This window comes from Pinus tabuliformis, chromosome 7, assembly GCF_031772625.1.
Source record: "Pinus tabuliformis cultivar Carrire ecotype Pingquan chromosome 7, CPIR1, whole genome shotgun sequence".
Lineage (NCBI taxonomy): Eukaryota > Viridiplantae > Streptophyta > Pinopsida > Pinales > Pinaceae > Pinus > Pinus tabuliformis.
This window is the reverse complement of record NC_142293.1, coordinates 1260326376-1260614733: the sequence shown is the minus strand read 5'-3', so window position 1 is coordinate 1260614733 and position 288358 is coordinate 1260326376. Positions and strand designations below refer to the sequence as shown.

Here is a 288358-nt window from a genome sequence, read left to right as displayed (position 1 = left end):
GATAGAACATGCTTGATGGTGACTTTGGAGCCTCCATATATGTGGAGGTTTTTGATGCCAAGGAAATCAGAGAAAGCAATGAGGCCAGCGAGGGCCATAATCTCTGCTTTACTCTTTGAACCTGGACCTCTATTCCAATAGATGTCATATGATTGTCCTTCTTCCGGAATAATGCGAATCCCACAGGCACAAATGTTCCTCTGGGCTGCGCCATCAAAAAAAGCAATTGGATAATCATAGAGATCATTATGAATCAACATACTTCGTTGTTTGACTGTGGTTTGTTGTGGACGAGCGATAGCTTCAAATAATGAAAGGATGGATTCATAGATAGAATAAATCGGGTCCTTTCTGGCTTCAAAAATGATACGGTTCCTCCATTTCCAAATGGTCCAAATAGCAACCAAAGGAAGCGGCCTCCACATGCAACGCATGTTGCTCCATGAATAAAAAGCATCGCAGATGGAAGGGGAGTTGACCATATCGAAACCAAAATGTGAAGCCAAGAGTTGCCTGATTTTTTGGATTGTGGACATTGGAGGAAAATGTGCAAGTTATTTTCAGAATTTATACCACATAGTGAATAGATAGCAGGCCCGTGCCATTGACGCTTCTGAAGATTTTCCTAGGTAAGGTTTTTGTCATAAAAAACCAGCCAAGAGAATATAATAATTTTTGTTGGGCAGCCGGTTTTCCAAAATGCCTGTGGAAATGTCTTTTCGCTCGAGTCCCAGTCCGAGAGAAGAATATGATGGTATATATGCTTGGCGCTTACCACAGAAGAACCGCCAAGTCCTCTCCAACTGATATTGTCATTTTCCATCGTTCCATTATGTAGCCAGATCTCCGGGAAGATTTAAATCAGCAGCAGATTTCCATATTGGGGAACCGTCGTCCCATCTTTTTATAACACTAGCCTAGAAAAAATATCCTTTGTTGTGCAGATGTCTCAGAAGTGAAGGAGAGATGTGGATCGGCCCACTCATACCAATAAAATCGTCCATGCCGATGATGATCTTGGAACCCGAATGGAAATTCCAAATCAAGTTTTTTCGGACAAACGGAAACATTCTCTTGAATCCCCTCCAGATGATAGAACCATTGTTTGCACCGAAAGTGGATTGTCTGTACCAGTAAATAATGTCGTGACCATACAAATATTTTGCCTTGACATTTTTCCTTTCCTTTTAGCCGCCCCAAATGTAATTTGATATCGTGTTGTTTAGACTGTTGATGACAGAAGACGGAATATAGAAAAGAAGTGCCCAGAAGACCATGATTTGGACCAACACGGCCTGGCAAGAGTGGCACATCCTTCGATAGACAAACATCTATATTCCCATGATTTTATATTATCATTGTAATTTTGATGAAAAATACGATGTCCAAATTACAACTTCACCGGAAACGACGTTTCCTCATATCTCCTTTTTCATTATAGTGGCGAAACAACATTGCAAAAATGACAAAGTGTCATCATAAATTGGGTTAATATTTAGTAGTGTGAGCTTGAAAACAAGGGTTGATGAATCTCACTTTTGGAGGGCCTCGATAGGCCATAATTCAAACCCACATGCAAAATTTTCCCTTTACACCAATGTAGCCATTGGCACCATCCCTCCTCAACCACAACTACTTGCTTATCCTGTTCATATCCCTAATATTGGTAAGGCATCACAATTAGGCCATGGTAGTGGGCTTTCAACATATTGAACATATTGCAGGTTGTTGCATGTAGCCTAGGTTTATAGTGGCAGCCAGTTAGATTTGATCCTGGGTCTGTTCAGGATAACTCTCACCAATTACCGATTATCCTAGATTCAAAAAAAAAAAACATATTGCCAATATGTTTAAAGGGAAAACCGTTGAACAGATGTGTGAGATTTTCAACATTTGGAATGAAAATTAAGCATTAAATCATTGTGCGATTGAAGAGTACCTTGCTTTCATCAAGTCGGTTCGTTTGAACATGAATTTGAGAGCATGTCATTATGTTTAGATGGGCTGCAAACATTATGTCAGTGTACACATTTCCTTACGCATTCTAGGTTTTTGTTTATTTTTTTGTGGGTACTTTGACCTTTTCTAGTAGCAAATTTTGCAATTTAAAGGCAGTATTATACTCTGGGACGGGAATTTTTATCACAAAAAAATCGATCGTCTTTCAATCTGTTATTTTAGGGTCATAAATGAAAAAATATTGTTAATTTTACATAGGCGATGGAATGTGAAAGTGAGAAGCACTGTAACATTGTTAGTACCTTGATAGAAACATGTACACCATTTGCACTTTGAATGTGGTGACTCGCTCCTATTGTTTTTATTATTTATTTGGAAGTATGAATGGTTGTTGTTCTATTTTATTTTTAATACAATAAAATAAAAAGATACTATTTAATGTTTGTATGGATAGGTATAGAAGATATATTGTAATGTAATGTGATGTTATTGTTATTGTTATATTATGTTATTTAAATATTTTGGTTTAATTACATAATCAGTATAAATTTATCTTAATCATGGATTTAACATGAGTTGAGCTGGATCATGTTTTTTTCTGGTGCTAACTTATTTTAGAATGCAAAAAACAATGTGAAATTTTTTATTGTTTAAATTATATTTTTTAATTTTATAGGGATTACTTAGAAGTGCATTGATTCATTTTATAAGTATATTAAACTAGTTTTTTTGTTACGAATATATTTAAAATTAATTTATATTAAAATATTTTTCTTTTTTCTTTTTTATTAACGAATTTTTTTTTTCTATTTAGAGAATATTTATGTCGTAAGGCGTTCCGTCATGGAAGAACTTCCCCAGTTTCCACTTTGTACTCCTATGTACTGTTAGATCCAGTGTTACACGATCGAAAGCTTTTCCCACAATTAGATTCCATTGTTTTAGCTTTCAACTGAATCTTGATTCGTGCAACCTTTCACCTTATTGATCTTTACCCTTGAATATATTGCAGGAACTTCACCGACCTTTATTATTTGAAAAATAAAATTCAAGCTTTCTAGGCACGAGATCCATAAATTTTCCACAAAAGCCTTTGCTTTATTTCCAATAAATATTTTGTATTTCTCGGTCTAGGGCTTGCATCTAGCCCTACGAAACCTACTAGTATTGTGAGTTTTCTCTATTTGTCTACACTTTTAAATTTTCTTCATGTGTATTTCTACGAAACAAGGTGGTGTAAGATATACGTTCTCACTGCTTTTAATTTTTGGGAATCAACGTCCCTTTCTCTCAAATGGTTAGTGTTTTTATTTTGTTTGAGATTTATTTTAAATGCATAAAGGTCCAATGTTTTTACTCTGGTCTCCCTTAATATGACAACAGTCACCTCTGTTGCGCTACTTCTTATGGCAATGGCCACACAAGAAAGCCACACCTTGCACTTCGTGGTCCACAACACCCATAGGGGCTTCACTCATTGAACATATGACATAGCACATGCATTCGTGGCATACTAAACAATACCCTTAATTTGACTACATATTGGAAAATACCTCTAAAATTCACATTATTTAACCCCTGCCAATATAAATCCAATACACCTTCCCAATTTATAAAACCACTGTTTTCACTAAATATTGTATATATCAATTTTTTTATTCACATTTTTATACCCTTTTATTTTTATATCCCTGGTATAGTGACATGATGTCTCTCTTAGGACCCCACATGCATTCTACAATCCATCTTTCTTCTTTTGATATACATTGTAAATGCATATTAGTTGCGCCTTTCTTCTTTTGATATACATTGTAAATGAATATTAGTTCTCCCAAAAAGCAATTTCTTACCCCACACTCAAGCACATCTCACTATGATTTGTGGCATTTAATGGTCTAGGGCACACAAAGATCAACCATGTTTTAGGAAGATTGATTATGTGCATGTATATAAAATAACATATAAATTGATCTATATGATGATGAAAAATCAATTGATGAATCTTTATGAATAGGTTTGCAACAAATAAGGTGTTCAAGCACAAGTCTAGACCCTCTAGATGCAAGACAACTATCTACAACCAAGGTTGGGGCCCCAAATCTCAAATCAAGGGTGCAATCCCAACCTACACATGCTTAGAAGAAGAGGATGGACAAGTCCCAACACATGTGCTCTTAAGGGAATAACGTGAAAGCATGAAATCACCTTTTGATTCATTTTCATCTCACCAATGAGATATGGATATCACCCATAGACTATGTAAAATGCAACAATGGATTGGAGATAACATAGAGGCATTAAATGAATGGACTACAACTAGAACATAAGACAAAATTTTGGTTGTAGAGGTGATCTGCTCCATTTGGCTAGCTCAAAAAAATGGTGTATTCCAAAATAAACCTCCAAACATCTAAGGGATTTTCTACATGTTGAAGGAAAGCATTACCTTATCATGCACCTCACTAAAGACAAGGCTTCCTTGCACTCTCATACCTTTGAAATACAATTCTAAAATTTCTAGAGGATACTTTAATTATCCAATTTTAAGGTCACAACCAAGCCAGACACCACATTGGTGTATGAGACCCCCTTACTTGTGGGACAAGGGACCCACCTCTTCACAATGATTTGACCTCTAAGTCAATGAAGGCATACATACTCTCCCCCTCTAGTTTTGAACCTGTGACCGCTTAGGAGGAAACACATCCTCTTAACCATTAGGCCCACTCAAGCTAGATATAGTGGATTTCTCCTTAAGGTCTCTTTTACATAATGAGCGGTTACATTGGAAGTAACATCATATAGGAAATAGAAACGACCATGGAAACAATATTTTGAACTAATATCACTTCCTTGAAATAGGAATGACCCTGGCATTTCTATAATCAGAGAATCACTTGAAAATTTAGGCTAAAAAATATTAAAGTAATGTTTTGAACACCAAGAACCAAGAGCCTTATCGCCCTATAACAAAGTGACCTATGCAAGATCAAATTTACAAAAAAGATTTTCCAGAGAACATCCATGTACACAATTCTACGAGAGAACATTCATGTCTACAATTCTGCCAGAGAAAACATCTATAATACCAAAATTAGTCGAAAAGCATGATATGGGACTTTCAAATTTGAAAACCAATTGAGAAGCATGGGATCATACCTCCAAGATTTTATATAACGATTATCTGAATGGAGGTTCTTGCAAGACGGGCTTAAATGTCCAAGGATGAAATGATATGAGAAAAGCTTTGCCAGAAATTGAAAATAATCTATGTTACCCTTATCCACACAACCAGATCTATTTTGTTGTCCCTTCTAGGCCTTCCCACTCACTGTTTTAGTCTTTGGAAACCTACACAAGGCACCCTACAACCCACGGTTTCCTACAGCAAGAGCTCCAAACTTTGTTCAAGGGTTAACACCCTTTTCTCCACCTGCACTAGTCTCTGTGCACCTGCAACTTGAAGAGAAGGCCCTACAATAGGCCTCTCAGCCCTCAAACAGTCCTCCATGCAATGTTGCACCTACGACCCTAAAACCTTACCTCAGACCTGTTATCACATATAAATTTTTGTTAAAAATTATTTATATGGGAAATTTTTGTTTTGGTGTTTAAGGTTGCAGTTGCTCTCAGGATTTTATACAGGATTATTATTATGATGGTTTGCAAATGTCCAATTATCTCCCAAGTATACTAGTTCTCGGCCACTCTCAAAATCACAACATAGATCATCAAAGAGACCATTGATTCTTTCCACCTCTCATGGTTTTGTTTGTCCTATTAACCGCAACCCAATAAAAATCTTGCGTTGGGTGGGCTCTGTCGTTTCCACAATTTTGGGCTTCTCAACCAGATTCGAGGTGTTACGAAGAAATTATATGGGGAAAGGAAGATTTTATCTAGATTCAAAGGAAATAGGAGGCCAAATCCAGGCAGTACACATTATTGAGCAACATTCCACTTCTCCAAATTGGGATAATTCTGTTTCATGGAACTATTCATGAACTTTAGATCCTATATTGGTGGCATTAGATGATCATTGTAATCTAGGTTTACAAGGAATGATTAAACACGAGGTTGGATGGTGGGTTGGTTTGGTAGAGGGTGCAAATGATCCATATGGAAGAACTATCCATATTGATTCTCAACATGAGATATATGTTACCAAGAGTTACAATGCAAGGCAGCTGGCTACAAGATCTCCAGGCATTCCTTTGTTTGAAATTTCCGTAACAAAAGACAGTGATCAGAAATACAAGGAGAAGGTGGTCTACTTACAAGAGAATGGACAATATGCAAATTCTTCCTTTTTAGTATCACCTAAAGCTACTGAAGACTCAGATACTGACACACAGAAAAATGATGATGCACATGTGGGAGATGAGGGATTGAGATGAGTTCTTAAATTTCTTAAAGTTGGGATGCTTGGCCTAAAATTCAAGGTGTTGAAAGTTGTGACTCTAGAACATGCAAACACAAGTATAATATTAGGGTTTTTTAATCAGTTAATCTAGGATGTCAATAAGAGAAGGACGATGAAACTACTGGTGAAGATAAAACTGGAGGTGATCTACATAATGATAAAACAACTATAAGAGGAAATAGTGATTTTATGCAGCTTATTAAAATTGCTGCTACGAAAGTTGTCATTGGTACTCTTTTACAAAGTATGGCAGAAGATGCACCTCCAAGCCTTCCTGTACTTTGATTATTTTCTCATCTGTAGCAAATCATGAAAAGAACACTTTAAACACAATTAAGATGTATTGACCATCTTGGTAGAAACTAGAATTTATTTTGATTGGTTCTTTTGTTAAAGCGAAGATGGAATACCTAGGCCACATAATCTCAAAATAAAGATTCAAAGTTGATCTTAACAAAGTTAAAACAATCACATAAAGACGATAACTCAAAAACATCTCTTTTATATATCAGACTATTTTATCTCTGAATTGGAATAGAAATTAGAATATAACTTATGTTATAATGTATGTCATTTTATAGTTTCAAACATAACTTAGCATGGTAAGTGGCTTGCCTCTCAAAGAGATGGTTGTGCTTTAAAAAAGTTGCAAAACCATGGAATTTCTGATCATTATGAGTTATGAAAATGAGCACCCAATTCTCTGCCACAATCTTTTCCTATACTAACAGGAATAGAATTGAAGAACCTGTCCAACTGAATTAGTATATTGTTAACTGCCATACCCCTAGCCATAGGTAGTTGTCTCATGTACAACATCTACAATTATGTACACTATCTAAAATTGATCTAAGCCTACAAGTTGAAACATAATATCCAATCAATATATCATGTAAATTTTTCCTGCAAAATAAAGAGTGACGCAGAAGCCTTCTAATGTCCATTCTCACCATTCACGAGACAAGATTGCTTGTCAGTTCCATGAAGAAATTTGGTAAACCAATTGGATGATGACTTTACTTGAGTTATGATTCAAGATTTACTTGAGTTCTGATTCTCTATAGTGTGCATGTTTCTGAAGCAGTCTTGTTCAAGCTGGCATCCTTTGCAGGATGTGTTTTTCTATGTATATAACTGAGGCTGCCAGCATAGATGGTTTCCATTTCAATACTTCATACTCAACCAGACATAGTTCAAGAAGAGAGAATGCCGGCTTCTCAAGCTGACATTTTATTTTATCAAATGGAAATCTTATGTTTCATGCATTTTGAGATAACAGAACTAAACCAGTATAAGACCTACCCATGGGGTTGCCACTAGAAAGTACTATCAATGTTAAGCAATACAGAGATCAACATTACCTTAAAATAGAGATAGAAAGGTTAATTTAGAGTTTTTAATAAAAAGGAAAATCCTTGATAAACTGATTCTAGTACCAAAAAATATATTTCAGATTACCAAAGATTAAGATAATAATTAAAAAACATTTCCGATTCCAGTAATAAACAAAATGCTGAATAAACTTCATGAAACCAAATATTTCTCAAAATTATACCCTAGATAAAGGAATTATCAACTCACGATACAACTTGATTTTGCAAAACAATATTTAGTACTCATGAAAGACATTACAAATTCAAGGGTAATGTCATTCAGTTTAACCAAAGTTCTTAATTCTAAGCAATCATGAATGGACTTTTCCAACCATGTCTTCAAAAAATTGTATTTATACACTTTGATTATTTTCCCATCTATAGAAAATCATGAAAAAACAATTTAAACACAATTAACAAGTATTGATTATTTTCTCATCGGTTGAAAATCATGAAAATAACACTTTAAACACAATTAATAGGTATTGACCATCTTGGTAGAAACACAAATTTATTTTTATTTGTTATTTTGTTAAAATGAAGATGGAATCCCTAGGCCACATAATCTCAAAATAGAGAGTCAAAGTTGATCTTAACAAAATTAGAACAATCACATAAAGACCATAATTGAAAACATCTCTTTTATATATCAGACTATTTTATCTCCGAATTGGAATACAAATCAGATTATAACTTATCTGATAATGTATGTCATTTTATAGTTTCAAACATAGCTTAGCATGTTGAGTGGCTTGCCTCTCAAAGGGATGGTTGTGCTTTAAAAAAGTTGCAAAACCATGGAATTTCTGATCATTATGAGTTATAAAAATGAGCACCGAATTCTCTGCCACAATCTTTTCCTATACTGACAGGAATAGAATTGAAGAACATGAATAGAATTGAACAACATGTCCAACTGAATCAATATATTGATAACTACCATACCCCTAGCCATAAGTAGTTGTATCATGTGCAACATCTACAATTATGTACACTATCTAAAATTGATCTAAGCCCATAAGTTGAAACATAATATCCAATCAATATATCATGTAAATTTTTCCTACAAAATAAAGAGCGACGCAGAAGCCTTCTAACGTCCGTTCTCACCATTCACAAGACAAGTTTTCTTGTCAGTTCGATGAAGAAAGCTAGTAAACCAATGAGCCGATGACTTTACTTGAGTTCTGATTCAAGATTTACTTGAGTTCTGATTCTCTATAGTGTGCATGTTTCTACTAGTCTTGTCCAAGCTGGCATCCTTTGCAGGATGTGTTGTCCATGTATATAGTTGAGGCTGTCAGCATAGATGGTTTCCATTTCAATGCTTCATGCTCAACCAAACATAGTTCAAGAAGATAGAATGCCAGCTTCTCAAGCTAATCCATGGAACCAAGCCCAAAAGAGCATTAAATTTATAAAGATCCCATTTATGGAAGCTTGCAGTTAGAACAAAATAGTGCATAATGCCTCTCATGCAACACATCGAAAATACAATGCATTTCATAACATAATTGAGGCTCAATGCCATTTGAATATTCATCAAAATCTCAAGAAAAGTAGAATACCTATTTATTAGCCTGAGCAGCCTTTAGAAACCTTTTCACGAAAACAAAGGGAGTTGCTACATCCAAATTGAATCTTAATTTGTTGAGCATCAATTTCTCCTTAAGAAAATGAAACATACCATAAACATGAGCAAAGATAGCAATTCCAAATATGAATTATTTAAACAATTAGAAATATAAAGCTCGAAATATGGGAGACAAGTATGACATAATAATGTGAGAAAACAAGGTCTCATCATGGTGAGAAATTCACCACATGTATAAACATTGTTTGAGATTGTAATCAGTTCCTTAACCTATAAAGCCCTTAAGGAAAATGAGTTCGAATGTGAAGCCTTATTCTAGATACCAAATCAAGGGCACAAGAAACAAGTTTTTAGTCAAAACAAATCAATACAAAATTTCAACTTAACAACGAACTTTCCCTCCTATGATTATTTACTACCTTGGGAGCCCAAATTTCTTCATATTTGGCAGCAACTAGCATGGCAATCAACCCCACTAGTTGAATATCCTTTCTCGTAATAGTGTACACCACAGAAAGAAATCTATTAACTAGGTTAATCATGAGAAAAAGTGTCTCATCCATTAAATCAAATTTTATATGCACCTATAAGTGCAAATTGTTTATGTTAGAAAACTATCAATAGAAAGGTACAAAAAAATTATTATTACAGAAACAGATAGATATCGATATGTATTAATCAAGTACATCACAGTCAATAAGTATTTCCCTCGTCTTCTGGTTGATATCAACTTGGCTTGACATGTAGTTTGATGAGAGATTGTTGTATGTGTGCAATACAGCAAACACAACAGACCAAAATAGAAACAAATTAGACATACAGTTATTAGACATACAACTATTGAATCTAAACTATAGACATGGATCAAGGCTCACATCAATGCTTGACCTAATGTCCTCATTCATAAATTATAACCTTCCATGATGCTTAAGTGGGCACTTTAATTCTCCAGTGGAGATATTCATGTATGGCACAGACACACGCTGCTCACATGTAATCACTACATACTATATGCAATGAAAATCTAATGTTTGATTAAATTGTTTAAATGAAGTGTATTCTTCCAAGACAAGATGTTGTTATTTCGAATAGAATAAAAACAGTTTGCAAGGCTCACATGACAAAAGGGATGTACCTCGGTATACCAATAGAAATATTATATGTCTTGAACATATTCAACTATAGCAAGTTTATTTTCATTATCTGCTTCATCAATGTTGGGCAAGTAGTCTTCCTCTTCCATGACATCCCGCTCAATGGCTCTAGATGCAAGTTGTTTAATAGAAACCATTGGATGGCAATTGGAGCTATGGATTAGATAAACCCTTCGCTTGCTTTTGCAAAAGAATAGAGTAAAAATATGTGAATAAAAAGCACCAGCTACACATGCTAAAACAAGAGCAGTGGACCAAATGCTCCTAACCTCACTTCTGGCAGTCAGTGTTGATGTAAAATCTCGTGGAAGCCTTGTCTTCATTTTTGATGCATCAGTCATTGGCATTCTACTTGATACACCTTTAGCTACAGGTGTGCAGAACCTAGACTTGGATGCATTTGAAGCAGCTTTGCCTGAGATGCCAACATTTGAAGGCTTTTGTGGTCTCCCTGAAGCTGAAGTACATTTGCTAGAGAGGTTAGTAGTAGAAGGCCTCCCTGGAGCTGAAGCGTGTTTACCTAAGAGGCCAGTAGTAGAAGACCTCCCTGAAGCTGAAATGTTTTTACCAGAGAGACAATAGTAGAAGGCTTGCGTTGTATCCTTGAACTCGATGGATCATTACTTGAGACCTCAACATTCAAAACCTTGGGTAGTTTTCCTGAAATTGATTCACGTGTATGTAAGGGTTCAACATTATAAATCCCAGGTGCTTTTCTTGAACCTGTTACATGCTTGGATTTTGAAACCAAATTTGATCTAATGCTTCCCTTTTCATCTTTGTTCCTCTGTTGCCCCAGTGGCGGAATGGCAGGAAAACAAAAGCAATGGATGTAAAATAAGTACATGTAAGCCATCCCAACTAAATAGGCAAGCAAAGAGCCCTGTTATTGACCTCAATATATCCACACGTAGTTACTGATTTGAAACAGATGCCAACGTATAAATCCCAGTAGTAGTGATCTCAAATCACTCACCTCATGCTGCATACTAACATCTGAGGATTGATATATGATAAATAAATCAGACAGTTGTTTAATAACACACAATTTATACAACCATGGATGATGTACATACCATGGATAATGACTTTGTTGTAGCACTCGTATTCTTGACATCGACACCAAACCTCCTACACACCCAATTCTAATTGTTAACTCTAATTGGTAAAAACCCCAAAATATCTGCAAAATACCAGAGCATCATATTGGGAAGCTGAATCTACCTTGGCATTTACTTATCAGCAAGCTGATTCTGCTTCCTAGATTTCATGTGGACATAGAATTACACACCCAAAGCGTCACATACAACTGATTTTTCTTCATCAACCCCCGCCGAAAGAGGGTTTAAAATGCTTGAATAAGCAATGTATGGCTAGAGAAAAATGCTTGACCAAAGAGGTTAAGCTCACAATCAAAACTTTTTTATCAAACTGAAGTTTCCACTATGTGCTGATAAAACATGAGTCCTACATAAGGGTTTTGTAAATTAAAAAAAAATACATATGTTCTAGGAATGAAAAAGCCTGCTTACTCTAGCTTGATCTCATCACCCCCATTGGTTTTTAAGCATGGCACCCTAGGTTCCCAATGTCTAATAAAACCCTTTTAGGCCTCGTTTAGGCCCGCGTCAACACTACATCACAAAGCATGCATATAACCTCTATCAAATCGATCTCTAGTTTACACTAGTCATATAGAGCCATTGATATTCATATAAACACTAATAAAGATGTATTACATATTTGTTGATATTAGGTTTTGGTATGGGGTTTGGACAACAAAATACCGCAAAATACCTTTGCTAGCCATGGGCCTATTGGGCTTTGCCGCCCTATTTTCGATTCCAATTTTGGTTTGCCAAAAATAAAAACACAAAGCATTCAATAATTATTGAACAATCAAACCCCTCCAAAACTGATAAGGAAGCCATAACTGAGCACGATCCTGAGCTTAAACATAAAATCAAATTGAATTTTAAGAAAATACACCAATACCAGTAGTGAAGAGAGATTTGTTCTTGAGATGGCCAATAGTACACTTCTTGTAACTGTTTCATAAGAAAGGAACGATTTGATTATAGCCATCTTTTCCTTACATGCTTCTATCATATCTTTGAATAAGCCCTTGATCAGTCCCAGATGCAACTCTAGAGAGGTCCAGATATAGCTCAACAAACCCTTCATATTTGGCAGAAATGATAAATCTTACAAAAGGTGAGGATAAGGCTACAAACAATCTGCCTTGGAGGTATTTTAAATATATATAGATTGATTTCAGAAGAGCCCAGAATAGAGGCTTAAATGAGCATCATATTATTCTAAAAACCATAGAGAGATAACACAATAATTTCCTCCAAATTCACTCAGAATAATCCCAAATTTTGTCCATAGAGATGCCATTGAAAATTCTTAGGTCAAATACTACTCAGGTCTACCAAGAAGAGGGCCCAAATAGGTCCCAGAATAGGCTTGAAATTAATACAAAATTGCCTCAGACAGGGGGTCTCAGAAAGGTCGAGAAGGGCCTTAGGAAAGGGCTAGTCTGCGCCTTAAATAAGCCAAAAGGAAATGCACGATAGATACGAATTAGCCTCATAAAATAAATCATTCCATAATGACCCAAGATCCTTTCAAATTGATTCAGAAGTGCCCAGTAACAAGGGTATGAACTACATGATATTCAAAGTGTGATATTCAAATTTGAAATAATAGCAATATCATTCTTTGTCCCACTTTTGCATACCACTATCAAACTTCTCAAAATCTAAAATCAATCCTTAATTCCAAAATATAAGAAAACATTGTTCTAGAGATGAAAGAGTGTTTGACAAGCATTTTTCCTAAAAGGTTTTAGGGAATTGTGACAGACAAATTCTTGAAAATTAATATCCCCATGAACAATAGAACAATGTTTTTCATAGACAACAAGAAAAAAAGAAACATGCCCAAAATTTATTGCATTGAATATGATTAAAGGGGCATGACACTGCATTTGGTTGGTTGAAAACTTGTGTGAGAAGGTTTTTCTTCCACCACTCATTGATTTCATTGGTAAGGTCAACCCCTGGAAACAACCTCAAATTATCAAGGCCATAGTTGTATATTCAAATAAAGAAGAACATATAATCTAGAATCTCAAATTGTGTCTTCCATATATCCTAAGTTCAATTAAAATCAAGTTCCTAGCTGATTAATTATAGTGAGTGACTATTATTTTATAGTTTTACCCAACAACACTATATTGGAGATTAAGGATATGGGTGTTGAAACATACCAAGCTTCCTTGGCCAGCAAGGCACTGACTCGATCCAAATAATCTTTGATAATGCTCTATGAATCCTACCATAGAATTCCGTCTGCTTCATTACCAATTACAAGATTTAAGTGTACATTCCACAAAATATATAATCCATAACATAAAACACAGTACAGTTCTTCATTCAGAATTTGGAATAAATAAAGTCATCACTGAATACTAATCTTTAAAACTAAATTAAACATGTGGAATACCTGCAAAGTAGTGATTTTCCAACCAATTTTAATCATCCACTGTGGATGCCACCCGCAAACTGGGATATGAGATGACAAGGTATGGGAAATTTCATCCACTGCTCTCTCCCTAAATTCACCATTAGATCTCTATAAAGAATTTTTCACTATTGCTTGGCCTTTCACGATTGTTGTCCTTGTATAGCTACTCCAGTTATTAGCCATTGTGTTTGCCACAGAACCTCTAATCTACATCCTTTGTTGATATGTTTTGGTAACCTCAAAACGTGGCAAAAGTTTGCAGTATTTGTTTATTTTGTTAATCAAACTAAGGTCAGAAGGTCAACCTGTCTCGTATTATTTAATGTCACAACCAAAGAAGTACAAGTTGGCAGGGGATCAACTTTGTTCTATAGATGCAACTAATATATTTTTACGCCATTGTAGTTTTAATTACACACTTTGAAATCTCTCCCTAAATCTAACTCAGAGTTAGAGTATCCTTGCCCAAATACATACCCAGAAGTCAGGACCTACAAAATAGATTGTTTTGCTAGTGTATAAATACCTGAACTTGAGACAATGGACCCTCCTGTCCTTTGATCGTGTCTCATCCCTCCCAGATTTAGAGCATACCGATAGTCGCAACGAGGAAAAAGTTCTCTTTCAATAATAAAAAAACACAATGAAGAGGAGAGGCGCAAAGGCTCTGGTTAGGTAAGGTCCTGCGTCAAGCAACCTAGTCAAGTCTTGAGAAACTCGATAGCTAAAGCCTGTTTGGGTTCAAACGAGCAGAAGCAGGTGGGTTGCAGCTCCAAAATGCAACTCTTTCCCTCCGCCCGTGAAGTGTAGCCCGATTTTTTCCCTCCACTTGGTCAAAAATATGTATAAACAATACCTTAAGTTATATATATTATTGTATAGTATATTAAAACCCTTTAAGCCCTCATTATAACCCCAATATATTATTTGTGATTTTTCCATTTTTAATGACTCAATATGAATGCACTTGATATAATATTTTTATCAGTGACGCCCTGTGACAACACCATTGAAGGTAGTGACGACAAGACAAGATTTTACAATGAGATAGGGAGTGTCAAGGCCCATTGAAGGTGGTGACAACAAGACAAGATTCTACAATGAGATAGGGAGTGTCAAGGCCCGCCATATAATGAGCAACGCCAACCAATTCGTCTGGCAAAGATTCAACTTGAAATCATCCACCGACAGCTAGAACGTGGAGGGGATCACTCTGTTTGTGGATAGCATGAGCCCGATTTCCTACAAGAGCAACGATGAAATCCATTTGAGCGCTAAGTAAGTTGCCAGTTACCAAGGCGACGTAAAGATTGAGATCATTGGTGTTCTGTACCATGAGGTGGCCTGCGTTTGGTAGTTGGATGGCATTGGCGGTGCGCCGTTAGGGTTGATTAACGGCATTACGGATTATATTCACCTCACCGCGGGGCTTGTCCCGTCGCACTGGTCTAATCCGGGCAGTGGTTTCAAGTTGGATGAGGGCGTCAATGTGATTGCCTGCATTGTTGCCCTTGGCTTTGTTGCCAAGATGAATTTGAAACTATGCCGATGGATGGGACTTGCGATTCTACCGCGATATCCATGGTAAATATCGATAAACTTTGGAAGGATTACAACGCTATATATCCAGCGTCATCCTAATTACAGATGAACTTCTTGGACCTCATCTATACTTTAAGGTTAGGTTTAAGTTTAGCGGTTTGAGTCGACTTCAATGGTAATAACAAATATTGCGTCTCGGAGGTCACACTTTCTCCTTGCTTTATAAATGTAAACTCTGATACAAATAAAAGGTTTCAAAATTAAAACTCTGATACAAATAAAAGGTAGAGTTGAGGCTTCTGTGATCCATAACAAGTTTAAATATACAAATTAAAACAATTACTTTATTTATTATACAGTACTAGTATAGTAATCATTGCTCGTATCTCTGAATTTTTTATATTTATTTATTTGATTATTTATTTTTAATAACTTTTTCTAGTATTATTTTGAATATTATTATTAGTAGTTATGTACTTAGTAACTTAATTATTTATTACATTTTTAATTATTAGTGATTTATTTATTTATAAACTATTATTTATAATGATACCATTTCTATTTCCATTTATAGAAATTAAATAAATAATTTATTTACTATTTTATTTATTAATTTGTATATTTACTCCTTTATTTAATAAATAAATAAATAATTTATTATTATTTCTAATTCTTCATTTACATTTTTATTTATTTAATAAATAAATAATTTATTATTAGTTTTATAATTCTTCAATTGTTTGTTTATCTTACACCTAATATAACTTAATTTGTGTATTTACCTTAATAATGATACCATTTATTTATATAAATTAATTAAATAATTTATTTTTGCTATTATATTTATTAATTTATATTTTCATAAATAAATAAATAGTTTATTATTATTTTCATTTATATATTTATTAATATATAAATAATTTATTATTATTTTATATATTTCTTCATTTATTTATATATTTATGTATCTTACTCCCAATATAACTAATTCTATATTTCTATATATAAATTTATATATTTTTATTTATTTTTATTTTTATAAATTAAATAAATAATTTATTTTTATTATTATATTTATTAATTTATATTTTCATAAATAAATAAATAGTTTATTATTATTCTTCATATTTTTAATAAATAAATAATTTGTTATTATTTTATATTTCTTCATGTATATATTTATATATTTATGTATGTATCTTACACCCGATATAACTAAATTTATATTTCTATATATATAAATTTATATATTTTTATTTATTTTTATTATTATATTATAATTTATCATGTATATATTTAGATATTTATTTATTTATTTTTACCTAATATAACTAAATTTGAGCTTGCTCCTTAAGTCAACCTTTGGCTCAGGTAACCGTTGGTGTCTCTGCTCTAGCTATTTAAACAGGCAAAGCTGGATCTGTTCTTCAACTTGTCCTGACGATGAACCACACTGGTTCGTTCGAAACGCGTCGACAAATGGTTTCTCATGTGATTTTCGCCAAAAAATCTATCATAAACAAATAAAAAGTTTCAAAATTAATGTATGGTTCTCATACAAATATAAAAAAAAATTGCTTATGTAATGTATAGTTGGGAAGGGATTTTAAAATTAAATTATAAGCGACCCATCAGGCAATAACTTCAGCTCTTATGGGATTAATGGTGAGAGTGATAATCGCAGTTCTCATTATTGTTATTGGTCTTATCAATCTGGTAATATAACAACTGGTTAAGACTTAAAGAAAATTAAATTAATTTTATAAATTTATTAAAATATTAATAATATTTTATAAATTCTTTGAAAATTATTGATTAGGAACGAATGAAGTGAATATTGATATTATTATAATAATAATTTAAACCATTTGAAGTTTTTGTTTTTTTCCTTTGTTAGGTTTTAATATTGTTATTGGTTGAGTTACGTAAAGAAAATTACTCATTTAAAATTTTGGTGTTTTTTTTTTAAATATTTAAAATTTAATATCATATTTTTTAATTGGTTTAAAATTATGAAATGATAATATATTTTTGTATAAATGGAAAATTACTGAAAAAAATATATATAACAAAAATGTATAAATAAAAATATATAAGTTGTCATTTGTGAAAAACATTATTTCATGCTAACTATTCTATGGTTTAGTTTTTGTCTAAATTTGTTGGTATAATTCTTGGCAGATTTATGTTTCTTTTATTATTTAAATTCTATGCATAAATTAATTCAGTATCCTTAAAAATCTCTAAAGTACTTGAATTGTGAATATTACAATGCTCAAACTTGAAATTTAGACAGAATCCTAATTTAAAATTGAATATTACAATGTTCAAACTTGCAATTTAGACAAATACTAAATTGAGAATCGATAGCTTAATGATCTGTCACAAGCCACCATCATACAACCCACTTGCATTCTACATTATGTTATTGAATATAGTATTTACAAGTTCTAATATTTATGCCGTAAGGCGTTTCCTTTTAGATGAAATCCCCTTTGGTCCTCATTGTCCTCGCTATGGACCGCGAGATCAAGTTTTAGATCATTGCAATGTTTACCTCCATTTGATCTGATAATTGACTTCTTGTCGCTTAACTAATTCGCTCATTAATTTTTCAGTTCGACTGTAGCCTATGGGTACACCATCTCTGCAATTCATAACACTTTTAGGAGGTTCACGACCAAGGATAATGTGAAGTAAAGCTTTCCTTGCAATTACTTTGACAGAAATATGCATTGAGCCCTTTCCCTCCTTTCTTTTTGGTTTATCCCGCATCGAGAAACTAAATATTTGTTGGATTTCTTTGCCTACAGTAATTTGTCACTTGGAATTTCTATGTTTGGAGGGAAAACCAGTTCAGAACAAAATCTAAGGTTTTTCTTGCAATTACTTTGACAAAAAAAAGCATTGAACCCTTTCGCTCATTTGGTTTTTGGTTTAACCCGCATCGACAAACTAAAATTTGTCAAATTTGTTTGTGTAGGGTAATCAGTCTGGGTCTACAATACGCGAACTGGTGCCTTCAACTGGGTTACAACAAGAATTTCTATGAGAAAAATGGCCAAGTGAATAGTAAGTCAAAATTGTTACACACAACTGCCCCTCTTTCACTTGATAGATTGGATACCAAGCTACTACAAACCTGTCAAACATGATGAAAAATAGAAACTAAAGAAATTACATGATAAATTTAGATATCAAAATAATTCATAGGCATTCCCTGAGGTTGCATCACAACTGTAAACATGTTTTTCACAATGGGACATCATCTTCATTATCAAGAAACATTCTTCAAAATTGACTTATTTTTCAAGCTACAAAGGTAAGCGAGAAAAGATGCCTAAATGTGCAACATATCCTGATAAGCATGTCTATCATTTAATTCTCAACGTATGATTGATCATACTTCTTAATAATTACTCTATAATCTTAAAGAGTGTTATGTTAATAGATACAAACCTTGTCATAACAAATTGAGGATGAATAATTAAAAAATACATGTAATGAATGAAGGTCCTCTATTAATGGAATAACACTCATTAAGAGTTAGGTGACATGTTTCTAGTTGGGTTGTGATCTAGTGGTATACCACAAATAGCTCAGGTTTGATTCTTAGGCATATTTGTATGGGTTGTACTTGAGAATCACTAAAACAACGCATCTCATAAGCTTCATCAATGCCTCTTTCTACTATACCTTTAGACAGAGAGTATTTTTTCTTCTTCTTTTCCTTGTTGTATATATATTTCGCTATATAGTTTCCATGATGTGTTTATTGGAATGCTACAAATTTTGCAGTATACAAACTGCCCTTTATGTAATGTTGGCTAACACATCAACATTTATATAATAGATCTTCGTGGAATCCTCGAGTGATGCAGGAGCATGAGGCTTGAGGACAAAAGGCTTCAATTTTGTTATGCTCTTAACCTGCAAAATGATACCCAAATACAGAATATGCGAAGAAAAGATACCCAGAACACAGAATAACAATGATTTTATTATTCAGAGAGTAATGTTCACTTGCCTCTTCGAGGGGGCAACCTCCAATAGAGCAGAGCTCAACTACAAAATAAGACACAATGCTCCTCGCAGGGAGTCTCTATCCTTTATATATGACTCATACATGCAATACCACGGGCCAATATCGTGGGTTTTATTAATACCATCTATCTAATACTACGGCCCATTTGCAACTAACGTGGTCCCGTCATTAATTGCGGGTTAACCACTTACAAATATTAATATGGGCTTTATTGACTCTTGACTATGATGTGATCCCATGACATAAATAAGGGGGTTAGGGTGGGACCCTAACATGCCCTCCCCCTTAATACTAGCCTTGTCCTCAAGGCTGAAGCTACGGAAACTGCTGAAGAATAGTGGTTGGTTCCCAAGTTGCATCTTCCGGAGAGGTGTCTTTCCATTTGACGAGGACTTCCTTAATCACGCGGCCACGTAGGTGCTTGTCTCGTGTGTCTAGAACCTGTTCGGGTTGAAGCCAGATTGACCCTTCTTCGTCCAATTCAGGTAGACTGGTTTGAACTCGGCAATTGTTCCCAATAACTTTCTTGAGGCACGATACATGGAAAACTGGATGGATTTTTGCCGTAGGTGGCAAAGCCAACTTGTAAGCCACTTATCCAATGAGCTGAAGTACTTGGTATGGTCTGTAGAATTTTGGAGAGAGCTTTTGACAACCCTTGTCTTTAAGTGATGTTTGCTTATATGGTTGCAGCCTCAAAAAAACATGATCCCCTTCTCGAAATTGGCGCTCTGAGCGATGCTGGTCGACCTGTTGCTTCATGCGGTTCTGAGCCTGATGAAGATTCTCTCTAAGATGGGCGAGCATGGTTGCGCGGTGTTGTAGGAGTTGATCCACGGCTTGTACTTTGAAGCACCCCTTGAGATAAGAAGTAGGGGAAGGCGGAAGTTGACCATATACTGCTTCATAGGGAGTCATTTTGGTGGTGGCATGATAGTTGGTGTTATACCACCATTCAGCCAGAGGTAACCACTGTACCCAAAGGTGTTGCTTTTCTGAAGTGAAACACCTAAGGTAGGTTTCTAGACATTTGTTGACGGCTTCGGTTTGACCATCTGTTTGTGGATGATATGAAGTACTGAGTTTGAGTTGAGTGCCTTGTATTCTGAAGAGTTCCTGCCAAAAACTACTGGTGAAGATCAGGTCGCGGTCGGACACAATAGAAGTGGGCATGCCATGCAATTTGAAGATCTGATCCATGAAAGATTGAGAAACCAAAGTTGGTGTAAATGGGTGGGGTAGGGCGCAGAAATGAACATACTTCGACAGTTGGTCCACAACCACCATGATGACTGACTTGTTCCCCGACTTTGGAAGACCTGTAATGAAATCCATAGAAACCTCCGTCCAAATTGATGTCGGAATGGGAAATGGTTGTAATGTACCTGGTGTGTTGACGACTTCCCCTTTGTGGTGTTGACAAACATCACATTCTGCTAAAATATGCCTGTCCAAAAATATGATCTTGTGGTGCGAGCATACGTCTTCTGAAAGCCTGAATGTCCTGCAATGGGAGATGAGTGCAATTCTGCCAAAATGCGACTTTTGAGGGTGGATGTTGGTGAGATTACGACTCTGTCCTTGTAGCGAAGAATATCATTCTGCCACGAGTAGCCCTTGGTGGAATTAGGATCTACCTGCAATTGAGAAATGAGTTGGGAGAGCCCGGGGTGTGAAAACCATTCCCTGCGAGCCTCTTCAATCCAGTCTGGAATGGGGAGGGAAATTGCGAGCAGAGTACTTTCCTCCTCAAATTGGCGAGATAATGCATCTTCTACACTAATGTCTTTCCCTTTCTTGTAAATGATCTTATAATCATATCCCAGCATTTTGGCTAACCATTTATTTTGTTGTGGGGAGGATAGGCGTTGCTCCAAAAAAAAATTAAGACTGTGATGATCTGTGCAGATTTGGAAACGTCGCCCCAATAAGTAAGGTCGCCAGGTCTCGACTGCATGTAAGATGGCCATCATTTCCTTCTCGTAGGTAGATTGGCCCAGATTCCTCCCACTGAGTTGTTGGCTTGTGAAGGCCAAGGGTCGCCCTTCCTGGATTAAGACCGCCCCAATACCTGTACCCGAAGCATCACATTCAATGACAAAGGATTTGGTGAAGTCAAGTAGTGCTAAGACTGGAGTGGAACACATGGCGTTTTGGAGAGCGGTAAATGCCTGTTGTGCTTCCTCGTTCCAGAAGAAGGAATTTGTCTTTAGGAGTTGAGTGAGGGGCTTTGCTATGCGGCCATAGTTGCAGACAAATTTACGATAATAGCTTGTGAGACCCAAAAATCCTCTCAAGCTCTTCAAGGTCTTAGGTTGAGGCCATTCTTGCATTGCCTGGATCTTTTTGGGGTCCACCTTGACACCTTCACGCCCCACAATGTGGCCCAAATACTCAACTTCTTCCATGCCAAACGAACACTTGGACATCTTGACAAATAATTTATGCTTGCGGAGCAGTTGCAAGAGTAGATCTACATGCTGAAGATGTGCAGCCCAAGTGCCACTATAGATGAGGATGTCATCGAAGAATACAAGGACAAATTTTCTGAGATATGGTTTGAGAATGTGATTCATAAGGCTCTGAAAAGTAGAGGGGGCATTACAAAGACCAAATGGCATGACCAGGAACTCATAATGGCCTTCATGAGTTCTGAAAGCCGTCTTGGGAATGTGGACTTCCTTCATGCGAATTTGGTGGTAGCCTGAGCGAAGATCCAACTTAGTGAAGAATTGAGCCCCATTGAGTTCGTCCAGCAAATCATCAACCACCGGGATGGGAAATTTATCTTTGACTGTCAACTTATTGAGGGCCCTGAATTCGGGACACATCCGCCACTCCCCATCTTTCTTGAGCACGATGACCACTGGGGATGAATAAGGACTAATGTTGGGACGAATGACACCTGCTTCCAACAGTTCCTTGATGATTTTTTCTATTTCATTCTTTTGGGTGAACGGATATCTGTATGGCCGCACATTTGGGGGTTGGGCCCCTGGAACCAAGGTGATGCTATGATCATGTTCCCCTCGTGAGGGTGGAAGCTCATGAGGCTTGTCAAAGACCGTCCGATGGTTATTTAAAATCTGTTTCATCTCATGATGAATTGGCAGAGACATGGTTTCGACTACCTGGATGGCATTAAATTGAGCTAGTACTCCATGATGGCCCTTTTTTAACAATTTTTCCATCCTATGCGAGCTGATGATAGAGGGGGCTCCCGCCTGGAGTCCACGGAGGGTATGTGTGGAGTTGTTCTGCTTAAAACTCATATATAACTCCTGGAAATCCATTGTGATTGGCCCAAGAGTGCGGAGCCATTCAGCGCCGAGGACAATGTCGCAACCCCCCATGTGTATGGCAAACATGTGGGTTTTCAACTGATAATACCCCATTTGAAGTTTGACATTTTCACAGCGACCTTCACATTTCATTGTGCCCCCATCCGCAATTTGGACTTGGAAGTTAGAAACTGCTCGTACAAAACAATGCATCGCTTCTGCGATTTTTTGATGGATGAAATTATGGGTACTTCCACTATCAATCAAGACTACTACTGGGCGATGTTTAAGAAAACCCCGGATTTTGAGAGTTTGAGGGGAAGAAATCCCCGCCAACGCATGCAGCGAAATAACTGGTTCGTCAGAGACATTCTCCTTTGGGTTGTCTTCTTCTAGCGCCTCATGTTCCTCAAGTGGTGGATCTTCCTCTGTTGAGCTGTAGTCAGTGGCATCTATTTGAAAAAAATTGGGCTCCTTGCATTTATGACCTGGGGAGTATTTTTCATCACAGTAGTAACATAGTCCTTGCTTCCTTCTTTCGGCCATTTCCGCAGGTGACACCTTTTGGACCTTAAGTTTTTGAGTCGTGTTGTGAGCCTGTGGGGGACGACGTTTAGCGGGGAAATTTGGGCGACTGTATTGGGCTGCTAATGCACGTTCCACCTTACGAGCTACCTGGCAAGCCTCCGTCCACGTGGGAGGGTGGTGAAGTAGAACTTGAGCTTTGATGGCTTCTTTAAGACCACTGATAAAACATTCTGTGTAGAACTCATCTGTGAGACCCCTAGTGCGGAAGGCTAAGGCTTCAAAAGCGGTAATATATTCATCCACTGTACCAGTCTGTCGGAGCTTAGTGAGACGACCCAAGAAAGAGTCTTCCTGTTCAAAGCGATCTTGAAGAGATTTGGTAAATTGGGTCCAACTCCTAAAAGGTCCATTGCAATGCTGATGCCATTCCCACCATTTCCATCATTCATTGTCCAAGTACATGCTCCCCAACATAAGCTTAGTCGCATCATCTGGGATATGATTCAATTTGAAATACTGCTCCATTTGTGCTAGCCATGCGGACGGGTGAGAACTGTCAAATTTATGCACATCCAACTTGGGAGGTCGCTGACTGGGTGGTGGATGGGTGTGCCAGACGTGAGGAGAGTGGCTAGACTCACCCTCATTGTATTCATGGCCATTATATGCCTCCTCGTGGGCTTGCTCCTTGCCCTTCGGGAGTAATTGTTGTATCTGGAGACTTAGTCCGCGAATCTCAGTTTGGATGGAGTTCACAGTTTCTTCAAGTTTGTCCATCCTTTCATTGGCCATCGCTTGAGCTCTAGTTTTTACCATACACCAATCTGATGAAAAATTGGGACCGCCTAAAAAGTTTTACTAATAAATTGAATGGTACCACCTTGCTCAGCTTGTCGTCCTGATTCTGATGGGCTAGATCACCAATAAGCGCCCGGAAGATCTCAGACTTTTTTTTTTTTGAAAACTCCTAACGGAGTTTTACTCCTTCTTGATCAATACTGCAGTCGCCAAATCCTCAAAATGTCAATGCTGCCAAAAGTCCCTTTAAAAGTATACCCCGGTATAGGAACCCTTCACAACAACTCCGATCTGGTGGGTCTAAGAGATCTGAATGGCGGAAAAACTGTTGCGGCGGATCTGATGGATCTGCAGGACTGATGTCTGTTGTTGCTGCACCTCTTTGCACACGTGGATCGGGAATAGATGATGTGTGATCCCCCAATAGAAAAGGAAACTATGGTCGTGAGGAGTGTCAGGTGCTATAGATCGCAATATACATAAGCGTCTGGCAGTAGTACTCAGCCCAATGTTTCAGGGCTCTAACTAAGGAGGATCGACCGTACCCTTAGCCATACAACCCGACTTCCCTATCGTACGGGTGAGTAATCTCTCCGAGTGCTGTTCTCGGTGTACTGTAGCCACAAGACGGCCTACGGTTTATCTATGGCGAGGTTTCAAGGGAGCCTAGGGGGCTTCCTATATACCCAGAGGGTATGTGGAAGACAGTCCGTGCGTGGTTCTGTCTAATGCGCTACTACTCGAAGGGGTACCCACAGGGGTTACAAGGGAGTCCAACAGACATGACCACCTCTTGTATTTCTTGCGTGCATGCCTCCCAAAATCTGCAGGTTTATGCGCTCAACGACAGATCCCGTGGTTTAAAGACGCCGGAACACGTCTCTAGCCGAATTTTTTTTTTTTTTGCTAAGAATTGGAGATCCCATCGGCCCTGGAAAGTGCTCTGATACCACTTTTTATGCTCTTAACCTGCAAAATGATACCCAAATACAGAATATGCGAAGAAAAGATACCCAGAACACAGAATAGCAATGATTTTATTATTCAGAGAGTAATGTTCACTTGCCTCTTCGAGGGGGCAACCTCCAATAGAGTAGAGCTCGACTACAAAATAAGACACAATTCTCCTCGCAGGGAGTCTCTATCCTTTATATATGACTCATACATGCAATACCACGGGCCAATACCGTGGGTTTTATTAATACCATCTATCTAATACTACAACCCATTTGCAACTAACTGTGGTCCCGTCATTAATTGCGGGTTAACCACTTACAAATATTAATATGGGCTTTATTGACTCTTGACTATGATGTGATCCCATGACACAAATAAGGGGGTTAGGGTGGGACCCTAACAAATTTTATTCCAAAAATCCAAAAAAAATTACAAGCAAAGGAATGGGATCCTTTAGTTGTCACTTTACAAAGCTTTATAGATAGGATTAGAGCTAGAATATAGGGATTTGAATGATTTTGTAATTAATTCAAGTAGTTTAGACTTAGTTGAGATTCTCAAGGATAATTTCATGTAGAGTAGGTATTATCTAGGATTAGACAGATTCAATCCATTAATTGAGAATCTAATTCTTTGTATGTACTAGTATTTATGTAAGTTTTGAATTATTGTAAGGGGATTTGGCTGGATTTGGCTGTGAAGGATTAGACTATAAAAATTTAAATATCTCTGTGTCTGTGTGTATTCTATGCATGAATGGTTAAATCCCGAAGTCCCGAAGAATATAACTTAGAACTAGTCTAAACCTGGCGGAAGTCCAATTTCTTGGCGGAACGAGAAAAATCCTGACATAAGTTATGAGGAAACTTACGAAATGATCTGAATTGTTCGATCGATAGGCACAGATCTAACGGTGATCACATGCTCACAAGAGCGAACATTAATTCTAAAACTGGACATGAGAAATTATTTATCTGAGTTAATAACTCAGTTAATCTGGACCGTCTGCTTGAAGGAGGCCGATCCGACGATAATCGCGTGGTTAACATGCATGGTCTTTAATTTGGAAATCGGACATGATATTGTATGAATTGTGGTTTAATCCGTTGAAGTCTGGATTGATCATAGCCATTCGCTATGAAGTGACGAGATCCGACAGATATCACGTCAAAAAGTACACGGGATTTAATCTAAATTTTTGACCCGAGAAGTTATAAACTGCAAATTTGTTTCCTTTCGGTTCCATGGGAAAGGTAAAGGTTTGTGGAAAAGGTGGATATGAGAAGTTTTTGAATGACAATGTTATTTCCTTTCGGTTTCGTGGTAAGTGAATTTTTGCCATATTTCGGGTAATTTTAACAATTCTGTTGTTTTAGGAGAATAACTACATTTGGAGGCAGATCACTGAAACTCCAAAGGAAATCCGAGAAGAACTTCAACCTGCGCTTGAAGAGATCGTTTCTGGATTTGAACGATTATCATTGACACCTACACCAAGACCACCATTAGTGGTATCAAAGCAGCCTATTGAAACTGAATAGGATCTCAAAGATCAGAAAAAGAAATCCAACATGGCTTTCAGAGTTGGAGGAAGACGTGGTGGTGGTCGAAGAAGAGGAAGACCAGTTGCAAATGTTGAAGTGTTGGAAGCTATGCAAGAGATGAAAGCTAGACTAGAAGTAGTAGAACTGCGAAATCAAAGAGATGGATATGTCAATGAGCCTGAAGTTGAAGCTACAGAATCAGATGAACCTGTAGATGTTACCCCTGAAATGAGATTCTTTAAATAAGTGTTAAGATCCACATATAAACCCAGACTTGAGGTTTCAGGAGGTTTAAACCCTTAGGAGTTGATAGAATGGATTAATGACATGGAGAAATTTTTTGATTATGAAGAAACAAAAGAAGGAAAGAGAGTGAAATTTTCTGTCACAAAAGTGAAAGGACATGCAGCACTTTGGTGGGATGGAGTGCAGGCAGAAAGGAGACTTAGTAAGCAGCCAATTAAAAATTGGAATAGGATGGTGGCAAAGTTGAGAGGTAAGTTTTGCCAAGTGATTATCAACAGACATTATTTAGACAGATGTAGAATCTTAGACAGAGGTCTTTGACAGTGAAGAAATACACAGAGGAATTTTACAAAGTGAGCATAAGAGCTGGAAAAATTCAAGATACAGATGAGAAGGTTGAAAGATATGTAAATGGTCTCAGAATGGAGATCCAATATGAGATAAGTGTGTTGTCTCCTAAAATAGTAGAAGAGTCTTATTAAATGGTATTGAAGGCTGAAGAAAAACTCATGAGGAAGAAATCTTCCATAAATAAAGGTACTTTCCGAGAAAGGGGAAGTCAAGGTGGTAGAGGAAGGTCTACAGAACCTAGAGATGGAGCTAGCAGTAGCTCAAGTCAGCATACACCCACAGGAGGTGATGCAAGTGGCAGAGGGAGTTTTTCTAGAGGAAGAGGAGGTAGAGGCAAAGGAAGAGAAATCAGATGTTACAGATGTAACAAGCTGGGACACAGAGCATATGAGTGCCCAGAAAACATAGGGACAAATCAGAGAAATGTAATTGTTTCTTATACTGAAGGGGAAGCAGCAAAGGTGACACAGGAAGAGAATGTACCAGAGAAAGGGGAATCTTTGGTAGTTAAAAGAGTTTTGTTAAAGCCAACAAAGGAAGTTGTTGAACCAGCACAGAGAAAGACCTTGTTCAGGATTGGGTGCAAGGTTCAAGGAAAATGCTGTCAAATGATAATATATAGTGGCAGTACTGATAATTTGGCTCTACATAAGTGGTGGAGAAGTTGAAGTTAAAGGCAAAGAAACATCCAACACCTTACAAGGTGTCATGGCTTCAAAAAGGACATTAATTGTTAGTGAATGAATAGTGTGAAGTGGAGTTGCAATTGTGCAAATACAAAGACAAAATTATGTGTGATGTGATGCTTATGGATGTGTGTCACATAATGCTAGCAAGAAATTGGCAGTATGACAGAGGAGCTATGCATGATGGGAAAAAGAACACATATAAATTTGGTAAAGATGGTGTCAATCATACATTGTTGCCTATGGAAGAAGAGGATGCATCAAGAAAATCTGATCCAAAGACCCTATTGCTGAGTGAAAAGGAATACTTGCAGTAGATTGAAGAGGATGAGGTAAATTTTGCATTGATTTGCAAACCCAAGGTAATAATTACTTCCACTAAAATTTCTGATTTTCCAATTGAAATTTAGGACATGTTCTACAGTTATTGTGGTATCATTGTAGATGATTTGCCTAATGAGTTACCACCCATTAGAAAAATCAGTCATCATAAAGATTTGATTCCAGGGGCAAATCTACCAAATAAAGTAGCCTACAGAATGACTCCAATAGAGAATGAAGAAATCTGAAAACAGGTTCAGGAATTGTTAGATAAAGGACTGATTAGAGAGAGTTTGAGACATTGTGCAGTGCCAACAGTGTCGAGTCCAAAGAAATATGGAGGCTGGAGAATGTGCACTAATTCAAGAGAAATCAACAAAATAACAATTAGGTACAGATTTCCTTTATTTAGAATTGAAGATTTGATGGATTTTTTAAGTGGAGCAAGATATTTTACAAAGTTGGATTTAAAAAGTGGATATCATCAAATAAGAATTAGAGAGGGAGATGAGTGGAAAACTTCTTTTAAAACAAATGAAGGATTGTATGAATGGATGGTACTGCCTTTTGGATTATCAATGCTCCTAGTACATTTATGAGGCTTATGAATGAAGTGTTGAAAGAATTTATTGGTAAATTTGTAATAGTATATCTGGACGAGATATTAGTTTACAACAGATCTAAAGAGGAACATATGAGACATCTGAATTATGTCGTACAGAAGCTACAACAAGAAAATTTACTGTTAAATTTAAAGAAATGTTCATTCATGAAGGAAGAATTGGTATATTTGGGCTTTTTTGTTTCTGTCGATGGGTTAAAGATGGATCCAGAGAAGATCAAGGCAATCATAGAGTGGCCTTCACCGAAAAGTGTTTTTGAGGTAAGAGGTTTTCATGGTCTTGCTAGTTTTTATAGGAAATTCAGAAGGAATTTTAGTACGATCAATGCTTCTATTATTGACACTATAAAGAAGGATAAACAACCATTTAAATGGACTGTTGAAGTAAAAAAGAACTTCCAATTGTCGAAAATAAAGATCACTGAGAAATTTATTTTGATTTTGCTTGATTTTAATAAATCTTTTCTAGTGAAATGTGATGCGAGTGGAGAAGCCATTGGAGCTGTTTTAAGTCAGGAGGATAGACTTGTAGCTTATTTCAGTGAAAAACTAAATGAATCAAAGAAGAAATATTCTTCTTATGATAAGGAATTTTATGCAGTTGTACAATCATTGAAGAAGTGGAGACATTACTTGATGTCTAAGGAGATTATACTTTATTCATACAACCATGCATTGTAGTACATTATGCAACAGCCAAAGCTTAGGCAAAAACATGCAAAATGGGTAGAATATCTTCAAATTTTTAATTTTGTTTTGAAACATATAACTCTCCAATCAAACAAGGTAGCATATGCCTTAAGTAGAAATAGCATTTTAGTTCAAGAAAGTCAACTTCAAGTGTTGGGTATTGATTTTCTTAAGGAATCATATGAGAAAGATTTATATTTTAAAGAGGCATTTGAAGCTTGTAAAAATCTTGTTTGTTAGATAGAAGTAAGTGGATGGATTATTTCTTGCAAGAAGGATTATTGTTTAAAAGAAATCAGTTGTGCATACCAGATTGTTCTATGAGAGAGAAATTGATCAAGGAGAAACATAGTGGTGGACTTGGAGGACATTTTGGTGCATACAAGACTTATGAGCAGTTGAATCAGTTTTATTTCTAGCCGAAGATGAGATCTGAAGTGGATGACTCGCTCCTGTTGTTGTTATTATTTATTTGGAAGTATGAATGGTCATTGTTCTATGTTCCAATTTATTTTTAATGTAATAAAAGAAAAAGATACTATTTAATGTTTGTATGGATAGGTATAGAAGATATATTGTAATGTAATGTGATGTTATTGTTATAATATGTTATTTAAATATTTTGGTTCAATTATTTAATCAGTATAAATTTATCTTAATCATGGTTTTTTAATGAGTTGAGCTGGATCAGGTTTTTTCTGGTGCCAACTTATTTTAGCTTTCAATTGAATCTTGATTCGTGCAACCTTTAACCTTATTGATCTTTACCCTTGAATATATTGCAGGTACTTCACCGACCTTTATTATTCGAAAAATCAAATTCAAGCTTGGTAGGCACGAGATCCATAAATTTTCCACAGAAGCCTTTGCTTTATTTCCAATAAATATATTTCTCGGTCTAGGGCTTGCATCTAGCCCTATGAAACCTACTAGTATTGTGAGTTTTCTCTATTTGTCTACACTTTTAAATTTTCTTCATATGTATTTCTACGAAACAAGGTGGTGTAAGATATACGTTCTCACTGCTTTTAATTTTTGGGAATCAACCTCCTTTTCTCTCAAATGGTCAGTGTTTTTATTTTGTTTGAGATTTATTTTAAATGCTTAAAGGTCCAATATTTTTACTTTGGTCTCCCTTAATATGACAACAGTCACCTCTGTTGTGCTACTTCTTGTGGCAATGGCCACACAATAAAGCCACGCCTTGCACTTCGTGGTCCATAACACCCATAGGGGCTTCACTCATTGAACATATGACATAGCACGTTTGTTCATGGCATACTAAAAAATACCCTTAATTTGACTACATATTGGAAAATAACTCTAAAAATCACATTATTTAACCCCCTGCCAATATAAATCCAATACACCTTCCCAATTTATAAAACTACTATTTTCGCTAAATATTGTACGTATCAATTTTTTTATTTACATTTTTTATATCCTTTTATTTTTATATCCCTGGTATAGTGACATGATTTCTCTCTTATGACCCCACATGCATTCTACAATGCACCTTTCTTCTTTTGATATACATTGTAAATGCATATTAGTTCTCCCATAAAACAATTACTTAACCCACACTCATGCACATCTCACTATGATTTGTGGCATTTAATGGTCTAAGGCACACAAAGATAAACGATGTTTTAGGAAGATTGATTATGTGCATGTATATAAAATAACATATAAATTGATCTATATAATGATGAAAAATCAATTGATGAATCTTTATGAATATTTTTGCAACAAATAAGGTGTTCAAGCCCAGGTCTAGACCCTCTAGATGCAAGACAACTATCTACAACCAAGGTTGGGGCTCCAAATCTCAAATCAAGGGTGCAATCCCAACCTACACATGCTTAGAAGAAGAGGGTGGACAAGTCCCAACACACGTGCTCTTAAGAGAATAACGCGAAAGCATGAAATCTCCTTTTGATTCATTGTCATCTCACCAATGAGATATGGATATAACTCATAGACTATGTAAAATGCAACAATGGATTGGAGATAACACAGAGGCATTAAATGAATGGACTACAACTAGAACATAAGACAAAATTTTGGTTATAGAGGTGATCTTCTCCATTTGGATAGCTCAAAAAAATGGTGTATTCCAAAATAAAACTCCAAACGTCTACAAGATTTTCTACATGTTGAAGGAAAGCATTACCTTATCATGCACCTCACTAAAGAAAAGGCTTCCTTTCACTCTCATACCTTTGAAATACAATTCTAAAATTTTTAGAGGATATTTTAATTATCCAATTTTAAAGTCACAACCAAGCCAGACACCACATTGGTGTATGACACCCTCTTACTTGTCCACCCTCCAAATCACTCCAAATCACAACATAGATCATCAAAGAGACCACTGATTCTTTCCACCTCTCATGGTTTTGTTTTTCCTGTTAAGTGCAACCCAATAAAAATCTTGCGTTGGGTGGGCTCTGTCATTTCCATAATTTTGGGCTTCTGAACCAGATTCAAGGTGTTGCGAAGAAATGATATGGGGAAAGGAAGATTTTATCCGGATTCAAAGGAAATAGGAGGCTAAATCCAGGCATTACACATTATTGAGCAACATTCCACTTCTTCAAATTGGGATAATTATGTTTCAGGGAACTATTCATGCACTTCACATCCTATATTGGTGCCATCATATGATCATTGTACTCTAAGTTTACAAGGAATGATTAAACACGAGGTTGGATGGTGGGCTGGTTTGGTAGAGGGTGCAAATGATCCATATGGAAGAACTATCCATATTGATTCTCAACATGAGATATATGTTGCCAAGAGTTACAATACAAGGCAGTTGGTTGCAAGAGCTCCAGGCATTCCTTTGTTTGAAATTTTCGTAACAAAAGACAGTGATTAGAAATACAAGGAGAAGGTGTTCTACTTACAATAGAATGGACAATATGCAGATGCTTCCTTTTCAGTATCACCAAAAGCTACTGAAGAATCAGATATTGACACAAAGAAAAATGATGATGCACATGTGGAAGATGAGGGATTGAGATGAGTTCTTAAATTTCTTAAAGTTGGGATGCCTGGCCTAAAATTCAAGGTGTTGAAAGTTGTGACTCCAGAATAGGCAAACACAGATATAATATTAGGGTTTTTTAATTAGTTAATCTAGGATGTCAATAAGAGAAGGATGATGAAACTACTGGTGAAGATAAAACTGGAGGTGATCTACATAATGATAAAGCAACTGTAAGAGGAAATAGTGATTTTATACGGTTTATTAAAATTGTTGCTACGAAAGTTGTCATTGGTACTCTTTTACAGAGTATTGCAGAAGATGCACCTACAAGCCTTCCTGTACTTTGATTATTTTCTCATTTGTAGCAAATCATGAAAAGAACAATTTAAACACAATTAACATGTATTGACCATCTTGGCAGAAACTAGAATTTATTTTGATTTGTTCTTTTGTTAAAGCGAAGATGGAATACCTAGGCCACATAATCTAAAAATAAAGAGTCAAATTTGATCTTAACAAAATTAAAACAATCACATAAAGACCATAACTCAAAAACATCTCTTTTATATATCAGACTATTTTATCTTTGAATTGGAATAAAAATCAGAATATAACTTACGTTATAATCTATGTCATTTTATAGTTTCAAACATAGCTTAGCATGCTAAGTGGCTTGCCTCTCAAAGGGATGGTTGTGCTTTAATAAAGTTGCAAAACCATGGAATTTCTGATCATTATGAGTTATGAAAATGAGCACCCAATTCTCTGCCACAATCTTTTCCTATACTAGCAGGAATATAATTGAAGAACCTATCCAACTAAAAACTGCCATACCCCTAGCCATAGGTAGTTGTCTCATGTACAACATCTACAATTTTGTACACTATCTAAAATTGATCTAAGCCCACAAGTTGAAACATAATATCCAATAAATATATCATGTAAATCTTTCCTGCAAAATAAAGAGTGACACATAAGCCTTCTAACGTCCATTCTCACCATTCACAAGACAAGCTTGCTTGTCAGTTCCATGAAGAACAGTGGTAAACCAATCAGCCGATGACTTTACTTGAGTTATGATTCAAGATTTACTTGAGTTCTGATTCTCTATAGTGTGCATGTTTCTGAAGCAGTCTTCTTCAAGCTGGCATCCTTTGCAGGATGTGTTTTTCCATGTATATAACTCAGGCTGCCAACATAGATGGTTTCCATTTCAATGCTTCATACTCAACCAGGCATAGTTCAAGAAGATAGAATGCTAGCTTCTCAAGCTGACATTTTATTTTATCAAATGGAAATCCTATGTTCCATGCATTTTGAGATAACAGAACTAAACCAGTATAAGACCTACCCATGGAGTTGCCACTAGAAAGCACTATCAATGTTAAGCAATATAGAGATCAACATTACCATAAAATAGAGATAGAAAGGTTAATTTGGGATATTTTGAGATGCAGAGTTCTTAATAAAAAGGAAAATCCCTGATACACTGATTCTAGTACCAAAAAAAAAAATCAGATTACCAAAGATTAAGATAATAATAAAAACAAATTTCCAATTCCAGTAATAAACAAAATGTTGAATAAACTTTATGAAACCAAATATTTCTCAGAATTATACCTTAGATAAAGGAATTATCAATTCATGATACAACTTAATTTTGCAGAACAATATTTAGTACTCATGAAGGACATTACAAATTCAATGGTAATGTCATTCAGTTTAACCAAAGTTCTTAATTCTAAGCAATCATGAATGGAATTTTCCAACCATGTCTTAATTTTTTTTCTATTTATACACTTTGATTATTTTCTCATCTGTAGCAAATCATGAAAAGAACACTTTAAACACAATTAACAGGTATTGACCATCTTGGTAAAAACAAAAATTTATTTTGATTTGTTCTTTTGTTAAAACGAAGATGCAATACCTAGGCCACATAATCTCAAAATAAAAAGTCAAAGTTGATATTAACAAAATTAAAAAAATCACATAAAGACCATCACTGAAAACATCTCTTTTATGTATCAGACTATTTTATCTTCGAATTGGAATAAAAATCAGAATATAACTTATCTGATAATGTATGTCATTTTATAGTTTCAAACATAGCTTAGCATGTTGAGTGGCTTGCCTCTCAAAGGGATGGTTGTGCTTTAAAAAAGTTGCAAAACAATGGAATTTCTGATCATTATGAGCTATAAAAATGAGCACCGAATTCTCTGCCACAATATTTCCTATACTGACAGGAATAGAATTGAAGAACATGTCCAACTGAATTAGTATATTGATAACTGCCATACCCCTAGCCATAGGTAGTTGTCTCATGTGCAACATCTACAATTATGTACACTATCTAAAATTGATCTAAGCCCACAAGTTAAGACATAATATCCACTCATATATCATGTAAATTTGTCCTACAAAATAAAGAGCGATGTAGAAGCCTTCTAACGTCAGTTCTCACCATTCACAAGACAAGTTTTCTTGTTAGTTTGATGAGGAAAGCTAGTAAACCAATGAGCTGATGACTTTACTTGAGTCTTGATTCAAGATTTACTTGAGTTCTGATTCTCGGTAGTGTGCATGTTTCTCCCAGTCTTGTCCAAGTTGGCATCCTTTGCAGGATGTGTTTTCCATGTATATAGTTGAGGCTGTCAGCATAGATGGTTTCCATTTCAATGCTTCATGCTCAACCAAACATAATTCAAGAAGATAGAATGCCAACTTCTCAAGCTAATCCATGGAACCAAACCCAAAGAGCATTAAATTTATAAAGATCCCATTTATGGAAGCTTACAGTTAGAACAAAATAGTGCATGAAGCCTCTCATGCAACACATTGAAAATACAATGCATTTCATAACATAATTGAGGCTCAATGCCATTTGAATATTCATAAAAATTTCAAGAAAAGTAGAATACCCGTTTATCAGCCTGAGCAGCCTTTAGAAACCTTTTCATGAAAACAAAGGGAGTTGGTACATCCAAATTGAATCTTAATTTGTTGAGCATCAATTTCTCCTGAATAAAATGAAAAATACCATAAACATGAGCAAAGATAAAAATTCCAAATATGAATTATTTAAACAATTAGAAATATAAAGCTTGAAATATGGGAGACAAGTATGACATAATAATGTGAGAAAACAAAATCTCATCATGGAGAGAAATTCACCACGTGTATAAAAATTGTTTGAGATTGTAATCAATTCGTTAACCTGTAAAGCCCTTAAGGAAAATGAGTTCAAATGTGAAGCCTTATTCTAGATGCCAAATCAAGGGCACAAGAAACAAGTTTTTAGTCAAAAAAATATCAATACAAAATTTCAACTTAACAACAAACTTTCCCTCCTGCGATTATTTACTACCTTGGGAGCCCAAATTTCTTCATATTTGGCAGCAACTAGCATGGCAATCAACCCCACTAGTTGAATATCCTTTCTCGTAATAGTGTACACCAAAAAAAGAAATCTATTAAGAAGGGTAATCATGAGAAAAAGTGTCTTATCCATTAAATCAAATTTTAGATGCACCTGTAAGTACAAATTGTTTATGTTAGAAAATTATCAACAGAAAGGTACAAAAAAAAATTATTATTACAAAAACAGATAGATATCGATATGTATTAATCAAGTACATCACAATCAGTAAGTATTTCCCTCATCTTCTAGTTGATATCAACTTGGCTTGAGTTTGATGAGAGATTGTTGTATGCGTGCAATATAACAAACACAACAGACCAAAATAGAAACAAATTAGACATACAATTATTTATTCAGAGTTGAATCTAAACTATAGACATGGATCAAGGCTCACATCAATGCTTGACCTAATGTCCTCATTCATAATTATAACCTTCCATGATGCTCAATGGGGCACTTTAATTCTCCAGTGGAGATATTCATGTATGGCACAGACACACACTGCTCACATGTAATCATTGCATACATGTAATCACTACATACTATATGCAATGAAAATCTAGTGTCTGAAGTGTATTCTTCCAAGACAAGATATTGTTATTTCGAATAGAATAAAAATAGTTTGCAAGGCTCCCATGACAAAAGGGACATACCTCGGTATACCAATAGAAATGGTAAATGTCTTGAACATATTCAACTACAGCAAGTTGATTTTCATTATCTGCTTTGTCAATGTCGCGCAAGTCCTCTTCCTCTTCCATGACATCCCGCTCAATGGCTCTAGATGAAAGTTGTTTAATAGAAACCATTGGATGGAAATTGGAGCTATGGATTAGATAAACCCTTCACTTGCTTTTGCAAAAGAATAGAGTAAAAATATGTGACTAAAAAGCACCATCTACACATGATAAAATAAGAGCAGTGGACCAAATGCTCCTAACCTCACTTCTGGCAATCATTGTTGATGTAAAAGCTCGTGGAAGCCTTGTCTTCCTTTTTGATGCATCAATCATTGGCATTCTGCTTGAGACACCTTTAGCTACAGGTGGGAAGAACCTAAACTTGGATGCATTTGAAGTAGCTTTGCCTGAGATGTCAACATTTGAAGGCTTTGGCGGTCTCCCTGAAGTTGAAGTACATTTGCTAGAGAGGTCAGTAGTAGAAGGCCTCCCTGGAGTTGAAGCGTGTTTACCTGAGATGGCAGTAGTAGAGGACCTCCCTGAAGCTGAAATGTTTTTACCAGAGAGACAGTAGTAGAAGGCTTGCATTGTATCCTTGAAATCGATGGATCATTACTTGAGACCTCAACATTCAAAACCCTGGGCAGTTTTCCTGAGATTGATTCATGTGTATGTAAGGGTCCAACATTAGAAATCCCAGGTGATTTTCTTGAACCTGCTACATGCTTGGATTTTGAAACCAAATTTGATCTAATGCTTCCCTTTTCATCTTTGTTCCTCTGTGGCCCCAGTGGCTGAATGGCAAGAAAACAAGACCAACAAATGTAAAATAAATACATGTAAACCATCCCAACTAAATAGGGAAGAAAAGAGCCCTGTTATTGACCTCAATATATCCACACGCAGTTACTGATTTGAAGCAGAGGCCACCGTATAAATCCTAGTAGTAGTGAACTCAAATCACTCACCTCATGCTGCATACTAACATCTAGGGATTGATATATGATAAATAAATCAGACAGTTGTTTAATCACACACAATTTATACAACCATGGATGATGTACATACCATGGATGATGACTTTGTTGTAGCACTCGTATTCTTGACATCGACACCAAACCTCCAACACACACAATTCTAATTGTTAACTCTAATTGGTAAAAACCCCAAAATATCTGCAAAAGACCAGAGCATCATATTGGGAAGCTGAATCAACCTTGGAATTTGCTTATCAGCAAGCTGATCTGCTTCCTAGATTTCATGTGGACATAGAATTACACACCCAAATCATCAGATACAACATTTTTCTTCATCAACCCCCACCAGAAGAGGGTTTAAAATGCCTGAATAAGAATATGGCTAGAGAAAAACGCTTGACCAGAGAGGTTAAGCTCACAATAAAAACATCTTTATAAAACTGAAGTTTCCACTATGTGCTGATAAAACATGAGTAATACATAAGGGTTTTGCAAATTTAAAAAAATTTACATATGTTCTAGGAACGAAAACGCCTGCTTACTCTAGCTTGATCTCATCACCCCCATTGAGTTTTGAAGCATGGCACCCTAGGTTCCCAATGTCTAATAAAACCCTTCTAGGCCTCGTTTCAGCCCACGTCATCACTACATCACAGAGCATGCATATAACCTCTATCAAATCGATATATGTTTTACACTAGTCATATAGAGCCATTTATATTCATATAAACACTAATAAAGATGTATTACATATTTGTTGATATTAGGTTTTGGGATGGGGTTTGGATAGCAGAATACTGTAAAATACCTTTGCTAGCCATGGGCCTGTTAGGCTTCGCCGCCCTATTTTCGATTCAAATTTTCGTTTTCCGAAAAGAAAAACACAAAGCATTTAGTAACTATTGAACAATCAAGCCCCTTCAAAACTGATAAGGAAGCCATAACTGAGCACGATCCTGACCTTAAACATAAAATCAAATTGAAATTTAAGAAAATACACCAATACCAGTAGTGAAGAGAGATCTGCTCTTGAGATGGCCAATAGTAGACTTCTTGTAACTGTTTCACAAGAAAGGCATGATTTGATTATAGCCATCATTTCCTTACATGCTTCTATCATTTCTTTGAATAAGCCCTTGATCAGTCCTAGATGCAACTCTAGAGAGGTCCAGATATAGCTCAAAAAACCCTTCAAATTTGGCAGAAATGATAAATCTTACAAAAGGTGAGGATAAGGCTACAAACAATCTGCCTTGGAGGTATTTTAAATATATATAGATTGATTTTAGAAGAGACCAGAACAGAGGCTTAAATGAGCATCATATTATTCTAGAAACCATAGAGAGATAACACAATAATTTCCTCCAAATTCATTCAGAATAATCCCAAATTTTGTCCAGAGAGATGCCATTGAAAATACTTAGGACAAATACTACTGAGTTCTACCAAGAAGAGGGCCCAAATAGGTCCCAGAATAGGCCTGAAATTAATACAAAAATGCCTCAGACAGGGGGGTCATAGAAAGGTCGAGAAGGGCCTGAGGAAAGGGATAGTCTGTGCCTTAAATGAGCCAAAAATAAATGCAAGATAGATACGAATTAACCTCATAAAATAAATCATTTCATAATGACCCAAGATCCTTTCAAATTGATTCAGAAGTGCCCAGTAACAAGGGTATAAACTACATGATATTCAAAGTGTGATATTCAAATTTGAGATAATAGCAATATCATTTTCTTTGTCCCACTTTTGCATACCACTATCAAACTTCTAAAAATCTGAAATCCATCCTTAACTCCAAAATATAAGAAAACATTGTTCTAGAGATGAAAGAGTGTCTGACAAGCATTTTTCATAAAATATTTTAGGGAATTTTGATAGACAAATTCTTGAAAATTAATATCCCCATGAATAGTAGAACAATGTTTGTCATAGACAACAAGAAAAAATGAAACATGCCCAAAATTTCTTGCGTTGAATATGATTAAAGGGGCATGATAGTGCATTTGGTTGGTTGAAAACTTGTGTGAGAAGGTTTTTCTTCCACCACTCATTGATTTCATTGGTAAGGCCAACCCCTGGAAACAACCTCAAATTATCAAGGCCATAGTTGTATATTCAAATAAAGAAGAACATATAATCTAGAATCTCCAATTGTGTCTTCCATATATCCCAAGTTCAATTAAAATCAAGTTCCTAGCTGATTAATTGTAGTGAGTGACTATTATTTTATAGTTTTACCCAACAACACTATATTGGAGATTAAGGATATGGGTGTTGAAACATACCAAGCTTCCTTGGCCAGCAAAGCACTGACTCGATCCAAATAATCTTTGATAATGCTCTATGAATCCTATAGTAGAATTCAGTCTTCTTCATTACCAATTACAAGATTTAAGTGTACATTTCACAAAATATATAATCCATAACATAAAATACAGTACAGTTCTTCATTCAGAATTTGCAATAAGTAAAGTCATCACTGAATACTGATCTTTAAAACTAAATTAAACATGTGGAATACCTGCAAAGTAGTGATTTTCCAACCAATTGTAATCATCCACTGTGGATGCCACCCGCGAACTGGGATATGAGATGACAAGGTATGGGAAATTTCACCCACTGCTCTCTCCCTAAATTCACCATTAGAGCTCTACAAAATACATACCTAGAAGTCAGGACCTACAAAATAGATACTCAGAGTTAGAGTATCCTTGCCCAAATACATACCTAGAAGTCAGGACCTACAAAATAGATTATTTTGCTAGTGTATAAATACCTGAACTTGAGACAATGGACCCTCTTGTCCTTTGATCAAGTCTGATCCCTTCCAGATCTAGAGCACACCGATAGTCGCAGCTAGGAAAAAGTCCTCTTTCAATAATAATAAAAACACAATGAAGAGCAGAGGCATGAAGGCTCTGGTCAGGTAAGGTCCTGTGTGGAGCAACCCAGTGAAGTCCTGAGAAACGTGATAGCTAAAGGCTAGTATGGTTCAAACGAGTAGAAAGCTGCTAGGGTTCAAACTTGCGATTCTTCTGCGATATCCATGGTAAATATCGATAAACTTTGGAAGGATTACAAGGTTATATATGCAGCATCATCCTAATTACAGTTGAACTTCTTGGTTTATTTTAGCGGTTTGAGTCGACTTCAATGATAATAACAAATATTGTGTCTCGGAGGTCACACTTTCTCCTTGCTTTATAAATGTAAAGTCTGATAAAAATAAAAGGTTTCAAAATTAATGTATGGTTCTCATACAAATAAAAAAGATTGCTTAATTAATGTATAGTTGGGAAGGAATTTTAAAATTAAATTATAAGGGACCCATCAAGCAAAAACTTCTGTTCTTATGGGATTAATATTGAGAGTGATAATAGCAGTTCTCATTATTGTTATTGGTCTTATCAATCTGGTAACATAACAATTGGTTAAGACTTAAAGCAAATTAAATTAATTTTATAAATTTATTAAAATATTAATAATATTGTATAAATTATTTTTTATAAATTATTTGAAAATTATTTATTAGGAACGAATGAAGTGAATATTGATATTATAATAATAATAATTTAAATCATTGGAAGTTTTTGTTTTTTTCCTTTGTTAAGTTTTAATATTGTTATTGGTTAAGTTAAGTAAAGTAAAGAAAATTACTCATTTGAAATTTTGGTGTTTTTTGGTTATAAATATTTAAAATTTAATATTATATTTTTTAATTGGTTTAAAATTATGAAATGATAATATATTTTTGTATAAATGGAAAATTATTGAAAAAAGTAAAGAATATAACAAAAATGTATAAACAAAAATATACAAATTGTCATTTGTGAAATACATTATTTCATGCTAACTATTCTATGGTTTAGTTTTTGTCTAAATTTGTTGATATAATTCTTAGTAGATTTATGTTTATTTTATTATTTAAATTCTATGCATAAATTAATTCAATATCATAAAAAATCTCTAAAGTACTTGAATTGTGAATATTACAATGCTCAAACTTGCAATTTAGACAAAACCCTAATTAAAAAGTGAATATTACAATGTTCAAACATGCAATTTAGACAAATCCTGAATTGAGAATTGATGGCCTAATGATCTGTCACAAGACACCATCATACAACCCACTTGCATTCTATATTATGTTATCGAATGTAGTATTTACAAGTTCTAATATTTACGCCGTAAGGCATTTCCTTTGAGATGAAATCCCCTTTGGTCCTCATTGTCCTCGCTATGGACTGTGAGATCAAGTTTTAGATGATTGCAATGTTTCCCTCCATTTGATCTGATAACTGACTTCTTGTCGCTTAACTAATTTGCTCATTAATTTTTCAGTTCGATCGTAGGCTATGGGTACACCATCTTTGCAATTCATAACACTTTTAGGAGGTTCACGACCAAGGATAATGTGAAGTAAAGCTTTCCTTGCAATTACTTTGACAGAAATATGCATTGAGCCCTTTCCCCACTTTCTTTCTGGTTTATCCCGCATCAACAAACTAAATATTTGTTGGATTTCTTTGCCTGCGGTAATTTGTCACTTGGAATTTCTGAATTTGGAGGGAAAACCAGTTCGGAACCAAGTCTTAGGTTTTTCTTGCAATTACTTTGACAAAAAAAAGCATTGAACCCTTTCCCTCCTTTGTTTTTTGGTTTAACCCACATCAACAAACTAAAATTTGTCTGATTTGTTTGTGTAGGGTAATCAGTCTGGGTCTACAATACGCGAACTAGTGCCTTCAACTGGGTTACAACAAGAATTTATATGAGAAAATGTCCAAGTGAATAGTAAGTGAAAAATGTTACACACAACTGCCCCTCTTTCACTTGATAGATTGGATACCAAGCTACTACAAACTTATCAAACATGATGAAAAATAGAAACTAAAGAAATTACATGATAAATTTAGATATCAAAATAATTCGTAGGCATTACCTGAGGTTGCATCACAAGTGTAAACATGTTTTTCACAATGGGACATCATCTTCAATATCAAGAAACATTCTTCAAAATTGACTTGTTTTTCAAGCTACAAAGGTAAGCGAGAAAAGATGCCTAAATGTGCAACATATCCTGATAAGCATGTCTATCATTTAATTCTCAACGTATGCTTGATCATACTTCTTAATAATTACTCTATAATCTTAAATAGTGTTATGTTAATAGATACAAACCTTGTCATAGCAAATTGAGGATGAACAATTAAAAAATGCATGTAATGAATGAAGGTCCTCTATTAATGGAATAACACTCATTAAGAGGTAGGTGACATGTTTCCAGTTGGGCTGCGATCTAGTGGTATACCACAAATAGCTCAGGTTTGATTCTCAGGCATATTTGTATGGGTTCTACTTGAGAATCACTAAAACAACGCATATCATAAGCTTCATCAATGCCTCTTTCTAATATACCTTTAGACAGAGTATTTTTTTTTCTTCTTTTCCTTGTTGTAGATCTATTTCGCCATATAGTTTCCATGATGTGTTTATTGGAATGCTACAAATTTTGTAGTATACAAACTGCCCTTTATGTAATGTTGGCTAACACATCAACATTTATATAATAGATCTTTGTGGAATCCTCGAGTGATGCAGGAGCATGAGGTTTGAAGACAAAAGGTTTCAATTTTATTCCAAAAATCCTACAACAAAGGCATTGCATCTAGAAAAGATATTGGATAAGAGAGTGTTTAAAAGGACAAGGGGACAAGAGTATTATCAGTATTTGGTCAAATGGAAGGATCAACCAATTACTGATGCTACCTGGATGACAGATGCCATGCTACAGAAGTTGGGCAATTCTGTAGAAGAGCTCATAGACAGGAGCCCATGAATAATTTTGTCCGCAGGAGTCTGACGCAGGAGCATAAGGCTTGAAGACAAAAGGCTTCGATTTTATTCCAAAAATCCAAAAAAAGTTTACAAGCAAAGGATTGGGATCCTTTAGCTGTCACTTTACAAAGCTTTCTAGATAGGATTAGAGCTAGAATATAGGGATTTGAATGATTTTGTAATTAATTCAAGTAGTTTAGACTTAGTTGAGATTATCGAGGAGAATATCATACAGAGTAGGTATTATCTAGGATTAGATAGATTCGATCCATTGATTGAAGATTTGATTGTTTGTATGTACTTTTATTTATATAAGTTTTGAATTATTATAAGGGGATTTAGCTAGATTTGGTTGTGGAGGATTAGAATGTAAAAATTGAAATATCTCTATGTCTCTGTGTATTCTACGCATCAATGGTTAAATCCCGGAGTCCCAAAGAATATAACTTACAACCAGTCTAAACCTGGCGGAAGTCCAATTTCTTGGCAGAACGAGAAAAACCCCAACAAAAGTCATGAGGAACCTTAGGAAACGATCTGAATCATCCGATCGATAGGCACAGATCTAACGGTGATCACGTGCTCACAAGCGCAAACATTAATTCTAAAACCAGATGCGAGAAATTATTTAATTGAGTTAATAACTTAGTTAATTTGGACCGTCTGCCTAAAGGAGATCAATTCGATGACAATCGTGTGGTTAACATGCACGTAGTTTAAATTGGAAATCGAATGCGATATTGTAGGAATTGTGATTTAATCCATTGAAGTCCAGATTGATCATAGTCGTTCTCTATGAAGTGATGAGTTTGACGAATATCATGTCAAAAAGTACACGAGCTTTAATCTAAATTTTGGACCCAAGAAGTTATAAACTGCAGCTTTTTTTCCTTTCAGCAAAGGTTTGTGGAAAAGGAGGACGCGAGAAGTTTATGAATGGCAGTGTTATTTCCTTTTGGTTCCTTAGTAAGTGAAGTTCTGCCATATTTCAGGTAATTTTAACAATTCTGTTGTTTTAGTAGAATAACTACATTTGGAGGCAGATGAATGAAACTCCAAAGGAAATCTGAGAAGAACTTCCACCTACGCTTGAAGAGATCGTTTCTCGATTTGAACAATTATCATTAACACCTACACCCAAACCACCATCAAGCCTCTTCTCGCTCCAATAATGGCAGCTAGATCATTGATATATGTGATAAGGTCACCAAATATTTTATGATACATGTCATTGTCCCTTATCAATATAGTAATACTTCATGACAAAAATTCCATGGAATTCCAATTTATGCCTAAAGGATATTATCATATCAGAGGATGATACAAAGAATTTTCCCAAAAATTCAAGGCTATTTTTCACCACATGCAGCTAGGCTCTTTCAATTGGTTGTTGCACTCTGCATCACCTCCTAAGTGGCTAGTGTGGAACAAATCAAGGCTATATGTCCCCACATCCAACTAGGCACTTTCAATTGGTTTTTTCACTCTGCACCACCTCTCAAGTGGCCGGTGTGGATCTTCCCATTGATGGTGACATAGTATGTGCCTAAGTATGAACTATGGAATTATATTTGAGTCATGAGATATGATAGATCTAAATCAAAATATGCATCGCCAAGAATAACCTCAAGAGAAGCAACATCAATATTCCAAATGATGGAATCAGTAGGAATCGCACCTAACAATTTCTCTTGCACTAACTTGGGACAAACTTGGTGGCAAAGTTGTAGTTACCACCATGCACTCAAATATTTTTCATAACTCGAGAAGATTTCAAAAGCTTATATTAATAATCTCAAGTGCAATCATGGGATACCTGTAGTGATTACAGAGAAAATTCCCTTTTTTCTCCTCTTTCACATCATGTACGATTGTTTGGTTTGACACATACTCTGCCAACTTCACCAATCCAAAAAATCAATACAACTTTGCATCAATTGTTTGCGGTTGTGAATGTGATCAGTTTCCTACAAGAAAAGCATGAACATGTTTGTTGAATTCAATCTAGCTGCATCTTATTTTCGTTTCTACCCCATTTTCTATGATAATATTTCGCAATATTGGAATTTCATCCCACTTACCAGTTGCTTCATTCTGCATTTATGTGGTTGCTCATACTCAAAAATCCAAATGGTAAGTAGACATTTATTGAGGTTGCATCACAACTGCAAACATGTTTTTTCACAATGTGTGCACAAATTTGAACTTCGGCCCAAACACTTTGATACAGTTTAATCATCTACTATGGTAGGCTTTGGAAAAAAAGTTGAAATGATAGGAAGGTTTCCATACATAGTGTTCCTAACCATTTCTAAACTATTCTTAACACCCATGAAGATTGTTAATGACATTGTTGAGAAGCCATATAATTGCATCCAGATTGCAAGCCTTTACTTCTAGACCATAGTTACTAAGTTCCTCATACCACTACCAAATATTTTTCAATGGAATGTTAGGGATCTAGCAGTTACACGTTAAAGTTTTATTCAGTTAAGTACTATTAGTGTTTTAATTTTGTTTATTAGGGACATGCACAACAATAGGAGACATGGCATCTATAACCTACTCAAACTCGACTATGGGGCTTCCAATCACTTGTGAAACATGTTTTGAAATCATTTCATACTATGAAGAACCAATAGACTTTAAAATGGAATGGGCCTTCTTGTTTGATTCATCAAGCAAGCATGAGCCATTCCAAATCCTCATGAAAGAATCATCAAAATCTAATCTAGTTTCTGAAACTGCATGCCATGTATGGTCATTATTACTTGTTTCATTTTCCTTCAATTCATTACGTGGACATTCGAATATCTTAGATTGTGTATGTGATTGAATGTCCCTAAATGTCATTCCAGACGCATTTGTCTTGGAACTAGAATCTCTAATTTGAGTGTAGTTGAAGAAGCCTCACACAATCTAGATCAATCATCTTACTTGTTTCTAACTTCATCAATCATTCTACAAATAATTGTACCACTATGGGAGTTAGATACAAATTTATTAGTTGCAGAGGCCTTACCACTTTTTTATTCAACTGGTACCCACTTCTGTGCGACCTGTTGAGAGTTGCGATGTCTCTCATTGTTTCGTTTACAATAAATACCCTTTCCTGTGACTGTACTAGCCCTTGCTTTCCAAGGGGGAGGGTGGGAAAGGCCCTCATCAACCATCACTCAAATTTCTAGAGCTTGCCCAAAAGTTCTAGTTTGATTTGTTTGCAACTTTGTCAGTGACATTTCTTGGCCTACTAATTTAAATGTTCCTAGAATTATATGTTTTTGCTTTAATGAATTGTGAATCTTCACTAATGTCACAGAAGAACAAGGATCTCTTGAAACCTACATTGTATAACCATATCCATCTAGTGTGGAATGAGAACCTATTTTAGTTTCCTCGATTTAAAAATTCACACTTTTAGATCAAACAGATTGTTGTGAGATATCCACATCTCCCCTCTGAGAATAAGGTTTACTGTCATCCATTATAGAGGAGCCTATTTTCCTTTCCCACATAGCCTTCCCTGTCTTTGTAGCATGTGACTTTACTTTTCCCATATTTTGTCTTTCCTTTGCCCAAGATAGAAAAATAGGAACTGCAACACTCTCTCCTGCTAGCTGAAATTTAGGCAACTCCACCTGTGGCTTGTTGGAAATAGCATCAAAATATGTATAACCCTGCAAATTGTTATGTTCGTTATCACATTTTGACAACCAGAATATTGCACTTCCACACCCATTAACCATATAACAACAAAAATGTTTTAATAATTCCTTTTTATATGTGAAAATTTGCTTGCTTTGAGTGATCAAGACAAGTGCTTAACATTCGATAGAAAGTAAAATTTGAATAGTGTGCACCGTTGGAGTAAAAAATGATACTCTACCCACTCTATTAACATTGATCCATCTACATCTACGACAAATATTTGCTCTCTTTTCAAAGATTTCTAATTTGCAAAGAAAATAATAATAATAAAAAATAAAAAATACAAAATACAAAAAATAAAACAAAAAACAAAAATAATTAAATAAAAAATAAAATAAAATAAAAAATTGAGAGTTTCCCTGAATTTTCGTGGGTTGTCGCATAAAATATTGTTCCTTACTCCAACGTCCTTTCCCTTTTGTCTCCATAATGAGGCCAGTTAGTCCTTTAATGGGATATGGAAGGTTATCAAAAGAGGCAGACAACAACATTCTTAGGGTCGAGAGGAGAAAATTGGACATAATGCTCTCTATGTTATTTGGCCTACTAGCGGGTGCTGCACTTATTTCTATGTCAGTAGGGATCCTCATTTTTGGCAATAAGAAGGGGATTAGATCTAGAAATGAAAGTGCCATTGTTGCAGGAGGTTCAATTGCACCTTCAATTTTTTTAAAGATATCAACATGGCCTATATCCAAACATTGTATCCTAAGCTCTATATTCAACGCATGCTCGTCACTTACCCTGGTATGAAACAAGTTTGGGAACCCAAGGATCTTGCACACTTTACACTCAATGTGACCATGGATCGAGTCCAACAACTATACCATGCCTTTTCTCTAAACATGACAACCCATAATTGGAACAAAAAGGACCCAGAAAGGGTCGCCTATCAAGATTGTGTGGAGCTTCTTCAAGATACCCTGTTGGCTATATATGCTCAATGCAACCATGGGAAAGATGAGGAAAATTTCCATGAATCCCAAATCATCCATGGCCAACATAGTAGGCATCAACAATTGGCTCAGCGTGGCTTTGAAAAACCAAGACACGTGCCATGATGGATTCCAAGATTTAATTGTTCGAGTAAGACAAAACTTTAGTGTTAATTTCAAGAACCAAATTGAATAAAATTCAATGAAGTCATCTTAATTGGTCAACAATTATCTGGAAATGTTCCATATTTCATTTGGGAGCTCTGCCATTAATGGTCGCCATGGTCATAACCATGATACAAAAACTAACAATTTTACAGTAGAACATCCTCCCATACAAAACAGGAGAAGGCTCAAGGTAGAGGAAAATGCAGAGCAGATAAATATTGATGGTCTGGATCAAGAATTCTATGAACAACTCAAATTAATTGATCAAGACTACATTCAAGAATTTCCTTGGTGGTTATCGCCCAGAGATTGTCGGTTCCTGCAAGTGCCTGCTCTGGCCCTCAACGTCTATGTGATTTTCACCAAGCATGGGAGTGGCAAGTATATGAATGTTGCATTACCAAAACTCTAATAAAAAATCAACCCCTCAGATTATATTCCATGTCCCTTTAGGACCCAAGTTTAAAGAAAGATTATTAGAGTTGGTTCTCCACGTGTCTTATATATGGAGTCAGACTTATATATGGAATTTTCCCTTTGACAATATTTCATTTGAGAATGTTTATACCTTGAGTTACATTCCAAGTCCTTTTAGGACCTAAGTTTAAAGAAGGATTATTAGAATTGGTTCTCCACATGTCTTATATATGGAGTGAGATTTATATATGGAATTTTCCTTTTGACAATATTTCATTTGAGAATGTTTATACCTTGAGTTACATTCCAAGTCCTTTTAGGACCTAAGTTTAAAGAAGGATTATTAGAATTGGTTCTCCACATGTCTTATATATGGAGTGAGATTTATATATGGAATTTTCCTTTTGACAATATTTCATTTGAGAATGTTTATACCTTGAGTTACATTCCAAGTCCTTTTAGGACCTAAGTTTAAAGAAATATTATTAGAGTTGGTTCTCCACATGTCTTATATATGGAGTGAGATTTATATATGGAATTTTCTTTTTGACAATATTTCATTTGAGAATGTTTATACCTTTCGTTACATTCCAAGTCTTTTTGACCCAAGTTTAAAGAAAGATTATTAGAGTTGGTTCTCCATAAGTATCATCAATTAAATTTAAAATAAGGAGATTAAATTTGATGATAAAGTTTAAGGAAAAAGATATTTAAACAATGATTATGTTGTAAAATCAAATTTTGCTAGTAATTATATTGAGTTAAAATTTGAATTTTCAAGGAATTTTGGAAATATAAAATGTATATTTTTGAGTCGAGAGAGGCGTTCTCCAACTAAGTTGGAAGAGATGTTGTAATGTCCTATCTTTTAAACATTTGGACTTGGTAAAAAATACATAAAATAGATTAAATAAAAAGATTAATGTAAGTAACTAAACATTTTAACTAAAAAAATGAGATATGGCATTGGCCCATGGTATGGATAACCCATGGTATACATGTGGAATATTGCCTATTTAAAAGGGGAAATTAAACCAACTTAGACCCATGTTATCTCCGGATCTACCAAGCTTTGAGAGGGATCAAATTTCTTTTCACTATAAAAGAGATTCTTATCTAAAGATATTTGATCCCTTTGGGTGCTTGGTAGATCTGAAGTTAAGGTGGATCTTTTAGTTGGGCTGAGAGGGGCTCTCCAGCGGAGTATTGAAGAAATGTTGTAATGTCGTGTCTTGTAAGTATTTTGACTTGGTCAAATTACATAAAAATAAAATAAAATTATAAAATAAAATAAACTAAATAAATAAATTATTAAACATTATGGGACTCTATTTTCACAATACATGGTTTTTCTCATGGTATTCATTAACCCATGGTTTTTCCCATGATATTCTTTGGCCCTCAACATGAGATATGATTATTCCCAAGAGATTCAAAGAAATTGATCCAGATTTAAGCAGGAACGCAACAAATTACAGAGATAACCATATACACAAAGATGCAGCGGAAATAATACTTCATTTCATTAATGGAAAATACTGACATATGCTTACAAACAGAAATGGCAATAAACTAGCTAGGGCGATGGTAGCTTATCTCTGAGAAGAGATGTGATGGCTACATGCCTCTGAACTGTTCTGAACTGTATTACAATGAGGCTCGAAGGCCTATTTATTGTTGAGAAACAATGGAAAACCCTTCACATACCGAAACCTAACCCTAGAAGATGAAACGCCAAATTGTGGGCCCCATTTGGGTAAATTGGTACATCAATTTCCCGGGGTCATAACTTTGGCATACGATCTCCGTTTGACGCGTACGATAGCTCGTTAGAAAGATCTATCCGAGTACTACCACTTTGGGAGGCAACATAGGGCTCGATCGCCCCAGAATTCCAAAAAAACGTCGTTTAGGGCCTCAAAACGGCTCCGGAAGTTCAGGACCCGAAAAACTGCTAAAAATAGTAAACTTTGCTACAATTAAGGAAACTGAAAATGCTGAGAAAGACAATGGTGGGGGTCCAGGTGGACCTGGCAGGTGGCCACCAATATCCACCTGGATCATTCCTCCCCCCTTAGGAAGCAATGGTCCCCATTGCGTTGAGCTCCTCCATGAGATGAGGAAACCTCTGCTGAACTTGTTCCCTGGTGAGCCACTTGCCCTGCTGAAGGAGTTGGCCTGCTTTGACAACTCGATACAGTTGGATATGCTATTGGCGAGTGTTCTTGATCTGTGTGTCCATGATCCGATCAGTTGCAGCTTGTTCCATGCAATCTGGATTTAATTCTGTGGGTTTGAGCTGTTCTGCAATGTCGGATGTGTCTAGCAATGGTGGAAAGTATGGCCGAAGGCGGTCCACATTGAACACTGGGTGCAGGCCAAGGAATGGGGGAATGCTGAGCTCAAATTCATTGTCTCCCATAGCCTTAGTAATGGTGTAAGGACCATATCTAAGTGGTCTCAATTTCCGATAGGCTCCAGTAAGGCGTTCCTTTTGCAAATGCAACCAGACTTTGTCGCCCACCTGAAACTTGTGTGGCACCCGGTGTTGATCATGTCGCTGCTTGTACTTGGCATTTGATTTCTCAAGAATGGCATGGACCTGCTGGCGAATATGTTGGATGCGCTCAATGAAGCTGGTGGCCTTATCTGTTTCGGACTGGACATGAGTTGAATTCATGTGAGTAGCTGCAAGTGGCATGGCCACATCAATGGGGCATAGTGGCTGGAATCCTAAACCCACCTGAAAAGGGCTATGGCCAGTGGAGCTGTGAAGAGCTCGGTTGTAGCTGTGTTGAACATAGGGGAGGCTCTCGTCCCATGTGTGTGGATGCTTTGAGTTATACATGCGCAGAATGTGCACAATCATCCTGTTGACAACCTCTGTCTGGCCATCAGTTTGAGGATGGAAGGCTGTGGACTTCGTGAGTTTGGTGTCCAGCATTGACCAGAGACTGGACCAAAATGTGCTGAGAAACCGACTGTCCCGATCTGAGATGATAGACTGTGGGATCCCAAAGTGCACCCACACTCGTTCAAAGAAGATTTTAGCAGTGGCTTCTGCTGTGATATTCTTCTTGCAGGCCATCATAATGGCCATCTTTGAGAACCTGTCGACGACCACAAAAACACAGTCATTTCCATGCTTAGTGGAAGGAAGGCCTGACATGTAATCCATGGAGATGGATTCCCAAGGTCGACTAGGGGTAGGCAACGGGGTATAGAGGCCTTGCTTCTTAATGGTCGGTTTGGCAATGGCACAGGCAGTACATGATCGGATGTACTTCCCAACATCCTGTCGAAGATTCGGCCAATAGAAATAGTTTTGCAGTACTGCCACTGTTTTCTCGACCCCGAAATGCCCAGCAGCCCGACTGTAGTGTGCTTCCCAAATCATCTTGGCACGCTCGCTTGAAGGAACACAAAGGTGACCGAGGTGGCATAATAAGGCATCCTGGAGGTGAAAATCTGCAACCTACCGACCCTCCAAGAGTGTCTGGTATGTGTGGCCGAATTCTGGGTCGCTTTTGTAGAGAAGTGGCCAATCAGAAGTCTCGTGCCCGCAAGAGTTGAGCACGGTGGTTAGCGCCATGATCGGTGGTCGACTGAGGCAATCTGCAACATTATTGGTGCTGCCCTTTTTATACTTGATATTCAAGTGAAACTGTTGCAGGTATGTAGACCACTTCTGATGGCGATCATTCTGCAATTTCCCTTGGGTCTGTATGAATTGCAGAGGTCGGTGGTCTGTGTGGATGACCGTTTCCTTCCCCAAAATGTAATGCTTCCATTGTCGGCAGGCCTGTACAATGGAATACATCTCTTTATCATAAGTGGGGTACTTCCGGACTGTGTCTGAAAGTGTTTCACTGTGATATGCCACTGGATGTCCATGTTGAGTAAGGACTGCCCCAATAGCATAGTCAGAGGCATCTGTCTCGACCTCAAATGGTCGTTGTAAATCTGGTAACGCGAGCACTGGTGCCGTGCAGAGGCGATCCTTCAACTCCCTGAATGCCTTCTGTTGAGATTCAGACCAAAAGAATTTTGCTTTCGCCCCGCCCTTGGTGACTTGACTCAAGGGCCAAGAAATATGAGAAAATCCCAACACAAACCTGCGGTAGAAGTTGGCAAGACCTAGAAAGCTGCGGAGCTCTGTTAGAGTGGTTGGAGAGGGCCAATCCCGAATGACTTGGACCTTGGCTGGATCGACATGCACCCCCTGTTCATCAATGATGTATCCCAGATACTGGACCTCGGTCATGCCAAAAGTGCATTTCTCCAAATTGGCACATAGCTTGTGTTGCCGCAATGTTTGGAGAACCTGTCAGATGTGGTGGAGGTGCTCTTCCCAACTCTGGCTGAAGATCAGAATGTCATCCAAGTATACTACTACAAAGGAGTTGGTGAATGGCCGCAAGATGTCATCCATTAGCCTCATAAAGGTTGCAGGAGCATTTGTCAATCCGAAAGGCATGACCAACCATTCGAAGAGGCCCTCCTTGGATTTGAAGGCAGTCTTCCACACATCTGAGGGTTCAATTGGTACCTGGTGATATCCTGACTTCAGATCGATCTTGCTGAAATATTTCGCCCCCTTTAGTTGGTCTAGGAGGTCATCAATCCGCGGGATCGGGTACCTATTACGGACAGTGATCTTGTTCAGCGCCCGATAGTCAATACAGAGTCTCCACGTCCCATCCTTCTTCTGTACCAACACTATCGGGCTCCCACAGGGCGAAGAACTCGGACGGATGTGACCTTTCTGTAGGAGCGCCTGAATCTGCCTCTTGATTTCATTGTTCTCCAGAACGGAGCGCCGATAAATTGGTCCATTGGGTAGCGGCGCACCTGGGGTCAGATCAATGGAGTGCTTGACTTGACAGTGCAGAGGAACCCCTGCCGGGGAGGTGAAGATGTCTTTGTACTCCTCCACAATCTTCTCCATTTGTAGCTGCCGTGCAGAGGGACCTCGTTTGGAGGCCGCGGCCACTGTCTTCTTCTTCCCTTGAGGGCGTATCATCAGGAAAACAAATTTCCTGGTTTTGGAAATGATCTTACTGCATTGTTTTGCAGTAATCAAAGAGATGGCGGCAGGTGGTGGTACCTCTGGTATCCTGAACAACTTATTTCCCAATGTAATAATAACAGCACGGGGCCTTGATTCATACACAGCATGTCGCTTCCACAAGTATGGTTGTCCTAGTAATACATCACAAACTTCAAGGGGAGCAATGTCACACAATACCTCATCTGTGAAGGGCTTGATGTTGTATGGAAGGCGACACTGCTGGCTCACGCGAAGATCTCGCCCTTGGTAAAGCCACCCAATGGTGTATGGTTGTGGATGTGCTGTGGTCGGTAAGCCCAACCGCTTCACGACCTCTGCCGAAATGAGGTTCTTTTGACTCCCGCTATCAACAATGAACTGTATCGGGGAGCCCTTGACCCACATCTGGGAGTGGAAGAGACGCTCCTCCTCCTCTGGATCTTCGGGTTCATTTTTCTGGATCTTTGCGGTAGCAACAGTGGCGCTGGGATCCGCATCAATGATCTGCTTCCCTTTTTCATACCCCTTATCGGGTTCTGACTCAGAGTCGGAACATGCATCTGATTCTGAAACCTTTAGCTCAGCCACCAGTGACTGTTTGGCCCGACACTCACTTGTGTTGTAAGTGGAGCTCTTATGGAACTCGCACCATTTTCCAGTGTCCTTTCTCGGCTTCGCGGCGTTGCTCTTTGCTTGCAGCTTCAGCTGGTTGTCTTGGGCTGTCCCGCCTTGGCTTTGTCCTTTGTTCTGTGGTTTAGGGGCACCTTTCCCCTGCTTTGGATTCGCAGATCCAAAGTCTCGCTTCTTTTGTTTAAACTTCTGCTCGACTTTGACGGCATACCGGTATGCTGCGCCGAGCGAGGGGATGTTTAGGAACTATATTTCTTCCTGGATGTACTTGTGCAGGCAGCCACGGTATTTGAGTATCAAATGTTGCTCCGAATCCTTGATACCCAACTTTGTGCGAAGGGTATGGAAAAGATTGGTGAACTCCGGCACATCTTGGTCCCTTCCCTGCCGCAGCGTGGTCCACTTTATGTATTCATCCTCATAGCTTCCGACAGGGTAGTACTGCTCCTTGATGGCATCCCGGAACGAATCCCAGGTGGGTGCGGCTGAAAATAGTGAGCCAGTACTTTCATCCTTCTGCTCGCAGTAGGTTTCCCACCAGTCCTTGACGTGGGGGGCTGCTTTGAGAAGAGCAAAAACAATCTTTTCCCGACTCGAAAATTCATGAACAGCAAAATAACCCTCTAGCAGATTTAACCATTTATCTACGGCATCGGCGTCTATCTGACCCTCGAATATGGGGATTTCAAAATTAACTTGTACCTTAAAGGGTGTGGCGTTTCCAGAGGAGCTGCTGGAAGCCGATGCGCCGCTTCTGGGTAGCCGCTGAAGGATCTGCGCAAAGCTGTCCATCATCGCGTTCCGTTGTCGCTCGAGCGCTTCTTCGAGCAAGATTTTGATGGGATCTCCTGCCCCCTCGTCTTTCTTCTTGTCCGCCATGGGAGGCCGTCGGGATTTGCGAGGCTGGTCTTGCAAAGGTTCAACCAGTTCAAGCCCTAACTCCTTATATCCCGACCTTGTTGGGGACATGCAAAGAAAAACAGAGAAAAAGCAGACCGCTCTGATACCACTGATCCAGATTTAAGCAGGAACGCAACAAATTACAGAGATAACCATATACATAAAGATGCAGCGGAAATAATACTTCATTTCATTAATGGAAAATACTGACATATGCTTACAAACAGAAATGGCAATAAACTAGCTAGGGCGATGGTAGCTTATCTCTGAGAAGAGATGTGATGGCTACATGCCTCTGAACTGTTCTGAACTGTATTACAATGAGGCTCGAAGGCCTATTTATTGTTGAGAAACAATGGAAAACCCTTCACATACCGAAACCTAACCCTAGAAGATGAAACGCCAAATTGTGGGCCCCGTTTGGGTAAATTGGTACATCAATTTCCCGGGGTCGTAACTTTGGCATACGATCTCCGTTTGACGCGTACGATAGCTCGTTAGAAAGATCTATCCGAGTACTACCACTTTGGGAGGCAACATAGGGCTCGGTCGCCCCAGAATTCCAAAAAAACGTCGTTTAGGGCCTCAAAACGGCTCCGGAAGTTCAGGACCCGAAAAACTGCTAAAAATAGTAAACTTTGCTACAATTAAGGAAACTGAAAATGCTGAGAAAGACAATGGTGGGGGTCCAGGTGGACCTGGCAGGTGGCCACCAATATCCACCTGGATCAGAAATGGAGATCCTTTTAACACTATTTATTTATTTGTGTTTAAAGAGTTCATAAAATTTTAAATAAATGGAGATATTTTTTATGTTCTTATAGAGGATTAGCCAAAATTTGAAAAAAATGGAGATGTGTATTTGTAACAGATTTTTTTTAAACCTTTTTAGTTTCTACCAGCTTTTGAAGAAGTGGAAACATATTGTGTAGGTGTTTTACATAGTTTCCCTAATTAAGAAGTGGAGTTGTTAAATTATCTATAGGAACCATTTTACAAATTTTATTTTAGTTACTATAGCGATTTTGTTTAAGATGAATTCAAATGTTTTAGCTTTAGTCAAATTTAAATTTATAATAGTTTGCAAAATTAGCATTTTTTATAATTTAAGTTGTATTTTTAACTGTGAACATAAATATAATATTAAAAAAAAAAAAACAAAAAAAAACAACTTCAAAAACAACAACTTAAAAAATGCAACCATTTAAATTTACCCCTTTATTTTCATGTGAGGTTTTTTTTAATATTGTCTAGAGTAATTGAGGTGTTCCTCTCACATGAACTATTTTTTATTATTTTATTGTTTCAAATGAATATCAATTAAGAATATGTTTTTATATAAAGAAACAAATCAACGATTTAATCTTATTAAACAATTTAAATTATATTAATGAAAATTAAATTAACCAGCCTTGATCAAACTTAATTGCAGATCCACCAAGCATCGAAAGGGATCAAATCCATTTTCAATGTAAAGGAGGTTTGCACCCCAATATATTTGCTTAGCTTAGTAGATCAGTAATTAAGATTGATCTAAGATGGTAGTCAACTTGTAACTTGAGATAGGTTTTTTTACCAAACTTAATGTGTTCGGGAAAAATTGTTCCCAAAAGATATATTTACAATATATTGTAAAACTAAATATAATTAAATATTAATTTCAAAATGAATTTAAACAATCTCTGATTGGGGTGCAATATAGTGCATAATCCTTCTCGGGATTCTATAAATGATTGATACAACCCTTTTCAAAGCGGAAGGGCAACCACCTCCCAGGCGTCACGTGTGCGAATGGGCTAGTGGGACGGAAGACAATGGTGGAATGCTAATTGTTCAGTGAACAAGCTGCAAAGCTCATAAATTACAAGTGGAACATGTAGCTCTCCTCCTTCCCGCATTTGTCTTGTCCTGGTGTTGGGTTCTAAGGAAAAGTGGTTGACATTTGACTCTCTCATTCATGCTAGTTCAACTGGGTTGTCGAAGTTGCGTTCAGACTAGGTCCAAGCCCTCCTTGTTGTTGTGTTTGCAGGCGGGTAGGTTTTCTTCTCTTTTCCCTTTCCTTTGGGACTGTGGCATGTTCAAAATACTCTCCACTGCATTGACAGTGACAAGTTGTGTAATTGGAATGTTGGAGGTAATGGAAATGGGTGTCTCGAAAGATGGAAAGTTTCTGTAGTGTTATTCTATCTTGTGTGTGATGTTTCTATGTCGGTGTCAATTTTCTTTGGCATTTTATTATCTAGAATGGGCATCTATTTTCCATCATGGGTTAATTATTGCATAGTGAAGGACTCTATAGATGACAATAAAGGATATTCCCATGTTTTATTCATCCTTAGCATAGCAATGAAAGTACACATTATGTATTTGATTTACTATGTATATGAGGTGGCCCAAAAAGACTTTTGGCTCGGGGAGTCGGTTTATGATATATACAATTGGAATTATCAACAACTTCTTCATATCTCTTTGTATTTCAACATTCTTAAGCACACGATGCTAGACAATGGTATAGAATGGTGGTGGAGGCCACCGTGGTCAATTTTCCGCCTCTGTCAGGCTTTTTACTAACTCAATTTATATCATGCTCCTCTTTAATGTTTCTACATCAGATCCTTATAAACTGTGTTTACATTGTGGGAGCATGGTTAAAGACTAGTATTGGTTCTCGACCTACCCTCCCTATCTATTGGGTTGTCTACAATCTATGTAATTTGAAGGTAAACAAGATGGCTTTCCCTTCCCCTGGTACTAACTCGACTAGTAATGTTGGACGAGGTAGAGGTCAGAAGACTGGTAATAGTGGTAATAGGGGTTCCCCATCGGTTCAGCCACCAAAGCGAAGTGGGCGCAGGTCAGATGCTCAAATTATACAGGAAGGGCTTCAAACTTATAATATTGGAACTTCATCTTAGGTGAAACAATTAATATCATCATGGGAAGTTAATCTTAATCAACGAGCAAAAGTTGAAGTGCAGGTGGAGGATTGGCGAGTTCTTACTCTAGATCCTAGTCATACTCATGGGTGCACCACATAGTACAAAAAAACAATGCACCTCTATTGGCTTATGAAGATTCTCATGGCTAAAGTCATCATGTCATTGTCAGTTGACCCTAGAAAAAGTGACCCAGGCCTTCAGGGAATCGAGAAGGAATTGCAGTTAATTCAATTCCAAATGCAAAAACATAATGTTCTCCTTGGCCGTATCGAAAAGCACATTTTATGCCTGCCCCAGTCAAAATTACCTAGATCTAGTGCTAAGGGCCCTACCCTTATGGAGTCCTCTGATGATTATTACTTTTCCGTTCTGTTATGGCTATTTTTTGTTGAAATTTTTGATGTATATGTCAGATAGTATCATATATTACAGCTATGTAGATGAACACTGATTTTTAGACATTCAGGCCTATAAGGCCTTGTTTGAGAGACTGAAGTTATTGATATTTTGAATGGCTTATAATCAATTTCGGTGGCCAATAGACCTGGTTTCCCAATGCGTAGGTTGAGGCCACTGAATGCCTTTCATGGACGTAACTTGTTTTTGAAATTGAATGAATGAAGAGGACCTACCAAGCTTACAAAATAAAATAAAAATTTAAACAAATAATTATTTAATAAAAAAATATTTTATATTAAAAAGTAATATATGAAAAAAAGAAGTGAAACACTTATCACTTTATAAAAATAACAAGGCACATACTTCTTTATGCCATATAACATTAAATTAGCCTAGATCCATCTTAATTATTAATCTATCAAGTTCCTAGAGGGATCAAATATGTGCAAACCTATTTTTTTAGTGTAAAATTTGAATAAAAGATTTGATCCATCTCAATGCTTGATAGATCCAGAGTTAAAGTGTAGTAGTTAGAATGCAAGTTGAAATTTATGTTAAAAGTGGTTAATGTTTCCCTGTCATAAAATGAAATTAAAATAAGTGATATATAAATTATTTTAATGATGAAATGATTTATCATGCTTTAGCTATGTAGTATTGATAAACAATGATATTGAAGTTTAATAACAAAATTTATTTATAAATTAATTGTTTTATAAAAAGTAATATTGTAACATATTTCTTTAAATATATATATTATTAACTTATATATTAATTCTCATATATATATATCTATATATATATATATATATATATATATATATATATATATATATATATATATATATATATATATATATATATATATATATATATATATATATATATATATATATATATATAAACGAATAGGCAACTGGTTGGTCTTGCTTGAGACATGTCAATTCTAACTACTACAACTATAAGCTCTATGTCCCTATATATGCCCCTCATACATAAATTAGGGAAGTTGAACTTTGAACCTCCTCACACATAACACTTCATTTGCATGGATGTTCATTATTTCCATAATAATAATAATAATAATAATAATAATAATAATAATTTAAAATAAAAGTATAATTTTCTATTTATCATATATAATAGTAAGTTTCCCTATTGACTAACCAATCCAAAACCTCCAACGCTCTCATGTAACAACTTGTTTGGAAAGTAGTAAAATTATTTATTCCATAAAAAAAACCTGGATAATAATATTAATATAATTAATCAATATTTATAATATTACTTTTTTATTTTGTAGGTTATATTGTTTGACATTGATAATAGGAAGGTTGTCCACTCAAAATTTTGGATGTTTCTAAAATTTGTATATATTTCATTTAGAAAAAACTCAAATAATATGATGACTAAACGTGGAAACCTTCACATTAAAAGTATAAATCATTTTCTTAAAATATAGTACGAGGAATATTTAGATCATTATAATTAAAAAAAATTATAACCATAAGTGACAATATTTTATATTAATATTAAATTTCTTGTAAACATGGTATTACATCAAAATTACAAAAATGAAAAATTTCATCCCTGAGTATGTTATTAGTGTTACAACTTTCTGAGATTGGCAACCAAAATTCTCTATTTGGATTAAGTGCCAAAGAAATTAGCTTAGAAACACAAAGTCTCCAAAACACCACTAATATCATAATACATTGAAATTGCATACAAACTAAATAGGAGAAATGGGAAAGTATTAGTGCTTTAGTTAGACTCGTCATTAGGAGAAGCATTCAAATCTAGAAGACATCATATGGCTAGAGAAGACGAATGAATTGGAGAGGTCCTAACTTGAGTATGTTGGCTTGGAGAAAGTTAAAAGTTTAATAGTGTTGACGAAGCACTCGCAACTCATTCTCAAGACCCTATAATTCTATGGAAACAATAAAAATTGACATGGTTTGGTTTTGTTGAAGCTAGAGATGCAGTAAATCCTACAAAAGTTGTGCTATGACCTACCCACTTTGGTGGAGTGAATTTATGAGGGACAAGTTTCTACATGCATCTAATGCCAACAACTTCCATGATACCAACTAAAATCATCTCATGAAAGAGACCTAATTTTCTACCAGGAAGACAGTATGCAATGTCCCACCACATTGAAATAGAGGAAAACTCATTTTCCCCCCACTGGAACCATAAAATTTCCAACACTAAGAAAGAAATATTGGGAAGCTAGAGGAAAATTACTAACAAAATGATTTGATTAATCACACAAGGAATTTTGCAAAGTAGAAATCTCCTAGATTGCAAAAGAACTCCCTCCCACATTTTAACTTGACACATAGACATCAAATCCTATAGTTTAAGCATAAATATGATCGATTGGGGCATGACCTATCCATGCCCAAGGATGGTGGATTATATGTTCATCACATGATATGGAAAACTAATCTCCCTCCCTAGCTTATTGAATGCAACATTAAAACATCCTTCTTCCCCATAATGAACCATTATCAACCCTTCCACACACACACAAGTATGTATCTCGAGGAGTACCAAGTAAAATTAAGCTACTGAGGGAGACATGGAAGAAGAGATGATCCAAGGCCCCTGAACCCAACTTAATGACCTATAGTGATCCTTGCTTAGTGAACCCAATTTGATGTTTTGTAGCCAGGGATGAGACAAACCAAATCCCAATTTGACCCTTTATAGACATGGATGAATTCATGTGATAGGAGAGTAAAATACTTGATCATTGATTGATAATGACCCCCCCTATTTATATAATTACTTGATTCTGTATTTCATCTACCATGAAATTATTAAGCCTCAAACATGAAAGCGTTGATAATAAGAGAATCGGGAGAGAACAAGCCTTATAACTCTAGATATTTAATTGAAAAGAGGGTCCTTAGGATTGGATCAATTTAGTGATAAATAAATGTTTATAAACTATTATAAAATGTTTATGTATAAATTATTTGTAAGTAAATTGAATCAATTTTTGTTTTGTTTTTTTAAGGTAAAGAGGAATAAACAACTGGGTAAGGTTCATATTCATATGACATAGTGTACATTCTAAATGGTACCACCATACCTCTAGGTGTACCTATATGTTCCCCCATGCATGGTCAATGCAATTAATTAAGGGGATTTGAACTCGGAACTTTAAACTTCATAAATAATTCATAGCATAGTGACTTCCAAATGAGCTTCTCTCCTACCTCAAAGTGCCTCCATAGCTCCAAGGTAAAAACTCATGGGAAGTTAACCTTGTCCAATGATAAAAATTGTTCACTTTACACCATTAGATCCCAAACCTTTGAGTTAAATTATATATAATTATTTGTAATTTAATAAATATAAATAATTTTAACCATATAAATATAATTTCCTTAACATTTAAAAAAAAATATTTTATTATATATAACCAAAAATCTTATTTTGATTTATTTCATTATATATTTATTATGATTTTTTTAAATATTTAGTGTTATGGTTAATTATTTTAAGTTTACATTTATAAATTTTAAATGTTTCAAATTTGGATTATTAAATTTATAGACTTCAGACACCTAATTAAATGATTAACATATTAAAATTAATTGATTATAACTAAATAATATAGTTAATCGAATGTCCAAATTAAAATTTTGATATTTATTAATATTAATAAATGTTGATTTAATTTAATTAATTAATTAATTTTTAATAAAAACAACTTGTAGATTTCATATTAAGGGTAAAATAATAGATATAGTTAGTTTGATTTTTTGTGGCTATGGATTGAATAATTATATTTCTCTTCATCTAGATGCTTTCAAGGTGGAAAATTCAAAGAAATATGCATGTAGGAGTAGTTTTAGCGGCAGGAGCTAGATTCAAAAATCGGGGCCAGAAACTTTTCATACCAGTTTGAGGCATTAAATGATGTCTTTTGGGGGTAAAATTCCCACTTAAGGACTACAACCCATGACTCTATTCAACACCTAAAGATATTTCTAATGGCGCAAGTATAACGTCAATTCAATTTCATACGCAAGATAAATGTTCGTTGAAATTTAGCATATCATGATTGACTACCATGATTTCAGAGGAAGCCACTTCAGTCTCGTCACTTATGAAAAATGGGCTATCCATGTGGGAATTATGAGTAACACTATAGAAGGGTTGATTTGTAACTCATGTTGATGATTTAATAGGTCAAAATTGACCCCTAGTTTGCTATGGGTTTATGTAATAACCAAGCCACTAGGAGGAAAATAGGTTCCATTCTATTTGAGTGCATTTTTGTTCCATGGTAGAGAAAATTAGTTGAGAGTGCATAGATAAAGAGAATAAAAATGGGGTTTTGTGTTTTGTAATATCCGTTAGGTCACAGGTCAAAGGTAAGTCCATAAAGAGTGATTCTCCTTTGTATTTGCATCATTTCCATTTAGACAAACGAGAGCAAAGTAGCCTTACTTTCTAGTTTATTTTTTTCCTAAAAGGGTTTTCTAAAACATATATAGGTGTTCATTACTATTGGTGTGTGTTATATTTCATTATTCTCTATTTTTTACATTTTATCTATCACTAGCATAAGCCAAAAACAATAATTGATAAATATATAAATCTATGGAAAATTAATTGTCACGATATAGTTTTAAAATTTCAATCTATTTTTATAAAATATGTTGTGATGAAATGTCTAGAATCAATTTGAAAATGAAGTCATAAAACCATAATCATGGATGACAAATCAAATTATGATAACCATCAAGGTCTAGCAAAGGACAGGTTTACATGGCTAGAAGAACAAGTCATAGATATACATAATAATGTAAGCCTCCTCATGTTGACACTAAGCAATAAGCTTGGGTTGTTCAAAGAAAATGGAGCTTATGTAGGAAAAATAGCACTCTTCAATGTCTCTTCCTAATAGTTTTCAGAGAGAGAGAGAGAGAGAGAGAGAGAGAGAGAGAGAGAGAGAGAGACAGACAGAGAGACAGAGACAAAGACAGAGAGAGAGAGAGAGAGCAAAAATTTGATTTTGTCCTTCCCTTTCTTCTTGACCAAAATCACACTCCTGTCCTTCCCTTTCTTCTTGACCAAAATCACACTCCTTGTAGCCTCCTTCTTCACCTTCGCACTTTTCCTAGCTTCCAACTTCAGATATCAAATTATATGAGAGAGAGTGAGATGCCCCAAAGAGAGAGAGAGAGAGAGAGAGAGAGAAAATCTCCTTTTAGCCTCCTTCTTCACCTTCGCACTTTTCCCAGCTTCCAACTTCAGATATCAAATTATATGAGAGAGAGTGAGATGCCCCAAATGAAGTCTAATTGCCTTGTATATATATATAGAGAGAGAGATACCAAAAAGTTGATTCTATCCTTCCCTTCCTTCTTGACCAAAATCACACTCCTTTTAGTCTCCTTCTTCACCTTCGCACTTTTCCTAGCTTCCAACTTCAGATATCAAATTATATGAGAGAGAGTGAGATGCCCCAAATGAATTCTAATTGCCTTGTATATATAGCCTTCCAATGTGGTTGAATTTCCTTCCTTGAGGCCGACTTGATCTTCTTGAGTCCAAATTGGTGTGGAGGTTACATAATTCATTTTTTACTCAAAAATAATTCTTTTTACATCACTTGAAAGCCCAAGAAGGGTCTCATAAATATAAAATGACTATAATAACTATGTATTAATCCTAGGAGTCCAAAATGGGGACTTTGAATAATAAAATGATGACCCAAGCATGAAAACCATGATTTAATAAGTCATCGTAACAATAATAAAAATTCTTTTGACAAGTACATTTTATGAAGACTGAACCTACTTACATTTTTCAACACTCCCTCTTAACTAGGGAGGTATTAATATGGAACATCTCAAACTATATGAACTGTCAAGAGTTTAGGCACCAAAATGCCATGGACTAGATTCCTTACCAGGGAAACCTATCAAACTAGGACTAAGATGGACTAAAGCTTTCAGCCTCTCTAGGTTACATCAGGCTTACATACTAACCATCAACCGATGGATCTAAGTGTGTATCTGAGATCAAAGCTCTACGACCAATGCCACCATCCCTACTTCGGGAACTAGACATCAACACGTAATGTCGGCTAGATGTCCTCCGCAAGAAATGTATCACACAAAACCTCAACTTTCAGATTATTGCACTTGCTAACAAGTCCTCCTCGATCAAATAGATCAACTACACATCTCTTTCGATCAAACTGATTGACAACCCTAAGCATGTAAAAGCATGCTATCACACCTTCGAGTGATTTTACCCGTACAAACACAAGCCCAATTATTAACAAACTTTAAAATGTATATCAATGAAAAAATATCTATGTGGTCTTCCAGACAACTTGATGTTGCTTCTCAACTTTTCATAGTAGGACTTAGAGCTTTCCGAATGAATCTTGATAGAATATTCCTCAACCATACAACTTCCTCTCCTAATTTTCATGCTGTAACATATTCTACAAATAGATTCGGCTCTTCTTATCTCAGCAGCCCTTCAAAGTACATTCTCCAATTTCTTCTGTTACTGATGGCCTTCACTAAAACTTATAGTTGTTAGTCCTGGTCTAGTGCATGACACATGAAGTAGAGAACCATATCCACCACTCCCTCTTAATGAGGGAGGATCTAATCATTCCTATAAAAGGAATATACCCAAGCTCCATATTAACCTAGGGGGCTCAACTTCTTTTCTACGACATCAAAGAATTTTTCATGGCTTCCATCCTTCTCATTAGAATTATCATGACCATCATTATTCACATCATGCTTATCATATCAACTTTACTTTACGAACATCTTCATCGTCTTGAATATTGTGTACTTGCACAACCTAGATAGCAAGTGAAACCAAATATATAGAAGAATGAAGTTAACCATATCAAAATCACGAAAGAATTCAACTTTATATATCATATGCCCAAACTTAATTACAAACAAGAGACACATACTCTTAAACTTTTTTCTAGGGTTTTTATCATAAACCCTACACTATTTCATCAATAATTTGAGCATTTCATAATAACTTTCATTACATCTAGGGTTTCAATGTTTCTTCCAAATATATGACATACTCTACTACATCATATTGCAAACCCTAAAAATAATTCAAACAAATATAGATCTATAATGTGTCTAAAAACTTTCAGAATTCATATGTTAGACTTCCTACTAGGATTTCATACAAACCCTAGATTTCATATATGAGATTTAATAATCAAAACCAATCACAGCTCAATCAATAACATGACTAGTTTTCACTAGGGTTTGTTGCAAACCCTATATTTTCTCAAAACATCAACCATAACTAAAACTCATATTTCAAAAACTTTACAAAAATCTCAATTTATCATAATGTCATTATATATTAGAGATTTGGACTTTCACTAAGGGTTAGTTACAAAACCCTAGAATTCACAAATACTATCATCCTAGAGAATCAAAGTTTGACTAGTGTTGTCTAGGTAAATCCTCTTTGTTGATAGAGACGATCCCTCTAGTTGAATGAGTGGGTCTAGCAACCAAAGTGACAATCTACTAGACACTTTCCTACGCTGCAATTGAAAAGAGATACAAAGAAGATAGCCTACCTCGTTCTGATGTTATCTCATCTCCTTTGTTGAAGACCTTGAATCACTTGCATCACGGGCTCGTTCTTGCTGCTCTCAGCATTTATGCACCTGCACAAGAGATCGAGACACAACAAGGCATGCAAACACTAATAGCATATTCAAAAGCAACCTACTTAATTGATCAAGGAATCTTAAGCGAAATGATACATAAGCATACACATTTAGGGAAAATGAACCAGCAATTGTTTATTAATAGAAAATAAGGGGAAACATTCAACCAAGCCTTGATGTTGATAGGCTCTCCTTGAATGAATATCCAAGTCCAAGTTAAGCTCTCCAAGAACTCCTTCTCCAAGCCAAATGAATAGCATATAGGCACAATCTTAGCATAAGGGTGCAAATAGGCAAAGACCAACCAGACCAACCAGCCTCTAACCATTTGGGAATGGGAGAGGATGAATATATAGGCTGGGAAAGGGAGATAGGATCTCTCCAAAGATAGGAGTAGGCCCTCATCTCAAGGAGGTAGCTCATAGGGATAAGACCAAGAGGCCAAGTTGGGAGAATTCAACCTCATCTATGCCAAGAAACCTCCAGCTCATCGCTCTGGAAGCTTCTAGATCACGAACCTTCTCATCTTCTTTGGAAAAATTTCCTTTTTGGGATCATCGCGGGTATACAAGCAAATAGAGCGATTCAATCACGGGTCTGGTATAGTGCATTAGGAGATCATCGTGGTTTTTAGTCTCATAAGGGCGATGATTCTCAAATTAGGGTTTTAAAGCTATTTCCTTCAGGATAATCTCAAGGCATTTTCCAATCAATGTCTTAAGGAGGATCTGAGCTGCATATATTAATGAGTACAATGCATTATCGTCATGTTTCGGGCACTTCAGGGTATGTCACAGGGAAGTGCAGGAGGTGTGACAAAATATTGTGTAGCAGATGCCCCCTAAAGCATGAAGGTAGAATGGGGAGTGACAGATGAGATGCTTTATGAGCTTTTTCAAGGAAGAGGACAAACACTGTTAAGAGACTTGCAAATCAAGGATGCATATACATATACATATCTAATATCAAAACATGAATCCACGGTATGGACTCACCCATCCAAATAGAAGGGACTATATGAAAGGATCCATAGCATGGGTGCAACCATCCAATGAGAAGGATCATCTATAAATCTAAGATCCAAGGCATGGACGCAACCATCCAATATAGAAGGATCATCATAAATTTAAAGTCCCACGGTATGGTCACAACCATCCGTATAGCAGAAGCATGTGTACAATCATGAATAATACATAACTTCACGCAGCTTGAGTTATATTAGACAAAACTCAGGGTCTTTCACTCCATCCCAACCTGATCAAAGTACGAATTCTAAAATGCGAATGAATGTGTCGCAGTTGAACATGCTATAAAACCACCTGATTACCGGCCATTGATGTGGACCGTTAACAGGCAAGAGAGGAACCACCTGTAATGACAATGGTTCTCAAGGTAGGATAGTACAATCCATGAATGTGATAATGAAGTTGAAGTCGAACACTCATGGAATCACCCGACTGAAGGCCAATAGTGAAAACCTGTCGTCGGATGCGAAGAAATTTCCATTAATGCATGCAATCTCTAAGGTACTGAAAGGGAGTTTCTAAGTCATCTTCCTAGATTATGATCTAAAGTTGACGGCAAGTGACCTGTCGAAGGAGAGTTATAATGATTCTCCCATCGCCGATATGAAACAAGGAATAAAGTGGAATAAAATGAATAAGATCCAAGACTGTAACAATGGGTCAGACAATGTATAGATAAATGACTGCAGATAGGACTTCTCTTGAACACTGGTGACACGACTCTGGAGTGTGGCAGCACTTGACTCAACATAGGACTAAAGCTCATAATAACAAAATGGAATAGTTAAATGAGAGGAAAAAATAGATCACCCAAACCTAGGAGGACAATTGGCTGAGTGAGGATATCCCAAACCTGACACGAAAGAAAAAGAGTGTCATATTCAAGAGTGACATGTTTCCTATATAAAGGATGTTTCACTTTCACATTTTCCCCCACTATTTCCAGTGAGCACCTCTTTATTTTTACACAAGCTTGAAGAGGATACCATATACTTGTCATATAAGTTCACTCTTGGGATGAATCCATCCTAGTAAGTTTTATGAGTCCTAGGAAGGAGAAACTCGGTCTCATCATGGTGACGAGTCTTTTGTCGTAATATTTTAACAAGTTTGACGTAATAATAACTTGGTGTCTTTTTCTTATTTAGAGAGTTTGAAAAAGAGACGAAAAAAAACTCCATCATGTCCCTTTTCATAATTTGTCTCTCAAACCCGAAAAGGTAGAAAACAATCTCCGACCAAACCTCTTGACCATGTCGACCAAGGTGTACCTTTTTCGTAAATAGTCAAACTCAGCCCGAAAAAGGGGTAAACGTATACTGAGGTGACGTCAATTTATTTTATTTAATGAGTTAGAAATGACAAGTACTCGATGATCTTTTTAGTTTTTGAGAGTCAGAAAAGGGCTTAAATATGACTCTGCCTAGAAGAACGAGTGGCATAAGAGGATAGCAACTGGTTCGGTGATGATGGAACTGCTAAAAAATGTAATGGTCAAGAGGCTAGTTAATAAGACCACTCATCATAGATGTTCCTCAGGCAAGGGCAAAACAACCAAGTGAAGCACATGATCGGCCAAAGAGACGGTGATGATAGAATGAATAAACTAAGGCTCATCTAGCAAAAATTGCCTGATAAAAATGGCAATCACGAGATGTAAAGTGGGAATGGTTTCATTTTTACACAAGCTTGAAACATGAGAAACTATGCTTGAGTATACTTGAGGATGGTTTCATTTTTTCACAAGATTGAAACATGAGAAAAACTATGCTTGGATTTGGTTTCATTTTTACACAAGCTTGAAACAAAGATAAACTATGCTTGGATTTGGTTTCATTTTTACACAAGCTTGAAACAAAGATAAACTATGCTTGAGATAAGTTTGCATGCCCCCAGCATAATGACTCAATTCGAGGTACATGCCCCCCAAGCTTCATTTCATTCACCTAAGTAGACTACTGGTTACTAACAGGTGGATGGAATGAAGGTTTACTTATGAGATCAAGTGAAAGACTCGATTGGGATTTTATGAGATCTAATCAAAGATTCGAATTGGAAGGCGATTTGTTTCATTTTTTAACTAGCTTGACACAGGAAAAGAACCATGCTCATCGATACCTATTTCATTTTTTAGCGAGGTTGACATAGTAAAAGAACTATCCTCATGTCCCTTGTTTCATATTTTAACGAGCTTGACACAAGACAAGGAACTCTTCTCCAAGATTCTTGTTTCATTTCTTAACGAGCTTGACACAAGAAAATGAAATCTACTCCAAGACCCTTGTTTCATTTTTTAACGAGCTTGACACAAGACAAGGAACTCTGCTCCATGGCCTTTTATCACCACCCAAAGGCTTCCAAGAGGTTCTCATTAGATGGGAGAACAACACTCTGGAAGGGATACATGTCCTAGGATCCAAATGAAAAATCGGGCTCCAATGCCCCTAGTACATGGTGTACTGCATCACCTAGTAGATCATCAGTGATGCGGGCATGGAATAGGTGGCCACATAATTAGCCTATGGCAGGGGAGATACCGCTTGCATATGAGAACCATTTAGGGATGATGTTCAAGTGGGATTTGATTCAGGACCAGTGAATGTAAGATGATCAATGATCACAATGCTTCCGTCATGCGGGAAACACATCACTCGAAAGAGAGAAGAGACAAGATCTCCCATGACATAAACATAGTCACGACCAAGGAGTATATTAAAATCCAACGGGCCTTGGAAAACCATCAAATCTATATAGATAGTCTTTCCTCCCAAAGTAATAGGTAAATTAGGAAGGATCCCTAATGATTGACTAGTTCCTTTGTTAAAAGCTAATAGATTCTGGGTGATGAGGACAAGCTGAGGAGAACATAAAGCTTTCCAAGAAGTTCAGGACATAATACTAATGAACATGCCCTCGTCTATGACTGTGCTAGGTATGGCCATATGGTAAGCCTGTATTATAATCTGGAAAGGCACATAAGATGGAAGGCGATATCTTGTTAGTTGACTCCAATCAAAAGAAGTGACTAAACTACTCGGAGGGGGTGTCGTAGGAACGTGAGAGCTACCCTCTTGATCTATGGTAATAGGAGAACTACTCTCATTTACCTTGGGAATGGGAGGATTTCCCTCTAGTTCATTCGAAACTGAAGAAACCAGAAGAATCTTAGAGATATGGGGTTCACTCTCTACCAGAAAGGTACGGTTAACTAAAGGTGGAGTCAAGTCTACTGTTTTCTCAACCAATGGTCAATCAATAATGCACTCACGAGACTCACTTTCAGAGAGAGTGGGGTTGACCAAACATGACTTTTGATCAATCACTGGATCAACTAGTGAAGGGTCAGGGGAAATCTTTCGATAACTAGCCAGAAGACGAGGTTGAGAAGCTGTAAGGTTTTCTAACTCTTTGGAAGCTTCATCCATAAGAGGACAAAGGTGAATGAGATGATTACCTTCACACAACTTATAGGGAAATTTGACTTTTCCCTTTTTCCCATAGGATTTACTAGTTGAAGGTTTATCACTAGCATGACTGCCAGAGGCTGATGACAAAGGTTGATGTGAACCTATGGACCACACTTCTAAGACCTTGGGAATACCAGGAAAATTCCGAAGAAGGTGGTCACCCTTACATAACATGCAAGGGAATTTTACTTTATGGGGTTGGCGAAAGATTTTTCTTCACTAGTTGCATCGGTGGCAATGGTTGCTTGGTTTCCCCCTTGTTTATTTTTCTTCTTCTTCTTCGACCTCTTCTTCTTCTTCTTAGCTTCCTGGGTACTATAATCCATACTTTCACCATGAAAAGAGGAATAACGGGGTGAAGAAATAGGCGAAGAAGGCGAGGGGTCAGCTTTAGGATCAACATGAAGTTGATGTTTTTCAGGTGGTGGAGAACTTGGTTGAAAATCAGTTTGGACACACGGAACCACCGAGGGCGAAAACAACCAAAATGGCAGACCTATGGTCAATATAGGAAGGAACAACGTTTCCATAAAAGGAGAAGCATTTCCAAAATAAGGAAAAGGACTAGGATTCCCGTCAAAGGGGTTTCCTTGACTGGTAAACTCAGGAAACATTGCCATCAGTATCAACCTAAGATCTACTAAGGATTATTTCCACAGGAAGGATATTGTTTTGCGGTCAATTAATTTTATAATTTGAAACAAAAACTTTGCCTTTTCATGTTTTAAGAGTCGAGAAAAGGACAAAAAGGTGACCATAGTTGCTTTTGTTGGTTTAACAAGCTTGAAAGGACAAGTGCTCGATGACCTTTTCAAATTTAAGGAGTCAGAAAAGATCGAAATGACCACTCAGGTAACTCTAGGAAAAAAGGAGTACCAAGTATTTGTGAACTACAATATACACCTTAGCAAATAAATTTACCAAGGACTTGACGTACGTGCATAAAATCTCCTCGAATGTTGTATTTGGTGTATCACGTTTACAGGGCGGCATACTCGGCTTCCTATGGATAAAGGTTTGCAACCTATGAGGGTCTCCCTTTATATACTCGATGATATGGGGAGCACAAGTTTGTGCTAGCATTGTCTAGTGCAAAAGTGAATGGCAGCTGCTGAGTTTTATAGACGTAAAAACACGTCTCTAGCTTAGACCACTAAGTATGAGCGTTAATGTTTCAAATGTTCCTTAGATTAATTGATAGATTTTAACATTTATCTTCAATTATGTTTCAGTTTTAAGGCTCAAAATGATGTCACCTGAACACCTATGACACAACTATATGAGAAAAAGAAAACTTTTCGTTTCTATGAAGGCTAGATTAATCAAGGGAAGAAATTCCAATAAATAATGCATTATATAAAATGCATCATGCAAAATGCCTTCCACTAACTTTCACAATGCAAAATGTGAAAAGGAAATCTAATATTTCATTTCACTAAATGCAACAACAAGATGTGATCCTCTAAGAAACAAAAATATCTTTCCTTCACTAAGATGCAATAATTATTTTTATTTTCACTTTGATTCAATCAATGCAATCTAATGCAATGAGCAAAGGAAAATGCAATCAACTCAATGAAAATGAAAATTTCTTTTACTTTCATCTTTCAAACACAATGCCCAAAGTAAAAATGATTTTGACTTCTAACTATCCTAAATGCAACTTTTTCGAAAGCAAAAATGGTTTTACTTTACAAATATTCACTTAGATGAATTATTCTTTTCATTCCATTTTGAATGATTTGATACACCTAATACAGTTTTTAGCTTTCAATCACTGAAAAATGTAATCTATTTTTAATGATGAATCTCAAAAAATAACTTTTCAATGCAACTAATCTAATGCATTTTCACGAAAATTAGATTTTGAAATACAAGCTAAAACAAATGTAAAACGATGTTTTCAATGATTTCCACAAAAAACAACACTCAATCAATCAGCAAAAAAAACATCTCAACGACACCAACAAGCAGCAAGTGATGACCAATTGACTAGAAACCCTAGAACTCAATCAGATTTCATTTCAGAGCCAGTGAGACAAATTTTGCAAATTAGTCAAGATAATCAATCAAAAACACCATAGACACTCTGGAAAATCACTGAGGACATAAAGACTAAAAACAAGAAGAAAAACATTTTTTCTCTTATACTCTAGGATCATCATATCTATTAAGGGAAAACAACAATAATCATGACTGTCATTAAAACATCAGCGATCTCATCACAACTGTCAGGACGAAAATCACGATGGGCAAGAAAAATGAAGAAAACATAAAAAATCTTTAAGACCAGACAAAAATCAATGTCCTCAAGCAATCACCAGCAAGTGAAAATAGTTACAAAAAATCAAACAAGCTATAAAACTAATGGTTTGCCAAACTCATCACAAATTCAAATTGAAGGATTGAATGGAAAGGGTTATAGCTTCCCCAGTGGAGTTGCCATTTTTTTGTCTAGGTAAATCCTCTCTGTGGACAGAAATGATGCTTCTAGCCCAATGAGTGGTTATAGCAACCGAAGTGACAATCTAGTAGACACTTTCCTAAGTTGCAATTGAAAACAGAGATGAAGAAGATGGCCTACCTCCTTATGATGTTATCTTGATCTCCTTTGTTGAAGACCTTGAATCACTTGCATCATGGCCTCGTTCCTGCTGTTCTCAGCGTTTATGCACCTGCATAAGAGATCGAGACACAACAAGGCATGCAAACGCAAATAGCATATTCAAAAGCAACCTACTTAACTGATCAAGGAATGTTAAGCTAAATGATACATGAGCATACACATTTAGGGAAAATGAACCAATAATTGTTTATTAATAGAAAATAAGGGGAAGCATACAAACAAGCCTTGATGTTGATATGCTCTCCTTAAATGAATATTCAAGTCCAAGCTAAGCTCTCCAAGCACTCCTTCTCCAAGCCAAATGAATAGCATATAGGCATAATCTTAGCATAAGGGTGCAAATATGCAAAGACCAACCAGCCTCTAACCATTTGGGAATGGGAGAGGATGAATATATAGGCTGGGAAAGGGAGTTAGTATCTCTCCAAATATAGGAGTAGTCCCTCATCTCAAGGATGTAGCTCATATGGATGAGACGAAGAAGCCAAGTTGGGATAATTCGACCTCATCTACGTAAAACAAACTCTAGCTCGTCGCTCTGGAAGCTTCTAGATCATGAAGCTTCTCATCCTCTTTGGGAAAATTTCCTTTTTGGGATCATCACAGTTATACAAACAAACAGAGTGATGCCATCGCGGGTCTGGTATAGTTCAACATGCGATCATCATGGTTTTTAGTCTCATAAGGGCGATGATTCTCAAATTAGGGTTTTAGAGCTATTTCCTTCAGGGGAAGCTCAAGGCATTTTACAATCAATGTCTTAGGGAGGATCTGAGCTCCATATATGAATGAGTACATTGCATTATGGTCATGTTTCGGGCACTTCGGGGTATGTCACAAGGAAGTGCAGGAGGTGTGACAAATTATTGTGTAACAACTAGGGCTTAGTGACAAACCCTAAGAATCACGACCATCAACAATTAGGTCAACTCATACATCTAGGATCCCATCATCAAGCATAATAATATCATAACATGTGTTAGTAAAACCCAACTACAAAAAGATCAATACAAACTTGATCAGAATAGGTTTTATTGGACAAACACACACATGCCAAGGATCTCATTTTTAAGAAATTATAAGGGTCTTATACACCCTACCAAACCCTAAGGATTTAAGGTTTCAATAAAAAGCATATCAAACCATAAATTATCAATACTTCAAAGGTTTGGGATTTCATACATCACCATTCAACCCTAACAAGTTAGGTTTTCCATAACCATACCAAAATCCCCAAACATGACTTCATCATAAATTTCTTTCATTAATAAACCTAAGTAGGTTATGGTTTAACACATAATCATCGACATATCCTTAAGTTAGGGTTTTCACAATGAACCTTTCTTGGGTTCCACAAGAGTAATCAAAGATATGAGGAGGGTATATTTATCTAATGATGAAACACCCAATCAAGAATATTTAAGATTCAAGAAAGCTAGACAAAAATCTGTTAGTAATAGTTTATCAAGAATGAATATCATGAGGAGAGAAAAAAGTTATAGTTGAAGACATACCTTTTTGTTTCTTAACAAACGTTGTAATTTTAGTGCTTTGTCTTGTGAGTCATCCATCCTTGACTCTTCGGCAAGTTTTTCCTAAACAAGGACAATATGAATATAAATGTGATTAGTATTTAATGCAAACAAACTTAGAAAAGTAAGGAAAACTAAAAATGAAAAGTTAATAATATACTTATCTTTTGGAAGTTAGTAAGCGCTCCCTCCAAGCTTGAAGGATACTTAGAGAAAAATGACATGCAAGGGTTAGAGTCCCTAAGAGTTTCTCGCAAATAGGTCCTTGACTTTGGGTCCTTCCATCATGTTCTTCTTTGGTGAAACTTATTTGGTAAATTTTTCTTGATCCTCGTCCCTTTAGACTTCTTGATTTTGTAGACTTCTTCACTTTTCCTTTTACTAGATCAAATACTTTATTCTTTTTGAGGATGATATCTATCCTCTTCTTCCAAGCATTGTAATTGGATGCTCTTCTAATTTGTTCTCTCCCTTTATTGTCTTAGACATTATTCTTGAAGATAGTAAGATTATTTCCTTATAAGGTCTCCTTATACGATCCTTTAATCAACTTCTAGAGGTTCCTTAGATTCCTTTCTCTAGCTTCAATGATGTTGATCCCAGGCCGTTAATAACATAAATTTTGTTCTATCAATTTCAGAGGGGTGCTATGGGATCGAAATTATCCCCCATAGTAGCCAGCCTCTTCATGGAGAAATTTGAAAAGAATGCCTTGGAATCTTACCCTCTTAAGCCCTAATTTTGGACCAGGTTCGTTGATGATACTAGTTTGAATTCACCGCATGGAGATTCTGAGCTAAACAACTTCTTGAATCACCTTAATAGAATTTCCAATGATATTAAATTCACAGTGGATAGTGAGGAGAACGACTGCATTCCATTCCTTTACATTCTTCTTATTAGGAAAATAAATGGATCATTGGGTCATAAAGTATACAGAAAAAGACTCGCTCAGATAGCTACCTGCAGGAGAATTCTCATCACAACCCGTCCCAAAAGATGGGGGTTATCAACACACTCTTCACCAAAGGTTTAAGGATACCTAACAAGGAGCATGTAGATGAGGAGATTGAACATCTTAAAAATGTTTTCCTAAACACTGGTTAGAGGTACAAAGATATCAATAGAGCCATCATAAAATCCAAATTTAGAACTTCTTCTAGACCCCCCTCTTGCAACTCTCAAACCCTAATAAGAAAGCATATCTCCCTTACATCTAGGGAGTCACTGACAAACTATCGAGGGTCCTGAGAAAGAAATGTATAACAACCCCGTTCAAACCAGTGAATATGATCCATCATAAGATAAAATATGTGAAAGATGACCTTGATCACTTCCAGCAAAAAAGCGTTTATAAAGACAAATGCTCTTGTGGTAAATGTTACATTGGTGAGACAGGAAGATCCTTCAAAATTAGACTTAAAGAGCATGCTGCAAATATTAAGAAAGGGAGAATCAGATCCTTAGCTCTTGCTGGACATTCATCCAAGACTAACCATCATGTGTGCCTTGAAGACATGGAAATAGTCTCCAGGGAGAACCATTATTACAAAAGAACTATACGTGAAGAGCTCGAGATCATGAAAAACCCCATCAATCTCAACAGAAATGGTGGGATTGAAGTCAACATAAGTTGGATACCCCTCACTCAAAGACGCAACCTCCAAGCTAACCCTTCTACCCTAACCACCTCAACCATCTCTATTCCTTAATCCTTATCTACTTCCATTAATTATATTAAATCAAGTAACTTAATTAAAATAATTAGTATTTAAATATATCAATATATTTAAATTTACATTTGAATGTATTAAAATATTTAAAATAAAAATTAATTAAATATATTTATACGACAGACATATTAATTAACATTTCATTGATTCATTAAAACTAAAATAAGATAACTTTCAATTTATAATAAATAAAAGACATAGTAATTCAAATATATTTAATCAATTATTAAATATATTAATATAGCATAGTATTTATTTATATATATTAATATATTAAATAGATTAAGGTATTTGAATTAATGTTTATATAAAACATTACCATAAAAAATTTAATCCAATTAAAATAAAAATAAATTAATAATACAATATTATATCATTAATAAAAAAAAAATGAGGTAACATATTATTAGCTTTCATTTCTCCATCAGACCATTTTATTGATTACTCTCTATTTATTACTCCATTTCTCTTCTGCTACTCCTCGACCTTTGCCCTGATAATGAGTCTTGGTATAGAATCGAAACGTTGACATTCAAAAATGACTATTGTGGAATTTCTAGCATCTCAAATACATGCATTATCATCATGAAGAGAGTCTGTAAGAGCATCCAAGAACCCTTGAATTTTGACTTTGTTGAATAAGTAGTAAAAGATATTCTTGATACAACTTCATGCATTATTGAATCCCATTCTTATCATAGAGGGAGCAATCATTTCCTTCAAGCCAATGAAGTGATCTTCAATCTTCTTCAACCTTAGCTCTGATCCCATGTTGAGAAATCAGTGCTAATAGGATTAGGGTTAGAATTATCTTTATTGATAATTACTTCTGAATTATGTTTCCTTCTTTTACTTATTTTTTATATTATCTTTCATCATGAAATTACCAAATTATGTGTGCATGAAGATCACAAAAACACAAGACACAAGATGCAGGCACTCTGTCAGGGAAAAACCCCTATCTAGAGGAAAATCTAGTCAAAATATCTACCTAAAATAGTTTTCCATGGGACTCTTCAACCTATACAAAGACCTCCTCCACACCAAGCCAGCCTCTCCTTCTTCAATCCAAGCTTTGACCTACTGGCAGCAACACTTTGACCCTAGCAAATTCGACTTGGCAACTTCCGACATTAACAACAACCTCAACTTGGGAGCTTCTGGCATCAGCAACAAATTTGACTTGGCAACTTCCGACATCAGAAACAAATTCAACTTGGTAGCTTCCGGCATCAGAAGCAACTTCTACTTGGCAGCTTCTGGCATTAGTAGCAACTTCGACTTTGACAAGGAGACTTTGATCTCCTAGACTAGTCCACACGAGATAGAGACAGAGAGATACCAAAACTTTTATTTTGTCCTTCCCTTCCTTCTTGACCCAACCTGCACTCCTTTTAGCCTTCTTCACCTTCACACTTTTCCTAGCTTCCAACTTCCAACTTCAGATATCGAACTATATGAGAGATATTGAGATGCCCTAAATGAAGTCAAACTGCCTTGTATATATAGCCTTCCAATGAGGTCGAATTGCCTTCCTTGAGGCCAACTTGGTGTGGAGGTTACATAATTCATTTTTTACTCAAAAATAATTCTTTTTACATCATTTGAGAGCCAAAGAATGGTCTCATAAAATATAAAATGACTATAATAACTTTTTATTAATCCTAGGAGTCCATAATGGGGACTTTGATTAATAAAATGATGACCCAAGCATGGAACCCATTCTTTAATAAGTCATTGTAACAATAATAAAAATTATTTTGACAAATACATTTTGTGAAGACCAAACCTAGTTAAATTTTTCAATAGGTTCCACCACAAAGGTATGATCAAAGGGAAAATTGGGGGATTGGAAGAGAATATGATACCCCTTGACGAAAATTTCACTAACATTTTCTTATTCAGGCTCGACTAAATCTCTCATTTGACTGAATATAAATTTTTTGGCTCAATCCTGCAATTGACACCCCCAACACTCTCTCACCTATATCTCCCAGTTATTTTTGTATAACATGCCTTACACATTTTTCATGTAATTAAAGAAAAAATAGCACCCTTTCCCTTTATCTAAGGAAAAAAAAAAGCTCTGTCAATTTCTCGAAAGAGAAAAGATATTACTTCAAATTGAAAAATATAGATTTAGTGTTAAAACTATGATATTTATTGTCATCAAAGTCCGATATACATCCATGAACATGGGTTTATATGCATTCAAACACACGACCCAAGATTTGGCATCCCATAAGCATGTTTTTATCATTCTGGAAGAAGTTGTAGATTACGAATACCTCAAAATTGACTTCAACAAAAATCTAAGCTGGCATGGATGTAGAAAGAAAAGAACTTTGGGGGGTTGGAAAGCATTTTATGATTTTCAAAATTGGTGTAGAGAGGCAGAGTTATGGAATTGGAAAACCACTCAAACTCTTTTTAGGCTTATAGTGATTCTGGTGATTCTCAATGGTTGTGAATTGTGGGCCAACATTACATATAACATGTAGTGGAAACAAATTGGGAAAATTTAGAAGCGTTAGATTACAAAAAACTTTAAAAATAAAAGTGTAGTTCCTTTTGCTATCTTGTTAAGTGAAATAGGGGTTTCTCCTATTGAATCAATTGCTATGGTGCAAGTCAAAATGTATTTAAAAAAAATGAGCAAATGGAAGAGGGAAGGTGGCCTAAGGTTGTGTTTAATGACTTATTGTGCAAAATAAAAATGACTTGGATGCAATAAAATAACAAATGGTTTAGTAAATGGGGTATTTATTTGAACACGTGTCACATAAACGGTAAAGAGATAAAAGATTTTTTTTATGTATAAGTTCCACAGACATATTTGGGATAAGGAGTTAGGGAGAAAGAAAGAGTAGTATATTGAAGTGTTTAATATCACTCATAATCATCAACAAAAAGCATACATAGAGGCCAATATTTCTTGGAGAGCCAAAATTCTTATTGCTTAGTTAAGGACTAATTCTCATCAACTCAGTTGTGAAACAGGGTGCTGGAAAAGACCAAAATAAGTGTGGGAGAAAATAGTATGTATTTTTGTTCTTTCAGAAAAGTGGAAATGGAAAACCATTTCATTTTAAAATTTGATGCCTTCAAAGGCAACAGGGAAAGTTATGTAGATATTATGGCAACTAGCTCTTGGGATAATCTATTTGGAAATGGGTTTGTCAAGAAGTTGAGAGTGTTTATTGTGAGGGTTCACAGGAAAAGGGATGAATACATCAACCAGATGAAGAAGCAATTTGTCCTATAGGTTATTTTTAGCCTCGTGGATGTTAAAATAAATTTTTTTTATTTCTTTCATTCATCTAAAAAAAGGGGTATTGATAGTGATATATGTAAAATATATTACACTTGCTGATTTCACATGTTGGATATATCGTTTTAGTCTTTAAAATATATATATGCAAGGATTTCTATGGAAGAATATGTATCATCGAGTATTTTAGCAAGTCTGAAATAATGATTGTGAAAAGATCAACTAATTGTGAGGATAATTATTTCCATGTCATTGCCACAATGCCATCTTGCATATAGTCAATGTCCATATGCCACCTATCACATCGAGTGGAGAACTAATCCAATGCATCTAAATGAAGACAAGTGATGCACCTACATGCATCCATGTATTTTTGGTCTCATTCATATCATCCATGTATTTCAATGGTGGTACCCCTAGTAAGATTCATCGATGATGATGGCCTGAAGCTTATGATTGACAAAGCACCATGGCCTGGAAGATTTTGCAGGTAATCCTTGTGCCACTGCATGATGCCATTCTCATGGTTGTTCCCTTCTTACGAGGTATAACAAGAAATGAAACTGACATTTGTTAGCTTCATAGAATTGGAATTGGATTAATCTTCACATTTTCAATGGTCATCATAGGTCTGATGGAGGCCAATATGAAACAAGTTGTTGAGGACAGTGGGCAGATGGACAATCTAGATAATCTGTTTTTTTCATTGATCATATTATGTATTGTATCACAATTCTTGGTGTTCATTTTATCATAAATCCTTTTCTTTTTTCCACTGAAAAAAACATGTATGGAGCAGCTCTCAGGCATACCTAGTTCTTCGAGGGATTGAATGAAATGACTTGTGGGGACCAAACCTCCCCACCTAACCATTGGACCACATCCTCAAGAATTTTTTATTTATTCATAGGCATGTAGTTATTACAAAAATATTTCTCATCGTCATTATGTCACTCACATGGAATTGAGCATGGGTGGGGGATACAATAACCCTTTTAGCCAACCACCCTAGATAACCCCAATTGCAGATTTATCAGAAATTCTTACAGTAATGGGATTAATCATATTCATCAATTTTTTCTATGGTCAATCACATGCCTAGATGCAATCAATGTTGACTACTACACATTTTTCCTATTTATTTCGATTCTATATTAGCATTTGGTATCAATAGTTAACCTCTAAGTTTGGATCACATCCTCATAACTCTTTTTTTATTCATAGACATGTAGTCATTACAATAATATTTCTCATCATGATGATGTCACTTGCATGTAATTGAGTAGGGAGATAATAACCATTCTACACAACCACCTGAAATAACCCCAATAGCATATTTATCAGAAATTCTTACAACAGTGGGATTGATCAGATTTTTATATAGTCAATCACATGCTGAGATGCAATTGATGTTGACTACTCTTACACATTATTCCTATTTATTTCTATTCTATCTTAGTGATGTTCTGGTCTCAATAGTTAACTGGATCAATTGAAGGATGGATTTCTGACAATAACCTTAACAAAGGTCACCTCGACCTAGCCCATTCAAATTTGAAAGAAAAAAAATTATTAAACCCTTCAAAAAGATTCAACAGGGCAAGAAATACCTGCTCTGATATTTTCATCATCTCTCATAACCTCATTGGCAAGTGCTATAACATTTTCATTTTATCACATATCCTTGCTTTGATAATATCAGACTCTCATAACTTCGTTAGCTTTATTACCATGTTAACAATTGAGATAAAAAATACAAGACAAGGGAACTCATGACAAAGGCTTAATACCCTTGTATTATATTGTATTAATCTTAACATGTGAAGTTATAACACATTAGTATGACCTTCTAAATATTATACATCTTAGTGACAACTTATCAATGGATAATGATGACACCTCATGAAGATAATGATTACAACTCATGGTCTTGGAATTTGTGATTGTCTGGGGACTCACAGTCTAACGTGTCAAAGATAATCTATCGGCATTTCAAAAGTGAGTAAAGGATCTACAAATGGGTTACAAGAGTAGATATTGGAAATATGTTAGAATATTTTAAAATTGATATCCTATGTTCATTAACCTCCCAATTAGGCACATTGAACATGGACAAAAATAAATGGGAAACTGTGAAAATTCGGTAAACCGCGAATCCTATTGCAACAACTGATGTTATTTCTTCTATTTGTTAATTTAATTAAACAAATTATTTAGTGTTTGTTATGATAAAATCAAAACAAATACACTCAAACCTTCATAAATAAAATAATGTAGAAGAAATAAAAAGTGCTGGAAAAAATAGATGCACACACACAAAATACATCGTTATTTTTAGACAAAATCCCCGAAAAACCACAACTCAGGAAAACGGGTGCAACAACTGAGGGTTTTAATATTATGTAGTAGTAAATATGAGTACAAGACTATGGATTCTCAAATCTAGCAATCCATATAGAGAAATGACTGGGAATAAATCTAGTGAGAAAAATATCACTCCCACAAGCGATCTAACACTAACCTTGGCTCAAGTTAAGCTGTTCTTTGCTGCCTCTACACAGTCACTATGTTAACCTACCCAATACTATGTCCACAACTCTGAAATGATTTCCCTCTTGCTATCTAATTAGCTGTTATCTGGAAGATGGATCCTCCTGGCCTCCGGTGTCTCTCTCTAACTTCTGGCACTGTGGCTTTGCGTTGTCTCTTTGTGGAACTTACTGCATCTCTGCAGTGCACTCACTGGAGCTAGAAAATCTTCCTCTGACCTTACTATCCCTGCCCCTCTCTCACTGCTTCAAGCTCACTAACTCTCTTTCCCACAACTCAGTGTTGCTACTTTGGAAATCTATCTGCAAGTGAAATCGAACTGTTGATGTGTGTTCTCCAAGCCACATCGAGTTTCTTCTTATAATCTCTCGTTGAGACATCAATGAATAATACTAAAACATAATCGATGGATAAGATTAACTAGAACTCGATCCATCTCTTTTTCTAGAAGATTCTCAGTGTGAATTAATTAATGCCCTTTATTTAATCATATTTCCTAAGTTTAGACTTGGGAAACATTAAAAATTTGATTAATTATTTTAATTACGCCATCTCTAGATGGAATTTCCAGAAACAATTTATGGGTTTTGGAGAATACATGTATTCTACCCTCTCCACCAAATTTCATGGCTAGAACACATCTGATGCTATAAAAACTAATAGAAGCAGACTTGGCTTTGGAGATTTTATTATCTAAAGTGCAGAAGGAAGCACCTATTGAAGGAGTGTCCATTGGATGAAATTGGCACATGAATAATATGTAGTGGGGACCAAGATAACGACAAGTGTTCATCCTTTCCATATCAAAATATATCTACCAAGAAGCTAAAGAACTAGAGAAATTATGTTTCATCTCTCATAAATAACCATGGCAGCAAGAACCTCAAGGCATGGTCTAAGATCAATAACAATATGGTAATTCATATTGGACTAGTAATCCTTCTATGCAACAATTTTATCCTACACGGTGCTTTCCTTCTCATCCATGGATGGCTCTCCACCGCAAAATCAACTTTGGCAACAAGGGCTCAGGTGTCCCACTTTTGGATTCCCTCAATATGCCATAATTAAACAACACAAGAAAATTTGTCCCTCTATATTGTTGAAACCATTCAAATTAGCCATCCTTAACCACAACAACCAGCATTGCTTATTCCTAACCTCAATAATGATAAGGAATCCTAACAAGCCCAAGCTATTAGGCTTGCAACTTAGGGTCAACATAATCCATCTCTTCCTTAGATTACCATGATATTCACTTGAGATTAAGAAAGAAATTAACCAAAGAAGATCATATGGTGCATATTGAAGATCTTAATGAGGAAGTTTTGAATAAAGAAATAGAAACGTTTCAATCTCTAGATACCTAAAAAATAAACCAAGTTCACAGACAACCATAGGTTCCTCCTTACCTTGAATTATTGGACCTAGAGAAACCAATTACCCAACCTGAATTTGATCTTCAAGTTGAGATTGAAAATGTGTGTTGGTGTACCATTATCCCAAGTAATCAAGGATATCCCTACTTAATGAAAAGTGGTAAGGGAGTTGTGTCTAAGGAAAACCAATAGAAAACTAAATGACCCTTAAACTATTTACGTTATTGGCAAGCTATCATACCTTATGATGAGGGGCGTTCTTAAGGCCAAATACTCAAGCCCTAGGATTTGAGTAGTTCAACCATACTTTCATCCCAAACACAGTGATTGACCTTGGTTTCCATCAATGTCATGATCTGTGAAACCATGGAATCCTTAAGACTTTTTCGTCTCAAAGAGACCCCCATAGTGCTAGAACTTGTTGATAGATAAAATATCAAACTAGAAGGAATCTTGGAAAATGTAATGATTTCAATACATTCATGGAGATATCCTATCGAATTTATGGTCCTACAACCTAAGCATTCTCTAGGAGGCTATCCTTTAATCTTGGTATGGCCATGATTGGCCATTGCAGATGCTTATATCAAATACAAGTTTGTTAACATGATGATTTCCCATGGGATCTCAAAAAAACAACTTACCTTACATCCTCCCACCAAGCCCAATATAGACCTTGAAGTTTCCCATTTAACATAATTTTTGGAATTCAAGGAAATAAAATTTATATTACAAATAATAATTGGAATAAATGAAAATGGTAGAATATTTAATAAAAAAAAAAACAAAACAAAACAAAAAACAAAAAACAACTAATATGGTGTTGACTAAGGTGTTGTTCAATCTAGTAAGCATTTCAAAGACAATGGAAATTAGGTTGACATGTTGTTCAATCTAGTAATGATTTCAAAGACCATGGAAATTAGGTTGTTATGATATGTGAATAGGTTTCCATCAAGTGTTAGAAATAAAGATAACGTGAGAGAAAATAATTATAACAACAATAACACAAGAAAATAATTCTAACAACAATACACATTAAATAGATTTCCCCTGAAAACTTGAACTCAAAAAACTAGCTAATAGATTTATTATTATTGTCAATAATGAATAAAACCATGCGTTGAGATAAAGAAACACATGGAAAACCCGAACTGAGAAAAACTCATTATTATTACTATTAGGCTTAAATAAAATCATGCGCCCTTTGCCACAAATTACAATGGGAAATCCCTAAGTCTTTTAAAAGACTTCATGACATGTAATCCATAGACTTTAATACCACTAATTACCAAAACCATATATGAATCTATAGTCCCAAACTAAAAAAACTTGTTATTGTTGTTGTTATTATTATTGGGCTTAAATACAATCATACACCCTCTGCCACAATTTATAGTGAGAAATTAGTAAATCCTTTAAAAACTTCATGACATATAATCCATAAACTCTAATACCACTAACTACCAAATAAATCTAGAACATTGAATAAGAGAATGCTCAAGCCTTTTAAACATTTTTAAAAGCTTCAGGGCTATCTTAGAGCAATCCAATATTTTTGACTTCATCGTGTTTATCTGTCCACTTGCTCAGATCATGGATCAATCAGCCATGCCGATGGCCGAGGAAGTATGCAATAATAATAACAATGATATTGTCAAATTGCAGAGCTGCGATGGCAAAATATTTGAGGTGGAAACAGAGGTGGCATTGACTTCAGGCATCATAAAGAGAATGATGGGGGACTTGGGCACCAACATTACCATTCCTCTGCCTCTCGTTTCTGCCAAGATTCTGCGTCCCGTTATTCAATATTGCAGATACCATGTTCTTGATGCCCCACTGTATCGCTTGATGCCGTCAAAACGTGGGATGAAGAGTTCGTGAAAGCTCTTGTAGAAGGTCGCGCCATACTGTTTGAAGTTACAAAGGTTGCCCACTACCTGGTGGTCACAAATCTTTTGGACTTGATGTGTCAAACTATTGCCGATATGTTGAAAGGGAAAACCGCTGAACAGATGCGTGAGCTTTTCAACATTCGGAATGAAAATTAATCGTTAAATCACTGCAATGGCAGAGTACCTTGCTTTCTGCAATTCGGTTAGTATTTTGCTTTTGTTTGAGATTTCTTTTAAATGCTTAAAATCCAATGTTTTTACTCTAGTCTCCCTGAATATGGCAGCAGTCACCTCTGTTGCGCTAGTTCTTGTGGCAATGGCCGCGCAAGAAAGCAACGCCTTGCACTTCGTGGTCGACAACACTATTGAGGGTAGCGACGACAGGACGAGATTCGACAATGAGATAGGGAGTGCCAAGGCTCGACATATAATGAGCAACCCCAACCAATTCATCTGGCAGAGCTTCAACATGAAATCATCCACCGACAGGAAGAACATGGAGGCAATCACTCTGTTTGTGGACAGCACAGGCCCGATTTCCTACAAGAGAAACGATGAAATCCATTTTAGCGCTGAGTAAATTTTCAGTTACCAGGGCGACGTAAATATTGAGATCACCGGTGTTCTGCACCACGAGGTGACCCGCATTTGTTAGTGGGATGGCCGTGCGCCTTTAGGATTGATTGAAGGCATTGCGGATTCTATTCACCTCACCGCGGGTCTTTTCCCATCGCACTGGTCTAAGCCCGACGGGTGGTGACAAGTGTGATGAGGGCGACAATGTGATTGCCTACTTTCTCGAGTACTGTGACACCGTTGTCGTTGGGCTTGTTGCTAAGATGAATTTGAAACTGCGCGATGGATGGGACTTGTGATTCTTCCACGATATCAGTGGTAAATATGTTGATAAACTTTGGAAGGATTACAAGACTATATATGCAGTACCATCCTAATTACATATGAAGTCCTTGGACCTCATCTATACTTTAATAGTAGGTTTATGTTTAGCGGTTTTAGTCGACTTCAGTGATAATAACAAATATTGCGTCTTGGAAGTCACACTTTCTCATTGCTTTATAAATGTAAATTCTCATACAAATAAAAGGTTTCAAAATTAATGCATGGTTCTCACAGAAATAAAAAAAATTCTCTTAATTAAATGTATAGCTGAAGGAATTTTAAAACTAGCGATTGCACCACATGTTGTAATGCACCACATGTTGTAATGAGAACGCAGTAAGGTAAGAGAGCAGGAAAAAGAGAAGATGCAAATTAAAATTCTATGCAATTTTTGTGAGAAAAACTTTCAAATTTAAATTTTGCATAAAATAGTTATATCATAGATTATAATTGCAAGATAGATTCATTACTAAAATCACCATTTGTAGAATTAATAGATTATTTTATTGAATGTTTGATCATTTCAATAAGAAGTAGAATCATGACCATGCAAGTGAGAGTTAGATTAACACACTTTGCATTTTTCAAACAATCCTCTAACTTATCAATATAGATGGTAAAAAATATACGAGGCACATAACAACCTTACTTAACTACTATATTAATATTAATTTCTTTTAAATAACCTTCCATGTTCTTAAACTTAAATTAATTTTATAATACAAACTTAATGTAGTAACTCTCAACTAAGTGAGACAACCTCCTTCTAGAAGCTTCACATAATAAGAATGGGAACTCAGATTTACAATAGTTCCTTCACAGTTTTTTTTTTTTTTTTTTTGGCAATTTTGAAGGTTAGGTAGACTACCACATAAGAATTTGGTTTGGGATGGAAACCTTCAAGAATCATAATTTGGTTTGGGCTTGAGTGTTCAACGCCACACGCAACTCGACATGCCAGAAAACGAATTTAATGATAGCATGCAACTATTTACTGATATAAATTATAATTAATTTCAGTACAATACTATAGATGGTGCAAAACTTTTATGCAATTTTATGATCCCACTGTGGCTTATCCATTCCACTCTCCTAACCGCCACCGACATGAAAATCCTTCATATGAGCTGCCAGAGAAAAACCAATTTCAAATGTCAAGATTTTGCTCCGCAATTACAATTAAAATGCATAAATCAATGGGTAATGTTCATCCCAACGACATGCATTTGTAATATAAGTTACCTTGTATATTTATAGGTTTAGTTAAGGGATATCTTGCTTTATATTTATAGGGAAAATCTAGCGAATATTTTCCATTTCGACAAATAACATTTTTAAGATGTCTTATCTATGTGGGGGCGATTCTAAGCCCGAGAGAGTTATGACTTTTTTATTTTTTAAAGTAGATCATAGATTAGTTGTCACTCTTATATTATTTATAACTATTAATCAGTGGATTACCATACTTATCAGAAATTTGAAAATTTTCAACTGGAGTTTATCATTTATAACTATTAATCAGTGGATTACCATACTTATCAGAAATTTGAAAATTTTCAACTGGAGTTTATCATTTATAACTATTAATCCGTGGATTACCATACTTACCAGAAATTTGAAAATTTTCAACTGGAGAAATAAACTGTTTATCAAATTGTTAAATTAAGATAATTTGATGAATACCATTTTTAAGTTTTATCACATTTAAGAGGGAGAATTCTAATTATGAAAGAGTTACTGGTATCAAAATTAGAAAATACCCAACAAATTCATAACGTTTAATAAAATTATCCTCTAGATAATTTCCGTCATTGTCTGTCTCTTGTCCTACAAACAAGAAGGTCTCATACACCAATTTGGTGTCTGGCTTGGCTGTGACCTTAAAAATGAATATTATTATTATTATTATTTATCGTCATTCCTATATGCGAGTAATGAACACAGGACAGTAACAAACGAAGAGCAAGTCACGAAGAGAGAGCCAGACTTTCTATTGCTCTGTTCTATAATGTATGTATGCAGAGGTAGCTCCCTCCCTCATCAAAGTTAGTAGATGAACACCACCCATCACCCATGCTTGTACAAAAAGTTCATACATGAAGAATACATTCGCTATTACATTTCCAGACAACTCAAAGGAAAACACAACCTTGCGGACTATGCCAAACTTGATAGAACCAATAGCTAAGTTCGATAATTGTATTTACCAAATTGATCTATTTAATGTCCTCAATAAATATAATCTTTTAATAAAGGTTGAGCACGTACGTAACCGCCGGGCATGCCTTTATTCCTTCTATTCTCCATGATATATGTTGCTCATCCAAATTTACTCAAGCCTTGATTATCCAAGTTTACTCAAGCATGAAACATTAGATGTTGCAAGCATGAGAAAATGGACAGAGGAAGAAGATAAAACGTCAAATAACCAGGACTTAAGACTTCTGAAACACTAATGGACAAAGTACGAAGATAAACCTTCAGATAATGTTTTTGTTTAAAACAGCGAGACGGGGGAAGAAGATAAACTTCAGATAATGGGGCTCCTGGGCAATTTATGGTCACGATTTTTGGGTTTGTAACTATCCATCAATAATCTACTACGAACATGCGGAGCAGTAGTATTCTCTGAATCTGAAGCCTCATTCTTTGGTGCCCCACCAGGTCTTGGCGTGGGCAGTGAAGGTTCCGAAGCTTTCAAAACAGGGGAACGCAAACATTGAAAGCATTTTTATTATTATATGAAACCTTTAGGATCCATCTTATGGGATATGTGAGTTAAAGAAAAAGGATTTAACCCACAGACATCATCTATCGCAAATAAAACCCAAAATTCTACCTGACGTTATCCTTGATGAGTCTCCGCCTCGCAAGGAACCTCGCAATGGGAGCGTGAGCACTATGGTAATGGCCCCTGCAAGGGAAACAACACCTTATTACACAACCTGCGCAGAGGCTTTTCCACTAACTTTTATAAGTTAACAACTCTGAAGCTTTCCTTTCATCAGTTTTTCCCTGTGCATTTTTCTATATTTGCCCCTGAATTTTCACCGAGAAGCTCTTTAGAGTGACCGGAATGATCCCAAGCTGACCTGTCAGTTATACCTATAACTACCAATCTATAACTACCTTAGGTGATCCGATGGAGGAAAATACTTTAATCGTCTATCACACGTTGACGGCTCCCAAAACACGGTGTCACCTAGGAAAGTTGTTTTCAAAGAATAACGCGGCGTAACAATCTATAACTACCTTCGGCCATCCGATGGAGGAAAATACTTTAATCGTTTAACACACAGTATCGACGGCTCCCAAAAATACACGGTGTCATCCAGGGAAGTCGTTTTCAAAGAATAACGCCTTACGGTGTAATTAAATTATAAGCGACCCATTTCAGTGCTTATGGGATTAATGTTGAGAGTGATAATAGCAGTTCTCATTATTGTTATTGGTGTTATCAATATGGTAATATAACAATTGGTTAAGACTTAAAAGCAAATTAAATTAATTTTATAAATTTATTAAAATATTAATATTATTTTATAAATTTTTTGAAAATTATTTATTAGGAAGGAATGAAGTGAAAATTGATATTATAATAATAATAATAATAATTTAAAACCACAAAGAGATCGGGGAGAAGCAATAGAATGTATAATTCCAAGATTAATAACAAATGAGCAAAATAAGGCTCTGATGAGGGCATCAACTTTGGAAGAGGTGGAAGAAATCATGATGAATATGAGCAAGAACAAAGCACCAGGACCGGATGGATACATAGTGGAATTCTATCAGGCAGGATGGTACTTTCTAGGCGAGGAAGTCTTGGAAGTTGTAGAGGAATCAAGAATGAAGCAAAAGATATGGTCAGGTATTAACTCGACCTTTATAACCTTGATTCCTAAGAGCAATAATTCTGAGGATGTTCAAAGTTTTCGCCCAATAGCCCTGTGCAATGTCATATATAAGATTATAGCTACTCTAATAGCGAAAAAATTAAAGCCTTTACTTCCGAATATTATTTCACCAGAGTAAATTGGCTTTGTGGAGGGACGACAAATACTTGATGGATTAGTAGTTACTCAGGAGATGATACACTCCCTAAATCAGAAAAAGCAGAGAGGAATGATGATGAAGTTAGATCTGTCAAAAGCCTATGACCGTTTAAGCTGGAAATACCTCAAAGCGGTTCTTGGAGCATATGGATTCGATAGTAGATGGATCGAATGGGTCTACAACATGATTTCAACCCCGAATTTCTCTATTCTAGTAAATGGTGTCCCAACGACCACCTTTAATGCAACAAGGGGAATTAGGCAGGGAGATCCTATCTCCCCATTCCTATTCATAATGGCAGTTGAGGGTTTAGGGAGAAATTTCAAAAAAGAGCTAAGGGAAAATAAAATCAAAGGCTTAAAACTATGGGGAAACAATCTGCGCATCACACACCAGTAGTTTGTAGATGATATTATGTTATTCAGTGAGGTATCAATCAAACAGGTGAGGAACATTAAAAGAATATTAGAAATATTCATGGAGGCATCAGGTATGGAAATTAACAAAGAAAAATCATGTACATTCATATTTAATACTCCTGATTCAATCAAGGCTCATCTTACCAGAACTTTAGGCTTCAGACAGGGGGAACTTCCTACTAAGTACCTGGGGAATCAGCTGGATATAAACCCTACTCGAATGAAAAATTGGCAGAGTACTATAGAAAAAATAAAAAACAAATTGGCGAGCTGGTCTTTTAGATCGTTGAACATTGCCAACAGAATTGTCCTTTTGAAATCGGTCCTTCAATTGATACCTATTTACCCTCTATCCATTATGGCTGCACCCAGAGGGGCGTGCACAAAAATGAAAGAAATATTCGAGAAGTTTATATGGGGTGGACCAAAACAACAGAGGAAATGGGCTTTGGTTTCATGGAAAAATCTAATGAAAAGAAAAGAGGAAGGGGGTCTAGGTATGAGAGACCCTGAAATGCTAAACAAGGTGCTAGGAGCAAAATTATGGTGGAGGTGGGTGCAAGGGGGAAATGATGTATGGAAGAGAATATGGACTCAGAAATATAATATGCCTGATACAGTAGCGGGTAGATTGAGAGTCGAAGAAATCCCAAAAGGATCTTCAATCTGGGAACTGGCAAGCCAGAATAGGGACATTGTAAACAATCATGCCTTCTGGGAAATATGTGAAGGAAGTAGTGCTAGATTTTGGGAGGAGGGTTGGCAGCAGAGAGACAAACTGACAGAGATACAAACTTTACAAGAAGTTCAACAGAAAGCGAAGAGGGTAGGATTGGAGTATGTGAGGGATTATTGGAAAACCGGAGAGACCAATGAAATATGGAGGGTTTGGAGGAAACCAGAAGAATGCTATGAAAATATAAACCAGGATCTGGGAAAAATATATACTAAAGAGGTAGAATCGAGGAAGATTAAAACAAGATCAAGAATGGACATTCTCAGATGGGGAAAAACAATGAAAGGAACCTTTACAGTAAAAGAAGCCTACTATTTGACAACGCACCAGGAAAGGGAGGAAGGAACTACAGACTGGAGAGTGATATGGGAAGGCAAGTGGTGGCCGAAAATAACAATATTCGCATGGCTGGTGAGCAAAGAATAGATTCTAACATGGGATAAAATCCAGAAGAAAGGTTTTAATGGACCCTCGAGATGCAGTCTATGCAACAGAGAAATAGAAACCCAGGAGCACATACTGAACAATTGTCCATATGCTAGATGTTTATGGGAAGAAATCAGAATACTTTTTGGAAAGACAAAGAGAGACCCTAATAGCATTCAGAATACCATTATGCAATGGGCAAAGGACAATTCCTCTGCAGAGTGGTGAGGAGAATATGGAATTTATCAGTGGGCTTCGTAATATGGTCTCTGTGGAAAGAACGAAACAGGAGGATCTTTCAGGAGAAAAGTAATCAACCTGCAAGAATATGGGAGGAAATATGTAAAGCGATGAAAGAAACAGTTCTGTCTGAGGCATGGGAAGAGGAGGATTGGAAAATGAATCAGGAGGAAAGGAGAATAGTATCCAAATTAAATATGGACTTTGGTATGATCTACCCCAAAAAAGAGAATAGGATAAGATCTCAAACCGAGAGCCCTAACCAATTCAGATATCCCAGAGAGAATTTTATCAAACTGAACTTTGATGGGGCGTCCAAAGGAAACCCAAGGCCGGTAGGCCTTCGGGGTATCTTTAGGGACAGTATGGAAAATAGAAGGTGGTTGTTTGCGGAATGGGGAGGCGAAATGACGAATAATGAAGCAGAGTTGTGGGCGGTGCATCAGGGGTTAAGGATAGCAATGAAGAATAGATACATGAATTTGGAGATAGAAGGAGACTCGCAGGTAACAATAGAGATGCTCCGTAAACTAAGGGATGGCAAGAGCTGGGAGCAAGTGGCTAAAAGTTGGAGGACAGCAGGGATTATCCAAAACATAGCGGGGCTACTAAGGAGAATTGAATATAAAGTTATAAACCATGTGAGGCGAAAAGGGAATAGGGCTACAGACCTTTTGGCGAATTGGGGGAGTAAAGAACCAGTTAGAAGATTGGACAGCAGCTGGTCCTCAATAGAGAATAATCCAAGCTGGGTAGAACTTAAAAACATAATCACCCATGACCATAATGAATCAATTACCAGATAAGGGGATGATTAAAGGACTCCCAATCAGGATGAGAACGGCAGCGCACAGGATAATAAATGCTCGGCAGGTTAGCATGCAGGACCGAGCAGGCGATGATCAGGTCATGATGAGCGAGGACAAGTGGATCGTGGCAAAGGATATCATCTCAAGGCGAGGAGATGGTAGAGTACCGATGGAGGAGGGTAGATTTGTCAGGGTGTCAGGGACTAGACAGAGACATGATAGCACAGAGGAAATGGGCAGAAAGATGAAAAAGGAGGCAGACCACAAGAGGTGAAGGAGGAGGGGAGGTATAAGCGAGAAGAGGTGGCAGAAACGAAGGAATAGGAAAGGTGCATGCAAAAGAACGAGAAAAATTGGCAAAGCAACGACGAACACAACACGAAGAAGGAGGACGATTAGGAATCTGGAAGAGATAGCAGAAATTCAGAGGAGGAAGTTAGAGTGCAAGGAGAATATGGCTGAGGGGAGCAGAATGACCTCAAGAAGATGGACGAGGAGTAAGACAGAGGGAGGAAACCAAGGCCGAGGGGACCGAGAAGAAAAAGGCAAAGGAATAATGGAGGTGGATACAGAGAAGGAAATTCTCTCAATCCATGATGACTCAGAGGACGACGTCGAGATGTTCGACTCTGATAGAGAGAAAGGAGAACCAGGGAGTGAGAGTTTCGACAGGACGGGAAGGTTAGGAAGGGCCAAGGTTATGAAAAGAGGAAAAGATGACGCAGGGGGCTACCAGGAACAGGAGGAAGGAGAGGAATGCGGAAGTCCGGCAGGAGGGAGAAGAAGGCGAGGCAGGGGAGGATATAGGAGAAGAGGAGGAGCTGGAGAGAGAAGCAGGCGAGGAAGAAGAGGCAGAGGAGGAACGGCAGGAACCGGAGAGGACAGCGTAACAGGGAATGTCAGGAAGGGGAGGAAATCTATAGGCAGGAAAGTACAGTTCGCTGAAAGGGCTTATTGCGAAAATACCAATCCAAAAATCAGGAGGATTATCGAGCAGCTAGAAGAGGAGGCAATTCAGGCTCAATCAGAGTCGGAATTAGAGGACTGGGAGTATCTTCTCCCGGATCCGGGCAATACGTGCGGTCGCATGACACTATACAAACAATCTCTTCACGCCTATTGGGTTATGAAGAGACTGCTTGCCAAGGCTATGGAACAAGTAACCATGGAAATGGCAGAATTATCCCAAGGGATTCCAAATCTAAAAAAGGAGCTAAGGAACATCCAAGTCACCTTGTTCATGCAGGATAAGAAGATGGACGAAATTCAGCAGCAGTTACAAGCGAGTGGATCGGGAATCAAGAGGGAGAAGGAGCAACAGGCTGGCACAGCGAACCAGTAGAGAAAGCATGATAATTAGAGGTTTCTATAAAATCTCTCTCTAGTTATAGTTAGTTATCTGTAGGACTTTTTGTTATTCTAGTATGCAGACAGAAAACAGTTTTAATAGCCATTAGGGTGATGTGTATAAAGCATGGAAAGACAGAATGAGAACCTTTTATTTTTGGATAGCTATCAAAAACTTAAGGTGGTCAATAAACCCGGTTTCCCCTCGGGGCGGGTTGAGATCACCACAAGCATGTAGTGATTTCAATTTGCGATAATAGAAAAAGAAGGTCTCTCCCTAGCTTACAAAAGAAAAAAAAATTTAAACCATTTGAAGGCTTTGTTTTTTTTTCCTTTGTTAGGTTTTTATATTGTTATTGGTTAAGCTACGTAAAGAAGATTACTTATTTAAAATTTTGGTGTTTTTTTTGGTCCTCATTAAAAGTGAATATTACAATGTTCAAACTTGCAATTTAGACAAATCCCGAATTGAGAATCAATGGCCTAATGATCTGTCACAAGCCACCATCATACAACCCACTTGCATTCTACATTATGTTATCAAATGTAGTATTTACAAGTTCTAATATTTACGTTGTAAGGAATTTACTTTGAGATGAAATCCCCTTTGGTCCTCGTTGTCCTCACTATGGACCGTGAGATCAAGTTTTAGATGATTGAAATGTTTCCCTCCATTTGATCCAATAACTGACTTCTTGTCGCTAAACTAATTCGTGACTAATACTAATTCGCTCATTAATTTTTCAGTTCGACCGTAGTCTATGGGTACGCCATCTTTGCAATTCATAACACTTTTACGAGGTTCACGACCAAGGATAATGCGAAGTAAAGTTTTCCTTGCAATTACTTTGACATAAATATGCATTGAGCCCTTTCCCTCCTTTCTTTTTGGTTTATCCCGCATCGAAAAACTAAATCTTTGCCGGATTTCTTTGCCTGCAGTAATATGTCACTTGGAATTTCTAGGCTTGGAGGGAAAACTATTTCGGAAAAAAGTCTAAGGTTTTTCTTGCAATTAATTTGACAAAAAGAAGCATTGAGCCCTTTCCCTCCTTTGTTTTTGGTTTATCCCGCACCGAAAGACTAAAATTTGTCAGATTTGTTTGTGTAGGGCAATCAGTCTGGGTCTACAATACGCGAACTTGTGCCTTCAACTGGGTTACAGCAAGAATTTCTATGAGAAAAATGGCCAAGTGAATAGTAAGTCAAAAATGTTACACACAACTGCCCCTCTTTCACTTGATAGATTGGATACCAAGCTACTGCAAACCTATCAAACATGATGAAAAATAGAAACTAAAGAAATTACATGATAAAGTTAGATATCAAAATAATTTGTAGGCATTCCCTGAGATTGCATCACAACTGTAAACATGTTTTTCACAATGGGACATCATCATCATTATCAAGAAACATTCTTCAAAATTGACTTATTGTTCAAGCTACAAAGGTAAGCAAGCAAAGATGGCTAAATGTGCAACATATCCTCATAAGCATGCCTATCATTTAATTATCGATGTATGCTTGATCATACTTCTTAATAATTACTCTATAATCTTAAATAGTGTTATGTTAATAGATACAAACCTTGTCATAACAAATTGAGGATGAACAATTAAAAAATACATGTAATGAATGAATGTCCTCTATTTACGGAATAACACTCATTAAGAGTTAGGTGACATATTTCCAGTTGGGTTGTGATCTAGAGGTATACGACAAATAGCTCAAGTTTGATTCTCAAGCATATTTCTATGGGTTCTACTTGAGAATCACTAAAACAACGCATTTCATAAGCTTCAACAATGCCTCTTTCTACTATACGTTTAGACAAAGAGTATTTTTTTTCTTCTTTTCCTTGTTGTAGATTTATTTCGCTATATAGTTTCCATGATGTGTTATTGGAATGCTACAAATTTTGCAGTATACAGACTGCCCTTTATGTAATGTTGGCTAACACATCAACATTTATATAATAGATCTTTGTGGAATCCTCAAGCCTCTTCTCGCTTCAAGAATGGCAGCTAGATTGTTGATATATGTGATAAGCTCACCAAATGTTTTATGATACATGTCCTTGTCCCTTATCAATATAGTAATGCTTCATGATGAAAATTCCATGCAATTCCAATTTATGCCTAAAGGATATTATCATATCAGAGGATGATAAAAAGACTTTTCCCAAAAATGCAAGGCTATTTGTCGCCACATGCAGCTAGGCTCTTTCAATTGGTTGTTGGGCTCTCCATCACCTCCCAAGTGGTTGGTGTGGAACAAATGAAAGGCTATCTGTCCCCACATCCAGCTAGGCACTTTCAATTGGTCGTTGCCCTCTGCACCACCTCCCAAGTGGCCGGTGTGGATCTTCCCATTAGTGGTGACAGAGTATGTGCCTAAGTATGAACTCTGGAATTATCTTTGAGTCATGAGCTTTGATAGAGCTAAATCAAAATATGCATCGCCAAGAATAACCTCAAGAGAAGCAACATCAATCTTCCAAATGATGGAATCAATAGGCATCGCTCCTAACAATTTCTCTCACACTAACTTGGGACAAACTTGGTGGCAAAGTGGTAGTTACCACCATGCACTCAAATATTTTTCATAACCTGGGAAGATTTCAAAAGCTTATATTAATAAGATCAAGTGCAATCATGGGCTACTTGTAGTGATTAGAGAGAAAATTCTCCTTTTTCTCCTCCATATCATGTACGATTGTTGGGTTTAACACATACTCTGCCAACTTCACCAATCCAAAAATTAAATACAACTTTGCATCAATTATTTGCGGTTGTGAATGTGATCAGTTTCCTACAAGAAAAGCATGAACATGTTTGTTGAATTCAATCCAGCTGCATCTTGGTTTCGTTTCTACCCCATTGTCTATGATAATCTTTCGCAATATTGTAATTTCATCCCACTTACAGGTTGCTTCATTCTACATTGATGTGGTTGCTCACACTCAAAAAATTCAAACAATAAGTAGACATTTATTGAGGTTGCATCACAACTGCAAACATGTTTTTCACAATGTGTGCACAAATATGAACTTCAGCCCAAATACTATGATACAATTGAATCATCTGCTATTGTAGGCTTTGGAAAAAGAGTTGAAAGGATAGGAAGGTTTCCATACATAGTGTTCCTAACCATTTCTACACTATTCTTAACACCCATGAAATTTGTTGATGGTGCTATTGAGAAGCCATATAATTGCATCTCTGATAAAAAGGGTATAAAGTAGGCATGAAACAGACCTCTGTCAATTCCCAACCTTATTGAATGCTCCAGATCGCTGGCCTTTACTTCTAGACCATAGTTACCAGGTTCCTCATACCACTAGAATGCTAGGGATCTAGCAGTTACATATTAAACTTTTATTCAATGAAGTACTATCAGAGTTGTAATTTTGTTTATTAGGGACTTGCACAACAATAGGAGACATGGCATCTAGAACCTTCTCAAACTCAACTATGGGGCTGCCAATCACATGTGAAACATGTTTTGAAATCATTTCATACTCATATGAAGAATCAATAGACTATAAAATGGAATGAGCCGTCTTGTTTGATTCATCAAGCAAGCATGAGTCATTCCAAATCCTCGTCCAAGCATCATCAAAATCTAATCTATTTTCTGAAACTACATGCCATGTATGGTCATCTTGTATCAGTTTCCTTCAGTGAATTACGTGGACATTCGAATATCTTAGATTGTGTATGTGATTGAATGTCCCTAAATGTCATTCTAGACGCATTTGTCTTGGAACTAGAATCTCTAATTTGAGTACAGTTGAAGAAGCGTCACACAATCCAGATCAATCATCTTCCTTGTTTCTAACTTCATCAATCATCCTACAAATAATTGTACCACTATGGGAGTTAGCTACAAATTTATCTGTTGCAGAGGCCTTACCACTTTTTGATTCAACTTGTACCCACTTCTGTGCAACCTATTGAGAGTTGTGATGTCTCTCATTGTTTCTTTAACAATAAATCCTCTTTCCTGTGACTATAGTAGCCCTTGATTTCCAAGGGGGAGGGTGGGAAAGGCGATCATCAACCATCACTCAAATTTCTGGAGCTTGCCCAAAAGTTCTAGTTTGATTTGTTTGCAACTTTGTCTGTGACATTTCTTGGCCTACTAATTTAAATGTTCCTGGAATTATATGTTTTTGGTTCAATGAACTGTGAATCTTAACTAATGTCACAGAAGAACAAGGATCTCTTGAAACCTACATTGTATAACCATATCCATCTGGTGTGGAATGAGAACCTATTTTAGTTTCCTCAGTTTAAAAATTCACACTCTTAGAACAAATAGATTGTTGTGAGATATCCACATCTCCCCTCTGAGAATAAGGTTTACTGTCATCCATTATAGAGGAGCATCTTTTTCTTTCCCATACAGCCTCCCCTGCCTTTGAAGCAATGGACTTTACTTTTCCCATATATTTTCTTTCCTTTTCCCAAGATGGCAAAATAGGAACTACAACACTCTCTCCTACTAGCTGAAATTTAGGCAACTCCACCTGTGGCTTGCTAGAAATAGCATCAAAATACGTATAACCCTGCAAACTGTTATGTTCATTATCACATTTTGACAACAAGAATATTGCACTTCCACACCCAGTAACCATATAACAACAAAAACGTTTTAATACTTCCTTTCTATATGTGAAAATTTGCTTGCTTTGAGTGATCGAGACAAGCGCCTAACATTCCATAGAAAGTAAAATTTGAATAGTGTACACCATTGGAGTAAAAAACGATGCTCTACCCACTCTATTAACATTGATGCATCTACATCTATGATAAACATTTTCTCTCTTTTTAGAGATTTCTAATTTGCAAAAAAAATAAAAATAAAATTAAAATTAAAATTAAAAAAATAAATAAAAACATTTGAGAGTTTGCTTGAATTTCCTTGGTTTTACCATCAAATATTGTTCCTTAGTCCAACGTCCTTTCCCTTTTGTCTCCATAATGAGGCCAGTTAGTCCTTTAAGGGGATATGGAAGGTTATCAAAAGAAGCAAATAACAACATTCTTACGTTCGAGAGGAGAAAATTGGGCATAATAATCTCTATGTTATTTGCCCTACTAGTGGGTGCTACACTTATTTCTGTGTCAATAGGGATCCTCATTTTTGGCAACAAGAAGGGGATTAGATCTAGCAATGAAAGTGCCATTGTTGCAGGAGGTTCAATTGCACCTTCAATTTTTTCTAAAGAAATCAACATAGCCTGTGTCCAAACATTGTATCCTCAACTCTATATGTCAATGCATGCTCGTCACTTACCCTGGTATGCAACAAGTGTGGGAACCCAAGGATCTTGCTCACTTTACACTCAATGTGACCATGGATCGAGTCCAACAACTATACCATGTCTTTTCTCTAAACATGACAACCCATAATTGGAACAAAAAGGACCCAGAAAGGGTCACCTATCAAGATGGTGTGGAGCTTCTTCAAGATACCCTGTAGGCTATATTTGCTCAATGCAACCATGGGAAAGATGAGGAAAATTTCGATGAATCCCAAATCATCCATGGCCAACATAGCAGGCATTAAAAATTGGCTCAGCACAGCTTTGAAAAACCAGGACACATGCCACGATGGCTTCCAAGATTTAAATTTTCGAGTAGGACAGAACTTTAGTGTTAATTTCAAGAACCAAATTGAAGAAAATTCAATGAAGTCATCTTAATTGGTCAGAAATTATATGGAAATTTTTCATATTTCATTCAAGAGCTCTACCATTAATGGTCACCATGGTCATAACCATAAGACAAAAACTAACAATTTTACAGTATCGCATCCTCCCATACAAAACAGGAGAAGGCTCAGGGTGGAGGAAAATGCAAAGAAAATAAATATTGATGGTGTGGATCAAGAATTCTATGAACAATTCATCTTAATTGATCAAAATTGCATTCAAGAATTTCCTCGGTGGTTATCGCACAAAGATCGTCGGCTCCTGCAAGTGTCTGCTCTGGCCCTCAACGCCTATGTGATTATTACCAAGCATGGGAGTGGCAAGCATATGAATTTCGCATTATGAATACTCTAATAAGAAATCAATCCCTCAGATGTGAGGACAAGTAAATGACAAAAAATAAATTTTATGGCCATGAAGCCATTATTTGGGAAACTCATGCATTCGCAATATCAAACTTGGAAAGCACCAAGAAATTTTTGAATGAATGTGAATAATTTAAGAGCTGAAAATTTAAATGTGAAACAAAAATGAAGAGAGGAAGCTTTAACAGGTTTACCCCACTCATTTAAATTTGAAGAAGAATGTTCTGAACCCCAATGCTAACAAAGCCCTTTTTCACTCTGGCTCATTAACATTAAATGATTTTCCTTTTCATGTTAACATTGGTCTTCACTTCATAAGATGTAATTTATATATGCAACTCATTTTTCTCAATTCCAAGAAATCCTCCAAGCATGGAAGCAATAGAAATCAATTTTTTTGAGATTTGTGTATGGGTAACCTTGGCTTCAGCTAACAATGCATTTAGTCTCCTTTCTTGAAAACAAACTCTAAGAAGTTTTTTCTACTCCCATTTTCAAACAAAAGAGACAAGATGTCAGCAAAGCCTCAACAAGATACCTCGTCTAACCTCAATTTCTTGATGCTCGGTGTTTCTCCTCGCATCCTGTAAAGTTTGGGTACTATGAGAAATGGCTTTCTTGACTTTTATCATAAAGCACTTACCATATTTTACAAAATTAGACAAATTCGATCTTTGTCTGAAATATGCATGTTGATACCTTATAATCCCTCCAACATAATCCTATATACTTCACAACTCCATTAATATATTTGTGTGTGATTGAGAAGCTATTGCATTACTCATAGACATATCAACATCTTTGTATAGTTATCCAAAGAACTACATATTCTCTTGCACTATTATTTTGTAACATATTTGTTTGATGTAGGTTTCCACAACCAGATTGTTTTGACTTCTCAGGTCAACCACTATCAATATTGACATCTTCACATTATTTTTTATCTCCCACAACTATTCCCTCATATTTCTCATGTGATGGGTCAATCCTTTTTTGCAACCAATAGTGTCTCATAAAACTTGAGAAGTATCAAGATCTCAATTGGTTTTCTGACTACATGTGGCTACTAAGATTCTATTGTTTTCTTCTTTTAATGATATAAACAACATTTTTTTCACTATTATATCTTCTTACAAGCTTCTTTAAAAATTGATTGGAATTTGTTAACTTCGTTGAATGAGTCAACCTATTGAAAGAAGTCAAAATGCTTGTCCATGTAGGTCTTTAATTATGTAGAAACCTAGTTATCTTTCCAATTGAATGACTCTTCTCTTCCTAGTTGTTGTTGGTTTTGATAACCATTTCTTTGTTATGGGCATCTTCCGACATACAAAGGTGTCTCAGAAACTACACATCATTTGTGTATCTACATTATGTGAAGGGATTTCTCATTTGGGCATATGTTTTGTAATTTGACTCCAATATCCTAAATAATGGTAGGAAGAATATTGTTAAGGAAATTGATTTGCATAAATCATAGCAGTTGTGATTCCCCTGTTTTAGCTTCTTATAAAGGTGCTCGATACACACACCTTACCAAAACTATGCTCAACTACCTTCTAACCAGTGTCATAAAATAAGTGCCTTACTTAGTTACTCACATGTTCTTTTCAAGAATGAGAAATTTCATGCCATAGGTATAATATAAGTATGTGAGAATATGAAATATCAGGATTGGAAAACATAGAGGTAGAACTCTAAGGTTTTGATTTGAAACGATGCAAAAGATATTCCAACATGGTATTTTAAAAATATTTCATTTATGAACTAACACGATTTGGATCTTAGAAACTTGGTTGGATTAAATGTCCAAATTCATTTGTTTCATTTATGTCCATATTCAATTGTTTGACTTTTGTTTTGATGCATTTTGAGTGGTTGAGTTGATGACATTGTCTTGATTGTTTGTTAACATTTTTTGCATGTTTTGCATTCAGGCGTGCAACTGTTTCAGCGTTGAGTACAACAACTCACAATAACCAAAACCTTATAAAGGGTTTCCTCGTAGAATTACTACCTCTTTTATATGAACAAATTGTTGTCAAGATATGGACTAGAACATGCGTAAGATCACGTTGAATGATTTTCTATTCATCAGATCTAGCATTGATAACTTGTGCTTATATAATGTTTTCCTATTTCTTGTTGCAACAAGCACTGATAAGGCCACTTGATCTTGGTCCTTTCAAGCACACTCTTGATGATGGGATGGAGGCAAGGAAAGAAACTTTTGACTGCAGGATACATTGCTTGATAATTGCCTAAATCACATTAATCCTTTAGATTTAAAATAGATCATGTATATTGAAATGATGAAACATTTAATAAAATACTCTCTTAATTCTAGAGAAACTAATTTTAGCAATGAACCCATCATACAATTATAATCCATGATATAGCTCAATTCTCCAAAGTTTAAATTTCAAATTTCTTCTCGCAGAAACTTCTGTAAATAAATAAAATTGCATAAAAAAATTACTTCTATTTTTTGTGCTACTCTTTCCTAAGCTTCAGCCTTAAGACATTTCCTTTGAAACATGTGATGCAATTGCTAGTTTATTTTTATTTTAAGAGTGATGGATATCACCTTCATACTCGATTGTAGAATGAGCTTCTCTTCTCAATAAAAAATAAAATAAAATTAATAATTGAAATAAAATTGAGGTAAAATATTGAATTTATTGTTGGTGGTATTTGGGCTCTAGGTTTTGACATCTCATGGTTTTGCCCGTAGCATTATTCTATGATGTAGCTTATTTAAAGACATAAAATTCCAATTCATTTACAATTTTTCCAAAGATTTAATGTTGCAATTATCTAAAAATTGTGGTAAGTTGTTGAACTATTGATTTTTTAAAGCTACTTTGAACTGATGTTTGGTGATAATTCTCTTCTCCATAGGATTAGATCTTCTTCTACTCCAATGGGACTCTTGGGATTTTTTTTGTTCAAATATATTATCAAAATATTAAATAATATTATACTAAAGTCTAGAAAATAACTTTTATTGATTTTAATTATAAATAATCTTATATTCATTTATGAATTTGATTAGAATTCCATCATAATTTCGTTCCTAGATTTGAGATTGTGAACAGTGGTTTTTTTTTTTTTTAATATTGTCTAGAGTAATTGAGTTGTTCCTCTCACATGAACTATTTCTTATTATTTTATTGTTTCAAATGAATATCAATTAAGAATATGTTTTTATAAAAAGAAACGAATCAACGATTTAAGCTTATTAAAAAAATTAAATTATATTAATGAAAATTAAATTAACCAACCTTGATCAATCGTAATTTTGGATCTACCAAGCATCAAAAGGGATCAAATCCCTTTTCAATGTAAAGGAGGTTTGCACCTCAATAGATTTGCTTAGCTTAGTAGATCAATAATTAAGATTGATATAAGATGACAGTCAACTTGTAGCTTGAGATAGGTTTTTTTACCAAACTTAATGTGTTTCGGGAAAAATTGTTCCCAAAAAATATATTTACAAAATATTGTAAAAATAAATATAACTAAATATTAATTTCAAAATGAATTTAAACAATCCTCGATTGGGGTGCAATACAGTCCATAATCCTTCTTGGGATTTCATAAATAATTGATACAACCCTTGTCAAATTCGAAGGGCAGCCACCTCCTAGGCGTCACATGTGCGAACGGGATAGTGGGATGGAAGGCAATGGTGGAATGCCAAATGTTGAGTGGACAAGCTACAAAGCTCATAAATTACAAGTGGAACACGCAACTCTCCTCCTGCCTGCATCTGTCTTGTCCTGGTGTTGGGTTCTAAGGAAAAGTGGTAGAAATTTGACTCTCTCATTCATGCTGGTTCAACTGGGTTGTTGAAGTTGCATTCAGACTAGGTCCAAGCCCTCCTCATTGTTGGCATTCGCAGGCGGGTATGTTTTCTTCTCTTTTCCCTTTCCTTTAGGACTATGGCATGTTCAAAATACTCTCCACTGCATTGATAGTGACAAGCTATGTAATTGGAATGTTGGAGGTAATGGAAATGGGTGTCTCAAAAGATGGAAAGTTTTTGTAGTGTTATTCTCTCTTGTGCGTGATGTTTCTATGTTGGAGTCAGTTTTCTTTGGCATTTTATTGTCTAGAATGGGCATCTATTTTCCATTCTGGGTTAATTATTACATAATGAAGGACTCTATTGATGACAATAAAGGATATTCCCATGTTTTATTCATCCTTAGCATAGCAATGAAAGTACGCATTATGTATTTGATTTACTATGTATATGAGGTGGCCCATAAATGTTTTTGGCTTGGGGAGTCGGTTTATGATATATAATATCGGAATTATCAACAAATGCTTCGTATCTCTTTGTATTTCTACATTATTGAGCACGGGATGTTGGACAGTGGTATAGAATGGTGGTGGAGGCCACCGTGGTCAAATTTCTGCCTCTATCTGGATTTTTCCTAACTCAATTTATTTCCTTCTCCTCTTTAATGTTTCTACATCATGTCCTTATAAACTGTGTTTACACTATGGGAGCATGTTTAAAGACTGGTATTGGTTCTCAGCCTACCCTCCCTATATGTTGGGTTGTTTACAATCTATGTCATTTGAAGGTAAACAAGATGGCTCGCCCTTCCCCTAGTACTAACTTGACTAGTAATGGAGGACAAGGTAGAGGTCAGAAGACTGGTAATAGTGGCAATATGGGTTCCCCACCATTTCAGCCACCAAAGCGAAGTGGGTGTAGGCCAGATGCTCAAATTATATAGGAAGTGGTTCAGGCTTATAATATTGGAACTTCATCTCAGGTGAAACAATTGATATCATCAGGGGAAGTTAATATTAATCAGCGAGAAAAAGTTGAAGTGCAGGTGGAGGATTGGTGAGCTCTTGCTCCAGAACCTAGTCATACTCATGGGTGCACCACATGGTACAAACAAACAATGCACCTCTATTGGCTTATGATTATTCTCATGGCTAAAGCCATCATGTCATTGTCAGTTGACCTCGGAAAAAGTGACCCAAGCCTTTAGGAAATAGAGAAGGAATTGCAACTAATTCAATTCCAAATGCAACAACAGAATGTTTTCCTTGGCTGTATCAAAAAGCACATTTTATGCCTCCCCCGCTTAGAATTACCTAGATCTAGTGTTAAGGGCCCTACCCCTGTGGAGTCCTCTCATGATTATTAGTTTTTCGTTCTGTTATGGCTATTTTTTGGCTGAAATTTTTTATGTATATGTCAGATAGTATAATATATTACAGCTATGTAGATGAACACTGATTTTTAGACATTCAGGCCTATAAGGCCTTGTTTGAGAGACTGAAGTTATTGAGATTTTGGATGGCTTATAATGAGTTTTGGTGGCCAATAGACATGGTTTCCCATTGGGTAGGTTGAGGCCACTGAATGCCTTTCATGGATGTAACTTGTTTTTGAAAATGAATGAATGAAGAGGACCTACCAAGCTTACAAAATAAAATAAAAATTTAAACAAATAATTTTTTAATTCAAAAATATTTTATATTAAAAAGTAATATATGAAAAAAAATTGAAACACTTATCACTTTATAAAAATAACAAGGCACATACTTCTTTATGCCATATAACATTAAATTAGCCTAGATCCATCTTAATTCTTAATCTATCAAGTTCCTGGAGGGATCAAATGTGTGTAAACCTCCTTTTTTAGTGTAAAATTTGAATAAGGGATTTGATCCATCTCAATGCTTGATAGATCCAGAGTTAAAGTGTAGTAGTTAGAATGCAAGTTAAAATTTATGTTAAAAGTAGTTAATATTTCCCTGTCATAAAATCAAATTAAAAATAAGTGATATATAAATTATTTTAATGATGAAATGATTTATCATGCTTTAGCTAGGTAGTATTGATAAACAATGATATTGAAGTTGGTTTAATAATAAAATTTATTTATAAATTAAGTTTTTATAAAAAGTATATTGTAACATAGTTTTTTAAATATATATATATTATTTAATATATATTAATTCTATATATATATATATATAAACGAATAGGCAATTGGTTGGTCTTGTACTCGCTTGACACATGTCAATTCTAACTACTACAATTATAAGCTCTATGTCCCTATATATGCCCCTCATACATAGATTAGGGAAGTTGAACTTTTAACCTCCTCACACATAACACTTCATTTACATGGCTGCTAATTATTTTCATAATAATAATAATAATAATAATTTAAAATAAACGTATAATTTTTTATTTATCATATATAATAGTAAGTTTCCCTATTGACTAACCAATCCAAAACCTCCAACACTCTCATGTAACAACTTGTTTGGAAAGTAGTACAATTATTTATTCAAAAAAAAACTGGATAATAATATTAATATAATTAATCAATATTTATCATATTACTTTTTTATTTTGTAGGTTATATTGTTTGACATTGATAATAGGAAGGTTGTCCACTCAAAACTTTGGATGTTTCTAAAAACTTTATATAATTCATTTAAGAAAAACTAAAATAATATGATGACTAAATGTGAAAACCTTCACTTTAAAAGTATAAATCATTTTCTTAAAAAATAGTATGAGGAATATTTAGATCATTATAATAATAAAAAAAATTATAACCATAAGTGACAATATTTTATATTAATATTAAAGTTCTTGTAGACATGGTATTACATCAAAATTACAAAAATGGAAAATTTCACCCCTGAGTATGTTATTAGTGTTACAGCTTTCTCAGATTGGCAACCAATATTCTCTATTGGATTAAGTGCGAAAGTAATTAGCTTAGAAGCACAAAGTCTCCAATACACCACTAATATCATAATACATTTAAATTGCATACAAACTAAATAGGAGAAGGGGGAAGTATTAGTGCTTTAGTTAGACTTGTCATTAGGAGAAGCATTCAAATCTAAATACATCATATGGCTAGAGAGGATGAATGAATTGGAGAGGTCCTAACTTGAGTATGTTGGCTTGGAGAAAGTTAAAAGTTTAATAAGTGTTGACGAAGCACTGGCAACTCATTCTCAAGACCCTATAATTCTATGGAAACAATCAAAATTGACATGGTTTGGTTTTATTGAAGCTAGAGAAGTAGTAAATCCTACAAAAGTTGTCCTATGACTTCTACCCACTTTGGTGGAGTGAATTTACGAGGGACAAGTTTCTACATGCATCTAATGCCAACACCTTCCATGATACCAACTAAAATCATTTCATGAAAGAGACCTGATTTTCTACTAGGAAAGATAGTATGCAATGTCCCACCACATTGAAATAGAGGAAAACTCTTTTTCCCCACTGGAACCATAAAATTTCCAAAACCAAGAAAGAAATATTGGGAAGCTAGAGGAAAATTACTAACAAATTGATTTGATTGATCACACAAGGAATTTTGCAAAGTAGAAATCTCCTAGATTGCAAAAGAACTCCCTCCCACATTTTAACTTAACACATATACATCAAACTATGTAGTTTAAGCATAAATATGATCCATTGGGGCATGACCTATCCATGCCCAAGGATGGTGGATTATATGTTCATCACATGATATGGAAAACCAATCTCCCCCACTAGCTTATTGAATGCAACATTAAAACATCCTTCTTCCCCATAATGAACCATGATCAACCCTTCCACACACACACAAGTATGTATCTCGAGGAGTACTAAGTAATAATTAAGCTACATGGGGGAGACATGGAAGAAGAGATGATCCAAGGCCCTTGAACCCAACTTAATGACCTAAAGTGATCCTTGCTTAGTGAACCCAATTTGACATTTTGCAGTCAGGGGTTAGACAAACCAAATCCCAACTTGACCCTTTATAGACATGGATGAATTCATGTGATAGGAGAGTAAGATACTTGATCATTGATTGATAATGACCCCCCTATTAATATAATTACTTGATTCTCAATTTCATCTACCATAAAATTATTATGCCTCAAACATGAAAGCGTTGATAATAAGAGAATTAAGAGAGAACAAACCTTATAAATCTAGATATTTAATTGAGAAGAGGGTCCTTAGGATTGGATCAATTTAGTGATAAAGAAATGTTTATAAACTATTATCAAATGTTTATGCATAAATTATTTGTAAGTAAATTGAATGAAGCTTGAATACAAATAATTTTTTTCTATTTTTTTTAGGTAAAGAGGAATAAACAACTGGGTAAGGTTCATATTCATATGACATAGTGTAGATTCTAAATGGTACCACCATACCTCTAGGTGCACCTATATGTTCCCACATGCATGGCCGATGCAATTAATTAAGGGGATTTGAACTTGGAACTATAAAATTCATAAAGAATTCATAACATAGTGACTTCCAAATTAGCTTCTCTCCTACCTCAAAGTGCCTCCATAGCTTCAGGTTAAGAACTCATGGGAAGTTAACCTTGTCCAATGATAAAAATTGTTCACTTTACACCATTAGATCCCAACACTTTGAGTATATATATATATATATATATATATATATATATATATATATATATATGTAATTTAATAAATATAAATAATTTTAACTATATAAATATAATTTTCTTAACATTTAGAACTTTTTATTTTATTATATATAACCAAAAATCTTATTTTGAGTTATTTCATTATATCTTTATTATGATTTGTTTAAATATTTAGTGTTATGATTAATTATTTTAAGTTCCCTTTTATAAATTTTAAATGTTTCAAGTTTGGATTATTAACTTTATAGACTTTATACACCTAATTAAATTATTAACATATTAAAATTAATTGATTATAACTAAATAATATATTTAATTGAATGTCCAAATTAAAATTTTGATATTTATTAATATTAATAAATGTTGATTTAATTTAATTAATTTCTAATAAAAAGATTTGTAGATTTCATATTAAAGGTAAAATAATAGATATAGTTAGTTTGATTTTTGGTGGCTTTGGATTAAATAATTATATTTCTCTTCATCTGATTCTTTCAAGGTGGAAAATTCAAAGAAATATGCATGTAGGAGTAGTTTTAGTCGCAGGAGCTAGATTCAAAAATTGGGGCCATAAACTTTTCATGTTAGTTTGAGGCGTTAAATGATGTCTTTTCGGGGTAAAATTTCCCACTTAAGGACTACAACCCATGACTATATTCAACACCTAAATATATTTCTATTGGCGCAAGAATAACGTCAATTGAATTTCATGCGCAAGATAAATATTTATTGAAATTTAACATATCATGATCGACTACCATGATTTCAGAGCATGACACTTCAGCCTCGTCACTTATGAAAAATGGGCTATCCATGTGGGAATTATGAGTAACATTATAGAAGGGTTGAGTTGCAACTCATGTTGATGATTGAATAGGTCAAAATTGACCCCTAGTTGGCTATGGATTTATGTAATAACCAAGCCAGTATGAGGAAAATAGGTTCCATTCTATTTGAGTGCATTTTTGTTCCATGGTAGAGAAAATTAGTTGAGAGTGCATATATAAAGAGAATAATAAATGGGGTTTTGTATTTTGTAATATCCCATAGGTCACAGGTCCATGGTAAGTCCACAAATAGTGATTCTCTTTTGTATTTGCATCATTTCCATTTAGACAAACGAGAGCAAAGTAGCCTTACTTTCTAGTTGAGCTTTCTCCTAAAAGGGTTTTCTAAAACATATATAGGTGTTCATTATTATTGGTGTGTGTCGTATTTCATTATTATCTATTTTTTACATTTTATCTATCACTAGCATAAGCCAAAAAACAATAATTGATAAATATATAAATCTATGGAAAATTAATCGTCACAATATAGTTTTTAAATTTCAATCTATTTTTATAAAATATGTTATGATGAAATGTCTAGAAGAATATCCATGGTGACTTAGAGATCATATTGGTATCAGAGCATGTTTCTTTGGGTATCTCTTAGGAAGTTGGATGGGATCAAATCAATTTAAACATAAAGTCATAAAACCATAATCTTGGATGACAAATCAATTTATGATAACCATCGAGATCTAACAAAGGAGAGGTTTACATGGCTAGAAGAACAAGTCATAGATATACACAATAATGTAAGCCTCCTCGTGTTGACCTTAAGCAATAAGCTTGGGTTGTTAAAAGAAAATAGAGGTTATGATGAGAGATCAGTGCTAGTAGGATTAGGGGTTATATTTCTCTTTCTTGATAATTATTTGTGAATTATGTTGGATTCTTTTACTTATTTGTTATATTATCTTTCATCTAGAAATTACCAAATTATGTGTGCACAAAGATAAAAAAACACGACACAAGATGTAGGCACTCTTCCAGGGAAAAACCCCTATCTAGGGGAAAACCCAATCAAAATCTCTTCCTTCAATAGTTTTCCTTGAGACTCTTCAACCTAGACAAAGACCTCCTCCACACCAAACCAGCCTATCCTTCTTCGATCCAACCTTTGACCTATTAGTAGAAGCACTTCAACCCTAACAACTTTGACTTGGATTCTTCCAGCTTTAACAACAACTTCGACTTGGAAGCTTCCATCATTAGCAATAGCTTTGACTAGGCAGCTTCCGACGTCAAAAGCAACTTCGACTTGATAGCTTCTGGCGTCAACAACAACTTCGACTTTGACAAGGAGACTTCGATCTCCTAAAATAGCCCACACGAGAGAGAGAGAGATATACCAAAACCTTGATTTTGTCCTGCCCTTCCTTCTTGACCAAACTCACACTCCTTTTAGCCTCCTTCTTCACCTTCACACTTTTCCCAGCTTCCAGCTCCCAACTTCAAATATCAAATTATATGAGAGAGAGTGAGATGCCCCAAATGAAGTCTAATTGCCTTGTATATATATCCTTCCAATGACGTTGAATTTCCTTCCTTGAGGCCGACTTGATCTTCTTGAGTCTGACTTGGTGTGGAGGTTATATAATTCATTTTTTACTCAAAATTAATTCTTTTTGCATCGCTTGAAAGCCCAAGAAGGGTCTCATAAATATAAAATGACTATAATAATTATTTAGTAATCCTAGGAATCCACAATGGGGACTTTGACTAATAAAATTATGACCCAAGCATGAAAACCATGCTTTAATAAGTCATTGTAACAATAATAATAATAATAATAATTGACAAGTACATTTTATGAAAACCGAACCTAGTTACATTTTTCAAAACTCCCTCTTAACTGGGGAGGTATTAATACAGAAGATCTCAAACTATATGAACTGTGAAGAGTTTAGGCACCCAAACGTCATGGGCTAGATTCCTTACCAGGGAAATCTATCAAACTGGGACTAAGATGGACTAAAGCTTTCAGCCTCTCTAGGTTACATCAAGCTTACTTACTAACCATCAACCCATGGATCTAGGTGCGTATCTGAGGCCAGAGCTCTACGTTCAATGCCACCATCCCTACTTCGAGAACTAGACATCAACACATAGTGTCAGCTAGATTTCCTCCGCAAGAAATATATCACACAAAGCCTCAACTTCCCAATTATTACAATCGCTAACAAGTCCTCCTCGATCAAACAGATCAACAACACATCCCTCCCGATCAAACTGATTGACAACCCTAAGCATGTAAAATCATGTTATCACACCTTCAAGTGATTTTACCTGTACAAACACAAGTACAATCATTAATAAACTTTAAAATGTATATAAATGAAAAAATACCTATGTGGTTTTCTAGACAATTTGATGTTGCTTGTCAACTTTTCAAAGTAGGACTTAGAGCTTTCCCAATGAATGTTGATAGAATATTCCTCAACCATACAACTTCCTCTCCTACTTTTCATGCAACAACATATTCTACAAATAGATTCGACTCTTCTTATCTTAGCAGCCCTTCAAAGTACATTTTCCAATTTCTTCTCTTACTCATAGCCTTCACTAAAAATTACGGTTGTTAGTCCTGGTCTAGTGCATAACACATGAAGTAGAGAACCATATCCACCACTCCCTCTTAACAAGGGAGGATCTAATCATTCCTATACAAGGAATATACCCAAGCTCCATATTAACCTAGGGGGCTCAACTTCTTTTCTACGACATCATAGAATCTTTCATGGCTTCCATCCTTCTCATTAGAATTATCATGACCATCATTATTCACATCATGATTATCATATCAACTTTACTTTATGAACATCTTCACCATCTTGAATTTTGTGTACCTGCACAACTTAGATAGAAAGTGCAAAAAAATATATAGAAGAATGAAGTTAGCCATATCAAAATCACGAAAGAATTCAACTTTATATATCATATGCCCAAACTTAATTACAAACAAGAGACACATACTCTTCAAATTTTTGCTACGGTTTTTGTCATAAACCCTAGACTATTTCATCAATACTTTGAGCATTTCATAATAACTTTCATTACATCTAGGGTTTCAATGTTTCTTCCAAAGGTATGACATACTCTACCACATCATATTGCAAACCCTAAAAACAATTCAAACAAATATAGATCTATAATGTATCTAAAAACTTTCAAAATTCATATGTTAGACTTCCTACTAGGATTTCATAGAAACCCTAGATTTCATATATGAGATTTAGCAATCAAAACCAATCACATCTCAATCAACAACATGACTAGATTTCACTAGGGTTTGTTGCAAACCTTATATTTTCTCAAAACATCAATCATAACTAAAACTCAGATTTCAAAAACTGTACACAAATCTCAATTTATCATATTGTCATTATATATTAGAGATTTGGACCTTCACTAAGGGTTAGTTACAAAACCCTAGAATTCACAAATACTATCATCCTAGAGAATCAAAGTTTGACTAGTGTTGTCTAGGTAAATACTCTTTGTGGACAGAGACGATCCCTCTAGCCGAATGAGTGGGTCTAGAAACCGAAGTGACAATCTACTAGACACTTTCCTAAGTTGCAATTGAAAAGAGAGATGAAGAAGATGGTCTACCTCGTCGTGATGTGATCCCGTCTCCTTTGTTAAAGACCTTGAATCACTTGCGTCACAAGCTCGTTCCTACTCCTCTCAACGTTTATGCACCTGCACAAGAGATCAACACACAACAAGGCATGCAAACACAAATAGCATATTCAAAAGAAACCTACTTAATTGATCAAGAAATGGTAAGCTAAATGATACATGAGCATACACATTTAGGGAAAATGAACTAGCATGTCTTTATTAATAGAAAATAAGGGGAAACATACAACCAAGCCTTGATGTTAATAAGCTCTATTTGAATGAATATCCAAGCCCAAGTTAAGCTCTCCAGAACTCCTTCTCCAAGCCAAATGAATAGCATATATGCACAATCTTAGCATCAGGGTGCAAATAGGCAAAGACCAACTAGAAACTAGCCTCTAACCATTTGGGAATGGGAGAGGATGAATATATAGGCTAGGAAAGGGAGTTAGGATCTCTCCAAAGATAGGAGTAGGCCCTCATCTCAAGGAGGTAGCTCATAGGTATAAGACCAAGAGGCCAATTTGGGAGAATTCAACCTCATCTATGCCAAACAACCTCCATCTTGCCACTCTAGAAGCTTCTAGATCATGAAGCTTCTCATCCTCTTTGGGAAAATTGCCATTTTGGGATCATTGCGAGTATTCAAGCAAATAGAGTGATGCCATCACGGGTCTGGTATAGTGCAATAGGTGATCATCGTGGTTTTAGTCTCATAAGGGCAATGATTCTCAAATTAGGGTTTTAGAGCTATTTCCTTAAGGGGAAGCTCAAGGCATTTTCCAATCAATGTCTTATGGAGGATCTAAGCTGCATATATGGATGAGTACACTACATTGTGGTCATGTTTCGAGCACTTCGAGGTATGTCACAGGGAAGTGCAGGAGGTGTGACAAAATATTGTGTAACAGATGCCCCCTAAAGCATGAAGGTAGAACAGGGAGTGACAAATGAGATGATTTATCAGCTTTTGCAAGGACGAGGACAAACACTATCAAGAGACCTGCAAATCAACAACACATATACATATACATATCTGATACCAAAACATGAATCAACGGTATGGATGCAGCCATTCGAATAGAAGGGACTATATGAAAGGATCCATGGCATGGGTGCAGCCATCCAATGAGAAGGATCATCTGTAAATCTAAGATCCAAGGCATGGACACAACCATCCAATATAGAAGGATCATCATAAATTCAAAGTCCCACGGTATGTTCACAACCATCCGTATAGCAGAAGCGTGTGTACAATCATGAATAATATATAACTCCATGCAGTCTAAGTTATATTAGGCAAAACTCAGGGTCTTTCACTCCATCCCAACCCGATCAAAGTATGAATTCTAACATGCGAATGAATGTGTCGCAGTTGAACATGCTATAAAACCATTTGATTACTGGCCATTGATGTGGACCGTTAATAGGCATGAGAGGAACCACCCGTAATGACAATGGTTCTCAAGGTACGACAGTACAATCCATGAATTTGATAACGAAGTTGAAGTCGAACACTCATGGAATCACTCGATTGAAGGCCAATAGTGAAAACCTGTCATCGGATGTGAAGGACTTTCCATTAATGCATGCAAGTTCTAAGGTACTGAAAGGGAGTTTCTAAGTCATCTTCCTGGATTATGATATGAATTCGACATGAAGTGACCCGTTGAAGGAGATTCATAATGAGTCTCCCATCATCACTACGAAACAAGGAATAAAGTGGAATGAAATGAATAAGATCCAAGACTGTAACAATGGGTCAGACAATGTATAGGTAAATAATTGCATATAGGACTTCTCTTGAACATTGGAAACACGACTCTGGCGTGTGGCAGCATTTGTCTCAACATAGGACTAAAGCTCATAATGACAAAATGGAATAGTTAAATGAGAGGAAAAAATGGATCACCCAAACCTAGGAGGAAAAGTGACTGAGTGAGGATATCCCAAACCCGACACGAAAGCATAAGAGTGTCATGTTCAAGAGTGAGATGCGGCATATACAAAGGATGTTTCACTTTAACTTTTTCCCCCACTATTTTTAGTAAGCACATCTCTATTTTTACACAAGATTGAAGAGGATACCATATGCTTGTCGTATAAGTTCACCCTTCGGATGAATCCATCCTAGTAAGTTTTACGAGTCCTAGGAAGGAGAAACTCGGTCTCATCATGGTGACAAGTCTTTTGTCGTAAAATTTTAACGAGTCCAACGTAAGAATAACTCAGTGTGTATTTCATATTTAGAGAGTTTGAAAAAGAGACGTAAAAGAAAACTCCATCATGTCTCTTTTCAATTTGTCTCTTGAACCTGAAAATGTAGAAAACAATATCCGAGAGAACCTCTTGACCATGCCGACCAAGGTGTACTTTTTTCATCAATAGTCAATCTCAGCCCGAAAAAGGGGTAAACGTATACTAAGGTGACGTCGATTAATTTGATTTAACGAGTTTGAAACAACAAGTACTCGACGATCTTTTTAGTTTTTGAGAGTCAGAAAAGGGCTTAAAGATGACTCTGCCTAGAAGACCGAGTGGTATAAAAGGATAGCAATTGGTTTCGGTAATGATGGAACTGCTCAAAAAATGTAATGGTCAAGAGGCTGGTTAATAATACCACTCATCACAGATGTTCCTCAGGAAAGGGTAAAACAACCAAGTGAAAGCACAGGATCAGCCAAAGAGATGGTGACGATGGAATGAACAAACCAAGTCTCATCTAGCAAAAATCGACTGATAAAAATGAAAATCACGAGATGTAAAGTGGGAATGGTTTCATTTTTATACAAGCTTGAAACATGAGAAACTATGCTTGAGTATATTTGAGGATGGTTTCATTTTTTCACAAGCTTGAAACATGAGAAAAATTATGCTTGGATTTGGTTTCATTTTTACACAAGCTTGAAACAAAGATAAACCATGCTTAGATTTGGTTTCATTTTTACACAAGCTTGAAACAAAGATAAACTATGCTTGAGATAAGTTTGCATGCCCCTAGAATAATGACTCAATTTGAGGTACATTCCCCCCAAGCTTCATTTCATTCACCTAAGTATACTATTGGTTACTAACGGGTGGACGGGATGAAGGTTTACTTACGAGATCTAATCAAAAATTCGAATTGGAAGGGGATTTGTTTCATTTTTTAACGAGCTTGACACAGGAAAAGAACCATGATCATGGAGACCTATTTCATTTTTTAATGAGGTTGACATAGTAAAAGAACTATCCTCATGTCCCTTGTTTCATTTTTTAACGATCTTGACACATGACAAGGAACTCTGCTCCAAGACCCTTGTTTCATTTTTTAACGAACTTGACACAAGACAAGGAGCTCTACTCCAAGACCCTTGTTTCATTTTTTAACGAGATTGACACAAGACAATGAACTTTGCTCGATGGCATTTTATCACCACCCAAAAGAGGCCATGGCTTTCAAGAGGTTCTCATTAGATGGGAGAACAACACTCTAGAAGGGATACATGTCTAGGGATCTAAATGAAAAATTTGGCTCCAATGCCCCCGGTACATGTTGTACTACATCACCTACTAGATCATCAGTAGATGTGGGCATGGAACACGTGGCCACATAATTAACCTATGGGGAGGGGATATCGCTTGCATATGAGAACCACTTAGGGATGATGGTTGAGTGGGATTTGATTCAGGACCAATGAATGTAAGTTGATCAATGATCACAATGCTTCCTTCATGGGGGAAACACATCACTCGAGAGAGAAGAGATAAGATCTCCCATGACATAAACATAGTCACGGCCAAGGAGTATATTAAAATCAAATGGGCCTTGGATAACCATCAGGTCTATATATACAGTCTTTCCTCCCAAAGCAATAGGTAACTTAGGAAGGATCCCTAACGGTTGATTGGTTCCTCTATTAAAAGCTAATAGATTCTGGGTGATGGGGACAAGCTGAGTAGAACCTAAAGCTTGCCAAGAAGTTGAGGAAAAAATACTAATGACCACGCCCTCATCTATTATTGTGCTAGGTACAACCATATGGTAAGCATGTACTGTAATCTGGAAAGGCACATAAGACGGAAGGTGATATCCTGTCAGTCGACTCCAATCAAAAGAAGTGACTAAACTACTCGGAGGAGGTATCGTAGGAACGTCAGAGCTACCCTCTTAGTCTATGGGAATAGGAGAACTTCTCTCATGCACCTTGGGAATGGGTAGGATTTCCCTCTAGTTCATTCGAAACTGAAGAAACAAGAAGAACCTGAGCGGTATGGGGTTCACTCTCTACCACAAAGGTACGGTTAACTAAAGGTCGGGTCAAGTCTACTTTTTTCTCAACCAATGGTCGGTCGAGAATGGACTCATGAGCCTCACTTTCAAAGAGAGTGGGGTTGACCAAACATGACTTTTGATTAATCACTTGATCAACTAGTGAAGAATCAGGGAAAGCTTTCGATAACCAGCTAGAAGACGAGGTTGAGAAGCTGTAAGGTTTTCCAACTCTTTGGAAGCTTCATCCATAACAGGAAAAAGGTGAATGGGATGATTACTTTCACACAGCATATAGGGAAATTTGACTTTTCCCTTTTTCCCATAGGATTTACTAGTTGCAGTTTTATCACCAGCATGATTTCCAGAGGTTGATGACAAAGGTCGATGTGAACCTATGGACCACACTTCTAATACGTTGGGAATACTAGGACAATTCCAAAGAAGGTGGTCACCCTTACATAACATGCAAGGGAATTTTACTTTCTGGGGCCGGTTGGAATATTTTTCTTCATTAGTTGCATCGGTAGCAATTCCTGCTTGGTAGCCCCCTTGCTTATTTTTCTTCTTCTTCTTCGACCTCTTCTTCTTCTTCTTAGCTTCCTGGGTACTATAATCCAAACTTTCACAAGGAAAAGAGGAAGAACAAGGTGAAGAAATAGGTGAAGAAGGTGAGGGGTAAACTTTAGGATCAACATGAAGTTGATGTTGTTTAGGTGGAGGAGAACTTAGTTGAAAAGCAGTTTGGACATATGAAACCATCGAGGTCAAAAACAACCAAACTGGAATACCAATGGTCAATCTAGGAAGGGACAGCATTGCCATATAAGGAGCACCAGCATTTCCAAAAGAAGGAAAAGGATTAAGATTCCCATCAGGGGGGTTTCCTTGACTGGTAAACTCAGGAAATGTTGCCATCAGTATCAACCTAAGATCTACTAAGGAGTATTTCCACAGGAAGGATGTTGTTCCACGGTCAATTAATTTTAGAATTTGAAACAAAAACTTTGCCTTTTCATGTTTTAAGAGTCGATAAAAGGATGAAAAGGTGACTATAGTTGCTTTGTTGGTTTAGCGAGCTTGAAAGGACAAGTGCTCAATGACCTTTTCAAATTCAATGAGTCAAAAAAGATCGAAATGACCACTTAGGTAACTCTACGCAAAAAGGAGTATAAAATAACCATGAACTGCAATATACACCTTAGCAAATAAATTTACCAAGGACTTGACGTATGTGCATGAAATCTCCCCAAATTATGTGTTTAGTGTATCACGCTTACAGGGCGGAATACTCGACTTCCTATGGATAAAGGTTTGCGACCTATGAGGTTCTCCCTTTATATACTCGATGGTACGGGGAGCACAAGTTTGTGCTACCGATGTCTAATGCAAGAGCAAACAACAGCTGCTAAGTTTTATAGACGTCAGAACACGTCTCTAGCCTAGACTACTAAGTATGAGCGTTAATGTTTCAAATGTTCCTTAGATTAATTGATATATTTTAACATTTATCTTCAATTATGTTTCAGTTTTAAGGCTCAAAACGATGTCACCTGAACACCTATGATGCAACTATATGAGAAAAGGAAAACTTTTCGTTTCTATGAAAACTAGACTAATCAAAGGTAGAAATTCCAATCAATAATGCATTAAATAAAATTCATCATGCAAAATGCCTTCCACTAACTTTCACAATGCAAAATGTGAAAATGAGATCTAATCTTTCATTTCACTAAATGCAATGACAAGATGTGATCCTATAAGAAACGAAAATCTATTTCCTTCACTAAGATGCAATAATGATTTTTATTTTCACTTTGATTCAATCAATGCAATCTAATGCAATGAGCAAAGGAAAATGCAATCAACTCAATGGAAATGAAAATTTATTTCACTTTCATCTTCCAAACACAATGCCAAAATTAAAGATGATTTTGACTTTTAACTATCCTAAATGAAACTTTTTTGAAAGCAAAATGGTTTTACTTTACAAATATGCACTTAGATGAATTATTTTTTTCTTTCCATTTTGAATGATTTGATACACCTAATACAGTTTTTAGCTTTCAATCATTGAAAAATGTAATCTATTTTCAATGATGAATATAAAAAAATAACTTTTCAATGCAACTAATCTAATGCATTTTCACGAAACGTAGATCTCGAAATACAAGCTAAAACAAATGTAAAACGATGTTTCCAGTGATTTCCACAGAAAACAACACTCAATCAATCAGCCAAAAAAACATCTCAACGATACCAACAAGCAGCAAGTGTTGACCAATTGACTAGAAACCCTAGAACTCAATTAGATTTCACTGCAAAGCCAATGAGACAAATTTTGCAAATTAATCAAGCTAATCAATTAAAAACACCATAGACACTATGGAAAATCACTAAGGACACAAAGACTGAAAACAAGAAGAATTTTTTTTCTCTCTCTTATACTCTAGCATCATCGCGTCTATTAAGGGCAAAACAACAATAATCGTGACTATCATTAAAACATTTGCGATGTCATCACGACTGTCAGGAAGAAAAACCATGATGGGCTAGAAAAATGAAGAAAAAATTAAAAAAAAATCTTCAGGACCAGACAGAAATCAATGTCCTCAAGCAATCACCAGCAAGTGAAAATAGTTATAGAAAATCAAACAAGCTATGAAACTAATGGTTGGTCAAACTCATCACAAATTCAAGGTCAAGGATTGAATGGAAAGGGTTATAGCTTCCCTAGTGGAGTCGCCATTTTTTTGTCTAGGTAAATCCTCTCTGTAGACAGAGACGATCCTGTTAGCCCAATGAGTGGGTCTATCAACCGAAGTGACAATCTACTAGACACTTTCCTAAGTTGCAATTGAAAAGGGAGACGAAGAAGATGGCCTACCTCGTTCTGATGTTAACTTGATCTCCTTTGTTGAATACCTTGAATCACTTGTGTCGCGGACTCATTCCTGCTACTCTCAGGGTTTATTCACCTACATAAGAGATCAAGACACAACAAGGCATGCAAACACAGATAGCATATTTAAAAGCAACCTACTTAACTGATCAAGGAATGTTAAGCTAAATGATACATGAGCATGCACATTTAGGGAAAATGAACCAGTAGTTGTTTATTAATAGAAAATAAGGGGAAGAATACAACCAAGCCTTGATGTTGATAGGTTCTCCTTGAATGAATATCCAAGTCCAAGCTAAGATCTCCAAGCACTCCTTCTCCAAGACAAATGAATATAATATAGGCACAATCTTAGCATAATGGTGCAAATAGGCAAAGACCAACCAGACCAACTAGCCTCTAACCATTTGGGAATGGGAGAGGATGAATATATAGGCTAGGAAAGGGAGTTAGGATCTCTCCAAATATAGGATTAGGCCCTCATCTCAAATAGCTCATAGGGATGAGACCAAGATGCCAAGTTGGGATAATTCGACCTCATCTACCCAAAACAACCTCTAGCTCGTCGCTCTGGCAGCTTCTAGATCACGAAGCTTCTCATCCTCTTTGGAAAAGTTGCCTTTCTTGGATCATCGTGGGTATACAAGAAAATAGAGTGATGTCATCGCGGGTCTGGTATAGTGCAACACGCGATCATCACGGTTTTTAGTCTCATAAGGGCAATGATTCTCAAATTAGGGTTTTAGAGCTATTTCCTTCAGGGGAAGCTCAAGGCATTTTACAATAAATGTCTTAGGGAGGATCTGAGATGCATATATGAATGAGTACACTGCATTATGGTCATGTTTCGGGCACTTCATGGTATGTAATGGGGAAGTGCATGAGGTGTGACAAAATACTGTGTAACAACTAGGGCTTAGTTACAAACCCTAGGAATCATGACCATCAACAATTAGGTCAACTCATACATCTAGGATCCCATCATCAAGCACAATAATATCATAACATGTGTTAGTAAAACCCAACTACACAAAGATCAATACAAACTTTATCAGAATAGGTTTTATTGGACAAACACACACATGCCAAGGATTGCATTTTTAAGAAATTATAAGGGTCTTGCTTATACACCCTACCAAACCGTAAGGATTTAAGGTTTCAATACAAAGAATATCAAACCATAAATTATCAATACTTCAAAGGTTCGGGATTTCATACATCACCATTCAAACCTAACAAGTTAGGGTTTCCATAACCATACCAAAATCCCCAAACATGACTTCATCAGACATTTTCTTTCAATAATAAACCTAAGTAGGTTAGGGTTTCACACATAATCATCGACATACCCTTAAGTTAGAGTTTTCACAATGAACCTTTCTCGGGTTCTACAAGAGTAATCAAAGATATGAGGAGGGTATATTTATCTAATGATGAATCACCCAATCAAGAATATTTAAGATTTAAGAAAGCTAGATAAAAATATGTTAGTAATAGTTTATCAAGAATGAATATCATGAAGAGAGAAAAAAATTATAGTTGAAGACATACCTTTTTGTTTCTTAACAAACCTTGTAATTTCAGTGCTTTGTCTTGTGAGTCATCCTTCCTTGAGTCTTCAACAAGTTTTTCCTAAACAAGGAAATATGAATATAAATGTGATTAGTATTTAATGAAAACAAACTTAGATAAGTAAGGAAAACTAAAAAATAAAAGGTAATAAGATACTAATCTTTTGGAAGTTAGTAAGGGCTCCCTCCAAGCTTGAGGGATACTTAGAGAAAAATGGCATGCAAGGGTTGGAGTCCCTAAGAGTTCCTCACAAATAGGTCCTTGACTTTGGGTCCTTCCATCATGTTCTTCTTTGGTGAAACTTATTTGGTAAATTTTTGCTTGATCCTTGTTCCTTTAGACTTCTTGATTTTGTAGACTTCTTCACTTTTCCTTTTACTAGATCAAAGACTTTATTCTTTTCGAGGATGATATCTATCCTCTTCTTCCAAGCATTGTAATTGGATTCTCTTCTAATTTGTTCTCTCACTTTATTGTGTTAGACATTGTTCTTAAAGATAGTAAGATTATTTCCTTATGAGGTCTCCTTATACGATCCTTTATTCAACTTCTGGAGGATCCTTAGATTCCTTTCTCTAGCTTCAATGATGTTGATCCCAGGCCTTTAATAACATAGATTTTGTTGTCTCTCAATTTTATAGGGGTGACTATGGGGTCGAAATTATCCCCCATAGTAGCCAACCTCTTCATGGAGAAATTTGAAAAGAATGCCTTGGAATCTTACCCTCTTAAGCCCTAATTTTGGACTAGGTTCATTGATGATACCAGGGTGAATTCATTGCATGGAGATTCTGAGCTAAACAACTTCTTGAATCACCTTAATAGAATTTCCAACGACATTAAATTCACAGTGGATAGTGAGGAGAACGACTGCATTCCATTCCTTTACATTCTTCTTATTAGGAAAATAGATGGATTGTTGGGTCATAAAGTATACAGAAAAAGGGCTCACACAAATAGCTACCTGCATGCGGATTCTCATCACTACCTGTACCAGAAGATGGGGTTTCTCAACACACTCTTCACCAAAGGTTTAAGGATATCTGACAAGGATCATGTAGATGAGGAGATTGAATATCTAAAAAATGTTTTCTTAAACATTGGTTAGAGGTACAAAGATATCAATAGAGCCATCATAAAATCCAAATTCAGAACTTCTTCTAGACCCCCCTCTTCCAACTCTCAAACCCTAATCAGAAAAGCATCTCTCCCTTACATCCAAGGAGTCACCGACAAGCTAGCCAGGGTCCTGAGAAAGAAATGAATAACAACCTCGTTCAAATCAGTGAATATGATCCAGCATAAGATAAAATATGTGAAAGATGACCTTGATCACTTCCAGCAAAAAGGCGTTTATAAAGTCAAATGCCCTTATGGTAAACGTTACATTGTTGAGATAGGAAGATCCTTCAAAATTAGACTGAAAGAGCATGCTACAGATATCAAGAAAGGGAGAATCAGATCCTCAGCTCTTTCTGAACATTCATCCAAGACTAACCATCATGTGTGCCTCGAAGGCATGGAAATAGTCTCCAGGGAGAACCATTATTACAAAAGAAATATACATGAAGAGCTCAAGATCATGAAAAACCCTATCAATCTCAACAAAGATGGTGGGATTGAGGTCAACATGAGTTGGATACCCCTCCTCACTCAAAGGCACAACCTCCAAGCTAACCCTTCTACCCTAACCACCTCAGCCACCTCTATTCCTTAATCCTTATCTACTTCCCTTAATAATATTAAATCAAGTAAATTAATTAAAATATATTAATTTTAAATATATTTAATTAATATTTAAATATATCAATATATTTAAATTTACATTTGAATATATTAATATATTTAAAATAAAAATTAATTAAATATATTTATACGGCAAACATGTTAATTAACATTTCATTGATTCATTAAACTAAAATAAGACAACTTTCAATTTACAATAAATAAAAGACATAGTAATTCAAATATATTTAATCAATTATTAAATATATTAACATACCATAATAGTTATTTATAGTTGAATTGAGGCTTCTGTGATCCATAATATTTGAAAGAATAACTTCGGCGTAAATCACATGTAGACATACATTTGTCGACGCGTTTCGAACCAACTAGTGTGGTTCATCATCAGGACAAGTTGAAGAAACAGATCTAGCTTAGCATGATAAATAGTCTGAGCAGAGTCTCCAACGGCTAAATTGACTAACGGCTAATTTTGACCTTAGGACCCAGGTCAAATTTTTATTTATTAATTTAATGTTATTATTATAATTATTTTTATTATTATTTCTCTTATGGAAATAATTTAAATTAGGTAAAATGGTTGGTTTTAAAAAGGGATATATATATATATATATATATATATATATATATATATATATATATATATATATATATATATATATATATTAGGTTATTAAGGTAAAAGTTAGGATTAATAATTTTAATGGTTGGTTTGATAATTTATTTATTTATTCAAATTATTAAATCATTATTATTGGTATTCTACATATATATATTTAATTAAAATCATAAGTTGACTAGTATTTCTATTCAATAATAATTCAATGGATATTTTATTTTTATGTAAGTTAGTTAAAATATAAAAATAAAATAATTTTAAGGTTAAAGATTTAATTATTTATTTATTTAACTTATTTATTAACAATTATATATATATATATATATATATATATATATAATAATTAAAAATAATATTCGGTTATTAAGGTAAAAGTTAGGATTAATGGTTAGATTAAAAAGATAATTTATTTAAATTATTTAATAATTATTAAATTATATATATATATATATATATATATATATATATATATATATATATATATATATATATATATATATATAGATTATAGGTTAGAGAAAGTAATAAAATATATATATAATTTAAAAAATAATTTAATAATATATTTGTTAAAAAAAATAAAATTATTTATTTAATTATTTAATTAATAAATTAAGTTAGAATAAATAATGTAAGGTTAGTTTAAAAAGGTAATTCATTTAATCATCTATTGCTAATATTATGTATATTATAATCTTAGGATGCTTAAAAAAATAAAAATATATTAAATAAATAATAATAGTTAAAAAAAAAAAACGGAGGGGCAGAAAAAACGACTAAGAAGAGAGTGCCGGAATCCAGCACCTACTGATTTTCCAACCATCGTCTCTATTGAGATTGCTCGGCCTCTTCTCAATCTCAATAGCTTCCCTCAATTTACGATGGTGAAACTGAGCGACTTTGGCAATAACCTTGGCCTCCTCAATACACACCTGATGCTTGGTCTTTTCCACATGCTCTGCTAATGCTGAAGACTTGGATCTCCCATGTCTTAGGTCGGCTGCATGCTCGCAGATCCTTTGATGGATGGAGCGTCCTGTTTCCCCAATATAGGGGGTCCCACAAGAACAAGGGATCAAGTAGACACCCTTCATGTCCTTAGGGTGAACGGGATCTTTCACCGATCGGAAGGAATTGTGAATGGTGTTGAGGGGCCTAAAGGTTGAGGGAACATCATACCTTTTAAGGATCCGAGCAATCTTGTCTGTGGTTCCTTGAACATAGGGAAGGTGGACACCCGGACGACGCTCTTTTGGCTCTTTCTTAATTAATGCGTTTTTTGAGGCTCTCTGGAAAGCCTTCTGACCTAGGCGCCTACTATATCCATTCTCCACAAAGACATTAAGGAGATGGGATCTCTCCTTATCAAAGCTCTCACAATCGGAGATCCTAAGGGCACGAGTAGCGAGGGTGTTAAGAACACCCAACTTTTGAGCAGGGAAATGATGGGAATCAGCATATTAATAGATATTAATATATTAAATAGATTAAGGTATTTGAATTAATATTTATATATAAAAACATTATAATCATAATTTAATTTAATCAAATTAAAATAAAATAAAATACTATATCATTAATAAAAAAATTAATACAAGATAACTTTCAATTTACAATAACTAAAATTCATATTAATTCAAATATATTTAATCATTATTAATATGTTAACATATTATAATGGTTATTAATATATTAAGGTATTTGAATTAATATTTATATAAATAAAAAATTTAGTCAAATTAAAATAAAAATAAATTAATAATACAATACTATATCATTAATAAAAAAATTAAGGTAACATATTATTAGTTTTCATTTCTCTATCGAGCCATTCTATTGATCACTCTCTATTTATTACTCCATTTCTCTTCTGCTACTCCTCGACCTTTGCCCTGACAATGAGTCTTAGTATAGAATCGAAACGTTGACATTCAAAAATGACTACTGTGGAATTTCCAGCATCTCAAATCCATGCATTATCATCATTAAGAGAGCATGTAAGAGAAGCTAAGAACCCTTGAATTTTTACTTTGTTGAATAAGTAGTAATATATATTCTTGATACAACTTCCTACAGTATTGAATCTCATTCTTATCATAGAGGAAGTAATCATTTCCTTCAAGCCAACGAAGTGATATTCAATCTTCTTCAACCTTAGCTCTGATCCCATGTTGAGAAATCAATGCTAGTAGGATTAGGGTTAGATTTCTCTTTATTGATAATTACTTGTGAATTATGCTGGCTTCTTTTACTTATTTGTTATATTATCTTTCATCATGAAATTACCAAATTATGTGTGCATGAAGATCACAAAAACACAAGACACAAGATGTAGGCACTCTGTCAGGGCAAAACCCTTATCTAGGGGAAAATCTAGTCAAAATATCTACCTACAATAGTTTTCCTTAAGACTCTTCAACCTAGACAAAGACCTCATCCACACCAAGCCAGCCTCTCCTTCTTCAATCCAACCTTTGACCTAGTAGTAGCAACACTTCGACTCTAGCAACTTCGACTTGGAAACTTCCGACATCAACAACAACTTCAACTTTCTAGCTTCTGGCATCAGCAACAACTTCAACTTGGCAACTTCTGACATCAGCAACAACTTCAACATGGTAGCTTTCGGCATTAGAAGCAATTTCGACTTGGCAGCTTCCAGTATCAGTGGCAACTTCGACTTTGACAAGGATACTTTGATCTCCTAAACTACCCCACACGAGATAGAGATAGAGAGATACCAAAACCTTTATTTTGTCCTTCCCTTCCTTTTTGACCCAACTTGCACTCCCTTTAGCCTCCTTCTTCACCTCCACACTTTTCCCAGCTTCCAACTTCAGATATCAAACTATATGAGAGAGTGAGATGCCCTAAATGAAGTCGAACTGCCTTGTATATATAGCCTTCCAATGAGGTTGAATTTCCTTCCTTGAGGCCAACTTGGTGTGGAGGTCACATAATTCATTTTTGAGCCAAAAATAATTCTTTTTACATCATTTGAGAGCCCAAGAATGGTCTCATAAAATATAAAATGATTGTACTACCTTTTTATTAATCCTAGGAGTCCATAATGGGGACTTTGATTAATAAAATGATGACCCAAGCATGAAACCCATGCTTTAATAAGTCATTGTAACAATAATAAAAATTATTTTGACAAATGACCAAACCTAGTTAATTTTTCAATAGCTTCCACCACAAAGGTAAGATCAAAGGGAAAATTGGGGGATTGGAAGAGAATATGTTACCCCTTGACGAAAATTTCACTAACATTTTCTTTTTCAGGCTCAACTAAATCTCTCGTTTGACCGAATATAAATTTTGTGGCTCAATCTTGCAATTGACACCCCCAACACTCTCTCACCTATATCTCCCAATTATTTTTGTATAACATGCCTTACACATTTTTCATGTAATTAAAGAAAAAATAGCACCCTTTCCCTTTATCTAAGGCAAAAAAAAGCTCTATCAATTTCTCGAAAGAGAAAAGATATTACTTCAAATTGAAAAATATATATTTAGTGTTAAAAGTATGATATTTATTGTCATCAAAGTCCGATATACATCCATGAACATGGGGTTATATGCATTCAAACACACGACCCAAGATTCGGCATCCCATAAGCATGTTTTTATCATTCTGGAAGAATTTGCAAATTACAAATACCTCGGAATTGACTTCAACAAAAATCTAAGCTAGGATGGATGTAGAAAGAAAAGAACTTTGGGGGGTTGGAAAGCATTTTATGATTTTCAAAATTGATGTAGAGAGGCAGAGTTATGGAATTGAAAAACCACTCAAACTATTTTTGGGCTTATAGTGATTCTGGTGATTCTCAATGGTTGTGAACTGTGGGCCAATAGTACATCCGACACGTAGTGGAAACAAATTGGGAAAATTCAGAAGCGTTGGATTACAAAAAACTTTAAAATTAAAAGTGCAGTTCCTTATGCTATCTTGATAAGTGAAATAGGGGTTTCTCCTATTGAATCAATTGCTATGGTGCGAGTCATAACGTATTTAAAAAAAATGAGCAAATGGAAGAGGGAAGATGGCCTAAGGTTGTGTTTAATGACATATTGTGCAAAAGAAAAAGACTTGGATGCAACAAAGTAACAAATGGTTTAGTAAATGGGGTATTTGTTTGAACACATGTCACATAACCGATAAAGAGATAAAAGCTTTTTTTATGTATAAGTTCCACACGCATACTTGGGATAAGGAGCTAGGGAGAAAGAAAGAGTACTATATTGAAGTGTTTAATATCACTCATAATCATCAACAAAAGTCATACATAGAGGGCAATATTTCTTGGAGAGCCAAAATTATTATTACTCAGTTAAAGACTAATTCTCATCAACTCAGTTGTGAAACAGGGCACTGGAAAAGGCCAAAATAAGTGTGGGAGGAAATAGTATGTATTTTTTGTTCTTTCAGAAAAGTAGAAATGGAAAACCATTTCATTTTAAAATGCGAGGCCTTCAAAGACAATAGGGAAAGTTATGGAGATATTCTGGCAACTAGCTCTTCGGATAATTTATTTGGTGAGGGGTCTTTCAAGAAGTTGGGAGTGTTTATTGTGAGGATTCGCAAGAAAAGGGATGAATACATCAACCAGATGAAGAAGCAATCTGTCCTATAGGTTATCTTTAGCCTCGTGGACGTTAAAATAGTTTTCTTTATTTCTTTCTTTCATCTAAAAAAATGGGTATCAATAGTGATATATCTAAAATATATTACACTTGTCGATTTCAACTGTTGGATATATGGTTTCAATCTTAAAATATATATATGTGTGTGTGTGTGTGTGAGGATTTCTATGGAATAATATGTATTGTCGAGTAGTTTAGCAAGTCTGAAATAATGATTGTGAAAAGATCAACTAATTGCCAAGATCATTCTTTCCATGCCATTGCCACAATGGCATTTTGCATATAGCCAATGTCCATATGCCACCTATCACATCTAGTGGAGAACTATTCCAATGCATCTAAATGAAGACAAGTGATGCACCTACATGTGTCCATGTATTTTTGGTCTCATTCATATCATCCATGTATTTCAATGATGGTACCCCTCGTAAGATTCATCGATGATGATGGCATGAAGCTTATGATTGACAAAGCACCATGGGTTGGAGGATTTTGCAAGTAATCCCTGTGCCATTGCATGATGCCATTCTCATGGTTGTTCCCTTCTTATGAGGTATAACAAGAAATGAAACTGGCATTTGTCAGCTTCATAGAATTGGAATTGGACTATTAATCTTCACATTTTCAATCGTCACTGTAGCTCTGATGGAGACCAATATGAAACAAATTTTTGAAGACAGTGGGTAGATGGACAATCCAGATAATCTGTTGTTTTTTCACTGATCATATTATGTATTGTATCACAGTTCTTGGTGTTCATTTTATCATAAATCCTTTTCTTTTTTCAACTGAAAAAACCATGTATGGAGCATCTCTCAGGCATACATAGTTCTTCCAGGGATTGGACGAAATGACTTGTGGGGACCAAACCTCCCCACCTAACCATTGGACCACATCCACAAGAACTTTTTATTTATTCATAGGCATGTAGTTATTACAACAATATTTCTCATCATCATTTGTCAATCACATGGAATTGAGCGTGGGTGGGGGAGATAATAACCATTTTACCTAACCACCCTAGATAACCCCAATTGCAGATTTATCAAAAATTCTTACAGTAATGGGATTGATCGGATTATCATTTTTTTCTATAGTCAATCACATGCCTGGATGCAATCGATGTTGACTACTCTTACACGTTGTTCCTATTTATTTCAATTCTATATTAGCTTCTGGTCTCAATAGTTAACAAGGTTACAAGTACTGGATCAAATGGAGGATGCCTTTCTGACAATAACCTTAACAAATATCACCCCAACCTCTCCTACTAATTGTTGGCACCTCTAAGTTTGGATCACATCCTCATAACTCTTTTTTTATGCATAGACATGTAGTCATTACAACAATATTTCTCATCATGATGATGTCACTTGTATGTAATTGAGTGTAGGTGAAGGAGATAATAACCATTCTACACAACCACCTGAAATAACCCCAATAGCATATTTATCATAAATTCTTACAACAGTGGGATTGATCAGATTTTTATATTGTCAATCACATGTCGAGATGCAATTGAAGTTTACTACTCTTACACATTGTTCCTATTTATTCCTATTCTTTCTTAGTGATGTTTTGATCTCAATAGTTAACAAGGTTACAAAAATTGGATCAATTAAAGGATGGATTTCTGGCAATAACCTTAAAAAAGGTCACATCGACCTAGCCCATTCAAATTTGAAAGAAAAAAATTATTAAGCCCTTCAAAAAGATTCAACAGGGCAAGAAATACCCACTCTGATATTTTCATCATCTCTCATAACCTCATTGACAATTGATATAATATTTTCATTTTATCACATAGCCTTGCTTTGATAATATCAGCCTCTTATAACTTCGTTAGCTTTATTACCATGTTAATAATTAAGATGAAAAATTCAAGACAAGGGAACTCATGAAAAAGGCTTAAAACCCTTGTATTATATTGTATTAATCTCAACATGTGAATTTATAATACATTAGTATGACCTTCTAATTATTCTATATCTCAGTGACAACTTATAAATGGATAATGATGATATCTCATGAGGATAAGGATTACAACTCGTGGTCTTGGAATTTGTGATTGTCTAGGGACTCACAGTCTAACATGTCAAAGATAATCTATGGGCATTTCAAAAGCCAGTGAGGATCTAGAAATGGGGTTACACGAGTAGACATTGGAAATATGTTAGAATATTTTAAAATTGATATCCTATGTTCATTAAGCTCCCAATTAGGTACATTGAATATGAACAAAAATAAAGGGGAAGCTGTGAAAATTCAGTAAACCCTGAATCCTATTGCAACAACTGATGTTATTTCTTCTATTTTTTAATTTAATTAAACAAATTATTTACTATGTGTTACGATAAATATCGAAAAAAATACACTCTAACCTTCATAAATAAAATAATGCAGAAGAAATAAAAAGTGTAGGAAGAAATAGATGCACACACACAAAATACATCGTTATTTTTCAACTAAGTCCCCGAAAAAACACAACTCAGGAAAACTGGTGCAGCAGCTGAGGGTTTTAATATTATGCAGTAGTAAATCTGAGTACAAGACTATGGATTCTCAAATATATCAATACATATAGAGAAATGACTGGCAATAAATCTAGTGAGAAAAATATCACTCCCGCAAGCAATCTGACACTAACCTTGGCTCAAGCTGACTGCTCTTTGCAGCCTCTACATAGTCATTGTGTTAGTCAACGCAGTAGTGCGTCCACAACTCTGAAATTATTTCCCTCTCGCTATCTGGTTAGTTTTTATCTAGAAGATGGATCCTCCTAACCTCCGGACTCTCTCTCCGACTTTCATTGCTTCTCGCTAGCAAAATACATAATCCCCTTTGAAGCACTACTCTGCCTATGCGTGGCTTTTTGTTGTCTCTTTGTGTAACTTACTACCTCTCTACAGTTCACTCACTGAAACTGGAAAATATTCCTCTAACCTTACTATCCCTGCCCCTTTCTCACTGCTTCGAGCTCACTAGCTCTCTTTCCCACAACTCAGTGTTGCTACTTTGGAAATCTATCTGTGAGTGAAAACGAACTGTTGATGTGTGTTCTCGAAGCCACATCAAGTTTCTTCTTATAATCTCTCGTTGAGACATCAACGAGCAAGATTAAAACATAATCAATGGCTAAGATTAACTAGAACTCGATCCATCTCTTTTTCTAGAAGATTCTCATTGTGACTTAATTAATACCCTTTATTTAATCATATTTCCTAAGTTTAGACTTAGGAAACATTAAAAAATTGATTAATTATTTTAATTATGTCGTCTCTAGGTGGAATTTCTAGAAATGATTTATGGGTTTTGGATAATACATGTCTTCCACCCTCCACCAAATTTCGTGGCTAGAACACATCTGATGCTACAAAAACTAACAGAGGTAGACTTGGCTTTTGAAATTTTATTGTCTAAAGTGCAGAAGGAAGCACCTATTGAAGGAGTGTCCATTGGATGAAATTGACACATGCATAATATGTAGTGGGGACCAAGATAACAATAAGTGTCCATCCTTTCCATATCAAAATATATCTACCAAGAAGCTGAGGAACTAGGGAAATTATGTTTTATCTCTCAAAAATAACCATGGAAACAAAAACCTCAAGGCATGGTCCAAGATCAATAACAATATCTTAATTCATATTGGACTAGTAATCCTTCTATGCAATATTTTTATCCTACACGGTGCTTTCCTTCTCATCCATGGATGCCTCTCCACCGCAAAATCAACTTTGGAAACAAGGGTTGAGGTGTCCCACTTTTGGATTCCCTCAATATGCCATAATTCAACAACACAAGCACATTTGTCCCTATATACTGTTGAAACCATTCAAATTAGCCATCCTTAACCACAACTACCTACATGGCTTATTCCTACCCCCAATATTGGTAATGCGTCCTAACTAGCCCAAGCTATTAGGCTTACAACTTAGGGCGAACATAATCCATCTCTTCTTTAGATTACCATGATATTCACTTGAGATTAAGAAAGAACTTAACCAAAGGAGATCCTATTGTACATATTTAAGATCTTAATGAAGAAGTTTTGAATAAATAATTAGAAACATTTCAATCTCTAGATACCTAAAAAATAAACCAAGTTCACAAAAAAGCATAGGTTCCTCCTTACCTTGAAAGATTGGACCTAGAGAAACCAATTACCCAACCTGAATTTGATCTTCAAGGTGAGATTGAAAATGTGTGTTGGCATATCATTATCCCAAGTATTCAAGGATATCCCTACTTAATGAAAAGTGGTAAGGGAGTTGTGTCTAAGGAAAACCAATAGAAAAAGAAAGGATCCTTAAACTATTCACGTTATTGGCAAGCTATCATACCTTATGATGAGGGGAGTTCTTAAGGCCAAATACTCAAACCCTAGGAGCCTAGTAGATCAACCATACTTTCATCCCAAACACATTGATTGCATTAGGGTTTCCATCAATGTGATGATCTGTGAAACCATGGAATCCTTAGGACTTTTCCGTCTCCGACAGACCCACATAGTGCTAGAACTTGTTGATAGATAAAATATCAAACTAGAAGGAATCTTGGAAAATGTAATGATTTCAATACATTCATGGAGATATCTTATCGAATTTATGGTCCTACAACCTAAGTCTTCTCTAGGAGGCTATCCTTTAATCTTGGTATGGCCATGAATGGCCATTGCAGATGCTTATATCAACTACAGGTTTGTTAACATGATGATTTCCCATGGGATCTCAAAAAAACAACTTACCTTATATCCGCCCACCAAGCCCGATATAGACCTTGAAGCAACACTTTGTGTTGATGGAGAAGAAAATGGTGAGGAAGTTTCCCATTTAACATAATTTTTGGAATTCAAGGAAATCAAATTTATATTACAAATGATAATTGGAATAAATGAAAATGGTAGAATATTTAACGTCCTACAAAATATAATATATATATATATATGAAACAGTTAAAATTAAATATGGTGTTGACTAAGGTGTTGTTCAATCTTGTAAGGATTTCAAAGACAATGGAAATTAGGTTGTTATGATATGTCAACAGGTTTCCATCAAGTGTTAGAAATAAAGACAACGTGAAAGAAAATAATTATAACAACAATAACACATTAAATAGATTTCACCTAAAAACATGACCTCAAAAGACTACCTAATAGATTTATTATTATTGTCAATAATGACAATGTGAAAGAAAATAATTATAACAACAATAACACATTAAATAGATTTCTGAAAACTTGAACTTAAAAAACTAGCTAATAGATTTATTATTATTGTCAATAATGACAATGCTAGAGAAAATAATGATAACAACATGAAATAGATTTCAACCCGAAATCCCTATTTCTTAAATAAAACCATGCTTTGACATAAAGCAACACATGGAAAACCCGAACTAAGAAAAACTAGTTGTTATTATTATTATTATTATTTATATTGGGCTTAAATACAATCATGTGCCCTTTGTCACAAATTACAATGGAAAATCCCTAAGTCTGTTGTTGTTGTTGTTATTATTAGACTTAAATACAACCATGCACCCTTTCCCACAATTTATAATGGGAAATCTGTAAAGTCTTTTAAAGACTTCATAACATGTAATCCATAGACTCTAATACCACTAGTTACCAAATAAATCTTGGAAAACACATTATAATAGAGAATCCTCAAACCTTTTAAACATTTTAAAAGTCAAAGCAATCCAATCTTTTTTACTTCATCGTGTCTATCTGTCCACTTGCTCAGATCATGTATCAATCAGCCATGTCGATGGCCGACGAAGTATGCAATAATAATAACAATGATATTGTGAAATTGCAGAGCTGCGATGGCAAAATATTTGAGGTGGAAACAGAGGTGGCATCGACTTCAGGCATCATAAAGAGAATGATTGGGGACTTGGGCACCAACATTACCATTCATCTACCTCTCGTTTCTGCCAAGATTCTGCGTCGCGTTATTCAATATTGCAGATACCATGTTCTTGATGCCCCACTGTATCGCTTGATGCCGTCAAAAAGTGGGATGAAGAATTCGTGAAAGCTCTTGTAGAAGATCGCGCCATACTGTTTGAAGTTACAAAGGCTGCCCACTACCTGGTGGTCACAAATCTTTTGGACTTGATGTGTCAAAGTATCGCCATTATGTTGAAAGGGAAAACCGCTGAACAGATGCGTGAGATTTTCAACATTCGGAATGAAAATTAATTGTTAAATCACTCTGCAATGGCAGAGTACCTTGCTTTCTGCAATTCGGTTCGTTTGAACATGAATTTGAGAGCATGTCAGTGTACACATTTCCAGTAGCCGTTTTTGCAAATTAAGGCAATATTATATATGGGACATGAATTTTTATGACACAAAATTTCTCGTTACTTTGGGTTCATAAATGAAAAAATGTTGTCAAGTTGATAGAAACATAATTCAAATGGAGAGTGTTAGTAAGTTGATAGAAACATAATTCACCCTTTGCACTTTGAATGCGGTGACTCTCCTGTTGTAATTTGCATGACTTTACATTGTTCTTTATTATTATTTATTTGGAAGTATGAATGGTTGCGGTTATAGATGTAGTTCTAATTTAGGTTTAATATAATAATAATAATAAAAGTACTCTTTAATGTTTGTAATTTAATGTGATGTATTTAATGTTTGTAATTTAATGTGATGTTATTGTAATTTCAATTAATTTACAGTTTTTTCAATGTGATGTTATTGTAATTCCAATTAATTTACAGTTTTTTCAAAGATTTAGTGTTGTAATTATCTAAAAAAAATTCAAAGATTTAGTGTTGTAATTATCTAAAAATTTTGGTAAGTTGTTGAACCATTGATTTTCTGAAGCTACTTTGAACCGTTTTTTGGACAATAATTTTCTTCTCCAAGGTTTGCCTAGGCTTAGATCTTCTTTTATTCCAGTATTTTTTTTATTTTTTTTCAGGTAGAAATAGGAAAATCACTTTTGTTGATTTTAATTATAAATAATCTTATGTTCATTTATAAATTTGATTAGAATTCCATCCTGATTTCTTCTATGCATTTGAGATTGTGAACATTGAACTATTTGTTAGTTGAAACTAAGCCCTAGACAATAAATTTAAAATTGTAAATGATGGACTATTTGTTAGTTGAAACTAAACCTTAGCCAATAGATCTAAAATTGTAAATGATCTAAAGTTGTAAATGAGTTGTTTGTTAGTTGAAACGAAGCCCTAGCTCTTCACAATGCGGTTCACGATCTTGAACCTACTGGTATCTGAATCTGTGAAGAAGAAAATAAAAAACTTTCGTTTAATAACGAGCATGGAAAAACAAATAGGGTGATTTCCCGTCCATTTTTACGAATCAATGAAGGAACAATCCTTAGGAAAGCAGCCTTTGAGAGAAAGAAGTTATTAAATGGTCGTTTGCACTCGATAGCATTGCAATTCACAAATTAGTAGCAGTTACATTCACACTGCGTGGCAAACACCATTTAACATGAAAGTATTAATAGCTTAGCCATATAAGAAAACATTAAGTATGGATAGCTTAGACATATAACCTTATAGATGGAATACTAGCATTTGCACCTTATGTTGCAAAGGAAACGCCGTAAGGCATAGAGTGGGGAAGAATAGCATAGAGTGGGGAAGAATAGGTAATAAAATCCGTCAAAATTAAGATTAAATTGATCTATTAATTTTTCATTTACATACACTGAAATCATATGCAGCGTGGGATAAGAATCTCGAGAATCTTAAGTTATCATTTAGATAAATTTCTATAGTCCATGTTCTATTTTAAATATTTGACTCTTTTGTCATAACTGGAAGAATCTCAAGTTATCATCGAGATAAATAAATATCTATAGTACATACTCGTATATATATATATATATATATATATATATATATATATATATATATATATATATATATATATATATATATATATATATATATGAATGAAGATCTCTGCTATGATTTATATTACTTTCTATAGTCCATGCTCTATTTTAAATATTTTACTCTTTTGTCATCACTGGAAGAATCTCAAGTTATCATTGAGATAAATAAATCTCTATAGTACATACTCATTATATATATATATATGAATGAAGATCTCTGCTATGATTTATATTACTGTGGCAATGCCATTTTTCTCTCGCAAAGTTGCATCCATTGGTTTTTTTTAAGACATTAAAAGAATCTAGCTGCTATGGTTTGTTATGATCGATGGGTTATCTTTCATATTATATTGTAGATGATGTTAGATACATTAAATCATTTTGAAATAAACACGGACATGCCGTTGGCATTGATTAGCGGCATATGCTACAATAACTTATCTTCATTGAAAAAGAGGTTGATGTATTCATTGAGAATCTCTCACACTAAAACTTCTTGAAACATGGCTTGAAACACCATGTGTTAATGATGTTTTTATAGAAGTTGCAACAATGAATGTTGAAGGCAACATGGATGTTGTAGAAAATAAAAATGTTAATGAAATTTCCATGCAATACTGTCCTTGAGAGACAAAATATTTTTATGATTTATTTTGGAACAAATTGATGAAGAGCAAGCTATGGAAGGTGACATGTGGTAGTCGTTTACATACAAGCCAATTTTTGAAGAAATAGAGGACATGCATGGACAACTTGGAACAATCAAACAGTTGCACCAGCCAATAAAGACACTGAAATCTGAAGCTTACAACAAAAAGACAAAGCTAAAGCAATGAAGAAAAGAAAAGGAAATCCAACTGATGTCAAAAAAAATTAAATTGTAAGCATAGCTTAGACTTGGACCAGAAAATATCTTAGTTTAAATTTTTGTTTTTTGTAATTAAAGGGGAGTGTTGCATAAAATAATTTCAACCACCCATTTAAATAGGAGACAAATTTTTGTTGGAAATCTTCGAAAATTTTATATTGGAACGATCTCAAAACATACAGGTAATGACTCATTTTCTTCGGTCAAGGATAGTGTGCATTTGCATGGAGTGCACAAAACAATTACAAGTGATAAGTATATTTATTTTCAAAGTGATTGGTACATTTTTTCCCATTTGCAAATCGATGGTACAACAAACATGGTAAATAAAGTTCTGAAAACATGTTGCAGATAAATTCTGGAGAGCATATAGACAAAATGAAATTTAACTGGTGTCAACAAAGTACAAGAAAACCACCCCTCCTTATCGTCCAGAGTTGTAAACTTAGTGGAAGTACCAATATGAATAGGTCAGCAAAGGTGTCAAAGCCTCTAAAGCTCAGGAAGGATAGCGTGAGTATTGTGTATGCGAACACAGTTTAAGCTCAAGAGGGATAGCTCTTAAAGAGCTTTACCACTATATGTATAAACTTTTATGGAAACGAGCAGGGGCTTAGCATAAGGTGTTAAGAGGTTTGGCCCTTGTCCCTATGCGCGGGCACTGTAACCAAGCGTCGAGGGCGAAAGAGCCCAATCTATCTTCTTATATGCATTTGTTGTGGGTCTAGAAGTTAGGGCTAAGAGGAGCACAGAGACGCATGTCTTATAAACCATATGGCCAGGAGCCATGTCCACAAGCACATGCAAGAGAGGTCCTAGTCGTCGAATGTCGCGAACTGTTAGCGTTGACCACGTGTCCCAGAGATTACGATGGGAGGCTTGACAAATCCCACCAGGAATGAATTTTTGAGATTACATGGTGGGTGGGGTCGGTTGTTCAACGATTGGCATGGTGAGGCGGAGGACCCCCAAAACACTTATAACGTGAAATTTGAACTTACTATGCAGCAGAGGGCCAAGCAAGACCCCCAATTAGTGTGGCAAGTGACTTGGACTCAGAGCCACGTGACATCCTGGAAGGTAGACACGTGTTACTTGAATTCGGGGGTTTTGTGGTCCCAAGTGGACTGGATCTAAGTGACACATGGCATACCTAGTGTGGGGCCATGTGGAGGGTGACATCACCCCGGGACCATGTACCCCGCGATTTATGTTGGAGTGAGGTGCAACCCCGCTGAGATTTAGTCCCCAGGGTGATGTGGCACGGCGAAGCCCACCTACACAGGCATAAGGGACCACAACCACATGATTGGTTAGAGCGGAGTTGAGGTGGTGAGTAGCCAGGTGGACTTCCACGAAACCTTGGCGGATTGTAAGCCTCGCAGAAGAGAATGGGTCGGGACGACATGGTGTGGTGGAGCCCGAACGTGCTGCAGTAGCAAATGACGATGGGACGCATGGAGGAGGTCTACCAAGGATCTGTGTAACCCCAGAAGATCTTTCCCAGCAGTTTCAGTGGGGAATCACAATGGAATCTGTTGGGATTTTAATCTCGGTGTGATGTGGTCATAGAGAGGGGTTAATTTATGACCCGGTATGAATGGGCCGACGACTAAGGTAATGCTACCATGTGGCGATGAGGTGGCTAACTCAGATAGCTTGTGGACACCACATGGCAAATCAAGATGACATGGCACTATCTGATAGGCTAATCTTCGAATGGCCATATATTTTGATCCGAGAATCGTATTGAGACAAATCTTATATTTTCATAAAGGTCTTGACAAGACGAACACAACAACATCATCTGTTTTAAGTCTTAAGAAAGTCGAAAAAGGTCGAAAAATTTAGACCCCATTTCCATAACAAGACTTTGGAGGTTGGGTCAGCTTAATAACTGCCTCCTTCTACCCTTAGTTGGGGCTAGGGATAGTAGGGGATGTGTTACAGAAAGGCACATGCCAAAGGGTGAGCACAATGTAGAATTGGTGTTGGTTGAACAATAAGGTAACATGCTATTCTAACACACTAAGACTTGGTAAAGGTCTACAACTCATCAAAAGCACCCAAATGCACAAATCAATTATTCCCTTTTTCAAAAGAAAATTATAAATTTTTTCATCTCTATATTGATCAAGTTTCACGTCATCCCCTAGAAATCTTCAACCACTAAAAGTTATCACATGCCCTGAACTCGTCCTCACGAATCCATGTCTGACATGTGGAAATTGTGACACGTGACCCCCTAGGTGTGTGTCATCTAACTTAGAAGACATGTAAGATACCAAACATGAACCGGACATGTGCCAAACTCGTCCTTACAAATCCATGTCCAACATGTGGGATTCATAACACATGACCCCCTAGGCATGTGTCCTATGAATTAGAAGACTTGTAGGATACCAAACACACATCATTTTGCACACGAGAGAAATTTTCATAATGAATCCTCACACGAACGCTCCAACTTTTAAGATGCAAGATAACTTTATAGTAGACAAAACATGACAAAAGGTTCATTTTCATGTCATGTGTCCAAGGTAAATGCATATTTTTATATGTAACCTCTTGCAAGACTAAAAAGAGATAGACATTGATTTTAACTTGTATCTGAACCAAAATTTAAAGCAGCAATGACTTTGGTTTTATTGAAGGCATCCAATTTGACCCTGCTACAGGTATGTATCTATTGTGGTATGTTTATACAAAATAAAGACAACTGGAAATTTTGATTCTTTATGATTGGTTTCAAACTCAACCACAAATATCATTCAGCATTTTACTAGACACATGTTTGTTCTCTAAAATAAAACTCAAATTTATTGTGTATCTATAATGATCATTCATTGTAATTCGTTGTACTGTGGCTCGTAGATACTTTCAGCACTCCAGGTAATACATCATTGTAGGTGGACTAATATTTTAATCTCTACTACACTATATATCACTATATATATGCGAACAATGAGAGAAATTCAAAATTGGATCTAATTTCTTTATTAGAGACTTACCATCAAGCATGTATTCTGAAGCTACATATCCCAATGTCCCTACTAGATCAATATTTGTGTTACTAGCACATCCTGCACTTGTTACTGCAAGACCAAAATCTGAAAGCTGCATCCATAGCCAGTGGTTAGAGAGCGGTGACTACAATACCATCTACTTAGGAAATGTTTCACTTCGGACCAAGTGTTTTAAAGAACATAAACCAAGATGGACAAATAAATCTATTTAGAAATTTCTCAAAGTATAATTCATGATAAGCAATAATAAATTAATACAAACAGTTGCACATGTCACGAAATTGATAGAAAAGAAAAACTGAAGTCCTACATGAAAATATTTTGACAAAAAAATAACTGATGCTTAAAACAGTTCATAAAGTAAAAAAAAAAATCAGTAGGAAAGCAATGGAATTCCCATCTCACAGAATCTCCCATTGAATGCAATGCACATGCCATACATTTACAAAGGCTTTTGTCAATTACATTCTAGGAAACTTTCTTAATGCTTTACAAGAATCTTCCCAAATTAACCGATAAATATTACATAAGAAACATTCATTTCCAGGCAGATTTAATGGTATTACTATTTTTAACACTACAGTCAGTGTAAGTGGGAGATTGGAAAACCTTGCCCTCACCTTGGCATTGAAGCTTGCATCAAGAAGAATATTTGATGATTTGAAATCTCGGTGAATCACTGCAGGGTTGCAGTGCTCATGCAAGTGTTCTAGACCCTGTAAAAGAAAGAAAACCATGGTAAGCTTGAGCTCCCAGGTTGATAGAGGACCAAGTGAAAAAGTGATTTCAATTGGTAAAATCTAGTAGTAGGGAATCAAATTATCTGTGTTAGAACTACCTTGCTGAATCAAGGGCTATCTTCATCCGCAAAAACCATGTAAGTGCAGATCCGTGAGATGGTCCTGACAAGCAATCCAACACAGTTTCTTAACAAAGCATAGCTGTGAAAGGCTGCTTACTCATGGCCTACTAGTTTATCCATGACGAATGGTAGTATCAAGTTTGTTTGAACAAATAAAAGGCTTCAAAACATAGGCAATATTGAACTTGCCCAGTGGTTGGAGAAAGCTACCATGTAATTGGTCTTCCAAAGAGCCATTCTGCATCAGATCGTATACTAAAAACCGTGTATGTTCATGAGTACAGAACCCAAGCAAAGAAACAAGGTTTGGATGTCGGATTTTTCTCATTAGCTCCACTTCATTCTGCAACCAATGACAATACCAACAGATGAAATCAGCAAAGCTTCTTCTAAGTTCTAGAATTATAGGGAGAATAAAAAAGCACAATTCAATATGTTAAATGCAGTGCATCACCAAATCCACAAAAGAGAAGACACTCAAAAGGGCAACTTTAGGGCACCCCCCCCAGAAAATGCCTTCACTAATATCTTCTTAAGTTTGAAGAAGCAGCCAGCTTCCAAAATAATACCTGTAACGTTTTTATTACCTACCTGAAATTCATGCTCAGCCTGTCTACTACCCTCATCTAGCTTCTTCACAGCAGCAAAGGAATCATCATCAAACATTGCCTTGTATACACACCCAAATCCACCCTCTCCAAGTATGTTATTGCTGTTGAAGTTATTTGTAGCTGTTAGCAGCTTAGAATATTCAATTGCAGTTGCACATCCCTTTTTCTTAGAAACACGGGAGTTCAAACGACTCAGGAGAGGCATGAGTGGAATACCCCTATAGGCATCTATGAAAATTCAAATTAAAGGCAACTTAGTGAGCTAACCCTTGATCAAAATAGTCGTAATGTAACTAATCGAACTCTCATGTAAACAGAGGTCATCCGCACCCATGGCTTTTTATAATTTGTTAGAATCCAAAATTTTGATTTTATCAGATGATTCAGATCATGAAATCAAGTCTGATGTTTATTATGTTAACCCCCACAAAAAATAATAGTTTGACAGAGGAGAAGAATTTCTATAGTCATGGAAACCATTCCAATGCACTGGCAGTAATGCATAATAGTTAATATGTATACATACATCCAAAAGATATCCACACAGATTCAACAGGGGAAGTCATCGAATCTCAGCCCCGAATCCAATCAAACAATATCTCCATAGGAAGCACCACTCTCTTGTGGCTGCCCTGTTGGTGTACACATCAAGAGAGGGTTTGGTTTCACACAGTGAAAGGGATAAAATATGACATAGTGGTGATACCAACCTGAGGCGTCTGGATCTAAATTTCGCTTGAATGCATGAGGTTGAGGTGAAGAAGGAGCAGAGTTGTAAGTCTTTCTATACAACCAAGTACAAACTGAAGAAATCATGATACATCCAACAAATATTGGCAGTATGATAATTGCCAATAGCAGTCCTTTGTTGATGTGATGAGATTCTTTGTCTATCTGCATTGGAGAACCTGTGTCTGAACACACAACCCATTTTGCAATCGTCAAAAGAACAAAGCGCAATGACTTCTCAGAACTTGTAGAAAGATGCAAACAAGCAATTCAAATTGAGAGATTTCAATTTCTGAAGAAATCTTACACAGGCTGTATTTTTTAGCATAAATATACTCTTCAAAAATTTAATGAAAAGGCTGGCGTTGAAGCCCTTACCGGTTGAATTTTCTGGTTTAGTTGATGCATTTCTTTTTGCCAGGGGATCATCAAGTAGGGAAGCCGATGACAATGCGAAATGCAAATAAACTGGCACAGAGGTAGGCACCAGTAAAGAACGTCCCTTTGCAGTATCGACTTTGTTAAAAAGAGAGAGACTCAGAATCAAAATATGCAGTAAAACTGAATGCCCCATCTTGAAAATGAGTTCTACTTGAAAGTCAGTCAGGCTGTGCCAGAAAGCTCAGGAGATATTCAAAGAGGCAGATATCTATGTCCTAAACTTGGGACACATTTAGAGCACATGTCGAACATGAGCTTGGCACATGCCCTGAACTCATCCTCACGAATCCATGTCTGACATGTGGAAATTGTGACACGTGACCCCCTAGGTGTGTGTCATCTAACTTAGAAGACTTGTAAGATACCAAACATGAACCAGACATGTGCCAAACTCGTCCTTACAAATCCATGTCCAACATGTGGGATTCATAACACATGACCCCCTAGGCATGTGTCCTATGAATTAGAAGACTTGTAGGATACCAAACACACATCATTTTGCACACGAGAGAAATTTTCATAATGAATCCTCACACGAACGCTCCAACTTTTAAGATGCAAGATAACTTTATAGTAGACAAAACATGACAAAAGGTTCATTTTCATGTCATGTGTCCAAGGTAAATGCATATATTTATATGTAACCTCTTGCAAGACTAAAAAGAGATAGACATTGATTTTAACTTGTATCTGAACCAAAATTTAAAGCAACAATGACTTTTGTTTTATTGAAAGGCATCCAATTTGACCCTGCTACAGGTATGTATCTATTGTGGTATGTTTATACAAAATAAAGACAACTGGAAAATTTTGATTCTTTATGATTGGTTTCAAACTCAACCACAAATATCATTCAGCATTTTACTAGACACATTTTTGTTCTCTAAAATAAAACTCAAATCTATTGTGTATCTATAATGATCATGCATTGTAATTTGTTGTACTCTGGCCTGTAGATACTTTCAACACTCCAGGTAATACATCATTGTAGGTGGACTAATATTTTAATCTCTACTACACTATATATCACTATATATATGCGAACAATGAGAGAAATTCAAAATTGGATCTAATTTCTTTATTAGAGACTTACCATCAAGCATGTATTCTGAAGCTACATATCCCAATGTCCCTACTAGATCAATATTTGTGTTACCAGCACATCCTGCACTTGTTACTGCAAGACCAAAATCTGAAAGCTGCATCCATAGCCAGTGGTTAGAGAGCGGTGACTACAATACCATCTACTTAGGAAATGTTTCACTTCAGACCAAGTGTTTTGAAGAACATAAACCAAGATGGACAAATAAATATATTTAGAAATTTCTCAAAGTATAATTCATGATAAGCAATAATAAATTAATACAAACAGTTGCACATGTCACAAAATTGATAGAAAAGAAAAACTGAAGTCCTACATGAAAATATTTTGACAAAAAAATAACTGATGCTTAAAACAGTTCATAAAGTAAAAAAAAAATCAGTAGGAAAGCAATGGAATTCCCATCTCACAGAATCTCCCATTGAATGCAATGCACATGCCATACATTTACAAAGGCTTTTGTCAATTACATTCTAGGAAACTTTCTTAATGATTTACAAGAATCTTCCCAAATTAACTGATAAATATTACATAAGAAACATTCATTTCCAGGCAGATTTAATGGTATTACTATTTTTAACACTACAGTCAGTATAAGTGGGAGATTGGAAAACCTTGCCCTCACCTTGGCGTTGAAGCTTGCATCAAGAAGAATATTTGATGATTTGAAATCTCGGTGAATCACTACAGGGTTGCAGTGCTCATGCAAGTGTTCTAGACCCTGGAAAAGAAAGAAAACCATGGTAAGCTTGAGCTCCCAGGTTGATAGAGGACCAAGTGAAAAAGTGATTTCAATTGGTAAAATCTAGTAGTAGGGAATCAAATTATCTGTGTTAGAACTACCTTGCTGAATCAAAGGCTATCAGAAAACATTAAGTATGGATAGCTTAGACATATAACCTTATAGATGGATATATATATATATATATATATATATACCAAATGGGTCAAAAACGATGCTTTGAAATTCACAAAAGTTGTTTTGTCTTCCACCTTATATATGGAAATTTTCTTTTGACAATATTTCTTTTGATGATGTTTATACTTTGAGTTACATTCCAAGTCCTTTTAGGACCCAAGTTTAAAGAAAGATTATTACATTTGGTTCTCCGCATGTATCATCAATTAAATTTAAAACAAGGACCACAAGTAGTGGGATCTTTACTTGGTTGTAAGTGTGTGCCATTAATAATTTGTAGTTCAAAGGCTTATCAATTAATGATTTGTAGTTCAAAGGCTTATCAATCCACATTTGGTAGAAATATAGTTCCGAGCAGCGTTAGATGATCACACATTGAGTAAAAGTTGATATAAGTGAATAGCGCATAGATGACTTTTCAATGGAGTTGTTGCGTAGGGAGATAAAACTGAATCTCTTAATCTCGCTTACACATTTTCCACTTCTTCCTTCATAGGCCTCGATCTTTATGTCGCGTCTCACAATAACCATTGTTTCCTTACACATGAGTTTGGCGTGGGAACTTCTGAATTGTGGATTCTACCATGTCCTCAAAGGATATTTGAAGGCATTTCAATGAGCACTAAAACTTTGATAGGAATTATTAGTTGTATAAATATATTTATCAACTTACCATAATTGTGTTTTAAAAAATATTTATGAACTCACCATAATTGTGTGTTCTTTTCGGTAAATATATCATTTCTCCGATGTACCATAAGGTAGTTGTAACACGTTATATATCGAAAGGAAAACAAAAAAAGAGTTTACATTTATCTTGAATCAAATTTTAATTAACCTATCAAAACAAACATAATGGTGAGGTGAATGTTCAAGGGGTGAAAAAATGTCATTCTCATTAGATTTTGATTACATAAACCATGGATCCTCGATTAATGGAGTGCAATGTGTGATAGTGTATAATAAATAAGATAAATGGTGAAACCCGAGTCCTAGTTCCCTGCTAACCATTTGATCGTGCCAATACCCATGCCTAGCCATTTGATAGGGCCAGCGTCCCTTCCTAAGAACTGACATGGAATCAAACGTGTCATTTATTACATCAGTTGCACCTCTATCGCAGGTTAGAATATTATAAAGTGAAATTATAGCCTCGAATGTGCCAATATGGAAGCCACCACATTACATGTGCATGACCATAAAAAAAAACCGGAGCCCACCTGTATGCATGGATTACACTTTGCATGTCCACGACAGCCAAGGAAATTGAAACGTGAAATATGTCATTGGATATTGGGGTCGTCAAACCTTCATAGAGGAAGGTTTACAGTCACATTGCGATGGCATAAACGATGACTGCTTTCACACAATGGCATAAACGATGATTTCTTTCCCAACGAGTACAGACTACATAAAATGTTGTGAGGTACTATGCTACTAGGCCTACCTCTTCAACTTGGAATATGTTTATCAAACTTAGGCTCTCTCATTTTTCATGTAGCTTCTTCTTTCTATAACAAGTAAGTTATACAACAAGTTAGATAGGATTTGGAATTATTCCATCGTAATGAATCGACCCACCTGTGAAAGATAGGCTAGAGTGCATGCAACTGAGGAGTGATTTACTTTCACTTGATCATTGTGGCAACGAGCTATACTAGATATTATGCTCTTGCATCTGATTGTGCCTGCCCCACCAGCAAAGGAAAATACAGATGCAACTCTAGCTTCCCTGATAGGGGGCAAAGCGAATCGCTAAGCGAGGACCCCATTTTGTTCGTTCAGTTCCATCCTTTCCTCTCCCCAAGAGGAACAATTGATGTTAATGAGTATTTTTCACTATGGGGCTCTGTCTTTCTTATACCATGGGAAGTTAAAAAACAAGGTGTAAGGCTTTGAGGCCTAGGTCTCACTAGCCCTAAACCTAAACGTGAACATAATTTTGTTCTTATGTTGCAGCACTGAGGTTTTACTAGCTTGGCCTAATGCCTGAACTTGAGTTGAAAGGGTTTGTACTTGGATGAGCTAAAAGGGTTGGTACTTTCAAAGATAAAACGGTTGGTACTTACCTAAGGTTTTGGATTGAAAACCTTTGACAATAAATCTGCGGACCTAGTTCATTGAAATGAAAGAATAACTGAAACCTTCTATTATACGAAAATTGGTCTTAGAAAATTATTGATTTTCATCATGGGTTGTTCCGGTGTTGTTGATCTTTCTTTTATCATGGCCTTTGAGGGGCACTGAAGTCTTTGGATAAAATGCATGTCAGGGACTCTTGTAAGTCATATCTTGGTCGAATGTCCAGTATCATATGTGATGGAGATGTATCCAACCAAGATCTCCAAGGAAATATTCATAGATGCATCTACTTCTTGAAATAACCAGAGCTTCCTTAGCTCTTCCCATCTAAAGGTGCGATGCAGCCTTTTCTTTCTTTTAAACCTAATACCTGTATTTACTAAAAAGGATCGATGCAATTATTATGCAAATCACTTGGTTCTGGTTAATTTAATTGTCTTACAGTATGAATTGTTTTTGTTGTGTGCAGACTTTCCCCAGACTCATGGAAAATGGAGTCGTAGTACTAGATATGAGAGCAGATTCGGAGCTATCCACAACTACTTCGCTGGTTCTTGACCATGTTAAGTCCTGTATATACAACGAGGGCCCTGCAGAGGTATTTATGACTTGAATTTCTGTATATTGGATTCCAACGCAAGGTTGCGTGATGTTAGATTTATGTGTGAAAATATAGTGGGATGCGACCATGGTGCCCTTCGAGGAATAGTTTCATGGATTTTCTTTCCCTGTTCCATGATTTCTACAGAGGAATAATATGTTTCCGCCCCGCTCTGCCCTATTTTACTTGTTACCACAAGATGTCAACCTTGCATGATCTGTTGTAACTCCAACGCCATTTCCAGTCTCGGTGGAGCTCCTGAATCTGTCTGAGGAGAGCGATGGAAGTATCAAATGATTTTATGTCATGTTAATGAAAGAAAAAATGTTCCCTCTTTTAGCTTCCTTCCTTTGAGCACAGGTCTTCTACAAGTAATATATAGGAAGGAGACTTGTCTTTCTTCCATGTAGCTTCTGGGTAACGCCTCGACACAAGAGACCCACATCTAGTTAGCAAGATTAGTAAGAAAACTAGGCCGCCCAATCTACCAAGCAAGGAACCCGATGATATAATCACATAAAGATAGTATTGATGCTTCGTTCTTACCAGCGTAAATACAACACTAGCTACCTGGAGACATCTCTCATAAGACTCAAATCCAAGACCATTCATTGCTCAACTTCTAGAAAAATAGAAAATCATGGTAACAAATTAAAAAACATTATAATATACTACCTCATTAATAAGTGTTAACCACTACCTCAATGTATTGAACTTGGAGAAAAACAACCGTTAGAAATGCAGAAAGCAGGTGAAATTGTATTTGGTTTTTTGAAACGCACCTGGAATTGACCTAACGTTCGTGAACGTCAACAATAGCATTCCTTGTTTCTATCCCCTGTACCTTCTTTTGTTTGCTTCTGTCTTCTTTACCAGTGGGTATCTTAGCCCATCTCAGTAAGGCACTCTCAGTAATACACAAAAAAAAAATAGCAAAATAGCTACAAGCAGAGAACTATAAATAAGTAACATGTCCAATAATAGGTACTACACACGGACTCTCGTAAAATAGCATGTCTCATCGATGGCATCTAGCATTAGGGCTAAAAAAAACTTTGGATATAAATAAGTTGTCGCTACATACAAAAACTTCGGATATAAATAAGTGGTCACCACGTACAACATTCTTGAACTTTGGATAAATATAACTTAGTTACAATATTTCGCATTGTGATGAGCGAAGCCTGCAATAAGAGGTCGATTTCCTTCCACCAAGAAACTTTCGTTAAAATTTGGATGAATAAAGATCGGCACTATAAAACTTTGGTTAAACAGAAAACAAACAGTCAACGACAAAATTTAGCATCAACGATCTCAATGTAGTCATGTGGAAGACATCAACGATCTACCCATCCTTGTAGTCATGTGGAAGACAATGACTAATAAGGGGAGGGGATTAAATTTGGTTTAAGGGAAAACACATTTAAATAATGATGGTGTTGCAAAATTAAATTTTGCTAGTAATTATATTGAGTTAAAATTTGAATTTTTAAGTGCTTTTGGAAATATAAAATGTATATTTTTTGGTGGAAGAGATGTTGTAATGTCCTGTCATTTGGACTCAATAAAATAACATAAAATAAAATTAAATAAAAAAATTAATGTAAGTAACTTAAACATTTTAATTTAAAAGCATTCCTGTGGAATATTTCCTATTTAAAGGTGGAAATTAAACCAACGTAGACCCATGTTATTTCCAAATCTATCAAGCTCTGAGAGGGATCAAATCTCTTTTCATTATAAAAGAAATTTGTATCTCAAGAGATTTGATCCCTTTGGGTGCTTGGTAGATCCGAAGTTAGGATGTATTGAGGATGGTTTTACAAATTTTAGTTGGCCTGAGAGGTGCTCTCGAGCCAAGTATAGAAGAAATTTTGTAATGTATTGTCTTGTAAGTATTTTGACTAGGTCAAATTACATAAAATTAAATTAAATTAAAAAATAAAATAAAATAAATAAATAATTAATTAAACATTATGGGACTCTATTTTAACAACACATGGTTTTTCTCATGGTATTCTTAACTTATGGTTTTTCCCATGATATTCTTTGGCAACACGGGATATGCTTATTCCCAAGAAGACTATACAAGCAACATAAACTCAAATACCATTTTTTCATTGAAGACACAAACCTATGAGATTACATACCTCTTCCATCAAAAGTGACATATATATTTCAGAATCATGGTGACAAACCATCAAAAGAAGTCATGAGGATGAAGAAGGCTTTACTTTTAAATAGTGTGAACAAAAATCGATAGTGGTTCAAATAAATGGAGATAATTTTAAAACTTTAATTATTTATTTATATTTAAAGAGTTCGTGCAATCTTAAATAAATGGAGATATTTTTCATGTTCTTATACATGATTAGTCAAAATTTGAAAAAAATGGAGATATGTGTTTCTAATTGATTTTTTTTTAGCCTTTTTAGTTTCTACCATATTTTGAAGAAGTGGAAACATATTGTGTTGAGGTTTTACATAGTTTCCCTAATTAAGAAGTGGAGTTGTGGAATTATCTCTAGGAGCCATTTTATGGCTTTATTTTAGTTATTTCAGCGATTTTGTTTAGGATGAATTCAAATGTTTTATTTTTAGTCAAATTTAAATTTATAATAGTTTACAAACTTAGCAATTTTTGTAATTGAAGTTGTATTTTTAAATGTAAAGATAAATGTAATATATTGAAAACAAAAAACAAAAACAAAACAAAACAAAAAACTTTAAAATTTTAACCATCTAAATTTACTCCCCTTATTTTCATGTGATTTTTTTTTTAATATTGTCTAAAGTAATTGAGTTGTTCTTCTCACGAGAACTATTTTTTATTATTTTATTATTTCAAATGAATATCAATTAATAATATGTTTTTATATAAAGAAACAAATCAATGATTTAAGCTTATTAAAGATTTTAAATTATATTAAAGAAAATTAAATTAAGCAATCTCAATCTTAATTCTAGATTTACCAAGCACTAAAAGGGATCAAATCTCTTTTCACTGTAAAGGAGGTTTGCACCTCAACTCTTTTCAGCACCTCAACATATTTGCTCGGTTGGTAAATCAGTAATTTAGATGGATCTAAGGTGGTAGTCAAATTGTAAGTTGAGGTAGATTTTTTTACCAAACTTAATGTGTTTGGGGAAAATTGTTCCCAAAAAATATATTTACAAAAAAAATGTAAAAATAAATATAATTAAATATTAATTTCAAAATAAATTTAAATAAATAATTATTTAAAGATATTTTATATTAAAAAGTAATATATGAAAAAAATAAGTGAAACATTTATCACTTTACAAAAGTAACAAAGAACTTACTTCTTTATTCCATATAACATTAAACTAGGCTAGACCCATCTTAATTCCTAGTCTATCAAGTTCCTCGATGGATCAAATGCGTCAAGGTGTAAACCTCTTTTCTCTTTTTTGAGTGTAAAATTTAAGGGATTTGATGCATCTTAACTCTTGATAGATCCAAAGTTAAAGTGTACTAGTTAGAATGCAAATTGAAATTTATGTTAAAAGTAGTTAATATTTCCTTCTCATAAAATTAAATTAAAATAAAGTATATATAAAGTATTTTAATGATGAAATTCTTTATTATGGTTTACAAATGTAGTATTGATAAAAAATGATATTGAAGCTAGTTTAATAACAAAATTTTCTTATAATTTTAATTTATATAAAGTAATATTGTAACATATATATTAATAACGTAAAACCCCGAGCTCTCGAGCTCTGCATCCTAAGAAGCCCGCAACCTGCGGGAGCCGAGACTGTGTGCGCAACCACTCCCCTCGCGCCCTGAGACTGCGTAGGTGCCCCCGGGTAGATCTGCCTGGAACTTGAGTGGGTCCTCCCGGAGGTTTTTCTGTGCCTTCGGGGATCCACCGAGAGACCTTCTCCAGGCCGCGACCGCCCTGGCTGGTGTTTTTTCTCCATGGAGGAGCCCTCTCCTCCTCCTCCTTCTACAGCAAAAGCCTTCAAAGCCCTCCTAGCCTCTTTGCCCAAGAAGAAATGCTCGGAAGCCGCGAAATTTGTAAAAAGGTTGGAAGATATCCCGGAGATCGCCCTCCCGCCGGAAGGGCCGATCCAAGTAGCTCTCTCCCTGGCAGATCGGGCACTGGTAGGGCAGTTTATAGGACTCTGGCCTTCCCCGAAGACGACCGAAAACTGGGTTGCCAGAAACTGGGCACCTCTGATCCAAAACAAGGTAACCTCTTACTTCCTCGGGAGAGGCTACTTCTTGTTTGAATTCTCTGCAAAAGAAGACAAAGATAAAATTTTCAGGAATGGCCCCTACTTCATGGGCCCTCAAGGGCTATACTTAAATAAATGGACTCCGAACTTCGATTCGGTGGTGGACGTGCCAACAACAGTTCCGGTTTGGGTAAGGCTTCCCAACCTACCAGTTCACTGCTGGAACTAGGATTCGTTGAAGCACATTGGAAATACCCTGGGAAAATTCATAGACAAGGCCAACAACAAGGATCAATACGACTGTGCCAGAATCTGTGTAGAGGTAGATCTAGAAGTCGGACTACTGGAAGCCGTCAAAATAGTGGTTGGTCCCTGGACCCATGTACAGAAACTGGATTATGAACAGCTGCCATTCAAGTGCTGGAAGTGCCATGTCTACGGGCATTTCGCAAGGGACTGCCTGTCCAAAGGAGGGGAAGAAAAAGGAAAGGAAGAGGGATGGAACCAGGCAAAGAGAACCAAATTCTCTCACAGGAAAAACACAAATGGCAGTGCCAAGAACCCGCAAGAGGGCATTGCTCAAAAGTCAGCCAGGGAAAACCAAGGTAACAAATTTGAAATCCTTGGATCTGAAGTCATGGCCACGCAGGAAACATAAGTGCCAAAGGAGATCTCTGCCTCAAAAGCTTCCCCCTCCATCAAAAATATACCAGAGGAGAAGGCCTCCGAAGAAGAAGGGGAAACCCAAGAGTCCGAAGATTCAAAGGAAGAAGGTGAAATTGGGGAATCCCAATCCTCTCCCAGAAGATCTACATGAGGGCGAAAGACGACAAAAGAAAAAAGAGAACAAGAAACTTACAAGGACAAACTCCAGGGTAGCCAGCCAACGCTAGAGAAACTCCTTTCAAAAACCCCGAAGGTGACTAGAATTCAATCCCAGGGCTCTAAGGGAGCCCACCAAGGCAGAAATAAATAATGAAGTTTGGCTCCCAGAATTGTAGGGGGATGGGTACCTTAGCAAAGGAAGAAGCGATGAGCAGCTTAATAAGACTGGAATTCCCAGATATCCTCCTCATCTAGGAGACCAAGATGGAGGAATCATCCTTCCTCCAAGCAAGCCAGAAATGGTGGAAAAAGAATGGAGCGCATGCAGTATTGGCCCGGGGAGCGTCGGGAGGACTTGGGACACTCTGGAACTCAAACAAGTCTTTACTAATCTCTGAATCCCTAAATACTCATTGGATCTTTTTAAAATTACAGCATCTAGAAACAAAGGAGATTATTTGTATTTTCAATGTGTATACTCCTAAGAATGCAGGTGAGAAAAAGAACTGTTGGGATTCCATCAAAAACCTAGCAGATCTAGAAAATTTGGGAAATATTATCATTTCCGGAGATCTAAATCTCACACTCTGAGCTTCAGAAAAAAGAGGAGACAGCATAGTCAGGGATCCGGCAAGAGAATGGGTTGAAGATCTCATGCAAGAATGGGATTTGCTAGACATAAAACCAGTCACAGGCACGTTCACCTGGTCAAATAAGAGAATGGGGTTGGGATACATAGCAACACGACTGGATCGTTTTCTGGTTCAAAGCTCCTTCCTTCTCTTGGAGCTGGAGGCTAAAATGCGCATTCTCCAAAGTAGTGTCTCGGATCATAAGCCCATCTGTCTAGATCTTACTCCTTCTAAGGATCTAGGGCCTATATCGTTCAGGTTCAGTTCCCTGTGGACCAAAGACGTAGATTTCATGCAAAAGATTAGAGAATGCTAGAGGGATACGGTCAAGGGATCTCCATTCTTTGTTTGGGAAGAAAAGCTGCGTAGGGTAAAAAAGATGCTAAAGGGCTGGATAAAAACCTTACCAAATCCTGCAATGGAAAGGAAAAAAATTCAAAAAGAGCTGGAAATTCAGCACCTTCATCTGGAAGTTGCCGACATCACCAAAGAAGAGCTAGACAAGGAATATCAGCTGCAGCAAAAATTCCATAGGGCATGCCTGGCAGAAGAGGAATATTGGAGGCTCAAGTCAAGGAGTCTATGGCTCAAGGCTGGAGACTGTAGTTCCTCCTTTTTTCACAAGCAGGCCCAAGCTCGAAAATGTCGTAACAGTATTTCAGAAATAAAAAATGAGGAGAACACCTTAAAAGATTTCGTCAACATCAAGAAGGTTGCATCAAAACACTTTGAAAAAATTTATTCTGAAGTTGAGGAGATCACCCAAAACGGCAATCTGCTAGACAATGTCCCCAAGCTCATCAACGCAAAGATGAACCAGATGCTAGAAGATAAAATCTCGACAACGGAAGTCAAAGAAGCGTTGTTTTCTATGGAACCCGACAAAGCTCCGGGCCCTGATGGATTTACTCCCAAGTTTCTACAAGTATGCTGGCAGATAGTGGAGAAGGATTTCATGAAAATGATAAATAAATCCCAAGAATGGAAAAAATTGGGGGTTGTACAAACTCAGCCTTCCTCGCCCTTATCCCCAAAGAAAAAGGTGCTAACACCTTTAATAGATTCCGTCCAATATCACTTTGCAATGTTGGATACAAAGTGATCACTAAAGTCATAACTAACAGATTGAAGAAAATTCTCCCAAAAGTCATCCCGGAGAACCAAGGAGGTTTTATCCAAGGCAAACAATTGGTAGACAATTTTATTTTGGTCCAAGAGGCGATCCACTCAAGTTAGCGCCGCAAAGAACAAGGTATGGTTATTAAACTCGATTTAGCTAATGCATTTCATCGTGTGAGACATAAATTTATGTTTGATGTTATGTGCAAACTAGGTTTTGGACAAAATTTTATTAAACGGATCAAAGCTTGTATCTCCGAACCCTGGATTGCCCCTCTTGTGAATGGCAGGGCTGCTGATTTCTTTAAAGCATCTAGAGGGCTGAGGCAGGGGTGCCCCCTGTCTCCTCTCCTCTTCGTGCTGCAAGCCTCTACCCTTAGTTTCCACTTAAACGAAAAATAGCAAGACCAAGAGATAGCTGGGCTATGCATAGAAAGAGGGACAAAAAGTATCAATCATGCCCTCTTTGCTGATGATACGCTGCTCCTGGGGGCTGCATCTCAATGGATGGCTAGGAAATTCAAGGATGTTTTGGAAGACTACTGCCAAGCTTCAGGCAGTGAATTAAACAGGGGGAAGTGTCATACTTATTGCTGGAACGTCCCAGCAGTTGTTGCTAGTGACATAGCCAGATGCCTAGGATTTGTTGCTTCAGCCTCTTGGAATTCTTTCAAATACCTCGTGCTCCCTATCTTTCACAAGAGAGCTACAAGCAAGGACTGGCTCCCTGAAATTGAAAAAATCAAAGCCGAAATGCAGGCCTGGGGTCAACATGGCTCAACTTGGCCGGGAAATCAGTGCTAATTAAATCAGTGTTGAGCAGTTTGCCTCTCTTTCAATTTTATGTTCTATTGGCACCAATGGGCATCATAAAAAGCATAGAGGAGCGAATCAGAAAATTCCTTTGGAAAGGAGGAAAGAATAATGAGAAAAGGCTCTCTTTAGTAAATTGGGAAACAGTCTCAAGGCCGTTACAAGAAGGAGGACTAAACTTTAAGGATCTAACACCCAAAACTTAGCAATGGGAGCTAAACTAATCTGGAAGATTATAGCACCAAAGCGTAGTTGGTTTCAGTTGGTGCTGTGGAAGAAATACTTCAGAGGCCAGAGACTCAGGTGTTTGGAACAGCAAAAAGAGCACTTCAGAACTCCTCTCAGCAAGCTAATCTCCAAAGTCGGGCCTCTTATAAGAGAGAACGCCTATTGGATTCCCGAGAACGGTAAACACATCAAAATTTGGGAGGATAACATCATGAACAGACCTCCTCTTTCGAACTCAAGCCTAAGCAGAGAGTTGAAAACGTGGATGGACGAGGCCAACGTTAAAACGCTATGGGATATTTCGATCTGGCATGATGATAGTTGAGCAGGCTAGAAATCAGATGTCCCAGCTACGTGGATGCCAGATTATGCCACGCTGCTCCAGCTACTTCATGGAGCAGCCCCCACGCATGCAAAAAAGAAGGATACGAGAGGATGGGGAGAAAAATAGTTTGGTTATTCAGGTATCGCAAGGCTACATCAAACTCAGGGAGAGACCCCACGTTCCACCAAATCCAGCGCCTTGGAACAGCATTTGAAATTTCCACACTATCGCAAAGATTGACTTCTTCTGTTGATTGTTTTTCCACCAAAAAATATTAACAGAAGATATATTACAGAAAATGGGCTTCCATGGCCCATCAAGATGCGTCCTTTGCAAAGAAAATTCCGAAACGGCTAGTCATATTTCGCTGAATTGCAAATTCACAGTCCAAGTATGGCAGGAGCTCCTCGGAACGTGGAATTCGATGCTCATCCTTCCCCTAGATGTCCCGAATTTGTTCGAAGGATGGTTGGCAAGATACCTAGGCTCAAGTCCAAAAAACAAGATTGTCAAACTTGCTTCGACTGCCTTGCCTAAATTTATTAGTTGGCATATCTGGTTGGAGAGGAACAGAAGGATCTTCAGAGGTAAGGATCATAATTACAAATTAGTAGCAAACACAGTTAAGGGGCAGTTAAATGAATGGCTGAGTGACAAAAAGGATGATACAAATCTAAGCCAAGATGACAGAGAATTCGAAGCAGCTCTCAATCTTAGCTTCCAAAAGTCGATGACACCTCTCAGATGCCTGAAAGATTGGGAAATAAGGAAAAACGGGACAGAGTTCCAAGCTTGGTTATCCAATAAAGGCCTTCCCTCTCTGTTCTTTGACGGGGCAGCGAAGGGGAATCTAGGAAGAGCCGGAGCTGGAGGCATAATTATAAACCCAAAAGATTTTTCCACACAGATTTGCATGGGGTCTAGGCCACACCACTAGTATCCAAGCTGAAGTCATGGCGTTGTTCCAAGGGATCAAAATGCTTAAGGCCCTGGGACACACAGAAGCAACTGTACTGGGAGATTCACAAGTCATTATCAATGCTATGTTGTCCAAAAAAAATCTAGTAGATCTCTCGCTGGCGAGGACAATCTCAAGAATTAAAGGTATGATCAAATCCTTGAAGCTGGAATTTTTCCATGTCCTGAGAAACAACAATAAAGAAGCAAATGAAAAAGCAAATAAAGCATCCCAGTTGGATGCTGGAACCATTCTCAGAGACAGTGAAGTCTCTTGGGACCCAATCCCTTAAAAATCGCTATGTTCTATCGCCTTTTGATGAAGCAGTTCGTCTGTATACATAAGCTTGGGGAATCAGCTGGAAAAGATCAAGAAAAAAATTGTAAAAAAATGAAATTCATAAATGAGTGTGCCAGGTTCAACTGGTTGGAGATAGTTCAAGAAACCAGTCTCAGCTATTGTAATCGAATCTATGGCATTTTTCCAACCAGTTAATGAAAGACTCATACCGTTTCTGTTAAAAAAAAAACATATATATTAATTCTTTTTATAATTTTTTTTTAATATGTAAAGGAATAGGGAAATAGGTTGGTCAATTCTAACTACTGTCACTATAATCTCCATGTCTCTATATATGCCCCTCATAGGTAAACTAAGGAAATTGAAATTTGAACTTCCTCAAACATAAGACTTCATTCCCATGGTGGCTAATTCTTTTCATAATATAATAATTTAAAATAAAATTATAACTTCCCTTTTATCATCTATAATAATAAGTTTTCCTAGTAACTAACCAATCTAAAACCTCCAACACTCATGTAACAACTTGTTTAGAAGGTAATAAAATTATTTATTCAAAAAAAAAGTAGATAATAATATTAATATAATTAATCAATATTTATAATTTTATTTTTTTATTTTGTAAGTATAAGTTATATTGTTTTATATTGATAATCGGTAGGTTGTCCACTCAAAAATTTGGATGTTTTTAAATTTTTTATATAATTTATTTCAAAAAACATAAATAATATGATGAGTAAACATGAAAACCTTTACATTAAAAGTATAAATCATTTTCTTAAAAAATAGTATTATGACTATTTATATCATTATAATAAAAAAAACTATAACCATAAGTGCCAATATTTTTTATTAATATTAAAATTTGTTCTGGGATACATGGTACTACATCAAAATTACAAAATGGAAAATTTCACCCTTGAGTATGTTATTAGTGTTGGACCTTTCTAAGATTGACAATCAAAATTATCTAGTTGCATTAAGTGCGAAACTAATTAGCTTAGAAGCATAAAGTCTCCAAAATACCGCTAATATCATAAGACATTTAAACTACATACAAACTAAATAGGAAAAGGGGGGGAATTATTAGTGCCTTAGTTAGACTCATCATCAAGAGAATCATTCAAATCTAGAAGACATCCTATGGTCTAAAGAAAGTTAAAAGTTTAATAATTGTTGACAAAGCACTACCAACTCATTCTCAAGCCCCTATAATTTCACTCTATGTTGAATAGATAATTCTATGGAAACAATCAAAATGGACATGGTTTGGTTTTGTTGAATCTAGAGATGCAGTAAATCCTACAAAAATTGCACTATGACTTCCACCCACTTTGGTGGAGTGAATTTATGAGGGACAAGTTTCTACATGCATCTAATGCCAACACCTTGCATGATCCCAACTAAAATCATTTCATGAAAGAGATCTGATTTACTCTTAGGAAGAAAGTATTCAATGTCCCACCACACCGAAATAGAGGCAAACTCCTTTTCCCCCACTAGAACCATAAAGTTCCCAACACCAAGAAACTAGTATTAAGAGGCTAGAGTCACATTTCCACCCAAACTCATGGCCCATGGGAGGAGAGAAACCAAAAGAGAAAGGATAGAAGGAGTCACAAGAAATCCCAAATTTCCAAATCGCGGTCTAAAGAATAGTGATGCTAATTGATGGATATAGAATCAACACAATCCACATCAAAATTGAAAAATGATCCTTTGTAGGATGACACTAAATGAAAACATAGAAGTAAACATAGAGGGAATTCATGTCAATCTTGACATTCTTCCAAAACCCGCAAAATATGTTCTCCTTCCCATTTAAAACTAAGTAGTCCCAAATTAGAAAATCCTTGGGTGAAAAATGATACACATAGACTATAGAAAATCTAAAAACAACAATTACCTCATGTATTCCCTAACCAAAGATAATCACCACCTTGTCAAATAAAACCCCTATAAATTACAAAACTAGAAATTCAATATCATACCTATGCTATAAATAAAAGTTATTATACTTTGCAGAGGAAAATTACTAACAAATTGATTTGATTGGTCACACAAGGAATTTTTCAAAGTAGAAATCTCTTGGATTGCAACAGAACTCCCTCTCACATTTTAACTTGACACATAGACATCACATCTTGTAGCCGAAGCATAAATATGATCGATTGGGGCATGGCCCATTCATGCCCAAGGATGGTGAGGACTATAGGTTCATCACATGCTATGGAAAACTAATCTCCCTCCCTAGCTTATTAAATGCAACACTAAAACATTATTCTTCCCCATAATGAACCACTATCAACCCTTCCATACACACACAAGTATGAATCTCGACAAGTACCAAGTAATAATTAGGCTACTTAGGGGAGACATGGAAGAAGAGATGATCCAAGGCCCCTGAACCCAACTTAATAACCTAAAATGATCCTTGCTGAGTGGACCCAATTTGACGTTTTCCAATCAGGGGTCAGACAAACGAAGTCCCAATTTGACCCTTTATATACGGATGAATTCATGTGATAGGAGAGTAAGACACTTGATCATTGGTTGATAATAATCCCCCCATTAATATAATTACTTGATTCTCTATTTCATCTACCATAAAATTATTACGCCTCAAACATGAAATCATTGATAATAAGAGAATTAGGAGAGAACAAGCCTTACAGAGCTAGATATTGAATTGAGAAAAGGGCCCTTAGGATTGGATCAATTTCAAATGTGGCCTATAATGATTTCATTATAATTTTTTTATATAAAACAAACAAAACACAAAAAACAAAAATCTCACATATAAAAAGTTTTGCTCTTTATTTTTCTTTAAATGATAAATAAATGTTTATAAACTATTATAAATTGTTTATGTATAAATTATTTGTAATTAAATTGAATCAATGTTTATTCTATTTTTTAAGTATAGAGGAATCAATAACTGGGTAAGGCTCATATTCATATGACACGCTGTAGATTCTAAACTGTACTATCGTACCTTTAGGTGTACCTATATGTTCCCCATGCATGGCCAATGCAATTAATTAAGGGGGATTTGAACTTGGAACTTTAAACTTCACAAAGAATTCATAAGACACTGACTTCCAAATGAGCTTCCCTCCGACATCAAAGTGACTCCATAGCTCTAGATTAAGAAATCATAGGAAATTAACCTTGTCCAATGATAAAAATGGTTCAATTTTTAACATTAGGTCCCAATCCTTTAAGCTAAATATATATATATATATATATATATATATATATATATATATATATATAATTTTAATTTTAATTTTAACCATATAAATATACATTTTTTTATTTAATATATATATATATAGATAGATAGATATAACCAAAGATATTATTTTAATTTATTTCATTATACATTTATTATGATTTTTTTTTAATATTTAGTGTTATGATTAACTATTTGAAATTTCCTTTTATAAATTTTAAATGTTTAACATTTGGATTATTAACTTTATAGACTTTAGACACGTAATTAAATGATTAACACATTAAAATTAATTTATTATAATTAAATAATATATTTAATGGAATGTCTAAATTAAATTTTTGATATTTATTAATATTAGTAAATATTAATTTTAATTAATTAATTAATTTTTAATTAAAATCTTGTAGATTTCATATGGTAGGTAAAATAATACATATAGTTAGTTTGATTTTGGGTGGTTTTGGATTGAATCATTATATTGTTATTCATCTGGATGTTTTTAAGGTGGAAAAGTCAATGATATGTGCTTGTAGGATTAGTTTTAGCGACATGAGTTAGATTGGAAGATTGGGATCAAAAACTTTTCTTGCCAGTTTGAGGCATTAAATGATGTCTTTTGGGGGTAAAATTTCCCACTTAAGAACTGCACCCCATGATTATATTCAACACCAAAAGACATTTCTACTCGTGCAAGAATCACATCAATTGAAACTTAGATGCAAGAATAATGTTTGTTGCAATTTAACAAATCATGATTGACTACCATGATTTTGGAGGATGCCACTTTAGTCTCGTTACTCATGAAAAGGGGCTATCAATGTGCAAATTATGAGGAACACTATAGAAGGGTTGAGTTACAACTCATGTTGAGGATTGAATAAGTCAAATTTAACCCCTAGTCGGCTATTGGTTTATGTAATAACGAAGCCACTAGGAGGAAAAGAGACTCCATTCTATTTGAGTGCATTTTTCTTCCATGGTAGAGAAAATTAGTTGAAAGTGGATAGACAAAGAGAAGAATAAAGGGGGTTTTGTGTTTCATAATAGCCCATAGGTCACATGTCCAAGGTAAGTCCATAGAGAGTGATTCTCCTTTGTATTTGCATAATTTCCATTTAGACAATGAGAGAGAAGTAACCTTACTTTCTAGTTGGGATTTCTCCTAAAAGGGTTTTCTAGAACATATCTAGGTGTTCATTATGATTGGTGTGTGTTGTATTTCACTATTCTCTATTTTTCACATTTTATCTATCACTAGCATAAGCCAAAAAACAATAATTGACAAATATATAAATCTATGGAAAATCGTCACAGTATAGTTTTCAAATTTCAAATTATTTTTATAAAATATGTTGTCATGAAATGTCTAGTAGAATATCCATGGTGACTTACAGATCATATTGGTATCAAAACATGTTTCTTTGGATATATTTTAGGAAGTTTGATGGGATCAAATCAATTTAAACATAAAGTCATAAAACCCTAGCCATGGCTCGAAAATCAATTTATTATAACCATCGAGATCTAGCGAAGGAGAGGTTTGCATGGCTAGAAGAACAAGTCATAGATATAAACAATAATGTGAAACTCCTCATGGTGACCCTAAATAATAAGTTTGGGTTGTTCAAAGAAGATGGAGGTTCCACCACATAGGTAAGATCAAAGGGGAAATTGGAGGATCGGCAGAGAATATGTTAGTATCTCTTGACGAAAAAAGCACCAAATATTGCTTATTGAGGCTCAACTAAATCTCTCATATGAACGCATCTAAAATTTGCGCCTCAATCTCACAATTGACACCTCCAACGCTCTCTCACCTATTACTCCCAATTATTTTTGTATAACATGCCTTACACTTTTTTCATGTAATTAAAAAAAAAAAGTGGCACCCTTTCCCTTTATTTGAGGCAAAAAAGAGCTCTATTAAGTTCTCAAAAGGGAAAAGATATTACTTCAAATTGAAAAATATGTTCAAAGTTGTTTGCAAAATATATTCAAAGTTGTTTTACCAAGAATAACAATAACTCCATAAGTGGAGAAGGTATATCTATCAGATCCTTTGGTGTTATGAGGATAATAAGTAGGTCTCTTGAATCATTTTGTGTTAGAATTATGATCTTTATTGTCATCAAAGTCTGATGTAAGATATACATCGATGAACATGGAGTTATATGCATTCAAACACGTTGCTATCTACAATATATTACACCTGTAGATGTCAAAAAATAATGATTTTAATCTTAAAAAATATGTGGTTTTAATCTTATATATATATATATATATATATATGAGGATTTGTAGGGAAGAATATGTGCCATCGAGTATTTTAGAAAGTCTGAAATAATGGTTGTGAAAAGATGAATTAATTGCCAAGATAATTATTTCCATGCCATTGCCACAGTTTGAATAGAGCATATGCCACCTATCACATCCACAGTTCGAATAGAGCCTATGTGTTAGGTCCTTATAATACTAGTCATTCCCCATTACTATTGTCATTGTAGCCCTTATTGTTATTGTTGTGCCCTTATATTATTATTGTTATGTCGGCTTTGATTATATTGTGATCCCTTAGACTCCTATATATAGAAAGGAGGTTTTTTCATTTGTATCATCTAAGATCATTTGTGTAATTTTGAAGTCGTTGATCTATATTTTCTTCTATTTTGTGAGTTGGGTACATAACATTTGGTATCAGAGCTTTGGATTCTAGGGTTTTACTGCTCCAAACAAGTCATCGTGGAATTTTCACTATAAATTTTTTTATACGACGTTTCAGAAGCTAAAATTAAAACCCATTTGAGAAAAAATCTCGATGAACCTCAGGTCCGAATTTAAGATCTTTTATCACTATATTTTCGGAGATAGGATCCAAGGAAATTAGGGTTTTTGCAAGCTCCAAAATTATATTGCACAAAGGTCACCTGGGGAAAATCGTCATAACTTTCTCTGAGCATCAGATTTAAATTTCGTCAAAAGTTACAGAAATATGATGGCCTGTAGTTTTCTATTCATTGGTGTCAGGTCCTAAGGTTGAAACAATGACACATGGCACTTCGTACAAGTTCACTCAACTGAAATAGTCTATAATCAGGTCATCGTGGGAGATTTGGCATAACTCTTCCTTGGAGAATCCAATATTGATTAGACTTGCAGGGTTGGAAAGAGGACTTAGAGGGATACTTCAGGACACAATTTCAGATCTTGGAAATTACAGATATACAATAGATTCAATATCGAGCTCCTACAAAGTGAAAAAAGGTATGTAGGTTTTTTAAACATTTGCATAAGTTTGGTCTAAAAAAATAGATTGAAGGAATTCAAAGGGCATAGTGAAGCATTATTATCATTAATTAGTGCCTTGAATAAATAAAATGGAAACACCTAGTAAGAAAACTAAAATCTCTAGATTGACTCATGAAGAAGAGGAAGAAATGCAACATGATATATCAAAATTACGAGACCAAGTGCAACAAAATTTACTCTCACAAAAAGTAACAGAAGCTAAGATGGATAGATTAAATAAAGGCATGGAAGCTAATATGGATGGTTTAAATAAAGGTGTGGAAGCTAAGATGGATGATATAGAAGAAAATCTTAAAGGCAACATGGAAGATTTGAAGACAGACTTAACAAATTTGCTACAAGAAATGCTTAATAATGGCGAAAGGGTAGTAAAGGAAATTCATGATTTGAACAAAAGAAATGTTAATAATGATTTCATAGACTCTAACATTGGATTGAAGACCCACCATGTTCCAAATATCTATATGAGGAAGTTTAATAGCAAGGATCTTGTAACATGGATACTACAAATGGAGCAATATTTCGATCTCCATAATATGAAAAACAAACAAAGGGTATGCATTGCAACTTTATATTTGGAACCAAATTAGATTGTATGGTATCGATGGATTTTCTCTCATAAACAAATTGTCACTTGGGCAATTTTTATGGAAGAAATGATAGCACATTATGAGGATACAAAAAGCAACACCTTTTTTGACCAATTGATAAATCTCAAACAAAAGGGTTAAATGATGGAGCACATTGAGGACTTCCAAAAATTGAGATAAGAGTAAAACATATTATAGAGGAGCATAGGATTCATGTGTTCATAGGGACTTTAAAGAATAGCATCCAACATGAGGTTCGCCTTTGGGAACCTAATTCATTGGAGAAGGCATTCAGGTTGGAAAGAAAAATGGAAAGAAAAATTATGGAAACAAGGAAGCCTACCACTCACAACTATAAATATGGAAGTGTTGTTGCCCCTAGACTTCCACAACCTACAAGGTCGACACCACAACAATTGGAAGAAAAAAGAGCAAAAGGGCTTTGTTACAGTTGTGATAGAAAATACACTAAAGGTCATAAGTGTGCTGAGAAGAAATTATTTTACATAGATTGTGAAGAGGAGGAATAAAAGGAACAAGAAACGTCAAAAGAAGAGGATATACACTAGGAACAAAACCTAGAGAAAGAATAAATTAATCTGATCATATCTTGTAATGAAGTGGTCGAAATCACCACTCCTAAAACTATCAAGATAGAAGGACATATCAAGAAGAAAAAGGTAATAGTGTTGATTGATTCGGGCAGTGCCCATATTTTTATTCATTGTAAGATATCCAAGGAATTCAATTGCTTCTTATATCCAGCACCAGAGTGTCAAGTGATGGATGCAAGTGGAGGAACCATTAATTTCTTTGGTAAGTGCCATAATATCAAGTTATCCATGGGATAATATGTATTGAATAGCCCAATGTTTTCCATTCCAATGGGTGGTGTTGATGTTGTACTAGGAGTCCAATGGCTACAATTCTTGGGTACAATAACTTTTAATTTTCAAGAACTTTTCATGAAATTTTCTTCGAAAGGAAAGGAAGTTGAATAAAGGGGTATCGCATGGAAACCGGGAAATATAATCAACTCTAACGGAATGAAAAATATTCTAAAGAAAGAACAACGATGCATAATTGCACAATTATGTTCGTTAGAGGTTCCCACATCGAAATCATCTATTTCTCCAGATCTCCAAAAAATCTTGGAAAATCATTCCAAGGAATTTGAGACTCCCAAAGGCCTCCCACCTATTTATGATCATGATCATGCTATTCATTAGATTCCAGGAAGTGTTCCTCCAAACATCAGGCCTTACAGATATCCCTATGCCCAAAAGAGTGAAATTGAACATATGGTTGCAAAAATGCTAGAGGCCAGTATAATTCAACCTAGTGAAAGTTCTTTCTCTGCTCCAGTAATATTGGTGCACAAGAAGGATGGGTCATGGCACATGTGTCCAGATTATAGGGAGCTCAACAAGCTCACTATTAAAGATAAATTTCCTATTCCTATCATTGATGAATTATTGGATGAATTGCATGGATCAATTTACTTCGCCAAGTTGGATCTTTGTTCAAGATATCGTCAAATCATACTGAAGATTGAAGACATTCCAAAAAACATTTAGAACTCATGAGGGTCATTATGAATTTTTGGTCATGCCTTTTAGCCTTACCAATGCACCTTCTACATTTCAAGGTTTGATGAATTCCATTTTCAAACCCTTCCTTAGAAAATTTGTGTTAGTGTTTTTTGATGATATACTAATCTACAACAAGTTTTGGAAGGATCATATTCAACATGTTGACAAGGTGCTCAAACTATTGGAGGAGAAACAATTATATGCAAAAAGCTCCAAATGTTTCTTTGGAGTACAAGAGGTGGAATATCTGGGTCATATTGTATATCATGAAGGTGTGAAGGTAGACCCTACCAAAATTAACACCACTAAGGAATGGAAAATCCCTACATCCATAAAGCATCTGCGAGGATTTCTTGGGTTAACAAGGTATTATCACAAGTTTGTTAAGAATTGTGAGCAAATAGTAGCACCTCTAACAACATTATTGAAGAAAGATGCATTTTCATGGCCTCTAGAAGCAACGAGTTACGAAGGTCTTTGAACATCTTAAAGAGGCAATGCGCCAAGCACCGGTCTTAGCTATGCCGGACTTCACAAAAACCTTTATTGTGGAATGCGCTGGCTCAGGGAATGGAATTGGTGTTGTTTTAATGCAAGAAGAAAGACCCATTGCTTTCGAAAGTCGTCCAATCACAGGAAAGTATTTACACAAAGATATTTATGAGAAGGAAATGTTGGCAATACTACATGCACTTAAGAAATGGCGACCCTACCTAATGGGAAGACACTTCAAGGTAAAAACGGATCATGATAGCCTTAAATACTTTTTAGAAAAAATATTATCTTCAGAAGAGCATCAAAAATGGGTCACAAAGATGTTGGGTTATGACTTTGAAATCATCTACAAAAAAGGGAAGCAAAATGTTTTGGCAGATGCACTCTCAAGAAAGGATGAGGATGTGGAAGCATTGCTTTGCACCATTTCTGTTATCCAACCAAATTGGATTAACGAAGAAAGGGATTAATGGAAGAATGACGAAGAAGTGTGGGCACTCATTCAAAAGATACAACAAGATCCCAATACATCTGGTACATTTAGCTAGAAAAATGATTCGTTATGGTACAAAGATCGCTTATACCTATGTAAGAATTCCCAACTCAAACAAAATATTCTTATGGAATTGAACACCTCTCCCTTAGGAGGGCACTCAGGATTTTTAAAAACTTACCACATGGTTAAGAAGGAATTTTTTTGGGATGGCCTTAAATCGGATATTCAAAAGTTTGTGGCAGAATGTTTGGTTTGCCAACAAAGTAAAGTTGAAATAATTAAGACCCCGGTTCTATTACAACCTTTATTCATTCCAAGCCAATGTTGGGAGGAGGTTTCAATGGATTTTATCATAGGTTTACCCAAGTCTAAAGGAAAGAGTGTCACCATGATGGTAGTTGACAGAATTACCAAGTATGCACACTTTTGTGCATCCATTTAAAGCCAGTATAGTTTCTACTACATTTATGGAAACAATTCAAAAGCTACATGGAAACCCAAAGATTATTGTAAGCGACAGATATCCCATTTTCATTGGAAATTCTTGGACAGAATTATTTTCTTGTCTTGGTACTCAGTTAGCTCATAGCTCATCTTATCATCCTCAATCTGATGGGAAAACTGAGATAGTAAACAAATGTTTGGAAGGATATCTTTGTTTCTTTGTATCTAATAAACAGACACAATGGTTCAAATGGTTGCCTCTGGTTGAATGGTGATATAACACTTCCTTCCATACTGCAGCAAAAATGACCCCATTTATGGAACTTTATGGATATCATCCACCGTCTATCACATCAAATTTAAGAGAAAATTATAAGGTTCAAGCAATGGAAGATCACATCGAGCATCAACGACAATTTCTCCAACTCTTAAAGGATAACCTCACTTTGGCACAGAATAGAATGAAACAACAGGCAGATCAACATTGCAGCGAAAGAAGTCTTTATGTAGGTGACTAGGTATTCCTACAGCTACAACCATATAAACAAATGTCCCTCAAGCAATCTAAGAAGGATAATAAATTATCACCAAAGTATCATGGTCTGTACAAAGTGTTGCAAACGATTGGTACTATGGCATACAAATTGGAGCTTCCTGTAGCTTCCCGACTACACTCAATTTTCCTTGTTTCATGCTTAAAGAAGGTTATAGGTGACAAAATCCTAGTTCAAACAATATTGCAAGAACTTGATGAGGAAGGAAAAATCATATTAGAATATGAAGCAGTTATAGAAACTAGAACTCGACAGCTACGAAATCGATCAATTCCGGAGTATCTCATCAAGTGGAAGAACTTACCCACTGAAGATTCCACATGGGAGTGTGAGAATTTTATACAGAAGCATCCAGAACTACTCAGGCATTGAGGACAACACTTTTTTGAAGGAAAGAGGCATGTTAGGTCCTTATAATACTAGTGATTCCCCCATTACTATTGTCATTATAGCCTTTATTGTTATTGTTGTGCCTCTATTGTACCCATATTGTTATTATTGTGCCCCATAGAAGCCTACTATTATTATTGTTGTGCCCTTATATTATTATTGTTATGTGAGCTTTGATTATATTGTGACCCCTTAGACTCCTATATATAGAAAGGATTTTTTTTCATTTGTATCATCCAAGAATTATTCATTTGTGTAATGTAAAGGAGGTTGCCCCCTCAAAGAGGCTGATTTTGAAGTCGTTGATCTATATTTTCTTCTATTTCGTGAGTTGGTTGCATAACACTACGTCCATATGCCACCTATCACATCCAGTGGAAAGCTATTGCAATGCCTCTAAATGAAGAAAATTGATGCACCTACATGTGTCCATGTATTTCTGGTCTCATTCGTATTGTCCATGTATTTCAATGGTGATACCCCTCGTAAGATTCACCGATGATGATGGCCTGAAGCTTATGATTGACAAAGCACGATGATGGTCGAAGACTTGGATGTAATAATTTCCAAATACCACCAGCATAGCTGTAATCAATTCTATATATTATGTAGGTAATCCTTATGACACTGGATGATGTCATTCTCATGCATGTTCCCTTCTTACGAGGTATGACAAGAAATTGAACTGACATTTCTTAACTTCAGAGAATTGGAATTGGATTATTAATCTTCACACTTTCAATGGTCACCGCAGCTATGATGGAGGCCAATAGGAAATGGACAAGCATAAATGCTTTTTTCTTTTCAAAAGAAGAAATTATTCTTGGAACAGTTTTTAGGCATACATAGTCATGTTTGGGATTGGACCACATAACTGATGGGGACCAAGCTTCCCCACCTAACGATTGGACCACATCATGAAGACCTTTTTTTTTATTCATAGGCATTTAGTTATTACAACAATATTTGCCATCATTTTGATGTCACTCGCATGGAATTGAGCGTGGGTGGGGCAGATAATAACCATTCTACCCAACTACCCGAGATAACCCCAATTGCAAATTTGTCATAAATGCTTACAACAATAGGATTGATCGGATTGATCGAATTTTTCTATAGTTAATCACATGTCGGGATGCAATAGATGTTTATTACTCTTACACAATGTTCCTATTTATTTAGATTCTATCTTAGCGACGTTCTGGTCTCAATAGTTAACAAGGTTACAAGTACTTGATCAAATGGAAGATGGATTTCCGAAAATAACCTTAGCAAAACTCACCTCAACCTCTTCTATTGATTGTTGGCACATCTGAGTTTGGATCACGTCACTAGGACCTTTTTTTTATTCATAGGCATGTAGTCATTACAACAATATTTCTCATCATCATAATGTCACTCTCATAGAATTAAGTGTGGGTGGGGGAGATAATAACCATTCTACCCAACCACCTGAGATAACCCCAATTGTAGATTTATCAAAATTGCTTACAACAGTGGGATTGAATGGATTGATCGAATTTTTCTATAGTCAATCACATGTTTGGATGCAATCGAAGTTGACTACTCTTACACATTATTCCTATTTATTTCGATTCTATCTTAGCGACATTCTGATCTCAATACTTAACATTGTTACAAGTACTGGATCAAATGGAGTATGGCTTTCTGAAAATAACCATAACAAAGGTCACCTTGACCCCTCCTACTAATTGATGACACCTATGAGTTTGCTCAATCTCTTCGATAACATCTTGTGGTCGAGATGGTATAAGTATGATTACATATTTCATCATCAGGCATATCATTCCTTGGCAGAGTATCACTCTTCAAGTGTTAATGCAAGCACTTCTCTAGGTGTATTCTGGATTACAGGGAATCAACTTATAGATTATTTCTCTAATAGAATCAATTTATTCCACCAATAAAATTATGTACTCATGTTCAAGGTAAAAAACTAAAGAAACGTCCAACTAGTAGTTAGATAGTTCAAATTGTATAAGTTTTTAACTACATGATGGAACAGCCTTAAAGAAAATTTGAACGTTTTCCAAAGTAGTTAGTGGAACCAACCAAACCCATTTTATGGTCGATCTATATATCAAGAACGACCCATATCGTTAATCAACAACATCGGATCTATAAAAATAGGTGGCTACTCAGTTCAATAAATCCCCAACCTGTGACACTAAGATGTTGTTGAAATTTTGAGTGAGGGGTTTTAGCTAGTTTGTGAGTTTTTCTTCTTTTCTTGACTATTTTTTTGCATATACCTCTGCAATTCTTGATGACGATTACTAGTTTACAAGATGCTCTCAAGCACGTCCTAGAATATAAATATAAATCTCCATGAATCAATGGTTGTGTGAAGGTATTGTTTGGTTTTATTTTCTGCATAATTTCTATAGGTTATTCTATTTTCATTGGTGATAACCATGTGATGGTTTTGCAACAAATAATCAAACTTCCAACTCGCAATTTGGATAAACATGAATTTGATTCATTACCATCTTTATATATATCTTCGAAATTAGTTTGAAACCATCAATGTCTAGTATCTTCATTGTACATCCCAATATGGAGGCGATGTGTAAGAATGTTTGTTTGTCCTCAATACAAATAACGTCAAATTAAATAAAAATAAAAAATACTCATATAAATAGCAAACAATTCATACAAGAATTATAATTCAAGAATTCGCTCTATTTATGAAAAATTAAGATCTATTAATAATCATGCTAATTCTCCTAAAATTGCTCTCGATAACCCTAATCTGCCTAAATCTCCTGTCTCTTTTGCAGCCTCATTTCAACCCAGTTCGAATTCTTTCCAAGCCTTAGACACCTTTGATCCTTCCCTAGCTTCATCCAGTTGCTCTTCTCTGCTATCCACCCCAACCTCGGGTTCAATTTCGAATCGAATGGGCTCCTCACGTAATATGGTTTCCTCCACCTACGCATATCCCAATGATATTTCTTCCATGAAGAAAATTGATCCATGATTTTTCGGAACCTACAAGCACAGATCTATCTTAAGTACAGATCTAACATGAGCCGAGTTGGATCAAATTTCTTGGCGTGCGAACTTCTTTAAAGTGCAAAATACAATGTGTTATTTTTCATTGTTTAAATTGTATTTTTGAATGCTAAATAGAGTATATATAGAACCAAAAAAATGTTTTAACCATAAAACTTAAGTTTTTCATGATATATACATAATCTTTTTTAAATGATATATAATATATACTTAATTTATATTAAAATATTATACATCACATGTATATCGAGACACTTTATTACACAAATTAAATATTTTTTTTATTATTAATATATTTTCAAGTATATTTCAATATTAATTCTTATTAAAATATTTTATTAAGAACCCACATTGAATAATTTTTTATATACAACATTAATTATTTTATTTTAACAATTTTTTTTTCTAAATAAAGATATATATGAAGTTGATATCAACATAATTACTTACAATAAATCTTCAAATAGTCTATTTAAATCTCTTGTTGAAATATTTGAAAAGTATAAGACTACACATCTTACTCATATATTTTTTATTTCTATTCATTTTTTTATTATAGTCGAAACTATTTTTGTGTTTAGAATACAATTTTTATTTTTTATTTTTATTTTAAAGAGGAACGGATGGACGGACAAACTTACACATTCCCTCATGTTGGACAGTAGAATGAGCCTCTCGACTCAATAATTTTTAGTTAGGTAGAAAATTAACCTAAGACAATTGATTAATCTGCTTGATACTGTGAATTTGTCATCGGTTATAAATATTAGGTTTGGAGATAGACAAAGTCCATGAAAGTTAGTGAAAAAACCCATTGAAACTCTATTTTAAATTTTATTATGAATTTAAAAATGATAAATTAGACCCATTTTAAATAGTGCTCATTTTAAATAGTGTTCATAACGTGACATGATTTGAATTTATAACTAGTAGAAAAATAAGTCTTTGCTCTTAATACTTTTGTATGTTTTAATTTCGTAAGTAGTTTCCCAAAAAAAATCACTATTAATATTAATAAAATTAGTATTAATATTTAATATTTAATCATAAAATATAATAATATTAATGTTATTAATTTCAAAGGTGGGAGAGAAAGGGCAGGAGAGGAAGGAAGATAGATAGAAGGAGAGAGGGAGGGGGATATAGAAGGAAGAAGAAATAAATAGAGAGAGAAAGGTGGAGAGAGTGAGAGAGAGAGATAGTGACAAGGGAGAGAAGAAGATAGAATTCATGAGAGTGCAAAGCAGGAAGGAAGAGAGATAGAAGGAGAGAGGGGGGGAGATAGGGAGAGAAGGGGAAGATATAGAGACGAAGAGGAAGAGGGAGGGAGAGAGAGATAGATTGATATTGAAAGAGTGTGTGTATGTTTAGGGGGTGAGATAGAGAGACAAATAAGGAGAGACTAAGGGAGATAGATATATGAAGGGGGGGAGATAGAGAGACAAAGAGAGTGAGGGAAGGAGAGAGAGAGATAGATTCGAAGAGAGACACTGTGTTTGGGGGAGTGAGATAGAGAGACAAAGAAGGAGACATGGAGGAAGATATAGATATAGATGGCAGGGAGAGAGAGCGGGGTAGAAAGAGAGAGAGAGAGAGAGACGAGGGAGAGAGGAAGTAAGACATTTACAAAAGAAAAAATAATTTTCATTTAGAAAGCTATGAATGTGGTTTTTCACTAAAACAAATGAATAAATTTCGGTGTAGATGTTGATTCCCACTCTTATTTAATTGATTGTGTCATGCGGAAAGAGTCAATTTTGCGGACAAAACCGACCTCCCTAGAAGCTAAGGCTTTCTAGTGACAAACAAGACAATTAAACACTATCTTTCCCTAAATATGCATTTAGAATACAAGTAATCAAGTGTTTATAACATACCTTTAGTCCAACGCTTTGTAGTAGTCCAGCCTCGCCGATCCGGATGAGCTCCTCCTCTTCGAAACCTGCATTCACTAACAAGCAAACGATTACATAGCACCTGAATAACTCGTAAAATAAAACATATTCATCATACAGACCAAGGAGTATATGAAACAAATCATGTATAACAACCTGTTGAGAAAAATGAGCTTAATTGTATTAAGTGGAAACAAAAGAAACCATTACAACTTGTGCCTTGGTGTCATGCAGGTCCCTCCCAGGGTCCAGCAAGAGTTCTCCTTTACTTTGATCAGCTCACCCACTTCCAAATGAAGCTAAGAAAGGATGGGAATCTCTCCTCTCAAGCTCTATAAGGGAGTTCTAATTCCAGCAGCATCTACCTTTAGGAATGTTCAGCTTTCAACCTCTCCTCCCTCTGGCCCAATGCCTGTATTTATAGTGCTTTGGAGGAAGTTAATCAGGTCCACCATCAATGGGATAAGCCCCTCTTTGAATGGGATAGCTCCCCTCTTGATGGGACAAGTTCCTCTTTCATAGGGATACATGAACCATCTAGAGGCGCTCAATACACGTCAAACAAACTTCTAGAATGCTCTAGAATCGACCACAAGTAACTTTTTTGAAGTAAAACTCACGCCTTTTGACCTTTACAGGGGTACGCACCCACCCCTTTACAGACAGAGCGTACAAGTACGCAGGGAATGTGAACTTGAGGTGCGTACACGCAGGTAAGGCTAAGAGAAACTGCGTACCCAGAGTTATATAGATTTTTAAAGACTTTCTCTCTTTCTTGGAGTTTGACATGAAGAGCAGAGGTATAAGACTTGCCAAGGAGGATAGTATGACAGTTGATGGAGCCATACTAACTGCAAATAGTCATGGTGACAAATTTTAGTGTAACAGATTGCCCCCTAAAGTGCGAAGCCTGTAGTAGATTAGGGTTTCATATCATCTAGGAAGGGTGAAGTACTTTATCATTTCAAGGATCATCTTGTGGAGAGCCCAGTCGGAACCTGCAAATATTCAACACAAAATACATATATAAGATCATATCATCGCTGAGGTAGGCATTCCCATACTCAGATTGAAAACTTTAACTAACAAACTAACTACTGCTCTGATATAGGAATGATTTCGCAGTACATCATAATCATAGACTCTTGTAGACACAGTATGGACGCAGCCATCTGTTTATGATTAGTCTACTGTACAATGAATACAAAACTCCTCGCAGCTTGGATGGTGGGAACTAGATCCAGGGTCTTCATTTCTACTTCCCGAAATGGTACGATTCTATCCATGCGAATAAATGAGTTGATGTCGAACATGGTAGAAACCACTTGATTACCAGTCGATGATGTAAACTGTTAACAAGTGTGAGAGAGACCACCAGTGATGTCAATGGTTCTCAAAGTACCCAGTACAATCCATGAGATGTGAATGAATGAGTTGATGTCGAACATTTCACGGAATCCTTCGATCGAAAGTCAATGATGTAAACCGTCGTCAAAGGCGAGAAACCTGCCATTGATGCATGCAGATTTCAAGGTACTGACGATTTCTAGGTCATCTTTCTAGATAATGTGCTGATGTCGATAGAAAGCGACCCGTTGCAGGCAAGCCCACAACACGAAATCATAGATCAAGTTGAAGAAATGTAGCTGTAAGGACTGACTCAGGGATGGTCGAGATGGATGACAAGTATTTTGCAGATGAATGGTTTATTTGCAGTGACCTCTTGAACACATAACGACACGAAAAATGGCTTGGTGACAATTGACCCAAAGTTAATACCCGGAACCAGTTGAAGATTTTCAATGTGGTTTGATCAACTGTTAGGCAAAGGATTTCCCAACCCAGGTGAATGAAAAGTGTCGTGTTCAAGAGTGGTGATAAGGCTTCTTCTGAGACAAAGGATAACAAATAGGCTCATTTTTCTCTCTTTTCCCCCACCATTTCTGGCAAGTACCTCTTTATTTTTTACAAGCTTGAGGAGGATAACATATGCTTGATTATAAGCTCATCCTTCGGATGAGTCCAACTTAGTTTAGATTCGAACCCTAAGAAGGAGTGGTCCGTTCCTGTTTGTAATCGAACAGGTCCTTTACTGTGAAATTTTAACGAGTCCAGTATAGGAGAAACTCGGCGTTTTTCAATTTTAGAGAGTCTGAAAAACTTAAGAAGACTCCAGGGTTGAACTTTTTCGTAAATTTGTGTCTCCCAAGCACGAAAAAGTATAAAATAATACTTGAGAGAACCGCTTGATCTTTTACGACCAAGGAGTACTTTCATGATTAGTGTCTTTGACCTGAAAAGTAAAAAGCGATCAAGGACACGTCGTTTTATTTCCAGTATCGAATTTGAAACGACAAAAATCCGGCAATCTTTTCCTGTTTTTACGGTCAGAAAAGGGCTATAAGGGGACCGTCTTTTAATTCCGTTTTAACGAGTGTAAAAGAAACGCTCGGCAATCTTTTCATGTTTTAGGAGTCAGAAAAGGGCTTAAAAGATGACTCTGATGTTTTTGTTTGTGAAAAATGACAATTTTCCCTGAAAATCCTTTTATCCTGCACAAAAACCAACACATTACTCATACCTGTTTAAAGATAGATAAAAATTCTTTGAAAAATACCTTTTCATGGTGAAAAATAAACAAATTTAGCATTTATTTACCCAAAAAACCTATAAAAAGGGCTTTTACCATTTCATTTTTACCATTTTACTGTTGAGGAGAGAAAAAGGGCTTTTGGCAAGAAACTTCCCGTGGACATTGCAGAGAATCCGACCGTCGAAACCGAACGCCGTCTCATCAGGTATTCTACAACATCCTCCTCTTCATTTCCATCCATTTAGAATTTGCTTTTAGGCCCTAGTTTCATTTTTTGGAGGTTTTGGGGTTTCAAGGTCCGCTTTTCGGGGTACGCAGGTGCTCCACAGGTGACCCGCGTACCCCGACATTTTCTCAGTTGGGAAAATGTCGGGCGTACGCACCTTGCCTTAAGGGAACCTGCGTACGCACGCCCTGTTCCTAAAGGCGGGGTGCGTACCCCGCAAAACGAATTTTTAAACCCCAATTTCTTCAAAATGGACCAAAAATTTTTGATATGTTTTTTGGTGTGTAGATTGCCCACCATGCTTGATTGGCACGAGAGAGAGCACGAAGATGTTGATTTGGCCGCCATTAATCATCAACCGTCCATTGATGCTTTAAAGGCATGCGACCTCTACAAATACTGGGCCATACCTGGCATGAGGGCCCAGGTGCGCTTTCTAGAGTGGCTGGTAGAGAGATGGAACGTCCAGGACCAGTGCTTTTACATTGGAGGGCACCAGCTCGAGATAGAGCCCTCAGATATTTACTTTCTCACTGGTTTGCCCAAGAGGGGCGAACAATTGACTCTGTCCGGGACTAGGCCGGGTGGCCAGTCCATTGCTAGTCTCCGACTAGAGTGGTGCAACACGCAAAACCAGGAGAAGGGGATAGAGATCAAAACTATATCCCGCCCTGAACTTATGGTCATTGCTTTTACAGTTACCAGACTTTGCGGGGCTGCCGCTTTGCACATTGCCACTGGATCCCAGATGCGGATGGCGATTGATTGCTATCGGGGCACCATTTTCAACTGGTGTGATGTTGTGTTGGCTAACTTAAAAATCCAACTGACTAAAACCAAAAACGGACAGCTGAAGACCTTTGGTTATGGGGCTTTAGTTGTGAGTTTTGCTTTAGAGAGGGTTCCGATGCTGATCCCACAACATCTCACTGTTGAGGCTGGGCCTCCCCGAGAGCCCAAATTGACGCGATGGGTTGCGGTTATGGCCCGTCATCCTGACGAGGGCACGGAGGTTGTCCGATTTAGACCGGAGTATTTTCACTGGTTGGAGGACCAGATCTTTTCGATACAGGATTTTCCTTATGCCGGAGTTGATTTTCGTGGAGATCCGGACATGGTTCTTCCACCGAGAGAACAATGGGATGACACAGGTACTTCATTTTTCACAAGTTTTTAAATTACCTATTTTTTATATTTTTTATATCATCTCAAAACTGACAGTAACAATTTTCAAAATGCAGATGTAGGCCCACGTTGTCCAGCCAATCTCCGGCCTTTCGAGAGGAGACAACCAGTTGCAGCGGCACCGGTCCCACGGGACGAGGCCACAGAGACCCTAGCTGAGTTGGAACAAGACCTAGAGCGTCTTACGGCAGACATACCAGAGACTACTATAGATGATATTCCTATCAGGCTTCAGCGCTATGTAGTCGCAGTCCCAGGACCTTTTAGGAGGTTCTTGTGTAGGGTGGCGTGTGCAGTGGTGTCGTATAGAGAGCATCACCAGTGATTGGATGGTCGTTTTTGTAGACACATGTGACATTTTGGTTTTTTGTACTTATCATTTTTGCCGATCATAAGGTGTTTTTCAACCTATGATCGAAGACGATGTATTTTTTGACACACTCCTATATATATATCATTATTACCGGCTTATCTTGTTAAACATGTGTGATTAAATGTTTTTAAATTTACATGTATGATTATCGCAAATGTCTGTCTAACATTCGAGAAGCAATTGCATCTGCTAATGTATTTAAAGACCTTGGAATATGTTGATATTCAATGTAATCAAATTCACGTTCCAAGAGACGCACTCTCAAAAATAACCTTAATAACACTGGATTTCTAATGGCATACACTCTATTAAGCTGTAATACAACGAGTTCAGAATCTAACCTCACTATCAAACTCCGAATCCCAAATGAAATAGATTCAGACAATAATTCAATCACTGCACTGTATTCTGCAATGTTGTTTGTTGTTTGACCGAGGCTCACCCCATGCATAGAAACTAACTCGTCAGAGGGCGAATAAATAACCCAAGCTGCGGAAGAGATATTCCGTGTACTACGACAAGCACCATCAGCAAATCCAATGTATGTTTGGAGAGGCATCGACATCTGCAAACATCAAGCGTAAAACCAAGATAAGCAGAATAACGACGAAAAACACACTTTCTAAGCTAAGCACACTGTCTAAACTAACAAACACACCAGCTAGAAAGAAAAAACCTAACCTAACTAAAATCTCCATACCCATCATTTAAGCATAATACCTCTTTAGGTAAAGTCCATTTCTGGGTTTACCCAAAGAGTCCCCATCAAAATCTACCAGCTCATAGGCCCCTTTTGCTAGCTTTCGCTTGACAATGTAGGGCCCATGCCACATAGGAACGAATTTTCCAGCACCTAATTTATCGTTAGCTTGATCATATAATAGCACTAGGTCTCCTTCCGAAAATTTTCGAGGGGTCACATTTCGATCATACTGAGCTTTCATACGTTTTGCGTGAGTCTCGATCGCCAATGCAGCATCACGTCGAGTCTCATCTAATTGAGCTAAGTATAATAAACGCTTCTCCTCTTCGGAAGTAGCTGGAAGTAATTAGACAGCCATTTGAAGTGACGGGATTTCGCATTCAATGGGCAGCACAGCTTCCAAACCATAAACTGATTGGAAAGGAGTGAACCCTGTTGATGTTTTCTCTGAGGTTTGGTACGCCCAAAGCGCGGAAAATAACATGTTGTGCCAATTCGACCGATGAATACCAATGATTCGTCAGATCATGATAACTAAAACTTTGTTGATGGACTCAATCAGACCGTTCGCTTGTGGATAATAAGGAGTTGAGCTATCGTGACGCAAACCAAGCTGGCCTGTAAGTTCTGTCATCATAACGTTTCGAAAATGGCGCAAATGGTTAGTGATTATCGCTTGTGGGACACCAAACCTAGAAATAATGTGATTGAATACGAAAATTGCAGCTGTCTTGCCGTCTGCCTCGAATGTAGGCATCGCCTCGGCCCACTTAGTAAAATAATCAACCGCAAGGATGATATACGCATGCCCCCCAGCCGAGTGAGGGTTACATGTAATAAAATCGATACCCCATTTGGCAAAAGGACCAACGGCAATTATAGGGTGGAGAGGAGCAGGTGGAGTGCGCATCTTGCAATCAAACACTTGACAGTTGTGGCATTTCCGGACCGCAATAATACAGTCTTTGAACAAGGACGGCAAGAAGTAGCCAGCGCGCAATATATTTTGGGCTGTGGCATACCCAAACATATGACCGCCACACGCTCCAGAGTGGCAGTCATTCAGAACCCTTTCAGCTTCCTCGTGGGTTAAGCAACGGCGAAAAACCAAGTCCGCCCCACGGCGATAAAGAGTATCTCCAATAATTTTGTACTGTTGGGACTGGAATCGAATTTTCCGACGTTCCGACTTTGAAACTTCGGGCCGAAAGGATTGGGTCTGGAGATAGACGATTATATCTCCATACCACGGATCTAAAGATAGAAACAAAGATTCGTCCGCAATGGGTTCCTCTGCCACAGTTTCTGTGTCAGCACGCGGGAAGTCACACATTAACTCGGCAAAAACTAAAGATTTCTTAGACTTAGATTTTTCAAACTCCAAGTCGAACTCTTGCAGGATAACGATCCATTTAGAGTACTTGCCCCCTAGCAAAATGCTTGCTACTTCAAAAACCCTAAACCCTAAACCCTAAACTCTGCTACTTCAAAATGCTTGCATTTCATGCCGTCAAATTTGCCACTATCATTCTTTCTTAGTTGCTCCAAGAAGACTGAACATAGGCTACTCAAACTGCTGCCCACTACCAATGTCCTCTGTGGCTCCAAAGGATCACGTTCTTAGGGTCTTTATCAAACTACCCTCTTATCGTCTCTGCACTTTGGGCTTCAAGAAAGCCACTAACAGTCCTCCAACACATTGTACATAGGTTGCTTTAACACTGTTGTTCAAGACACCATGGAAAACCCTCAAACGCACTTCCATTGTAACAGTCCACTTCTACTTCGCCTTCCTCATGCTCTTCTTGTCCTGAGATTTGTGGTCTAAATGCTAGTCAAACATAGTCACAAACTACTGTAGTCTATTTGCCTTTTCACAGAGGTCTCGCAACAATTGTTCCTCTTTACTGGACATACACTTGAGCAAGATATCACAGACTTACTCGGGTAGATTCAATTGACTGTTAGGCACAGGAAGAATCCCTAACTAGGGCATACAAAACTTCTGTCCCAAACCCGAACCTCATCCACATCTATCTTGAGAACATCATTCTACATACTTTAGCTAGCAAATTTCTTCTACTTCTCTAGGTCTTGGCCTGTGCACTTTTGTTTGTAGTTTTGGCCCTCTGGTTAGGGCTTTGTTATGAATAAATATATAGGAAATAATGAAAATGATAATAATTAATAATGATTAGTTAATTAGTAATTAGGTTGAAGGGTCATGTCTAAATGAGACATGGCTCTCCATGAAGGGGCACCTGCATAGTATATAAGCAAACCTCTCACTCTCATTTGTATCATCATTCTTATTCATACATTTAATATATAATATTTGTATCCTCATGGATATCTTTATATTCCAAGTCTTCTGGAGTAATTAATTTGAAGAAGGAACTTTGTTCGCTTCATTTAGTATCAGAGTTGTTCGATCCTCTTGCTGCTCAATCGCTGCACAGAGCCTCGTTCTCCGATCCAGGTCTTTGACCATCGAAATTCATCGACTTCATTTTCGTTGAAGCGTTTCGCTACAAACTTTTGGAGTTTCTTCGTTGCTGAGTTCGTCAGAGGCCCTTGGCCATTTTTAAAGAAGAAAAAGAAAGAGACCTCTATAAGAAAAAAATCATCGAAAAGAAATATATATGTATATAAAAAAGAACGGAAATAAGAAAAAAAATAAATATAAAAATTAGGGGAATTTTTTTTCCTGTCATAGTCGACTATAGAGACCTTAACTCTCATCCATTTTCCGCCATTGAAGATTGTGGAAACCGCCACACCAATTGTGCCAGATCATAGTAAGACCGTAGCAAGTTGCCGCAGTCGGCTCTTCCATAATTCCACAGCGGAACTATACTCTGTGTCGTTGTTATAACTTGTCGCCAATATTCGTTCGAATAACCATCAGACCCACCTCGGCTCCTATTCATTTTTGCTTCCGACCACTCTGCCCATCAACTGCATGGTTTAACCTGCCTTACCGCTTTCGACCACCTTTGCCCATTAATTGCATGCCAACGCCATCGTTGGCCACCATTGGCTTCTGTCGTTGCCTTGGTTCGTTCCACTGCCCACACGCAACCGCCTTTTTTTTGTCGTCACCCTGCTGCATCCCTTCTCCTTGCAATTTTGTCCGCTGTGTCATTCGACCTCCTTCTCTTCACCGTCAACCTGCACCGTCCACTGTCCAGATCGTGACCCATCCGTCGAGCTGTCTCTTGGCTGCAATCACTATCTGTTGCAGCGTTCGAATACTAAGTCCCGACAACCAAGTCTTTTCACAATTGAATCACCATCCGACGTGATCGTTAATTGTCTGTCTAACCACTAATTCAATTCAAACGGTATACGATTAGTTATATAAATTTTAATTAATGTTTATATATATATATAGATATAGTTTGTATATATATATATATATATATATATATATATATATATATATATATATATATATATATATATACATTATTTTAAAAAATAAATAAAAAATAAACCATATCTTGTAAAGAGGATATATAGATCATTTAGAAAAAAATAGAAAAAGGGGCTAACAAAAACAAAAGATTTAAGAGAAAGTAGTAAAAAAAAGGTGAAAAAAGAAGTTAATTTAAAAAAAAGGAGATAAAATAAGTGAAGAAAAAACAAAAAGATGATTTCCACCAAAAGCAGTGGTTTTTTTTCCAAAATGTTCGTTTTGTTCAGAGGGATATTATAATTGTCAAGAGCCATTACGAAATCAAAATGTGGTTTGCAGAAAATGTTACAAAACTTTTACCTTAGTCGAATATCTAAGTGATGCACAAAAACAATCAATCGCAAGAGATATAAAACAATTAATGACAATATTTAAGCGACAACATGCAAATTTTAATGAGAAAAAGAAAATGGAATCCAAATTGCAAGTTGAACGTCCATCATCACTCCTACAAAACGATGTAATTTGGTGTACCGAGAAAGTGCAGCTAGAAGATCAAGAGAAAGGCAAAATAGCCAAACTTCGGCAAAACAAGAAAGCATTACAACACGAACATAAAAATCTTGTGGATATGCATTACAAAGAAGTAATGGAAAAGGATGAAGAAATCTCTTGCCTCAAGGACGACGTCGAAAAATTACTTTCACAAGTGAAGAAGACTAAGGTCACAAAGAAAGAACTCAAGAAGCACTTATCATAACAAGAAGAGGAAACTTTACGTTTAAAGAACCTTAATAAAAATTTATTAGAACAAATCAAAGATCTAAAAGATGAAAAACTTAAAAGTCAAAACATTGAAAATAAGGTTGATGAATCAGAAAACAAAGAACTTTTACGTCTGAGAAACCATAATCAAAGTCTACTCACTCAAATTAAGAAACTTAAGGATGATAAGAAAGCATTAAAAGACAAGTTAGAACAATTTACTCAGGAAGAAGTATCGAAATATCTAGTCGTAACAGTTCAAGTTGAAGATAAGGGAACGAATACAGATCCAATGAATATCACAACTCAAGAAGAATGCAAACTAGTTAAAGAAAAGACGCACTTAGATGTTGTAGTTCAAATGATAAACACCTAAGTGAAGTTTTTGTAACCAACTCAACAACATCGTCATTTGAGTAAATAACAAAATTTCCACACACTTAATAAGGGAAAGTCAAACCAGAAAAGTTCCCTATCGGCATCTGAATCACGAGAGTAGACAACTCAACCATGCTACGTATTGGGACCATTCAGAACAGAAACAACAAACTGATGTTCTAAAGAATATTGATGTAACCTCAATCCAGTCCTATGATGACAAGTCGTTACAAAATTCCAGTGATAAGAATATCCCATAGAAGATTAATTTAGGATGGTCTGATCCCTTCTCAGTGCGACAATTTTGTTTGTCACTTAGAAGATCATATCAACTTGTATCAACGAAGATGACTGTTCCAAGACGAGAAGACATTCGAACCCAAAAAAGAGATCAAGCTTTTTCATCGACAAGCTTTGAGGACAAAGCTTTTTGAGGAGGAAGACAATGTTATGAATAAATATATAGGAAATAATGTAAATGATAATAATTAATAATGATTAGTTAACTAAGTCACTTGACACGGGGATCCGGGACACGTAGGATTTGAGATTCGTGGTGTCGGATTCGGACACGCTGACCCCCCGGAACAGGACACGTATATATATATATATATATATATATATATATTAGATATTATCATATTTCTTACACAAATTTTAATTAATGATACAAATTTATTGATTTCAAACATAGATCTTCATCTATAGCTATTAGCATGCATAGTACATACAAAATTCAAATACATGTCAATATATTATCAATTTCTTATGCTTGGCCCTCTTGCCACCACGAGAAATGTCTAATTTTTTAGTCTTGTTGGAAAATCAGGATCTTTGTCATTAATATCACCCTCTAAGAATTAATATCCAGAGGTATCTTTGTCATTACCTCTGTATCTGTATAGGGATCTTTTTCATTAATATCACCCTTTAAGCATTAACATAAGATAGAACAAGCATAACATGTCAAGTCAAGATTTTGTTTGAGTGATGCGTATATTTTTAGGAGGGTCATGATACAGGAGTTCGACAACCAATGTCACTAACATCAAGGTACATAGAGGGATTGGTGCTCTTGATTAAATATGAGTTCCATACCCTAATACATGACAAAATTCAATGGAAACATTGCAATCCCCCAATCCTAAAATCCTGAAAAACTGATAAGTCTGTTGGATTTTGAATGAAATCTAAAATTCCACTTTCTCCATATGAAATCCAATGAGGCCGGAACCACTCTCAAACACCCTGAGTCATTTCATGGTAATGTTAAAAATTTAAGTAAAAGGTTGAAAATGAAGATTAAGGAGAATGTCACTTTTACTTTAAGAATTTAAATTTAACATTACCATGAACAGGACACATTTCCCAAAATCGCGACACGCTTTTGAAAATCGTGACACGGCCTCGGATACGACGTGTCGGAAAAGGACATGACGTGTCATATGATTTGGACACGAATCCGGACCGAATCGTGTCGATTCGCTGGATTCGGGATTTGTAGGGGGTTTAGGACGAATCCAGTGACTTAGTTAGTTAATTAGTAATTAGGTTGAAGAGTCATGTCTAAATGAGACATGACTCTCCATGAAGAAGCACCTGCATAGTATATAAGCAAACCTCTTACTCTCATTTGTATCATCATTCTTATTCATACATTTAATATATAATATTTGTATCCTCATGGATATATTTATATTCCAAGTCTTCTAGAGTAATTACTCTGAAGAAGGAACTTTGTTCGCTTCAGGCTTGCTCACTGTCCATGTCAGCCCTCCAAACCTGGTCCAAAACACCTCAAAAGTCTGTGCTATTCCTTCCTCACAGCTCCTTTCTTGCTCTGTTAGTTGGCGACTTTTGATCTGCTGTTCCAGCACTTTTGTGACCACAGACCAGCCCCAATCTAGGGCTTGGCTCTCCTGTAATAGCACAGAGATATTCAGGCTATTGTACATAGAAATAGCACCACAAAACTAGCACCAAACTCTGCCCAGAATGCCCCTCTTCCATGCTACCTTCTCCTCCCAAAATCGGCTTAAACAATCAAAAGAAAAACGAACCAAAATAGGTCTTCTTCTCCACTTCGCTAGGCTTCCTGAGGCTGTGGCTATTTTAGAGAGATTCTCCTTATGATGTTGCACTTAGATGTGCCAATCAACTTGTGCTGGTCTTATTCTGTTCCTTGCTCTGATACCATGTAGAAAATCCACGAAATTCTGCAACAGCTAATATGAACAATCTGAAATATAATTTCTTTTCACATAGACACATAATTTATCTACCAAATTTTTTAGCGGAATAAGAACAGGAAGAAAAGCACAATCACAAAATTCAACAACACAGAATTATCTGGGGAACCCAACTGGGAAAACCCTCTGCTTGTTATTGAGAATTGTATTGATAGAAAAAAAAAAAGCAATATATCTCTTACAAAATAAGTAACTGTCCAAAAAGGTTCCCTATCACTGTACTATCCTAAAAAGAGTTGTGTTAAATCCATCATTCTAAAATTCCTCCAAGTAGTATATATAGTTTTAAAGATATAGTCTTCTAGGTTATAAGCTACCAAGTATTGCATATTATCTCATAACATCTAAACAGAGTGCTAAACAGAGTGTCGGGACTCATTTACACCTCCATACAGCTATTCCTTCATAAATCTCAAAAGAGGACCTTCCTTGGATAATGTGTCTGCCTTAGAATTTAACTCTCCGTATGCATGAATAAAAGTGATCTTAGTGAATTGCTGACTATTCTCCTTTAGTTTCTCTGTCAACACCTGTAAAGTAATACTGTGTATTGTTTGTTCATTGTACATTTACTTAATTACCAGCATCGAGCCCTCATGGACCTGCAAATATTGACCTTCTTTTTCCAGCACCTGCGTCAGAAAGGATTGAACAGCCATATACTGAGCCAAATTATTTGTCCCCTTCCCCAGTTTTGCTTTGAATTTGTAATAGTGATTCTCAGAGAGATTTAAAGACCCACCAATATTGCTGCTGTTATATTGGCATGCCCATAAAATATCCCTAAGGGATAGACTTGTCAATCATTATCTTACTAGTCTGTGTTGCAATATGGCCTTTTATGGCCATTTGACAATATTTCAATATGGCTCAAATTGGAATAGTTGCAAACAGACATGGAATGTTTGCAACTGTCTATTCTCAAATAATAAGCATTATGAGCTAACCAAATTTCCCAAAATATAAGGAAAGAGAGAGTTCTGTATTCTTTTAGGTCCTGATTTTGAAACCACCATTTTAAGCAGGCATCAACATTATTACCCTGCCAGATAGTTGAAATACCAATCCACTGAACCTCTAGGTCTTTCCATACCTGCTGAGCAAAATGGCACTGAGTGAATAAATGTGAGATATGTTTGTCAGCTCTCCTATACAGATACAAACGCTTGGATTGTGTTTGTTCCTTTTCTGTAGTAAGTTGCATGTAGGGGTTCTATTCCTCAGCGCTAGCCACATGAAAACCATTGTCTTCTTTGGAACCTTGACTTGCCAAATTTTGGACCACCACTAGTATGTCTCCTTTGTCATTGCTTCGTGCATAACTCTGTATCCTAGTCTGGCTGTATAACACCTAACTGCCTTGTTTTTAACCCAAACCGCTGCATCTGTATCTTCTCACAGCCTGACTTGACTTCTCTTAAACTCATCTAGAAAAAGCCCTCCAAGAATCTGCCTGCTCCCCTGCCAACCCTAAAGCCTCTGATGTCTTCCACCCTTGCTACCAGAAGTATCTTCCTGTATTCACTCGATTGTTATTATTACTCTTGCTTACATTTTATCTATTCATATTGCATACAGTGCTGACCTTGTGGCCATTGTAAAATCGGAAAAAATCTTTCTTTCTCCCAGCTAAGTCATTCTTTTTCAGATCATCTTTCTCTTTTTTCCAGTATGTAGTGAATTTTGCAGTTGTGGCATTGTAGATGTTCTTGATCTCATTTCATGTTCAGTGCACAATGTTTTAATTGGTTGACCTTGTAGGATAGCTATGTAGGGGAGTAGCTACTTAAGCAATGCTTCCTTTTCTTTCATCATTGCAGTAATTGAATTGAATAAGATTTTCCCAATTGCATATCATAGTCTAAGGAGATTGGTTGATAGGAAGACTGGCCTATGGAATTTGCTTATTGAAAATGCAACACACATGTATTGTGCTATAGCCCATGTTGACCCATGGTTTGGGGACAAAGGGACAAGGTTTGGGCAAAGGTGTGGACTACTATTACAGCCCCTCACAGAGAAAGTAATTTACAAACATGAACACAAAGTAACATTACGTACTTTGGAAACTTCTATATAAGATCCTTACACACTTGGCTTGCTTTGAAAGCTCCAAACTTCATTGTTTCCCTGGAAAAGTGAACATACTCTTTAATTCATAACCCTTTTCAGTGAATAATATGCAAACATAACTATACTGTGATTTATCGTTTAACTAATAGATTTTAGTGTGTAGAAGTAACAAGATGGATGTTTTATGCAGGTTGGAGTATTTGTTAAAGCATGTAGGGAGAAAATAGAGAATTTGAAGAATAGAATAGAGAGTAAAGAGAGAAAGAAACAAGCAGTGACTTGGCTTGGTGTTCAGGGAGATGCTACTAATGCAGAAGACATTGCACACAAGCATGGTGTGGTAAGAACCTCTACTTGTATTTAGAGTTCTTATCTATGTCCATATAAAAATAAAACTCTCAAGACATCGTCTCCTAGAGCTCTAGATAACTTTTTTTGTGATGTGTATGTTGAATTTTCCTTAGGCCCTAGATCTGGTCTATGGCTAACCAAAGCAGACAAACACACTAGGAACCCCTAACATACAAGCTCTTTGCATAGCGGAAATCTACAACAGTGAAATCAATAAAGTACACAGAGATATTTGGCCCAAATCTCGACCTTTATTATTCCATCAACAAAGAATCATTAGGGCTTCCGTACCAGTGATCATGGCCCTTTATAAAACCCTGATACAAGACTAGTAACATAGTATACAAATAGGGCTTGCAGACTGTTCCATCAGATCTGCAATCTGCTCAACACAACAAGAACAAAATACATGACTTACTTGTTGTAGCCCTCCTTTGCTTCCAGCCCTTTCTGTACTCTTTGTCCTTGGTGTACTTGGTTGTCCTTTGCCTTCTTCACACAGTGATCTGGCTCCTTTCAGATCTTTATCCAATCAACTGCTAACAAAAGTCAGAACCTTCGGACCTCTTGCATTTCCAGCCTTCAAAAACACTTCAGCTACTCTCAGTGAGTTTGGTTCTTCAACTTCACTGCATATTTATTAGCCATCAAAACACGCTGTTCACAACTCCATTAGTGAACAGACTTCAGGAATAACGTAGCAATATTTCTACACGAACAATAGCCACTTAATTCCCTTTGCTTGCCTTCCTGCAACTCAAGGATACTTCGTCCCCCCTTGTAGGCCTATGGCCTAAACTCAGACCACCCTTCAGCTTGCAGCCTTAGTGCAGACCACTATTACTCCTTTGTTTTCCACGGCTGGCTTCTTTAGGGCCTTGTCTGGCCTACTCAAGGCTTCAACTACCCTTCTTAAGGCCTGGACACCTTCTGCCAGTCTTATACAAAGCTCTCGAACTGCTGTAGGAACCCCCAACCTGCCTCAAATTCCTTTTCTGAAAGCTTCTCAGCTTGGATCACTCCTACTGTGGCCTAATCTAAACCTCTATGAATCTCTGCCACATTTTCTCGGCCTGTCTGGGCATTCCTGAGGCCTTACGTCCCTCCACTAGGCCTTCGTCCCTCTCTCTGCTTCAGAACTAGACCCTAGACACAACTGCTATACTTTTGTTCTATCCGTCCACAACACAGAGGTCCTGTGGCCTCGCTTGCTTGCTGATCTAAGGTCTCTTTGGCCCTATTCTAGGGCTTCAACACTTAGATCGTAAACAAATTTTCGGCCTGTCTAACCTCTAAACTAGTAGACATAAAACACTTGTGTCTAGCCTCTTCTTCGTTAACCAAACATAGAATTCTGCTCCTTCAAGAGATGCTATTTGTCCTTCCTTAAGACAAAGAATTTCACTCAGCATCTCCTTGAAGATTTGCATCTCTCCTCTTGGGTTACATCTTCGACAAGATAAGATTGTTATGCGTGTAAGACCTCTCCACTGGTCTTCTCTGTTTATTCTTTTCTTTTAGGTCATTTAGGAAAACTCTAGATCTTTAAGGTTTTAGCTTCTCAACCCATTAAAATAAACAATTGATTTCTTAGGTCCCAAACTCACTTCTTTGGGTCAAAAACCCCAACTTTGGGTAAATTGCCCAACCAACTTCTTTTGGTGGGTTTCCTTCTCTTCGAAATACCTTTCGAGCTACCCAAAATTCCAACACTCCCTTTTAATGAGGATGATATTTCCTTCACACGTTGAAATCTCTAGCTCCATGACTTTGCTTGCATACCCATGATTGTCCTTGCATGAGTCATGACTTTCCTTGTGTGGCCATATCTGTCCTTACATGTGCTACGTCTTGTTTTGTACTAGGTATAGCTTTATCTTGCATGGTGCATGACTGTCTTTGCATGTAGCATGACTTTTCCTTGCACCACCATGAGTGTTCTCGCATGATCTGTGACTCCCCTTGCATGGGATGAAAACTCCACTCTCTTTTGAGCCAAACTATTCAGACTTCCATCGGGCAATTGATGTTCCTTTGTAGTCTTCCTTTGAATCTAGACTTCCTTTGAGCTTACATAACCTCCACTAGCTCATTGTGGCTTTCTTGTGCACACTCTGATCAACGTGCTCATCAAAGTAGCTATAATACCATGTTGATTTTCCTTAGGCCCTAGATCAAATCTATGGCTAACCAAGCACACAACACACTAGGATCCCCCAACTTACAAGCACCTTTGCATGGAAAAAATCGGCAACAGTGAAATCAATAAAGTACACAAAGATACTTGGCTCAAATCTCGGCCTTTATTATTCCACTAACAATGAATCATTAGGGCTCCCTTACTAGGGATCATGGCCCTCCATAAAACCTTGATACAAGACTAGTATACATAGTGTACAAATAGGGCTTGCAATCTCTTCCATTAGATTTGCAATTTTCCCAACACAACAAGAAAAAAATACATGACTTACTTGTTGGAGCCCTCCTTTGCTTCCAACTCTTTCTGATCTCTTTTCCTTGGTTTACCTAGTTGTCCTTTGCCTCCTTCACACATTTATCTAGCTCCTTTCAGATATCTGTCCAATCAGCTGCTCACAAAAGTTAGAACCTTCAGACCTCTTGTATTTCCAACCTTCAAAAACACTTCAGCTACTCACACTGAGTTTGGCCCTTCAACTTCACTGCATATTAGCCATCAAAACACGTTGTTCACAACTCCATTAGTGAACAAACTTTAGGAATAACACAAAACAATATTTCTACATGAACAATAACCCTTTAATTCCCTTTGCTTGCCTTCATGTAACTCAAGGATACCTCTACCATACTTACTAAGGCTTTGAGGCCTTTCAACCCCCCTGCGGCCTAACATCAAACTACTCTTTAACCTATTGCCTTAGTGCAAGCCACTGTTACTCCTCTTGTTTGCCATGACTGGCTTCTTTATGGCCTCGGCTGGCCTACTCAAGGCTTCGACTGCCCTTCTTAAGCCCTCAACACCTTCTGCCAGTCTTATACAAGCTCTTCGACTGCTGTACTCAGCTTGGATCACCCCTACTACGGCATGATCCTAACCTCTATGAATCTCTACTACATTTTCTCAACTTGTTTGGGCATTCCTGAGGCCTTACATCCTTCCACTAGGGCTTCGACCCTCTCTCTACTTCAAAACCATACCCTAAACATAGTTGTTGGACTTCTATTATGTCCGTCCACAACATAGCGGTCCTGCGGCCTCTCTTGCTTGCTGATCTGAGGTCTCTTTGACCCTATTCTAGGGCTTCAACCCTCCTCAGATCATAAACAAATTTTTGGCGTATCTAACCTCTAAACTAGTAGAAAAAAAATGCTTGTGTCCAACCTCTTCTTCGTTAACCAAATAGAGAATTTGACTCCTTCAAGAGATGCTATTCATCCTTCCTTAAGACAGAATTTCACTTATTCTCACCTTGAATATTTGTGGTTCTCCTCTTGGGCTACATCTTCGACAAGATAAGCTTGCTATGTGTGTGAGACCTTTCCATTGGTCTCCTCTATTTGTTCTTTTCTTTTAGGTCATTTAGGAAAACTCTAGATTTTTAAGGTTATAGCATCTCAACCCATTAGAATAAACAATTGATTTCTTAGGTCCCAAACCCTCTGCTTTGGGTAAATTTCCCAACCAACTTCTTTTGGTGGGTTTCCTTCTCTCGGAAATACCTTTTGATCTGTGAAAATTCGCTTGACATCTAACAATTGGAAATAGTTCTTCTAATTGATAAATTAATTATGTAGGTTATTTTGTTTACAACAAAGTAACGAATTATTCACGCTGTGTTAAAATTGGAAACTAGGGCCAAATTCCACCTTGGGACAACTCATTTGATGGAGATGATGATTGCATTGAATTCCTCTTTTCGAGAGGTCCAAGATTGATATAAAGATCATCTCATTCGGACAAGTAGAAGTGTGATTTTGAATTTATGCCCACACATGCAAATTGTTCAGGTCGGTCTCATCATCAGGTAGGCTCAAGAAGTCCAGTGGATGTGTCTCTTCACCCACAACGAATTGTATAAATACAAGAGACCTCACACCTAATTTGGCACATTCATCACTCACACATTCTTCGCTCTCTTCATCTGATTGGTTCATACAACGATTGGGCAGTTTCTTTCTCTCACACGTGTGGCTAGGAGGACGAGGTTTTTGGGAAAAATTACAGGCCGAAATTTCAGAGTTATAGGATAGGTTTGACCAACATTCATTGAGGACTTGCTGACAAAGTTTGACTGCGTTTTTTGGGTCAAATGATTGATTTTCCTAGGCCACATCTGTGGGCATAAAAACCAAAAAGTTCTGGGTTATTTGACCTGCGTTGACTTTAGGGTTGACTGCAAAAAATTACAACAATTGTCTCTCCTTTGACTGAGTTTGATCAAGCTGTTTTGGGTTGAATTCATCCTCCTGATCACGCTGAGTTTGACTAAGGAAGACTGAGTTGTTTTGAGGAAGATTTGTTGTTGTTTTGACCAATGTTGACTTTTTGGTTAGGGCTGAAGTTTGACTGCAGAAATTTACAGGGTTGTTTTGACTTTGTATTGGGCAAGTCAATTTGACTTTTGTACTCTCTCTCTGCTGAAATTTTGATTTAATAATAAGAAGAATTGATCAAAGGGTTTTCCCCACATTGGGGTTTTTCCGTGGCATCCACCAAGTCTGGTGTCCTCTTGTCTTGACTTGTCTTCTACATTTTGTTTTATGTTCTATATGCTTTTACTGTCAATGAGATTATTGTGATTGTTGTTGGAAATTGAAATTTTTATTGGACTGCTAAGGAACATTGAAGTAAATTGTGCTAAGCATATAACATACCATTGTTAACTAAAATTAACACACTACAATTTCTTCACCATAAAAAATATTGCGGAAGCAAAAATAGGAATTGAGAAATGCTAGCGCACACAAAAAATGACACAATTATTTTTGGACAATTGTCCCCAAAAAAACCCAATGCGGAAAACCGGTGTAGTAGTGAGGGTTTTATTATTATGCAGCAACATAAATTCTGAGTACAATAAAATGATTCCAAACTGGCATTTCTGTCTGAGAGAAATATTGGCAAAAATATTTGAGGGAATTTACCCTCTTCTCCAAGCAATTCCGCAACAAACTGAGCCTCAGAAATTGGCTCTCCAAACCCTTGCACAAACCCCTCTACGTTGCCTCTGTGCAAGCTTATACGCACTAGCTAGAAATTGCCTCTGAAGATGAAATCTAGCCTGTCGCTACCTCCGGAAGTGATTCTCCCGACGTCTTGGAGATTTTCCTGGCCGTTGAACGCTGAATCAACCTCTCTCCTGACTGAATTGAACTGCCTTTCTTGAGGCTCTACGTAGCCCCTATGCAAGCTTCCCGAAGAAATAATATGACCTCTCATTGACTCTCTGGAACTGGAACCTCCTCTAGAAATCTGTTGTACTGCCCTTTGCCACCTGCTACTCGATCACTGACTCAATCTCTCTCGGTGAATTACCTACACTAGAAAATTGAACTGTCTAGATCACTGAGTATCTGCACTGGTGTGTTCTCCATCTACCCATCGACCTCTTATAATCTCTAGTTGAGACTTCAATGGCCACGATTAAAACTTAATCTGTGGTTGAGATCATCTCCAAGTTGATCCGTGTGAGTGTCTAGAGAATTCTCACCTTTCTCAATTAATTACTATTAATTAACCAGTCTAACTTAGGAAAAATTTAAATGATGGTCAATTAATTTAATTGAGCTATCTCTAGGTGGAATTTCTAGAAAGGATTTTTGGGTTTTGGAGAACTCTTGTGTTTTAGCCTCTCCACAAAGTTTGAGACTAGAACACCATCCCATGCTACAAAAACTAAGACGATCTACCCAAAATTCCAACAATGTATATACTATATATTCCCTGCAATGCACAAATGCACAAATAGTAATTAGCACAACCATATAAATTAAATGGCTGATAAATGTCAATAGCAATCAAAATAATTATGTGCCATTTGTAATGTTGAAAATTTGTAATGCAAAGACAAGAGTGGAGGAAGGAAATAGAAAATGGTATGGAAACCCTTGATTTCGTCCATTGGATTGTGTATACGACAAAGAATTTTCTCAGATTATTAAATATAGACCTTCCATAATTTTATTTTTTTAAGAATGAAAATTTTGGAAGCCCTATTTTGAAATAGACCATGCCTATCGACGTAATTAAAATACAAATAAGCTCATGTGCACATATATTAACTCGATTCGTTTGGTAGAGCATGATCCTATGGGGAAGATTTTTCCATATTTGGTGTCGTAGAAGGCCTTTGAAAGAGCTTGGGGATCGCTAAAGTGAGCTCATGAAATGGAAAGCTATTGAATGTCGAGGAATGAAATATTCCTCTATATATATACACACACAAGTGTCTAAATACTCCAACAATTTCGAGTATGTATCTTACATCTACATTGCACACATTAATTCTTTGGGTTTCTTTCTACTTATAAATTGTTGTCTTCTCTGCAACTGGGAAAGTGTTTAATAATTCTATCCCTCTGAGTACATAACTTACATTTACAATACATATGTTATTCTTTTTGGGTTTCTTTCTAGCTTATCCATTGTGAGGCGGTTGATACTCAGATTATTGATAGATATCATTCCTAGGGTAGTCTTTCTATTATGAACAATTAGTCACACAAAAGAACAATGAAAAAGTTGAATTTTTACTATTACTAAGAAAATACAAATTGTGGGATTTGAGGTTAAGTAGATAAAAAATGAAAAGATAAAATCTCTTTTACTCCTACAGCCATTCTATTTACTATAACTAATTGTAGCAAACGAAACTTCAAGAATAAATTACTACAATATTATAATTTATTTATTACATAGTTGTACTTTAAGAAAATAAAAGAAAACAAATATGAATTATTCAACATTAAAAGAACATTGTAACAACTTGTAGTTTAATTTAAACTAGCCTAGATCCATTTTAGCCCTAGATCTATCAAGTGTTGAAAGGGATCAAATCTCTCGAGATGCAAACCTTTCCTTAAGTTTTACACTCAAGAAGAGATTTGCATTTCGAGAGATTTAATGATTCTCAATGCTTGATAGGTCCGCGGTTTGTTGATTTTGTTGAAGTTTCTAAGTTTACTTAGTTAGAAACCCTCCATGCACTTTATCTAATTTATTCCTACCTACTTCTTATTTTACTTAACAAGTTATTTACAATGTAAATATTGAAAATAAACACTAGTGCATGCTCAACATATTATAGATCAACAACTAAAGGAAACATAAACAATCACACCATATAACACCATTATTTTTGGACTAATGTCCCCGAAAAAACCAAATGTGGGAAAACCAGTGCAGCTATCTGAGGGTTTTCTTATTAAGTAATATCAGGGTACAATCTGGTTCCGAAACTGGCCTACCCAACAGAGAATTTCCTAGGCAGTAATACCTCTCAGTTTCTGACAAATCTCCTAGTTGAAACCCCGGATAATCCTTCTGGCAGCTACTCAGCACCAATCTGCCCTAGAAACCCCAGCGTCAACCTCTCTCTGGACTGCGTTAGCCCCTCTCTTCCCAGCGTTGGCCCTGTGTCACCCCGGATGGGTCTACGTCAACCTTAGGAGGCCCTGCATCAACCCTCTGGCCCTTTGTGTTAGCAACACTGGCCTCTCTGAGGCTCTGTGCAGCTCCTGGCTGCCTCTGCGTGGCTCTGTGTGAGCCCTGGCTGGCTTTGGGTCACTCACCTCGGCTACTGCGTTGCTCTCCTCGCACTATCTCTGCCTCTCTGTACTCAAATGTCCCTCAGCTGCATCTCCTGATCACTAATTATATCTCTCTTAGCAAACCCCGCTTTAGAGAATAGAATCACTAATCACTCGTGTGTTCTCCAAGTGACCCTCAAGCCTCCTCTTATACTTTTCCTGTTGACATATCAACGACCGAGATTAAGTCCCTAATCAACGACTAAGATTAGATCTGGCTTGATCCATGTCTTTTGGACCATTCTAACACAGTTTCATATTAATTCCCATTAATATTTTATTTTCCCTAAGTTTAGACTTAGGGACTCCATTAAAAATATTAATTATTTTAATATCTCCTGAACAGTTTATAATCTGCCCAAACCCTTTTTGGGTATTGGAGATCTCATGTGCCCCAACCTCCACCAAATTTCCTGGCTAGAGCACATTCGAGGCTACCACAAATCAACACTCCGTCTTAGCGAGGACCGTGCTCTAACAATACTCCTCACTGAGTATTACTCTGATCATCTGGCATCGGTCCCTGTGCTGATGCTAGGCCTGCTACCCACCATCCTCTGCACTGTTGTATCTTGTACTGTTGCCCATGGTTCTGCCACTGCCACTACTGCATCTGTACGACAACTCCCTCTACATCCGTGCTGTTGCTGGTCCTTTCTCCCAGCACTGCATCCGCACTGCACCTCCTCTCATCATGTTGCATTGTTCTGCCCACTGATGCACTGCAACTCAGTTACTGAGAAGTAAGTAACTGATCTCCCAACTTGACCTCCTTGTTGGGTTAGAGACACCCACTGATACTGAATCTCCCTTTGCCGCTGACAAGTGCTCCCTCTCTGACCTCTGCGCTATTGCAACAACTCCCTGCATCTCGCACCGTTGCACACCTCTCTGTGTCATCCTGCACTGGCGCAACATTCCTGTGCCTCTCGCACTGTTGCAGCCTGTAGCCTCGTGCTGTCTCGGGACTCCTGCACTGTAGCTCTCTCTGCCACTCCATCCGCATCTGTCTCTACCCGACTTAGCCAGTGCTACTACTCCTCTTCGGTGCTCCCGTAGCAAGGTCTAATCCAAGCGGCTGGGTACCTTAAGGATCCTGCCCCTCATCACCTGTAGTCCGCCTGACTACAGCTTGATGTCTCCCCACTTCCTCTCAAGTGGTGCGTGTGCACTCATGGCACAATCATCCTCTGTCAAAACTTCCTTCTTTGTCCGTACTCCCGCTGCCTTAGTCTCGGAAGACTCTCCCTTACTCTTCTTCCTTGGACACTAGGTCGCATAATGACCCAACGCCCCATAGTGGAAGCACTTGATCTTGGAGAGATCTCTCTGCTTCCGCTTTTCTTTCTTTCCCTCAGATGCTAGGGAAACATCTTCCTCCTCTTGCTTGACTTTGATCTCCTTGCTGCTGCTACCCGTCTTCGATTGTCGTCTGGTCTCTTCCTGGCGAAGAGCTGCCCACATCTTGTCCCAAGATGGGAGAGTCCCTCTGCCCAGTATACTCTGGACAAATACCTCCCAGTCTTCTGAGACAGCATTCAGGGTTGTCCTCACCATCCACTCTTGATCCGGTGTCGCTTCTATAGCAGTCAACTGATCTCAGATCTCATTCAGTCCTCTGAGGAAGGTGTCAATCGACTCTCCCTTCTTCATCTGATACGATCTCAATTGATTCTCAAGTAGCATTCTTCTCTGCACAGAAGTATGCTGGTACAATTTCTTGAGAGCCTCCCACATCTCAAACGTCGTTTCCTTCTCAGCTATGTGTGGTGCTACATGATCCTTGACCCCATCAAGGATGATGCTCTTGGCCCTTGCCATTGCCTCCTCGTACTTGTCGTTGTCATTGGGATCGACTGGGATAGCTATTACCTTTAAGGCGAAGTTCTTGACACAATTTCTGTCAAGAACGGATAAGATTCTGGCCTTCCAGACTGCGAAGTTCGATGCTCCGTTCAGTCTATCCTGGTCTCTTACTCCGTGTAGTTCCATAATGCTTCTCTACTTCCCTTCCGGAAGTTCTTTGTTCGAGTCCTCTGAATCTCTACTTCTCGTCTAGAAGTTCTCTTCTGGACTCCCTCTGAGTTCTGATTTCCCTCCTGGGAATCCTTCTGCCGATATCGAGATGACCCCTACTCTGATCGTCTTGTGCAGCCGCACCACTGATCCGGTTCCTCGGCTAGAAACCCTCGGTAGAAACTCCTCTTGGCCTTGCTTTGTCAGGTACTGTTCTGACTATAGTACCTCACCAGCTCCACTCTGCAATATTCCCGCAGCCTTCTAAACCCTAGCAACCTGAAGGTGAGAGCTCCTAGGCTCTGCGCAATCCCGACACCAGCAACCCGGCCTCCTCAGCCAACTGCGTCAGCCCTCCCAGCTACTGTGTGGCTCTGCGTGAGGCTCCTTTTGCCTTCCTTAGCCTCTGCAATGCCTCTTCCCGACTCACCCTTGATGCCACAGGCACCGCGTCACCCTTCCTTGTTGCTGCTCTGCTAGAAACAACTTCTGTCACCTCGGGATAGCTGTTTTCTGCTGCTATTGCTCCGCTTGGCTGATGTCCCTAGTCCTCCTATCATCTGCAATCATGCTCTGATACCATGTTGAAGTTTTTGAGTTTAGTTAGTTAGAAACCCTCCATGCACTTTATCTTATTTATTCCTACCTACTTGTTATTTTACTTAACAAGTTATTTACAATATAAATACTGAAAATAAACACTAGTGCATGCTCAACATATTACAGATCAACAACTAAAGGAAACATAAACAATCACACCATATGACACCATTATTTTTGGACTGATGTCCCTGGAAAAACCCAATGTGGGAAAACCGGTGCAGCTATCTAAGGGTTTTCTTATTAAGCAATATCAGAGTACAATCTGGGTGCTGAAACTGGCCTACCCAAAAGAGAATTTCCTTGGCAGTAATACCTCTCAGTTTCTGACAAATCTCCTGGCTGAAACCCCGAATAATCCTTCTGGCAGCTACTCAGCACAAATCTGCCCTAGAAACCTCAGCGTCAACCTCTCTCTGGACTGCGTCAGCCCCTCTCTTCCTAGCGCTGGCCCTGCGTCACCCTGGATGGGTTTGCGTTAGCCTTAGGAGGCCATGCGTTAGCAACGTTGGCCTCTCTGAGGCTCTATGCAGCTCCCGGCTGCCTCTGCGTGAGCCTTCGCTGGCTCTTCGTCACTCTCCTCAGCTATTGAGCTGCTCTCCCGGCACTATCTCTGCCTCTTTGTCTCTCTGTACTCAAATGCCCCTCAGCTGCATCTCCCAATCACTAATGCTATCTCTCTTAGCAAACCCTGCTCTAGAGAATAGAATGACTGATCAGTTTGGTGTGTTCTCCAAGTGACCCTCAAGCCTCCTCTTATACTTTTCCTGTTGACATATCAACGACTGATATTAAGTCCTTAATCAATGGCTAAGATTAGATCTGGCTTGATCCATGTCTTTTGGACCATTCTAACACAGTTTCATATTAATTCCCATTAATATTTTATTTTCCCTAAGTTTAGACTTAGGGACTCTATTAAAAATATTAATTATTTTAATATCTCCTGAACTATTTAGAATCTGCCCAAATCCTTTTTGGGTATTGGAGATCTCATGTGCCCCAACCTCTCCACCAAATTTCGTGCCTAGAGCACATTCGAGGCTACCACAAATCAACAGATTTTGTAGCATCGACAGGTGTTCTAGTCTCGACTTTGGTCAGAGACGCTTAGAAACATTGGAACTCTAGATCCCAGGAAAAGTTTCGGGAGAAAACACCTAGAGATGGCTCAATTAAGTTAATTAGTCAGTAATTAACTTAATTACTGACTAATTAATTAACAAGAATTAATTGAGAAGGGTGAGAATTCTCTAGAAACTCACATGGATCAACTCAGAAATGATCTTAGCCACTGATGAGGATTAAATCATGGTCGTTGGTGAGCCAACGAGAGATAATAAGAGGAGGTTGATGGGGTTGGAGCAAAACACACTTTGTGAGCGAGTCCCTTGAGCGGATTGAGTTATCTAGCTGCTGTGTTAGTTCAGGGAGATGGGTTCGAGCTAGAGAATGGAAGCAGAGGTAGAGGAGCAGCGACAAAGTGATTTGGTGGAGTTTTCAAGTGCCGGAAGAGTCAGCTGAGGGAGGTCGAATTTATCCACAGGAGGCTGCGCAGAGCCTCAATGAGACAGTTCGATTTGGCTGAGTAGGTTGGTTTAGGTCCTAGAGGCCAGGAAATTTTCCAGAAGGCCTGGCCAGTGACTTCCAGTAGCAGCTACAGGCAGAACAACTCACATAGAGGTTGTTCCAGGCAGTATGAAATTCGGCCTGCATAGGGCCTAGAGGTTGACGCAGAGCAAAGTTAGAGCTGATTGTGGGATCAGATTAGGCCAAGATTGCTTGTAGAGGAGGGTAAAATTCCCTCAATAATTTTGCCAATATTTTCTTTGGAGAGGATTTCCAGTTTGGCATCCATTTTATTGTACTCAGATTTGCTGCAAAATAATTAATAATAAAACCCTCATCTGCTGCACCGGTTTATTGGGTTTTTTTGGGGACAATTGTCCAAAAACAACAGTGTCATATTTTTGTGTGTGCTGTATATTTCTTAGTTTCCAGCGTTTTATTTCTGCAACTTTTTTATTGTGAATAAATTGCAGGGTGATTAATTTGTTATTTTGCCATAACAAAATAAATTACATAATTTAATCAGCTAGAAGAATTAATTCCAGTTGTTGCATTTCAAGGAGAATTTCACAGGGTTAAGATGGATCTAGGCCAGTAATTGGTCATTGACAACCCAAAATCAAATCATAATTCACGTCAAACTTTTATGGTGAAATAATAGTTGCAAAGCAACATATCTATCCTATTATATGAATGCACACACATAGTAAGAAGTCTCATTTGCATGGACAAAAACTTTACAAAATTCTCTTTCAAAGGGCTACGCAATATTTATACATCAAAACCTCATACAAACATGCATTCAATGACTGTAAGTTAATAGAAAGTATTGACGTTAGAGTGCTCTATAGAAGTAGGGAGGTTGAAAGTGTTAGTTTTACCTGTTGCTGCATATGTTTTCTCCCACAGAAGAGGTGCAACAGTGATGAGCAAATTTACACTAGCAGATCTGTAGCAACCTCAGATTCTTTGCAGCCTCAGGTTGCTGTGAGGTTGGGGTGGCACTGTTAGAATTTGCTTTTCCAGTTTGGGAAGGAGCTCGCTGTTTTGTATTTAGCAGGTGTTTTTTCAATGTTGTTTAGGGCATAGTAGCAAATTTTAGACAAAGCGCATGAGCTAGAGGGTGTTCTAAATTTAACTAGACACTGGTTCCTCAATTTCCTATGTAGAGTTCTCATGCATGCCTGGGCACACTTTTTTAGGTAGCCAATTGTTAGGATTTCTGTTCTAGTCTGGGTTCACCACAGGGATGGTCTATTTTTGTAATTCCTTAGCATTTTCTTCTTCTATAAAAGAAAGGCAGGGTAGGGGTATAGTTTTGAGCTATTGATTTGTAATCATTCTTCTTTCCGTCAATTAAGATATGAGCAATTGAGTGCAGCTAAGTCTATATGCTATTTGTGATTTCCAGAACTCTGATTATTCAGATTTAGTACATTACAGTGTGTTGTTCTGAGTTCTCCTGTAGCTTGCTATTTTTGTTTTTCCGACTTATACCTTTGTATATCTAGCACTGTGTTTTCTGCTGTGTAGATAGGAGTTTCTTAGTTTCCTAGCATTTAGGGTTTCATTTTAGTAATGAGATCAACATACTAGAATTGAACAGTGTATCAGAGCATATTTTCTGAGATTTTCTAGATTTGGGTTTGGAATGAGCTGCTGCCTGTGAGAGGGAATTGTTGGAGGTTTTCAGTGTCTCTCATGCCCCAATTTCAGCAATTGAAGCTAAACTGTAGTTGAGATAGGTGTTGGTGCCTGTGAGAGGGTTGTGGGTGAGATTCTTGTGAGACCCCAGTGATTGAAACACTGTTTATGACTGAGAGAGGTGATCTGCACCCATGATAGGTTGCTGGTATGAGTTTGCTCCCCCTTGGCTAATCTGCTTGGTTGAGGTGTGTTCCATGAGTTACACTAGGCTTGATCTCAGAGTGTGACCATCTAGTGTGTGCAGCCAACTTTACACCTTGGTAGTGCATTCTACAAATGCTATTAGAGGAGGTTGATCTATGGTGTTTTGTGGAGGCTAAGGTTACAACTCCTATTGACCCTGTGCAGTTGGTTATATACACTAAGAAGACGACTAAACTGGAGATTTCATGATTTTGTGAAATATCATTTGGTCCTCACATTTTGAAGAAGTTGGTTACTTATGATGCCTTGATCACCCTATATCATAGTGTGGAATTGTGAATATTCTTGTAAGATTCTCTTGAAGAAGAAGCTTGTCTCCAAGTGCATGAGTGAAAGTTGAAACATTTAACAAACACATGTTGGCTACTTGAAGAGAATCACTGAGTTGACAGATTAGCTTTGCTGCTATTTGATTGAAGGTTAAGATTGAGGAGTTGGTGCTTGTTACTGCTCAAACTAGCCGGGGACATAAGAGGGACTCCCAAAGGGCAATTGCTAGATCAAAGGTCAAATGATAGAGGCTTAGCCCGCTGTCACCTCAGCTAAGACTCCCTACTCTTTACAGACTTTCACCGATGGGAGGAGAGTCGGAGACCCAGTATATAGAAGGTCACTTGTGAAGGATGAATCAACCAATGGATGTGAAGTGACCTTTATAATCCTTTTCCTAGAAGGGGTTTAAGAATAGAGCTTTCTTGCTTGTTAAGCAAGGTACAAAGATTTCTAGGATAAGGAGGTGAGGATTTGAGGGTCAGGTTTAGAGGAATATGCCTTATGAAGGAGTTTCCCAATCCTAAAATCCTTATTGAACTTGACTTCCCAAATGGTTCTTGAAGATTTGACTTTTCAAAGGTGTTGGATCACATAGGACCAAGTGGACCCAACTTAGGTTAAGGGGGAAAAATCTAGCAACTAATGATGTTCTTAACCCAGACAAGGAAGGGGAAAGGATCAAAGCAAGAATTTCCACTTAAAGGTGTCAAATTGATCCTATGAGGCACTAGCCTTGGGAACACTAGGGCAAATTTTGATCTTGTAGCTTGGGCTTGGGTTATCTCACAACTCCACCGTCGGAATAGCTTCAAAATTGGAGGTGGCCGACACAGAAGCATAGTAGAGGCTAGGAGATCGAACTTTTTTCTTGGGCTATTTTGTCGGGAAAATGATGCCCTAGGTGACCCAACTTGGCTAGACCTAGAAGAGAGAGGGAAAGGTGAAGAAAAGTATTCTTTGAGTGATCACCTATTGGAAGACCAGTGCCTTAATCCCTTGGGGAGAATGGAGTTTAGGAGAATAATGAGAAAAGAACTTGTATTTCGGTCAAGGAGGCCTTAAGGACTACTTTGCTTAGCCTTTAGGGCAAGAGGAAGAGACCTCAAAGATTTTATACTTTGCTTGGCAAAGGAGATGGATTATCAAGATAAATTGCCCTGTGGAATTATCTCTAGGAGATTTCATTCACACACATGGCCCAAACATTGAGAGATGCTATATAGAAACAATAATTCCTCAATTTTGCAATTATGCAATGCAGTAATTAGCCCTATTATAGCGAAAATCCCATTCAATGCATATGACAAAAGTAAAACAAGAAAAGCATTCAAAGTTTATACTTTCATGTAATACAACATATCCAACCATCAACAATTTGACAGTAAAGAAGCTCCAAGATAAAATACTCCAATCCAAACATCAAAATTCATCCATGCTCCAACTCTTCATCCCAGAAAAAGTGTGAAATTCTCTAAAGAGAAGAGTGATCCAATCCAAAGTGATGATGAGAAAATGAACTCATCTCACTTGTATTGATACTCGAATTAGGAGTTCGAATTAGTCTCTTAGGCCTACATAAGCCCCAAAAATAAAATAATGTGCTAATAACCTAACTTTTGGTGACAAGCCCACCAAACTAGCTCATAAATGAAATAATAAGCTTATTAGGAGGGAAAATGATAAACAATACATGTCGTAGGGCCCTGATGAGGTCCATAGGTGCCATAATGAAGAATAGGACCCTCAAAAGTGATGGACAAGGGGGTGGCCCCTTGTTCTCCAAACAATAAACCTGTGGTGCGCCTAGTGGGTGTGGGGGCACAATAATAACCTCACAGGTCTCCAAATGAGTTGAAGATGATTGTAGACCATTTGTAAGGGCTCCAATGATGGTGTGGGTGATGCCATATCATACTAAAAGTCCTGGGTTGGTTGCCAAGTGCATGGTACATCTGTGGGACTGGCTGGGCAAAGGTGAACTAGGTGCATCTTCCTCGTCCAACAGATGGATCTCGAGCCAATCTCTGAACATCTCTGGGGATCCATGGAGTTTTGTCTACTGCTGTGGAGGCCCATGGCTCTCAACACACATCCTACATGTGCTGATGTAGCCCTCTGGAGGGTTAGGATCCTATACAGGGAGACCAAACCCAAGATAGAGACCACCTACAATTCTGCATAAGATCCAATGTGTCCCCTAGCCTTCTAGTACAACAAGTCATCAAAGAAATCAAGTAAAATAGCTTACAAACCATGGACCATAGTTGGGGACTTCATACTGGCCTGCCCTTCCATAATGGGCTTTGGCATGTGCTAATTTCTCCAAACTCCAAATGGGGTTAACCAAGTATCCTATTAGGTGGTTTCTACTTCTAAAGGGGATAATATGTCCAAGGTACATCCTTTTAAAGGTGGTGGTATGTGATAAAGAGGTGAAGGGAGTAGGGGATGAGAAGGGGCAGCCTTGGGCCACATGATGTGGTACAAGGGTAAGGGAGGGAGCAATCGTATAGGAGGGAAGCCCACACTTGGAAGCCCACACTTGGGTATATAATGTATAGGAGGGAGCAATCATGGTACATGAGGTGCCTTGAACTTGATTTTTCCACCCTTCTTTATATGCTTTTTGCCTTTTCATGAATTTTCATTAAGTAATTACTCGGTGCTCAAGGGGTAAGAGCATGATGTGTGAGATGTAGCAGTGGATACCCCTTTTTAAGGTAGGGCGGTTCATTGCCCACCAGGGGTTGGGACAATCATGGGTTCCTATATGATGAAGGAGGCTCATAGAACCTGTAAGAATCAGGGTGATGGGGTAGAGCTCATGTATTGGCTTTTGCCCATGTGCTAAATGTGTCTCGACCATCTTTTGCATTTTGTGGTACATTTTCTTGTGGAATGTGGCTAATTATGCTTTTACTTTTCTTTTTAGCTGCATCAACCTCCGGGCATCATTCCAGGCTTGACCCAAGGTGTGGGAAAGGGGAAGAGGAGAACTAGCCCTATGTGGACCCAGTGGAGGAATGTGGACTCAGGTGGGAGAAATGATGAATGGGGTGATAATGAGTGGAAAGGCGGGTAATATATGCAGACGAGGGAGCGAGACCACCCAACCAAAATCAGGGTTTCTTGTGAAATACCATCCCTAAAGCCAATTGGTCAGTAAAAGAGATTCCACGGGATTAGAATCCAAGGTTAATATCCAAAAGGGGTCTAGGGGACAAGAGCACAGACCTAACCCATTCTTTCTGCTAAATCCCCCATTAATCCATGCTTAGAAGTGTCCATGATAAGCAAACTACAATACTCAATTACCAAATGACAAGGCATACCCTTAGGTTTGGGAGGCCCACCTTCAAACATACGATCATGGCAGATGGGTGAGGGACCACATGGCTGGCTTAGGTGGCGGAGAAATGGCACAATGAGCTAGTTGGTGGCTGCTAGCTGTTGGCTAATGGCCATATTGAAGATTTTTTTTTTTCTCTTAGGGATATCACCCACAAAATGGTGGGTAACAGTGCCCATAGGATTGAATGTGTTCTCTTCACATTGAGAACTTGCCCACTTTTGAGAAGCTTAGGGATGATTTCATCTAGGAGGAGATGACACGAGACATAATTTCAATAGTGGAGGAGATCGAGAATGTAGTACTCATCGAGAAGGTAAGAAGAGGGGTTAAAAGAGGAGGACTTGAAAGGGGTCAAACGGGTAATGAAGAATATTTAGGTTCTTTGAGCAAAGGGAAGGAAATCTTGAGTCATGTGAAATGTTTTAAGTGCCACAAGTTGGGCCCCTATGCATTTGAGTATCATTATGCTGCTTTAGTGCATGACAATGACAAATTGTGCAAGCTTTGGCACAAGAGTTTTGGTCACCTACACGATGGGACACTTTTTCTTTTGAAGGATATTGTGCAAGGATTGCAAGACTTATAAGTTTGAGGATCTTTAGTCTTGGTGTGCTTGTCCACAACTGCTTAACTAGTTGAGTGCAAGTGAGAGCGAGTCTTGCGAGGATCAGTTGGATCACCAATTGAAGGACCAATAACTTATCTTGTTTTTTGGACCCATTTGGGGGAATGGTAGTTGTAGCTTGCATAGATGAAATAATCAACAATTAATCGACGATGATCGTGAAAAAGGTAACTTGGCAAAATGACCGATATTGATGCATATAGTGTTAAATGAAATATTCAAGATTATTTTGAAATAAATGTTTCATTAATTGTATCGAGATTAATTCAATTGATTAGAGATATTTTTTATTTATCGTTATAGGTGCAAGATCATTACATAGAACTTGAGAATAAGAAGGTGGTGGTTCTTGTGCATGCTCATCATTTGAAGAAGGATCGTTATTAAAAAAATATACGTCACGGAGAAGAAGAAGAAGAGAAAAGTGGCAAAGAAGATGTAACTAAGCATTCCAGTGAGAGTTCGTTGTTACCCACCCAAGTTGATAACTCGTAGGAGAGAAAATTTCTCCACCTTTGATTAGCTTTCCAACCAACAACCCTATGATGATCTACTGATAGCTAGCATCAAAGTCCCTCCATTCATGCTCCAGTCAGTGCTTTATGTCGTCTAGCCTACTCATAAGATAAAGTTGGGTCATTCATTGTAAGGTGTATTAACCATTTTTGTAATCAAATGCTTTTTACTTAATGTTAAAAGACAGTGTAGTATGGATCACAAGTTGAATTGGACAATTAACTACTTTTTATTGTATTGTTGTTCCCATGCTTCACCTTCGTGGTTATACCTTGCCCTTAGTCTAGCGTGACTTTACTTGAGGCCTTTCTTTCCACTATCCAAGAGGGGTACAAATAGGAGGCTGATGAGCCCCAATTTTTGGTACAATTTGGGCTCATTTGGCCTACTTGCTTTGCTCAAACCATTCATCTTTTATTGCTTATGCATTCATTTCTTGGTTTATTCATGTTGTTTGTAGGAAGAAGGGTAGGCATTCTATCTACGTGACTACTACATGATGATTTCAGGTTTTTGGTATTAAAAGGGAGCAAAGACCACGAAAAAGGAGACAAGGAGACAGTAAGGTGGCACTGCTGGTTTTTAGGAGAGGATGTCCACAGTCTTGGGGACCTTCCTCGTGATTCCCACCATAGCTCCGAGCTCCAACCAATCTCCCCACCGAGCTTAGAGGCAGCCAACCGTTCTAGAGGAACAGCAGTTACAACTGTTCTACAGGATTAGCAGTTTAACCTTCAGTTGGACAGCCGAGCTCCACAAATCAAGGAAACCTGTTGGATTATCATTTTGCATAAATACTGAGGCCATAGCCTTCGTTAGAAGCTTTTTGAACTTTTGCATTACGATTGTAATTTCGAAGTACGAGCTACAGCTCGGTGTTGGTTCTTTTTGTAAGCCAGTTTTGGCATGACATCAGATTTTTGGTTATGAATAAAGGCAGGCAGATTTGGATCTCATTCTGAGTTTCTAAGGGAGCTATAACTCTCAGGTTAGGGCCCAACCTGAGAGCAATAGACCTCCTCTGTGTTGTAATGTTATTTGCCTTTCGTTCCAGCACTTCGTTTCTTTACTTTGATATGCAATTCGAATTTACAGTCTGCTGATTTAGTTTTTATGAGATTGAATAGGATTAGTTTATGGTGAATTTGCTTCCAGTTGCTTAGGTTAGAAGAGGATAGTTATACTTCATTGGAGCTCCAGAAAAAGGTTGAAAGGACCTCACTGCCATCTCTGTTAGGGATTGGGGTGTAGTCTGAACCAACCACCAAAACCAAACGCAGTTCTTTTCACGTCCATGCAAGCTGCAACAGTTACTTTAGTTGTAGATCCATCCATGCACTTTGGTCTTGATCATTACCTCTTCATTCCACTTCCATGCACGTTTTTCTTTCACAAATTGCACTGCTGTTCATTGGTTCAAAATAGCACAGTTAACATAGGTTAAAGAGTTCTCGTTTTTGGTGACATTCATAGACAGTTTGTTTCATCTACACTGCTCCACACCATTCCATTACCTTCCTCTTCTTGTCAACCACACCTAAAGCCACTCAACCGACCTCTGTTCAGCTCGTTTACCTTCCAGCTCTTCCATTACTCACGTAGCTCCATTTACTTAACCTTTCATTGATCCCATCCTTCCAGCCATCAACCCACTGCATGCACTCTTTCTCCATCTGACTTCTCTGCTCCTAAGCCATCACCAGTTCCATCTCCATCTCACCTATCCTCCCATACCACTCCATCACTTCACCATCTCCCAAAACCCCCATGGTCGAACATCCTGTAGAATTTCACAGACTTCCTGTAGAACCCCTGAGTTTCCTATAGGATCCCCTGCAGACTTCCTGTAGAAGCCTGCAAACTCGGTTGCTGAGCATCCAAGCGTGGTAGACTTTTGTGGACTGATGCTAGAGATCTTCTAGGGCCTCTCCTAGCCCCCCTGACCTTGGCCATGCTTTCCTCCCATTCGAACCGCTCCTGCACAGTCAAACCCTAATCAAAAGCATCATCACAATAAATCCAACCACTTAATAAAAAAAAATACAAAAACATGTCTTTTCAGATGCAAGTAGCTTAGATGCATGTATTTCAGCTCACTGCAAGTAATGGCATCATTGGTAGAAGTTTCATTCACAGTTTTGCATTGTAAGGGCCTAGCTAGTCAAATTAGGGTTTACTAGGGTTTTCATGCTTTGTTGGCTTCCAGTTTCTTTCTGCCAGTAGATTAGCCTCCTTTGAGTTAGCTTTCGTCCATCACTCATAAAGCTTCTTCTGTGAGCATATAGAAGTTGGCTTGAGCCCTAGCGGACTTGTGCCAGCTGACCAAGTGACAGCTGCGACAAGAGCTAGTACTTGTGCATACAACACCGTCGCTTCCAAGTTTGTACGAACTACCGGGTTGATAAAATTAGAGATAGGAAGCTCCAAGAGTTGTAGCATTATTGCTACAATACTGGAGCCCACCATCTTTTTGGCGTTGTTGCCGGGGAAGCGTCAGAGTATTAGTAATTGTTGCTTTTCTTCTATTTTCTTACTCTTGCCTTCTGCTAAGTAGTTTATTTCATTTCCATTCTGCAAAAGTAGCATAGACATTTCCTGCTTTCATAGATTAGCCTTTCCTGCTTTCATAGATTAGCATTTCCTGCTTTCATAGATTAGCATTTCCTTTCTGCAAGCGTAGACTAGCATTTCCATTCTTGCAATTTCATTTGAGCAAAGTAGATTAGTTCTTTCCTACTTTCAGTTTAATTCTGCATCTTTCATAGTTAGTTGTAGATCAATCTGTTTCAGTTTTGCAGGTACCAAAGGAAAAAAAGCAAAAACAATCAAAAGAAAAAGAAAGTCTTTTCCATTTCATGCCTCGTAGGAACCGAGATAGATCAGGCAAATTCCTACCAAACACCCCCACCACATCACTGAGTCACCCTTCACTCTTCTTTGGTGACAGTGACCCAGAAGAACCTATAGGTGAACATCCAGAGATATACAAAGATCCTATAGTAGAAGAAGAGTTAGAAACCACTCCATCTGAAGCTATGGCTGACAATAGAAGAGAAGATGAGAGAATAGAAGGTGCCTTCCCCATCCGAGAGACCAATGGAGAAATGAAAATGAAGAACATTAGCCCCTCCGCCTTACCTCACTTCCATGGACTGACTACTGAAGATCCTGATACCTTCCTGTTTGAGTTTGCTGTCCTTTGTAGAACCTATGACTATACTGAAGATGAGCAAAAGCTGAAACTCTTCCCTTCAACTCTTAAAGATGTAGCATTGCGCTGGTTCATGGGATTACCTGGGAATAGTATCACCACTTGGGCTCAGATGCAGCAAGCTTTCAATACCAAGTACAGGGATTATTGTAGGTCTAAGGAAACCAAGGGAGAAATCTTTCGGATGACCATGGGAAATGATGAGTCCTTAGAGGATTATGAGGAGAGGTTCCAACTAAGCTATAAGCGGGCCAGGTGCACACTTGACCCTGAATCCCTCAAGTTGGTCCTGCTCCGAGGAGTCCCTGAAGACCTCTTAGATACCCTTCACATGTTAGCTGGGGGGGACATTTACCAACTGCCTTATGAGGACATCAAGACTGTGTTTAGAAACCACTCCAGGGCAGCTAGGGAACGAGGTAGGGGAAACCTCCTCTCAACTAGTGTTCCTTTCTCAAAACATGAGCTTGCAAATCAATTAGAAGATCTCAAGAGTGAGGTGAGACAGACCATTGCCATGCAGCTGGACACATTCAGAATCCAGCAGAAGAAAGAAGAAGCTGAGAGAGCCTTGGCTGTCTTCTGCCCTAGGTGCACAAGGAGACACCCTAAGAACGAATGCCCATTGCATTCGGTTGAAGTATGTTTCGTTTGTGAGGAGGACCATCCCACAACTCAGTGTCCAACCTTACCTGGGTTTAAAGCCATGTACCAAGGGATAGAAGCTCCCACTGAACCTCTCTATTACCTCAACCAAAGGAGGCCACAAGGATCTAAACCTTATCAGCAGGGGATGCAAGGGGCACCTCAAGCTTATTACAGCCCCAACCAATCGACTCCTATGCCTTCCTGGGGTCCCCCTGCTCATCCTTCATGGTCCATGCCTCCTCCATGGTCTTATCCACCTCAGTACCCCACTGAACCTACTTCTCATTCATATCATTCACAGGCCCAGCCACAGCCTCAATGGAATGCACCTCAATCGGGGTGGAGGCCCCAGTACAACACTCCTCCCACCATCTTGCCTCCACCACCAGTTCAACCTCAGCCTTTACCTCCTACTCCTCCAAGGCAACCTCAAATGCCTGCTCAACCGAACCCGAACCCCAACAATAGACAGGCCCAACAGGTATACACTGGGGAAACCTCATGCCCTACCTATGCTGTGGAGATCCAGGAGATCAATCTTCGATCTGGAAAGACTCTACCAGATCGCCAACCTCCTCCCACAGAGGATGAGGAAGACCATCAGGAGAGTGAATCGAAGGCTATTCCACCCTTTCCTGAGAGACTAACAGCCACCACACAACCCAACCCAGAGGAGGATGAGCTTCTGGGAGAGCTTAAGCAGTTGTGTGTAAAAATACCACTTCTCCAAGCCATCAAGGATGTGCCAATATACAACAAACTGGTTAAGGAAAAGTGCTTCAAACACCCAGGCAGGCGGAAGAAAGATGCTTCAACCATTAATGTCATAGGACAACTGTCTGACCTGATGCTAGGACAAGTCATCTGCCCAAAGTACCTAGATCCTGGAAGTCCTGTAGTAGATGTCCACATCAATGGCACCATCATACCTCACACCTTGATTGATCTGGGGGCTGCCATTAATGTGATGACCAGGGATACCATGCTCAAACTCAATCTTCAGGGTTCCTTGAGGAAGACCTCGACAGTACTGCAATTAGCAGATCGCTCCACCGTAACTCCCGAAGGGATTGTGGAGGATGTCTTGGTCTCTATTGACTCTTGGGAATACCCTGCAGACTTCCTGGTTCTGCAACCAAAGGCAAAGCTTACTGGATATCCTCTCATTTTGGGAAGGCCTTGGTTAGCTACTGTAGATGCTTACATAAGTTGTCGTGCAGGAAACATGACCATCAAAAATGGTCCTATGTCCAAGCAGCTAGTCCTATACCCTCCTGCCCAACCCTCCTTAGAGCATGACTTACCTCTCTGGTTGGAAGAAGGAGAGGAAGACGAGGTGTACTCAGCACCTCTATGCACCTTAGATACCACTAGAAGAGACCCCCCAACTGAGGATGACTTGATCGAGACCTTGATCCAGAATCCACCTTCCAGTGCACTACCCTTAGAGAAATTGGTGGAGGATGCCCAAGCTAGCACCTTAGTGGATCTTTGTACAACCAACCCTGTTACTCCCAGAGTCAAGAATGTGGAGTTTGGCCCTGAGAAAGCATTGAAGATCAGCTCCTCCCTATCTCCTTCCCAGGAAAAGGAGCTGTGTAGTCTGTTGGCCAACCACCTAGATGATTTTGCCTGGAGCTATAAGGAAATGAAAGGAGTCCATCCTTCGGTCTGTACCCATCATATATACATCAAAGAGGATTGTAAACTGGTGAGGCAACCCCAGAGGAGAATGAATCCAGCTCTTAAGGACATTGTCAAGGAAGAATTGCAAAAACTGTTGGATGCAGGATTCATCTACCCCATCTCAGATAGTGAATGGGTGTCCCCTCTAGTGTTGGTTCCCAAGAAAAATGGGAAATGGAGAATCTGTGTGGACTACCGAGAACTGAACAAAGCTACCAAGAAAGACCATTTCCCTCTACCTTTCATAGATCAAGTGTTGGATGGACTGGCAGGGAAGAAGTTCTTCTCTTTCCTGGATGGGTTTAGCGGGTACAACCAAATCCAAATCAGCCTGGAAGACCAAGATAAGACCACCTTCACTTGTCCTTGGGGTACCTTTGCCTACCGAGTCCTTCCCTTTGGGCTATGCAATGCTCCTGCTACCTTCCAGAGAGCTGTCTTGAGCATCTTCTCGGAGCTGGTCCATGATGCAGTGGAAATCTATATGGATGAATTTACTCCTTATGGGGCCAACTTCCAAGAAGCATTGTCCAATCTGGGAAAAGTCCTAACCAAATGCATCGAGATGAACTTGTCCCTTAGTCCTGAAAAATGTGAATTCCTGATGACTGAAGGGACCGTGCTAGGCCATACCATTTCTTGCCAGGGGTTACAAGTGGATCCTAACAAAATTGCTCTCATCAAGAAGGTTCCACCTCCTCAAAAGGTAAGGGATGTCCGGAGTTTCTTGGGATTAGCAGGATATTACCGGAGATTCATTAAAGATTTCAGCAAGATAGCCTCGCCATTGTTTGGCCTGTTGGCAAAAGATGTGGAGTTTAAATGGACTGACGATTGTCAGAGGGCTTTTAATGAATTGAAGGACAAGTTGGTGTCAGCCCCAATCCTGAGAGGTCCAAACTGGGCCCTACCTTTCCACATCCACACTGATGCCTCGAACAAAGCCATAGGTGCAGCTTTAGGACAGGTTGAGCAAAAACTTCCATATGCCATTTACTTTGTTAGCAAAAACTTGTCCAAAGCTGAGCTGAATTACACTGTAACCAAGAAAGAATTCTTGGCTGTGGTCCATGCACTGAACAAGTTTCGACATTATATTACTGGTTACCAGACCTTTGTACATACAGACCATGCTGCAATTAGATATTTAATGAATAAACCAGATGTGAATGCTCGTATTATTAGATGGTTACTCTTATTGCAGCAGTTTGATTTGACCATTGTTGACAAACCAGGTAGAGAAAATGTTGTTGCTGACTTTTTATCTAGATTGGATTTGTCTGCAGATGAGGATGGAACAGTGGATGACCAGATGCCCGATGAACATCTGTTTGCTATTTCAGTACTCTCTCCATGGTTTTCTGATATAGCAAACTACCTTGTTTCAGCACAGTTCCCTCTGCACCTATCTTCCAGAGAGAAGAGCAGAATCATCAGAAAAAGTGCCTCATTTACTTGGATCGGGGGAAATCTGTTCAAGCTTGGCCTCGATCAGATCTTAAGGCGTTGTGTAAGGGAGGAGGAAGTCTTTGATATCCTCCTCACTTGTCATGATGGGCCTTGTGGAGGACATTTTGCAGCAAAGAGAACTGCCTTCAAGATCCTGCAGGCAGGCTACTATTGGCCCACACTTCATCAAGATGTCAGAAGATATGTCAGCCAGTGTGACCAATGCCAAAGAATGGGGAAACCGACCCAAAGGGATGAGATGCCTCTCCAACCTCAAGTGACTCTTGAGCCATTTGAGAAGTGGGGCATGGACTTTGTGGGCCCAATCAACCCTCCTTCGAGGCAAAGGTCTTACATCATTGTGTGTACTGACTATTTGACAAAGTGGGCAGAGACTAAAGCAATCAAAGCAGCAACAGAAGAAAAGGTGGCCGAGTTCCTAAGAGAAAACATCTTCTATAGGTTTGGCTATCCAAGAGAGCTGGTCACCGATCAAGGGAGCCAGTTCACCTCCAACCTGGTTGAAGATCGACTAGCTCATCACAAGATCAAGCATAGGACTTCCACCCCCTATCACCCTCAAGCAAATGGGCAGGTGGAAGTTACCAATAGAGCATTAGAAGGGATCTTGACTAAGGTGGTGAGCAGCAGCAGAAAAGCCTGGGCAGATCGCCTGGTTGAAGCCACATGGGCTTACAACACCACTTGGAAGACCACCACCGGCTTCACACCTTATGAGCTGGTCTATGGGAAGAAAGCTTTGCTGTCCATTGAGTTTGAATACAACACTTTGAGGATGGCAGCTCAGCTGGACCTAGATCTCAGCCATGCACAGCAAGAAAGGTTATTGCAGCTGAATGGATTGGATGAGCACCGAATGCAGGCCCTCCTTCACTCAGAAGTGGTTCAACTTCAGAGAAAGGTGTGGCATGACCAACATCTCCATGACAAGCAATTTCAACCGGGAGATTGGGCTTTGTTGTATGACTCCAGATACAAAGATTTCAAGGGGAAGCTGAGAACCAGATGGCTAGGACCATATGCAGTGGAAAAATGCCATGACAATGGATCTGTCCTTATTCGAACCATTGATGAGGAAGCCATTCCCATGCTTGTCAATGGGCATCGATTGAAGATCTACAGGAGACCTCTCTCAAGACAAGAGTTCATCAAAACTATGGAGAAATCTGTATTGGTCATAGAGAAGGGTTCTGCCTCTGCTTTGGGCATACCCTGAAGGATTTAAAAAATAATAATAATAATAATAATAATAAAGATCCTTGGGTGAAAACCTCTCTGAGGTGCCCAAGGCAGGTGGTAGGGGTGAAAACCTCATTGAGGCGCCCCTATTGTCTTTCAAAAAAAAAAAAAAGGAAAAGGTTTGAAAAAGATCCTTGAGTGAAAACCTCTCTGAGGCGCTCAGGGCAGATGGCACGGGTGAAAACCTCTTTGAGGCGCCCATGTTATCTTTCAAAAAAAAAAAGAGAAAAAAAAGAAAAAAAAAAAGAAAAAAACAATAAGCAAAATATGGTAAAATTGCATGCAGGTTGCAGATGTTCTATGGAGGAGAGGAAGCCTCTCAACTCAAAGCCAAGGGTCCTTATCATGCTGTCAAGGGACCTCACCAGCACCTCCTCCAAGGATACCCATGTTTTTTTCAAGGTATGTGCAATTTTATCATGGTTTGAATCTTCTACAGGAAGATGCAGTCTTTCTACAGGAAGACGCGGATTTTCTAAAGGAAAGTGCGAACTTTCTACAGGAAGCTCTGTGTTCTACAGGAAACTTCCTGTAGAAGTTTGGGACGGCCCAGAATTCATTTTAAAAGGAGATCTAGCGACTAAGGATCGGTTTGGATGCATGCAAGCCTCTGTTGGCACCCTTGCACATTGCTGTTACCTTGCTCCACCATCCTTGTCGACATGCAACCAAATTCCCTGCACCAGCAAAGCAGATCGATGAGTTCTCGCGGGAAAAGCCATTTTCAAAGATAACAAAGTGCTGAGATCTCATACCACAGGCATTAGAAGCTCCGGGAGCATGATCGAAAGGCCAGATCCTCCGTCGTGCAGCATGCACCCAAGGAGGAAGAACTGTTACAAGACACCCCGCGGGAATCCTGTAACAGTTAAACCTGCTAGAGTGGATACCATTCACAGCACCGCCATCTGCAATGAAACGTGGGCGCATGCAACCAAAGCATCCACTCCATCGTTGGCAGCCTGTAACCATGAGCCTCCGGGTCTGTGTAAGTTCGCATGCAGCAGGTAGATCCACTCACCATCGTCCAAAAACTAGAAAAATCGTGTGCAGCCACGCAGGTAAGTGTCTCGACCCTTCCTTCCATCAAATCGCATGAATTTTACTTTGAATTGTTTGCACAGCGTAAAAGTGAATGGTTGAGTGGCCGTATGGCCAGTCGACTGGCCACGTCGGCTAGTTATGGTATAGTTGGATGTTTGGGTGGCGGCCACTACAAAGAGAATGAGCAGCACGCACGTGAGAACACTCCCGTCAGAAGCAATGAGTTTAACAGAAAGAGGCGGCGGCAGATCTGTGGGAATGGATGCGGCAGCAAGTGAATACGCAGACGAATGATGGATGACATCGCCCAATGGTCCGGCGGGGACAGCTCACCCCCCGCGCCACGGATTGCACCGATTCAAAATCTAATCGGCTAGATTGTGCGCATGCATTTATCAACCACCACTTCAAACTCGAGTGGCTATTCTGATCTCTTCTGCACTTTGATACACCAAGCTTTTGGCTACCAGAACGCCGGTGAAGCACACCTCGAGCGCAGGCCAACTACAGTCCTCCCCGAAATTTGCGCACTGCTCCTACAGGAACACAGTTTCTACAGGAACGCAGTGTCTATAGGGACGCAGTTCTACAGGAAGGCGGGTTCCCCACGTAAAAAAGGTGGCAGAAAAAGGTAACCCTGAAACTCTTCATGCAATTGGATTTCAAAGGTGGCAGGATCATCGTCCACAGTCTGGTCATAAAGATATCGGTGAAATTGTTGTTTGCTGTGCCTATACTGTCGTTCTACAGGATGTCAGTGTAATTAGACTATGTTGAGATCCGCAGGGATAAATTTTGTGGATTATGTGCATGCTCTGTCTCAATAGACCAAATCTCTTTCGCACTTGCCACCTTTAGTTAAAACAACCGTGTTCATCATGCCGGGTGGGTTTATAAGACGGGAACCCGCTGATTCAACCAAATTAAGGGAAAACCAGGAAGTGGTAGAACTCTTCACACGGGTTCAATGGATATCTTTTTGTGATAAATTGCAGGGTTACGATGATGAAGTGACCGAAGAATTTCTGCAAGCTCTAAGGCCGAAATCCAAAACACTGGCTACAGTAACCTTCAGGGGCCTAAGCCTCAAGCTCACCCCACAGTATATCAGTCGGATTACAGAACTTCCTATGGGTTTGTCGTGGGATAAGGAAGAAAGAAAGTTGAGCCAGCAGGCAAAGAAAGAATTCTTTCCACCTGAGGAGGAATTCTCGGAGGACAAAAATGGGGTGCGAAGAACGAGTCTGTTGCCACCATGGAATGAAGTTAGTTTGCAAAGAATGAAATATATAACTTGTGAAGGTCGTTTTAGCATCGTGTATGCATATCACTTTCGGTTGCTCACTGAATTGAGGCACCGGATTGATCTTCATGTAGAACAAAAACTGAGCATCCCTTATTTCCTATTGCAGTCTCTAATGGAATGTGCCACAAAGCTAAAAGAGGGCATACCAGATCAGATAGCCCACCATGGGCTGATAAAGCTTCTTGTGGAGGATGCGCTGCATTCATATAAGGTTCCCCTCTCATGGGAATCATTCCGGAATTTGACAAGAGATGGAGACATTAAAATGTTGATTGAAGAAACAGGGTCCTCCAACAGTGAGGAACAAGAAGCAGTGGCCGAGGAAAAGAGAGAAAAAGGCCAGAGGACCCCGACCACAGTGCAGAAGAAGGAACAAAAGAAGAAGCATGAAGAAAGGGATGACAAAGGAAAAGGTGGCACACCCATCTTGTCAGCAAGAGAGAAGAGGTTGAAGAGCAGAATGGACAAAGCTGAGGTAGTCCACGTCAGCCCAAGTACCTCATCAACACCTGCAACCAAAGCAAAGAGAAAAACCCATGCGGCTAAGCAAGAAAAGGTGGTGACACCCGTGTCTACAGGAAAGCAGAAACAGGCTTCTACAGGAAGCCCGAAAACAGAGACAAGGGCTTCTACAGGAAGCCCGAAAATCATTGAGAAACAGGCTTCTACAGGAAGCCTGAAGACAGAGAAAGGGTCTTCTACAGGAAGCCCGAAAATTACCAAAGCAGGGGCTTCTACAGGAAGCCCGAGAGTGGCTAAAACAGGGTCTTCTACAGGAAGCCCAAAATTGGTAAAGAAAGGATCTTCTACAGAAGGCCCGGAAGTGGGCAAAGCAGGGTCTTCTACAGGAAGCCTGAAATCTGAAAAGAAGGGGCCCTCTACAAGGAGCTCTGAGAAAGCTAAACGCAAGAAAGAGAAGGCTGGTATTCTCGAAAAGGAGGCAGCAGCTGCGCTGGCCGCCCTCAGTACACCTCCAAAGCCGAAGGAGAAGAGAGAGAGGGAGACCCCTCTACCATCTGAAGCCAGGAGAAGTAAGAGGATAAACACGGGCAAGCCACAGCCTCCACCCAGCAGCCAAACCATTTTAGGGGATGTCCCTACTTCACCCAGTGCAAGAACCCCCTCTAAAACATCAGCCACCCCCGAGAGGGGAAGCCCAAAAATAACTTCCTCGACACGAAAAATAGGCCAATCGCCTTCCGAAGCTAGGCTCAAGGAAATGGAAAAGGGGGAAGAAGCGCCACCGTCGTCACCACCAGGGGCAGAAAAGGCAGGGCCACCAAAAACAGGAAAGGAAGAGCATGCTCCGGGCTCTAGTTCTCGGCCAAAGACGAGGAGCCAGAGCAAAGTTGCTCAAGGATGAGCAAATAGTTTAGCTGGGGGGTGATGATGAGCTCCAATTTTTGGTACAATTTGGGCTCATTTGGCCTACTTTCTTTGCTCAAACCATTCATCTTTTATTGCTTATGCATTCATTTCTTGGTTTATTCATGTTGTTTGTAGGAAGAAGGGTAGGCATTCTATCTACGTGACTAATACATGATGATTTCAGGTTTTTGGCATTAAAAGGGAGCAAAGACCACGAAAAAGGAGACAAGGAGACAGTAAGGTGGCATTGCTGGTTTTTAGGAGAGGATGTCCACAGTCTTGGGGACCTTCCTCGTGATTCCCACCATAGCTCCGAGCTCCAACCAATCTCCCCACCGAGCTTAGAGGCAGCCAACCGTTCTAGAGGAACATCAGTTACAACTGTTCTACAGGATCAGCAGTTTAACCTTCAGTTGGACAGCCGAGCTCCACAAATCAAGGAAACCTGTTGGATTATCATTTTGCATAAATAATGAGGCCGTAGTCTTTGTTAGAAGCTTTTTTAACTTTTTCATTACGATTGTAATTTTGAAGTACGAGCTACAGCTCGGTGTTGGTTCTTTTTGTAAGCCAGTTTTGGCATGACATCAGATTTTTGGTTATGAATAAAGGCAGGCAGATTTTGATCTCATTCTGAGTTTCTAAGGGAGCTATAGCTCTGAGGTTAGGGCCCAACCTGAGAGCAATAGACCTCCTCTGTGTTTTAATGTTATTTGCCTTTCGTTCCAACACTTCGTTTCTTTACTTTGACATGCAATTTGAATTTACAGTCTGCTGATTTAGTTTTTATGAGATTGAATAGGATTAGTTTATGGTGAATTTGCTTCCAGTTGCTTAGGTTAGAAGAGGATAGTTATAATTCATTGGAGCTCCAGAAAAATGTTGAAAGGACCTCATTGCCATCTCTGTTAGGGATTGGGGTGTAGTCTGAACCAACCACCAAAACCAAACACAGTTCTTTTCACATCCATGCAAGCTGCAACAGTTACTTTAGTCGTAGATCCATCCATGCACTTTGGTCTTGATCATTACTTCTTCATTCCACTTCCATGCACGAGTTTCTTTCACAAATTGCACTGCTGTTCATTGGTTCAAAATAGCACAGTTAACATAGGTTAAAGAGTTCTCGTTTTTGGTGACATTCATAGACAGTTTGTTTCATCTACACTGCTCCACACCATTCCATTACCTTCCTCTTCTTTTCAACCACACCTAAAGCCACTCAACCGACCTCTGTTCAGCTCGTTTACCTTCCAGCTCTTCCATTACTCACGTAGCTCCATTTACTTAACCTTTCCTTGATCCCATCCTTCCAGCCATCAACCCACTGCATGCACTCTTTATCCATCTGACTTCTCTGCTCCTGAGCCATCACCAGTTCCATCTCCATCTCACCTATCCTCCCATACCACTCCATCACTTCACCATCTCCCAAAACCCCCACGGTCGAACATCCTGTAGAATTTCACAGACTTCCTGTAAAACCCCTGAGTTTCCTGTAGGATCCCCTGCAGACTTCCTGTAGAAGCCTGCAAACTCGGTTGTTGAGCATCCAAACGTGGTAGACTTCTATGGACTGATGCTAGAGATCTTCTAGGGCCTCTCCTAGCCCCCCCTGACCTTGCCCATGATTTCCTCCCATTCGAACCGCTCCTGCACAGTCAAACCCTAATCAAAAGCATCATCACAATAAATCCAACCACTTAATAAAAAAAAAAATACAAAAACATGTCTTTTAAGATGCAAGTAGCTTAGATGCATGTATTTCAGCTCACTGCAAGTAATGGCATCATTGGTAGAAGTTTCATTCACAGTTTTGCATTGTAAGGGCCTAACTAGTCAAATTAGGGTTTACTAGGGTTTTCATGCTTTGTTGGCTTTCAGTTTCTTTCTGCCAGTAGATTAGCCTCCTTTGAGTTAGCTTTCGTCCATCACTCATAAAGCTTCTTCTCTGAGCATATAGAAGTTGGCTTGAGCCCTAGCGGACTTGTGCCAGCTGACCAAGTGACAGCTGCGACAAGAGCTAGTACTTGTGCATACAGCACCGTCGCTTCCAAGTTTGTACGAACTACCGGGTTGATAAAATTAGAGATAGGAAGCTCCAGGAGTTGTAGCATTATTGCTACAATACTGGAGCCCACCAGAGGCATTGATTGATGTTGTGTGTACATGGTAATCCATACTTAAGACTTTCTATTTGCCCCCTATATCCACATCCCATCTTTGGGTTGATTGTTATCTGTCACCAGTATTAGTACTTTGCTTTCCTCTTTCTTGAATAAGGGCTTGGAAAATTTTCTCTAAGAGGTTGATGCAATAGAAAGAAAAGAAAGAACATGAGCCATGAAGATAAAATGCAAAAAAATGCCTACGATATTAAAGTACGTGGACAAAAGCCTACCCTGAGCTCAACCCCCCTCTAATGCATTGAGCCAATCAAAATGAAATGAACTTTGATAATCCAACCTCGATAAGCAATAAATAGCTTCATCATTAAGGGTTAATCGATGCATAGATAAAAATTTGTAGCCCAAGCTATACAAGAAAAAGAAAATCATTAAAGAAAAAGGCACACAAGAGGGATAGTAAAAATAGGTGGAGGAAAGGGATAACTCACTTCCCACGATTTCTCCCTCATCACATTATAATGCTCAAGATCATGGAATTTCATAGCCAGTACAAAGATGGTGGAATCCTCCATAAAGTAAACCCCCACCATGCCACTAACCACTTGCACCTATTAGTTGATGGATTGGCCTAGAAATTTTTCCTTAGGTAGGAAGCACCTAATAAGGTCTTTGGATAAACCTCCCGTATCTTGTTGGAAAATATGGTAGCCATGGTGTTAGAAAATTAGAACGACAATTTTTTTTTCTTATATTGATAATTATTTTTGATATTTTTGTAGTCTTATTAACTTTCTTTATGTTCTTTTATCTTCTTTTCATCAAGCAATCATCAAATCAAAACCTGAAGATCAACGACAATAGATATAGGCACTCACCCAGGCTAAAACCCCTCTATAGGGGAAAACCTAGTCAAACACTTCCACTAATACATTCAAATCAAGTTGAGACAAACCAAGACCTTAGACTTGACCAAAAGATCTTCCTCCTCCCCCAAGTCAGCCTTCCAAGATGATTCTGCAAACTTCAGTAGTCTCCTCTTGCCTCCCAGCTTCAACCCAACAACAACACAAAATTTTCGGCCCCCATCTTCCAGAATTTTTGCCTTACTGCAGATCTGAAATTTCGGCCTTCCCAACAACCCAAAAACTTCGCATGTGTGGTAGTAGAGAGAGAAAATTCGACTTCTTTTACCTGATAAAAACTTCCTTCTCCTTTGCTAAGTTTTCCTTCTTCTTCTTAGGGACTTTGCTCTCTTTTCTTCCTCTAGCTACTGTAGATCGAACTTCTTGTTTGGTGCTTCAAATGAGTTAGAATAACTGTCAATGTATATTGAATATGTGAGGTCGAATTCCCTTGATGAGGCCGACTTGGTGGAGGAGGCCTAATGACCTAATTTACATCAAAATAAATTTCTTCCCTGATAGATAAAACCTAAGAAGGGTTTGTTACATGATGACAAAGATTAGGACTCAAGACATAAACCCTAAAAGCCTACAATGGAGGCATTGACCTATTAATCATTGACCCAAGCATGAAACCCATGTTTTAATAAGTCAATTTCTTTTATAATAAAAATTCTTTTTCTTTCTTTTGACAAATACATTACATCATGACTGAAATACAATTATGAAGATTGACACTACTTACATTCTTCAACACTCCCTCTTAACTAGGGAGGTATTCATAATTACATAGGTACATGGAAGATCTCAAAATGTTATGCTCTATGAAGAGTCACAACACATACAATGCTACAGATTAGATACCTGACCAGGGTACTCTAATTGGGTGGGACTAAGGTGTGTTCCAAGCTTTAGCCTCTATAGGTACCATCAAGCTTGAGCTCTAACACCAACCTAGGGATCTAGCTGTGTAACCAAGGTCAGATCTCTAAGACAAACACCACCTTTCCTACTTTGAGATATAAACATCAACAGAGGCCAACTAGATGTCCTTCCAAGCATCTTGTTGCCACAAGATGCTTCATCTTTCCTTATGAACTAAACCAGACATATCCACCAATCCAAGCATGCTTCAAACATTCAACCTTCTTATGGAGAGATCTACACAAGCACAACCCTAATTAGTAATAAAACTTCACTATACATATTTAACACAAACCTTCGGGGTGATTAATCATTCTGATATTGCTTAGATCATCGTCATATTATCCAAACACATATTTGTTGGAAGTTATCTTCTTCAACTTAGCCTCAACACTTCTTTCAAGAACATCCATCAGTATTGCTTCAACTATTCTTTTATTTCAAACATCCTCATGGCCTTTTCATCAAGTTATTCAGTTCTCTTCAAGCTCCCTCTCAACTAGGGAAATATATACTTTCCTTTATCCAAGGACAAGTCCATCAACTTATCTTATTCTTCTTGTCATACAGGTTCATTCCTTTACATCAACAATTCATCGGAGAATTTAGACCTTCTAAAACTTCATCATTCCTTCATATGGTAACATGGTCATGTCATCGAAGTTCTCACAAATCCCTCTTACCATCATGCTTCACATCGTCATCAAATTATCATCAAATATGAGGTAAGCATCTTCATCATCTTAAAGACTATTTACTTGTAATCCTTAACAACAATTACAACCAAACACAAATATATATATGTACAAAAGCATGAAGCATGTCATTATAATATGAGCATAATAAATCATATTTTAGACATTCAAGACCTAAACCTAGTTAGGATTTATCAATCAAGGAATTCATCCATTAGAATTCTCATAGCAACATGTTACAGACCCTAGATTTCATCATCAAAACTAAATCATATCAATAATCGAAAACATTATACTTCTAGGGTTTCATTATCATGCCCTAGAATATCAATCTCTACTAGGGTTTTGTTACAAACCCTATATTTTAAAAACTAAATCATGGATTTCAACAATCAAGTTAGCATACCATTGTTTCATCTCTAGGGTTCCATTATTATTTCCTAGAGATTTATATCATTCTCATAATAGGGTTTTATCGTAAACCCTAGATATGTAATGCACCATAATAATAATAATAAATAAATAAATAAATATTTTTTTGTAAGCTTGCCACGACTACATCTTCATCATGCCCAATATATCACCCCGATCAGAGCGGGGAATTGAACTGTGACTTCACATCAAGGAGTGCCCTAACAAAACACCTGATCATCGTCTATCCATGACCCCATGGACATAAGTAAATAAATAATAAACAATAAAGAAAATATAATAATGGTAAATAAATAATGAATAATAAAGAAAAAATAATAATAGTAAATAAATAATAAATAATAAATAATAAAGTGAATATAATAATATTAAATAAATAAAATAGTAATAATAAACCAGAGTTCTAAATAAATATATATAAAAGTAAACTATAAAAATAGTAAAAATAAGTAAAGTTAACAAAAAATAAAAAAGAATAAAATAAGAAAGAGTTAAATTAAGAGAAATATTGAATTAAGTAAAAAACTTAAAACAAAGAAATAAAAGTTTGCATGTTGATAGTGTGAAAATTCGGAATCCCGAATTTCTACTGCAATTGATTACGTTTCTCTTATTTGTTAGTTACTGAACAAATTTATGTAGTGTTTCCTACATTAAACATTGAAACTAATACACCACAGTCTTCACCATTTAAATAAAATGCGGAAAAAAGAAACTGAGAAAGAACGAAATACGCAACACACCTACATAGTTATTTTTTGACAAATGTCCCAGAAAAAACCCAGTGTGGGAAAATCGGTGCAGCAACAGACGGTTTTATTATTATGCAGTAGTAATTCAAAGTACAATTCGTTTGATGCCCAACTTGCTGTCCTATACAGAGAGGATATGGACAAAATGAGTAGTGAGATGATATCACCTTGTCACTGGAAGATCTGGCTCTGATCTCGTAGGAAATGAGCCTCTACGTCCCTTCTACGTCAGCATTTCCGTCAACCCCACGTAGGCTCTGCATCACCTCTGCTAGGAACTGCGCATTTTCTAATTTTAGACTTAGGGACCCATTAAAAATAATTAATTATTTTAATACAACTATCTTCGGGTGGAATTTCCCAAAATGATTTCTGGGTTTCGGAGAATTCATGTGTCTTATCCTCCCTACAATTTTTGAGGCTAAGAGCACATCTGATGCTACCAGAAATCAACACTCTCTCTTAGCGAGGAATGTGCTCTAACAATACAACCTGCTGAAGCATCACCCTGTTCTGTAACATCTCCCTCTGCGCTGCTAATGTCTAACATCACTGCCCATCAACTACTGCGCAAATGTTGCATCTGTACTGCTGCTGACCCTACCATTGTCAACATTGCGTCTGTACTACAAATCTCTCTGAAATTCTGCATTTGTGCTAATGCTGGCCCTGCCACTGCCCACGCTACATCTGCACTGCAACCTTCTCCAACTGCTGCTGCTATTGCATCAACAACGAAAAAGCATCCAAAATTATTGAACATGTGTTCAATATGATGCATCTCATTGTCGGAGTTCTGACTGTTGCTAGTCTCTACGCTAACCCGCTAAAGCCTTTGCACTGCTGCTGACCTCCATTCTATGCCATTTGCACTGCTTCCAACTCTGCTTTGTGCTGCTCAGTCTCTGGCGCTCCTAGCCACTGCAACTGTCACTCCAACACTCCTCTGCACCAACTGACACTAGTCCATGCTACTACTACTGATCTGGGCTCTTGTAGCAAGGTATTGATCTGAGAGGTGGACTCCTCAAGGATCCTGCACATCTGTAGTTCTTTTGAACTACAGTTCTAGAACACACCACCTCCCTCCTGGAGATACCTGAGCTGTCATGGCAAAATCGTCCTCCTCGTTCTTTGCGGCTGCAACCTTCAGATCATGCTTCTCGTCCTTGTCCTTCTTCTTGAGAGGACATTGGTAACATAGTGACCAAGTTCGCCACACCTGAAGCATTTGATCTTCGAGATGTCCTTCTTCCGCCTCCACTTTTCTTGCTGTGCCTTGGATGCAAGGGATGCATTCTCTTCCTCCTCCTTGGGCTTTGACCCACTGCTGCTGCTGTTGTCAAGTTTACACTTGACCAAGTCTCTCCTCATCTCTTCTTGTTGAAGAGCGGCCCACATTCCTTCCTAGTCTGGCAATTTCTCCTTGCACAGGATGCTTGGACAAATACTTTCCACTCTTCTGAAACTGAATTCAGGGCCAGTCTTACCATCTCATAAGACTGAGGTGTTGACCCTATTGTTGCCAACTCGTCTCTAGTTTGCTGAAGCTTTGCAAGGAATGGATCAATGTGTTCCCCCTTCTGCATCGTTGTGGATCTCATCTTCTGCTCCAAGTACATCTTTCACTGCTCGGAAGATCCCTGATATAGCATGGACAAGGCATCCCACATCTCCTTGGCAGTCCCTTTGCCAGAAATGTGACATACAACATGATCCTTTAGTCTGTCGAGGATCATCCGCTTGACCTTCACCATCTCTCCGTGGTACTTTTTGAGCGGATCTGGATTTGCGGGCATAATGACCACACTGTCGATGTTGGTCTTGAGAAAATGTTCATCGAGAAGGCACACCATGCTTACCTTCCAGATCAAATAGTTTGATGCACCATCCAATCGATCCCAATCTCTCAACCCACTAGCTGTCATCTCTGCCAACAAAGTGCTGAATGACCTCCTCTCTCCTCTGCGTAGCACTAGGCTAGACTACGCACTACCTGTTGTTGCTCTCCAAATGAGAATTCGAATTCCCTGGCTAGGAATTCTCTGAGGAAATTCCCTCAAGTGTTTCTCTTCTTCCTTCTGACATCTTTCTTCCCAACAACTACTTGCAAAAACTGCATCTCACTAGAAACTGCTATGTGCTGAAGCTACTGTTGTGCTTCTCCCTCTGCTACTGACAAATTTCGATCTGGAAATCCTACCTCTCTGTCGACTCACTCAGAGAGATGTTCCACGAAAATCTTTCTCTCCTGGCTTGCACTGCACAATCCCTTTGGGATTTGATTTTCTTCCTATGCAACACTTCGACTTCTTTTCTTCCTTCAGCATTGGGCTCTTCCAACTCTGCTCTCTTGTTTCACCTGCAACTCTGATACTATGTGAAAATTCGGAATCCCGAATTTCTACTGCAACAAATGATTGTGTTTATCCTATTTGTTAATTACTGAACAAATTTATTTACTGTTTCCTATAGTAAACATCGAAACTAATACACTGCAACCTTCACCTTTTAAATAAAATGCAGAAAAAAAACTGAGCTAGAAAGAAATACACAACACATCTAACAGAGTTATTTTTGGAAAAATGTCACTGGAAAAGCCCAGTGTGGGAAAATCGGTGCAGTAGCTGAGGGTTTTATTATTATGCAATAGTAATTTTGAGTACAATTCGTTGGATGCCCAACTAGCTATCCTATATAGAGAGAAATTGGACAAAATGAGTAGTGAGATTATCTGACCCTGTCATTGGAAGATTTGGCTCTGATCTTGTAGGAAATGAGCCTCTGTGTCCCTTCTGTGTCAGCCTCTGCACAGAACTGCGTCACCCCACACAGTCTCTGCGTCACCTCTGTTGGGGACTATGCTGCTCCTCTTTTTGACCCTTTGCTGGTTGGAAACTCCAGTTCTCAGCCTCTCGGTCCCACACCTCGGCTCTCCGCTTTTGAAACTCGATTTCCTTAGTAGGAATTTGATCTCCCTTCAAGCTCTGCGCTGCCACTGCATCAACTCTGCGTGGCCCAACGTCAACCTCTCTGGACGTTGTTCTGCCCTCTCTGCCTTATACTCTCTGGCCCAGGAAAACTTCCCACCGGATATTATCGCTGCCTCTCACTGCAAAAGATCACTTCGAATTCCTCTCCCGACAACTGTTGTGCTTCGGAAATTCAATCTTTTGATGTCTGCTCGATTGTGTTCTCCAAGTGCCCATCGATGTCCTCTTTATAATCCTCCAGTTGAGAACCAACAACCCAGATTAGATTCTAATCAATGGCTTAGATCATTTGGACTCGATCTCTGTCTTCGTCTAGAAGTTTCACTCACAATTTAGATTAATACCGATTAATTATTTTAATTTCCCAAGTTTAGACTTAGGGACCCATTAAAAATAATAAATTATTTTAATACAACTGTCTCTGGGTGGAATTTCCCAAAATGACTACTGGGTATTGGAGAATGCATGTGTCCTAGCCTCCCTGCAGATTTTTAGGCTAAGAGCACATCCGATGCTACCAAAAATCAACAGACAGATGGATTGTGTGCATGCGGATCCCTTTCCAATTCCCTTCCATTTTTGGAACAGTTGGTTCTATTTAATGGACAAAGAGGGGAATAAGATGATTCATTCTTTTGGAGAAGAGTGTTGAGAGGCAAAGGAAACCTTGACAGTAGTACATTGATTGAGGGATTGAGGGTGGCCAATTGTAGAAAAGATTATGTGCAGCTGAGCCTACGGTTGGGTGGAGAGTCGCTCCAAAAGCTTTGTTGCAGTTAGCGGAATTCAAATAGCATTCAACTCCAAAATCACAAGGAAGGAATATCGTCGATATAGGTAAGTCTTCTCTGCTCATGTTTTTCGAAAATTCTATGCTAAATAGTTGAATAGTTGTGTGTTCATTATTAATCTCATCAATTGATGTAATTAGTTATATATTTTAATTTTGGGTTGTTACATATGGTATCAAACACCTCCTTTTATTGTTTTGGAGGGGTTATTTTTGGAGGGAAACAACCCTTATTTTCCCTCCAAACCACCTCACAAGCCTCCAAGAATGCCTCTGGTGGGTTTGTAGTCGGCCTTGCAATGAACATGTTAGTTTATGCCTAGTTTGTCTAAAAAAAGGGCAAATGACGCACTGAACTAGGTTTTTTGATTGGTTTGGTTGGTTTAGCCAATGAACCAGCTAGTTTGACCGATTAAGATTGACCGGTTTTTAAAACTATGGTTTTAAGTAAATTTAAGTTAGTTTTATATGTAAGTTCCAATGGCTAATTTAATGATTTTAACTATTTTTCCTAAAACATATTAAGGACTAAGGAATTACAAGTTGTGAGTAGCCCTAAGTCAAAGTTTATAGTGGTTATTACACAAAATGAAAGGTTGAAGTGTGTTGACTTTCTTCATTTATTTAGTTTCTTGATTTATATGGGATGGTTTAGGATTATATTATTATTCTGAAAATAAATATTTTGGAAATAAGTTTCATGGTTTAGTTATTAATATAAAAGTATTATGTGTGACCTTCCAATATATTGAGTTCTCAACCATTATTTAATAAAATAAATAGCTAATTTGATAACTTTCCCATGAAATTATGATTGAATAATGAACATGTTCTGATGCATTTGCATTTTAGATTACTAAATTTGTTTTGCATGAATATATTGAAAATATGATTTTGTGGGTGGTTGAAATTTTGTAAATGACATTCATGTAGCAAATTAGTGTTTAAATGATCATGTCATATTGCTTAAATAATATTGATAAACTATGGTACTATTTATGACGTTATGGTTTTAGTTAGTTGATATGTCAACAGATGAATGTTGAAGTATAATGTATGATGATGTTTTATGGTGTGATGGTATGTGGAAATTGGACATAATGCTCAAAGAGGTTAATGATGTCATGCATTTGTGGTGCTGATTTATTTATTTTGCTGTGATAGTGATGTATATTTTAATTGTGGGTTCATATGTTCATGATGGATATGATATGCATAAGGATTATGATGTTATGATATGAGGTATTATTGACATGTGGTTCATTTATTATGTGATGTCATGATATATCTTTGATGTTGATATGTTGATGTTATAACTTATAAGGGTATTTTATGATGTGAATTATGTGGAAATTGCGTGCAGATTTTATGACATGTATGAGCATGTAATTCGTTATTATTCAAAATGTTCTGATTAACAATGATGTTATGTTCTCATGATGACATGCAAGACTTGGCATGTGGATTATTTTATATGATACTACGATGTTATAGCTAATGCATTGGTTGCATGTTGAGATGTGGTGATTGACAGAAAATCCACAAATGGGCCGAGAGGGCCAGTTATTTGATGATCTTGTAGGAACCCATACCTACAAGGGAGAATATGAAACACCATATGGGTTGGGGACATACTCAATCAACACTACATATGCAGTGGTTTTTTTAATGGATAACCCTTGAGGGGCTATGGGACCATCTTGAGGAGGCCAAGTCCCTGATATTGAATTGGGATGTTGAAGTCTAGTGGGGATGTAAGGACTTTGATGCTTGGGGTTGTGCACGTTAGTGAGTGTGGAGAGAGTGGGCCAACCTTGCGAGATGCCTAGAGTCATTGAGTACTGGGATCGGTTGTCTTCCTTGGGGTAGGTGAGGTCTGAGCCTTGGCGCAAGCCTTAGTACCAACCTTGGGCTATGGTATAGACCGATGAGACTTTATGCCTAGTTTTGAAAGTTGGGAAAAATTACAGAGATTCCTTGGGATTTCCCAGGTGTTGTGGAAATTTTGGATACCTGTTGGTTATATTAGTTCAACAATGGGTGTAGGGGAAACATGAAGCAATAAGTAGCTAAATAAAATAAGATAAAAAGTTAAATGATTCAACTTAACTTTGGGATGAATTTCCTTAAAGAGGGGGAGTATTTAATGCCTCGTAATAATAATAATAATAATAATAATAATAATAATAATAATAATAATTGATTTATAAGTAAATGGGGTGGCATGAGGGGAGGGATTCTCATTAATCCCGAAGGAATCGTTGAAGATAGATATGCTTGAGGGCTTGGAAGGAAGACAAACAACCAAGCAAAAGGTTATGGCTTGTTCGTAGGCCTCACATTGGCTCAAAAGAAGGGAATTAAGGGAATACAGGTCTTAGGGGACTCCATGTTAATCATTAGGCATATGATTTATACTTCATCAACAAAAAACATTATCTTAAACCAAATTATTAAGAGATCCCAAGCGCTGATCCCCTCCTACGATCTTGTGTCCTTTTTCCATATTCTCAGAGGGAATAATCAAGAAGTCGACAAACAGGCAAACTGGGCCTGCCAGTTGAGAGAAGAAAGAAGTATTGTGAACGAGGTCGATGGAACGACTAGCATCCCCTAATTGTGTTTATGAGCTTCAAGTTATGGGTTGAGGATGTTATTCTTGGTCTAGCTAAGAAGTTGGCAAATATCGGAAATGGGGACTATGCAATTTGGTTTCTAAAGTTGGTCTATTGGTTTCTCTTACCCCCCTTCACCCTCCCTCTCTTTTTGACTCCCCCTTTCCCTCCCCCCGTTTTCCCCTTTTCCTATTTAACCCTCCCACCCCTATCCTTCGCCATTCTCCTATCTCTTTCCTTGCTAAACCTTCACAGCAAAAATGGGGCAAGGGGAATAGTCCCCTTCATTCCCCTGCACCTTGGCCCCTGTTGCATCACTCCATGCGAGACTTGGCCTGTCCTAGAGCCTCGTGGCATGGACATCCTCTGCTTGTGGCTGCGACGTGTCTGTGTTCATCACCCTGGTACAACACTTGTGCATGGTAGATTTCAATGCGTGTGTATCCAACTCCCATGCCCCGGATCATGGTGCAAAGGTTAGCACACCATCTTGGGTGATTGCAAGATAATGGGGAATTCAAAGTAGCAATTAATTCCTGTGCTTAGAAACGCCCTGATCGCTCGTGGGAGGAAGGTTTCGATGAGAATGGCGAACCAGGAGTAGGGTTGGGAAATAATGGCGGATTGTTGGGAATTTATGGAGGTTCATTGGGTTTGCAACTCCAGCAGTACCTCTCCACGATACTGCATCACCACACAGTCCTGCATTTGCTATTTAAGGAATAACGGTATGTTCAATTTTTTTGGTTTAAGGTTCTTTTCTGCTCAAGTTGCCTCTGCGAAGGTGATCCAGGTGGATATTGGTGGTCACCCGCCTATTCCATTTGGACCCCCACCATTGTTTTTTTTCAGTTTTTCAGTTTCCTTATTTGTAGCATCATTTATTGTTTTTGGCAGTTTTTCAGGTCCTGAACTTCCAGAGTCGTTTTTAGGCCCTAAACAACGTTTTTTGGTAAAACGAGGGCCAACATGGGTCGTTGACCGATGTTGGCCATTCAAAAGCTGTAGTCCTCGGATAGATCTTTGTGTGCTAGTGGTGTCATGTTCACCCTTTGATCTTTTTGATTGGTATTGTGATTCCTCCTCTTCCCTTATATATTTGGCTCTTTGTTGTGTTTATACATTTGCACAGGTTTTGATTCCTATTTGCTTATTTCCATACCGTTCTATTTTCCCACATAGATGCTTTCTGGCATGGGTATATGAACCTGTGTAACTAGATTTGCAATGGGGGCATAGAAATTTAGTGGTTCCACCCCCTTTCCCTCCTCCAAGCCTTGTAACATATTTCCATAAGGGTGTTTGGTCTACGTTATCTTTCTTTCCATCATCTTCACTCCCATTATCCTCCTCCCCTTCTTCCTCTTGGTACAACTCTTCTCTAAGGTATCCTCCACCACTACTCACTTCTTCATCATCTTCATCACTTCTTCTTCTTCTACTTCCCAACACCATCATCATAGAAAAAAATGGACCCAACAAGATAAGGCTAAGCCATATACCCATCATGTTTGTTAAAGCTTGAGATTATTGTGTGCAATAAAATGAGGGAGGAATGGGAAAGAGTAGGAGAAGAGAAGAAGAACTTCTAGATTCGAGATTCGTTCAACATATACAAAGCACATGTTACATGGAAAAAATAAAGTATGGGATTAGACCCTACCTCCTTGGCTCTCCAACAATCTTCATTCTCCCAAGCTTGCAAGCTCCAACAATCTCCCTTCAATCTCCCACAAGCTCCTCAAGGTCAGATCCTCTCAATTTCTCTCTCACAAATGAAAATGATGTTACGAGGGAGGAGAGGAGGCCTTTTATTCTTTTTGGCCCCGCCCATTTCTCCCCCAAAAAACCCCTGCTCTCCTTGGCCATGTGTGGACTTATTGGGTAGGGAGTAAAATTTTTAAGAGGGAGTGATTGGGGAGCGATCTCTCCCATTCGCTCCCTGCCATGAAAAATCTCTCCTAAAATGATGGGGAACGAACTCTCCCATTCGCTCCTTGCCATTAAAAATCTCTCCTAGAGTGATGGGGAGTGATCTCTCCCTCTACCGCTCCTTGAAAACTAGGGAACATTTTTTTTACTAGGACCACGCTTTCGAAATTCGCTCCTAAACAAGAGTGAATTGGGAGCACTCTCTCAAAATTCGCTCCTAAACGAGAGTGAATTGGGATCACACTCTCAAAATTCACTCCTAAACTAAGTGAATTGGGAGCGCACTCCTAGTGTCTCTCCCTTAGTGCTTCTGATTGGAGCACGCTTCATGAGCGAATTTTGGGGGGCGGGGCACTCACCCCCAGCGCTGCTAGCGAGTCAACGCCACCGTCACCCCCCTCATCATCGGCTCTCAAACTTGGGAATTCTTGACATCATCAACCTCCAGCACTGGACTTATTCATTTAGCCTTCTACATCACATCTGGTTATATACATGTTTATGAGGTTGTCCTATTGTTCTATCCTTATTTACTTCATTTTATCCTAGATTTAGCTTTGGCATTTTCTAGGAGTTGCGTTTGCACTCGGACATTGTACTTATATTTGATATATCCTTTAGTCCCATTGACCTACTTTTGTGGTCATTCATTGGACATTAGTAACATTATCTTATCTTATCTTCAGCTCCATATTTTTTGGCTTTATTTGACTTTGGCTTTCATTATTCTTCAATTAGCTTGATAAAAGTTTCAAACATGAGAGGGGTTTATATCTTTTTATGAAATGGAATGTAAGTGAAGGGAAAAAATGGAAAATGTTAAGTATGGTTAGGATATGAAATATGCCAACCCAACTAGGTCTCCATGAGTATGATTTATCCTAAGTTTTAACGGCACCTATCTAAGGACAATTATGTCCCCCCATGGTAGATGAGACAAAATAATAAAAGTTTTATTGTTAAGACGAATTATTAGATCATGCCTAAAGTTCTTTATGTTCACAACTTAAATAAAAAACCATCATCAACATGTCGAATCAGAACACCCATGTAGCATATCAATCTGAAGTAAATATCATGCATTGAGTACTATCTGTGAGCACATATATCATTTGAGAAGCAAGGATTAGGAGCTGATATACCATGGTAAAATCTGTCTAAAAGAGCTCATGAATGATGTGATGCATAGATCAGCATGCAACTGATGGAAGAATCATAAGAAAATGAGCCAGAGAGCTCACCTATGCAGCATCATCACACCTGAATGAGTGTGTCTCTAGAGGTTGTTACCCTGAAGGGCCAATAGGTTCAATTCTAAACCAAGTCCAAGTGGACTCTTGACCGAGTCCAAGTTTTAAAACATTGGAGCTAACAAACTGGGCTCAAACTTTGCTGCAGACAAACACAAAGTATTTTTACTTTTGGCTTCTTGTTATTTGATGTTTCAATGAAAAATGTGTTTTTGCACTGTTTTCTTTCAACTTTCAATTTTCCCATCTCAGGTAATTGCTTGTGATAAAATATTCAACTTGTTCCATTTTGATTTCAATTGTGATATGTTTTAATATAGAGAGCACTGAATCTATTTTCCGTTAAAACTGTTTAATATGTTTTTCTTTTGAATTATATTATGTTTGAATTGGCATGAACAATTTGTTCCTGATCTTGAGAACTAAGGCCTTACTACATGGTGTTTTCTATAACCTTTTCACCTGTAAATTTATTAATTCAGGTGTTAATCTTAAGTGAGCAACTACATTCCATCACTTCTTTCTTGACCAATTGCGAGCTGAACGATTTCGAGAGGTGATAGATAGGACAATGCCTAGACGGATGCAACATCTTGAATCTAAACTTAACTCTTCAGAAACATCAATCAACAATGACCCTAAAGATACTGAAGTTAGTCGGCAGAACCATCAGACTGAAACAAAGGGAATCCAACAACAGTTACTTGATGAAGAGACACAAACACTACAGGTACTTGGGTGCATATGCATGGATTTTATTGTTTCTCATTATGATGTCACAGCCATCCAGATTGTGAGAAATTTTGTGAGTCCATGATTTACAGTCTACTTAATGCTCAATCCTCATGCAGATAGAATTGACCAATCTTATAGACACAGTGCAAGAAACAGAGATAAAGATGTTAGAAATGTCTGCTTTGAATCGCCTTTTCTCAACTCATGTCTTACATCAAGCTCAACAAATAGAACGCTTGTATGAAGAGGTATGACCTTTGGGATTTGTATTGTTGCACTTAATACAAACATCTTGCTAGATAATTTGGAGCTATAAAATAGTTGCAGTCACCAAATTTCATTTTTTCACAATTTTTGTATAAATAAAATTCTTCTCAATACATTCTAATTTGCAAATTGAACTGTATATGGAGTTTGATTCAAATTTGGCCTAAAGTCATGAGGTAGAATTTGCATGGCATTTGTTTGGTAAGTAAAATAGTATTAATGCTTATTAAAAATAGTACAAGAGTTGCAGAGGTTGGACATTGCTTAGCCTACCCATGTGGAAGATTGGACATGGTCTGTCATATAAATTCATTTCCGCTTCAACCACTCTGATGATACAAGAAATCATTAGTCTTCAACAAAAAGGATAAAGAGATCTAATTGTAGTGTCGTAGGAGATGGCCTTCAACTTTTTCATTTATCAGGGTCTAGGACCCCAAAGAAATTAGGAACTCATGCAATATCTATGAGGATTCCTTTCTTGATTTTCTACCTTTCTTCTTTTTTGGGGAGGTCCTAGTAAAATTACCTTCAGTACCTTTTCCCTCCAAAGTTGATTCGTCTTGATCTTGGAGTCTCTTTCTAGAGGCTTTGTCTAAAATTGTTTTTCCTTATGTTACAGGAAATGTGGGACACCCCCCTAGGTACCAGCCATGTTTCGGTATAGAAACCATGAAATGTCTTTCAGGTACCAGACCCTGCATTTTAGCATATGTACCGCATGTGTGGGGTGGTACAACATGCTTGTGTGGCGTGTGTGGGCTGAATGCAAATTATTTTTAAAAAACAACAATTTATGAGCGGGGAGAAAGTAGAATTTTAGATCCCACTCAAAATTCAGTAGACATAATAGTTCTTAGGATTTTAGGTTTGGGGGATTGCAACATTTCCATTGGATTTTGTCATGTATGAGGGTATGGAACTAGCATTTAATCAAAAGCACCAAGCCCTCTACGTACCTTGATGTTAGTAGTATTGATTGTTGAACTCCTCTATCTTAACCCTAGTAAAAGTGTAGCAATCACTCAAATAAATCTGGATTTGACACATGAAGCTTTTTCTATCGTATTTTAATGCTTACAAGGTGATATTGATAGTGAGGATCGCAATATAGGAAAATTTTTGATGATATGTAGGTATTTGTTTTAGGATGATTTTCTTGGGCCTTGGCCTTTAGCACTGTAGCATGATTTTCTTGGGCCTTGGGCCTTAGCAATTGCTCGTTTATTCATGAACTTGTATCTCTATTCTAAACATAGTTTTACAAACCAATCGTGTTGAATCGAAAATCGACCAAACTGGTCGGTCAAATGCCTGAGCTTGCTAACCGGAGCAATAAATCTGATTCATTGGCCATTTAGGACTTGTTAGGTACCAAACTGGTCGGTTTGGTACATAACCTGTTCTCACCGCCTGGGTCCTTAAAAAACCGACTTTCTTTGATTGAAGATTGACATGCCTTTTCAATTAATTTTCTATAGTCATTTTCCAAATCAGAAAATCTAGGGAAAAGTCTTCTCGCTGAACTCATTGTGGAGTATCTCCTAGATGTAGCTTCTTCTTGTGAAGTCATCATATGGGTTCTTATAATATATTTCGAATGATTGACTCATCAACAAAGTTGAAGCATACTCTTCTTGATCCCATAAATTGACTTTATTCCTTCCTAGCTAGTACTGCTACTGAGGCTAGAGATGATGTTTGTGTAGCTCTTGGGGATGACCCCACGTGTGGTAGTGGTGATGACTTTGATGAGTGATCATATTGATCGGTGATTTGTAGTAGGCTAGTGGCTTAGGAGCTTGAGTTGTAGCATTGTTTTTGGACTATAGAGACCATTTAGAGTCTCCATGGTTATGCAATTTGATGATGATATGCATTGTACTCGGTGCCATTTTGATATATGCACCCTTACATGGTATATAGATGAGAAAACTTTGTATATTTTGTCTCTGATGGTTTGAAATCTTATTTTTTTTGTTTCGTTTAAAAATAATTATTTTTATGTATATTTTCAATTCTGATTTATTGAATCTAGTTTAATTCGGTTTAATCTGGTTACGGTTCGAATCCCAGTTAGAAAACTTGGTTCTGGTTTTTAAAATTGACATTCTAAATCAAAATTTCAAAACTTAGAACTTAAATGCTTTCTTTCAAAGTTCCAGTATAATTTTATATATTAGAAAATTATACTGGTACTTTGAAAGAAAGCATTTAAGTTTTAAGTTTTGAAATTTTGATTTAGAATGACAATTTAAAAAAACGGAACCAAGTTTTCTAACTGGGATCGAATGGAAACTAGATCAAACCAAATCAAACATGTTCCTTGTTTCTCTATTTTTCGGGAGTCACATTTCTGACATGTTCCCATTTCAGATATGCATTTTCATTTTCCTGTACCATGCGATTTAGGTTTTCTCCTTGTCTGCTACAGGTTCCTAGCTATCTACTACGATATTGGTCTTGTTTGCTAATTCTCAATAGAGATTGATTTGATTCCCTCATGTCTGCGGCTTATCTTCCTTTGGCTTCTTCTTTCCCTAGATATGTTAGTTCATTTCCTTTGAGGCTCTCCTCATTGTAAGGTGTTTATTTTGGTGGAGTATGCATTTTAGTCTTCTCTTACTTGACTATTCTACACCTCCTTTAGATGCTTTTCCTATTTATTTAGATATTTTCCCTTGATCTGCATCCATTTGAGCAGTTCTTGAATCATTTTTCTCTAACGATGGGCTAAGGAAATCATGAATAGCTCCCCGCTTTCCCTAACTTGTATGGGCAATTGTCTAGAACTTTGCTTCTTCCTTTTGTGTTGGGTGTTGGGCTTTAATTGAGAGCAATAGTTCTGCTTGAGGTTTTTGTGCTTATCACAACACGACATTCAAAGCACATGCTGTTGTGTTCTAGTTGTTGTGTTTGCTCATAGTGTTCATGTTCCAATCTCATTGCATCATGGAGTGGCTTTAATAATTCTAGATATATGTTGAATCTTCCACAAGATGTTAATCTCTTCTCCATCATAATGTCAGAGGACTTAAGGAACTCCCCGATCAAATTCTCAACCCCTTTTAATATTTCCTTGAACTTAAAGGCCATCTGGAGAAAATACAAATGGATCAACAGAGGTGCCTCGTAAAGATTCTCAAGTTGAAGGTCAAATTGACACTTCGAAAATGCAAGTAGAGGCAAATTGCATTCAAAGAATGCGGTTTTCCAAAGTTTATATTTGTCTCCTCTTTGCTTGAAAAAATAGCCACAAAGAAACCATTCACACACTTTTTTAGTTGATCTAGCCTTCAACTACCCGTTGTAGCATTACTTTTGAGGGCCACATACACAAACATCCACATCAAATCATGATTACTCTAGAACTCTACTTCTTGATTCCCCTGCTCTAATTTAATATGGAATTGAGGATCAACATCAAATTTTTTTAAGCATCCCTTTGGAAAGATGGCTTGAATTTGATCTAAATTATGCCGAAGGATCTTATTGCTTTGGCTCAACAGATCTTGGGATTGTTGCCACAAAATTTAGTAGTCCTAGTACAAAGCCCCACTACGCAGAGGTAGCCCTTAGGGTAACAAGAGAAAAGGTTGCCACTGTTACCTCAACAACCTTTCTCCTACTCTTTAGTTTGACCACAAGGGTGGCTTCTGTAAACTCACCTAAAGGATATTCAATGATAATGGCTTAAGGTGATTGATATGAGGTCTACGAAATGGGATACAATATCTGCAGGGCCTAAATGTTCTATACCAAGGTTCAAGGATTCTATTCCTAGACTAATTAGAGGCTTGTTATAAGTTAGGGTTTTTCAGATTTTCAATGATAAGGTAAATGATACCGTATAATAGTCAAAATAAAAAGTCTTTCAATGGATAATCAATAAAGGAAGCAATACCTTCAAATATATAGCAAGGGTTAAGTGTTTTTAATGTTTTATGGCTGAAATCATGCATAGATAACAAATAAATGATGATGTCATCCCTAAAGAAGAAGCTTTTAACATGCAACAATGCTATATTTTCTTATTATATTATTTATTAATGCATTTCCTACTTTAATAACCATAAAACATCAAACATAGATTTACTTTTTTGTGATTTTTCACATGAAACCCTAGCCCTAACCCTAGGTATCTAGGAAATAGAAAGAAGAGGGAGAAATTTAATAATAGACGGTTCATCAATACAATTATGACTAGTGCCTTGTCCTAAATGGGAAAATGGAGTCTTTTAGGGGGTAAATCAATGAAAAACCTTGGTGATTTTCCTGTGTGGGGAGATTTTAAATTTAAGAGATGCACACTTAGAGTTCCCTTAAAGGTTTCCCGGAAAACAATCTTACATATCATATAAGAACAAGATTTTAAGATAAATTTAACAATTATATTATGGCAAAATCAGAAACCACACTACAAAAATACAATATGCAAATATAGAGAAATGTGTTAATCTTACAAAATTTTCCAAGAGAAATACTTCAATCAATCCCAAAATCATCTCCAAGCAAGAAAGCATCTCCAAGAGAAGCTTGCTCCATAAAAGATCACATTTTGCCTAAGTAGAAGTAAGAAGACTAATTCTCACTCTTTTGGAAGAGAAGAGTGATGGATGTGTGATTATGAAAGGTGGAGTAAGGCTTCCTCTATTTATATAAAGACTAACTTGCCTTATTTCCACTAATTTTACAAGAAAAGCCCTAAAACAAGTTGTTTGGGTGTTCAACAAGTGTGGGGTTACAAACTAACCTTAATATAGATGAAAAACATAATAAATGCCAAAAAGCCCGCACACATGGGGAAATTATGTGCCCAACATTACCCTTCTAAGGGAAAAAAGGGTGACGTGGCACCATCATGCTCAAATGTTGGGGTCTATTAGTGATGCGCAAGGGAGATGCGCAAGCCCTCCCTTGATGTTGAAATATGTAACTAGGTTCAGTCTTCATAATGTCTATTGTAATCATGATTTTATGTATTTGATATTAAAGAGAAAAATAAATTTATTCTTGAGGCATGGGTTTCGTGCTCAAGATAAAATTATTTATAGGTCAAGCACCCATTGAGTGCTTCTAAGTTTGTCATAGAATTATGAAGTCAAAAGAGTAATTATCATATATGTAAGACCCCTTTGGGCATGTTGTATCTTGTAAAGAAACTTTTTGTAGAGTAAAAAATGTCATAAATACCCTCCAAGACCTTGTCAAGCAAGTCGGCCTCATGGAAGCAATTCGTACCCCTGGAAAGCCTATATATAAGAAGGAACTCGACCTCATTTGGATATAACGACAAGCAATTTTGATCTCCAGAAGAAAGAAGCAGCAAGTCCAGAAGAAAAGGACGAAAATCAAGGATAACAAGAAAGAAGCAAGATAGAAGATTTGGACCTCTCTCTCTCTTGTGTTATGGTTTCTAAAGTTGTTGGGCAAGTCGAAGTTGTTGGGCATGTCAAAGTTGCTAGTCAAAGTTGTTGGAAGTTTTTGGGCAAGTAGAAGTTACTGGAAGTTGTTGGAAGTTGTTGGGCAGGTCGAAGTTGTTGGGGTTGAAGTTGCCAGAAAAGTTGTTGGGGTCGAAGTTGCTGGAGAAGTTGTTGGGGTTGAAGCTGTTGCTAGAAGGTCAAAGTTTGTTGTTGTAAGCTGTGTAAGGAAAGCTCATCAAGAAGGAAGGTTGACTTGGTCTTGGAGAAGTCTTTGCCAAGGGTCTTAGGTCTTGGAATTCGTCATTTGAAGATTCTATAAGAAGAGAAGAATTCTCGTGGGTTTTCCTGTCAAAAGGACAGGTTTTGGCCCTGGTTAGCAAGCTATATTTTGTGTTTTCTTGTCTCTTTGATCTTCATTGTTTGGTAGTTGTTTGATGATAGAAAACATAATAATAATCAAGTTAAGTAAAAATACATCACAAGCAGTTGTTAAAGTAAGAGAAATCACCTAATCTAGCTGCCCCTAGATTTCTCAGCACGGTATCAAAGCTAAGGTGACTACAAGAAGAAGAAGTTGCTTGAAGATCACATCATTGAAGAAGGATACATAATGGTCGAGCACAAGGAAATAATTAAGGAGGACTAAGAAGAACCAAGGACGAGTACTCATTTCAAGGATCACATCATCACTAGGAGAACAAGTCCTCAAGGACCCTACCTCCACTCAAAGGAAAAAGGGCTACATATTTGAAGCATCTTGAAGTCTCCATATTCTGCATCCAAAGGAAGCAAGAAGAAGCATTGCCATCATCATCAAAGAAATCAAGGTGATCTCCCTCACATTGAGGAAAGAATCACATCTCAAGCATATCATCTAGAAAAAAAGTATTGTCATCTTTAAAGAAGAAAGACATCATCAAGGAAGCAATTATCTTCAAGAAGGCATCTTCAATAATCAACATCATCAAGAAAGCATCAAGTTGAAGATATCATTATCTAGGAGCATCTTCACTTGACAAGTATATTTATATCTATGCCCGAATCTACTACCAAAATGAATTCATTCTGCAAGGAAAGCAATAAACTTGTTGGGTCATCAAATTTCCTTGCATGGAAGAAGATGATAGATTTGATCCTTGTAGAGAATGAAGTTATTGAATATGTAAAGGACTCCATCGCCAAACCATCTCAAGAGAAATCTCAAGCATTATCAAAGTATATGAAAGGGGAAATAAGGGCTCAAAGAATCCTCATAGAATCAATCAAGAATTCCCTCATCCCTTATGTAGCAAAGTTAGAGAAATCAAAGGATATCTATGAGAAGTTCGTAAAAAAAATTTTAGTGAGCACTGTAGGAGAAGTCATATCGTTGAGAACGAAATTATACAAAATGAAGGTATCAAAGGAAGAAGGGATAACCTCATAGATTCATACCTCATGAGGGTGTCACAAATAAGAGATCAACTACAAGAACTAGGAGAAATAATGTTTGATAAAGAAATGACCACCGTTGTGCTCAATGCACTACCTAATGAATGGGGCAACTTTGTATCAAGTATCTATGGAAAGAAGGAAACCATTCCATTCAGTGAACTTTGGCCATTATGTAAGATTGAAGAAACTAGGTTGAAAGCAAAGAGCGATGCTGGATCAAATGAATAAGTTCAAGCATATGCTGCCATGGCTAGGAGAAAATGAAAGTTTGGAAAGTTTGATTCTCAGAAAAAGAAGGAGATCGATATGTCAAAGATACAATGTTATGAGTGTAATGAATATGGGCACTACAAAAGGAATTGTCCCAAACTCAAGAAGGACAATAAGAAGAGAAAGGAAAGAAATGAAGCCCATGTTACCAAAGAAGTGGAAGAATCAGAAAAGAAGAAATCAAAGGAGGAAGGGAAATATCTCTACTATGACTGAGATAATTTCTTTCACTTAGTTCTTTTCAGTTATATAGGAAGCATCACAAGTATGATTGGATGTATTATAGCGAGATAGAGATGACATCATCATAGAAGCATGGAAGTATAGCTGAAGTAGATAGTCTACATAGTTGTAAGGAAGTAGCTCATGGCATCTCCATTGGAAGAATATAAGGACAACCAAAGTAGAAGTATATATGGTTGGAGGAAAGTCATCTAGCAAGATAGAAGATAAAGAAAGGTTACCATACATCATCATTATTAGAAAGGAGCATTTGTAGAATGAGGATCATTGAGATCCTCCACTAGAATCTTTATAAGATGGTTCACCTCTACTTGGAAGAAGCAAGTGTCTCGTTGATTGTCTGCATTCTACCTTGTGTGGGATCCATTGTTTAGAAGGATGATGGTATGGTGACAAAGGAATGCAACATAGTACATTCATCTTCAAGCAAGAAAAGGAAGTTGCTAGAAGGAAGTATAGATGACCAAAAGATGGAAGAGGTATGTATATATTTGATAGAAAAAAAATTCATGTCATTATATAGTTGTAGATAGCATGGTTGAATGCTCTATTTCATGAGCATGATAAAAGAAGAAGAAACTCTTCCTTTAGAAAGATACATGAAGGCATGTAGACAATATGCCTTGAACTCTTCTACATATTGACGTAATATGACCACATAAGGAATATGAGGAGGTTGACAATTATGGTCCCTATGATGAAGGAACTATGTATAGAAATTCTTGGGAAAGCAATATGTGAAGAAAAGGAGAAGAGTTCGTGAAAGATACAATTATAGTCATGTATGATAAGATATGTGAACAACATCTGATAACTAGAAGAATTAACTATGACATCTCCATGGAAGAAGAAGGTATGAAGACCCTAATATGGGTACTGTCTTGGTAATGAATGTCTTGGAGATGGGTTCATACATGTGCAGGATGTTGATGTTGTAAGAAGTTGATGTCATGACAAAAGGCCATGATAAAAAGGTAACTTTGATTTGATGTTCATTTTGAGTTTTGAAAACATCTTGTTGGGTTGTGGTAGGGCCACCGAAAGAAGGTTGTAGAAGTCACCTACAACTAATACTCATGTGATTGGATGGAAGATCCTGAAAGAAACATGTCTTGGAAGGGGTAGTTGTATGAATAAAAGCCAGATGTGGACTAGAAGATCACTTTCCGATGAAGAGAAGGATGGTATGAATATTGGTTCAACACTATTGTTCGTTGAAGGGAAAGAGATGAAGAAGATGGTCAATGCCCTACGATGAAATGATGATGAAGAAGATGAAGTTCATGACATGATGTAGAAAGAGGAGCCCTACAAGCAGCTGATAATACAATGATCTCTACCAAAGAGCAGATAGTTGTTGTTGGAAACAAGTCCCTAGTGGAGAGGGAGCTTGGGAAAGTCCCTTGTTAAAAGGGAGCTTGGGAAAGTCCCTCGTTAAAAGGGAGCTTGGGAATATTCCTTTTATAGGAATGTGTAAATCCTCCCTAGTTGAGAGGGAGAGGTAGAAACATCATTCTTGTCTTCATGTTATGAAGAAAGAATGGAGGATTGAGTAAGCATTTGGTTTACAATACTCTTTGAGGATGTGGTAGGGCATCTAATAGGTAAGAGTAATCAAAGAGGAAATTCCTTGACGATGTGTTATTCCAAGACAGGAATTGTCCTAGAAGGACATACCTTGTGAACATCCGGGTGGGGTATGGGTCTTAAGAGATAATGATGATGGTGTCTACCTGTCATTTTTTCACCAACATTATGCTCTGATCTTATTGACAGATAGAGTTGTTAGTCAAGGCCTTGCTATGTGACAATGTTGGTTGCTATGATAAGATGCAATGAGATAAGTTGAAACAATAGCTTATGAGATGGCTTATCGACGCAACTCTTCTTATGAGAATTCTTCAGTTTGAGAATGTCCAAGTACCATGTATGGATTATGAATACCTCCCTAGTTATGAGGGAGTGTTGGAATATGTAACTAGGTTCAGTCTTCATAATGTCTATTATAATAATGATTTTATGTATTTGATATTAAAAAGAAAAAGAAATTTATTCTTGAGGCATGGACTTTTTTTTTTTCCACAGAAAAAATTCCAACCTTTTATTAATAAAAAGGGTTACATAATGAGGTATGTAAGGAAGACACCGAGCCATAACTGCCATCATAGGCACGACTCAGCAAAACAAAGCGATCTCTGACAGAGACCCATTACAGGAGTAAAAAACCTCCCAAGTCACTCAAAACAGTTGAGTAACGTCCTATCGCCCACGCAACTGAAACGAGAGCCACCGTGAGGGTATGGCACCGAAATGAAAGCAACAAAGAGGCGTAGGACTGCATGGATCCAATACAAAAATCCACAAAGGAAGCCGCTAAGAAAAATCTAAAAACTCTGCCCGAGCATCCACATAATGGGAAAGCAGCCCAAGAAAGACAGCAGAGGAAAATTAGGAGAGAGTAGAGACAAGGAAAAAAGGAAAACGACAACATACACAGATATATATAGGAACAGAGGAAGCGTGAAGGAGGATTAAGCAAAAATGGGTTGATCAACAGGCCAAACAGACCCGTTATCAACCTCCAAAAAAGTCCACAACCCCATCTCACGAAGTGCTCCTTCTTTAGAAAGACGATCCGCTTCAGAATTCCTTTCCCTGTAAATATGTCTTAGAGAAATCTCCATAAAACGGTTCCTGAGCCGAGAAACTTCTTTAAACAGAGGAAGCAGAGAAATATTATGACAGCGGTGAGTCCCATTGAACCATTGAACCACATTCATGGAATCCCCAAAAATCTGAACTTCTCGCACATCTCGGAGGATAAGCCAGCTGAGGAGGAGATGAAGGGCTTTTAATTTGGCAAAATTATTTGAACCCTGACCCAGACCTACTGAGGCTTTGAGAATCTTTACTTCTGAAAAATGTATGACCAAGCCAGCCCCACATTGACCATTGTTATCTGACGCCCCATCAAAATAAGCCCACGGCATAGATTGTCTTATGACTTCTGGACAAACAGCTCTGGAGGAATTAGGAGCTTGAGGAATAGGGATGCTTTCATAGATGGCCGCTCCCTCAGCTGCAAGCCTTCCTATAGGGAAAGCAGAGTCCTTGAAGATGGCTTGATTCCTGGCTAGCCATGTCCCCCAAGTAATGTTTAAAGGGATGGATCGTTCCCTTTCATTTAATGAAGTAAACCACCAGCTCTGCCAGGCCTCTAAGAGTCCCTGCCCTTCCCATTTATGAGGCACGTTTATTAAGCCAAGCGTTGCTGCCCAAAGACTAGAGTTAAAGGGGCAAAAGAGAAATAGATGTTGGACAGTTTCGACACTGTCTTTACACAGAGGACATCTACCGGGACCAATTCTGCCTCTTCTTTGAAGGAAATCCCATGAAGGAACTTTCTGGAAAAGGACACACCAGAAGAAGAGTTTTGTTTTAGCAGGTCCTCTTAACTTCCATAAGGGTTTAGCCCACCAGCCCGAAATTTCCCACCCCTTTTGAGACATCATCCATTTGTAACCTTCCTTTGGGGAATAAAGGCCATTCTGAGCAAAAACCCATTTTAACTCATCCGGAGAGTCTGAAAGCCGCACCGAAGAGTTGACGAGATTCCTTATGTACCTGTCCCATTCCTCCAACCTGTCTTCAATGAAATCTAAGTCTCGTCCTTTAAGCCACCCTTGATTCCAAATAGAAGAGGCCCTGGGATCAGCAATCTGGTTTAAAGTGAATAATCCTCTGTCTCTTAAGAAAGCCACCAAATCTTGTGATAGATGAAAATCCTCAGAACAGCCAATCCAAGGATCGCGCCCCAAGCGGATCTGAGTTCCATCTCCTACATACCAAGCCAACCCCTTCTCAATGATGTTAACCGAAGCAATCACTGCTTTCCAGACCACCGAGGAATTTTTGGACGATTTTTGCGGCAGTCGGATCCAATCGAGTGTTGATAATGGATCTATATATTTCTTTTTAGTCACTGTAGTCCATAAATTCTCCGCTGAAATGATCCTCCAAGCCAACTTTGCTGCAAGGGATTGGGAGAAGCTAGCAAGGTTTTTTATCCCCCAGCCCCCCCACTCTTTAGGACGGGTAATTTTGTCCCATGCGATCCACGGGGTAACTCTCTCAGACTTAGACCCTGCCCACAGAAAGTTGCTGCAAAGTTTCTCAATTGAGTTTATAATACCTTTGGGCACCCAAGTCAAGCTCGCCCAATAAACTGGGATAGCCATTAAAACAGATTTTATTAAAACAAGTCTACCTGCCCGGGAGAGCCACTTGTGGCTCCAATGCTTCAGATTTGATTCCAATTTTACAAGGATCCACTGCCAGTCTTTTATCCTGTAATTATCTGGCTTCAGATAGAACCCCAGATATTTGAAGGAATCCTCAAGCGATTTAACTTCAAAGTTCAGAACCAAAGACACCCGACGCACCTCCTCTCTAGCCAGACCTGCACAGGTAATAGTAGATTTTCTCTCATTGATGCAGAGGCCAATCGCTTTGAAAAAGAGGTCCAAGATCCTCTTAAGCATCCTGCAATCATCAAGGCTGCCATTGCTGAAGAGTATAATATCGTCCACAAACAGAAGGTGAGTGACCCAGAGATTTGGAGCAACTTCTATTCCTTTCAATAAACCTTGACTTTTTGCTTCATGGATCAAACGACTGATACCGTCTGCTGCCATAAAAAACAAGAGAGGAGATAGTGGGCAGCCTTGGCGTAGGCCATGTTCAGGACGGAAGAAACTGGAGGCTGCTCCATTGATCAGAACAGCTATGGAAGAAGTCGATACACAACTCATAATCCATCTTACAAGTTCAAAACTAAAGCCCAGATGAGTTAGCAAGAGTCTCAGGAACATCCAGCTGATTTGATCATAAGCCTTAGATAAGTCTATTTTTACAACGACTCCTTTTTTGTTTCCAACTTTGAGAGTGTGGAGTGTTTCTTGAGCAACTCCCACAGCTTCATGAATTTGCCTGCCATCTAGAAAACCAAACTGCTCCAGGGAAACATTTTTAGAAAGGAAGGGTTTTATCCTGACAGCAATGATTTTAGCAATTATTTTATACACATAGGTACACAACGAGATGGGCCTGAAATCGGAAAAAGAACCTGGGATATCAGATTTTGGAATGAGAGTTAGAAATGTGTAGCATTAAAGGGTTGATAGATAGAACCTGAGAGTCTAGATTCTTCCGCCACCTCCACTAACTCATCGCTAATGAATTCAAAAAAATGCAGGAAAAATTCAACATTCCAGCCATCCGGCCCAGGACTTTTGTCTTTTTGCATCGATTTGAGGACGCTTTCAACTTCCTCTTTTGTAATAGGAGCCATAAGAAGTTCATTATCTTCCTCCTCTATGAACCGAGGAAAAACCTGGGCAACCCTTATAACTTCTGCAATTGTGGCTTCACCTGGGGCTTTAAAGAGGTGTTTGAAATAGTTTACCCCTTCAGTTGCCAAATATTCAAATGAGAGCGCTATGTCACCGTTTTCTTTCTTCATTTCCCATATAGTGTTTCAATTTTTTCTCCCTTTTGCATAATTATGAAAAAACTTAGAATTTTCATCCCCTGCCTGTAACCAGACCGCTCTGCTTTTAAGACGCCAGCTTTGCTCCCTCAGCTGCAGAATTCTCCTTCTTTCCATTTCCAACTCATGTATCCTCGAGTGCGATGCACCTGTGTCATAGCCCTGACTGTTTGGATCCTCAAGAAGAGCAAGTTCTGCGTTCACTACTTGCATTGTTTCTTCCTCCTTTCGCTTCTTTTGATGTGCCCAGCTTTTTGAAGCAGCCTTCATCCTTAATAAATTTTCCATAAACAGTTGATTTCGGTTCTCATTTTCACTTACCACAGATTTCCTCCAGGTTTTATGAAAAAGACTTATGTAAGATGCATCCGAAAGCCAAGAGGAGTTAAACTTGAAGGGGATACCTGTTTTAGTTAAGTTACCTTTCACCTCTATAAGAACCGGGAAATGATCAGAGAGGCCACCATCTCCAACCCAATGCCTGAACGCCTGAAGTTTCTCCGACAACAAATCGCTTATTAAAAAGCGATCTAATTTCTTCCCAATCCAATCATCGCCAATCCTTCGGTTGCTCCAAGAGGGAAGCATCTTTGATGGGTTAACATCAATAAGAGGCGATAAGGCCAATTTCTGATGAATGAAAGCAGAGAGGGGGTCCGCTCTAGCATTGACACCCCAGGATTCAGCCAAGCCCAAAGAGAAATTGAAGTCTCCACCAATAATGAGATTTGGGTGCGCCAAAAAAGACTTCGCGAAGAAAGAGTTCCAGAACTTCTCCCGCTCCAAATTAGGGCCATATATATTCAGAAAAAGAAAAGGAATACAGAGCTCGTTGGAATAGAGTTCCACCGCCAAAATGTTTTCTGCTCCCCAGGATGAAATTTCACGCGCTGCCTTCATATTAAATCCCAGAGCCGCACCTCCTGAATGTCCAGTAGCATCCACGACATGAAAACTCCATCCCGGCAAAAGTTTATGCAGACAGCCTATAATGTCTTCTCCTTTCCCAAGCGTTTCCTGAAGGAGGAGGATGTCAGGTTTATTCTCCTTAACCAGATCCTTTAGAGCTAGTTTTCTGGGGGTACTAGCAAGACCCCTGCAATTGAAAGATAAAATAATCATTTAAAACCTTCGGGGGGTGATTGCTTTGCTCTAAGCACCCCTGGCAGGGACAACTGCTTTCCTCCAGCAATATCTATGATAGCCTTCAGCTTAGCTTTTGATAAGTCTGACTTCCTCCCTCTTAACTTCTTTGGACCTATGGACACCTCGTCCATTGCCAAACTGCCTGAAACTTGCTCTTTTCCTTTTCTAGTAGCTAAAGGCCTTAAATTGTAATGAGGTTCACGTCCTCCTTCTCCGAAATGCAACAGAGCCAGATGAAGGGGAGATGTCACCGTCAATAAAACACTATCAGTTGTGTTTTCTCCCTTCTTCAAGTCTGTTATAACTGATGAGAGTTTACATGAACGATCTAACTCACCACTACACACCACATGCAAGTCACTTGATAAAATAGGTGATGAGAATAAAGGGGGGGGAGGACAGGCCTGATATAGATCTTCCATTGCCGTAGCTACTTGGACACCAACTGCAGAGGGCTGATTTGATACAATAGCACTCGTTTCCTCCTCAGACTAAGATATTCCAGTGCCCTCCATATGTTCCAATCCTATCCCCTGGATAACAGCCAGAGCTTCAGCCTCCTTGGACTGGACCACTTCCTTCTGAGCAATGTTCTTCATTTGATCCTTTTCCTCTGACTTAGAACCATTTTTCCTCTGCCTTCGACGTCTACGATGACCCTGTGGGCAATCCCAAGCCAGATGTCCATATACTTTGCACCGGTGACACCTGAACGGGAGGTTTTCGTAGTCCAGGGTCTGGATGAACTCTTGGCCTCGGTAATTTAGTAGGATATCTCCCGCCAAACCTTCTTTTGGATTTAAAAATACCATAAGGCGGGATGCACTCCAGTTGTGAGAATGAAGATAGGATTTTTCAGCCTCGAGGAACTTACCCAGAGTATTTCCTATGGAAGAGAAAACCGAATCGGTCCAGAGGTGAATAGGAAGTCCCATTAGTTTGACCCAAACTGGAAACTCCTCTGATTTTTCTTTCTGGGCATCAAAGAGAGGCGTCCATTTCCTGAGTAACACAGGCCTCTTCCCAAGGCTCCAATGCTTTGACAACACCCATTCGGCATGCTCCTTATGCCCAAACCAGAGACAGAACCACCCTCTATCAAGAATCTTGGCCTCTTCTGGTTGTCCAGGAGCTTCTTTCCATTCAGCCAGAGCCCATTTCTTAATGAAGGCCACTGTTAACTTCCTTCCTCCAACTCTCCCGACAAGAAGGGTTTCTGATGCTTCCAACACCATGTCTATGTGGATATCCACTCCAAAGACACAACTGGGCCTTGCCTCTTTTTTCCTGCAAATTTTGGGCTTCTTCCTCTTTCCACCCTAATCCTCCGGCCTATCTCCTCCCTCTACAGCCTCAAAAGACATAGAGCGCTTTTCTGACTGTAGGTAGCTGCCTTTGTTAGTTTCCTCATCCCACCTGGAGACCCCACCCGCCGATCCTTCCGAGTAACTTAGAATTTGTCTTTCTTTTCCTGCAACTTTAGCATCTGATCCCAGCTTTTCCGGCCGAGCAGAGCTATGAAGTTTCCCTTCCCTCAGTATTTTCCCCCAGGGCTCCTGGCGATGACATCCGATGCCTTCACTCCCGCATCCGCTGACCTTTCCATGTTTCCTGACAACACTGCCTGCAACGGGAAGAAGTGTTGCAGGTTCTCCTCTGAATCTTCCAGACCCCAACATGCCAGGAGGTCCTCGGGAGACGGATCGATATCCAGAGATTCCTTTTGTAAGAAAACCATCCGCCTTCCACCTGCATCCGACTCCATGTTTGCCCGGCAGAAAAAACAAAATGCCTAGATGCTATCACCTTCGGACCCACTGCGCCAAACTCTAGAAGCTCGATCATGGCCGCCATGAACGGCCGCACGGGAAAAAAATTCGAAACCCTGCGTGCTCTCGGTCCATTTTCGCTCCTGTGTTGCCTCTTGAGGCATGGACTTCATGCTCAAGATAAAATTATTTATAGGTTAAACACCCATTGAGTGCTTCTAGGCTTTTCATGGAATTATGAAGTCAAAAGAGTCATTGCCATGTAAGACCCCTTTGGGCATGTTGCATCTTGTAAAGAAAAAAATTGTAGAGTCAAAAATGTCATAAAGACCCTCCAAGACATTGTCAAGCAAGTAGGATTACATGAAAGATCAAGTTGGCCTCATGGAAGCAATTTGTACCCCTGGAAAGCCTATATATAACAAGGAACTCGACCTCATTTGGATATAACAACAAAGAAGTTCAATGTCCAGAAGAAAGAAGCAGCAAGACCAAAAGAAAAGGACGAAAATCAAGGATAAGAAGAAAAGAAGCAAGATCAAAGTTTTGGATCTCTCTCTCTTGTTAGTGTTGTGGGGAAAAGTATCCGACTCGGAATGACCCTATCCCTACTCTAAGGGTGATAGTTCCCTAGCAACAACTGAAAGTAAAGCTTTGATATTTTTCCTTTATGAAAGTACAGAGAAGGAAGAAAAGATTGACTAACCGATGTCTTTCGCTTTTGTCGATCCTGTCTTCTCTCTTTGCCTCTTGTTCCCAGCTCCTTGCTCCCTTTGCCGGCCCAGCTACACAAAGATCCTGCAAAAACAAGAGAGGGAAACTACAAGAAACATGTACTCATAACTGATGCATGGATTAGAATGAATCAAATATACAAATAAAAACAATACATCATTGCAATACAAGTATATAGGAGAACATCAAAGCTTTATTGATAGAAGAAAAAGGTTCTGAGAAGGTTACAACCATAAATGGCTCCAATCCAGCAGCACCTCCCCAGCAGCAAGAAATCTCCTCTTCTCCTCTATAAAAGCAATCACCCAATAGCTCTAACTGTAAACCAACAGCACTTCCTTGCTTTGCACAAAATTCCAGCCTCCCTAGACCTCATAGAAGAGCTCTATATATAGGAGATTTGGAGAAAGGATGAGTCAGCTTGAGACTGACCTAAAGCTGCCTTGTGTCCTCTCCCTCTTCAGTTAAACTTCAGTTCTTGAGTCCACTTGGAGATCCTTGCTTCCACATGGAGATCAAGTACCTCTTACTCATCATAGGGCGAATTCCTTGAACCAAGTGTCAGTTTGGAAGCTTCCTGGGCAGTTGACACCTTGCAGAATGACTGTGCCACTTGGCCAATCTCGCCCAGCGCAGGTACAAGGAGGAGCAGTTGACATTCAGCGCAGATGCTCAGTGGAGCAGCTGACATGATCCAAAAATAGCCTGTTTTTGAGTGTTTTCAGGTGGAGAACTGATAGGAAGTGCTGTGGTTTGCTGACCTTGTTCCTCTAGGGGTAAGAACAACATGTTTAGGGACTGAGGATCCCTGTAATTATTGACATTTCATGCTCCATGCTGCGAGGCACAAAAATGTCTATAACAGTTGCCCCCTAAAGTATGAGGTCGTTTATCGGGTGAAATGCTTTATCCAGAGGGTCCGAAGTTCATTCAAGTGCTGAGAGGTGCCCTGTAATACAATACAATACAATATATTATTTTTCATTCTGTTTTCATGATCTAGCTGAGGCGGGCATTCCCATGCTCAGCTTTATAAATACATTTTGGTACATAGAACAGACGATCGTCTGATGGTAGACTGATAATTTTCTGCTGAAATTATCATCCTTTGAATAGGATGATCATCTGCTGCAATGATGTACATGACAAATGCTTTTATATTTCCTGAATATGTATCGCAGCCCGGATGGATGAAACTAGATCTGGGGTCTTCAAACTCGTTCGATCTTCACTCTAAGTACAAGTCGATCCATGTGAGAATTTCACTGAAGTCGAACATGGAAAGACATCGCTTGATTACCGGTCAATGATGAAAAATCGTTAACAAGCGCGAGAGGAATCACCGATAATGATAATGACCCTCAAGGTACTGCAGTACAATTCACGTGGCGTGAATAAAGGACTTGGCGTCGAACGCCACGCAAAATCTTCTGGTCGAAGGTCATTGATGTATACCTGTCGCCGGAAGTGAGAAACTTGCCATTGAGGCATGCAAGCTTCAAAGTACTGATGGGGTTGTTCCTAGATCAACTTCTTGGATAATGAGCTGAAGTCGACAAGAAGCGATCCGTCAAAGGAGGGCCTTAATGAATCCCACATCAATGACACGGAACGGAGCTAATGATTTTAGTGGAGGTGAAAACAAACTGTGACATATGATTCAGGGTGGCGATCATGAATGGATGAAGGATAATGTATGGCAGTGGATGGGACACGGTTGACACTTTCAGAATGACCTCTCTTGAACATATAACGACACTGATGCGATGGATCGGTAGCATTACCCCAAAATGTGGATGGTTTGGCGAAGACCATGGTGATGAGACCGGTGAATGAAACAACCCAACCCGATGTGGTACGGAAGAAAAGTGTCATGTTCAAGAGCGACTTGCTACCATTAAGCTTTGATGTTCTCCCAATTTTTCCCCAGTCATTTCTGACCAGTACCTCTTTATTTTTGTCAAGCTTGAGGAGGATAACATATGCTTGTTCTATAACCTACCCTTCGGGCAAGCCCATCGCTATGATTTAACGAGCTTAGCGATAGGGAAACTCGTTCTCGTCTAAAGACAAGTTTGTCGCTATTTAATCATTTTAACGAGTCTAACGACAAGGAAAACTCGGTCCTTTTCATTTTTAGAGAGTCTGAAAAGGTACAGAAAGTTAACTCCATAATTCCTTTTTCGTCATCTAATCCCTTAAGTCCAAAAAAGTATAAAACAATACAGAAGGGATGGGTGTTCGGTACTTTTAACGAGCCGAACAAGACAAGCGCTCGATCTTTTTGTGTAATAATCCCTCAGGTCCAAAAAGATTAAAGTCTAAAAGAGGGATAGCTCTTCCGGTCCCTTTAACGAGCTGGAAGGCCAGAACTCGGCAAACTTTTCATATTTTACGAGTCAGAAAAGAGCTCAAAGATGACTCGTCTTTTGAGGAACGAGTGATAAACAGGGATAGCAACTGATTCCAGGTACAAATTGGAATTTTCCAATCACGGCAGTGTCACAAGGATGGCTAGGTGAAATCACTCTTCGCAGATGTTCCTCAAAATGGGTAAACACACAAATGGAAGTGAATGATCGGCCAAATGACGGTGGAGGTGACGGTGCACAAACACGACCAAGGCTTTTATGGCTGATGAATTTACGATCTCAGAAGGTTATTTACCGGGATAGGTTCTTTTTTTAGATAAAAATGAGCTTAAACTCTGGAGGGAACATTGCTCACTGCTTTTATTTATTTTTTAACGAGCATGAAGACCGCGTTAAAACTGCTCGGATCTTGCGTTTATTTTTTAACGAGCATGAACCATGTGCTAAAACTGCTCGAATATGCATGCCCCCAGCATCATAATAACGCATGTCAAAGGAAGGTGCCCCCCAAGCTTCATTGCATTCAACTTGGTGATTGGAATGAAGGTTTACCTTTGAATTTTGAAAAGGGGATTTGTTTCATTTTTTAATGAGGTTGACATAGTAAAAGAACTATCCTCATAACTCCTTGTTTCATTTTTTAACGAGGTTGACACGAGATAAGAACTGTCCTCGGAGCCGACAAAATATTTAGGAATCTTCCGAATCCAACCAGAAGATTGGATTAGATTTCATTTTGTAGGTTTCCACCGTGGCCACTCCCGCCAGATTACTTGGAGGCGGTAGGGTGAAAGTACCCATTAAGGCAGGGTCTTTTAGGAGACCTATTCCGATATTTTGAAGCAAATGATTCCTTCCGTGGATCATTGGAATGCTTCCTGTAACTTGTGAACTGTTGGGGAGAAAAATTTGTTGGTCGACGATTGTAATTCCTTCTTGGAAGGGAAATGCAATCTTCCTGAAGTAGGTCGACACAACCGCGGCCATGGCATAGATCCAGGGCCTTCCTAGTAGGATGTTGTAATCGAGGTTTCCATCAATTACTTCAACATCAATTCCTACTGTTTTGCCCCCCAGTTCAACTTGCAAGTTACTTAAAATCCGTATGGAGTGTATGATCGTCCATCAAATGCTTTTAACGTCGTTGACGATTTCGACAAGGGTGGTGAGCCTAAATCTTTCCAGCAACTCATCGACATAAGACATGTAGATGCCCCCTCATCAATAATTGTTCGATGAACAGTTTTGTTGAGGGCTTTCACTTGAATAAGGAAAGCTAGTTGAGCTGGTAACTGAGGGTCATATCCTTTATGATCAAAGGCCACAAGATTGGAATCCATTGGGCCAATCCCACCTATTGCTGATAATAAAGCTTGCTCTTGGGAGGGGCAATTTTGTGGTACTTCAAGTGTCGACATAGTGGACGGCGATTGGGCCAGGTCCTTTACTATATTATAATTCTGTGCTCCTTTGGCACGAGGATTAAATGTCGATTTGTGTACTACTCCCTTTGGCGACTTTATCATTGGCTCAGGAACGATGGGTGGCACAACTTCGGTCAAAGTTGTTGTTGAACTACTAGGTCGTTCATTAACCTTGTTGTTCGACAGCTTTGGATTCCCGTAATCTTTACTCCTTGTCAAAGCATTATTCTGTTGCTTCGAGGTAGACAACATAAGCACTTGGGATCCGGAAGCATTTTGATTAGAAACCAGATTTTGACTTGGATTAGGAAACGGATCAGTCAATACTGCTGGGGTTTTTGAACTCTTGAAGAGTTTCTTAACTTCAGCTATATGTGGACAATATTTCGTCCAATGATCCTCATCGCATATATGACACCCTGCCGGGGGTTTCCTTTTTCTTCCTGTCTTTTTCTTCTTGCCCCCTGGTTGCTTCAGTTGTTTTCCCTTGTCGGTCGACATGGCATTTACTTCTGAGGCAAGAAGTTTTTTATTTGCATTTTGACTGTAAATTTTGTGCTTGCCAATCACGTCATCGCCGGCGTGAGAGTCATTGTTTGATTTAGGAGGAGGAGGAATTGAGAATTCCGGTCTAGGGGCGTCAGGTATTTTGTCGTAGAGCGTGCCAGACTGAGTATAAACCAAGTCTAGATATTGCGCACGAGCTATAACTTGCTCTTCTGTTACGACTCCCCCCTTGGCCACATCTTCCGTTATGGCCGGAAGTAACGACTTTATAAACCATTCAGCTAATAGCTGATCAGGAACATATGTTTTCACCATCCTACGACGATGACGCCACTCATGTATATGATCAGATATGTGGGTGGCAGTCGTCTGTTTGAAGTTGGTAAGGAGTTCTGTTCCCGTTTCATACCTTATCGGTAATTGAAAATGGGTTAAAAAGGTTGTAGCTAAGGTACTGAAGTTGTCGAACGAAGCTCTAGGCAATTCAATATACCATTTTGCCGCTGGACCCGTTAACGTCCTCTGAAAAAGGCGAAGTCTTATCGAATCATCATTCAGGGTGTTTGATGAACACCATAGATGGAATGTCATCACGTGATTCGACGGGTCTTCACCTGGATTTCCATTAAATTTAGGAATGTCTGATGGAAGTTTGTGTGGAATCGCTGGCCACCAAGGGGCATAAGCAATTGGATCATTCGTCAGCCGGTTTAGATCTGGTAATTCTAGAGTTGCTACAAAGGGCAACTGTTGATTCAGGTTAGGCGAAGCATATCCAGGACAAGACGGAATCGCCTGAGCAGTGGGTCTTTGCATACCAGCATAATGTTGGCAACTTTGACAAGGTTGATGGGTATAACCATTATAGTATGGTTGCCCATTACTTACAAAGACTTGTTGCTCAGGTCCTTGATATGATTGCTGGAATTGCGGTTGTTGAGTTCGAACCAGCTCTGGTTGTTGGACCATTTGCTGATGCCCAATACTAGATGATTGACCAAGATGAGGAGTCACAGTACTTGTTTGATCCTGAGTCGCTCCAGATAAGGAGGCACTGACCTGAGGTTGCGATTGAGATGTCGAGACAAGAGGCTGTTGTATGGCAACCTGAGAAACTTGGGATTGACATACAGTAGGCAGCGCTTGTACTTGCGACGCAATCACCATACCAGGTATAGTGGCAACATTCGACACAGGATGGACTGGTTGCATTGAATATGCAACTCTTGGTTGCTGAGGCAGTATTGGTACCCATCCACTGGATGTATTTCCAGTTTGACCTGAATTTTGTTGTAAACTCCCATATGGTTGTTCTCCAGGGGGAAACAATGAAAAGGCATACTGTCCTCCATATGGTGGCAATCCAGTACTTAAAGGGCAGATTGGCCTTTGAAGATACGTTGGATTGATTTGTTGAGTTTCAACATAAGAAATACCAGAGGATAATCCGGACGAAGAAATAGGAACTAACCATGTCATCGTCCCTGATGGGACTCCGGCTTGTTGTTGATAACTTGCCGGGATAGATGATATACCATCGAACATTGTTGGGATAGCAGCAGGAGGCTCTGCCGCTGCTGTGTCGGATGACACAGTCCTGGATGTCGACGGTTGTTCAGACATATCTAGTCTATCCAAGAGATTTTCTTAGCGATTCTACAGGAACTTCCACTTGTGTTGGACTAACTTCGAAGATCAACGAGGGAAGGGTGATGATTATTCCGCTTAAAATAAATTTTATAACGACGCTTTAGACACAACTTGCTTTTTCAGTTTTAAAGAGTCGAGAAAAAGCTAAAGATGACTCTAGTCGCCTTCGATGTATTAACGAGCCCGAAGTGACAAATGCTCGGTTGGACTTTTTCAGTTATAGAGTTTGAAAAAGGCCAAAAGAAACTGCTCTGGAGATCTAGGCAGAGGGTGTGCCAAACCTTTCGCGAAACCACAGAATACGTTTTACGGTACGGGTGGTCGATCCTCGTGAATGTTGTGTTCACTGCATCGCGATCAGTAGGGCAGCCGACACGGCTTCCTAAGGATAAAGGATAAATGCCTATAGGGGTCTCCCAATATACGCGATGGTACGCGGGAGCACAAGTCCGTATTAGTGTTATCGTCTCTCAGGAGGAATCACCCACCTTCGTAGAGATCGACAGTCACTACGTTTAACGACGCCGGAACACGTCTCTACCTAGACCTCTATTGTGAGCGTTATGTTACAAAGCGTTTTTAGATTCATTCAATCTATTTTAAGTTGATCTTGTTTAGCAGTTTGTCTTTCAGGATCACCACGAGATGTATTGGTACAAATTCCTAAATGCAGCTAAAATGATAAGCAAGCTTTACAATCTTTTTAGCTTTGAAAATCCTAACTACTGAGGGGAGAGAAAAACATTATATTTCCACACAGAGCATAAAGCACAAACTAATGCACTTTCCCCTAGATCAATCACGCAAACTTATCAAAAAATGCAAATGCAAGATGCATGTATTTCTTTTCTTTTCCCTTAATGTTGATGTAGACAAAAGGAAACTGTCGTATAATTTTCGAATTCAATTTGAAGCGTAAACAAACAAGTTTTGTCTAAAATCAAAAGACGCCTTACAGGTACTTGTTTCGACACTAAAAATGTATGAATTCAAACCATAAAATGAAAAACAAACAAACTCAAACAGCCATGAACAGTAATAAAACTAGCTCTTAAGATCACGACGACACTTTTACAGTTCAAGATCTAAGAGGCCACAGCTATACTGGTTTGCTTTTCACAATGGGAAACTGTAACTGAAACAAGAAATACTGAAAGAACAATCACAGTTTCATCACACAACTGAGGCGGAATAATGTCAAGGAAAGTTGGTTTACAGCAAGTACAAATGACAAGCAATCAGCAGCAAAACAACAGTGAAAACAGGGCCAAGACTCAGTAGGAAACCTCAGCAAGACACTGGCTAACTGGTCCAGCGCAGGCTTTGGTCTATCAAACTGACTTTCAGCGCAGTTCCCGAAGGGAGTACCTGCGCTGAAATGCAGACTGCCTTTGGGCAGCCTGCACTGAGACACGAGAGTTGCGTTTACAAGGGTTTCCGGGTCATAAAAAGCTCAAAAATTCACTATTTTTGCTGAAATAAAAAGCTATAGGTCAAGTACAAGCTAAGGGATGATCAAGAGGATGAAAAGCTATCACAAAGAGCACAAGAGTCCTTGTGGATCAGCTCTTCAAATCATAAACTTGCTCAGAAACTGAGCCAGAGCAGCTGCCCTCTACTTTGCAATTGAAGGACTCAATTGCAGTTCGATTTGGTTCTCTCCTTGTTTATGAGATGAATAGCAAGAAACACAATAAACCAACAAGATACTAGGTCCTCAGTGGAGTCGCCAGTTTGTTGTGGGGAAAAGTATCCGACTCGGAATGACCCTATCCCTACTCTAAGGGTGATAGTTCCTTAGCAACAACTGAAAGTAAAGCTTTGATATTTTTCCTTTATGAAAGTACAGAGAAGGAAGAAAAGATTGACCAACCGATGTCTTTCGCTTTTGTCGATCCTGTCTTCTCTCTTTGCCTCTTGTTCCCAGCTCCTTGCTCCCTTTGCCGGCCCAGCTACACAAAGATCCTACAAAAACAAGAGAGGGAAACTACAAGAAACATGTACTCATAACTGATGCATGGATTAGAATGAATCAAATATACAAATAAAAACAATACATCATTGCAATACAAGTATATAGGAGAACATCAAAGCTTTATTGATAGAAGAAAAAGGTTCTGAGAAGGTTACAACCATAAATGGCTCCAATCCAGCAGCACCTCCCCAGCAGCAAGAAATCTCCTCTTCTCCTCTATAAAAGCAATCACCCAATAGCTCTAACTGTAAACCAACAGCACTTCCTTGCTTTGCACAAAATTCCAGCCTCCCTAGACCTCATAGAAGAGCTCTATATATAGGAGATTTGGAGAAAGGATGAGTCAGCTTGAGACTGACCTAAAGCTGCCTTGTGTCCTCTCCCTCTTCAGTTAAACTTCAGTTCTTGAGTCCACTTGGAGATCCTTGCTTCCACATGGAGATCAAGTACCTCTTACTCATCATAGGGCGAATTCCTTGAACCAAGTGTCAGTTTGGAAGCTTCCTGGGCAGTTGACACCTTGCAGAATGACTGTGCCACTTGGCCAATCTCGCCCAGCGCAGGTAGCCTTCATTGGTTTTGACTTTCAGCGCAGGTACAAGGAGGAGCAGTTGACATTCAACGCAGATGCTCAGTGGAGCAGCTGACATGATCCAAAAATAGCCTGTTTTTGAGTGTTTTCAGGTGGAGAACTGATAGGAAGTGCTGTGGTTTGCTGACCTTGTTCCTCTAGGGGTAAGAACAACATGTTTAGGGACTGAGGATCCCTGTAATTATTGACATTTCATGCTCCATGCTGCGAGGCACAAAAATGTCTATAACAGTTAGGGTTTCTAAAGTTATTGGGCAAGTCGATGTTGCTTGCTAGGCAAGTCGAAGTTGCTAGAAGTTGTTGGGCAAGTCAAAGTTGCTAGAAGTTGCTAGGCAAGTCAAAGTTACTGGAAGTTGTTGGGCAAGTCAAAGTTGTCAAAAGTTGCTGGGCAGGTTGAAGTTGTTGGGGCAAAGCTGTTGCTGGAAGGTCAAAGTTTGTTGTTGTAAGTTGTGTAAGGAAAGCTCATCAAGAAGAATGGTTGACTTGGTCTTGGACGAAGCTTTGTCAAGGGTCTTTAGTCTTAGAATTCGTCATTTGAAGATTCTACAAGAAGAGAAGAATTCTTGTGGGTTTTCCTCTCAAAAGGAGAGGTTTTGGCCCTGTTACTGCTCAAACTAGCAAGGGTCCTAAAAGGGGGTCTTTGAAGGGCTGCTACTAGGTCAAGGGAAACAATGAAGCAATAGCGCACTGTCACCTCGACTAAAACTCCCTACTCTTTACGGATTTTCACCTATGGGAGGAGACCTGTTATAATAAGGATAACAAATGAATGAATCAATGATAGGATGAGAGGTGATCCTAGAAGCCTATTCACAAGAGAGGCTTAGATATATGGCTTGCTTGCTATAAAAACAAGATGAAAGGCTCTTTAGGAAGGGCTTAAGGGAATTCTACGAGCTAGGGTTTGAGTATATGACTTCTCAAGAAGACTCTTAGCTCCTAAAATCCTTTTGGAAACTTGGATTCCAAGTGGTCTTTGTGAAATTGGCTTCAATAAGTTGTGGGATCACACAGGACTAAGTGGACCTAGAATTAGGTCAAGGGGATGGAATTTATCAACCAAGGGGTGTGCTTAACCTAATTAAGGGGGAGAAGGGTATTAAATAAGAAATTTTCTTTGAATTTGATGCAATAATCCCAATGAGCTCACTAGCCAAAGGAAACCTAGGGCAAGAAACAATCCTCGAGCTAGGGCTTGCAATATCTCGAGATCCCACAGCCAGATTTACCTCAAATTTGGAGGGCCTATAGAGCAAACTCCAGCGCAGTTGTGGACAAATAATCAAAGTATTTATACTTCGTTTAGCATGATTTGTTGACTTATCAGGAGAAATAGTTATCCCTAGGAACATTCATTCATTCATTGCATGGCCCAATCATGATACAACACCATTTAGAAAGTTAATTTCCACAACCTTGCATAAATTGATGCAGTAAGTAAGCCCTAGAATAACGAAATTCCCAACATCATGATGCAACAAAATTACATAACAGAAATAGCATTTTAAAGGTACTTACATGCAAGAAGAATATATCCAATCATCAAATTTCCAACAAGAGAAGCTCTAAGACAAAGAAGATTTAACCAAATATCAAAATTCATCCATTTATCCAAAATTTTCCTCCTCCAAAGAATGCGAAATTCTCACAAGAGCTAGTGATCAATCTAAGTGATGATGCTAAAATGAAATCACATCACTTGTATTTATACACTTTTAATGAGTTTGATTTAGCTAATTAGGTCTACATTAGCCCCTACAATAAATAATGAGCAAAATAACTAACCTTTGGTGACAGACCCACCAAACTAGCTCATAAACAAAAGAATAAGCCTCTCAAGAGGTCGAATAATGGATAGTGCATGTTGTTGGGCCTTGGAGGAGGCCTAATGGAGTCCATATGTGCCATAGTGTGTAATTGAACTCCCAAAAGCAATGGACAAGGGGTTGGCCCCTTTTAATAACTTGTGGTGCTCCAATTGACATGTGGGGGCACACAAGTGTTCTCATGGGTCTCCAAATAAATAATATATGCTTGTAGGTCACTTGCAAGGGCTAGGATGATGGTGTAGGTGATGCCACATCATTGTGCAAGTCTTGGAACATTTACCAAGTGTATGGTGCAACTCTAGGGCTAGCTGGGCATGATGGATCAGGTGCATCTTCCTCGTCCAATAAGTGAACCACGAGCAAACTTTGAATGGTTACAGGGATTCATGGAGTGTTGTCTGCTGCTGTGGAGGCCCATGACTCTGTACACAGACCCTACATGTGCCAATGTAGCCCTTTGTGGTTAGGACCCCGTATAAGGAGACCAAACCCAAATGGAAACCATCTGCATTCCTGCATCAGATCCAATGTGTCCCCGTGCCTTCTAACACACCAATTCATTGAAGAAATCAAGTAAAAGAGTTTATAAACCATGGATAACAAGTGAGCACTTTATAATGACATGCCCTTCCATAGTGGGCTTTGGGATGTGCTAATGTCTCCCAACTCCAAATAGGGTTAACCAGGCATTCTATTAGGTGGTTTCTACCTCTAAAGGGGGTGGTATGTCCGTGGTACATCCTTCAAATGGTGGTGTCATGTGGCATAATGATGGAATGGAGTAGGGAATGAAAGGGGTCAACTTGGATCATATGCCATGGTTAAAGGGTAGCTAATAAAAGGGAAGTCCACACTTGGGTAAATAATGTGTAGGATGGAGTGATCGTGGTGCATGAGCTATCCCAACCTTGAGTTTTCCACCCTTCTTCATATGCCTTTTGCTTTTTTATGATTTTCTTTGGTTAACCGCTTGGGGCTCTAGGTAATGAGAGCATGATGCATAAAGTATAGTAGTGGGTACCCCCTTATAAGGTAGGGAAATTCATCGCCCACCGGGGGTTGGGACAGTCATGGGTTCCTGAATGATAAAGGAGGCTCATCAAGGGCCATGTAGGAACCAAGGTGATGGCCATGGAATGGGGTAGAGCTCATGTCATGGATTTTTTCCACGTGCTAAATGCTTTTGTCCTGGCCATCTTCTGCATTTTGTGGTACAATTTCCTGTTGAATGTGCCCAATTATGCTTTTTCTTTTTCTTTTAGCTCCGTCAACCTCTGGGCATCATTCCAGGCCCGACCCAAGATGTGGGGTGTTGATTTTAGGTAGCATCGGATGTGCTCTAGGCCTCAAATTTTATAGGGAGGCTTGAGCACATGTATTCCAAAGAACACAGAAATCATTTTGGGAAATTCCACCCAAAGATGATTTTATTAAAATAATTAATATTTTTAATGGAGTTTCTAAGTCTAAACTTAGGAAAATTAAAATATTAATGGGTATTAATCTAATTGTGGGTGTAACTTCTAGAAGACAGGGATCAATCCATAACGATTTGAGCCTTTGATTAGGAGTTAATTTAGGTTGTTGGTTGTCCCACAGAAAGATATAAGAAGGGGCTTGAGGGTCATTTGGAAAACACACCGAGAGATGAAGAGATCTAATTTCTGAAATGAGAAGTTCTCAGGAGGAAATTTAGATCAAGGAGATTTCTTGCAGTTGAGGTGCATGGATGGTTAGGCTAGAGTATCTTCTTCGGAACCCCGAATACTCAAAAGAGAGGTAGAGAAGCACCAGTGGAGGCAGCACAAACCCAGGAAGGACTGACGCTGGGCCAGGAGAGCCCACACAGTGCTTGACGCAGAGCCAGAAGGGCTAGCATAGAGGCAGAACTGTCTTCCAGCAAAAGTCCAAAATTTTCCAAGGAGCTGCTAGATCAGCTGGGAAGGTTGACGTTAGAGCTCTAGGAGACAAGGAGACCCGGTGCAGAGGTGACGCGGAGCCTCAAAGAGCTCCAAGTAGGGCAACACAATTATTGCGAAGGGGCAGCGTAGTTGTAGCCAGCGATAGGCAGTTTAGCTGCCGGATCAACCAGGATTTGCCGGGTGAAGTGAGGTAATCCCACTAAGCTTTTTTCCAGTATATTTTTCTCCGTAACTGGATTGTCGGAAGGGCATCCAGAGTTTTATTCAAAACTACTACTTAACAATAATAAACCCTTAGAACTGCTGCACCGGTTTTCTCACATTGGGTTTTTTCGAGGACATTTGTCCAAAAATAATGGTGTTTATTATGTTGTATTTTCTTTCTTGCTCAGTGTCTTGTTTCTGCTTATAAATTAAGTGAAGGCTTCAGTGCATGTATTACTATATTTTCTGTAGGAAACTACAAGTAATTTGTTTAAAGGAATTTAATAAATACGAGTAATATCATCAGTTGCTGCAGTAGCGATTCCTGTTGTGGAATTTTCACATGGGGCAATGAGAGGTGGTGGCTGACCTATGTGGAACTAGTGGAGGAATGTGAACCCAGGTGGGAGGAGAGATGATTGGGTGTGTAATGAGCGGAAGGGGAGTAATATATGCAAATTGGGGAGCGGGACCACACAACCAAAATTAGGGTTTCCCATGTAGTACCATCCATAAAACCAATAGGTCAGTAAAAGAGATCCCATGGGACTAGGGTGTAAGGTTAACATCCCAAAAGAGACCTAGGGGACAAGAGCACAAACCTAGACCATTCTTCTGCCAAATCCCCTCATTAATCCATGGCCAAAGTTTCCATGATAAATAAACTAGAATACTCAATTACCAAATAACAAGGCATACCTTTAGGTTTGGGAGGCCCACCTTCAAACATACGATCATGACAGATGGGTGAGGGACCACATGGCTGGCTCAAGTGGCAGAGAAATGGCACATCGAGCTTTTTGGTGGCTATGAGGGATTGTTGGTTGCCGACTGAGGACCATCATGGAATTTTTTTTCCTCCTAGGGATATTACCCACAAAATAGTGGGTAACAGGCCCTGGCTAGCAACCTACATTTTGTGCCCTCTTGTTTCTTTGATCCTCATTGTTTGGTAGTTGTTTGATGACATAAAAAACAATAATAATCAAGTTCAAGAAGAAGCTAATCAAGTTAAGTATAAAGACATCACAAGAAATTATTAAAATAAGAGAAATCACCTAATCTAGTTTCCCCTAGATTTCTCAACACTTGTCATCTCAGGGATAATCATCATCAAGGCTCTAGAACAAGCAACACCAATCAAACAGTGTCAAGGCCAACCTGGGGATGTCTTGGGTCTATTGGGGTACATCATCAATTAATCCAATACCAAGTCTCAGTGGTTCAACGTTTCAACATCTAGGGTAACTCAAGTGAGTCAAGTACCATGTGGAACACTCTCATAGCCCAATGCTTTCCTCTAGGCGGGCAATGTTGCATTAACAATGTCAGAACTGCTCTTTGGATTGGTTAAAATTACCTTTGGAATGTTGCTAAATGGGATGAGAATCATCTCTCAAGAGGTCTTTGCTACTATGATAACACCACCTGACAAACCCTCTAAAGATCAAGTGAAGTCAACAATCATTAAGGACAATAACCATAAATGCATCATAATGATTCATACCTAATGTTTGGGGCACAATAATACTTCACACAAAATTCACCTTCAAATGTCTAACTAGATCAAAACATGTAATCAAGTTACCTCACTTATATTATGGTTAGTCAGGTCGACAACTTTATTAGGTGTTTCTAGTCTCCAAGGGGAGTGACATGCGCAGGTTAGCCCATCGATCCATAGGTGGGTGTGGTAATGATGGTTGTAGAGTGGTAAAGACTTTAGGGCAGGGGCCATAGCCATGAGACTAGCTAATGAGGGTCCAACATCCTAAGTGTATTGATGTAAGGAGGGAGCAATCATGGCGGCATGAGTTACCCCTTTCCTCGGGCTACTTTTTCTACCCTTTTGTTGCGCGTTTTACTTCTTTATGATTGGTCTTTTATAGGGTGCATAGCTTATGAGCCCAAGCTTACTTTTAAAATTTTCCATTACCCCTTTAAGATGAAGCAGTTTATCACTCATTAGGTTGGGACGTACAAGAGTTCATTTCTTTAGATGAAGAATTAAATACTTGAGGAACTAGGTGATGTCTAATAAGGGGGGTAGAGCTCGTGTTAGGATTTTGCCTATGTGCTAAATAAATGTCCCAACCATCTTTTTCATTTTTCTTTTATTTTGGCTTCTTATGCTTTTAGTTTTCTTTTAGCTACATCAACCTCCAGGGTTAGGTTTTTGGGCCCATACTCAAGGATGAAGATGAAGGGAGGAAATCCCAATGACCAATGGCCACCGACATGAAGAGTGGAGATGAATAAGGGGAAGATGGAAAGTGGCAAACATGGATTACCTTGGACATACTACTTCAATCAGTGATTCCAAACTAGTGCCCTCTATAAAACTCGAAGACCTCTGAGGAGGTCGCTCTAGACTAGAGTTAAAGACTAACCTCCTAACTGAAGTAAGGGAACAAAAATATAGTCAAGATCAGTCAATTATCCCGTTCACTGCTTGATCCATGACATTAAGTGAATGCTCATGATTGCAAAAATAGTTAAAGTACTTGCCTATTGGAAACATATTCCTCTTGGGTTATGTAAATTTGGCTTGTTCACTAGAGAGAAAGGTGAAAAGCCTCAAGTGAATGCCAACAGTGATGAGAAGTCTAAGAGACCTCTTGGAAGGTGAAACCAAGGGTCAAACAACTGTATTTATATGTACATTGCTTAATGAAATGCATCTCACGCTTATCATTTTGTTGTCTACCTTTGTAAGTATTTCCTACAGTGATATCATAGTTGAGATGTGGTATTCCCCAACCACTAGTGTTTTAGCCTTTGTAGATTTGGGCGCTCTTAGCTCCTCCTTATGCAACCTAGTTGCTCTTCATCGAGATTGTGGCTTTGTGTGCATCTGTAAGAGTAGAGGCCTATTACCTCTCTCAGATTTATATTTCCCTTAGCCAAATTCACATTTGTTTCTTTGCTTGACATCGTTTATGGATGAGTTCGTCCTCATTAATGTTCTGTTAGCAATAAAATGACTAAATTGATGTAACTGTAAATAAGACACCAGATAGAATTCTGAATGTAATATATATATATATATATATATATATATATATATATATATATATAATAAAAATGAATGATGTTTACAAGGCTAAGGCCGTGCTCCTTAAATAGGAGTTGACTGGCCATGCCTGAAACAGAGAGACATGTCCCTTGGGACTAATGTCTCTTCATTTTAACTAATTATTTTTTAATTAACTGATTGTAATAATTAATTAATTTATTAAATAATACTTTAATATTTTATTTAATTTGTTATGACCTTTTTAGTTCATAACATTGCCTTCCCCTTAAGATGCTTTGTCCTCAAAGCATAGGCAGGCCTGGGTGTTGACGCATGAAATGTTCTGATTCCCAAGATGAATCTTCGTCTGGTAACCTCTTCCACTTGATGAGGTATTCCTTAATTGTCTTAGATCGTAGAACTTTCTCTCGGGTAGCAAGTATACCCTCAGGTTCAAGGATTATTCTTCCTTCTTCATCAGTTTCTGGTATTTCTGTCTGTGCTGTTTGATTTTGACCTAATACTTTTTTGAGACCTGATACATGGAAGGTATTATGGATTCGGCAATTGTCTGGTAACTTTAACCCATAAGCTACACTACTTTTCTTTTTAATTATTTTGTATGGTCCATAATACCTAGGAGACAATTTATTCTTCCCTTGTTGTTTTAGTGATAGTTGCTTATAAGGTTGGAGTCTAACAAAGACCCAATCGCCCTCCTTGAACTCTCTTTCAGAACGGTGTTGGTCAGCTTGTTGCTTCACTCTATTTCGGGCCATGGTTAGATTTTCTTTTAGTAAGTTGATGATCCTTTGACTTACCCCTAAATGGTCTTTAACGACTGGTACCCTAGAGTCAAGGGATGCAAAGTCTTTCCACTTGGGTGGTTCGTAACCATATAGGGCTTGGAATGGTGTCATATTAGTTGATGTATGGTATGCAGTATTATACCACCATTGGGCCAGGTGTAGCCATTGTGTCCACTTGTTTTGTTTATCTGTAACGAAACAATGAAGATATGTTTCCAAGCTTTTATTAGCAATTTCAGTTTGCCCATTAGTTTGGGGGAGATAGGCTGAACTCATATTTAGTGATATTCCTGCTTGTTGGCAGAAATCCTTCCAAAATTTCCCTTTAAACCTTACATCTCTATCGCTGACTATGACCTTAGGGAATTGTGTAGCTTGTAAATGTTTTTACAAAACACATCAGCGATCTGTTTGGTTGTGTCAGCCTTTTTTTAATAGCCATAAAGTGGGCATATTTAGTGAGCCTGTCGACTACTACAAATATTTTATCCTTCCCGTCAGATGCAAGTAGTCCTTCAATAAAATCCATCGAAATCTCTTCCCACTTCTGATTTGGAATGTGAAGTGGATGTAGCAACCCTGGAGTTGGAACATTTTCGCTCTTGTTTCTTTGACAAATATCACATTCTGAAACATATTTTTGAATTTCCTTGCTCATACCCTTTCAATAGAATGACTGTCGGAAATTGTAGTAAGTTTGTAGAATCCGACATGTCCTACTGCTGGTGAATTGTGAGACTCTTTTAGTATTTTTATTGTAAATTTGGATGCAGGTGTTAGATAAATTCTCCCCTTGTACCATAAGATGTCATTTTTGCACTCGAAGTTGGTATATTGACTGATATTGTTGATCATGGAGTCACAATACTTATCCTTGGCATATTCGGCCCGCATTTCGTCCAACCATTCCGGAACGACTATCATGGCAGCACATGTAGTGTGATCATCATCCTTACGTGAGAGTGCATCAGCGACGACATTCTCCTTTCCCTTTTTGTGTAATATCTCTAAATCAAATGCTGACAACTTCTCCATCCACTTCAGTTGTTCTATTGATAATGTCTTTTGCTGAAGTAAGTATTGAAGATTATTGTGATTAGTTCGGATTGAGAATTTACTTCCAAGCAAATACTGGCGCCATTTTGTCAAAGCATGTATAATGGCGAGCATCTCCTTTTGGAATGTTGATTTTAAGCCTTCTTGTTTGTTAAGTTTCCTGCTCTCAAATGCTTTGGGATGATTGTCCTGCATCAGCACAACGCCAATTCCAAACTCAGAAGCATCACATTCGACCATGAATGGTTTGGAGAAATCAGGAGTTGCTAATACTGGTGTGGTTGACATCACTTCCTTTAATTTCTCAAAACACTTGTCTGTTTGGTCATCCCATTTGAAGGCATTTTTCTTTAACAAATTCGTAAGGGGTGTTGTCAGGTGTGCATAATTTTTTATAAATCTTCTGTAATACCCTGTTCAACCCAAAAATCCCCTTAGCTTAGATATGTTCTTGGGTTTCAGACACTCTTTGATTGCCTTGATTTTGTGACTCCTTCCCTTGATATAATATGACCTAGGTATTCAACTTCCTTTTGCCCAAACGTACATTTTGATAGCTTGGCGTAAAATTAGTTCTTTTCCAAAACATACAACACTTCTTCTAGATGTTTGAGATGTTCCTTCCACGTCTTACTGTACACTAAAATATCATCGAAGAAGACTAATATGAAATTCCTAAGGTAAGGATGGAAGAGCTCATTGAAGGTGGCTGGTGCATTTGTTAATCCAAATGGCATGACCTTGAACTCATAATGCCCTTCATGAGCCCTGAATGCCGTCTTTTCAATATCTTCTAACCTTACTCGTATTTGGTAGTAACCTGATCTTAGATCTAACTTGGAAAAATATTCTGCACCGTGTAACTCATCTAACATTTCATCAATGAACGGAATCAGAAACTTATGCTTAATAGTGATTTTATTTAAGCCTTTGTAATCTATACATAATCGGAAGGATATGTCCTTCTTCCTAACCAATACTACATGTGCAGCATATGGACTTCTACTCTTCGTAATGATTCCATGCTTCGGCAGGGCTTGAATTAAGCGCTCTATTTCTGTCTTGTGGTGATGGGGATAACGGTATGGCTTGACATTAACTGGAGTTGAATCAGTTTTGACTTCAATAATGTGTTCTATCTTCCTTTTTGGGGGTAACTTCATTGGTAGATCTTGGAAAACCATCTCATATCTCTAGATCAAGGATGAAATCTCTGATGTTTGATGAGTCCCTTTTGTTGATAATAATTCCAAGTACTGACATTGTGCAACAAATGCTGGTACCCCCTTGCAAATGAGCTTCTTCATTTGTTGAGCAGAGATGACTTGTGTTGGTGGTGCCTGAAAATCGAACAATTGATATTTCCGTCCATCCCATTTAAATTTAATGAATTGTTTTATGTGATTTGCTGAATAAGTGACTAGTGTACTCAACCGTTGTACATCTAAAACAACATCTACTCCTCCTAGGGGAATCTTATAAAAATTGGACTCCATTTCATAGTTGCTTAATTGCAACTTAACTTTATGGCACTTGCCAACTCCATCTATTTGTTTCCCATCTGCTACCATAACTTTTAAGTCTGCTACTGGGTAAGCAAAGATGTTCAATCTTTTTGCAACATTGACATCTACAAAGTTGTGTGTACTTCCTGAGTCTACCATCGCAATAACGCTTTGCTTCTTGATGTAACCTTTAAGCTTCAGTGTTTGTGGTTGAGCTATCCCCGTGATGGCTACTATGGAAATTCGTGGCATCTCATCTTCTGATTTTGGACTAGGGTTTTCATTTTCTTCATTTTCCTCTTCGTCGGAGCTATCTTCTGAGGATTCCTCTTCTTGCTTAGCTTCACAATTGTACAATTTTTGTGTTCTGGATGATACTTGTCTCCGCACTTCCAACATTTGTCGTCTTTTTTTCTTTTGACATTAATTTGTTGTTTTCCTTCACTTCGTAAGGGTGGTGGAACGTACTTACTAGTATTTTCTGACGTGGTTTTACTTGCCTTTCCTTTGAATTGGTTGTTTGTCCTATCGTTAGTAACATATGGTGTTTTGTGCAGTTTATATTTTCGCTCAATAATTATCGCTGCATGTCTGGCCTCCTCAATAGTTTTAGGTTTATGCAATTTTAATTCTTCGCGAATATAATCTTTAAAGCCATAACGGTACATTTTTAGCAGCTCCTCATCTGAAAACCCTTTCTGCTTTACTGCTAATACTTCCCACTCGTGGGTGTATTCACTCACTGATCCTTTTTTCTTTAGGTGAACAAAACTCTCATAGACATCATCCTCTTCATCATGAAACCTTTTTACAGAGAGCTTTTAAGGTTTTGCCAATTGAATGAGCAACTTGTGCATTTAGATGACCACCACAAAAACCAATCGTATGCTTCTGCTTCTAAGTAAGTAGATGCAGTGACGACTTTTTCCTATTCACCGAGCGGAGGGTTTGCTAAGAAAATTGCAACCATCTTATTTACCCATACTACGACGCCTTTAAAGTTTTTCCATCATACCTTGGTAATTCATTTTTGATTTTAAGATGGCTCCTTTCGGGGGAATGCGTATAATATTGGCTTCCTTCAAAGTGAATTTGGGGTATTTGTTGCTTCTCACGTCCCATGAAGCCTTGCCCTAGGGAAGTTTCCCCTCAGGAGTCTTAGGGCTTTGTGTAGCTGAAGGTGGATCGATCTCCAGGGTGCCGGTTTATCATGTTCTTTATGAAGGAAATTTCGTCGGCCATCTGATCCTGCTTATTAACTGACTTTTCGATGTTATCCATGCGTTTGCATAGCTTACTAAGGTCTTTTTGGATCTTCTTCATAATGTCATTGTTATCGTTCGTCATTTTCTTCCGATTTTTTTCAAAGACCCATTTTTTTAATAATAATCAAAAAAATTATTATTAAATTAATAATAATAATATTTTTTAAAAATTAATTAATTAAAATATTATTTTAATTAATTAATATTATTCACATATATGTAATATTTTTATTATTATTATTATTATATAGTTTTATTCTATATAATTAAATTAATTACATATAATGTGATATGTAATACTTTTTTCTTTAATCAATCGAATGGAATGGATAGTCACATCCAACAGAAAGGTCACGTTCCGTTTGATTGTTCACCCTTCTTGTTGGATAGGGAACAATAACCACAGATAATAAAAAAAATGTTTCGTTGACTGTTCAAATCTTCTCGTTTCTTTTTTCGCATTATTATCGCAGACAATTGACAGGACTTTCTAACTGCAGAGCCACGCAGTCGGACAGGGATCCGTAGAGCCCATGCAGTCAGACAGGGATATAACTCGTATCCCACAGAGCCCACGCAGTTGGACAGCTGGTACCACGCAGGCTTCCCGTTGACTCAGCGTGTCACCCTAGGAGAAATATGCACAACCCCACATGCCTGCTGTTTTATGGAAGACCCATGGGGGCCAAATGGCCAACAAAAATTTTGTGGGTGTTACCAGTCTAAGGCTGGCTCCGATACCACTTTTTGCAATAAAATGACTAAATTGCTGTAACTGTAAATAAGACAACAGATAGAATTCTGAATGTAATATATATATATATATATATATATATATATATATATATATATATATATATATATATATATATATATATATATATATATATATATATATATATATATATTTGATAAAATGAATGATGTTTACAAGGCTGAGGCGGTGCTCCTTAAATAGGAGTTGACTGGCCACGTCTGAAACAGAGAGACATGTCCCTTGGGACTAATGTCTTTTCATTTTAACTAATTATTTGTTAATTAACTGATTGTAATAATTAATTAATTTATTAAATAACACTAATATTTTATTTAATTTGTTATGACCTTTTTTAGTTCATAACATGTTCGTTTTCCTGTTTTTAGTCGGAAAACCATAAATACATCATGGGGTTCGTTAGACTTGTCTGTTGTTGTTTTTCTTTGCGCTTGTCCATTACTCAATCACAATGTTGAATATGTGGATGTTATCGATGCCTGAGGTTGAATAATCATGGACGAGGGGTTTCGATACCCTTTCAGAACCACAAGTTAACACATGGTGTGTTTGTCGGTACCAAGTTTGTTTGGAACTCTGTTACATCGACATTCAAGGGATTTATGAATTTAGGCTTTTATGGTTCATATTGTATATTTGAAAATATTGTATATTTTGATCCCTTGTTCTCGTGGGGCCCCCCACATTGGAGAAATTGGCCGCTCCATAAATCAAAGGATTCATGAGCATGCAACTAACATCAAACATGGTAGGACTTGCTCCTCAGCGTTGGCAGAACATGCTGAGAAGACGAGACACCACATTTGTATTGGAGAAGCCTAGGTCATTGCAAGGATTGATCATTTCCATCACTGAAATTTTGGGGAGGTCATCGAGATTGAGAGAAGGCCAAGTACGCTGAATAGAGATGATGGTTGGAGAATTAGTAGTTGTTAGATCCCTACCCTTTCTTAGAAATCTTCATCTTTTAGGTGTTTTTTTCCCTTTGTTCCTTTCTTTGTTTGTTCCCCTTCATTAGAGAATTTTTGAGGTAAAAAATGGGCCTCAAAACAAAAATGTACTACCAAAATCAGCTTTATAAGAACGAGTAGGATTCAATATGGTGATGTCAACCATGGGGGATGATTCACTATTTTTGGAGTAAAAAAGTAAAAAGATTAAAAAAACTAATTTTTTAAACTCATATTTTCAACTTATCTCCCTATGGTTTTATTCAAATTTTGAGGGAGAACACTCGTTGGATGCAAAATTTAATTCTTCATCTAAGGATACCCATGTTGAATACTTTCGATGGACCTTGCTATACAAAAAATGAGAAATACATGAAAAATGTGATTGCAATCACATTTTTTCATGTATTTCTCATTATTCGTGTAGAAGGGTCCATCGAAAGTATGCAACATCGGTACACCTTGGATGTGGAATTAAATTTCGCATTCAACAAGTGCTCCCACTCGAAATTTGAGTAAAATTGTAAGGAGATAGGTTGAAAATACGAGTCGTAAAAGTAGTTTTTTCTTTTTTCCCTCTAAAATTTGATGATGTAATCTAATCTTATTTTATTATTAATTTATTTCCACTATTATTTTATAATATTCCTTATGAGACCCAATTATAGACCTCAAAATTTCTCTAATGTTTTTTTCATATTTGTGTACCCTTGTTTTAAAATTCTTAGTTTATAGGCCTATTATTATCCCAGCATTCTATAAAAATTATTAATAGTTGTTAATGGTTTTTTCTTTTTCTTTTTTCTCTTCCTTTTTACATATATATATTTGTATTTATATATTTTTATCCTTAGGAACATTCTTAATTCTTAAGAATATTCTTAATTCTTAATTAGTAGGATTTTTATTTTATTTTTTATATTATTTATTTATTATTTTTGTCCTTTCATTTATCCTTAATTAATCTCTTTTCTACATTTATTTAGATTTAGTTTTACTTTTATATATATATATATATATATATATATATATATAATATAATATGCTTTTTATTTTATTTAGTGCCTAAGATTCCTTTATTCCTTAAATTTTTATTTATTTTTGTTTATTAAATTTTACTTTTTCGTCTTCATTTCTAATAGTTTGATTTTTAATTTATATATCTATATATAGATTCATTTATTATTTCATTTGTATAATACTTCTTAATTAATGCTTTAGTTTATTATTCTTGATTATGTGATTTTGTTTTTGTTATTTTTTTTTAATTTTATATAAAAATAAGTGATTGTCCTTTCCTTATATTTTATTATATATTTTTATCTTTTATTTTTTATTCATTGTTATTTGAATTAGTTATTTACTACTAACTAATTTAGTAATTAATACAATAATAAGTTTTTGAATGTTACATAAAAAAATCTTTGATTAATAATTAATATATTAGATATCATTTTTTGGGATTCAACTGCGTTAAGTAAGTCATTCATCTATGACCATTTCCATGGGAGGTAGTCGTAACTGAGTAATTTCTCATGATTTTTGAATAGTCCACTTAGCACTCATTGCATCAGGTGATGCTCACAGGGGTAAAGAGGTGGGATTGAAACTAGTGAAATGAATTACATAGCATCAATCATCACTTCTGGGGCTTGCACCAGGTAACGAAGACTTCCTTGGAGGTCACCCATCCCAGATTTCCTCTGGCTCAAGCGCGCTTAACTGTGGAGATTTCCCCATAGTCAAGCCCACTTAATATGTTATAATCATGTCCTAGAATTTTGCATGGTGTTGCAACCCAACTTAGAAAGAAATAAATAGTGAAAACACAAGTTGCTGATTTGGTAGTTAATATGTTAATGATGCGTAGAGATGATTAGGAGCAACTATGCGACCTCTTAGCTAAGTGATCAGGTGCTCAAAATTAAGCTCAAAAATCAAAGTGACAGAATCTCGATAAACTCAACTTCAGATCAAAGTGCTCGTCATCCTGATTCCAACAGTGCGAATGACACTCGAATCTGAGCTCATATGAAGAAGTTAGAGCAATTCAAAGTTCAGGTTTGACTTGGACACATGGCAGGAGTGGATGATGTGGCAAGACCATTCAACGAATGGGGAAGCGCTACGTGGTAGACCACCATTGGCCTCGCATTTCACAAATCACATGTCGCAGGTGGTCGGCATTAAAGAATCGGCCCCAGAACAAGCTAGGGTGCGATGCGATGAATCGCCCCCCAGCGTACCCAGGTTGCGATGCGATAATCACAATTGCACATCGCAGAAGTGCAGAGTCCCGTATATCTGTTACCCCCCTGACTCCGCCGATTGCGAATTGTGATGGATCTCAGATGCGATAAGATTATGGGTTCTAGTTAATAGTTCCGTCGGGTCCGTCGTATCGCAATCACACATCACCCCACCGCGTTCACAGACCATAAGACTGCTGATTCTCTGTCGATTGCGATTTCCGATGGAACAGTCCGTGTCGATAGATTATGGACCGCCATGCGGTGAAATTTTTTCCTAGTTAGTGTAATTTTGGAGCAAAATTGTAGGTTCATGCCGAAAATGGTGCAGTTTGTGGAGTGAATATTAGGAGAACTAGGAGAGGTCATAACTTCTTCAGTTTCCCACCAAATTGGATGCAAAGAGAGGCTAGATGACCATTTTTGGACGTTCTAGACTCATTGGAGCAAGTTGTAGAAGCATTTGAGCATTGTAAACACATCTTTTTACACTTTTGAGCATAATAGAGAGGCCCAAGCCATTGGAGGCTGGACCAAGGAGACATAGCCCAAGAGGGGTGAACTCGTTTATCATGTTCTTGTTGTAATGTGTTTTTGATGCTATTCTATACATATTTATACTGTTGTTCAGTCTCTGACTCTTTCATTTATGTTAAATTGCTCATAAAATTAACAGAAAAACTCATCATTTCACTTGCAAAAATTCATGAATCCTTAAGCTCAATGAAAGTATTTTGTTTCTAATCTGAGGAGGATCTTAGTCCAACAATCTAATATTTTAAATCAGATCACTAAGGGAGACTCAAAAATCATTTTTGACTCTACAAGGAAGGCGTGAGAAGCCAAACAAATAATTGGGGGGATGAAAATGCTATAACAAATTCTTTAGAAGCAAACATTCCTATCCATATGAAAACTTAAAGAGATCATAATAAAGTTGTGAATCGGTATGTTAATTGTGTGGTTAAATTGAAAGCTATGTAACACAATGATTGGCAAGTCAAATCACCCACTAGTCATATTAAGAAATGATAAATATCCTAACTAAAGAAATATTGGCTAAAGAGGTAGAGATCGCAGTAATGGTCAAGGATGTGGTCAATAATGATGATTTAAATTACCTTATCACAATTTTTGGAAAGTTGTTGAGGATTGATATTGCATCCTAGAATATTAGAAAGATGAAGAAGAAATGGGCTAGGAAGATAAGGAGTTGTAGAGGTGAGTGAAATATAGGAAAGACAAGATTCTTTTTCTGAAATAAGAGGTGGGGGGGAGATAATATGTGGGAGGTGTGCCAAGAAGGATATATTCTAAGATGGCAAAGCTTAAATTTTCCATTGAGAATTTGAAGACCCTACAAAATGAATTTGAGGAAAGGGTCTTGATAGAGAAACAATGAAAATTTTCAAGTGTGGAAAGCTATTGAGAGCAAAGTGATCACTATAAGGTTTATGTTTGGGGAGAGTCATAGAGAGCAATAACAAGATCCCAAGACCATAACAAAGCAATGCAATGCATATGTCTTGGTTGTTGAAGTTGTTGAGAAATATAGCTTGGATAGGAACATCCACATAGGTTCATTATGAACATGCTGGAAGTAGCTCGAGGTATTTGGAAAAATAACTTTATTTTGTAATTCACTTTCGAAAAGTGAAAAGTCTTTTATTTAGCCATAGAGTCTAATAAAATGTATTTCATACATTAATGACTTAGACCAAGAATAATCGCAATTATAAATCTCATTGCGATATTAGGGTTTTAGCTGAAAGTATAAAGGCAAGTTAAGATAGAGAGTTCAAACACATTTTTTGTCGAAGAAGGATGAAAGCTAGTTGACTAGGTAATTGGAAACGTCAAAATCCCCCATATTTTACATGTTAGACACGCCACGATGAGGACACATGTTTGGCATGTATTCTGGTAATAGGACATGTGCCAAACAAGTGTTAGACACGTGCCCTCATCGTGTCATGAAAATCAAACATGTGTCCTACAAAAAAGTGGTCCACGACCCATAAAAACAACCTTTTCCCCCTCATTCATTTTCACTCATAGGTTAGAGGTCTAAAAGGTTTCAAAGTGAAAGTAAAGGCTATTAAGAAATGTTAGAAGGAATTCCAAGTGTCGAGCAAGTGGATTTGTCCACGAATCTTCAAGATTATTCCTACAACACTCCATCTTCTTATTCATTTCATAGAAACCATAACTCAATCATCAAGGACAACTGGAATAGGGAAAAGGAAGGGAGGAATGCCCCCACTAATGTTGTCCCCCCTCCCTCATTTTCATTAGGGTCTACTAGTGTTCCATTTGCTGGAAGCAGGGCTGCAATAACAACTTCAAATGCTGAACAAATCTTTGTTTTAGCAAAGACAATAGGCTCAAGAACAAAAGTATGTAGTATCTAGTATCTATAACATTTTTTAGTATCTAGTCTGTTTTGTATTTTTCTTTGACATTCCCAATTATAGTATAAGTGACTCATTGAGTCAATATTTGTGTAATGCATTTTGGTTTTGATGACTTAATGGGAAAACTATAGTTTATGGTTTTAATTTCTTGTGTGTTTGTCATGATCATCATTGATGTAATACTAGTTGTATGAGTGAATTTGTATCATCATCATGTAATTGTTTTATTTTCTAAATTCTAAAAAAATGAATCTTTCTCTATATTCATCTTTGCAAGTTCATTCACTAATATATATATATATATATATATATATATATATATATATATATATATATATATTTATATATATATTTATATATATATATATATATATATATATATATATATAAATGTGTGTGTGTGTTTGTGTCTTGTTTCTAGGGTCGTTGTGTCTTGTGTTAGACTCTCACATTTTCGTGTCCTCTGTGTCATCGTGTTAAGTGACTTAGCTAGTTGAGTAGAGTTGAAGAATAGGGGAGCAGCTAAAGGAGCCATCCATACTATTGGAAATGTAATCCTTAGGGACTATGTAAATTGTATTACTCACTTGAGAGGAAAGCGAAAAGCTTCCAGTGAACTTGAATAGCCATCAAGAGTGCAAGAGACCTCTTGGAATATGAAACCAAGGGTCGTTAAATTTGTATTTATATTTGTATCATTTAATAATATGCATCTCACGTCTTATTGAATCTTGTCTTACATTTGTATGGAGCTACACAACAGATTCATATCATGGTATGGGGCCACACAACAAATCTGTATAGAAGGTCGTGCAATTTTCCTTGCAAGTTGTTTCTTCTTGATCATTGTGTAGATATGTTTTTGAGGTGATTTTGAGTAAGGAATGAAAAATTGATTTTAAAGGAGCAATTATTTGTATATCAAAGATGGCATTAACTAGCCTTAGATTTGAGGACAAATTGGATGGTGCCTGAAGTTTGTTGCCTTTGAAAGTTAGGAATACACTCTTATTGGGAGAGAATGATCTCTAGGATATTGTTAAGGATTTTGTGCCTTCGCCTACAGATCTCCAACAATTGATAACTCTCAAGAAGAAGTGAAAGGCCAAACAAAGGATTGTGGACGCAATTAAGGGTCACTTGATTCCTTACCTATCTAAGAAGAAGACAAAAAAGGAAATGTTTGATTTCTTGGTTAGACCCTATCAAAGTGGGAATATAAATAGGAAGATGATATTGTAGAACAAACTTAGAGCCATAGAGGTGACTAGATTAGATTCAGTTACTAGTTACAATATGAAGGTCATGCAAATTCATGATCAATTTGCAGTAGTTGGGTAGAAGATTATAGATGTAGATGTAGTGGACATTACACTGAATGGATTCCCAGCATCATTGGAACCCTTTGTCAAAGGTATTTGTGCTTGTGAGAACCTTCCGAACATTGAAAGGCTGTGGGATGAAGGTATCTAGGAGGACACTTGGATTGAGTTAAAAGCCAACAAGAAGGACGGTGACAAGAAACTAGCCCTATTTGGATAATTCATTTGTCATAAGCATGAGCATTATGCATCACAATGTACAATGTCTAGATAAGAAGAAGGGAAAAATTAAGTAGCAATGTAGGTGGTAGCCTTTGGCTCAAATGAATGAGTTTGCTTCCAAGTTTGAGAGTGATTTCTCCATGGTATCTTACCTTTCTACTAGCATGTTTCCAAAGAATGTGTGGCATATGGACAGTGGGTTATCTCATCATATGACATTAGGTTGATAACTTTTTTCTAGTTTAACATAGATGGACTTGGGGGCTTATGTTGAAGTCGGTGATGATGCCAAGTATTGAGTAGCAGTAGTTGGTGCCACCAAGTAAGGAGGGAAAAATTACGTAGCAATATAGGTGGTAACCTTTGTAGAAACTCAAATGAATGAGTTTTCTGCCATGTTTGAGAGTGATTTCTCCATGGTATCTTGCCTTTCTATTAGCATGGTTCTGAGGAATGTGTGGCATGTGGATAGTGGGTTGTCTCGTCATGTGACATTAGGTTGATAATTGTTTTCTAGTTTAGCAGAGCTAGACTTAGGGGTTTAGGTTGAGCTTGGTGACGATACTAATTACTTAGTAGTAGGAGTTGGTACCATCCCCTTCTAGCTCTAGCCAAATAACTCTTTAAACTTTGATGATGTTTAGTTTGTTCCAGGTCTCAGGAAGAATTTTCTCTTGTTTTTTATAATGGAGGATAATGGTTATGATGCATAGTTCAAGAACCAACAAGTCATTATTGGTGTGAAAATTCGATAAGAATATTGCATATTGCAATCAACTAACAATTATCCAATGTATTTAATTCTGAGAAAAATGATTTTACTGCAAATACTGAATAAAAACACGATTGCAATATTAACAAAACTAAATTGTGGAAAGTCTGATAGAAAAGCAATCACAAAATGGACACAATATTTTTGGACAAAATGTCCCTGCAAAAACCCCAAAGGGAAAGCCAGTTCTTTAGTTCTGAGAGTTTCATTAATCTTCAACAAACACTGCAATTGATGAATATTACCATATTGCTTGCCAAACCGCGACAAAGCTTCGGCAAAATATTTCTTCACCTCCACAAGTCAATATGACCACTAGAAGGCCGATGACCTCCCTCTACAACCTGACATGGCCTCTCTTGGCAAATATAGCATGTTTGGCCTCACACGTGTGGCTCCTAGACCCTCCAATGCTCACGGCTTGGACAAAATTAGCTTCTCGGCTGTTCTTGTGGCAATCTCGTACAACCTCGACAAGAAATCTCAACCTCCCTTAGAGAAAACACAACCCTCCTGGAACCCTCACAACCTCAATAACACGACCTCCCTATCTATAGAAAAACTTTGGGAGAATTCTCCCTCTAGATCTTGAAAACTGGAAGAATACCGATGAAAGAAAACTCCGGAAAAATATTCACTGCTTCAACTATTATTGAAACACTCACTGATGTCAAACTCCACACTATCACTGCAATGAATTGATCTCCAAGAATGCCCATCGATCTCCCTTATAATCTCTTGTTGAGAAATCAATGACCAAGATCTAGATCTGAGATGATCTAATCGATGGCTAAGATCACGTAGAAACTTTACTAGAAGTCTCTAAAGGAAAATCGAGTATGTCTCAATTATTACTAATTAATTAATCTATTTCCTAAAGTTAAAACTTAGGAAAATAATTAAACTAATTAATTGAATTAAAACATTTACATTCAAAAGAATAAGTTAGGGTTGGAGATATGTTCCGCTCTTGTGTTCCTAGTCCCACTGACACTACCTAAGGCTAGAACGCCTGTCTGAGCTACATCAACCAACACTCCCTCTTAGTGAGGAAGGTGTTCTACATTGTACACCATTATGCTCACATCTGGAACACTTATCACCTCATGGCCCATTCCACTATGCCACAACTCTCTACTATTGTCTGCTCATGTGATAGTGCAAATTCTATATCATCTATCCATCTAGAAAGCTCATCTGCGACTATCGCTGTTTGCTTCTTGCCCTTTTTGTCACCTTTCTTCTTGTGTGGGCAATTGTTGTGGTAATGGCCAAACTCATGACAACCATAGTACTTGATCTTTGACATGTCCTTCTTCTTTTCCTCCTTGGAGTTGGACCCTTTACTGGATCCCTTCTTTGCTTTGCCCTTGCTCACAAGAGCAACATTCTCGTTGTCATCTCCCTTATGCTTGGAACTATTGCTAGTACCACTATTTCCTTTCACAAGGCTCAGTTGAAGCTCCTTCTGTGTGAATTTATTCCACAAGCATTCCCAAGTAAGAAATTTAGATCTTCCACTAACCACTTGCACGAAGACATCCCACTGCTTCTAAAATCCATTTAGGGTTGTTCTCACAAGCTCTTCATCCTCGACCTTCTCTCCAATGGTTTTTAGCTCATCTTTGACTGTTCTAATACAGGTGAGATAAATGACAATGTTTTCTCCCTTATTTTGTTTGGTGCTTCTGACCTTCTCACTTAAGATCATTTTCCGATTCATGTTTTTGTCCTAGAAAAGTTTGTTGATGGCATCCCACATCTTCTTAGTTGTATATTCTTTCGTTAAATGTGGAACTATGTGGTCCTTGACCCGATCTAGAATAATATTCTTGGCCTTGGCATCATCTTTCCAGTACTCATGCAACATGATAGGATTTGTTGGTACAACAATATGTGTCGTAGCAAACTCCTTCAACCCATGCTCTTTTAAAATAAGACGGCACTGGATTCTTAAGACACCAAAGTTTGATGCACCATCCAACCTATCTTGATCCCTCAATCCTGTTGAAGCCATTACTGAAGCCCTCAAGAGAAAATAAAAATAATATCTCTTCTACCAACTAACAAAAGTATTTGGAAAATATCATGGTCTCACTCTGCAAGTGATCTCGGTTGGTATTGGGCAACTCACACTTCCTCTGTGAACTCGCACTGCCCACTGGAACTGTGCACTGGCCCTCCCAAAAACTCACACTGCCTCTGAAAAATCGATTTGGCAACTGGCAAACAAAATTGCGTCTTCGACAACATGCATTGTTAAACTAGCAATTTGCACTGGTTTATTTGGCCTCCCTCTTGTAGAAAATAATATTGGTAAAATTCCTCCAAATAAATATGGAATAAACTGAAGAAATTGATCTAGGTTTAAAACCCTTGGCTTTCTCTTCCAAAGCCCTACGTTGATATACACCAGTAAACCTCTACGCTTTGGCTATGCTTTGATACCATGTGGAAAATTTATAAAAGTATCGCTTAATGCAATAAACCGGTAATTATCCAATGTATTTAATCCCGAGCAAAATTATTTTACTGTAAATACTGAATAAAAACACGATTACAATATTCACAAAAAAAAATGTGGAAAATTTGATAGAAAACAAATCAAAAAATGGACACAATATTTTCGAACGGATTGTCCCTAGAAAAACCCTAAAGGAAAACCAATTCTTTAGATTTGAGAGTTTTATTAATCTTCATCAAATTTTGCAATTGATGAATATTACAATATTGCTTGCCAAACCATGGCAAAGCTCTGGCAAAATATTTTTTCACTTCCACAAGTCAATATGACCACTGGAAGGCTCACGGCCTCCCTCTGCAACCCGACACGACCTCTCCTGGCAAATACGGGTTTACAACCTCATACGTGTAGCTTCTGGACCCTCTAATGCTCACAACCTAGATGGAATTAGCCTCTCTACTCTTCTGGCAACTTGTACAAACCTCCTAGCAATCTCATATGGCCTCCTCTTGGAAAATACGACCTCCACAATAAATCTCAACCTTTCTCAAAGAAAACACAACCCTCCTGGAACTCTCACGGCCTTAATAACTCGGCCTCCATTTTTGCAAAACAACTTTGCTACAATTCCTCTTTCGAATCTCAAAAACTAGAAGAATACTAATGAAAGAAATCTCTGGAAAAATATTCATTGTTTCAACTGCTGCTAAAACCCTCACTGGTGTCAAATCCCATGCTATCATTGCACCCTCTTCATTGTAACGAATTGATCTCCAAGACTTCCCATTGATCTCCTTTTCAATCACTTGTTGAGCAATCAACGACCAAGATCTAGATCTGAAATGATCTGGTCGATGGTTAAGATCACTTTGAAACTTTACTAGAAGTCTCTAGAGGAAAATTGACCATATCTCAATTATTACTAATTAATTAATCTATTTCCCCACGTTTAAACTTAGGAAAATAATCAAAACTAATTAATTGATTGAATTAATAGATTTACGTTCAAAAGAATAAGTTGGGCTTGGAGATATTTTCCACTCTTGTGTTCCTAACTTCCTAGTGTCACTAACACCATCCGAGTCTAGAACATTTGTTCGAGCTACATCAACCAACAATTGGTTCGAAGGAATCTAGAATAGATATAGCTAAGGTAATAGGGTGAGAAAATATAATCTTTATAGGTTGCAGGGTGAGCCTGTTCGAGCCCTAGTTCATAATAATGATAGCATGGGTGAGTCGTGGCACAAGATGATGGGGCATCTACATCATAGGGCTTTGCCTATTCTAAAGGAGATAGTCATAGGTCTTCCAAAGTTTAGCATTGAGTGTCAGCGAGTATGCAAAGGGTGCATGCTTGGAAAGCATGCCAAGGTTGCCTTCCCTAGTGGCAAGTATAGGTCTAAGGAGATTCTAGACCTAGTGCATTTGGATGATTGTGTACGAATGTCAATAGCATAAATATTAGGAATCATATATTATGTTTTCTTTATTGATGATTTCTCTTGCAAGACTTGAATTTGTTTCTTAAAGACCTTTGGTTTGCAGACCACCGCATAGTTGACCTCTTCTTTCTCCATTTGTTGCAAAAATTCCTTTCCTACCAACAACAATGCTTTTGAGATACTTGTCCCAGCTGTACTTTCTTCCTTAAAGGGTACAAGAGTGCGCTTAATGCCATCCTTTTCAAACTTATATGTGTTGTTCTCTCCATCATGCACCACTTTCCTATCAAATTGCCAAGGTTGTCCCAAAAGAAGGTGGCAGACATCCATTGGCATGATGCCACAAACTATCTTATCCTTATATCAGCCTATCTGGAACTCCACTTCGCTTTGCTCACTCACCAACAATTGGTGACCATTCTGCAACCATGACACTTTATATGGTGTTGGATGCTTAAGTCTTTTCAATCCAAGTTTTTCCACCATTTATGTAGAAACCTAAGTCACATGACACGAGGACACGAGACACGAAGGACACGTAAATACAAGTATTCAATACGAAACGCAGCGACGTGGAAACAGAACACGGGGACACGTTTTATATATATTTAATAAAATATATATATATACCGAAATATAGTTTTTTATCCATATTAAATTGCAGGTTGCAGCTTAACTAATCAAATTAAAATATAATTACTTCTCAAAGTTCATAGTTCACTTTAAAAAAATAAATAGAATCAAAATTTACTATTTAGAAATTAGAATGTGATATGCTTGGTCTTGATTCTTGAATATTCAATGTTCATTGTTCATGTACAACTTACAAGCACATAAGAAAATAACTAAAGTCTAATCCTATTGATTTCCTCTGCCCCTCTTGCGAGAAAATGCCACAGCTTTCCCTTTCCCTCTAGATGTAGATGTTGGTGTTGGTGGAGTTGGCAGTGAATTTTGCTATGCTCTAGAAGCTTAAGAACTAGAAGTAGGAGCTATAGGAGGTAGACCACGTCCTCTACTGGTGGCAGGGGTAGCCCGGGCAGGTGGTGTCACCTGGAAACATTACAATCTCCCAATCCTGAAATCCTGAAAAACTAATAAGTCTGCTGCATTTTGAATGAAATCTAAAATTCTACTTTCTCCATATGAGATCCAATGAGGCCGAAACCACTCTCAAACATCCCGAGTCATTTCATGGTAATGTTAAAATTTTAAGTAAAAGGATGAAAATGAAGATTAAGGAGAATGTCACTTTTACTTTAAGAATTTAACATTAACATGAATAGCATATCAATATTAGGGCCTAGACTTGATCATTAAGCTGCCCCACTCAAAAATTATTTGTTTCTTCCAAAAAACATTGCAGCTTATGCAGGCAACGTTTTCTATCAACGACGTTTTCTAGATGCAGGACACGACGAAAACCGGCGAATACGTTTTACATTTTACAAGACACGATGAAAAGCGTTTTCGACACGTTTTAGGGCCGTTTTCGTGTCTGACACGTAAAATACGGGACACAGGACTTTGGAGGACGTGTCTTGTGACTTAGGTAGAAACTAGATTGTCAGTGCTTCCACTGTCAATCACCACTTTGCAACACTTTCCTCTGGCCTTGCAGACAGTCCTGAACAAGGCTTTTCTCTGTGTTGGTTCAACAGTGTCCTTGGTTGGTATGAACAAGACCTTATTCATCATTAAAGCTTCTCCCGTCTTTGGTGCATTTTCTACCACAAGTGCCTGTGCTTCTACTACTTCTGGTTGAGCTACATATGCATCTCTTTCTCCTCCCTTTTCATTCTCAGGGCACTCAAAAGATTTGTGACCCAACTGCCCACATTTATAACATTTATAGACATTCTCTCTGCCTCTTCCTCTACCTCTACTTCCCTAGTAAGGTATTCCTCCTCTGAAGTCACCTTCTTTCTCTTATTGTCCTTGTTGTTTTGGGTTATTGGCATCATTCTTTTGAGCTGAAGTCTTCCCTCTTCCAGTTATCTGTCCTTTTCCTCTAGCAAAACCACGACCTCTGCTTGAATTATGCTTCCTCATTATCTTCTCTTCTGCCTTCAAGGAAAACTGGTATGCTTCTTCCATCGTCCTGGGAGAAAGCATGCTAATTTCATCTTGAATCTCCATCTTCAATCCATTGATATACATTGTTGTCTTCTTCAGGGTGTCTTCTAGATAACCTGCCCTCAAATTCACCCTGTAAAACTCTTAGTATACTCTTTGATTGTCAGTAGCATTTGCTTGAGATTATGCACCTGTTTGTAGAGGGGTGGCTAATAGTCTTTCGGCAAAAACTTCCCCTTCATCTTTGCTATCATCATGTCCCAACTTTTAATAAATGGTTTCCCCTGTTTTCTTCTTTCAACTTGCACATTGTCCCACCACAATGCAACATGGCCTTTCAACCTAGTTACAACAAATTTTACTTGCTTATCTTCTTCAATCTCCTCATACTCGAAATACTTATCTAGTTTACTAATCCAATCCATCAAATTCTTGGCTACCAGGCTACCATCATAGGTAGACAACTCAGGTTTTGGTCTCGAACTTGAGCTTAACACTGACCTCAACATTTCACTTCCAGAGCTTCATCCACAGGTGTTGTCCTTTCTGTTGTAGCTTCTTCCTCTGATCTGCTGTCATCTCCAGCGTCAGGGTCCTCCTGCCTACTGGTCTCCATGGCCTCTAAACGAGCTTGCAACCTTTGTATCTCTTCTTGGAGTTTTGCATTATCTATGGGTCTCCCTCCATGACCTCGTGCTCTTCTTGCTTGCGGCGCCATCTCCCTTTGTCGTAGACAACACCACCAATGTGAAACATTGCTCTACCACAGACGTGGCTCTAGCTCAAACCCACTCTGATACTAAAAATTGATGGCACAGGGCAGACTGAAAGGCGAAACTAGCTCAACCACAGTGCAGGAAACTAATTGGTTGTAGAACTTGCGAAATATTTTCATAGCGCATTTTTAAAAAACAAACTTGTAGGCGTTGCGAAATGTTTTCGTAGCGCTTCCAGAAACTCTTTTCGGCTCTTGGAAGACAAAACGACTCGATCTTTTGTAGACTTTATTCTCAACTGTCTTAACATGTCGCTCACTCTCATGAATGATCTCCTCCTGCCTCTCCTCGTCATGGGTTCTCCCTTATTGAATGAATGGGCTACCCTCCAATAAAAAAAATGTGTCGAAATATGGTTGGTTTGAAAGGTCACAATAAGCGAAATACACACATTTAATTACAATTCCAAGCCGAATTCGATCGCACAAGGCATTTTATGAATTGTCAGAACAAATTCTTTTGATGTTTAAGTGAAGGCACATGCATAGGTCGATTGGGAACCAGAGAAAGGAAAACACAGACTTTATGAGTACACACAAATGCAACTTCTTTTCATTCGCTTCGAACATACAGACTCAGAGGTAGGAGAAGAGCTCCCTTCCTCTCTAATCGATGCCTCCTTTTATGCACAAATCTTTGCAACTAGTTCGCTTCCCTTTCTCTCTAATTGAGGGAAGTCGAAAAGACAACAACAAAAATGACCCTTG

General features: G+C 37.5%; 4 protein-coding genes and 1 pseudogene across 4 annotated transcripts; 3 read left to right on the top strand and 2 right to left on the bottom strand.

Moving 5' to 3' along the window:
* The first annotated feature begins 86063 nt into the window (after positions 1–86063).
* Positions 86064–86471, top strand: LOC149251992 (uncharacterized). Its single transcript, XM_089454050.1, has one exon. It carries the CDS (start codon positions 86064–86066, stop codon positions 86469–86471), a length of 408 nt encoding a protein of 135 aa, XP_089310176.1.
* A 56219-nt stretch (positions 86472–142690) lies between these two features.
* Positions 142691–153337, bottom strand: LOC149251991 (uncharacterized). The gene is made up of 8 exons (XM_089454049.1): positions 153249–153337; positions 152420–152902; positions 149543–149639; positions 145722–145817; positions 145088–145193; positions 143932–144021; positions 143535–143738; positions 142691–143052 (listed from the first exon to the last, which is right to left on the bottom strand). Exons 1-8 carry the CDS (start codon positions 153335–153337, stop codon positions 142691–142693), a joined length of 1527 nt encoding a protein of 508 aa, XP_089310175.1.
* Positions 153338–154740: 1403 nt separating this feature from the next.
* Positions 154741–155463, top strand: LOC149251990 (uncharacterized). Its single transcript, XM_089454048.1, has one exon. The coding sequence runs from the start codon at positions 154741–154743 to the stop codon at positions 155461–155463; it is 723 nt and encodes a 240-aa protein (XP_089310174.1).
* A 1038-nt stretch (positions 155464–156501) lies between these two features.
* Positions 156502–235479, top strand: LOC149251989 (syntaxin-81-like; annotated as a pseudogene).
* A 14568-nt stretch (positions 235480–250047) lies between these two features.
* Positions 250048–250791, bottom strand: LOC149251988 (uncharacterized). The gene has a single exon (XM_089454047.1). The coding sequence runs from the start codon at positions 250789–250791 to the stop codon at positions 250048–250050; it is 744 nt and encodes a 247-aa protein (XP_089310173.1).
* Positions 250792–288358: the final 37567 nt, after the last annotated feature.

Coding starts and splice junctions, on each gene's coding strand:
- LOC149251988 (XM_089454047.1), bottom strand. CDS start 250,791: ATGGTGTTGGAAGCATCAGAAACCCTTCTTGTCGGGAGAGTTGGAGGA.
- LOC149251990 (XM_089454048.1), top strand. CDS start 154,741: ATGCTAAAGGGCTGGATAAAAACCTTACCAAATCCTGCAATGGAAAGG.
- LOC149251992 (XM_089454050.1), top strand. CDS start 86,064: ATGGCAGAGTACCTTGCTTTCTGCAATTCGGTTAGTATTTTGCTTTTG.
- LOC149251991 (XM_089454049.1), bottom strand. CDS start 153,337: ATGGCACTTCCAGCACTTGAATGGCAGCTGTTCATAATCCAGTTTCTG. Junction 144,022..145,087: donor TTCAGAATACATGCTTGATG/GTAAGTCTCTAA, acceptor CCTCTGTGCCAG/TTTATTTGCATTTCGCATTG. Junction 143,053..143,534: donor TTTAGATCCAGACGCCTCAG/GTTGGTATCACC, acceptor GAATTTTCATAG/ATGCCTATAGGGGTATTCCA.